At 35.2% G+C, this 279259-nt stretch overlaps 38 protein-coding genes, 1 long non-coding RNA gene and 1 pseudogene across 67 annotated transcripts; 21 read left to right on the forward strand and 19 right to left on the reverse strand.

Moving 5' to 3' along the window:
* The first annotated feature begins 1321 nt into the window (after positions 1 to 1321).
* LOC117934178 (GDSL esterase/lipase At4g10955-like) lies at positions 1322 to 3026 on the forward strand. The gene is made up of 2 exons (XM_034855810.1): positions 1322 to 1393; positions 1790 to 3026. Exons 1-2 carry the CDS (start codon positions 1332 to 1334, stop codon positions 2775 to 2777), a joined length of 1050 nt encoding a protein of 349 aa, XP_034711701.1. The 5' UTR covers positions 1322 to 1331; the 3' UTR covers positions 2778 to 3026.
* A 5662-nt stretch (positions 3027 to 8688) lies between these two features.
* On the reverse strand, positions 8689 to 12367 carry LOC117933995. Its single transcript, XR_004654401.1, has 4 exons — positions 12175 to 12367; positions 11167 to 11325; positions 9220 to 9294; positions 8689 to 9184 (listed from the first exon to the last, which is right to left on the reverse strand). It is a non-coding gene; the product is annotated as an uncharacterized LOC117933995 (long non-coding RNA).
* A 1006-nt stretch (positions 12368 to 13373) lies between these two features.
* Positions 13374 to 15833, reverse strand: LOC117934053 (GDSL esterase/lipase At4g10955-like). The gene is made up of 3 exons (XM_034855646.1): positions 15806 to 15833; positions 14957 to 15058; positions 13374 to 14564 (listed from the first exon to the last, which is right to left on the reverse strand). Exons 2-3 carry the CDS (start codon positions 15016 to 15018, stop codon positions 13733 to 13735), a joined length of 894 nt encoding a protein of 297 aa, XP_034711537.1. The 5' UTR covers positions 15019 to 15058; positions 15806 to 15833; the 3' UTR covers positions 13374 to 13732.
* Positions 15834 to 19786: 3953 nt separating this feature from the next.
* Positions 19787 to 20896, forward strand: LOC117933435 (GDSL esterase/lipase At4g10955-like). Its single transcript, XM_034854789.1, has 2 exons — positions 19787 to 19821; positions 19918 to 20896. Exons 1-2 carry the CDS (start codon positions 19787 to 19789, stop codon positions 20894 to 20896), a joined length of 1014 nt encoding a protein of 337 aa, XP_034710680.1.
* Positions 20897 to 34510: 13614 nt separating this feature from the next.
* On the reverse strand, positions 34511 to 64182 carry LOC117932880 (golgin candidate 5). 7 transcript variants are annotated; one of them, XR_004654254.1, is made up of 22 exons: positions 64091 to 64182; positions 62536 to 62690; positions 59255 to 59460; positions 55629 to 56611; positions 52569 to 52640; positions 51849 to 51923; positions 49426 to 49540; positions 46059 to 46120; positions 45904 to 45951; positions 42340 to 42624; positions 42181 to 42240; positions 41970 to 42053; positions 41766 to 41831; positions 41573 to 41671; positions 41271 to 41489; positions 40414 to 40528; positions 40092 to 40312; positions 39828 to 39887; positions 39635 to 39748; positions 35498 to 35572; positions 35321 to 35407; positions 34511 to 34784 (listed from the first exon to the last, which is right to left on the reverse strand). XR_004654254.1 is itself a non-coding variant. In XM_034854185.1 (22 exons), exons 4-22 carry the CDS (start codon positions 59400 to 59402, stop codon positions 35372 to 35374), a joined length of 2937 nt encoding a protein of 978 aa, XP_034710076.1. In that variant the 5' UTR covers positions 59403 to 59460; positions 59604 to 59637; positions 62536 to 62690; positions 64091 to 64182; the 3' UTR covers positions 34892 to 35371. The 7 variants fall into 7 exon arrangements, 6 of the variants coding, with proteins under 6 accessions (XP_034710076.1, XP_034710077.1, XP_034710074.1 ...); XM_034854185.1 differs by lacking the exon at positions 34511 to 34784 and adding an exon at positions 59604 to 59637 and having other exon boundaries at positions 34892 to 35407; XM_034854186.1 differs by lacking the exon at positions 34511 to 34784 and adding an exon at positions 59547 to 59637 and having other exon boundaries at positions 34892 to 35407.
* An 897-nt stretch (positions 64183 to 65079) lies between these two features.
* LOC117932882 (L10-interacting MYB domain-containing protein-like) lies at positions 65080 to 71171 on the reverse strand. 3 transcript variants are annotated; one of them, XM_034854189.1, is made up of 3 exons: positions 71037 to 71171; positions 65851 to 66198; positions 65080 to 65764 (listed from the first exon to the last, which is right to left on the reverse strand). In XM_034854189.1, exons 2-3 carry the CDS (start codon positions 66193 to 66195, stop codon positions 65216 to 65218), a joined length of 894 nt encoding a protein of 297 aa, XP_034710080.1. In that variant the 5' UTR covers positions 66196 to 66198; positions 71037 to 71171; the 3' UTR covers positions 65080 to 65215. The 3 variants fall into 3 exon arrangements, with proteins under 3 accessions (XP_034710080.1, XP_034710079.1, XP_034710081.1); XM_034854188.1 differs by having other exon boundaries at positions 65851 to 66195; positions 71037 to 71170; XM_034854190.1 differs by lacking the exon at positions 71037 to 71171 and adding an exon at positions 69051 to 69777.
* A 5311-nt stretch (positions 71172 to 76482) lies between these two features.
* LOC117933794 (protein SPIRAL1-like 1) lies at positions 76483 to 80086 on the reverse strand. Of its 4 annotated transcripts, none has more exons than XM_034855333.1 (3): positions 79979 to 80086; positions 78408 to 78700; positions 76483 to 76817 (listed from the first exon to the last, which is right to left on the reverse strand). In XM_034855333.1, the coding sequence occupies exons 2-3, from the start codon at positions 78666 to 78668 to the stop codon at positions 76722 to 76724; spliced, it is 357 nt and encodes a 118-aa protein (XP_034711224.1). In that variant the 5' UTR covers positions 78669 to 78700; positions 79979 to 80086; the 3' UTR covers positions 76483 to 76721. The 4 variants fall into 4 exon arrangements, with proteins under 4 accessions (XP_034711224.1, XP_034711225.1, XP_034711222.1 ...); XM_034855334.1 differs by having other exon boundaries at positions 78408 to 78680; positions 79979 to 80077; XM_034855331.1 differs by having other exon boundaries at positions 78408 to 79305; positions 79979 to 80076.
* A 4068-nt stretch (positions 80087 to 84154) lies between these two features.
* On the reverse strand, positions 84155 to 92409 carry LOC117933951 (zinc finger-containing ubiquitin peptidase 1). 9 transcript variants are annotated; one of them, XR_004654394.1, is made up of 9 exons: positions 92057 to 92409; positions 91685 to 91781; positions 90307 to 91166; positions 90083 to 90194; positions 89042 to 89137; positions 88844 to 88959; positions 87157 to 87410; positions 84841 to 84990; positions 84155 to 84492 (listed from the first exon to the last, which is right to left on the reverse strand). XR_004654394.1 is itself a non-coding variant. In XM_034855539.1 (7 exons), the coding sequence occupies exons 1-6, from the start codon at positions 92113 to 92115 to the stop codon at positions 88876 to 88878; spliced, it is 1308 nt and encodes a 435-aa protein (XP_034711430.1). In that variant the 5' UTR covers positions 92116 to 92409; the 3' UTR covers positions 84155 to 84492; positions 88844 to 88875. The 9 variants fall into 9 exon arrangements, 2 of the variants coding, with proteins under 2 accessions (XP_034711430.1, XP_034711429.1); XR_004654392.1 differs by having other exon boundaries at positions 84841 to 85066; XR_004654391.1 differs by having other exon boundaries at positions 84841 to 85066; positions 85142 to 87410.
* On the forward strand, positions 84186 to 88732 carry LOC117933436 (ABC transporter B family member 14-like). Its single transcript, XM_034854790.1, has 8 exons — positions 84186 to 84218; positions 84339 to 84539; positions 84689 to 84948; positions 85053 to 85366; positions 85618 to 85856; positions 86098 to 86441; positions 86527 to 86954; positions 87096 to 88732. Exons 1-8 carry the CDS (start codon positions 84186 to 84188, stop codon positions 88568 to 88570), a joined length of 3294 nt encoding a protein of 1097 aa, XP_034710681.1. The 3' UTR covers positions 88571 to 88732.
* Positions 92410 to 95242: 2833 nt separating the features above from the next.
* Positions 95243 to 100887, reverse strand: LOC117933807 (autophagy-related protein 13a). Its single transcript, XM_034855351.1, has 4 exons — positions 100656 to 100887; positions 98817 to 100337; positions 98525 to 98706; positions 95243 to 95780 (listed from the first exon to the last, which is right to left on the reverse strand). The coding sequence occupies exons 2-4, from the start codon at positions 100194 to 100196 to the stop codon at positions 95468 to 95470; spliced, it is 1875 nt and encodes a 624-aa protein (XP_034711242.1). The 5' UTR covers positions 100197 to 100337; positions 100656 to 100887; the 3' UTR covers positions 95243 to 95467.
* A 3803-nt stretch (positions 100888 to 104690) lies between these two features.
* Positions 104691 to 105902, forward strand: LOC117933437. The gene has a single exon (XM_034854792.1). It carries the CDS (start codon positions 104691 to 104693, stop codon positions 105900 to 105902), a length of 1212 nt encoding a protein of 403 aa, XP_034710683.1.
* Positions 105903 to 110141: 4239 nt separating this feature from the next.
* LOC117933759 (protein RESPONSE TO LOW SULFUR 3-like) lies at positions 110142 to 110819 on the forward strand. Its single transcript, XM_034855279.1, has one exon. The coding sequence runs from the start codon at positions 110157 to 110159 to the stop codon at positions 110577 to 110579; it is 423 nt and encodes a 140-aa protein (XP_034711170.1). The 5' UTR covers positions 110142 to 110156; the 3' UTR covers positions 110580 to 110819.
* Positions 110820 to 112020: 1201 nt separating this feature from the next.
* LOC117933758 (chloroplastic import inner membrane translocase subunit HP30-2-like) lies at positions 112021 to 122420 on the reverse strand. The gene is made up of 6 exons (XM_034855278.1): positions 122049 to 122420; positions 121473 to 121588; positions 115645 to 115771; positions 112613 to 112761; positions 112449 to 112511; positions 112021 to 112366 (listed from the first exon to the last, which is right to left on the reverse strand). Exons 1-6 carry the CDS (start codon positions 122322 to 122324, stop codon positions 112333 to 112335), a joined length of 765 nt encoding a protein of 254 aa, XP_034711169.1. The 5' UTR covers positions 122325 to 122420; the 3' UTR covers positions 112021 to 112332.
* A 2124-nt stretch (positions 122421 to 124544) lies between these two features.
* LOC117932959 lies at positions 124545 to 125223 on the reverse strand. Its single transcript, XM_034854288.1, has 2 exons — positions 125130 to 125223; positions 124545 to 125024 (listed from the first exon to the last, which is right to left on the reverse strand). The coding sequence occupies exons 1-2, from the start codon at positions 125144 to 125146 to the stop codon at positions 124670 to 124672; spliced, it is 372 nt and encodes a 123-aa protein (XP_034710179.1). The 5' UTR covers positions 125147 to 125223; the 3' UTR covers positions 124545 to 124669.
* Positions 125224 to 127255: 2032 nt separating this feature from the next.
* On the forward strand, positions 127256 to 134273 carry LOC117934083 (DNA-binding protein BIN4). 3 transcript variants are annotated; one of them, XM_034855688.1, is made up of 13 exons: positions 127256 to 127301; positions 127919 to 128073; positions 128861 to 129068; positions 129187 to 129242; positions 130720 to 130993; positions 131148 to 131209; positions 131284 to 131337; positions 132631 to 132748; positions 133089 to 133135; positions 133287 to 133313; positions 133586 to 133661; positions 133777 to 133916; positions 134033 to 134273. In XM_034855688.1, exons 2-13 carry the CDS (start codon positions 128026 to 128028, stop codon positions 134132 to 134134), a joined length of 1212 nt encoding a protein of 403 aa, XP_034711579.1. In that variant the 5' UTR covers positions 127256 to 127301; positions 127919 to 128025; the 3' UTR covers positions 134135 to 134273. The 3 variants fall into 3 exon arrangements, with proteins under 3 accessions (XP_034711579.1, XP_034711580.1, XP_034711581.1); XM_034855689.1 differs by having other exon boundaries at positions 134036 to 134273; XM_034855690.1 differs by having other exon boundaries at positions 128861 to 129056.
* Positions 134274 to 134432: 159 nt separating this feature from the next.
* On the reverse strand, positions 134433 to 136074 carry LOC117934084 (pathogenesis-related thaumatin-like protein 3.5). The gene is made up of 3 exons (XM_034855691.1): positions 135261 to 136074; positions 134905 to 135172; positions 134433 to 134742 (listed from the first exon to the last, which is right to left on the reverse strand). Exons 1-3 carry the CDS (start codon positions 135733 to 135735, stop codon positions 134589 to 134591), a joined length of 897 nt encoding a protein of 298 aa, XP_034711582.1. The 5' UTR covers positions 135736 to 136074; the 3' UTR covers positions 134433 to 134588.
* Positions 136075 to 139460: 3386 nt separating this feature from the next.
* LOC117933685 lies at positions 139461 to 142190 on the reverse strand. 2 transcript variants are annotated; one of them, XR_004654354.1, is made up of 3 exons: positions 142080 to 142190; positions 139965 to 141702; positions 139461 to 139869 (listed from the first exon to the last, which is right to left on the reverse strand). XR_004654354.1 is itself a non-coding variant. In XM_034855170.1 (2 exons), the coding sequence occupies exon 2, from the start codon at positions 141626 to 141628 to the stop codon at positions 141191 to 141193; it is 438 nt and encodes a 145-aa protein (XP_034711061.1). In that variant the 5' UTR covers positions 141629 to 141702; positions 142080 to 142190; the 3' UTR covers positions 139461 to 141190. The 2 variants fall into 2 exon arrangements, 1 of the variants encoding a protein (XP_034711061.1); XM_034855170.1 differs by having other exon boundaries at positions 139461 to 141702.
* Positions 142191 to 143138: 948 nt separating this feature from the next.
* On the forward strand, positions 143139 to 147399 carry LOC117933720 (probable ribonuclease P/MRP protein subunit POP5). Of its 4 annotated transcripts, none has more exons than XM_034855226.1 (5): positions 143139 to 143276; positions 143871 to 144066; positions 144164 to 144301; positions 145012 to 145162; positions 146068 to 147399. In XM_034855226.1, the coding sequence occupies exons 2-4, from the start codon at positions 143889 to 143891 to the stop codon at positions 145158 to 145160; spliced, it is 465 nt and encodes a 154-aa protein (XP_034711117.1). In that variant the 5' UTR covers positions 143139 to 143276; positions 143871 to 143888; the 3' UTR covers positions 145161 to 145162; positions 146068 to 147399. The 4 variants fall into 4 exon arrangements, with proteins under 4 accessions (XP_034711117.1, XP_034711118.1, XP_034711119.1 ...); XM_034855227.1 differs by having other exon boundaries at positions 146078 to 147399; XM_034855228.1 differs by lacking the exon at positions 146068 to 147399 and adding an exon at positions 145331 to 145639.
* On the reverse strand, positions 145825 to 156197 carry LOC117933719 (endonuclease MutS2). Of its 3 annotated transcripts, none has more exons than XM_034855224.1 (21): positions 155905 to 156194; positions 155678 to 155806; positions 154829 to 154996; positions 154653 to 154736; positions 154356 to 154406; positions 153315 to 153371; positions 153165 to 153244; positions 151813 to 151936; positions 151667 to 151726; positions 150590 to 150832; positions 150302 to 150385; positions 150054 to 150201; positions 149665 to 149792; positions 148768 to 148815; positions 148404 to 148534; positions 148153 to 148235; positions 147803 to 147906; positions 147360 to 147430; positions 146941 to 147245; positions 146659 to 146816; positions 145825 to 146238 (listed from the first exon to the last, which is right to left on the reverse strand). In XM_034855224.1, exons 1-20 carry the CDS (start codon positions 156106 to 156108, stop codon positions 146662 to 146664), a joined length of 2457 nt encoding a protein of 818 aa, XP_034711115.1. In that variant the 5' UTR covers positions 156109 to 156194; the 3' UTR covers positions 145825 to 146238; positions 146659 to 146661. The 3 variants fall into 3 exon arrangements, with proteins under 3 accessions (XP_034711115.1, XP_034711114.1, XP_034711113.1); XM_034855223.1 differs by lacking the exon at positions 145825 to 146238 and adding an exon at positions 146414 to 146545; XM_034855222.1 differs by lacking the exon at positions 145825 to 146238 and having other exon boundaries at positions 146414 to 146816; positions 155905 to 156197.
* A 2243-nt stretch (positions 156198 to 158440) lies between these two features.
* On the forward strand, positions 158441 to 160673 carry LOC117932926 (UNC93-like protein 1). The gene is made up of 2 exons (XM_034854247.1): positions 158441 to 159802; positions 160224 to 160673. Exons 1-2 carry the CDS (start codon positions 158649 to 158651, stop codon positions 160486 to 160488), a joined length of 1419 nt encoding a protein of 472 aa, XP_034710138.1. The 5' UTR covers positions 158441 to 158648; the 3' UTR covers positions 160489 to 160673.
* A 1318-nt stretch (positions 160674 to 161991) lies between these two features.
* Positions 161992 to 162844, reverse strand: LOC117934141 (translation initiation factor IF-2-like). Its single transcript, XM_034855780.1, has 2 exons — positions 162636 to 162844; positions 161992 to 162544 (listed from the first exon to the last, which is right to left on the reverse strand). Exons 1-2 carry the CDS (start codon positions 162747 to 162749, stop codon positions 162164 to 162166), a joined length of 495 nt encoding a protein of 164 aa, XP_034711671.1. The 5' UTR covers positions 162750 to 162844; the 3' UTR covers positions 161992 to 162163.
* A 1591-nt stretch (positions 162845 to 164435) lies between these two features.
* LOC117933746 lies at positions 164436 to 165305 on the forward strand. The gene has a single exon (XM_034855264.1). It carries the CDS (start codon positions 164659 to 164661, stop codon positions 165043 to 165045), a length of 387 nt encoding a protein of 128 aa, XP_034711155.1. The 5' UTR covers positions 164436 to 164658; the 3' UTR covers positions 165046 to 165305.
* Positions 165306 to 166446: 1141 nt separating this feature from the next.
* Positions 166447 to 169042, reverse strand: LOC117933745 (L-type lectin-domain containing receptor kinase VIII.2-like). Its single transcript, XM_034855263.1, has one exon. The coding sequence runs from the start codon at positions 168616 to 168618 to the stop codon at positions 166603 to 166605; it is 2016 nt and encodes a 671-aa protein (XP_034711154.1). The 5' UTR covers positions 168619 to 169042; the 3' UTR covers positions 166447 to 166602.
* A 526-nt stretch (positions 169043 to 169568) lies between these two features.
* Positions 169569 to 172389, reverse strand: LOC117932883 (60S ribosomal protein L9). Its single transcript, XM_034854191.1, has 3 exons — positions 171935 to 172389; positions 170004 to 170126; positions 169569 to 169896 (listed from the first exon to the last, which is right to left on the reverse strand). Exons 1-3 carry the CDS (start codon positions 172304 to 172306, stop codon positions 169810 to 169812), a joined length of 582 nt encoding a protein of 193 aa, XP_034710082.1. The 5' UTR covers positions 172307 to 172389; the 3' UTR covers positions 169569 to 169809.
* Positions 172390 to 172816: 427 nt separating this feature from the next.
* On the reverse strand, positions 172817 to 173689 carry LOC117933438 (putative B3 domain-containing protein At3g24850). Its single transcript, XM_034854793.1, has one exon. It carries the CDS (start codon positions 173687 to 173689, stop codon positions 172817 to 172819), a length of 873 nt encoding a protein of 290 aa, XP_034710684.1.
* A 6479-nt stretch (positions 173690 to 180168) lies between these two features.
* On the forward strand, positions 180169 to 183837 carry LOC117933053 (uncharacterized calcium-binding protein At1g02270). The gene is made up of 10 exons (XM_034854412.1): positions 180169 to 180970; positions 181061 to 181165; positions 181269 to 181374; positions 181566 to 181786; positions 181887 to 181963; positions 182063 to 182171; positions 182261 to 182386; positions 182587 to 182697; positions 182810 to 182917; positions 183010 to 183837. Exons 1-10 carry the CDS (start codon positions 180818 to 180820, stop codon positions 183247 to 183249), a joined length of 1356 nt encoding a protein of 451 aa, XP_034710303.1. The 5' UTR covers positions 180169 to 180817; the 3' UTR covers positions 183250 to 183837.
* A 6775-nt stretch (positions 183838 to 190612) lies between these two features.
* LOC117933803 (NAC domain-containing protein 91-like) lies at positions 190613 to 193654 on the forward strand. Its single transcript, XM_034855347.1, has 6 exons — positions 190613 to 190875; positions 190975 to 191252; positions 191702 to 192016; positions 192112 to 192384; positions 192582 to 193016; positions 193103 to 193654. The coding sequence occupies exons 1-6, from the start codon at positions 190710 to 190712 to the stop codon at positions 193397 to 193399; spliced, it is 1764 nt and encodes a 587-aa protein (XP_034711238.1). The 5' UTR covers positions 190613 to 190709; the 3' UTR covers positions 193400 to 193654.
* A 1462-nt stretch (positions 193655 to 195116) lies between these two features.
* LOC117934190 (IAA-amino acid hydrolase ILR1-like 5) lies at positions 195117 to 199008 on the forward strand. The gene is made up of 5 exons (XM_034855830.1): positions 195117 to 195637; positions 195715 to 195840; positions 196718 to 197032; positions 197734 to 197862; positions 198510 to 199008. The coding sequence occupies exons 1-5, from the start codon at positions 195308 to 195310 to the stop codon at positions 198882 to 198884; spliced, it is 1275 nt and encodes a 424-aa protein (XP_034711721.1). The 5' UTR covers positions 195117 to 195307; the 3' UTR covers positions 198885 to 199008.
* Positions 199009 to 202288: 3280 nt separating this feature from the next.
* Positions 202289 to 206453, forward strand: LOC117934189 (IAA-amino acid hydrolase ILR1-like 5). The gene is given in 6 exon segments (XM_034855829.1): positions 202289 to 202529; positions 202531 to 202744; positions 202821 to 202946; positions 203791 to 204105; positions 204338 to 204466; positions 205996 to 206453. Coding segments are annotated over 6 exon segments (1275 nt in total). The 5' UTR covers positions 202289 to 202416; the 3' UTR covers positions 206374 to 206453.
* Positions 206454 to 210739: 4286 nt separating this feature from the next.
* Positions 210740 to 212982, forward strand: LOC117933010 (heavy metal-associated isoprenylated plant protein 9). Its single transcript, XM_034854356.1, has 5 exons — positions 210740 to 211119; positions 211246 to 211433; positions 211549 to 211723; positions 211814 to 211904; positions 212342 to 212982. Exons 1-5 carry the CDS (start codon positions 211102 to 211104, stop codon positions 212803 to 212805), a joined length of 936 nt encoding a protein of 311 aa, XP_034710247.1. The 5' UTR covers positions 210740 to 211101; the 3' UTR covers positions 212806 to 212982.
* Positions 212983 to 215091: 2109 nt separating this feature from the next.
* Positions 215092 to 216438, forward strand: LOC117934061 (protein SODIUM POTASSIUM ROOT DEFECTIVE 2). Its single transcript, XM_034855659.1, has 2 exons — positions 215092 to 215246; positions 215683 to 216438. The coding sequence occupies exons 1-2, from the start codon at positions 215123 to 215125 to the stop codon at positions 215922 to 215924; spliced, it is 366 nt and encodes a 121-aa protein (XP_034711550.1). The 5' UTR covers positions 215092 to 215122; the 3' UTR covers positions 215925 to 216438.
* A 3193-nt stretch (positions 216439 to 219631) lies between these two features.
* LOC117933536 lies at positions 219632 to 225734 on the forward strand. Of its 2 annotated transcripts, none has more exons than XM_034854937.1 (6): positions 219632 to 219696; positions 219932 to 220720; positions 222242 to 223890; positions 224265 to 224453; positions 224547 to 224724; positions 224788 to 225734. In XM_034854937.1, exons 2-6 carry the CDS (start codon positions 219967 to 219969, stop codon positions 225522 to 225524), a joined length of 3507 nt encoding a protein of 1168 aa, XP_034710828.1. In that variant the 5' UTR covers positions 219632 to 219696; positions 219932 to 219966; the 3' UTR covers positions 225525 to 225734. The 2 variants fall into 2 exon arrangements, with proteins under 2 accessions (XP_034710828.1, XP_034710829.1); XM_034854938.1 differs by having other exon boundaries at positions 219637 to 219696; positions 219948 to 220720.
* A 1718-nt stretch (positions 225735 to 227452) lies between these two features.
* LOC117933971 lies at positions 227453 to 228326 on the forward strand (annotated as a pseudogene).
* Positions 228327 to 228902: 576 nt separating this feature from the next.
* Positions 228903 to 230314, forward strand: LOC117933970 (peroxidase 5). Its single transcript, XM_034855557.1, has 4 exons — positions 228903 to 229121; positions 229192 to 229383; positions 229455 to 229620; positions 229716 to 230314. Exons 1-4 carry the CDS (start codon positions 228903 to 228905, stop codon positions 230126 to 230128), a joined length of 990 nt encoding a protein of 329 aa, XP_034711448.1. The 3' UTR covers positions 230129 to 230314.
* Positions 230315 to 231009: 695 nt separating this feature from the next.
* On the reverse strand, positions 231010 to 233138 carry LOC117933972 (nascent polypeptide-associated complex subunit alpha-like protein 2). The gene is made up of 4 exons (XM_034855558.1): positions 232990 to 233138; positions 232816 to 232912; positions 231685 to 231803; positions 231010 to 231605 (listed from the first exon to the last, which is right to left on the reverse strand). Exons 1-4 carry the CDS (start codon positions 233053 to 233055, stop codon positions 231255 to 231257), a joined length of 633 nt encoding a protein of 210 aa, XP_034711449.1. The 5' UTR covers positions 233056 to 233138; the 3' UTR covers positions 231010 to 231254.
* Positions 233139 to 234014: 876 nt separating this feature from the next.
* On the reverse strand, positions 234015 to 235019 carry LOC117932906. The gene is made up of 3 exons (XM_034854222.1): positions 234773 to 235019; positions 234594 to 234680; positions 234015 to 234270 (listed from the first exon to the last, which is right to left on the reverse strand). The coding sequence occupies exons 1-3, from the start codon at positions 234923 to 234925 to the stop codon at positions 234139 to 234141; spliced, it is 372 nt and encodes a 123-aa protein (XP_034710113.1). The 5' UTR covers positions 234926 to 235019; the 3' UTR covers positions 234015 to 234138.
* A 5310-nt stretch (positions 235020 to 240329) lies between these two features.
* LOC117934093 (caffeic acid 3-O-methyltransferase) lies at positions 240330 to 242976 on the forward strand. Its single transcript, XM_034855707.1, has 4 exons — positions 240330 to 240835; positions 241613 to 241923; positions 242140 to 242204; positions 242544 to 242976. The coding sequence occupies exons 1-4, from the start codon at positions 240420 to 240422 to the stop codon at positions 242844 to 242846; spliced, it is 1095 nt and encodes a 364-aa protein (XP_034711598.1). The 5' UTR covers positions 240330 to 240419; the 3' UTR covers positions 242847 to 242976.
* A 6776-nt stretch (positions 242977 to 249752) lies between these two features.
* On the forward strand, positions 249753 to 252638 carry LOC117934121 (caffeic acid 3-O-methyltransferase-like). Its single transcript, XM_034855740.1, has 4 exons — positions 249753 to 250286; positions 251237 to 251547; positions 251764 to 251828; positions 252168 to 252638. Exons 1-4 carry the CDS (start codon positions 249808 to 249810, stop codon positions 252468 to 252470), a joined length of 1158 nt encoding a protein of 385 aa, XP_034711631.1. The 5' UTR covers positions 249753 to 249807; the 3' UTR covers positions 252471 to 252638.
* Positions 252639 to 257681: 5043 nt separating this feature from the next.
* LOC117932890 (protein DOWNY MILDEW RESISTANCE 6) lies at positions 257682 to 261387 on the reverse strand. The gene is made up of 4 exons (XM_034854199.1): positions 261130 to 261387; positions 260800 to 261047; positions 258252 to 258576; positions 257682 to 258079 (listed from the first exon to the last, which is right to left on the reverse strand). The coding sequence occupies exons 1-4, from the start codon at positions 261328 to 261330 to the stop codon at positions 257837 to 257839; spliced, it is 1017 nt and encodes a 338-aa protein (XP_034710090.1). The 5' UTR covers positions 261331 to 261387; the 3' UTR covers positions 257682 to 257836.
* A 13619-nt stretch (positions 261388 to 275006) lies between these two features.
* Positions 275007 to 277626, forward strand: LOC117934265 (protein TRANSPARENT TESTA GLABRA 1). The gene is made up of 2 exons (XM_034855936.1): positions 275007 to 276086; positions 277264 to 277626. The coding sequence occupies exon 1, from the start codon at positions 275076 to 275078 to the stop codon at positions 276084 to 276086; it is 1011 nt and encodes a 336-aa protein (XP_034711827.1). The 5' UTR covers positions 275007 to 275075; the 3' UTR covers positions 277264 to 277626.
* The last annotated feature ends 1633 nt before the right edge of the window (positions 277627 to 279259 follow it).

Here is a 279259-nt window from a genome sequence, read left to right on the forward strand (position 1 = left end):
GTAATATAAAAATAGATAAACATAATTGTCATAAAATAACATATATTAAGTATAACCATAAAATACATAAAAATTATTTTCTTATAATTTTTATCAAATAATTAAAATCAATATAAATATAAAAGGAAATACACTATTGGCTAGTGTTGACTGCCTATGTGAACCAAAATTAGTAATTTAAAAAAATAAATAAATAAATAAGTGGTACAGAATGAGACGTGTACGAGAAATTCTCCTATACTAATAAAAATAAATTTAAATAATAAAGGATTAAAAGGATTGGCCCTTGACCCATCCCGAACCCACCACCTGTTATCATTCCTAACTGAGAAATGTGGAACAAAGATGAATGAGATAAGATTTGAATCGAAGTGGGGTGTATGTGCAGAGATTTTTTTGAAATATAAACACATAAAGAGAGTTTTCTGAAACATAAACACATGGAGAGGGGGGCAATTAAAGATGCCACTGAGCATGACTTACTACCATTGAGTTTGTAAAAAGGGGGTTTGCCAGAAGTTATGTATGAATAGAGAATTTGGGGACCATACCATAAACTTACTACCATTGAAAGGTAAACGTGTGGACCGTGGACCTTGATGCCATCCACACTACCATTGAAAGCTATACGTGTGGACCTTGATGCCATCCACTTTATCATTTTGTATCTTAAATTTTTTTACTATATGTTTTATACATAGTCTTAATAAAAATATCAGTATAATACTGAATTGGTAATGCTTTAACTTGATAAAAATTCAAAAGAGAAAATAAGACTCCTTTTGATAAATGTTTCTAAAAATCATTTTTGATAATAGAATTTAAAAAGATTTCTTTAATATTTTGTAGAATAAAAATCTATTTAGAAACCTAAAATGTATTTAATATGTTTTTAATATTTTAAAACATATTTTAAAATAATTTTTATATATAATGCTTTATTTTTTAATCATTCTATATATTTGTATAATTATTTTTTAAAACAATCTTAAAAAAATGAATGAAAACAACTAAAAGTATTATCGACACTCTATTTTCTATTTTTAAGAATATAAATTAGAAAACAACTTTTTGACTGTCAAATGTATATATACACACACACAAAGTTTATAACTTTATAAACACCAATAAAGATAATAAATAATTATAAAATAAATAAATAAAAAGACAACTTCATACAATTTAATATAAGTGTATCTGTTGATTAACCTCCACTCCTTTCATCTTGGTATTTTTCTGGATATTTTTTTTTCTCCTATGTGCCCTGCAGAATATATATATTTCCTTTCAAGAACAGAAGGAAGAAGGGCAGTAGAGGTACACAATCACTAATGGCTCCTGAATTGGAAGATTTCGACCTCACAGGACTGAAACAGCTCGCTGTTGTTGACTGGTACAACCATTTTCCTACATACAATACTCAGTACACATGATGCATTAAGTTTTACCATTTTTCAATATATACATTAGAGAATAAGCAATGGGATCGATCCATGAGACCCTTACCCAAACGCTTAAAGAAAATTGGATAACTGAATCTGTGAGGCTCAGGGTTTGTGCTTGATTACACATAGAAACCAATCTAAAGTAAAGTAATATTACCGGTTTTTAAATGTGAACTAACACTCCTATTAAGAAAATGGTGAATTCTGCCCCGGCATGCATCTTGAAGGTGTATTAGGTTGCCTGAGGATCAGCATTGACAAGATTTTCTAGATAAATTAACTGCTGTGTATTTATCAAAGGGGTAGATTAGATATGAGGATTCGTTTTCTATTTCTCATTGCAGGAGAAATAATCATCACTGCCGGGCAGTTGCTGCCAGCCTGGTTCAGGGAGCATACATTTCAGAACGTAATCGCCAGAAATCCCAAGATCCCCAAGTTCAGCGTCCCCGTTGGTGGTCCTCCTTTCATTTTGAGGTAAAACGTGTGCTCATAGATGATAAAGATTCATCCATCTACGGTGTCGTTTATGAATTCAAGCACACAAACCCCAACAATTTGCCAGAATGCGCCCCAAAGTGTGTGATTGCCTTTCGTGGAACAATCCTCAAATCTAGCTCCGCAAAACAGGATATGAAGTTGAATATCAAGCTCTTGACTGCTGAACTTCGCAAGGACAACTCTCGCTTTAAACCCGCGCTGGACGCTGTCAAAGAAGTTGTTAAAGAAGCTGAGCCTGCAAATATTTGGTTAGCAGGACATTCCCTGGGGTCGGCCATTGCAATGCTGGTTGGAAAATCCATGGCCCAGGAGGAGGGTAAGTATCTCAAAACTTTCCTTTTCAATCCGCCTTTCTTGAGGTCTTCCCTCTCAAAGAATATCAACAGTCCACGTTTGGAGAATGTAATCTGCTCAACAAAGAATGTTATCAAAGCTGGGATCTCTTTTGTTGGGGGTGATCATTTTTGGGAGAAACGACATCACCAATTTAATAAATTGTCTCCTTGGATCCCCAACCTGTTTGTGAACCAAGACGATCCTATTTGCTCAGGGTATATAGACCATTTTAGAAATAGGAAGATCGAAGATGAGATACGTTCAATAAAGAGTGCAATAAAAGCTGCATTTGTGAAGGATCCACAACTACCCATATATCTACTTCCTAAGGCATATCTAACTATTAGCAAGAACTCATCCTCACCCAATATTTGTAAAATTCGTGAAGCTCATGGACTACAACAATGGTGGTACCAAATGTCTATAGGGCCAGGCTTTGCAGATTCATCAACAAAGGTATTGATAGATGATGCCATCCCCGTGGGTGAACCCTAAGCACACTCCAAGTATTGATGGATTAATCGGGTACTTCAACGATATAATCCATAAAGTAACAGATGCCAAGTGAAAGGGTGCAACCTTTTACCTAGTCTATTCAAGCTGTTGAAATCTTTGATTTTATTGTCTCATGCAAAAATTTAGTTCTGCTCATGGTATGTGAACTAATAATTAGTGCAATTTCAAACTTTTACTTTCTTGCAATTGTGTTACCCTTGGGTTTAGGCATATATACATGTTGGAAAATGTTTGAAGTTCCTAATTGGTATATGTTTATGTATATTTTTTTGTTCCTAATTAGTATATGTTTATATATGTTTGCAAAGAATAATATTGTAGAGATATTTTTTATATTAATATGTCATTGTCGTATTAGATTTCTTTATAGAATCAAAAAATTTATCAAAAGTATCACTATAAATATTTTAGGTCGTGAGGGGAAAAAGTCATGAGATGGAAATAGGTTTATGAAGATTATACATAGTAAATAGAGATGTAAAGAAGAATGAGTGACACCCTGTGAAATGAGGAGACACGTAGTTCATTATGTAGATACAAGAAGTGAAACATGGGATGTTTTGGGGTTTAATAGTTATATCCAGTTTATGTCCTCTGTAATATTCTCTATAATACAATGGAATAATCTCTCTAATTCATGGATGTAGACATATATAGCTAGTCAAACCATGCACATTAAAATCTCATGTATATTTGTGTATGAATTGTTTATCTTAGTTAGTCAAACCATGCATGTTAAAATCTCACATATATTTGTGCATGAATTGTTTGTCTTTGTATTCTTCCATTAACATATTTGCATTAAAGCTTTGATTATATTGTCATAACAAAGCGATATTAGAGCTTATTTCTTAGACCTAGAATAACAACAAAGTTTAAGGTTGAGAAATTTAATGGAAAACAATTTCAATTTATGTCACATTAAGATACATGCCTTGTTAGTTCAATAAGGATTATTCAAAGTGCTAAAAGGTAGAGAGGTTTTATCAACGATAACGTCTGATGAAGAGAATAATGAACTTATGGAGAAAATGCACAATGCTATTCTATTATGCTTGGGTAATGAGGCAATTGGAAAGTTACAATTGAAGTTAGAAAGTCTATACATGACTAAGTCTCTTATAATTCACTTCTATTTGAAGAAGTTGTTGTTCACTCCCCAAATGAAAGAAGGTGCATCCATCAAAGACCACATTTATGAATTTTAATTATAGATTTGAGGAATACTGATGTTAGAATTGATGATGAAAAAACTAAGTCATAATTTTAAAGTGTTCCCTACCAAATTCTTATGAGCACTTTGTGGATATCATGATGTATGGTAAAAATTCTCTCTCTACATAAAGGATGTTAGGGCCACCCAAAACTTAGAGAAGTTAAAAAAATGGTCTTTGAGAGTGGAGAAAAAAGCTTATGTAAAGGTTTAGTGGCTAAAGAGAGAATATGGAAGAAAAATAATGGCAAAAAAGTTTGATCTTGATCTAAGTCAAAGTTCAAGATAAATAACAAGTGTTCAATAACAATAAGAAAGAGCACTATGTGAGAAATTGTTCGGAACATAAAAGAAAATGAAGAGAGAAAGCTTGTAATTTTGGTTATGCAATAATTGTAGAAGAAAAAGTGATGAGTGGATCCCCAACTCAAGGTGTTATTATCATATGCCTCCCAATAAGGATTAGTTTGGTGCCTACAAACTTACAAATGGTGAAAAGATTCTTATGGGAAACAATGTAGCTTATTAGGCTATCAGGACAAACATAATTCAAATTAAGATGCATGGTGGCATTGTAAGGACATTAATTTATGTAAGGCATGTTTCAGAGTTCTATAAAAAATTTATTTCTCTATGAATGCTTGACTCTAATTGATACACAAATAAATCCAGAAGTAGAGTTATTAGAATCTCAAAGGGTGCTCTTAATGTGATAAAATGACAAAAAAAAATTAATGATCTTTATACATTGTAGGATAGCACGGTTACAAGTACAGTTGCCATTTTAACCTCTAAATTAATTTCAAAGACTACTAGATTATGGATATGCCACTTGGGCATATGAAAGATAGGGGTTGGCAACTTTGAGCAAACGAGGTTTGCTTAATGAATAGAAAATGGGACAACTAGATTTTTGTGAGCATTATGTGTTTGGGAAACAATGAATTTAGGTTATATGCCCTAGTATTAGGGATGCTAATATCGTATCAACCTAACGGTTATGCCCCATGTAATGATTTGATCTAACAAAATGGCTATGCCTTGGTATGAGGATCTAAGCATAACAAAATGATTATGCCCTAATGTGCTCTAATAACTCCCAATGAATTGTTGTGCTCCATTTGGACAAAATTTATATTTTATAAACTCAAACCAATCTCAGTAACATCAACATGGGGGCTATGAATATGATGCCATTGCTTCACAATGATCTTAAGACTTAGGATGAAATGTTAACTAAGGATAAGAAGAAAAGAAAATAATAGAAACTAGGCTTAAAACCCCAATAAGCAACCTCATGCCTCTTACATATACATAACATGTGAAAGATAAGCAAACTCTAAGGTCATAGAATACACAAACACTCCCCGATACACTTCATGATATACTTTTCTTTTTTTCTTTGTTTTTTCTTTTTCTTTTTCTTTGTTTTTTCTTTTTCTTTTTGTTTTCTTTCTTCTTCTTCTTTTTTTTTCTTTCTTCTTTTTTCTTTTGTATCACATCACTAAATTAAGAAAATAAAGCACAAAAACTTAAAATAGAATGGTACTACTAGTATGACAAAATAGGTGAAGCATATCGATCTAAAATAAAAGTGTCTCACCCAACCATGATAAGGAAATACTAAAATATGAACAAACCATGGAGTCCACAACCAAGGAGGTCTCACCTATATATGAGTACACATAAAAAAAACCCCTCAATCCCTAAGGTACAAAAATAAGTGAATTAAGGTGATGAAAAATAGATTGTGTGAAAAGGCTTAATTGGCTAGCAAGGGGCAACTCAAAATATGGGGTGTACCATGAGGAGAGAGCATGAAATGATGGTCACCCCATCTTTTGACCACAACCTTAAACATTGTACTCTTAAGTTAATCAACATTGGTTAGTTCTAACAATCGTTTTCCATCTAAGTCCATTAATCATATTGTCCTTCGTCAAGCCATGCATCTTAAATCATTATCACATAAGGTTGCCCTATATACTCTGTATGCAACTAAAGAGCTTATACTAAACTACATTCAACTAAAGTCAAGCCATCTCCTTCTTAACATATAGGCTCCATTTTAGGTTCATTCTCCTCGATTGCTGCTTAAACAGCTTGCCATTAGGTAAAAGAGGATAGGAGGTGTTGTGTAATTCTTGGGTGGATAAGCTAAAGTGCTATGCAAAGATATCCACAACCTTCAACAATCCACTCATTGTGTAGTGTATTTAAATTCTTGTCTCTAAGCATAGAGGGGCCCTAAAAAAGAGTGCTAGCATTCCGGATAAAAGTTTGAGTTCTCATGGGAGTGACCATCATGTGAAGGCACTGATTATTGCATCAATATAAATCTAACATTTTGCTCTATATTTTACTAGAATACTTTACATACTCTCCTTACAAGGCTTTTTTGCACAAATAATATAGTTTTTTAAAATATTTAAAAAATTGTTCTGTCAAAAATAATTCTAAAACTATTGTGTAAAACACAACTAATTAAATTAAGCAAAATATTCAAAAGGTGGTTGAATTAGGTTTTTAAAACTTTTTCAAAAAGCATACTTAAGTAAATCAATGAAGTACAATGAATATAAAGAAATATAAATAAAGATAGAGAGATGCAAACTCAATTTTTATAGTGGTTCGACAATTCCTACCTATGTCCACTCTCCTCAAACTCCTTCCGAGTAAAGGTTCCACTAGATCAAGGCTTCAAAACCAAGCTTCAAACTCTTACACTAAATCTACCTACTTTAATGGGCACATAAAAATTTCTTCAAGTTCAAAACCAACTTAAAGCTTCTAAACACTTGAACTTCCTCTAATAAATAGATGTTTAATCTCACTCAACCTAGCACAATTAATGCTTGAATACAAGAGGAGTTAGGTTGAATACAAAAGGTACACTAGAGGAGATTTGTAAGTAAGTAATCAATACACAAAGATTTGAGAGCTTTGAAAAAGAGAAAATGGTAGATAAGGAATTCAATGCAAATGTTTTCTTATCAATAAATGCATGAAAGTTCCTTATTTATAGGTTTCTAACCTCGAATACCCAAAAAAACAAAAACTAGCCTTGACTGACCACATCAAGCTCCAATTTCACTTGTTCATTAGTTGTTAGGTAATAAATCTTTTTCTTTCCAAAGGCTTTCTAACACTTAGATATTGTCTTTAGGAAACTATGTAGCTCAATTATAAAGGGTTTTGTCTAAGGTTTTTTAATTTTAACTTAGTTTCAAGAGAGATAAGAATATTTAGGCTCAACTTTATGAAAACTAAGTATAGAGAAATGCATAAAAATAAAATAAATAAAAAAACATGTTTAGAACCTAGGTACACCCAAGATATTCATTTTACAAAGGTTATCCTAGTCTTGAAGGATCTTCATGCATCCAAAGCTTCACATTTCTTGAATTTCCTTGAGCAAGCATGTCCTTTTTTTATTTTTAAGTTATATACTAGCTTGATTTAAAATGATTAGTGCACTTAACTATGTTTTGTTCTCATCAAAACTAAATTAGGAAAACTCTTCGGCTAACATACCATACTTTTGGATTTCATGTGTAACTCATCTTTTGAAAATACAAGCTTATTGTAAAAGGTGAATTCATCTTTTCAAAAGACAAATTCAATATAAAAAGTGAATGCATCTTCTAAAAACATGAGTTCAATATGAATATAAAACAATCGATCAAAAAATCCCATTGAGTACAATTATCTAAAGATTTTAGGAGGTCAAAATGTGTCCCTACAAAGTAAAGACATCACAAGGATGGCATCTTGATTCGGTTGAACATATGATTGTGTTTATGTACAATATCACTTACATGTGATTTCAATTGTGTATAGCATTACTTGATACCAATACGAGTATCTTTGTTTATTTCCGTTTGTGTATTATTCCTTAAGGTTATTTTTGGTTCTTGAAAAATACTAAGAAGAGAAAATAAAGAGGAAAAGTGGAAGGAAAGGAAATAATAAATAATAAAAATAAATAAATAAAATAAGGTTCTTAGAGAAAAAATTGAAAATTAAAACAAATATGAAATACGATATTCAACATCAATACTTCATAATTATCATTACAATAATATTTCTAAATTTATTTCTTTACTTTAATTTACAATTGAAATTACTCTTTTTTTTTAAATCAAGTGAAGCACATATTTACTCTAATGCACTCATATTTACAAAACAAAATTAAAATGCAAATAAAGTTTTCATACCATTCATCCTCAAACAACTTATCTTTAACATAATTCTTCATTTTAAATAAAACCCACAACGGTGGGTCTGGAAATGCTTCATTTTAAATCCATTGGTTTCAATACACGAAAATTTGTATTGTATGATTTCCTAAAAATCTGCACATTTCAAAATCAAAACTAAAACACTCTTGGTGGCACCCAATCTTGTCCTGTGGCGTGTGACTTTATGTTTTCTCATAGAAACGGTCTTATCATTGCATAAAAATGGTCATCTGGTAGCTCAAAGAGGTGCCAATGTTATCAGACTTGAATATCCCCATCCAAGCATATCATCTCGCTATACACCACAAACTGATTCATAAAAAATTGCATATGAATCTACCAATTATACAAGAGACGGTAGCAAAATCATAAAAATAGTGACAAAAAGTGACGATAAAACTGTCGTGATACGGAGCTTGGAACATAAGTTATTGTGTGTAATAATAATTTTTGGATTGCATGTATATGATCCTAGAAAACCAAAAGGTTTTGATGTTCTCAAATATTGGGTTTCTAGAGAAAGGATCATAGACTGAAAGTCTAGATCAAATGTCAGCATGGAAAGAAAGTCACATACCATGCAGTCATAACTCGTCCTGAATGAGATCTTCTTGTTTAATTATTAAACCAATGGGAAAACTCAGTCTTTCAAGCTTAAGAATGCCAAAACCTTCAAGAGATTCATGCTATACAATATTATAGTACAACATAAAGTTTGACAAATGTGTTTCTGATAAGGCCGCTGCCGATCTCTTTGAAGAGACAAAAACGCGATCTCTGAATGATGTATATGGTAGAAAACACTCTTGAGATAGCAATTTACAGCATATACTAGAAAACTATACCATCAAAATATCATGACTTGCTGGAATAGGCCAGAGTGAGGAGTAGACTTATCAGATGGTGCCTGTTGGTGAACTTGCTTTCTGAATCTTTTACACAACATTGACTGAGCAGAGTATAAGACCTGATTCACAAGCACGTTTATCTGCTCTCTATACATTTCTTTAAAGTCCACAATATCAGCACGGAGTTCTTCCAGCTGCACAAATATAACCACTTTCAAATGTCGAGGCTTGATAGAAAAGAAAAAACACCATTTTGATTCCATTGTTCACAAAGAAGCTAGAAGGAATTAAAAATTTTTCTTTTTCTCTTTCTGCTCCACTTAAGTTGTGAGCATGTGATTACTTGATTACCAAGCATCCTGTTCCATAAAACATACTTCGTCCCATTTCCTCTGTATAAAGTTCTACTTTAAGCCATCAACAGATAAAACAAAGGAAAGAAATGAGAACTTAGGAATCTCATTACTGGATGGGGTTGGATTGGCTGTTGTAAGATTCAGAAAGGTCTCTTTTATTTTACCACAATTTATTGGCAATTAGACAAAGCACAAGTTTTGAACTCGCTCCACCTTAACCATCCAACTCTCTTTCAGTAATGAATATCCTCATCAATTTAACCCTCATTTGTTGTACTCTTTCTCTCTCTCCTTGGCGGACTCCATGCCCTATAAAACATCTAAATTATATATACATACAATAAATAATAAGCATAAATGAAATTATAACTTTCACAAAATTAATTTAGGTTATTAAGCTTGCTTACATGAATCCCCTTAGCCTCTTTACATGCATGGATTGTGTTTCTTTTAATTCATTATAAGAAAAAAAAAATTATATTAATTATGAAGTGTTTTCGAAATAAAATATAACATATTATTCTAATGTAGATAAAAAGCTCTCCATTGTCATTCCTATGTTGCACCTTTAGAGCATTACTTAAAAAAAGACCTCATAAAGAATTCGTCAAAGTAAAACTAGACATACAAAATATTTCATTAAGGAGACCAATGAGTTGAAGCTAAATAAATAAATTCGTACTCCATCAACAAAAGACTTGAACTACAATTTCAACTAACATATTATACTTTCCCTAAAATAAGGAAAAAAATGTACTTAAATTTTTTTTTAAAAGTTTGATTTTTTATTCAACTACATATTGTATTTTTAGTATAAATTAACAGTTAAATTAAATCTTTAATAAGCTCATAGACTCTAAGTGAATAAATATGCATTAAACGCTTATTAAAGTGTATATATGAGTTAGGGTTGCTCCGTATGGACATTTAATGGTGAACTCTTAAAGCATTCTTGAATACAAGAATAAGTCCTATAATGCACAATAAAAAAATAAAAAAAATACCAAGGTCCAAACACGATGAAAACCATCATGTTATCACTATGTCATAATCAAAATTTTTGTTGTAACCCCCAAATTAAGAAATAGAGAGAAACGTCAATTTGTTAAAGTTAATGGAAATTTAATTTGAATTCTTCGTTAATAAAAATTAAAAAAAAATATTCACGAGTAATATATTTCCAAATATGATATAACATCGAAAATTAAAAGTGACAAATCATAATACCTCAAAACAATAAGAGGATAAATGAAACATGACATAAACATTAACTAACCCAAAGTAAATATTCAACAAGATGAAAATTTACTTGAGCAAAATTATCAAGGACAAAGAAGGGGAAGGTAGTTGGGTTGAGAATGGTGACCCTTTAATATACTATGAAAGCAACAATGAATCAACTTCTTCACAAGCATGATGATGTTCAAAAAAAAGCATCTCAAGTTTTGAATTTAAAATTTGAAAGAAAAGCAATTAGCTATGAACATTAAGTTGGGTTTAATTGTAGTTAATATTATAACTATGAAATTATTATAACTAAGGCAATAGAACTTACTTTTTATTTGGAGTTAGATTTTTCCAACCTTAATCTTTGGAATGAGAAAAAAATGGTGTTAGAAATTAGAGGAGTTGAAACAAGTATTTATCATTTAGAAAGCAAGCCATATAGTTTAAAAAATAATAGTAAATAGAAAGAGATTAAGTCCTTACATTTTGAGTTTGTTGGTAGGAATAATTGTTCTCATACACAGCCATGACACATGCTTCTGCAACCTATCATTCTCCTCTACTTATAGCTCATTCATGGTTGTTAGATTCTTATTCACAACTTGGAGGCATGATGTCTCATTTCTCTGTTTTTCCCTGCATCTATAGAAATAAAGAAACAAAATCAGCCCAATTAGAAACTGTTATAAGAGAATTAGCAAAACCATAATATTCTTTTTGTTGAACAAGAAGATAGAAAGGAAAAGAATTGAGATTCTGATCAATGTTAGCTTTGCATTATCTAGTACTTGGAAAATAAAAACCATCCATTAACAAATCCTGTTATGACTATTAATGGATGACTTGAGAAATTTAAAAGATTCAAAAATAAATTTCTTTCCTTTCCCTCAATTTTCTTGGTAGAGGGTAAAAGACACTCAAATTTCTATACAACTTTCTGAGAACATTTCACAGATGGAAAATTAAATAAAATTTTGAATCTCAAATTTATCAGTTATTTAAGAAAGCCTACACTCGATCGAGCTTTACAGAACCATATATTATATATATTATTTTCATTCTTCATTTCCAAAGACTAGAGTAAAACTTAATTTTTCCTTCTCTTTTTTTCTTCTAAATTTTCCTAGATACCAAATGATAAAAGACACCCAAAAATTCAAATTCAAAGATATATCTTCATCACAAAGATCAAACTAAAATAAATGCAATAAACTGATATTCAATAAAAGCATAAACCCACATCAAATCACAAGAAAAAACTTGATTTCATAAACATTCAGACTAAATTCCATCAATAGCATTCACCCAAACCTAAAAACAACAAATCAACAAAATAACACTCATCCAAACCCAAATTCAATGAATGAAAGAAAGATGTGAAAGAGGTTGGAAAACCATAATCAAAGGTGTTGGTGAAGTAATGATAATCAAACAACAGAGAAAACAACATTACACATAAAAGAAAGAAAACAAAGGAAGAAAAGGACGAACCTTGCAGCCCAAAGATTAGAACCTGAAAAAGTCGAGGAAGCTTCGACAGCAAATCTCTTGGCAAAACCAAGAACTCCCCACCTTCAATCTTCTCAAACCCTCACAACTCCAAAAACCCTAACATACATAACTTCAAAAACTTGATCTCGCAGAACTCCAAAAACTCTTACTAAAAGAATAATGCAATGTAACCAATAGAAATGATTCCAAAACTTTTGACAAAAGATACATAAATAAATTAAAGATTCAGAGGATAAAACCATAATGACGGCTATTGTTGGCATCAGTGAACTCTCCATTTGGGTTCCTGGTAGTGGTATTAGCTTATGGAGGGCCAATGATGGAAACTGAGGAAGGTAATGGCCGATGATGGAGTTTGAGATGGTTATTTGTTGGATTCGTCCCGTTTAATTTTTGGTGTGTGGGATTCACGAAAACAAGGGTTTCAGAGTTTTTCGAGGATGATGTCTAAAGGTGATGCTAGTGTGTTACTGCACTTTCTCAGTGAAAAATCGATTGTAGCTTGCCAATGAAGTCATCAAACAACTTACCAGTGGAAGTTTCTATGTGGGTATCAAGTTGAGGGTGGAGTTTGTGGCTATTGGTTATTTTATTTAATGGGTGAAAAAGGGATTAAATATATAATGAAAAGAAGATGACGCTTCCTATAAGCGCCCAGGATGACCAAACATGCCATAATGATGCTTCAAAATGCACCATTATTTAGAAACGCCATCATCTCTCTCCATAAAACGCCAAGAATATGCCTCCTGCCCCAAGCGCGAACATTAACTAGTTATATTGATAAACAATGATACTTTTTAAAAGCGACATGAAATCAAGCTGTCATTAATTTGATTTTTTGTACTAGTGTATGAACCTCGTCATTCTATCAAATGTCTCTCATTCTTCTTCACATATTTATCTATCATGTATAATCTTCACAAACCCATTTCCTTCCTATGTCTTTTCCCCCTCATGACCTAGAATATGTATAGAGATACTCGTAATAAATATTTTGATTTTGTAAGGAGATGTAATATTTCAATGACATATCAATATGGAAAATATTATCTACAATATTATTCTTTATAAAAATATATAAGCACACACTAGTTAGGAATTTAAGACAGTTTTGTAAGAAGGTATATGCCTAAATCCAATGTAACATAATGGCAAGAAACATAGAAAGTTTGAAATTGCACTAATTATTATTTCACATACCATGAGCAGAACTAAATTGCAGGAGACATTAAAATTTAAGATTACAACTTGAATAGTCTCGGCAAAAGGTTTCACCCTTTCACTTGGTATCTATTCTTTATTTATTATATCGGTTCAAGCACCCGATTATTCCATCAATACTCATTGAGTGTGCTCATGGTCCACCCATGAGGACAGGATCACTTATTGATTTCTTTCTTAATAAATCTGCAAAGGCTGGCCCTAGAGACATGTGATACCACCATTGTCTTAGTCCATGAGCCTCCAAAATACTGCATGAGGATGAGCTCTCGCTAATGGTTAGATATGCTTTAGGAAGTAGCTGTGTGGATAGTTATGGATTCATCCCAACTGCAGCTTTTAATACACCCAATGTTGGCTGCAGTACAGCAACCCTCCCTATCATCCTAGCTCCAAACTGCTTCTCCACATTGTTCCTATTTCTAAAATGCCCTATATACTCTGAGCAAATAGGATCGTGTCGGTTCACAAACAGGTTGGGGATCCAAGAAGACAATGCATTAAATTGGTCATATTGTCCCTGCCTCACATGACCACCTCCAACAAATAAGGTCCCAAAATTACACAAAGTCTCTGTCAAGCGCATTGCATCCTGCAAATATTGATTGCCGATAATCTTCAAGAGGACATTCCCCAAGAGAGGTGGATTGAAAAGGAAAGCTTCCATACATTTACCCTCCTGGGCCATGGATTTTCCAACCATCATCGCAATGGATGACCCGAGGGAATGCCCTGCTAACCAAATATTTGCAGACCCGGCTTCTTGAACAACTTGTTGGACAGCTTCCAGTGCGGGTTTAAAGCGGTGTCTGTCCATGTGAAGTACATCAGTCAAGACCTTGATATTCAACTTGAGATCGCGTTTTGCGGTGCTCAGTTTGAGGATTGTGCCACGAAAGGCGATAACATACTTTGGGGCACATTTTGGCAAATGGTTAAGGTGTGTGTGCTTGATTTCGTAAACGGCACCGTAGATGGATGAATCTTTATCATCTACGAGCGCACGTTTTAACTGAAAATGAAAGAAGTTCCACCAACGGGAAGACTGAACTTGGGGATCTCGGGATTCCTGGCGATCATATTCTAAATTGTATGCTCCCTCAACCAGGCTCGCAACAACTGCCCGACGGTGATGATTATTTGTCCTGCAATATTGAGGAATAGTAAATGAATCCTCATAATAAATCTACCCTTTCACAAATACAGCAATTAACTTATCTAGAAAATCTTGTCAATGTTGATCCTCAGGCAATCTACAACACCTTCAAGATGCATGCTGAGGCAGAATTCACCATTTTCTTATAGGAGTTTTAGGTCACATTTAAAAACTAGTAATATTACCATACTTTAGATTGGTCTCTGTGTGTAACCAAGGACAAAGACCGAGCCTCGCCGATTCAGTCATCCAATTTTCTTTAAGCGTTTAGGTAAAGGGTCTCATGGTTCGATCCCATTGCTTATTCTTATGTATATATTGAAAAATGGAAAAACTTATGTATTATGTGAAATGAGTATGCATGTAGGAAAATGGTTGTACCAGTCAACTTCAGTGAGCTGTTTGGGTCCTGTGAGGTCGAAATTTCCCCTTTCAATAGCCATTTGTCTGTGTGTGCTTCCCTTTCAAGTTTCGAGATATATACTGCTGGGCACATAGGAGGGGAAAAAATCCAGAAAATGAGTGGCATACCAAGATGAAATCATAGAGAAAAAAATCCCGAAAATGAAGGTTAATCATCAGAAACAAACTTAAAGGCACGATGGAATCTCCATGGGAATAACATCAAAACTTTTGAATCAACACTTAGGTGGTGTTTGTTTTTTTGGCTTTTTGCTGAAAGCAATTTAATTTTAAAATTTAGGTGGTTTGTTTTTAAACTTTTTCATGACTTATTATAAACTTTTTACTAAATAGAAAAAGCCAAAATATGTAGCTTTTTCTAAATAGAAAAAATAACATATTGATTTTTTTTACTTTTTAATACTTAATAGAAATAAAATACTACAAAAACAAACAACCTAATTTTTAACACTATTAAGTATTAAGCTTCTATTTAGAATTAAGTAAAAAAACAAACACCAACTAAGTCATTCTTGGGAACCCACGTCAATATTGGAAATCCAAAAATTATCTTTCTATGTATCATAACATTAGCAATGAATCTTTATACACATACACATCAATATATAGCATCAAAATATTAGCAAAAAGTTCATATTTAGACGTTCTCACTCACAAAAATCTGCAAACATCACAACATCATAATGATAACAGTTCATAGTATACACCAACTGTATCAAAATGTTGGCGAAAATCCATACTTAAAGTAGCACCCAGAAGCTTCTGCAAATATCATAATAAGAAAAAAGAAGAGGATCAAAACCTTACTCGTACCAAATAGTTTGAATCCAAAGGAAGCCTTGCAAGGCCTTCGAATGAGGGGAGTTATTTATAAGCATGCAATGCAATGCATGCAAGTTGCTTACAAGATTTAAAAGCCACGAGGGGAATCTACCTAAAGCTGGTCAGTTGGATGGAAATAACGGTGAGAGACCAACTGATATGGGAGAGCCATTGAAATGGTGTCCTTTTAATTCTCTCTGTCATGTGGAATAAAGCCGGCAAGACTAGCTTTAGAAAACGATAACATGTCCATGGAAGAAAATAATGGTCCAAAAATGCTGAAAATGACCTCTAGTTAATGAGACAAGGTCGAGTCAACAATTTAGGAAGATGGCAAGGAATCCAATATTAAGCTTGCTCTACTTTTTAAAATCTCTCCACTTATAACACACCCAAATGCAAATTGGCTTCCTTTTTTTCTTTTTACTAGAATGAATTCTTAAAACAAATCCATGAGTGTTTCTCCTTGTAAGAAGAAGAAAACCTCTTAAAAGTAATTAAAGAAACACCATGACATGATTGATCAATGTAAAAGATACTTTAAAATGCATGTTTATCTTTATAATCTACAGAATATCAGAAAGCATTCCCTATCATTCAACTCAATTTGATGATACCCTCTCAAATTCACTTTACATTTATCATTGATCGTAACAGTATACAAATATCATAAATTTTTTATAAGAAAAAGGAGGAAACATGACACATGAATGCTTTAAAAAGAGAAGTATTCCAAAAATGACGCTCAAAATTAATTCTCTAAAAATACTCTTATGCCCCAGAAGGGTTATGAAAAGTATAGTAAAAGGAAAAGTGAAAGGGAAGAATGTTAAGGAGGAAAAAAATGTATAAATTACATTTTTAAATAATTTTGGTAATATTTTATTTTGCTTAATATTTTTATGATAAATTAAATAGAGAATTTGGGTTCTTTTGGATATGTTTGGTTCTCGAAAAATTTGACAATGGTAGAATGCACAAATATATATGAACAAGATGAGAATGGTGTGAATAAAAAATGACCAGACATCCTTTATACTTGTCTAGATTAAATCTTACAAGCTTTGTATGTATTAACAACGAGTTATTGGATGAAATTAAGATCATCTAGACCTCCTATTTATATGCAAAGTGCTTCATCATTTATCATTAATTGATCTTCATCTAATATTTCTGGTTTCCCAAAATCTAGATGGAGACCTTAAATAAATCCTAGCATCTGTGGACTAGGTTTCTTTTTGGATCCATATACCAAGTATTACTTGTTGTCTATATATTCTATTCGACTTTTTTAAGCGTGTAGATTATTCAGCCAAGGGAACAACGTGCAATCTAGATTCAACCAAGGGAAAAACGTGCTAAGGCCCACTTATTAATAAGTCTATAGGCAGTTAAGCCAATGTTGAATGGGTTAACCGCATGAGAAGATTTGGAGGTGAACTATTCCAATTTAAAATAATTTTTGGTTTCATATATATTTTGAGCAAAAATTTTCAACTGCTCGATCTTTTTGCAATAAAGTAAGCAATTGTCTACAAATATTTAAATAGAGGGACTAGTTCATCAATGAAATATTTGGTTAAAAAAAAAATGTTCTTTGTTTCATTAAAATGTCGTTTCCCCTCAGTGCCAAATCATTAATTTTCCTCCCTTTTTTTTTTCCTAACTCCCTCTCTAAGTCTACGCTCTCTCAAGGGATAAAAATCAGCCTTTTGAATGTCACAAATTTTTTATAAGAAAAAGGAGGAAACATGACACATGAATGCCTTTGAAAGAGAAATTTTTCAAAAATGATACTTGAAATTAATTCTCTGAAAATGCTCTTAGGCCTGAAGGATAATGAAAAGTAGAAGGAAAAGTGAAAGAGAAGAATGGTGAGGAAAAAAAATGTATTAATTTGGATTTTTAAATAATTTTGATAATATTCTATTTTTCTTCATATTATTATGATAAACCAAATGGGGAATTGGGTTCTTGAAGGCATGTTTGGTTCTTGAAAAATTTTGCACACCATTGACAATGGTAGAACGCAAAAGGTATATGAACAAAATGAGGATGGTGTCGATAAAAAATGACTAGATGTCCTTTATACTTGTCTAGATTAAACCTCCCAAACTTTATATGTTTTAACGAGTTGTTGGATGAAATTAAGGTCAGCTAGAACTCCTAGTTATATGGAAAGTGCCTCAGCCTAATATTTCTGGTTTCCCAAAATCTAGACAAAGACCTTAAATAAATTTTCGCTTCGTGTGGACTAGGTTTCTTTATGTACCAAGTCTTACCATATTCTATTTGACTTTTGAGCGTGTAGACTATTCAGCCAAGGGAACAACGTGCAATCTAGCTATCATTCACCCAAAGGAAATACGTGCTAGGACCCACTTATTAATAAGTCTATAGCAGCCATTCTAGAATGGCTTACTTGTTCCCTCAACCCCATGAGAGGATTCGGATGTTTGAACTAATCGAAATTTAAAATTATTTTTGGTTTCATATATATTTTGAGTAAAAATTTCCAAGAGCTCTTTTAGCATTGATTTTTAAACAATTTTCAAATACTTAAATTGAGGGACTAGTTCATCAATGAGCTTTTTTGCAGTTGCTTTTTTTTTTTTTTTTTTTTATGATTTTTGCAATTTCATTTAAACTCTTATTTTACTTTACTTTTGGGCATGCAGATTGGGTTTGCTCTTGGAAAATTATATAATTTAGAAATCATTCAGCCTAGGGAACAACATGCAAGACTAATATTTATATTGCATTAATTTCTAAGAAATTTTCTCCAAGCATTTAGATAAAGATTTATGGGGTAGGAGCTTTGACAAATTAACATTGTTGTTGTAGTTGTTGTTCTTCTTCTACTTTTGTACTTTTCTCATTGTCTCATTGACTCACGTAAACAAGCTTGACCGGATACTTCCATTTAACTCTTCCATAATCAAGAGGATGCCTTCCTTTTCCACAGATTATCATAAATAACTCCTCTTGTTCAAAGGCTTTGAAAGCCTTCCTTTGGATTCAAAGTATTTGGTAATGTTTTGATCCTCTTCTTTTTTTAGATATTATAATATTTGCAGAAGTTTGTGGGTGCTCCTTCAGGCATGGATTTTCGCCAACATTTATATACAGTTGGTGCTCCTTAAAGATTCTTGTGCTAATGAACTTTTTATGTTATGATATTCACTGATTTTAGTGGGTGAGCCTTGAATAAACTTTTTTCCAACATTCTGATGCTGTATATTGGCCTCTTTATGTGTTTAAAGTGAACTGATATTATTATGATGTTATGATGTTTGCAGATTTTTGTGGGTGAACGTCTAGATATGAGTTTTCTCCAAATCAAGGTATTTCATTAATGTTGATTCCCAAGAATGATAAAAGTGTTGATTCAAAATTCTGATTTCTTTTCTTTTCCTACATTCTTAGCCACCAAACAGAGGTAGATGAAGTAAATATTTAACTACTTGGAGGAAAATTAAGTCTGAGATCTCACGCTCTTGCTGCAGACAGAAAGCATCAAATTAAGGCTTTGAATGTTCTAGTACAAACAAAGCTTAAGCTTCATGCCTTTAAGTTGGTATCTGATGATTAACCTTTCATTTTCTGGATTTTTTTTTCTCCTATGTGCCATGCAGGATAAATATATTTCCTTTCAAGAACGGAAGGAAGAGGGCAGTATAAGTACACAATCACTAATGTCTGCTCAAAGGGAAGATTTTGAACGCACGGGACCGAAACAGCTCGCTGACTGGTACAACCATTTTCCTACATGCAATATTTCAATATATACATTACAGAATAAGCAATGGGATCAATCGATGAGACGTTTACCTAAAAGTTTAAAGAAAATTGGATAACTGAATCTGTGAGGCTTAGGATTTGTGCTTGATTAATTACATATAGAAATCAATCTAAGTGAAGTAATATTACGAGTTTTCAAATGTGAACTAAAACTCCTATTAGAAAATGGAGAATTCTGCCCGAGCATGCATCTTGAAGGTGTCTTAGCATTCACAAGATTTTCTAGATAAATTAACTGCTGTATTTATCAAAGGGTAGATTAGATATGAGGATTCATTTATCATTTCTCATTGCAGGACAAATGATCATCACCTCCGGGCAGTTGCTGCGAGCCTGGTTCAGGGAGCATACAATTTAGAATTTGATCGCCAGGATTCCCAAGATCCCCAAGATCCCCAAGGCCGTTGGTGGCACTTCTTTCATTTTGAGTTAAAAGATAAGCTCATAGATGATAAAGATTCATCCATCTACGGTGTCGTGTATGAAATCAAGTGCACATACACTAACCATTTGCCAAAATCTGCCCCAAAGTTTGTTATTGCCTTTCGTGGCACAATCCTCAGCACCAAGAGCCGGGACATGAAGTTGAATATGAAGGTCTTCGCTGGTAAACTTCACAAGGACAAGCCCCGCTTTAAACACGCGCTGGAAGCTGTCAAAGCAGTTGTTCGAGAAGCCTGGCCTGCAAATATTTGGTTAGTAGGGCATTCCCTGGGGGCAGCCATTGCGATGCTGGTTGGAAAATCCATGGCCCAGGAGGGTAAGAATCTCACAACTTTCCTTTTCAATCCACCTTTCTTGAGGTATTCCCTCTCAAAGAATATCAAAAATCCAACTTTAAAGGATGGAATCCTCTCGACAAAGAATGTTATCAAAGCTGGGATCTCTTTTGTTGGGGGTGATCATCTGTGGCAGGAACTATATGACCAATTTAATGCATTGTCTTATTGGATCCCCAACCTGTTTGTGAACCAAGACGATCCTCTTTGCTCAGGGTATATAGACCATTTTAGAAATAGGAAGATCGAAGATGAGATACGTTCAATAAGGAGTGCAATAAAAGCTGCATTTGTGAAGGATCCACAACTACCCATATATCTACTTCCTAAGGCATATCTAACTATTAGCAAGATCTCATCCCCACCCAATATTTGTAAAATTCGTGAAGCTCATGGAATAAAACAATGGTGGTACCAAATGTCTATAGGGCCAGGCTTTGCAAATTCATCAACAAAGGTATTGATAGATGATGCCATCCCCGTGGGTGAACCCTGAGCACACTCCAAGTATTGATGGATTAATCGGGTACTTTAACCATATAATCCATAAAGTAACAGATGCCAAGTGAAAGGGTGCAACCTTTTACCTAGTCTATTCAAGCTGTTGAAGTCTTTGATTTTATTGTCTCATGCATAAATTTAGTTCTGTTCATGGTATGTGAACTAATAATTAGTGCAATTTCAAACTTTTACTTTTCTTGCAATTGTGTTACCCTTGGGTTTAGGCATATATACATGTTGGAAAATGTTTGAAGTTCCTAATTGGTATATGTTTATGTATATTTTTTTGTTCCTAATTAGTATATGTTTATATATGTTTGCAAAGAATAATATTGTAGAGATATTTTTTATATTAATATGTCATTGTCATATTAGATTTCTTTATAAAATCAAAAAAATTATCAAAAGTATCACAATAAATATTTTAGGTCGTGAGGGGAAAAAGTCATGAGATGGAAATAGGTTTATGAAGATTATACATAGTGAATAGAGATGTAAAGAAGAATGAGTGACACCCTATGAAATGAGGATACATATAGTTCACTATGTAGATACAAGAAGTGAAACATGGGATGTTTTGGGGTTTAATAGTTAATCCAGTTTATGTCCTCTGTAATATTCTTTATAATACAATGGAATAATCTCTTTAATTCATGGATGTAGACATAGCTAGTCAAACCATGCACATTAAAATCTCATGTATATTTGTGTATAAATTGTTTATCTTGGTTAGTCAAGCCATGCATGTTAAAATCTCACATATATTTGTGTATGAATTGTTTGTCTTTGTATTCTTCCATTAACATATTTGCATTAAAGCTTCGATTATATTGTCATAACAAAGTGATATTAGAGCTTATTTCTTAGACCTAGACTAACAACAAAGTTTAAGGTTGAGAAATTTAATGGAAAAAACAATTTCAATTTATGTCACATTAAGATACATGCCTTGTTAGTTCAATAAGGATTATTCAAAGGGCTAAAAGGTAGAGAGGTTTTATCAACAATAACGCCGGATGAAGAGAATAATGAACTTATGGAGAAAATGCACAATTCTATTCTATTATGCTTGGGTAATGAGGTACTTGGAAAGTTACAATTGAAGTTAGAAAGTCTATACATGACTAAGTCTCTTATAATTCACTTCTTTTTGAAGAAGTTGTTGTTCACTCCCCAAATGAAAGAAGGTACATCCGTCAAAGACCACATTTATGAATTTTAATTATAGATTTGAGGAATACTGATGTTAGAATTGATGATGAAAAAACTAAGTCATAATTTTAAAGTGTTCCCTACCAAATTCTTATGAGCACTTTGTGGATATCATGATGTATGGTAAAAATTCTCTCTCTACATAAAGGATGCTAGGGCCGCTCGGAACTTAGAGAAGTTAAAAAAAATGACCTTTGAGAGTGGAGAAAAAAGCTTATGTAAAGGTTTAGTGGCTAAAGAGAGAATATGGAAGAAAAATAATGGCAAAAAAGTATGATCTTGATCTAAATCAAAGTTCAAGATAAATAACAAGTGTTCAATAACAATAAGAAAGAGCACTATGTGAGAAATTGTTCGAAACATAAAAGAAAATGCAGAGAGAAAGCTTGTAATTTTGGTTATGCAATAATTGTAGAAGAAAATTTGAATATTGCATATGTCATTTCAGTTATGGTTAGTAACTCAAGTGATGAGCGGATCCCTAACTCAAGGTGTTATTATCATATGCCTCCCAATAAGGATTAGTTTGGTGCCTACAAACTTACAAATGGTGAAAATATTATTATGGGAAACAATGTAGCTTATTAGGCTGTCATGACAAACATAATTCAAATTAAGATGCATGGTGGTATTGTAAGGACATTAATTTATGTAAGGCATGTTTCAGAGTTTAATAAAAAAATTATTTCTCTAGGAATGCTTGACTCTAATTGATACACAAATAAATCCAGAAGTAGAGTTATTAGAATCTCAAAGGGTGCTCTTAATGTGATAAAATGACAAAAAAATTAATGATCTTTATACATTGTAGGATAGCACGGTTACAAGTACAGTTGCCATTTTAACCTCTAAATTAATTTCAAAGACTACTAGATTATGGATATGCCACTTGGGCATACGAAAGATAGGGGTTGGCAACTTTGAGCAAACGAGGTTTGCTTAATGAATAGAAAATGGGACAACTAGATTTTGTGAGCATTATGTGTTTGGGAAACAAAGAATTTAGGTTATATGCCCTAGTATTAGGGATGTTAATATCATATCAACCTAACGGTTATGCCCCATGTAATGATTTGATCTAACAAAATGGCTATGCCTTGGTATGAGGATCTAAGCATAACAAAATGATTATGCCCTAATGTGCTCTAATAACTCCCAATGAATTGTTGTGCTCCATTTGGACAAAATTTATATTTTATAAACTCAAACCAATCTCAGTAACATCAACATGGGGGCTATGAAGCATGATGTATGATGCCATTGCTTCACAATGATCTTAAGACTTAGGATGAAATGTTAACTAAGGATAAGAGGAAAATAAAATAATAGAAACTAGGCTTAAACCCCCAATAAGCAACCTCATGCCTCTTACGTATACATAACGTGTAAAAGATAAGCAAACTCTAAGGTCATAGAATACATAAACACTCCCAATGCACTTCATGATATACTTTTCTTTTTTTATTTGTTTTTTCTTTTTCTTTTTCTTTTCTTTCTTTTTTTTTTTTTTTTCCTTTCTTCTTTTTTCTTTTGTATCACATCACTAAATTAAGAAAATAAAGCACAAAAACTTAAAATAGAATGGTACTACTAGTATGACAAAATAGGTGAAGCATATCGATCCAAAATAAAAGTGTCTCACCCAACCATGATAAGGAAATACTAAAATATGAACAAACCATGGAGTCCACAACCAAAGAGGTCTCACCTATATATGAGTACACATAAAAAAGCCCCTCAATCCCCAAGGTATAAAAATAAGTGAATTAAGGTGATGAAAAATAGATTGTGTGAAAAGGCTTAATTGGCTAGCAAGGGGCAACTCAAAATATGGGGTGTACCATGAAGAGAGTGCATGAAATGATGGTCACCCCATCTTTTGACCACAACCTTAAACATAGTACTCTTAAGTTAATCAACATTGGTTAGTTCTAACAATCGTTTTCCATCTAAGTCCATTAATCATATTGTTCTTCATCAAGCCATGCATCTTCATTATCACATAAGGTTACCCTAAATATGCTGTTTGCAACTAAAGAGCTTATACTAAACTACATTCAACTAAAGTCAAGCCATCTCCTTCTTTAACATATAGGCTCCATTTTAGGTTCATTCTCCTCAATTGTTGCTTAAACAGCTTGCCATTGGGTAAAAGAGGATAGGAGGTGTTGTGTAATTCTTGGGTGGATAAGCTAAAGTGCTATGCAAAGATATCCACAACCTTCAACAATCCACTCATTGAGTAGTGTATTTAAATTCTTGTCTCTAAGCATAGAGGGACCCTAAAAAAGAGTGCTAGCATTCCGGATAAAAGTTTGAGTTCTCATGGGGGTGATTCTCATGTGAAGACACTAATTATTGCATCAATATAAATCTAACATTTTGCTCTATATTTTACTAAAATACTTTACATACTCTCCTTATAAGGCTTTTTGCACAAATAATATAGTTTTTTAAAATATTTAAAAATTTGTTCTGTCAAAAATAATTCTAAAACTATTGTGTAAAACACAACTAATTAAATTAAGCAAAATATTCAAAATGTGGTTGAATTAGGTTTTTTAAACTTTTTCAAAAAGCATACTTAAGTAAATCAATGAAGTACAATGAATATAAAGAAATATAAATAAAGATAGAGAGATACAAACTCGATTTTTATAATGGTTCGACAATTCCTACCTATGTCCACTCTCCTCAAACTCCTTCCGAGTAAAGGTTCCACTAGATCAAGGCTTCAAAACCAAGCTTCAAACTCTTACACTAAATTTACCTACTCTAATGGGCACATAAAAATTTCTTCAAGTTCAAAACCAACTTAAAGCTTCTAAACACTTGAACTTTCTCTAATAAATAGATGTTTAATCTCACTCAACCTAGCACAATTAATGCTTGAATACAAGAGGAGTTAGGTTGAATACAAAAAGGTACACTAGAGGAGATTTGCAAGTAAGTAATCAATACACAAAGATTTGAGAGCTTTGAAAAAGAGAAAATGGTAGATAAGGAATTCAATGCAAATGTTTTCTTATCAACAAATGCATAAAAGTTCCTTATTTATAGGTTTCTAACCTCGGATGCCCAAAAAAACAAAAACTAGCCTTGACTGACCACGTCAAGCTCCAATTCCACTTGTTCATTAGTTGTTAGGTAATAAATACACAATAGGTGACCATTTGTCATTTTTAAAGTTCGACTGAACCTTGACCGGGAAAGTGGTAGCCTAGATCTGGAATGCAAGCTCTATAGAAGAGACAAAAATTCTTATACCTTGGGCCGAACCTCAACTAGGAAAGGGTGACCCATTCCTAAATGATCAAGCCGGTTTAGGTCTTCCCTTGACCGGTTGGAACTTTTAGGCTCAAAATCAATCTTATTCTTTCCAAAGGCTTTCTAACACTTAAATATTGTCTTTAGGAAACTATGTAGCTCAATTATAAAGGGTTTTGTCTAAGGTTTTTTAATTTTAACTTAGTTTCAAGAGAGATAAGAATATTTAGGATCAACTTTATGAAAACTAAGTATAGAGAAATGCATAAAAAAATAAAAAAATAAAAATAAAAAACATGTTTAGAGCCTAGGTGCACCCAAGATATTTGTTTTACAAAGGTTATCCTAGTCTTGAAGGATCGTCACGCATCCAAAGCTTCACTTTTCTTGAATTTCCTTGAGCAAGCATGTCTTTTTTTTTATTTTTAAGTTATATACCTGAAACTTAGCTTGATTTAAAATGATTAGTGCACTTAACTATGTTTTGTTCTCATCAAAACTAAATTAGGAAAACTCTCGGGCTAACATACCATACTTTTGGATTTCATGTATAACTCATCTTTTGAAAATACAAGTTTATTGTAAAAGGTGAATTCATCTTTTCAAAAGACAAATTCAATATAAAAAGTGAATGGAAGTTACCTTGTTTGATTCATATAATCCTAAGCAACGGAATTGAAAATGGAGGAGAGGGAGAGAGAGAGAGAAAAAAAAAATGCTAGTGTGAGGGAGACCGAGAGCGATAAAGGAGAGCGAGGGCTTCTGTGCCTGAGGGAAAACGATGGAGGAGAGCGAGGGCTTCTGAGCCTGAGGGAAAACGATGGAGGAGAGCGAGGGCTTCTGCACCTGAGGGAAAGCGATGGAGGAGAGATATGGCTTCTGCGCCTAAGTGTAAGCGATGGAGAATAGCGAGGGTTTTTGCGCCTAAGTGAGGGTGTAGAGGGAGTTGTCATCTCGAGGCCTCGGAATAGCTCAAGGAATGGTAGATTTAGTGTGGAGTCGAAAACCTTTAAGATTGAGGTAGAAAAAAAGAAGGGCAAAATGCAAGCTACGATCGTGGAGAGGAAAAGAGGGATCTCGTCGTGGATAAGAATGGGACCAGTGAGTCTAGGGTTCTTTCTCGAAGGTCTGGTTCATTGCAGTAAGGATACGAGTATTGGAAAGTGGGGAAAAAAGTGGAAGGAAAATGGGAAGGCCTATTCAATGTTGCGCGATGAAAACAAAGGTGGGTGCTTCATCCAATTAAGAGTTGTGGACCTGGAGAATAAAAATTTCAACATTTTTATCCCTAAAGGAAGAGGAGCAGTGAGGGGCTGGACTTCAATGGTGGAGACGCTACGGCGTCTGGGTTTTGATAATGAAATGAAGGAAGGCTCGAAGGACGAAGCGATGTTGCTGAAGCCTATTATGACGAAAACCTTTGTGGAAGTGATTAAATAGTCGATGAGCAAAGAAAGAGCAATGATCAAGGTGGAGGTTAGAGAGAAGGAGCTAAGCCGAAACTTGAATAAATTGGTTCACTGTTTGGTTGGGTCCTAGAACCCTAATTCAGGGATGGGAGATGACCTGAAGAGTTGGGGGACCCCCTTGGCAAAATCTTGGGGATTGAAGGGCAACTTAGGACTTGCAAAACTGGAGAGGGGTAAGATTCTGCTAGAATTTGAACTATTGGCAGAAGCTGAGAAAGCCCTAAGCCTCAGAAACATTTCGGTGGGGGGATCCTTCTTCGCCTGGAAAAATGGAGTCCCGAGACGGAGTGCCTGTCGGAAAGGGAAAAAATGCGTGAGGCATGGGTGCGAATCATGGGCCTACCCATCTCATTATGGGATCAGGTGATCGCTCATATTTTTGTCGTTTATTGGATCAAAACAAAATTTATAACCTAATTCACTATTCTATAGCAATTTGTACCCGATCAAAAAGTGGTTTTAGTACAAACTGCTGTAGTATAGTGGTTTTTAGGTATCGTCCACAATGATGGATTATTCTTGGTAATTAAGGCTTGAATGAGATGATAAGAAATGATTGTGATCGAGTGAAATTGACTTGAAATTGCATAATAAAATTCCAAAATAATAATGTATTAAAATTGAGAGAAAAATGAAGTGTAAAAGAGAAGAAAATTAATAAGATGTGAGATTCTCGGAGTTAGGATGGTGAATAGGTGTTGAGATCTAATTTTCATCAAGTTAGATTGAAAACCTAAATTTTCATCTAAACCGATTTTTGATTTAGCTTTAGGTCTAGATCTAATTTCTCTTCAAATTAGGTAATCTAATCCAAGAGATCAATTCGAATCATATATTCGATTCATCTTAAATTATCTTCCGATGATTCACACAATGCAACTATTCAATCTCATCAAATCTAGCATTAAGAATTTGATGAATCTACCTAGCTTGCATTGTAGTAATCATCCAAAACAATTTGAAGAGAAAAATCCCCAAATTTTAATTAATTAATCAATTGGATCAAATTACCTTTATAATTCAAGCTCAATTCTCTAATTCACCATAGATCTTGCCTCTAGATCTTCCCTCTTCCGAGAAAAACGAGATTTAACCACTCATGCTTGGAGATTTGATCTCACAAGACATGTTTGGCTACCGAGAAAATAAGAGAAAATGAAGGAAAGTAGAGAATTATATAGAGAGAAGAAATCTAAAAAGGTCTACAATTAGGAAATGTATCAAAAGTCTTTAAATGAGTCAATCATGTTTCTATTTATAGGCCAAGGTCAAGTGGACACTTGGCATCATCTAAGAGGTCTTTCGAAGGCTTCTTCATCAAGGAATCTGGAGAAAATGCATTTTCGCACGAGCCCCTAGCAATTTCGCATGATGGTGCGAAGTGGAGAGTCCATTAGCTGCATTTTCATTTTACTGGAGCGTTTCGCATGACTGTGCGAAAATTTCGCATGGTCATGCGAAATCACTTTTCACATTTCCCTTATGTGCTGCAGCCAAGCCTATTCTGTTTCATTTCGCATGACTATGTGAAAATTTCGCATGGTCATGCGAAATTGAAAAACATGTTTTTTCGACTCCTCCTTGCAATTTCTTCCATTTCTTCATTTTTAATCCATCTCCACCACCTTCAATTAAGCTCCAAATCCCAATCCAAACCAATTGCATTGCTTCTTTCATTATGCATTTGGATCATCATCAACTTTATTTGTTTTCTTCAATTTGATTCATCTCCTTTGTCACCAATTTATCAAAATCATACCTTGAAATGACTCCAAAACTTCATAAAACTTGTTAGTAACTCTTGCAAGGGCAAAAACATGTTAATTAAGTGTTTTAGGCATAATTACTACTCAAAAGATGTGAAACTCATGAGAATTATTATCTAAAATATGCTCTTTTTGAGTAGAAATCATCAGGCCATTCTGAGAAGGATATGGGAGAAGTGTGGGGGGTTCCTTGCAGTCGACTCCCAAACAGAAAAGCTAGAGGAGTTGTAGTGGACGCAGATTCTAGTGAAGATGAATGGAGAAGAGCTTTTCAACGTGGTGGAAATTTGGATTGAAGATTTCTGCTACGCGATAACCCTATGGTGGGAGGTTAGGCCAGTCTTGAAAGCGGGGCCGATAGAAAAGAGAGGGTTGAAGACTGTAACAACAGGCGAGGTTGGGGGTGAGTCTTATGCACGTGCGAGTAAGCGTGTGATGGAGGAGGGTAGTGTCACTAGGCTCGAGGCCCTACCGTCGTCTGCCGATGGGACGCGGAGGCAGACATGTGGGTCGGGGCAACCTATGGAGCTTTGCTTGGGTGGACCGCTTGTGATGGGCCTCGCCCAATCCCCTTGGAGCTCTGATTTGGCCCCTAGGCCTTCTAGGCCTATCCCAGCTGGTCTTGAGGCTGGGCCGTCTTGCTCTAGGTCGTCTGGGCCATTTCTTACTAAGCCGTCCTTTTCTAGGCCGTCGCCTAGGAAGGATTCGGGGTAGGCCAAGGCCAATGAGCCCTTAGTGGTGATTGAACTGGAACGCCAAGGCCCGTTTTTGCCTTGTGCAAAGGGTTTAGCCCCTTCTAGTGAGGTCCGCCCCCTGGTATTGACTGGCCCATGTCTTCTGGAGGGTCCAGACTCTGGCATCTCCTTTTTCTGGATGAATGACGACTTGAGAAAGCAAGTGGAGGAGGAACCACGATCTGAGGAGAATTCGAAGACTAACGGCGCCTTATTGGAGGAAGCTCTGAGGTATGGGACCGCCTCTAACCCTTTTAGATTGTTGGTTCTTGTTCCCTCTTCTTCTCCCTCTTCTATTTCTGGTTGGACTCCTTTAAGGGAGTATTACGACTTTTCTAGGGCTGGTTGGAAGATAGCCCAGAGGGAAACTCAGTGTTGCATTGTCAATGGCCCAGGGTCTATAAAGCAGAGGACTGTTACTAGTTGGGAGCTGATGGAGGTTAATAATGGCAGCAATGGAGAATATGGAGATGAGCTATGTTTGGTTCGTACAGTGCCACATGAAGCTAGAGGATGGGAGGAAGTCAATTGGGAAGATAGTGAACTAGCTAGATTCAGCAAGTTCCTGGGGTTTTCGACAAAAGGCTTGGATAAGGACATTTTGGATTTCTTGGTCAAGATCAGAAAAATGATGGAAAGAGTCCATAGTAAAGTTCTTCTGGACAAATCGAAATTTGAAAGGGAATTGAAAAGACTAGAATGCTCCATTAATTACGAGGAGAGAAAGAAGCAGAAGAGTGGTACGTAAGAAAGAGGGGGCCAGATTTTGGAAGTATAATGAAGTTAAGATTGCTAAGCTGGAACATGCGAGGAGCTAATGATAGCTCCAAAAGAAAGGTGATTAAGGCCATGATTAGGAATCAAATGGTAGACTTGTTTTATCTCCAGGAGACAAAAATTCAAACAATGTCTAAGGGTGTGGTGAGGAGTCTGGGCTCTGGGAGGTTCCTGGACTAGGGTGCCATGGATGCTCATGGTTCTGCGGGTGGAATTTTGATATGTTGGGACAAAAGGACCCTCGAGGTGCTTGAGATGGAGGTAGGACACTTCTCTATTTCCTGTAGGCTCAGGAATGTGGAAAATGGGTTCGTCTGGATATTCATAGGAGTTTATGAGTCGTTCTCTAGGAATGATAGGGAGGCTTTTTGGGATGAGCTATGGGCAATTAGAGGCATCTGGAATGACCCTTGGTGTTTAAGGGGCAATTTTAATGTCATCATTTCCCAAAGATAAATGAGTAGTCAGAGAAGGATAAGTGGTGCAATGAGAAGATTTGCCTAAGTTGTTGATGACTTAGAGCTTCTAAATCTTCTGTTGCAAGGTGGTGTGTTTTCTTGGAGTGGGGGTAGGAACAACCAATCTTGGGCTAGACTGGATAGATTCCTTGTGACCCAGAACTGGCTTGATCAATTTTGTGGGGTTGTCCAAAACAGGTTGTCGAGCCCACTTTTGACCACTTTCCCATCTTACTGAAAAATAGTGGATTAAGATGAGGCCCCTCTCCGTTTAGGTTTGAAAACATGTGGCTGAAAGTGGATGAGTTTAAGGACCTTCTTCGGGGATGGTGGCAGGGGTCTGGGGTGAGTGGGAGGGCCAGTTTTAGATTGGCCTCTAAGCTAAAGGTACTGAAACAGAAAATCAAAGACTAAAATAAGGATGTGTTTGGAAGGCTGGAAGTTAACAAAAACTTGGCTCTCCAAGAGGTCAAGTTTTGGGATAGGGTGGAAAGTGAAAGGAGCCTCTCAGTAAGTGAAACGGAGATGAAAAAGAAGCTAAGGAAACTTTCAAAAAGTGAGTTCTGCTGGAAGAAACCCATTGGAGACAAGTGTCGAGGGAGTTGTGGCTGAAGGAAATGGACAAGAATACAGGATTCTTTCACCGGATGACCAATGCCCACCGAATAAACAATTCCTTGGACATAATTAAAATTAACGAGGTGTAGAGGACTGAGGAGCAGGAGGTGAGGGAGGGGATTGTGAACGCTTTTCAGCAACTGCTCTCTGAAGAGCTAGGCTGGAAAGCTGATATTGAGGGGCTGCACCTCCAAAGTCTAAATTCCAATGAAGCTAAAGGCTTGGAGTTGCCATTCACTGAGGAAGAGATCCACTCTACCCTTTTGGAAATGAATGGTGACAAAGCTCCTGGACCGGATGGGTTTAGAGTGGCCTTTTGGCAATTTTGTTGAGACTTTGTGAATGAGGAGATTGTGGATTTGTTTAAGGAGTTTTATGTGCAAAGATCTTTTGGCAAAAGCCTTAACACCAATTTCCTTATCCTAATGCCAAATAAAGAGGAGGCTAAGGACCTTAGGGACTTTCGGCCTGTCAGCCTATTAGGGGGACTGTACAAACTCTTGGCCAAGGTGTTGGCGAATAGGCTGAAGAAGGTCCTAAGAATGGTGGTTTCTGTGGACCAGAATGCCTTTGTGAGGGGCAGATAGATTTTGGATGTCTCGCTTATAGCCAATGAGGTGATCGACTTCTGGCATAAGCGTAAGAAGAAATGGCTGATTTGCAAACTGGACATTGAAAAAGCCTACGATAGCATTAATTGGAATTTTCTCATGAAGGTCTTGCACAAGATGGGTTTTGGGTCTCAGTGGATGGAGTGGATTTGGTGGTGCATTTCAACTACCAAATTTTCTATCCTGGTCAATGGGGTGCCAGCAGGCTTCTTCTCGAGTTCCAAGGGGTTGCGTTAAGGAGATCCTCTATCTCCTTATCTCTTTGTCCTAGGTATGGAAGTGCTAAGTGCACTCATAAGAATGGTTGTTGTTAGGGAGTTCATCTCAATTTGTAGCCTTCGAGGAAGAAGGAGGATGGAGATGGATGTCTCTCATATACTCTTTGTTGATGACACAATCATCTTTTGTGAAGCAAGAAAAGAGTATCTAACTTCTTTAAGCTGGATTTTGGCTTGGTTTGAGGTGGCTTCTAGGCTAAGAATAAACCTAGCTAAAAGCGAATTAATTCATATTGGGAAGGTAGAAGAAATTGAGGAAATGGCAGTGGAGCTTGGGTGCAAAGTGGGGGCTCTTCCTTCAGTTTATTTGGGGCTGCCCCTTGAAGCCCACCACAAGGCCATATCTATGTGGGATGGGGTAGAAGAAAGAATGAGGAGAAGATTAGCCCTTTGGAAAAGACAATACATTTCTAAGGGAGGGAGAATTACCCTCATCAAGAGCACTTTGGCCAGCATTCCTATTTATCAATTGTCCCTTTTTCGAATGCCCAAGATAGTGGCAAGAAGGCTTGAAAAATTACAAAGAGACTTTCTTTGGGAAAGGGGAAGAATGGAAAGGAAAATCCACCTAATCAATTGGGAGGTGGTGTGTACTCAAAAGGAGAAATGAGGTCTAGGTATACGGAAGATTGATTTTCTTAACAAAGCCTTGTTGGGCAAGTGGATATGGAGGTTTGCCTTTGAAAAGGACATTCTTTGGAAGAAAGTGATTGGTGTGAAGTATGGTCAAGAAGGCTTTGGCTGGTGGACTAATGAAGCTCGTGGGGCGTTTGGAGTAGGGGTGTGGAAAGAGATTTTGAAGGAAGCAAATTGATGTTGGGATAACATAATGTTTAAAGTGGGTAAGAGGACTAAGGTAAAATTCTGGATTGATCACTGGTGTGGTAATGAGGCGCTGTCCAAAATTTTTCCTCAGTTATTTGCCTTGGCGGTGCATAGGAATGCAACGGTTAATGAGGTGTGGGACTCTAGCCTCGGTCAAGGGGGCTGGAATCTCATATTTGCTAGAGATTCTAATGATTGGGAGTTGGATTCAATAAGAGCTTTGTTTAATATGCTGAGGGACTTCAAGATCTCCCAAGAAGAGGACTCAATGATATGGAAAGGTGAGGGTCAAGGCACCTTTGGAGTCAGACATGCTTACAATTTGTTGGTTGCTCCTAATACCCTCGCCTTCCCAGTTAGATGCATTTGGGTGGACAAGGTCCCAACTAAAGCTACCTTTTTTGCTTGGGAGGCTATGTGGGGGAAGATCCTCACCTTGGATAGGCTTAAAAAACGAGGGTGGTAGTTTCCTAATTACTGTTTTTGTGTGGTTGTGAAGAAGAAAATGTAAATCACATTCTTTTACACTGTATAGTGGTCAAGGTCCTCTAAGAAATTGTCTTTGCCTTGTTTGGGGTTCATTGGGTGTTCCCAGAGATAGTCAAAGAGGTGTTACTTAGTTGGAGGGGCCCTTTTGTGGGGAGAAAGAGGAAAAAAATCTGGTATTCCATCATGTTGTGTATTTTTTGGACGGTATGGAAGAAAATAAATAAATTAGCCTTTATGGGGAGTTCTTTGGATATACAGAAACTCAAAAATTCTTTTGTTTGTAACTTGTAGAGTTGGGCTAGAGTGTATATAGGAGAGGAGTCATATTCGCTTTTAGTCTTTTTGGAGTGGCTAGCGGCTACTTAAGGGTCAGTGAGGTTGCTTGTTTCTTTTGTTTTTGGGTTTGGCTGCGTTGTATACTCCTTGTATGCTTTGTGGTTTCTTGCCCTTTAATATAATTTGTGCTCACTTATCAAAAAGTGAATGCATCTTTTGAAAACATGAGTTCAATATGAATATAAAACAATCGATCAAAAAATCCCACTAAGTACAATTATCTAAAGATTTTAGGCGGTCAAAGTGTGTCCCTACAAAGTAAAGACATCACAAGGATGGCATCTTGATTCAATTGAACATATGATTGTGTTTATGTACAGTATCATTTACATATGATTTCAATTGTGTATAGCATTACTTGATACCAATACGAGTATCTTTGTTTATTTCCATTTGTGTATTATTCCTTAAGGTTATTTTTGGTTCTTGAAAAATACTAAGAAGAGAAAATAAAAAAGAAAAATGGAAGGAAATGAAATAATAAAGAATCAAAAAAATAAATAAAAAAAGGTTCTTAGAGAAAAAATTGAAAAACGATATTCAACATCAATACTTCATAATTATCATTACAATAATATTTCTAAATTTATTTCTTTACTTTAATTTACAATTGAAATTACTTTTTAAAAAAAAATCAAGTGAAGCACATATTTACTCTGATGCACTCATATTTACTAAACAAAATCAAAATGCAAATAAAGTTTTCATACCATTCATCCTCAAACAACTTATCTTCAACATAATTCTTCATTTTAAATAAAACCCACAACGGTGGGTCTGGAAATGCTTCATTTTAAATCCATTGGTTTCAATACACGAAAATTTGTATTGTATGATTTCCTAAAAATCTGCACATTTCAAAATCAAAACTAAAACACTCTTGGTGGCACCCAATCTTGTCCTGTGGCGTGTGACTTTATGTTTTCTCATAGAAACGGTCTTATCATTGCATAAAAATGGTCATCTGGTAGCTCAAAGAGGTGCCAATGTTATCAGACTTGAATATCCCCATCCAAGCATATCATCTCGCTATACACCACAAACTGATTCATAAAAAATTGCATATGAATCTACCAATTATACAAGAGACGGTAGCAAAATCATAAAAATAGTGACAAAAAGTGACGATAAAACTGTCGTGATACGGAGCTTGGAACATAAGTTATTGTGTGTAATAATAATTTTTGGATTGCATGTATATGATCCTAGAAAACCAAAAGGTTTTGATGTTCTCAAATATTGGGTTTCTAGAGAAAGGATCATAGACTGAAAGTCTAGATCAAATGTCAGCATGGAAAGAAAGTCACATACCATGCAGTCATAACTCGTCCTGAATGAGATCTTCTTGTTTAATTATTAAACCAATGGGAAAACTCGGTCTTTCAAGCTTAAGAATGCCAAAACCTTCAAGAGATTCATGCTATACAATATTATAGTACAACATAAAGTTTGACAAATGTGTTTCTGATAAGGCCGCTGCCGATCTCTTTGAAGAGACAAAAACGCGATCTCTGAATGATGTATATGGTAGAAAACACTCTTGAGATAGCAATTTACAGCATATACTAGAAAACTATACCATCAAAATATCATGACTTGCTGGAATAGGCCAGAGTGAGGAGTAGACTTATCAGATGGTGCCTGTTGATGAACTTGCTTTCTGAATCTGTTACACAACATTGACTGAGATGAATATATGACATAAAAGAACAATATGAATATGAAGGAATAATGGTGCTAGAGCAGAGTATTAGACCTGATTCACAAGCAGGTTTATCTGCTCTCTATACATTTCTTTCAAGTCCACAATATCAGCACGGAGTTCTTCCAGCTGCACAAATATAACCACTTTCAAATGTCGAGGCTTGATAGAAAAGAAAAAACGCCATTTTGATTCCATTGTTCACATAGAAGGTAGAAGGAATTAAAAAATTTTCTTTTTCTCTCTGCTCCACTTAAGTTGTGAGCATGTGATTTCTTGATTACCAAGCATCCTGTTCCATAAAACACACTTCGTCCCATTTCATCTGTATAAAGTTTTACTTTAAGCTCCCATCAACAAATAAAACAAAGGAAAAGAAATGAGAACTTAGGAATCTCATTACGGGATGGGGTTGGATTGGCTGTTGTAAGATTCAGAAAGGTCGCTTTTATTTTACCACAATTTATTGGCAATTAGACAAAGCACAAATTTTGGGAACTCTCTGCACCTTGGCCATCCAACTCTCTTTCAATAATGAATATCCTCATCAATTTAACCCTCATTTGTTGTACTCTCACTCTCTCTCCCTGGCTGACTCCATGCCCTATAAAAATATTCCATCCATATTCCTTTGGCAACCATCCATGAAATTTCCAAATAGAATGAGGCATAATTCACAAGACTGCCCACGTCAAGGTGGCAAACTATGAGTGTGGCTGATAAGGTACAAGCCAAGGGACTGTTGGATTAAAACAGAGACCACCATGTTTCAGAAGCCAAAGCCCATGCTACCTCTCCTTTGCTGACCCTAGCCTAAGCAGTCATTTCCGTGGCAGCTCCCACTCAAGCTTTAGGTAGTCCTTTTCTCTAGCTTTTGACAAGGTTCCTCTCTATACTCCAGGTAGACTTCTCCGTGAGAAGCTCTTTCTGTGAGTCAACTGATTTCAATACCCTATGTTATGAACTTGATCATTATGACAAACCCTTTTAGAACTACAGAAATGCACAAATCAAAGCCCTAGAATTTTTTAGGATCATAGTAACACCAGAAATGAAACAAGTTAATGAAGGATTTCCACATAGTTGTCACATCATAACCAAGTTTCTATGGAACCTGTGTCTTACAAGTGGGTAACCCATGAAGCCCAACTATTTGCTTATAGCATAATTTGGCTACATGTGAGGCATCAGTTGTTTTGCAACGAGGGATAAAATGTGTCATCTTAAAAAACTTATCAACCACAACAAAATTGGAATCATGTCCTAGAGCTGTTTTCAACAATCCAAGGTTAAAATCCACACTAACCGAAGGGTGTGTGGTATAGGCAAAGGTGTGTACAACCCAGTGTTTCTCTTCTTTACCTCAGCCAGCCGACAAGTTCAACATTGCAACACAATTTTAGCAATATCTCTTTCCAAGGAAGACTGATAAAACTCATCCTCCACCAAGTGACCAGCTAGACCTCTGCTATACAACTCCTAAATCAAGAAATCTTGAATAGAAGAACAAGGACTGCATGCTTTGTACCCTCTAAAAAAGTAGTCAACACAGATGATAAAATCAATGTGACCATCTTGAATTTCTTGATAGATGACACCAAAATCAGAATAAGTAAGATTACTCATCCTTCATCTTCTCAAATCTAACCGCATGACCACTCGATCTATAAACAGGCTACTGCTTGACTAACACCTTCAACAACTTTATTCTCAGTTCTTGCATGATGGTGGAGAACAAATGTGTTTTGTTGAAGAAACTACATCCACCTAGCCTGTTTAGGTGCTAACTTTATTTGAAAACTGAGATACCTTAATGGTTGATGGTCAAAGTATAACATAATCTCTTGAGATAATAGATAATACCTCCAATGACCAAGTGCTCACACAACAGTACAGAACTCTTTATCATAAGTGGAATATCTTTGCTTAACTCATTGAGTTTCTCACTAAAGTATGCTACTGGACAACTTTCTTGACTGAAGATACCAGTTATGCCAACACTTGATGCATCGCATGTTGCCTCAAAAACTTTTGAAAAAATCGAATGGCTTAAGACAGGTGATTTAGCTATTTTGCATTTTATCTCCTCAAACCTTACTTTATTCGATGAAACTCCCTTTTTATCATGCTATCAATAATGAAAGTCATTATAATACAAAATTCCTTAATAAATTGCTTATAAATGAGACCATGGAAAAGGTTTTCTTGAAATCCTTGTCTTACAAAAGGGGATTCACAAATACACCCTTCATCTTCTTACCTTCCAAGCAAAACAATTTTTTGATAGCCAAGCAAAAATATTATCTATAATTTTATTTTATTTTTGGGTAGGTGCAAAAATATTATCTATAATTAAACCCATCATTAGTATTATTTGGTTGTATTGTTTAGAAAACCTAACATTAGTATTATCTATAATCAAACCCATAGGAGATATGTCTAGGAAATCAATCCTCTACTTGAAACTACCTTTTCAAATTAATATTTTTATTTCAACATGTTTATTCTATCATTGTATCCCAATATTTGGTTGTACAACAAATCTAGTGCCTAAACCTGCACCCCGTGCCTGTACACGACTCCATGTAACATAGCCCACAAGAATCTAGCACATAAAAATATTACAGAGCTGAAGAGGAAAGACAAGAAAGCAATAAATGGTCTGCTGATTCTAGATTCAACTTTCATATCATGCATCAATTAGGAATCACCAATTCCTAGAGACCAAAAAGGAAATCTAAGATGGGAGAGAAGCTCTACTCATAAACTTTGCCTGGAAGGAACCCTCCACTCTCCCAACCTACAAGATGAAGAAGTGGCTGAATTGTGAAGAAACCACCTTCTATCCACCTTTATATAGGTTATAAAGAGGAGACACCATAAAGATGAGTTCAAGGGAGGTCAACTCCTGAAGTCCCTGATCCCACAAAATCCTGCAGAAGATGTCGATCCAGACCACCCTATTGTCAAATCTAGATAGATAACAAACTTCTTGCATTGGCATCCTTGCTTATACAAATGGAATGGGGCAAGCCACCTGAAGAGGAATGTCCCCACAGTTTCATTTCTACCAAAATTTTATATCCAAACCATTTCCCATCATAATCTTACAGAGATGCCCTTACACAGCCACAACCACAACCACAAGGTCCTGAAACCTTAAAAAGGCCATTCCATTTCTCATCCATGCCGTAATCCTTTAACTTTTTAACTTGGCTGAAATCACCATCCTCCAAGATCTAATTTTTCCCCCAATCTTGACGACCATTCCCTTCTAAGGGTACCAGCCACCATAATCTAATTCTTCCTCCCAATCTTGACATCCATTCCCAATCAAACCCAATAATGCATCCACTAATGTCCACATTATCGCAGCCACCTTTCTCTTATCTCATAAGGTAAACAACAGAACACCACCTAATGTGATTGCACACCTTCACATCTGTATTTGCACAGAACACCTGGGAAACCACTATTTTATTTTTATTTCTTAATTTTTTTATGGGTAAAAAGAAGCAATTTATAAAAGAGAAGCACCAAAAGAAGCGTTCCAAAGTACACAATAAGTATACAAAGAAATGCTTAAAGGCATCACAAAAAACAAAGAGGGACAACAAAAAACAACCCCCCTTAACCCCAACCCAACCAGTCCACAAAGTCCACAATGGAAAGAAGACAAGGAACTATAACACATTTATTAACCATAACAACACAATCTAGAGTCTTATCTTTGTGACATAAATCCATGCTAAAATCAGCTAAAAGAAGCAGGAGTACCAGTTTTAATCTAGGGGAAAACAGTGTTGGCGAATTACTGCCATCGCTGCAATTTAGTTTTTTAGGAGAGAATCAAGAGGATCTTCAAAGATTCATGTGGTAATGACCAAAGCATCATTTTGGACACCCACTTATTAGGAAATGCATTAATATCACATATGTAGGATTAGAAGCATGATACTTTCTGGTAAGAACTAATATAATCCTCCAAAATGAGGACAAATGGATGCTTGACAAGAAACAGGAAGGCTGACCATCTTTCATTCATCTAATATGATGGACATACCTCAATATTATAGCAGAGTAATGTAAGAACTTATATCAGCAAGTGGCCTCATCCAATATAACTAATAACCTTCTTTCTAAAATTTTATTTTCCACTAAAAAGGCAAATCAAAGTGGAAATATATGTACCTCCTCATCACGTTCACCCATTAGCTCTAATGCAGAAGAATGCCTCCGTCTTAGTGCTTCTAGCTCTGCCCGGATGCCAGGCAGAAAGGCAGCTTCTGCCCTCAATTTCTCACACTGTAGCCAATGCAAAGGATTCTCAAGCTAAAATAAGATGAGATGTCATAAATCAATGTGAAAACAGATGAAAATTCACCTGCTCTGTCATTTGAACTAACTCCTCAGCAAGAGAGTCACGGATGGCTTCCATGGATGCCTGAAGTGAACAAGAAAATTATTAGTCAATGAAAGCCACATAAAGGGATGAATGATGAAAATGTGCACAGGACTTGAAGCCCCCATAATGATTGAGGTTATTGAATGCAGCACCACAGAATATGAATTTCTACCATATGCAATGGAACATCATATGGCGCCAACTGCTGGCTAAATAGGAAAGAATTCAGAAAATAACACATACCAAACGAGACATGTATGAGGCAAGTTCACCCTCCTTCTGACGGATGGCAGCTTCAAAAGCACTAGGTGTCATGCTCTTCATATAGTATGGACTCATGGTTGCCTCTCCAAGGTTTCTCCGTTCAGATAAACTGTCAGATGGGTCTAAAGAGGCTTGCAGAAAATAGCTTTCCTCCATGCTGCCTACACTGCTAGCACTTGAAAGTTTGCGAGTCAAGTTTCCTACACAATGTTTATAAAAATTAGAAAAAGAAAAAGAAAAAAGAAACAGGAGTAAAAATACAATATGAACAATAAGAGACATAAGTCTAAGCATCCCTTACCATTTTCAAAACCAGAACTCTGCTTTTTGTTTGGAGTTTGATTGGATACAGCAGAAGACTGAAGACGAGCTGTCCTTTCCAAATCCAAACGTGTATTTTTCTCCCGTTCAAGTTCCTGACAAGAAGAGGAGCTTAATTTAGGAAACTTGAAAGTGGTTCTGGTTATTTATAATAAAAATATAAGAGGCACTCTACTATTTAGACAAAGCTATCTGACAGAAGCATACATAAAATCTATGCACCCATCTAGTCCTAAAACAGTAAGCAGCAGAAAAATTTTACAAAACTTCTTAGATCCACAACTTTTCTCAAGCCACCACACACAAGGAAAAGAAGAAGAAGAAGAAGAAGAAGAAGAGAGGAAGAGGGGGGGATTCGGCAAACTGGAAATGATTTAAGTTTTCATCTTTGCCTCAAAAGAAATAAAAACAAGATTAGAAGTTCTCTTCACACTCAAAATAGAACAGATAGATATATGTGTAAAGGAAAAATTGAAAATAGAAAAAAGGAGAGAAACTTCAAGAGAGAGGAGGAGGTAAAGATTTTCAAAATGAGCAACCAAAGTTTCAATCTGTAAAACACAGGGCTGCTCATTACCTTAGAAAAATATAATAATCTGCACTCTAATCAAACCTCAGAAATCTCAGACACAAGATTTCATTTGTTGAAAGCATAACTACGACTCAATATGCCTACCAAAAAATTACAATAAATATCCAACTCAATATGTACTGCAAAAAGCATGTCGATTTTCAGGGTTTTCTGAACAGGTATTTTACCTGTGCTGGGCAACCATGCAACATAATCAACATTGGTCAATAGACTTATATAAGTTACATGGAAACCACAATCAATACCTGCTGCAAGAGTTCCCTGTGTGCCAGCGCATCTTGTAACTCTTGCTTGTGTTTCTTCCTGAGTTCCCTGATTTCTTCTTCTAGCTGGTTTGCACGGCCTTCATGAGTGTCAGCTTCCTCTTTTGCCGCTAGGTACTCCTGCCTATTTTCAGCTGCTCTCTGTCTCTCCTTTTCTAGAGACCTACTCAGCTGTGTCTGTTCTGCTCTAAGACATGAAATCTGCGCATCTTACTAGTGTGAGTCAATATTCATATAACAAATCCATAACTAGCATCTGTAATCCACAGAGGAATTGGAATCACCTGTGCTTCAAGGACATTTACTCTAGATAAGGTTTGCGACAAGCGTTCATTTACAGATCTCTCTTTTTCCTCAGCAGTTGCAGCTTTAGCCTCCGCCTCCTGTAGTTATAGTAAAAAAAGAATTCAGAATTGTAAAGCATGCTGACAATTTCTAAAATACAAAAATTGTAGGTAGCAAACTATTTAAACAAACCTGTAGTCGAGAGTTCAGAGATCTCTCAACAGCAGCCCAAGCTTCTGCTCTTCTGGCTGTTGTCTCCTGTTACCAGTAGAAGAAAACAGTTGATTGTGAGATCCAAGCATATGTGCATATGTCACAACATATCAACGAGCCAATGAGCAAAGCGTACTCAAAAGTTTCATCAAGTCTTTAAATAAATATGAAACAAAGCTCAACCTGCATAGCTTCAATCTGCCTTAAAAGAGGCCTAGTAGATTCAGGAACTTGAGTGATCAACTCCTCACACCGACGTTCACTAGCCTGAATAGCAACAATAGCCATATTAGAGAATATCTCAAAGATCCATGGAAACGACTGCTAAAACAAAATAAATGAATAAATAAATGAAAAGCTCAGTTGAACCACAATAAGAGGAAGTCTGCTTTACTTGATAACGCTTTTGAAGATCCTCAATGTCTCTGCGGAACCTGTCCTCTCTAAACACAGCCTGCAATATCAAAAAGAAAACAACAAAATAAAATAAATGACAATTAATCAGACAGGTCCACTTCATTAAACCCATGAGCTCAATTCTTAAAACAAAAACCTGCTGCTCTGTTCTACTTAGCGTTTGCCTTAGTTCTTCAAGGGCCTGAACCAGCATGGCTTCACGTTCCTCAGCTTCTCTTAGACGAATTTCTAGTTCAGTTCTGGCTTCACTGTTAGCCCGTGCCTCAGCTAATGCTTCAGCTTCCTTGGCTGCAGTCAAAGCATTAGAATAGTATTCTTTTTGAGCTGCAAGCTCTGCCTGGTGTTTTTCAATTGTTTCTTGCAGCAATTTCTCAGTTGCTGCCTTGTCCCTCTTAATACTCTCCACCTTATTCTCTTCCACCTGGAAGTCATTCAACCAAAACACATACCATTGAAACAAGAAGCTCTCCAGAAAAGATAACAGGGAACAGAAATGTGGATATTTCAAATTAGACAGACACACACATACACACACAGAGCAAGAGAGCAAGCAAGAGAGGGAGAGAGAGAGAGAGAGAGTCGATAACTAGATGATCAAACAGAAGAATACTTAGTAAGCAGGAAACAAATATCATCCCTCAGAAATGTGGATATTTCAAATTAGACAGACAGACACACAGAAAGAGAGAAAGAGAGAGAGTGTCAGAAACTAGACGATCCAACAGAAGAATATTTAGGAAGCAGGAAAAAAAATATCATCCCTCGTATATATTTGAATTGGGATTGAATGTGAGATAGAATAAAGAATGAAATTAAAAACAAAAAAGCAAACAAATAAATTTTGTCAAGGGGGAAACAAGCCAAGCACAACATAACAACCCCACCCCAAACAAAATCCAGTGATAATATGGCTTTACTTCTTTCGCATTTGAGGATGACATTCATAACTTCATACACTCACAACAATATCTCACCACAAAATACTCTGACAAAAAATAATATTGCCTTTTCAGAAGCTGGCAATAATATTCACTAAGCTTCCAGCAACATCTGAAGTAAATCAAACTAAAGCCTATAAAATCCAGACCTATAAAACAGCTGGCCAGCTGGAAACATTTTCATCCGTTTCTTCAGTACACATCAAAATATCTAGTCACAATGTACAGACTGTATATGATAAAAGCCAAGGGTAGAGGATGGCATAAATAAGCGACATTTAGCCACAAAAAAAAAAAAAAAAATATTGCTTGTATGATAAAGACATCTAGGCTTAGAAGGTATTTGTTTTTTTAACTTTTTACTAAAAGTAATTTGCTTTTAAACTTTAGGTAGTTGTTTTTTCACTTTTTCTTAACTTATTTCTTACATTTTTTTTACTAAATAAAAAAAAGTTAAAATATCTGGCTCTTTCGAAATGCTAAAAGTGAACTACCATAACTGCAATGAACCTGTTAATTTTTTTTACTTCGTGATACTTAATAGAAATACAATATTAAAAAAATAAACAACTTAATACTCAACACCATTAAGCATTATTTAGTCTTAAATTCTATTTAGAATTAAATAAAATAAAAAAAATAAGCACCACCTTAGTCCGTAAAATCATTCCAAAAACTCTAACCAAAGACTCCACCCCAAACCCAGGAGATTAAACTCTTACCAAAGACTCCACCCCCAACCCAGGAGATTTCTTGTGAAAGAGGGGCTTTCTATACCCAATACAAATACTGGATAAGTCAGGCAAGTGATCCAGAGAAATGCAGAAAAATCAAGCAATGCTCTAAAAATCTGGAAACCCAACCAAGAGGAACTTTGCTACTCCAAGCATCCTAAACACATTGACCCATTTTCCACAAGTTGGATAGCTTTTCAGAGAATAGATTGATTCTGGATAGTTTACAATGTCTAGAAAATCGATATCTCTGTGATACCTCTGACAAAAAACATCACAGTTCTCATGATTCACAAACCATCTACAGTTATTTGTGAATTATTCAGCATATCTATTTGTTGACCTCAGAAAATGCTTCCCATAAGAAAGAACCAGAACATGCCTCCATGTCTAGGAATAAATCAATAAGGCACCAAATGTTCTTCCTTTGCTCAACAATCTGATAAATTTTATGTCATCTAGCCACTCCAAGACACTAGAAGGTTACTTACAATCATATTCCTCCTCAATCTGTTACCGTCTTTTATTTCTCTCTCAAATGCACAGAATTTCAATGATAGCATAATTAAAATTTTCCTGGTCTCAGTTGAGAAAAAGAAAATCTTAATTATGTCATCTTTCTCTCTCCCTTTTGCTAATACATAGCAGAACAAGAACAAAAAACAGAAATAGGAACAAATGTCATACTAAGGAGTATATCCATTAAAATGATCAAGGGCCTCAAAATCATTCAGGCATAAAAAATGGTATACAAGAAACCATCTCATAAATTGCCAGAAAAAATAGACGCGTCTGGCTAGAAATCTTTACTGAGCAATTGTAACCCTATGTGTGATTCAACTACACATGCCATACATGTGAAAATCATAACCAAGTGTTTTCTTTGACATTGAGTACCCCTTGTATCCAAGATATTCAAGTATTAGGGATATAATCAAAGATTGCAGTGAGAGGATCAAATTCATCAACCCTTGTCCTTGCAGTGGGCAGACTTCAACATGTGTAGGTTAGCCTTTTTGTTGACCTAAGGATGAACAAACCATTCTCTTATGAGTTCTTAGAATGGAAAACTTAGCAATGTGACTTTTACAATTGGAGATATTAGAGGACGGAAACTTCTGTCAGTCCCTCAGATCAGTCAACATGAATGTGAAATTTCTATCTACAAGTGAAGCTATACTGTAGGAGCTCTTCAATTCAATGTTATTATTACTTAGCATTGACAAGTTTTGAGTTAACTAATGTCAGTAGTCTTCTCTATTTTTTTTTTCCTTCCAATTTCACCCCATTCTCATCCTTTTTATATACTTTTAAAAATTACCGGGAGGTCATAGCTAGACTATGTGTTTGCATCCACAAATTTTCAAAAAAATTAAAGAGTAGAAATAGATGGAGTTCTGGAGAATAATGAGACGTGGACTTTCAGGAAGTTTCAGCAAGACATTTGAAGGGGAATGGATTTGTGAGAGAGTTTTAGGTAGTTGTCTTATAGTTAAAACTATGAAAGCTACTTTAAGTATCTTAAACTAATGAAAAAAGTGTGATAGACCCATGAAGGATGGGAAGGAGAGAAAAGTGGGTGTTTGTTTTCTTTTTAGTATAGATGATCTCTCACAAAAATAATAATACTAATAATAAAATAAAATAAAATTTAACACTAACACTTATATGAGAAGAGAGAACAAAGCATATCCCCATAAAATAATTGCAAAGGAAAAAAAAAGGTGATGAACAAGGAATTAAATGACATAAAAGTGAAAGAGCCAACAGTTTTCTCATAAAGGAAGCAACAGAGATAAAATGAAGGCACCTAATTCTCCAAAAATAAATAAAATAGATACTCCCCCACTATTTCTGGCACAAACTGAACACTATCTATAGGGTTTTTTCCACCAAAGAAAGTAAATTAATAAATTACAAAAGCCATGTCATCTAGAATATGCCATGGAAAGAAAACATAAAACGATTTTGTGCATAATAATCAACTAGAACTGAAAAATTTAGAACAATTCCTTGAGCATCAATTACCTGTAGTTTGGTTGTCAATCCTTTCTTCTCTTCTTCAAACTCTCTAATCTAGCTTTCATGAAAAAGAGAAAGCAAAGATTTGTTAAAACTAAATAGGAGTAACAGCAACAGGACTCTCTCAAATGACAAGAAAATAAGCAGACCTAGTTGTATACCTGTGCCCTTAATTTCCTAATCTGAGACTCTTGAGCAGCTTGCTTTTTTGAAAGCTCTTCACCTGAAGCAAGAGGCAAGCATCTTAAAAAATTATCAGCATATAAAAGAAGGGCCTCATTACCCTTTGGTCAATATCAACTCCTACATACATACATACATACATATATATATATTGATTTGAATTCAGGAAGTGATACAATAGATTGGGTAAAAGAAGGCAGCTTTGGCCCTTGGCTCGTAGTCATTTGTTAAGAGATGCCATAGATCTTGTGAAACACATGGTATGAATATTCAAAGAAGCTAAGAAAGAGGAGGATTTCTTAGCTGAAAGGGACACCACCACATTAAAAACACTCAGAAATCATTCTTCTTTCCTTGATAGATACCCTGTAGGTTTGGATATCTTTGTCCCTTTTGGGGGGTTGCCTTCAGGAGGCCTTTTAAGCATATTTTATCTTCTAGCGATTCACCTTCTTCCAACACTATTCCTTGTTCACGTGGTTTCTTATGAAAAACATATATAGAGAGTAAGCATTGATATGTGAACTGGCACAAGAAAAAAGTACAATAATTTCAGAAGTCCAATTTCCATACATAAACAAGTAAAAGATAGCCAAATCATTGAATAACACTAATCTGTCCTCAAGTCAGTTTTTTTAATTCAGAAATCTCCCACTAACCAAGGTTGTATTCTCTGCTTGGTAATACCAAGCAAAAGGGTGTGCAACCAACACACACAGGCAGTATCTGTAGAGCAACTGAAATGATGAAAATGAAAGAAGATAAGAAAGAGATGAGAGGCTCCCTAATCCAAAGCCAAGCCATCCACAAAATCTACCACGGAGAAATTAAAAAACCTCAAGGGAAACCTAGACCATTCCAAAAGGGACTTAAGAAAAAACTCCTCTCTTCTCTAAATGCTCCAAAACAGGAAAATGGGAGTCATCCTTGACACCTTCCTTTGCCACTTTCCTAGGCCATCCCCATGCCCACTCAGAGTTGAACCTTAACAAAATGTGGGACCATACCCACTGCATGCTAAATACAGCAAGCAAGAAATCCCATAGCACCTGAGCCTTATAACAATGAATAAGGATATGGTTTGTTGTCTCCTCCCTGCTTTGCAAAACGTGCACATATTTACCAGGGTTCATTGTCTTCACATGAGCTAATCAATGGCAAGGATCTTCCCCCAAGCAAGGTCCCAAGCAAAAAAAACAAATCCAACAAGGGACACAAGATTCTCATATCTCCTTGGAAAGCAACTGGTGTGTTCTCTCTGTGGAATGGAAGCAAGAATGAGACTTCACTGAGAACCTCCCATCTTTTGCTCCCCTCTATACCTGCCTATCCTTCATATTTCCCTGCAAAGACATTAAATGGATATTTGCCTCAAAAAGCTCCCACTTTCTGTATCTCCCAATCATGCACTGCCCTTTTGAAACAAGGAATCCCATGCTCTTGGTTGCCCCTCCCCCACCTAAACATCTCTTGCTCTTTCACTTCTATTAGAAGCAAAGCGAAAGAGGACAGGAAAGGCCTCTTTAAGGGGATTTCCCAATACAACAATCTAGCCAAAATCTCATCCTACAACCTACCAACAAGGATTGAGGTTCTAGGTTAGAACTCCATTTAATCCCATCTTACAGCTTTCCAAAGCCCTACATAAAGTGTCTCTCTCTCTAGAGCACCATCAGTCATCTATCTCACCATACTTACCCCCAATGCAATACAAAACATATAGTCATGATAAATCCCCTCCTTAACTTGAGGGCCAATCAAGAGAAAGTGGACTCAACCAAAATTGGGTTTGGGTTCATGTCCAAAATCTAGTATTTTAACTATCAAAAAATGATTGTTATAAGTTTCTTTTTTTATAGGCAAAGATCAAATACATTAATGTGTTTAACAAACGGGCACACAAAAGCATACATAGTACATACAAGGCATTAAAAGGCCAACCAAATGAAAGGATACAGAAAAAACAACTCCCTTGTCTTGCTTAGAGCTCAACCAATCATTACATTCCATCATGGACAACAAACAATCTGTTATTATTTGATTGTTTGATTCACTTTTTCAGTATTATCAAAGGCTCTCCCATTTCTCTCCTTCCATATAATCTAAAATAAACACAAAGGAGAAATTCTCCAAGAAGCATACGATTGCACATTCCATATGGTCTAAAAAGGGTACTCTTGATCAACATAAGTTTGCTCCTTTGATTTATATTGAGCTAGTAAGTCTCTTGTGGAATCTTTCCTCAACCAAGTCCCACATTGACAACAAATTACAAGGAGCATACAATTGCAAACCAAATAAGTGAAAGACAGCTTCCCCACTTTACAGATCAACTCACTTTTCTGAAGACTAATTCTAAGACCAGAAATTGTCTCAAAGCATGGAGAATTTACCTCACATTAACAACTGATCACATATCTTGTCAGAAAAAAATATGGGAATTATCAACCGAAAGAAAATGTGACATCTCGATCCTCCTCAACCCCTTCCACCCACGCCAAAGCCTTTTAAAAAACCATCATCTGAAGCCCTATGTAAAAAGTAATTTGGGGCCTTCATCACCAAAACAAAATTTGTCACTAAAATCCTCATTGCTTATCATAAAATTTAAAACTGCAAACCCTAATGACTCTTTCCTTGAAAATTGCCCATGCCAATGCCCAACTTACGTACAAGTCAAAACAAATATATAAATCTCCCTTTCTCCTCCCTCCCTCATCCATACTCCTTTTCCCTCTCTCTCTCTCAACCTCCCTTTTCTTCTCCCTCTCTCACCCCCTTGCCCTCACAATATTTTGACGAGTCCTCAAATATTTGACCTCCCCCATGCCTCACCCTCTTCTTAGTTTCATCTCATTATAGTAACAATGGTTGATCAGATGGGCAACCTGTCCACATGCCAACTGCACCAACACCATACCACCATGCATCTCATCAACCTTGTTGCAATTCCAGTTTACACCGACATCTTTGCTTCATCAAAGGATCTTTTTCATGCTTATTTATTACATTTGCACCTCATATGTAAAGTAACTCTAATAAAAATCGCATCCCCATCAAACGTTGATTATACTTTTTTTCTTTTTCTTTTTCTTCTTTTTTATCAAAAACAAACAATTTATTCATATGAATTTTTAAGCACAAGTAAAGGATGAAAAAACCTTCCAAAATGCGAAGGATGATAAAAAAGAAAGGAGAAACACATTTTATAAAACAAATTAATTAATATGGTATTATCTCATTCAGACAAACAAATGTTATATGCACTATAAAGAAGAAAATACAAAGAAAACAAAAAGGAGACGAAAAGATTGTGGGTTTTTTGGGTCTTTTTTGGCAACTCACCCTCAGCCATAACTTGGTTGATTATTTCATCTTTTTCTTTCAAAAGGGCAGCAGCATCACTTTTTCTGCTATGTTCTCTTCGTAGTGTATCCCTTTCCTTAGTAAGGGCATATACCTGAAACATACAGACCGGATGCATTTATACAAGACCAACAAGAATCCTAACAATTAAGCAAAGATAAATTTTGAGTTTTTTAATTAATATCTTATCAAGGCATATACATGAAACTATGCAACCTAAATTAGACAATACACCCCACATATGAGTAGATTCCTCTCATGTATAGAAATATGCAATATGATTCTTAAAAGGTGCACAATGTGCATACATGTGTGTATGTGTTTATAAACATATCTATATTTACAAGGATTAATTCAATTACAAAAAACAAAAACAAAAACAAAAACAAAAAACATTTATAGACTATACATACTATAATATGAACTTTTGGATGCCTTATGAGAGCCTCACTATTAAAGACTAAGTGATTTTCAGATTTGATGGTTAACATCCACAATGAAATAATATAAGAGAATCACAAGTGACATTTACATACATCAGTGCAAAAGAAGTTAGGTACATGGTTTGAAAAATCAGGAAATTTCGTGGATATTTCGGTGAAATATCATATATTGAAGGTGGCCAAAACAAAATCGGCCACCGATTATTAATCAAGCAAAAAATCGCCCAAAAATCGGGAAAATCAGCAAAATATCGCCAATATTTCAATGATTGGCCGATTTTTCTAGGGAAAATATCGAGCTTGGCAACACGCACGCATGGGGGAGGAAGGCACTCAAAAAATTGACAAAAAATCAGAGCTTTTTTGAAAGAAATCATTGATTTTTTAGTAATTTTAAAAAAAAAAAAAAACCCATTTTTTAAAATATTTATCCGTGTTTTTTTAATTATTTTTTCCAATTTATCTTCTATTTTAAATTTATATCACCCTTTTATTTTATATTATCCTTTTATTTTTAATTATTTTTCATATTTATCTCATTAATCTTATTTTAAAAAATTACTATCACTTTAATTTTTTTTATATTTATCCTTCTAATTTTATTTAATTTTAAATGTTTTTATTTTTAAATATTAAAAATATAATTTTATTCAAAAATTGCTAAATTATAAAAAAATTAATGAATTCTAATATTTTATAAATTAAAATTAATTTGATAAGATAAATTATTAATATAATTTTTAATCATTTTAATTATTGAAATAAATTAATGTTAATAGCAAAAAATTGTCACCACAAATTTGTAATAAAATTTTAGAAATTAAACCTCAAATAAAATATTTTATGTAAATAAATTTAATTTTTTATTTAAAATATAATAAAATATGTTTTAATAAAAGTATCTTTTAATTTTTAAAATAAATGAATATAAATATATTAAAAGAATTTAAGTTAATTTTTTCTTAAAAAATTTGATAAACATTATCTTTCATCATACCTGTAACGACCTGCTCTCAACCGTGTAAATATTGTCCACTTTGGACCCAAAGGAGCCCTCACGGCTTTAAAACGCGTTTATAGGGTTAAGAAGAGTCCATACTTATATAGCGTCAAGAACTTTCCCCTCTATTCGATGTGAGATATCACAAACACCCCCCCCCCCCCCCCCCATGCAGACACAACGTCCTCGTTGTGTCCCATGGGATTACGCGGTCAAACAAACAAACACCCCCTATGAGGCCAAACAAACCTCCACACCGAGGTTAGGAATTGGCGGGATTACGAGGCCAAACAAACAAACACCCCCTACGAGGCCAAACAAACCTCCACACCAAGGTTGGGGATTGGCTTTGATACCATTTGTAATGACCCACTCTCAACCGTGTAGATATTGTCCGCTTTGGACCCAAAAAGGTCCTCACGGCTTTAAAACGCGTCTACAGGGTTAAGAGGAGTTCATACTTATATAGCGTCAAGAACTTTCCACTCTATTCAATGTGGGATGTCACAATACATATATCAATTACACTTACAAAATAACTTTAATATGTGCATTCTTGCTTATTTTATCATTTTTTTGATGTTTTTCTAAACATTTTCATGAATTTTTAATAATTTTCGTCCCACTAATATTTTTATTAAAATATCCACCGATATTTTACTGATATTTTCTATATATCAATAAAATCCAAGTACCAATATATCTGTGTTTACTAATATTTTCATCCATGATTAGGTAATGCACCTTAAGCATGACCAATAATCATTAGTACAACCGTAAATTGATAAATCCAGAATATTAGCTAATTAATACCTAAAACAAACTGAAGCAAAAAGGGCAGAAAAACACCACCAGATATCATATCAATGTTTGAACCCTTGAAAATGGGATCAAAGTTCAACCTCATGGCCAGAGAATCCAATAGAACATGATTAAAAAAAATGCATAAAAAACCATACCTTCCTTTCAAGAGCTGCTACTCTTTGATGGTATTCCTCTCGCAGAGACTCAGTTTCTGCTTCATTGGATTTTCTCTGTTACACAATTCTCAGTAGTTAGAAAACAATCATATCACAGTACTAATGTATGTATTAGTAGTAAAAATGAGAGAGGGGGGCTAAGTGCTCCACATTAGTTAACAAAGCAAAGAAGTTTTTCTGAAGTGAAAGATATAACCAAGCACAGCAAGTTATGATTTCAACAGGTGCAAAGAAGAAGCTTGCCTTTATCGACCAAAGGATGGTTCCTATCAAAGCATCCTTCAATGTGCCCTAAGGGATTTAAGAGGGGAAGAGTGTGTGGGAAAGAAATGCAAGGATAATTTAGGACAAGTGGAAGACTTCAGAGACACTTTGGAATCTAATTTATTTCTATCCCTTTTTTTGGGCCTCTTGTACCACAGCCTTCAAGGTGCTCCTCTCAATATTGTTCAGCTCAATTGGTATGCAATGTGTAGATCAAAAGGGTATGAATAGCAATTAGATCACATCAATCAAGTGGTAGATAAATTTATTAAGTGAAAGATAATAGCCGAAGATATATAGACACCAAAACAATGAAAACGGATAAGAGTCAGTTATTATGAAGATATATATTAGTGCCATTAGCATATCTTACCAAACACAAACACAAACCCCAAAATGTTAAATAAATAAAAACCTTCAAAGCACCATTCTTACCTTCAAATCCTCATTTACAATTTTTAGCTGCTCATTTTCATTCATCAGCTTTGCAATTTCATCAGCTTTTGCCTGGAAAGTATCAAAATGACTGAATTTCAAGATACAAAGAAATCTGATAAACGAAACATGAATGTTGTAAAATAAAACCTCCTTGAAGTTCCCAAAGGAGACACATATATTGAAGGCAATAAGAACCAAAAGATACAAAATAATTGACAAGGTGGGGTAGGTGAGATCTAGAGTCCAAAAAAACATGGGATATCCATATGGAGAGGCTAACGGGTAGTCTATGTCTATGACCATTCCAAAACAGAACAAAAAAGGTTGAGATGGATGAAAGGATGAACCCATTTTCACAGGTTTTCAAGCACCCTTGCCAAATCAACATTCTCCATGGTCATAAGTATGTTTTGCATTAATTATATGCATGCAGAAGAAGAATATCATTTCAGTAGCATAGAACCTCATATTACTGCTATTTTTAACACTGAAAAACGTATTTGAGTAGCGTTATGGGAAAGGTACTCTCAGGATAAAAATACTAAGAGATTTATGAACTTATGTAGGTAATTCTTTTCTTGTACACAAAATGAGGACCTCCTTAGTGGTATGGACAGCTACAAGGTATGTAGGAGGAACTCAATGTGTATCATCTCCTCACTAATGATATTAATCTGTTACAGAAGCAACGAGAAGTACAAAATAGAAAGTTTATCTTCGGTCTAGGTGCAAAGTATATGCTAACAACTATATCCTCTCTGGTGAACAGTTACCTACTCAAGGTAGTGTCTCCTCTCACCTCCAGCATGTTAGTTTGGGTTCTTTTGTGGACCCTCTCCAATGGCAAACCAAGAAGCTGCAACATTTGTTATTTTGACTGGGTATGAGAGAGGTGGATCTACTAGCTCAAGTAAAGGCCAAGATTCAGGGGAAGTATGTGGTACAGGTCAAAGAGAGAGATATTTTGTGTATTATGGCATGACAAATCACATGTCAGCAGAATGTCGGGATAAGTTTGGTAAACCAACTGGGCAAAGTCAGGTGGTGTGTGACAAAGTGGAGAACCCTTTTGAGTCCACAGTTTCCTTCTCTGATAATGTTAATGCTCCTATCATGCTTACACAAAAAGAGTATAATCATCCTCTACAACCAGTGAGTCAGCCATTTGTTTCCACAGAAGCTGCTATTTAGGCTCACTCAGGAACTAGCTCTACTTTATATTCTTCTACCTCCCATTCATCCCCTTGAATTATAGATTCAGGAGCTTCTTCTCACGTGACTTGTAAGTCTTCCATTTTTTCTACCTTTTCTAATTTGTCCACACATTGACCTGCTATCGTTGCTGATGGTTCTAATCTCAAGTATTTGAAAAAGGAACTGTCTATCCTGTTCCTAACTTCTGATTGTCCTCTGAGTTTTCCATTATTGACTTTCCTATGAATCTTTTATTTCTAAGCACATTAATTAACTTTTGTAATTGTTCCATAACACTCTTCCCTTCCCATTGTATATTTCAGGATCTCTCAAAAGAAGATGATTGGGTGAAGGCATGAAGTGAATGGAGTTTATTACCTTATCACAGCAACTCATGCTCTAGTTATTTTTACATGCTTTTGTTTCTTCCAAACAGTAACACTTTCAATTGGTCATCCTTTACTCTAAATTCTTTGGCTTCTAGGACTCCCAATTATATCAAAGTTAAGGTATCAAGCTTGCAAGTTAGGCAAACATCACAAGTCTATTTTTCCTACTAGACTTATGTCAATTGCTTCCTTAGCAATTAGAACCGCAGCCAAAACTTGTCTCCCCCCAACCAAAGCTTTCTAAGAATTAGAAACAATTGACCCCACCGCCTTCTTCCACCTATTTGCCAAAACCATAGCAAATAACTTGTACAATCCACTCACCAAGCTTATAGACCTCAAATCTTTGAATTCCTCCACCCCTCCTTTCTTAGGGATCAACACAAAGAAAGTGGCGTTTAAGCTTCTTTCAAAAAATCTGAACTCATAGAACTCCCTAGAGAAGCTTATCACCTCAAGCTTCACAAACTACCAATAGTGCTAAAAAATACCATGATGAAACCCTCCCACCGTGGTGCTTTATCCCCACTCATTGAATTCAAGCTAATAGAATCTCCTCCTCCAAGAAAGGAACCTCCAAAGCCTTAACATCATCCCTACCCAAACTCTACCACAGCATCCCATTGATACTTGGTCTCCACTCACTTGATCTGGATAAGAGACTACGTTACCATTCACCTGTCCACCATTTACCGTAATCCTGGACAAAAAAGTCCTCCTTCCTTAGGCATTTGCCCTTTCATGATTAGTGTTTTCGTCCCCATCCTCAACCAAATTTCCCAAGATTTCTACCTTCACAATGCCTCTGCCCGATAAGGCCCACTAATCTCCTCCCTAGCCACCCTACTAGCTTCAACCTCTTCCATATTAAGCATGCCTTCCCTTTGTTCGGCATTCCAAAAGCCCACCTTTATCAAAGCTGCCTCCTTTTTAAAAGAGAGATTGTCAAACACCTCATGTTGCCACACCTTCAAATCTGCCTTCAAATCCTTCAACTTGGAGGGCAGAATAAAGCTATAAGACCCACTAAACTGGAGACCACCCACCAACTCCTTAGTAAGTCTTTAAAACCATCCACTTTTAACCACATATTTTTTAACCTCAAAGGAGTTTTGCCCCTTCTTATCCCACCTCCATCAAGAAAAATAGGTGAGTGATACAACACTGGCTTCAGCAAAACGCTTTGCAAAAGACCATTTAAGGTACTTAGCTGGTGCATCGCACCACATAGAGTTATAACTTCATTTTAGCTGCATAATGACATTGTTAATTCAACATCAGAGGCAGTTTCAATCAAGTTCCCAAAAGCCTTAAATGTCAAACTTCTTTGTTTCGTAGCAGTTTCAAGATTAAATTTAATTTGAGGAAGACTAGGATGAAACTCAAAATAGTTAGTTAAACTAGTTTCCTGATATCCAATTTAGGAACCAAGTGACTAGCCTTCCATGAGATAGTTGAAAAAATAATAATGTACCTGAGCTTGTCTTGCAGCCCCCTGGAGTGCAGTTTCCAGCATCTTCATCTCTAACTTCAACTTCTCAACTTCAACAGCAGAATCCACAGAGTCAGACACATTGGTTCCTGAGCCAAATGCTGATTCCTTAACGTCAGTGTTGTAATCATGGGCTTGCGGATCAACTGCTTTAGCAATTACATCATTTTCATGAGAAACCAACTCAGAAACTGTTTCTGAAGCCACATATGAAGGAAGTGTAGTAGGTAAGTGATCCTCAGAGAGTTCACCAGCACTTTCAGTTTCCTTAATAGTAGCAGAATGTGAAGCAGAGAGCTCAGTCCCAATCCCAGCCTGGCTATCAATTGATGCTTCGGTTTGAATGGGTAAAATTTTATCCACAATCTCATTCAGCCCTGTCTTCTGCTCACCTGTGCTCTCATGCAAATCAGCAACCTTATGGGATTCATCTGGTATAATTATGCTACCCTCAACTTGATCAATTTCATCGGCTTGGGAGTTGGCTTCCACAGAGTGTGAACTAGCTTCCTGTTGGATGTGGTTAGAGGAATCCATTGACTCGACACTCTCAACAGTGGATTCAGATGGAGCAGCCAACACCAATTGTGAATCAGACTCATTCTTTCTGGAGTCTGCAATTACAATATCTGTTCCCTCCTCCGAGATGCCTGGATGCACATGATCCTTTTCTATTTGGACTGGTTCTCTTCCTTCTTTGGCAGGTGCAGCTTCTTCAGCAGGAGAATGGGTGGACCCAACAGTCTCCACCTCTTGTTTTTCTCCAGCTGAAGACGGAAGCTGTGAAGATTCAGGTTGTTCTGAAGATTCAGGTTGTTCTGAAGATTCAGGTTGTTCTGAAGATTCAGGTCGTTCTGAAGATTCAGGTTGTTCTGAAGATTCAGGTTGTTCTGAAGATTCAGTAGTACCTTCTGAACCTTTTTGCCCCATAAATGCTATGGCTGAAGGCCATAATCCTGATGATACTGGCATTATAGACAGGAGACCGAAAATCAAGTCAATCCACAACCCTTTTCATATAAGCAATGGGATATCAAGAATACCACAATGAGAGCAAACACTAGCATACGAGTTCCAACTAATAAAGGATAACCAAAGAGAAGAAATGAAGAGGAAAAAATCTAAAACCAATTCCTCACCTTGAGAGAATCTCAAGATGAAAACGAAAAACTTTATAATATTAGTTTGATTGGATAGAATAACATTCCTGATTTCCAAGTCCTATTTTTTTTAATAAATCATTAAATGTCATACATTATTCAAGGAATCTAATAGGAACCTGACTAAATGTCATACACTTTTCAAGGAATCTAATAAACAACTCAGCAGGTATGATAAATACAATGCAGTCTATAATTGGTCTACCCAAAGAGTCCCATTGGATGGTGGCTCCTAATCCTTTTTTGATGTTGGTATAATATAATTTGCATCATGATTTTTATGTTTTTGAAAACATACTAAAAGTAACTAATTGCATATAGCCTAAACCCATGCATTGGGCAAACAGAAACTTTTGTCTCCCCGCCTTTCCTATGAGCAGTGACCACTCGTGACAACAATAAAATGTTAATGAGGACAAGCCAAAGCCTATAGTGAATGGCAAATCAAATTACATAGAGAAAACAATTTCCTTCAGGTAAGCCTGGTTGACTGTTGAGGCTTATGATTGATCTATAATTCCTAGCCCATCGTACTAATTAAGCTCCACCAAACAAATACATGCAACAGAACTAGGAACTTAGAACCAAGACCCAAAATGGAAACAACCTAATTGAACTACAATACATACTAAACATCCATACCTGAAAGTTTTGCAGTTAAATGAACTTTTTTTTTTTTTGATAGATAAAATCAAGATTGAATTGAATTAGAAGACTGGGGCCCCAAAAGGCGTCCCGAAGCATACAAGAAGTATACGGCAAAACGCCTAAAAGTAGAATACACAAAAAGAGAGGTGACAAAAAACACCACCCGCCCTCATCTAGAGCCCAACCAATCAAAAAAAATTGATTAAAGGAAGAAGCCCTATACAAAACTTAGTCCAAGACCAAAAAGTACAAACGAAGGAGTTTTTCAGCCTTTGTACCAACAGCTCCTTGTTATCAAAGGCAAGTCTATTCATTCCCTTCCAAACTGTAAAAAAAATACATAAAGGGGTTGCCTTCCAAGCCTTTTTGCGCTTCTTGCCCACAAAGGAGCTAGGCCAACCAAGAAGAGTCTCTCTAACCAACAAGGATAAGACCCAAGATACTCCAACAAGAGCAAAAAGCAACAGTCACAGCACCCTAGCTTTAATGAAGCGAAGTAGAATATGGTCAATGGTCTCTTCTTCAACATGGCAAAGAAAACATCTGTTTGCTAAATATCATCCCCTCCTAAGGCCTTTCCTCACGCTACTTCCCAAGCGAAAAAATCCGCCTTGGGAGGAGAACACAAACTCCAAAGGATACCCCTTGGAAATGGGACTGCTTCACCTAGCTCCAAAGCATCATAGAGAGACTTAACAGAAAACTTCCTGCTCTTTGACACTATCCAAAGCACCCTATCTTCCAAGTCATGGGACACCCTTTTCTCTTGGATTCCTGAAAGGAAACTCTCCACAATATCCACCTTCCAATCATTAAAAGGTCTAGAGAAACTCAGATTCCAACCATCATCCTCAATTTTGTAGTCCCATACATCCACCACCCACGCCTCTTTTGAAGTCATGAGAGCAAATAAAGAAGGGAAAGAAACACACAAAGTCTCGTCACCACACCACTTATCCTTCCAAAAACTCACCCTTCTACCATTACCCACATCAAAAGCAATCCTATTACTCAAGAGATTCCATTCTTTTCTTATAGCTTTCCAAAGGTCCACCCCATACTCCCCTCTCACTTCACAAGAGCTCCACCCCCTTCTTCTACACCATATTTCTCACTAATAACTTGTTTCCAAAGAGCCCCCCTTTTATCCGCAAAGTGTCAACACCATTTACAAAGAAGAGTCTTATTAAGCTAAGAGAGACATCTAACACCCAAACCACCCTTCCTCTTATCTGAGCAAACAATCTCCCACCATACTAAATGAGGCTTCTACACAAAAGCCCCCTGACCCCAGAGGAAGTCCCTCTAAATCTGCTCTAATCTCAATCTGATTGACCTTAGCATGTTCAACAAAAACATAAAATAAATAGGGGGTCAGTTTTTGGTACGTGAACCAGCCCATGTCATTCTATAGGAAACCTAAGTAATGTGAGCAGTCCAAGCCTTTGCAACCTAAGCAAAGGTATTGAAATTCTTAGACTTCACCTCTTAAATTAAGGATTTTTTTTCTTTTCCTTCTTTGAATAGCAGCACATTTTTAGAGATGCTGCCAAACTCAAGTCACCTGTTGAAAATTTAGCCGATCTTAATTTTAAGTTTTTGAAATAACCATTGACAGCCAAAGTTTTGATACACAAAAAGGATAAAGCTAATACATCAGCTTGCAATTCACTATGGAGAAATGAACAAAAGGGTTCCTTTTCCTTTTAATTTAATAAGCATTCTCAGTATCATAATAAAATTCAAATCAAATGCAAAAGCATGGAGTGAAATCAAACAATACCAATAGTACAAGATTACCTTCTCCACCTGGATCAGACTTTTCTTCAAATCCAAGAGCACTATCAAAATTCTTTTCAATATTCTTCACACTCTCGCTGAGCTTATTCACGGCCCCGGCCAGATCTGGAAAGCCTCCTAAAGAGACCTTCCCGCTAAACCATGCCATTCTCTATCCACAAACCAATACAATTTGATCCAGCACTCAGAACTCCCAGATCAAAAACCTTGAAAGCAAAACAAAATGTGACAATTCAGAATCACATATCATAATAATCCAAATCCAATTCAGAAAACAATCAATGATACAAACCAATATCAAATGCAAGATCAGCAACACAATTATATGAAACTCAAAAACAGATCTTACAAAAAAGACTTGAGGCTAATCCTCCCCTTAGTTGCTGCAAAAGAAGAAGAAAAACACAGAACAGAAAATCTTCAATTTCTCCTCCACATTTGATGATGAACATAAAAAAACACGCATAAAGCGGAAAGTGTAGATTAGGCAAGGCCAAGTGAAGGTTATTATTGGGGAAAAAACTTGCAAATCCTGTTGTCATTTATTTTCCTGCATTTTCTAGGCAACCAAACAGGTAAGAGAAAATTGACATATGAACCTTGGGAGAGGTCCAATTAGGAGAGGCAAATCAAATGCAAGAAAATCATGTGTTTTTCTTTTATTTTTTGGTAAGTTAAAATGTGATTTGTGAAATTGAAGTTTTAGATCAGAAAGAGATCAAATCAGAGCTTCAATTGGAATCCCTAGAGCCCAAAAAAGAAGGAAGATGAGCTCTTATTCTTCAAACCAAGCCCCAAGGCCACATCCAAAGCAGATGAGAGAGAGAGAGACAAGTCTGCTTCTCCACAAAGCTCAAAACCTGTTTGAGTTACAATATCAATAATTGCATTTTGGGAAAAATGGACCCATCTTGTTTCAAAAAGGTCCAGTAATTCAGCCCAACCCACTCCTATAAGAAATCTACACAATTATTAGTCTACATCTATATCTATTTATCCTTTTTCTGCATATTGATTTTGGAAGACACCTTAGTAAATTTTGTTATTCCTTTTTATATATAATAATAATGACAATAAATCTATTGTCTATAAATTTATTATCTCAACCTCAGCCAAAATGACTTCTTTATTGACCTAATCCTTCAAGTCTCAATAAATACCATGAAGATGACATCTTAATATGCATCCATGCATAAAAGCACCTTCCCATGAGTTTTAATAATACCTTCCTATGGGATGAGAAAGGCAATATATATGGTGGTAAACCAGAGAGGTTTGTCAGCATGAAAAAATGTGTTTATATCATTCTAATGAAAGAAGAGCACCAGTTACAATATAAACAAAATGAAGTGTTTGTCTTAGCTAAATTGAGATTAATAAAGATATTAACCCTACATTCAGATAGCACCTTAAAATACAATAGCATCTTCCCCCCCCCTTTTTTTTTTGGATAGGCAAACAAGGATATACATTATAAATTTAGAGAAGAATTCACCTGGAGAGGGTGCAACAAGGCACACACATTGTATACAATTAGCGTCAAAAACAGGCAAGCAAAAAAGAACAAAGTATACAAAAAACAACTTCCCTTTTCTTACTTCAAACTCAACCAACCTACAATTACACTCTAAGCCAATCCAAAACAATGCAATCAAATCTATGCAACTCAATTACAATTAATCTATACCATCTAAATAATTCAAATGTGTTTGTGCACTTTTCTTTCACCTAAAATGCTCCCATCATATCAATTATATTTGTTCAAATTCACATATTAAATCTATATATTAAAACTATCAAATATATTCATTATGTCATTTATTTCTTTATATAAAAACTATAAAGAGTATATATCATATCATATCATATCCTATAACATGACGTACTTTCACCCATATCCTAGATCTTGTAACCATCATAGTAAATTCATTATTCCATTATTAATTTGTTATAATGGTAATATTAGTTTTAATTTTTTATTATTTGACTACAACATTTGCTTCAACCATTCACTTCAAAAATAATAATAACTCATTTGAGAACACACAAAGCCACATCAATTAGCAGACCTAAAAATAGGATATTGCATAACTCAACCTGGAAAAAAAATCAAAATAAATTCATTACTTCATTACATTTACTTAATCATTGATTGAAACGCTCATATTCAATTCATTTTTTAATTATTTCTTCATTATTTACAATTTTCATTACCTTTTATTATTCATTTGTAGTAAAGGTAATATTAAATTTATGTTTTAATTAATCTTTTATTATTTGACAGTAATACTTCTATTGAGCTATTGCCTAGAAAAAAAAAACCAATGACTCACTTGAAAATACACAAAGTCGACATCAATTACAAACCTAAAAAAGGGGTATTGTACAGCCAGACAAAGAAAAAAATTCAAATTACATTTGTTATTTCAGTATCATTATTTATTCATTGACAGTAACATTCATACTGAATTCATTTTTTAACAAGTTCTTTATTATTTACAATTTTCATAACCTCTAGAAAAATCAAGACGAGACAACAAAACTTGCTCTCTTTCTTCTTATGATTATGATACTATCAGGCACAAATGATGAGAAATGGGAAGAAAGGGGCAAAAGGAAGAATATTATTTCTGAAATTGAGAGAATACAATGGCAAAGTACCCTTCTAAATGTACCATTTAGCTTAAATATCAGAAACAGAGTAATTGCTCCATAAATGCATTAATTACTAAAATTACTCCTATAATAAAGGTCAGTCAACCATTGCTAAGCAGTTCTGAATCATCTCTCGTAAATCTTCTTCCTTCATTTTTATAGCTAGGGTATGCTCCCTCCCTCTTAAAAGAACCTTGTTCTCAAAGTGTGAAATGAGGAAAGCGGCTAATGTGCTTTTCTGAACCTTCCCACATGGCATCTTCAAGGAAAGAATTAGACTGATGAACAAGACCTTAGGTTTTGGCATGGTTCCCATGTTTACTGATATGATACATTGATCTAAAATTTCAACTAGTTCAAACAACACAAGGGAGAGTGTTAGAGTGCATGATATATATTATAGGCCCAAATCTAAAAGCTTAAGCTTTTAGAAAAATTGGTTGTTCAACAGCAACTACTTCAGATATTAAAGGGGGATATATCAAATCCAACACAAGACTCGATTCCACCAAATCTAATTCAAGTTTGCAAAATAATAATAAATAAATGGAAATACAATGTTCAAGTGGATATGAATCCATCTAAATCCATCACACATGCAGTATAAGCATTCAATGTTAAATTACCCCAGTTCAGTGCTGTGTATGAATCTGAAACTCCATACGAATCTGAAATTTCAGTTAGCAACCACTTCCAAGATCCATACAGCTACAAGTTTTGGAGTGCACATATAGCAGACTCCAGCGGCAAATCAAAAGCAAGAGTTCCCACAACAGGTACACTGTAAAGTGTCAAAAACAGAGAAAGATAAAAATCTCCTGATATACACACCCACACAAGCCAATATGCAAACAAAACTAGAACTACAACTCACAACAGATCTATTAATCAAGGATTAGAATTATAAAATGGAATATGATCCAAAAATATATAGACACATAACACATGCATACATGAATGCAATCATATACACATTGTGCTAAATCCATGTTCATGTCTATGTCTATTCTGGACCAAAGATACTCTTAGCAGAAAAACTTTAGTCATCTATATAAAATAATAAAATGGTACAGTAATGTTCCAGAAATTTGATACCGCATAACAATTTGATATCCAGAATTTCCAATAATACATATATATCCCAATTTTTCCAATCCATATTTGAATGCAATTCTATCCAACATAATCTCAGCACAACCACCTCATCCAAATCTATAGATAATCATAAAATACTTCAGCAATGAAGGCATATTTAACACACAATTCAAAACATTTCTGGAACAAATCAGAATCAGTTTGCCAAATATTCAAATAAAAACAAATGAGAACACAAACTTGCACCAGAATCAAAATGTGAAGATCACAAAAGAAAAGCATTGAAACAAATTAATTCATAATCTTAAATTTTTTAATCAAAACTCCGAATCAAAAAAAAATTATTTCTTTTAACTTTTAAAATTTTTAGATCCAGAAAATCCAAAGATCTCGTTTCAATTGTTGCTCTACTTGTCTCTTTCCCAGATTCCAAAATCCAGTTCCCAATCTCACCATCATTCATTGGACAATTTTTTGCTTCAAAATCTAGTTCTCACCATCCAATGAAATTCTCTATCTACATATAATATGAAGACCGCAAGATCTCTATCTCATCAACAATCCATACAGATCCAGATATAAATACAGCAAAGTTCACAAAAGAACTCCAAGAAATCAAAATTAAACATTCATCACTAATTAAAAGACAAACAATCATTTCTGAGGGGGGAAAAAAAAAAGAATTCAAAACTTCCAGCAATTGCATTCCCAAGTTATGAAGCACTCAGAATGTAATCCAACCCTCTCTTTCCTCACCAAGAGAATGAAGAAAAATAAAAGAAAACCACATTTCCAATCCTACGTTACCTCCCCAACTTTCTTTGCTGCCAAAAATCCAAAACAGACAAAAACAATAGAAAAAAAATATATCAGATCAATTACGCCAAAGAGTCATACAATTTTTAGGTAAAGTGCCATTTTCTGTATTCTCGAGCCCTGGGTGAAAAATCTACGATTCAAAATTTTCTTTCATTTTCTCAGCATTCAAAAGATTATATCCAACCTAAAGAATTTTCTCGGAATACAAACAATTGTATATATCCTAAATTGGATTGATTGAATTGGGAACAGAGATCGGATCAGTACCTGAACGTAGAGATCGATGAAACGCAGCGTTTGGAGAGGAAATGATTTGTAGGTGGAAGATCGGCATAAGGCGATCTACATCGTGAGTTTGGCATCACCGCATCAGTCAGATGACAATGGGCTGAGTCTGGGCCAGCCCGAGGCCCAATTTCTGAACCATTGGGCTGTAAGTGGGCTAAGGATCAAATCTTGTTACGCGGATAATTTCGTCCGAGTGATCCAAGTTTCACAAATTTGATAAATAATTTAATTTTTTAAAATTAGATAACTTATATTCATTATTATATTAAAATTTTAATTAATTAATTAAATATACCTGAAAAGGATCTAGATTGATATTCTATCAAATTTATACATTTTATTTAAGGATACCTTAATTTCATTCTTTTTATATAGAAATTAATCACGTTTTTTAATGTTGTTTTTTATAAATATCAAAACTTGATAATCCATTTGAAAGGGAATTTGAGCAAAATACATAAATAAATAAAAATAAAAATAACAATTTTTTTTAATAAAAATTATTGTAAGTAATTGAGCATTTTTTTTTCTTTTTGGGTTTGCCCTATTGAATAATTTTGATTTTGATATCTATATATATTTTAATATTTTTAATGAAAAAGTTTTCTTTAGAAATTATTTAAAGAATTCATTTATTAAGAGTGAGTTTAGAAGTGATTTTAAAAAATATTTTTAACATTTCTAACACTTGAATAATAAAAAATTTCAAATGTTAGAAAGATTAAAAACGTTTTTTAAGATCACTAGCAAACGAACTCTTAAGAGTATGTTTGACAGTAATTTTAAAAAACACTTCTAGTCTTTTTAACACTGAAATGATAAAATTTTTCAAGTGTTAAAAAGATTAGAAATGCTTCCTAAAATCACTATCAAACAAGCTCCAAACGTTTCTACAAAAACATTTTTAGTATACCCACTAAATGCATCTCAAACATGTTCCACCAAAATAAAACAAAAATGTCAAAACAAACCAGCACCAAAACAAAGAGACAGCATTAATTGAACTAGTTCCAAAAAGGAAGAACTACCCAGTTTCAAACATGATTACAATTTTCTGTTCTTTTCTTCCCCTTCTTTTTTCCCCCAGTATATATCACTAAAATATCACTCTAAGCTAGCCAACCAAACCAATCTTCTCTCGGCAGACATTGCCATGAACATCTCCCTCCAGTCTACATCCTTAAACATCTTGATTGCCTTTATGTAGGTACTCCCATCCACACCTTCAATTGATTCTAGACACCTCACACAGTTGGTAATGGAGAAGGCATTACATTGTGAGGATTCCTCGAATCTGCTCAGGGTTGGTGTCTTTGCCTTTGAAGCCTCTGCCCACTCCTTCAGAGCTTCACCCATCTCTAATGTCCTGAACTCCCTCTTCCCTTGAATATGGCTTGTTGGTGTAGGAGATCGTTCTCTCCGACGGCGTGAACTTGGTGAGGAATAGTCCTTTTCATCGCTACTGTCACTTGGGAATGCGGACGGAGTAGCGTTGGTTGATGCATCTTCTAGTTCCAATTTTTCTTCATTACCAGAGGGATACTGAGCCAATGGGAACACAACTTTGCATTGTGCTGGATCACCAAATATGATCCCGAGCTCATTAAACATAGGACATCCTTTTTTTCGGAATCTCTTTGCACTTTTGTTCACCTACATTAAGAATTAGACAGCTAGATTATTAGGTATAGGTTTGAAATACACTCATTGAATCCAAAATTTAAAGACCAGGGGTTCACCTTAATGTATGAATCCCATACAGCTTCATTTGCAATGATGGTATTCAGCACAGGATCCCAACTAAATCCAGATTCTCTCAAAAGTCTACTAAAATCATGGTACCGGGTCCTCAGTTGATTAAACTTATTTCTAAATTGAGAGTTGTTGTACCTCTTGTTAGTTTTCTCACGAAATTCTTGCTCTATGCTTTTCCAACCTTTCCTTGAAAATGTTGTAGCGGATCTATTTCCTCTCTGAACCTCTTTAACCATCAACTGAATAAAAATTTTCTCCTCCAAGGCTGTCCAAGTAGCAGGATCAGGCTCAAATTCAACATTATCTCCTCCACTCCGTTTGAAGGCCATCTACTTGAATACACATATTCACATGTGAGCAATATAACTACAGAAGAAAGTTACCAACCCACAAAGAAAAAAAAAGGAGAGGAAAAAGAAATCCTATCACTTTAGTAATGACACACAATAACTCAACTTTATCAAGACCATTCATGACTGAGTTCTAAAAATGCTACATTTACTCTTCGAAAAATGACAAAGAAGGCAAAATGTTATTGGGTGTGAAATTCATAGCCATATTCATATCTTATCAGTTTTCAAGTAATTACAAAATTATAACAAAGTCAACATTAGTGTTCAAGGATTCAAAATATATGATCAACACACTAATCTCTGGCATGCATGACCAGTATGAAACTGGGACCAGTACTCTACAATTGACAAAAAAATTGAATGACCCAGTATGGCCAGCCAACTTCACCTGGTTTTGACAAGCCACGGACTGAAGAAGAAAAAGAACAAGAAAGTAAGAAAAAATGGTTTGAATTATATGCATAAAGCACTCTGGATGCAGAAAAGGCATTTGTAGAAAGTTATTTTTGTTTCTTTTATATTGAAAGTTAAAGAATAACTGGAGAAGGATTAGCTATGGTAAGGAGGGGTGGCAACAATATATAAAGATGGGCAGACAAGAAGATCAATGAAAACCCTTGCTCTGCAGAGGTAAGGCATTTTTCCTTAATTTTCTTTTTGCTATTATCTTCAAGGGTTTCAAAATAATCTTTTCCCAAAGCAAAAGAAAATGCATTAAATGGTTTCGAAAGATTTTCCTTTTGAACAGTGAATTTGTTTCTCCCCCAAACACAGCATTATGAAGAATCCTAGTAGAGGTTACATCAGTACAGGTGAGGATCTCAAACTTTAATGTAAACACATTACACTACAAGTTTCACCTTTATGTATGAATCATATCCCACAGAGAATCACCAAACTTTTGCCTCTTGCTTCAGGAATTGGACTCAGATTTAATTTTCTTGTTTCACTGTTCTAATTGGTCTATACTGATAAATGATTTTAAATCCTTTTAGGCCCTTATTTCAACATCAATAATTCTTCAAAATCTTATAAAAAATAAATAAATAATTTTCCAATTGGCATGGACGAGTCCTATGCTTCCCTCCACTATAACTATCCAAGTGTGTGCAATAGCAATACAAGTCCCACTTAAAATGTGTTAGTGACTGACAAGTAATTTATGCGTGTGTGAGTATGTATACATACATACATACATATATACATATATATATATATGTGTGTGTGTGTGTGTGTGTAACCATCAAAACATGCACTAAGGTGGCATTTGTTTTTTTGGCTTAACTCTAAATAGAACTTATATTTAACTTAATACTAAATAATGCTTAATATTATTAAGTATTAAGTTGTTGTTTTTTTAATATTTTATTTCTATTAAGCATTAAATTGTTTGTTTTTTTATATACTAAATATCAATATCTTAATATTTTAATGTATTAAAAAAATAAAATTTAGCATATTTTTAAAAAATTCAAAATAATAAAATTGTTATAATAAATAATTTAACATTATCATCCTTATAAAAAATAATTAATATATTTATTTTTTATATAATTAAAATAAAAGATTTAATCTTAATAATCTGAAAAATAATAACTTGATAAAACCTAAATCAAATTATTTTTAAATGTCTTTTTATATTAAGCATTATTCTAGTAATTTCACTCCCACTTTCCTCCTCTTTATCTTCCTTCTGGCCTTCCGTCGAAGAGCAGATTAGGGTTTCGATTAGTCGTAATCCACCATTTCGAAATTAGGGTTTTGTTTTCTCTCTTCTCCGTGAGGTTGGGGTCTAGGATTTCTTTGTCGTCAATGGCGGGGGTGGAGGAGGCATTTGGGGTTTGCATCAACGACGAGCTCCGGGCGGTTATGGCGAAACTGCAGAGCGACAAGGACAAGGAGGTCGTCGGGTTGGTTTGCAAGAGATGGCTACATTTGTAGAGCACCAAGCGGAAGAAGTTGTGCGTCAGGGCAGGGCCTCTCATGCTTCGCAAGATGGCTGCGAGGTTCTCGCAATTGGTTGAGTTGGACCTGTCGCAGTCTGTTTCCCGATCCTTTTACCCCGACGTCACGGACTCCGATCTCAAGGTTATTGCAGATGGGTTCGTTTGTTTGTGCGTGCTTGGCTTTCAACATTGTAGAGGATAGGCTAGGGTTTGTCGGGCGTCGGGTTGATTTGGGGGGGTTTAATGCTTTTTCTATTTAGTCAAAAATTTTAAAATTTCAATAATAAGTCATCAAAAACTAGAAAAACAAACAACCTAAATTCTGAAAGCAAATTGCTTGCAGCAAAAAGCCAATTATACAAACGCCACCTAAATCTTACTTGTTATTGATTTCTAGTTTCCTAGATGCCTATATATCATCCTCGGTGATCAATAAAATTCATCTGCAATTTTTACTATAGTATCCTAGATAACTTTGTTAAGTTTCAACCATTCAAGATAATTAAAGTGTTGTTTCTAATTATGTATTTTTTTCACATATTTTAATGGCCAAGATTCTTGGGTCCAGGAATATTTAACTACTAAGCATTGAGCCCCATTTGTTGCCCAAAATAAAGATGGCTACATCTCAAAAGAATGCTACCAGCTTCACATAATGAGGTTGATCTATTAATCAGTATTCAGTTATGCAACTCATAAAGCAACAAAAAAGAAGAAGACAATCTCAATCTGTATTGTTGAAGGGGGAATGGGTCAGATAATCTACCTGTTTTCAAAAAATAAAATAAAATAAAATACAACACATCTTATAATGAAAAGGTGTACAAGAATTGTTTAGCAAATTCTAGAATATAATTGATACTGAGGCCAGTAATCGAAACTCACAGGAAGTTGACTGTGGTCTTGAGCAGATGGTTTGATGCATTATAAGAATCTTTATAATTTGTATTACTATATCCAATTTTCATTGCCGGTGAACCCATCAGAAACCTCAAGTTTCAACCAAAATTCAGTCATCTGAAGGAGACATTAGCCTTGGGACAAGAGATGACAAGAAAACCATGTGAAACAGCTATACTTAAAACATGTGATGTAAAGAATTAAGAGTATCGTCTAACTCCCAAATGTAACAGTGGCATGCTCATTTGACCTTTACTTCCTATATGTTGTTATATACAGCTAGAAACCTGTTTTGAAAGTTTGTGTTCATTTATTAACTTTTTGTTATTTAAAGCATTATCTAGTAAACAAGGACTATCCTAAGACCACTTAGTCCAGCAATGCAATGAGGAGCTATTGAACCTAAGTATGGGCTACTTCATGATTATGTCGAACATATTTCAAATGAAAATAAACTTCCTACATTGAAGGTTGGGCCATTTCTTCACTATGTGAGATGGAAAGTTAGTAAATCCCTTTGAGAGGATTACATAATTTTAGGTAGGAATTTGACAAGAGAGTCGAATTTTGAGGGCTTCTACAAGTGACAAGGGGTCAGGCTGGAAACATGGATGCCCTAGGTTCAATTCCAACAAGGGGAAAAATGCTACCTATCAAAATAGAGGAAAGCAAAAGAAAAAAGAAAAAGAGTAAGACAAGACTTAGAATAAATATTAATGCTATGATTGGTTTTAGGAAAGTACTAAGGGAAGAAAAAAAATGGTAAGGAAAATGGCCTTCTTATGTTTGGTTTTACTTTGGAAAAAAAAAAAAAAAAAATATATATATATATATATATATACACTTAAAATTAGTTGGAAACTTATGTATTTTCAAATTATTTAATTTTTATATAGAAGAGTTAAATGTCTGTTTGGATATGCTTCCTATTTTCTATTTTTAAAATTAGAAAACAGTAGTAACTTTAAATAAGATACAAGAACTCTTAGAAACTTACATCGAAAGACTAACAATTTTAAAAACTATACAGAAAAATTAAGATATCAAAAACTTTTTTCTACCTTAAATTTTAAAATTTTCTAAAAATGATTTTTAAAGACATCAATTAAATATATATTTTTTGTATAAGATGTTCTACTTTTATATATAGGTTTCTAATTTTCAAAATAAAAACAAAAAGCATATCCAAACATACACTAAATAAGTGAAATGAATTTAAACTAGTATATAAAATAATTTATTCACTTTAAATCTATTTTTTCTATTTTTCTTCATTTTTTTTTCCTTATGCTTTTCCTCTCTATTTCCTTTCTCTCACATTTTCCATCAAATGTTTCCGAAACAAAACATAGCCTAAGTGAAAAGGAAATCATCGACTTTACGCCCAAGGCAAACACATTGCAAATGAACTCTATAGGGAATATACTCCAAAACACAATGTCTAGACAACTGGCCCTGATTCTAGATTGTTAACAATGTCAACTCAAAATCTAGTTCCTCTCCATAACTCCATAAAGAAAACTACCCACCTAATGTTTTGGAATCAATTCTGATACAATGCAGCCAATTAATGAACACCAAAAGAAAACAGGTCAAAAATTGGGTTTAATTAAAACAACCTCAATTTGAAAAATCCACAACTCAAAAATTACGACTTCTTAACTTAAATTCTATCCAAACACTTACATTGATGAGTTCAAATAATAGAAGCGCTCGCAACAAACCGCTCTATGCAGAGATATGCACAAAACAAATTTTCAAACAAAACAAATGCAATTTCAGAGACAACAGCATTTTAAATCAAAACCCATGTCTGAAACAGATGGTGGAAACAATACAACTAAGTTAAGATGAAGACAACACATTCAAGATTAGGGTTCTTGCAGCAATCAAATTGTAGCAAAGATATAGAGAAATTGAAAACAAAAATTCGAATTCAGAGTTAGGGGTTTTAGAGATAGAGAGAAAAACCTGGTTAATGAATGGAGAGGAAACCCTAGAGGATCATTTGACGAGGTATTCCGTAGAGGGGAGAAACGATCGCCGGAAGGAGGGGTTCGGAGTGTTTCTGTTTTTGCTTTTTCTCCCTTTTTTTGCTTCCGAAAGCGACTTTTTTGTTTTTTCTGTTTTCTGAGAGTAGTGTAAACCGACGTCGTTTTGAGTTTTAGAAATAGCACGGAGGCTGCAGCCATGCTAAACGACACCGTTGGAAATTCAATTCTTCCATTTCAACTCACCACGTTCGTCGTCGCTGAAACGACGTCGTTCTTCTCATCATTTCGTGTTGTGCAACAATCCCGCTAAATCATTCGAAATATTTTGGAGGCTTCTACTTTAAAAACCTAGAAATGATAAACGTCTTCGGATAATTTATTTTCTTTTATTTTGAAAAAAAAAATTATAAAATTAATTTTAAAATATGATTAACTCATTATTAATAGAAGGTTAATAGTAAAATCAAAAGTGAGTTACAAAAATGATAAATTATCATAACTTGAAAAGGGAATAGAGCAAATTGAGAAGAAATCGATACAAAATAAGCGACAGTGATCCTAAAGTGGAGTTAAAGTACCATGGATAATCACGGATGCAACCCTTAAAGATTTCTTCAAAAACTTTTAAAGGGTAAAAAAAACCAAACTGACTGGAGTGTAATATTATTGTTGTGCACAATTGAACCATTAGATCATTTTCTATAGAGGCCTAAGGTAGAACATTATCGATTGATTAAATCTAACCAATGGAAAGTCTCAATAGATTTATGCCTATCAACCATTATATTAACACTTCCATACTCATTGTGACATGATATTCGAAAATGATTAGTCCATTGATTGTAATATGCCATTGCTATCTTAATTTGATCAAAAGGAGTTCAATGCACACTAAACCCATTCTGCATCAATGAGCCTTTAGTTACATCAATAAAATAGGATCTTAAACCTATCATAAGAGGTAGGAGGATCAACCCATCGTCAATGTGCACCAAGTTTGTATAAGATCCGCCTAAACCTAAACCTAAATCTTAACTAAATGAGGTGTCTTCAAGTGGGTATGGAAACAAAGTGAGAATGGAAATGGAGAAAAACAATGGAGGAATTAACGTCACATCAAAAGAGGTGCATACCAAGATCAACCCTATGAATGATTAGATTTCTACAACATCATCACTACAAGGAGGTAAGGTTGATACTACAAGTGAAAAAGGTATAATCATAACCACCTTGCAATCAAATTGATGCAACCTTATTAAAAAATCAAGAGGACAAGAGCCTTATAAATGTTTGGAAAGAGTCTTTAAAAGTAAGACACGTGGTAACAAAGTTATACTTGAGTTTTGATTATTCTATCCATTACTTGCATTAATATTTACTTGAGAATTCAATTTGCATCACTTGTATTATATATGACTTCAATGCACTAGAAATTACACGAAAAATCCAAGTCATGAGTTTTTTGCAAGTTGATAACTTGTTCACCTATAGTAAATCATGATATTCAGTATTGAATAATCATAATTCATTAAGCTACTATACTACATGGGCTCTCAATCTTAAGATAATATTGACTTAGTATTAAAGTCTTCAATGGGTGAGACCTTAAGGTAGTCATATATTCCCTATAGATTAGGTCATTATTAATTAAGATATATGATAACAAGTATTTTCAAGATAGGCACCACAGTATCCCTTAGGTTTGAGACAATGTGTCATAAAGGATGATCTTAAAGATATATGATTATGAAATTTATGATCATTATAATTCTTTAAGTGGAGTTTAACATGTGCTTTTAAAGAGTTATAATATATCAATTGATCACATAATAGGAGGATCTAAGACTAAGGATGATAGTGGTAAGCTCGAGAGGTTTATAGTGTTCACATTGTTAAATTACGGACACCAATTCATAGGGAGTTTGCATGCAATCGTTAGTAAGTCATAGATTTGAGTATTCTATCACGATTTAATATCATAGGACATTAGAGTGCAATTGACTCTCCTTAATAGGATTTTAAGTCAACTTGAAAATTGGATTTTGAGAGAGGCTTTGTTTTTTTGTGTCCTAATGGTTCTAGTTTGAACTCATATTCATAAGTGGCACATCACTTAAAGGGATATTTGAGTTTTTTTATTTATATGTGTGTATGAGGTCATATTGGTAAATACATAAAGTTGCACAAGAGCTTGTGAAATGGGTTATTTAATTAATTAGAGTTTAATAGAGTTAATTAAATTAAGATCTGAATAGGTTGGATAAAGTGATTCAAGCTCAAAATGAGCTAAGGTAAACTTATATAAACCTTTTTTAGGCCTTCAAGATATCTTGACTATTCTATCATCAAGAGAGAAACCTTAGCTCCCACTCATTTAAAAGGATTCCACCATCCTTAAGTGCCTAAATCAAGAAAAAAGAGTCATTGGACCAAGGATCTTTTGGTTTTCAAGATTCGCATCACATTTGACAAATTTTTGAATTAAAATGGTTTTTTTTTTTTTTTGGAAAACTTGTTTTAAAACCATTTTTTTTTTTAAAAGAATAAATGTGAGGTATTTTAAGAAACAATTAAAAATATGAAGACTACTTTTGAAACTTCTGCATCATATGTAAATACATAGTACTTTTCACAGTGAATTAATTAAGAAAAAAGTTTTGAATATTTGAGTTTTTAAATAGAATTTTATTATTAAAAACAATCGAGAATTTTCTTTTGTGAGTTATTTGTAAAATTTGTTTTCAAAAACATTCTCAAACAAACCTTTAGTATACTACTTAGTAGTTTGTTTGCATCCATCACAAATAAGAATCTATGATGTGGGTGTCTACTAAGTGAGTAGATATCTATGCCAAGCATGACTTCAAACTTAAGCATTGAGATATATTAATGAAACACGTGCATTTAATGATTCAAGACACAAAAAAGGCAAACTCATTCATCTGAGAGTAAATGGCTAAACCCTCGAACTTATCTCATATGAAAGAGTTTTCAATCAATAGACCCTCTTTTTTTTTTGGGAATTGATTATTCATATTGTAAAACTAAGATGACTCGATTTCTAAAATCAATTGATAACAATTTATAGGAAGTCATCAAAACCGGATTACATATTCCAACTAAAATTGAAAATGAAGTGACCATTTCAAAACCTAGTAAAAAAATGGGATAAGCTTGACAAAAGAAAAACTCGATTGAATGACAGTCATGTACCATTTACATTGTACAATAGATGTAAATAAATATAATCATATTTAACAATGTGAATCCGTTAAGGATATTTAGAGGCTTTTAAAAATTACTAATGGAAGTACCAATCAAGTTAAAGAGTTTACAATTAATATTCTTTTACATAGTTATGAACCCTTTTAATACAAAAGATAATAAAACAATTGTTGAGATGTTTATTAGATTTACAGACATTATAAACTACCTTTAATCATTAGGGAAAATCTATACTGAACCTTAAAAGATAATGAAGATCTTAAGGTCTTCTTCTTAAGTAATGAAAAGCAAAAGTGACAATAATTCAAGACGCTAAAAATCCCACTGAACTCTTAGTTGAAGAGTTGATTGGCCCATTGATGACACATGAAATTACCACACAAAGTCATCAAAAAGTCGATGACTAAAGGAAGAGGAGTATTGTCTTGAAGTCTAAACCCATGAAAATGAAGATGATAAGCAAAACGAAGAAGATGAAGATCTTGCACTCAGAAAAAAAAGTTTAAGAAGATTATAAAGTGTTAAGAAGAATAAGGGAAATGTCACAAGAAAGAATCTTTTACCAATTGTGAAATAGAAAAATGACCCAAATGGCTATAAATGTAGAAAGTGACATAGTATGGAAATTTAATTGAAAATTAAAAATTTTAAAAATTAGTTATAAAGTTTTTGATATTATGTTATATAATAAAAAACAATTTTTAAAAAGAAATCATTTCAAATGTACTTCTAAAACTATGAGAAGTTCGACATATTTTTAAAAATTTTAAAAATCACTTGAAATGATTCTTGAAATATCACTTGAAATGACTCTTCGACAATCCCTTGATAACTCTTCGAAGATCCTTGATAGATGATTTTTCCAAAAATAATTGTTTTGTTATGTAATGCATTATCAAAAATACAATTAAAATATGTTTTATTAAAAAAATTATATCCAAACAAATCTCTTGAAAAACATTTCCAATGGAAATGTTACCAACAAAAAAGTACTATAACTAAACACGATTTAACTTAAATCATTCTCAAATGGGCTCTTAATGATTTTTGAAACAATCACCTATAATTATAATGTTTTCAGAACTGGACCGATCATTTAACCAGAAAAGTTATCGGTTCACAGTTCACTGGTCAAACTAGCGATCAAACCGATGACATCATAAATATATAATTTAAAAATTATTAAAATTTAAAATAATTATAAAAATAAAAATAAAAATGTATATATTATTTAAACATTAAAAGTTTATTTGAAAATCAAAAAATTAGTTTCAAATTTAAATTTTAAATAAAAAAACTTATTTTAAAATAAAAAATTTATTTAAAATGGTAATGTTTTTAACTTTTCATTAATTTAAATTAAAATCATAAGTTTTAAACACCATGAAATAAAATAATAATAAATATAAGAGAAAATCAATAATAGTGAGATGAGGTAAAAAATAATTAAAAAAAAATCTAGAAGAAGAGAGGAGAGGGACGAGCAAAAAAGGAAACAACTTTTCCAACGTGGGGTGGGTTTCTACAGGCAAAAACTTTTCCAACGTGGAGTGGGTTTCTACGGGCAAAAAGAGGAAGCTTTTGACAGGTCGACGGTCAGACCATCCAGTCCGATCCAGTTTTTAAAACCATGCCTATAAAATGATTATGTAAGAATAACCTTAATAATTCTCTAGATTTTTAAAAGTGATTTAAACCATCCGATCCGATCCGGTTTTTAAAACCATGCCTATAAAATGATTATGTAAGAATAACCTTAATAATTCTCTAGATTTTTAAAAGCGATTTTTTAAATTTTATCAAAGGCCTAATTTCTATAAAGTAACGCTTCTAATAATTAAGAAGTGCTTCCACTCCTCTCAAAATCTTGGCCAAACATGAACAAATTCTTCAATCATCATATAAGCTTCTATCGTATTATATGAAATGAAATCTGTCTGCACCTGTCTTGAATGGGAGTTTTAACTTCAACCCTTTCACAAACTACCTGCACAAGCCATTCCGTTCTACCTATTAGCTAAATTAATCCCATGACGCTACTCACCAGCCTCTCAAATCCCGGTCTTCGTACACTCGAGTTCTAAGCTACCCCAAAAACCACTCCCAGCTAGTAACCTTAACACTGAGGAAAGTACTGACGGTATTGAACAAAAAAAATCTCCCAAACAAGCAAAAACCAATTAATCAAAAGACACAAGTTCGAAAAAGAACCACACATCCAAGAATATGACAGTTCATTGTTGTCACTGATCTTGAAACAACAGCTTCTTACAGATCAATCATCAAACAATCTCAGTTGAACAATTCCAGCAAGAGCCACCCCACCTATATACGTAATATTACATGATCAAGCACAATTACATTGTCTATCGAAGATCCAAACAGGTTCCAGAGAAATTGATAGCAGTATTTCAATTACAAACATATAAAACAGAGCTCAATTACCACTACCACCACCACCACCACCACCAAAGAGGTAACCCAAAGATGATCCACCACCTGGAGCAGCATGGACCTTAGTTGAGGGACGATCCTGCAAACCAGGAAGGAAGTTTTACCTTTCATAATGGGACATACGTGACTGAATGAGTGATAATCAAACAAATTTAAGCATTGAAATGATAAGCAATTGAAAATAACTAAACTTTCAGGGCATGTCTGTTGTGCACATCTCCAAGGAAAATCTTAGCGGCCTATTTCAATTGTAATAATTTTTTAGGATTGAAAACTTCGATATAATTTTGAATTTTTTTTTTTTTTTTTTTTTTTGAGAGGCAAACTTAAATGTAATCTTGAACAAACAATTCTCTTCCAACCACCAGAATGCCTTCATTCTAGCACAAAATGAAGATGATAACCGCTTTCTTACAGAATTGCCTAGAAATAAATTGCTTGACATTTATTTTAGAGACATTATCTATGACTAGTCAAAAAAGAAAAAAAATGATACTCACCAGGGTAGCCCTGTTAATCAGGGCGAATACTGGAAAGTGTGGTTCCAATAAGTGACATATGGTCCTAGGTTCGAATCTTGCCATTGAATTTACCCGGTGTTGGTTATTGCGGGGCGGTCAACACCCCGAGGTTTGAGTCCCCCATGGAGAGTCCTAAGGGCCCGGCCATGAAAGGTTCCTCGGTTATCAAAAAAAAAAAAAAAAACGATATCTACAAGTAGGACAATCTTCCCCATCAATTTTTGCAGGTAATTTCTCATTCATAAACCAAGCAACGTCAGCAACTAGTTATTTCATATTCATGGGTGTGCAACTTATAGCATCTCCATCTCTAAATGAATCATGGTTGCCATATGGAACAGAAAATAAATTCAAACTATCATATATTTAGATGCCTGGAATAGCTTGCATTCAATATCCAATAAATCCGAAGTAATCATTTATCTTATTTTAAATCTTTAATGAACACTAGATACAATGCATAGGGTCCTTGCAGCAAAAAAATCAAAGACTAAAACATCAAACACCAGTGGGAGGCAATTACACACAGCACTTGAATCACCAACTGGGACTTAAAGTGATTTTGTTCACCAAAAGCTTCAAGATAATATACAAAACAAAGGCCTACATTTTGATAAGCAGTCGATATCAAAACAAAAAGAAACGAGAAGGAAAGACAAAATCTCAAGGCTTCTTAATAACAAAGATCACTCCTTGCTTAACATATCCAAAATATCATAAATTAAACAAGATCACTTCCCAAATGATGCCACATGCCTGATGGACCTCCAGCCAAAAGGTTTATGTTCATTCTCCAAGAAGAAATTAGCCTCATAGAAATCAATTGAAGCTTGTTAATAGAAAACTAAGGGTAAAATATAAACCATAGTTTTTTTAATCTAGAAATTCTGATCCCCTAACCAAGGGGCACAAGTTAGTATGACCTAATTCTTTTAACACTAACTGATTTCCATAGTAATCTATCCTTCAGCCCCAATTCTCAGATGGCAGCTTTCCTTATTTGCCTAAACTATGATGCTGCCTCCAAAATATTGTGAGAATGACATGGATCAAAGCAAATGGCATAAAATGGAGACGCTGTGTAGGCAACCCAACGCTATGAAACTTGCACTTCGGAAATACCAAAGCTATCATGATCAAAATCATACCGTGATGAAGTTTCCACAGTTCTGACCATCTGCTCGGTAGTAGTTATTTGCCAGATTACCATGGATACCTGCCGGAATCTGTTTGGTAACATCTACTGGTTGAGCAGGAGTGGTAGGCTTGGGGGATGGTCCATTATTTACAGCAGGAGCTTCACTTGGAGGCACTGGGGCATTGTTTGAGGCTGGTTTTGGTGCCTCTCCACTCCCAAACAGGTAACCCAAGGAACTTTGTCCTCCACCACTGCTAACTCCACGACCCATTCTCTACAACTCCTTAGATACAAATCCAAACTCTGACCATTCCAGGCAGATGATAGAAAGCAAACAGCAGGAATGTAATAAATCAAGAACAAGAAAGAACAGAAAATGTTAGAAGCTATAATGTTGAAGGATTCTAACTGTGGGGAGTTGGCACATCAAGCCTCAGTTTGGACAACAGGAAAACACATTTAAAGAATTCCACAGTAATTGCCATAGGGCTAGAAAAAACTTATAATAAGAGAACAAATTGAAATCAGAACAAAAGATAAATGGATGTAAAACTTGTTACCACAGCAATCATATAGTGACAGGATGTCAGGAACTGTAGAATTAAACAATATTTAAAAATCAAATTGTTTACAAAACATTAGCAAAAATTTTCATTCAAACTAAACTATAGCAGCAGAGAGAGACTTTTTTTACTGTGCATAAAAAACTGATCTGTTCCTATCACCCTCACAATGCTCAGAGATCATGCATGTCTTAAACTAAATATCAACATAACACCCAATAGGCTTATGGAAACAGAAATTAAAAATATTTTGATATTTTTCCTATTAAAAGAAGGCTGAACTGTTGGTTTCCCAAATTTTTTCTTCACGTCTGAGTGTAACCCTTTGGCCTTAAGAAGCTTCACCTATAAAACCCAGATAAAGATCATAAAAGAACATTAAAAAAAATCACAATCACAATAAAGATGAAGAGCCACCACATTTCAGTTGAAATATCACACACTGCAACAACATATCTATCAGGTCAGCATCTAATAAACACATTAAAACAAGCCTTCTTGTGTCACATAGCTAATAACTTCACCCAAATAGAGAAACGATTTTGTCATGCACTAACAAAAAAATTCATTATGGATTCGTTTCCATTCTGAATTATGTTTTCTATGAGCTCAGTCACTCAATTTCCCTCCCAAGAAAAAATAATAATAATGACAAAAATAATAAAAATCCAAAATGGCGAAATCAAACAAGAGAATAGTCAAATCATATAGAATTACTGTAGAAGACAACAAGAGATCTAAAAACAAACACGAATCATGCGCCATTCATTCCTCATTACACCATTTTCCTTAACAAACAAGACGATCGCCCAAAAAAAAAAAAAGAACAAGAAATGGAGCTCCAGATCCAGTGAAAATACGTTGAGAAAACATCAAATCAGAAACAGTAGAGAAGGTTAAAGATCGAATTGGACAGCATATCTGGATGAAAGGTGCGGCGTCGTAATGCGAGTGTATGAGCTTTCTCAAATGTAGAAGAACACGAGACGGATAGAGATCTAGGGTTAGGGCTTGATACCTTTCGCTTTGGAGCCGATAGAGAGGGGAGATCTGAGATTCCTGGACAAGAACCAGGAGCGTAGAAGCTAAGAAGGAACTGGAAGTCTGGAACCTTGTGAGAGAGACAATGGATTTTGATAAGGAAATTGACTATTTCCACGCCTATTTTTGCTTCTTGAGCTCCGATTCGCCATAGTCAAATTCAATTTTTATGAAATTAATTAAAATTTTTAAGAAAATTTAAAATTATCTTCACCTTTTGTTTTTTTTTAATTATGAAATTTATATTTTTAATTATAAAATTTGATATAAAAACTAAATACTTATTTGAATATTTTCTGTTTTTAAAAATAAAAATAAGTTAATTACCTTAAAAAAATCATTTTTAAAAATGATTTAAAATTTTTAAATATAAAAAAAAAAATACTCTTTCATATTGTAGAATTTTGAATAGAAATGAAGTGGAAGGAGCAAAATGGAAGTGGAAGTAACATGTTACCGTACAAAGCGGGGCCCGCCCTCGCAAATATGAAATAACAGTGAATCCACTCTTGCCTTCCAAGGCTCGAGAAATCATTTTGTCTGATGGGGAGTTTTTATTTTTTTATTTTTAAAAATATATTTGAAGAAATTTTTAATTAAATTAATTTTATTTTAAGAATTCATGCTTTAAAAATAAATGTTGAAATTTATATTACTTTTTAAAAATAAATTTAAAGTGTTTTTAAAATATTTTTTTTACCTAAACAACCTTTAAAAAATAAAATAATTTTTTATTTTAAAATATTTTCAGTTATTTTATAAAAAATGAATTAAAAAGTTAAAAACGTAGTGTTTATTTTTTTTACTTTTTACTTAAAATAATTTGTTTTCAGAATTTAGGTTATTTGTTTTTTTACTTTTTCATAACTTATTATAAACTTTTTACTAAATAGAAAAAGCCAAAATATGTAGTTTTTTCTAAATAGAAAAAATAACATATTGGTTTTTTTTACTTTTTAATACTTAATAGAAATAAAATACTAAAAAAACAAACAATTTAATATTTAATACTATTAAGCATTAAGGTTTTATTTATAATTAAGTAAAAAAACAAACACCATTAGTCCATATTTGAATTCTTAAAGAGAATTTTAGAATTTTAAATTAAAGTATTTCAAGTATTTTGATAAATAATTATAAACATGATTAGGTTATGTTTGATTCTGAAAAATACTAAGGAAAATGATTTTTTTCATGTTTAGTTGTCATACGAAAAATATAAAAGAAAATAAAATATAATTAAAATTAATTAAAAACTTATGTATTTTTAAATTATCTAATTTTTATATTGATGAGTTAAAATAAATAAAATAAGTTTAGAAGTAACAAAAAAAATAATTTATCCACTTTTAATCTATTTTTTATTTTCTTTCACTTTTTCTTTCCTTCTACTTTTTCTTTATAATTTTTTTCCTTTGCATTTTCTCTCAAATTTTATGGGAACTAAACATAGCAAAAGTATTTTTAATTTTCATTATACACTACATATTATGATTAGGGAAAGAACAAATAATAAAATAAAATAAAAAGTTATAGTTTATTTGACCATGTGATTTAAAAACTGTTATTAAGAATTTCTAATACTATTTACATGTTTTCTGATAGCAATTTTAAAAATAAAGTGAAATATAGAACAATTTTTAAAAAATAAATAAAAATTATGTTCATCGGTTTTTTAAAGCCACGTGGTTTTTCCTTGTTTTTTTATTTTTTTTAGTTTTCGATAAACAAGAGGTTTAAAACCACGTCGTTCTCGTATGAGGAGGCCAAAAAAGGGTAATTAGTAATTGCCGACCCATCAATATTTTTCTAATTATTATTAATCAATAATGCTTAGTTGGCTAATTTAAAGTTGCGTTTGTGTAGCGTATGCTTAGCTGGATGAATATTACATGGTTACAACAATATTCTTGAATCAATTAGCGAAATACCTAGGATCCATCCCCTTCAATTTTTGGTTTTTTTTTTTTTTTGTTTGTCCTAAAAGAAATTTTCTTTTGTCATGATTAGCTGTAAGCAGATTAGTTTGTGTATAGTTTTCTTGGATTTTATGGATTAGAACATTCTAAAAATAATACATAAAATGACTTATTAACTTTTTTTTTTTTATAACCGTGGATGTCTGGGTCAGCTTATGCGTACCTCGACTAATCCTACGAGGCCCTGAAATTAACGACCGGATAAACTTCCAATGACCTGACTCGAACTGGTGATAAAATGACTTATTAACTTTAAATTTGATGTTTATTTTCGTACCCTTTCGAGAAAATTGTAAAGAAAATAAAAACCGAAGGAAAATAAAAAATAAATTTAAAATTAATAAATTATTTTATATGCTGACATAGCCTAAAAATGAAATTGATTAAAGAAAAAATAAATTATACATCCAAGTATGTTTCATTGTGCATTGTCTTTTAGGTATAGCAGCAGGCTATCACAAACAGGGAGAAGCAACCAACAGGTTCCTTATCATGCATATTCTCCACTGCCCAGGCATATTCCTTTGCGCACATTGGTTTAATAAAATTATATAAGAAGGCCATGGATCCACCACTGAAGCAGCACTGACACACTCTCTGCTTGCAGCAATGGACGTGAAGAAGAAGAAGAAGACTGAGGGAGATGGTGATACAGCAATGGGGGAGGAGGCTCTGCCATTTCATAAGCTTTTGAGCTATGCAGATGGTTTGGATTGGGTTCTCATGGCACTGGGCACCTTGGGCTCCATTGTCCATGGCCTGGCCCAACCAGTAGGGTACTTGCTGCTTGGCAAAGCCCTCGACGCATATGGGACCAACATCAAGGATCCCGAAGCCATGGTTGATGCCCTCTACAAGGTACAGATTCATATATACATATATAGAAGTCTCATGTCAATTCCAGTTTCTAAACCAAATTGCAGATACTAGATGAGCTTGTTCTTGTTCTTGTTCTTGTTTGTGTAGGTTGTTCCTTATGTGTGGTATATGGCTGCCGCCATGTTTCCTGCCGGAATACTAGGTAGCAAGCTTTCCTATATGCATCCTTCAGCCACCTAGTTAGCAAATTGTTTTTGGAAACTGTTTTCTATTCTCTATGATAGAAAACAATTGTTTATGAGATATGAAAACAAGTTATTTTTTAGAACATGTTTTAGATTATTTCAAATGTTTTTTGTAAGGTGTTTTAAGCAACAACTGAAAATATAGATAAACAATTTTGTATCATATATAAATACATAGTATCTTTATGGAGATAAACTGAGAAAACCGTTTTTCATATTTAAGTTCCCAAATAAAAATTGTGAACTGTTTTTAAGAATTATTTTCAAAAACTACTTTTGATAATAGTTTGGACACTTTTGTATTATACATATATACCGAGTATTTTCATGGAGTATAAATTCATAAAATTGTTTTCCATGTTTAAATTTCCAAACAAAAATTGAGAATTGTTCTCAAAAGCTATTTTTGAAAACATTTCCAAACACACCTAAGGACCTATTTGGGAACTGTTTCTTAGAATCATTTTCTATTATATGTAACAAAAAACATAAAAAAACACGTTTGAAAACCAACAATTATTATTTGTTTTCTGTTCTTAAGATCAGAATATAAGGTATGTTCAGAGAACATTTTTTAGTTGTTTTTTTTTTCACTTGTTTTCTACAACAATTTTAAAAATAAAACACCAAATATAAATATTATTTTTAAAAATATTAAAAACATGTTAACATTTTAAGTTTTCAAACAGACTTTTGTTCTACAAAATTTAAAGAACAATTTTTAAAAATTGTCCTCAAAAACAGTTTTTCAGAATTGTTTTCGAAAACAATTACCAAACAGGCCCTAGTGTTTTCAACCATTTTATTTTAGAGTGTTACGAGTAACAATTGAAATTATGGAGAATATTTTGAAAACTTTTGTATTGTACATAAATTCATATTGCCTTTATGGAGAATGAATCAAGAAAATTGTTTTTCATATTTAGGTTCTCAAACAGATAACTGTTTTTAAAAACGTTCCCAAACAAGACCTAACGTTTAATGTTTGGAATTTTCAGAGGTTGGGTGTTGGATGCATGCAAGTGAAAGACAGGTCTCACGTCTACGACTAGCATTCCTGAGGGCAGCCCTTAACCAGGAGATTGGAGCTTTTGACACTGATCTAACAAGTGGAAAAATCATCAGTGGAATAAGCAGCCACATGAGTATCATACAAGATGCTATAGGGGAGAAGGTATGTTGCCTCAACTCAACTCAATCTTATGCTGCTACCATGCAAAGTACACAAGCAAGCTTTCAAATAAAAATCACAGCCAAAAGGTTTGAGAAAACTAACAAGCTTTTTCGCTGACAGTTGGGCCATTTTCTATCAAATATCGCAACGTGCTTCTCTGGAATATTGATCGCTGCCATTTGCTGTTGGGAAGTTTCACTGCTCACCTTGTTGGTTGTTCCTTTGGTTCTTGTGACTGGAGCCACTTATAGCAAGAAGATGAATGCCATTTCAGCTGCAAAAATGCATTTCCTGTCAGAAGCCACATCCATGATAGAACAGGTAACAAGTTGGAAATTCTACTTAATTTCATATCACCCATTAGTTATTGTTAGTTTAGTGGTAATTAACAAAACCTGAAAAGAAACAAGCGAAAAAAGAACACAGAAGTAAATATATCTACTATAATAACCTTTTCTGATGTACTACAGACACTATCTCAAATCAAAACAGTATTTGCATTCGTGGGAGAGAGTACTGCTGCCAAGTCTTTCTCAGAGTGCATGGACAAACAGTTCAGGATAAGCAAGAGAGAAGCATTAATAAAGGGAGTTGGGACAGGTTTGTTTCAAACTGTAACCACCTGTTGCTGGGCTCTGATCATTTGGGTTGGAGCCATTGTTGTCACAGCCAAGAGATCAAGTGGAGGAGACATCATAGCGGCAGTGATGAGCATTCTCTTTGGAGCTATGTAAGAAAGAAGCAGTCTCAACAACTCAATCCTGGTCTTGAGCTGAAAACATGTATTCCTTCAGATATTAATTTGAGCCCTGTTTGTTCTTTTTCTGATTGCAGATCACTCACTTATGCTGCACCAGACATTCAAATCTTTAATAGTGCAAAGGCTGCAGGAAATGAGGTTTTTCAGGTGATCAAAAGAAAACCTGCCATAAGCTATGATTCCGAAGGGAAAACACTCGAGAAGATCAATGGCAATATTGACATGCAGGATGTATACTTCACCTACCCATCCCGGAAAGAGAGATTAATCCTCGACGGATTTTCACTTTCCATCCCAGCAGGAAAGGTGGTGGCTTTAGTGGGTAGTAGTGGGTGTGGGAAGAGCACTGTCATCTCCCTAGTTGCGAGATTCTATGATCCATCACAAGGTTTGCAGCTCGGTCCCAGACCTCTAAGGTTCCAAGTCTTTTTGTTGAAAGTTTCTATACAATTAATGCAAACTAATTGATCATTGCATTTACATACTTTCACATGCTTGTCATACAAGTACCAATATTACATATGCATGAATGTCATATATGATTGTGGATATGAAAACAAGCATGCAAGAGTAAAGGACCAGAATGCAGCACAAACATGTGAATGTATAAGATCTGAATTCGCCTGAAGCCTAATGAAGTGAGCATCCCTCCAGGTGAGATTCTCATTGACAACTACAACATTAAGGATCTAGACTTGAAGTTCCTCCGAAAGAACACAGGAGCAGTATTTCAAGAGCCATCGCTCTTTTCTGGCACCATCAAGGATAACATTAAAGTAGGAAGCATGGAAGCAGATGATCAAGAAGTCCAGAATGTAGCATTGATGGCAAATGCACACTCTTTCATAACCCAACTCCCAGATCAGTACTCAACAGAGGTCAGCTAACTATACCCAACAACCTCCAAACCCACATAGAAAAACACATGCACGCATACAATGACAGAGACTACTAGTTTTACTTGCAGACTATAAAGAAAAAACCCAACTTCTAATCCTTCATACACTCATCTATGATAGTAATGTGTAGAATGGTTTGATATATCAATCTTTGTAATGTTTCTTTTCGATAAACATATTCTCATTGTGGCTAACTCGTTGTGGCTAAAATGGGCTTCAGGTAGGAGAAAGAGGAGTGCAATTATCAGGTGGACAAAAACAGAGAATAGCAATAGCAAGAGCCATTATAAAGAATCCTCCAATTCTTTTACTTGATGAGGCCACAAGTGCACTTGATTCAGAGTCAGAGAAGCTGGTTCAAGATGCCATTGAGAAAGCTATGCAGGGGAGAACAGTCATCTTGATTGCACACAGGATGTCAACTGTGATTAATGCAGATATGATTGCAGTCATAGAGAATGGCCAAGTTAAAGAGACGGGAACACACAGCGACTTGCTAGATACCAGCAATTTCTATAATAATTTATTTAACATGCAGAACCTCTGTCCAGACCAAGGCTCAAGGTTGGTGCACAGCCTCCCTTCTTCGCACAATCATGGTAAACAGAAAAGGACATTAATTAACTAAGTTAAATTGAATGAATGACAGAGTTACAGATCTTACTGAAGAAAATGCAAGTACAGACCAAGAGATTTCATTTCAAGACCTGGACCAATCTGAGGAACCCAACAAACATCCTAGAGATGCTTTGAAGGAAGAGGAACAGAGGGTTAGAGGGAAAAGAGTTCAGTTTTTCAGAATCTGGTTTGGCTTGAAGAAAAGTGAGCTTATAAAGACTGCTATTGGCTCATTTGCAGCAGCTGTTTCTGGCATCTCAAAGCCCTTTTTTGGATACTTCATCATAACAATAGGAGTAGCCTATTACAAGGAAGACGCAAAGCAACGAGTTGGATTGTATTCAATCGCCTTCTCTCTAATAGGGCTGCTTTCATTATTCACTCACACCTTGCAGCATTACTTCTTTGGAGTAATTGGAGAGAAGGCCATGACTAACCTCAGACAAGCCCTGTATTCAGGTATTTGCTACTCTAATCATGAATTCACATCATTTACTTCATCAACTTTAGGAGGTTATTGGTTTAGTGAATGTTTGAGTTTCCATCAGAAATTCAGAACTATAAAAGCATAAACCGACACCTTTTCTTAAATTCTTTCAGGCATACTAAACAATGAATTAGCGTGGTTCGAGAAACCTGAGAATAATGTTGGCTCACTTACCTCACGGATCATCAATGATACCTCAACGGTCAAAACCATAATCTCGGATCGTATGTCTGTTATCGTCCAATGTATCTCCTCCATACTGATTGCAACAATAGTAACCATGAAACTTAACTGGCGAATGGGTCTGGTAGCTTGGGCTGTGATGCCTTGCCACTTCATTGGTGGCCTGATTCAAGCCAAGTTTGCCAAAGGATTTTCAAGTGGCTCTGCTACTGCACATTGTGAACTTGTTGCCCTTGCTTCTGAATCTGCAACCAACATGAAAACAATTGCCTCATTTTGTCATGAAGATTTCATACTTGACAAAGCCAAAATTGCTTTGGAACCTCCAATGAGAAAGAGCAGGAGAGCAAGCATCAAGTATGGGATCATTCAAGGCTTCTCACTTTGCTTGTGGAACATTGCACATGCTGTTGCTTTGTGGTATACAGCAGTTTTGGTGGAAAGAGATCAAGCTACTTTTGAGAATGGTATAAGATCGTACCAGATTTTCTCCCTCACTGTGCCTTCAATCACAGAACTGTGGACACTGATCCCCACAGTCATCTCCGCCATCAGTATTCTAACTCCTACATTCAAAACCCTTGACCGGAAAACTGAAATTGAACCGGATACACCAGAGAATTCACATGCTGAGAAGATCAAAGGGCGAATCGAATTTCAAAATGTTAGTTTTAATTACCCACTAAGACCAGAAGTGACTGTTCTCAACAACTTCTGCTTACAAATTGAAGCTGGATCAAAAGTGGCTCTTGTGGGGCCAAGTGGAGCCGGAAAATCCTCAGTTTTGGCCCTTATACTGAGATTCTATGATCCTAGGGCAGGAAGGATACTGATTGACAGAAAGGATATAAGAAATTACAATCTAAGAAGATTGAGGTCACGGATAGGATTGGTACAGCAAGAGCCTCTGCTTTTCAGCTCCTCAATCAGAGATAACATCTGCTATGGGAATGATGGAGCTTCTGAAACTGAAATTATAGAGGTATCAAGGGGAGCACGGATACATGAGTTCATAAGTAATTTGCCTCATGGATATGATACAGTTGTGGGGCAGAAGGGCTGCCAACTTTCTGGAGGACAAAAGCAGAGAATAGCCATTGCTAGAACTCTACTAAAGAGGCCAGCAATTTTACTCCTGGATGAAGCAACAAGTGCCCTTGATACTCAGTCTGAAAGAGCTGTAGTGAGTGCTCTGGAATCAACAAAACTGAACAACAATGGTGACTTATCCAGAACCACACAGATCACTGTTGCACATAGGCTTTCCACGGTGATCAACTCAGATACCATAATAGTTATGGACAAAGGTGAGATTGTGGAGATGGGTCCTCACTCAACCCTGATAGCAGTATCTGATGGGCTTTACTCCAAATTGGTCCAGCTCCAGAGTTTGGGAGAGAATTAAGATAAGAATGTGTGTGCAGTCTATATATCCACAAACTATATATGTCTATACACACTTCTGTCACATGAGTTGGCACCAAAAGTTCTATCTGTGCAAAGGGCACTTACCAAGAAAGCTACAGTACTATCTTTTTTTAGTTGTTTAAGTGATAGTACCATAATATTGCCTAACTGAAAATTAAAATGAACAAGATTTTTTTATGGTATGATGAGAGCATATCATAGATTTAGAGTTATGTCATTCCAAGATACATAAAGCACGATACATATATACCTAAGACAATCACAGTAGTTCAAGATATTCATCTAGAATTCAAGAAAAATGCTGTCCAAGGTCTTGAGCTGCTCCAACTCCTCAGCATGGGCAATGCCAGGATCAATATGACATAACTGAAACAGAAAAATAATGTCAAATCTACTAAATATGAAATACTAAGGCTTAACCAAAAAGTTCACAAAAATGCAGTATAACCTGGTATTGCAGCTTTTTCAGTGTGTGAACCCCTCTTTTAATAAACTTCTGCCATCCAACATTTTCTTTAAGTGATCTTTCCAGAGCTGCTGTTTTCTATTAAGTATAAAGCAGAAGAATTTTTAGAAATGCGACATTATTGATATGCAGTACATGTTCAAGATTTTTGAGATAAGTATTTAAAGACACTAAATAAATAAATAGCTTCCCACAAATGGTATTGAACTCTTGGAATAAGTCCAAACAACAATTTTTTTTTCCTGAAGTTATAGAAATCCACAACTAATGTGCATCTAAACCATTTCGAGCAAACCTATTTCTGCCATATTATACAAGTTTCCAGTACTACAATATGCAACAATCATTAGTTTTCGTCAGCTACACCAATTTATCAGGTGACCCACCCTGCACAGCCCCTACTGGGACAAGGATGGTCTGGCATTGGGTTCAAGATATAGAGTTTTCACCTACTACCCATCATCATGCAATTCTACTCATATATATGTGTGAGTATTATTTTCTTATTTATGACCAGAAAAAACCATTTCGTTGAAATGAACTAGTTAGAAAAAGAAAGATGAGAAATCCCTCCATGAAATATTTGGCTCCAAGCTTTGCTAAAAGGTGCATTGAATCCAAGGAAAGGAACAACCCAACTCTGAAGCGATATAAAAATTTTGGTAAGCCACCCATCAAGCTTCCACAGGCCACTTTCTTTCTTTGTTGCCCATGATATGACTGACAAAAGTTCAACCTCCCTCTGTTGAGTTACTAATTTAATAGGGTTATGCTTCTTCTCTAGAGAACAATAAACAGAGAAATGCACAGACAGTCTCAAAGCTAGGATGAGTTTCACTTGTATTCCTATTAGTAACTAAAGTTCAATAATCAAATATAAAATACAGAGTCCTAAAAGAGGTTATGATTGCACCACATTTTTTGTTAGGTGCTTCTTAATATACACTTGTCTTTTTCCTATAAAAACAAAAATGCAGATTGCTAAAATGGGTTGTGAAAGGAAATGCATATACAGATACTTACATGAGTAGGGTCCAAAATTAATAGGTTGTATTGATTCATCCCATTGAGCTGATGTTTGACTTGAATTCCAACAATGGTTCTCGAATGGCCATCATGCTGAAAGTACAAGGGCCTGCTTATTGGATCTCCCAACAAAGCACAACACAATTTAGAAACATATTTAAAATTCTGTAAAAAAAAAGAAAAAAGAAAAAAAAAAGCTACTATTCCAGATAGTCACGTACGCTTTGTCAGTGACAATAACATCATTGCTGCCTGATTTGGTGAACTTATTGTCAGAGAAATAATTCCATACCCAATCAACAAGAACTTGACGACCTTTATCATTCCTTGTGAAACATTTATCAGACTCTGTACTGTCTGCCAAGTTACACGAATCATGCCTGCTGGAACCTGGTTGGGAAATATCTTGATCCCTTGGTTCCCTTCGAAGTAGAAATTTGTCAATTGGTCCACAAACTTCATCTGCTTTCCTCTTGCCCTGACTATTTTTTTGAGGATATGGTGATTTAATTTCCTTAGGACCAAAATCCACTATCCTTGCCCGCAGCCCAAAAGAACGAAATAGTGCAGCACATTCAGTGGTTCCAATCCAATTTGTTGTGCCATATATTTTGTGATTGAAATGCTGCGAGCCAACTGTATCGAAATCTCTTTCCCAAGCAATCTCAAGCCATCTTTGGAGTGATGGTATATCAGGAATGAATCCTGAACCACCAAACAAAACTTGCCTTGCTTCTTGTCTTTGCATAACCAAGTGAGAGCTGAGCATTTGGATATTACGCCAACCACAACCCCACCCAACATCCTCTGATTCAATGCTTTGAAAATGAATAACAGAGCCAGACAATATACAGGTTGAGTTTCCTAGTTCTGATTCCAAGCAGTTTCTCAACAAGGCCATCAAACCATCTTCAACTCTGTAGAAGGTGCTCCTAATTTGTAAACGAGCTAAGTGAGAAACCTTTTCATCAATGGACATTTTTCCACTGCAATTACTACTCTCATCAGACCTTGAGCTGCTTCTTTCATAAGTTTTTCCAGAGCTTGTTTCAAATAACATGCCATGCTCCACTGGATTATTCTGCACATGTGACATTTAAAAACTATAGTTAGTGGATGAAGCAGAAGATTTCGTAGAAAAAAACGAAAGCAAATCAGTGTAGAGATGAAAGAAGCAAGAATATGATATTTGCCTGACATGCAATTCCATTTGATAAGACATGGAAACTAAAAAAAATGCTCCAAGTTTCACATATGACCATTTTGGGAATTCACCAATTTCTCATTACTCAAGAATTTGCTCAGTTCCCATTAGGGATGGGATTGTGTCTAAGCTTTGATTGCATTTTTTCGAAGCTGGAGTAATTGGGGTTTCATGATGAGCCAGAATTAGCATCACAGAATCGCAATTTCGGGTACCCCAAGGATAAAAAGGATAGGAGTTTTTGCCCCTTCAAAGTGGGCATGCCATGAAGTTTCAAGAGGCTCAAAGTATTCATGCCACATCAATGAACAATTATTATTCAGGCTTTTTTATTTTCATTTTCTACTGGGTTTATCATGTTTTCTCAGATAGGATGTATGTGAATGTGAGAATACCAGGGTTTTGGGTGGGCTAGTTGGGGCAATAGCAATTTCCCGGGCTAACTCCATGTCCCTTCTGAGTTCCTCCTCCTCCAAGTGATCATTCGCATGCCTGCATCCACAACTCTCATTCCCAGTAATCAACCTTCGATGGCAGAAAAAGGGGCATCATAAAATAGACACAGACCTCCGTTTGATTTCTGAGGGAAAAAAATAAAAATTAAAGCAGGAAACTGAAAGAAAGCAAAATTCCGAGTCTTATGATCAGAATTACGTTGGGTTTCTTGAAAAATAGACAGGCCCATAGGGTAAAAGCGAATAGGGATTTCATATTTGCCAAATTTTCGCAGCAAACAAACAGGGGTGTGAGAAAAAAAATTAGAATACCTCTGAAGTTGAGAGGCGGGGAACGTGAGACGACAGAAGGGGCAAGGCGATGAACGCATACTATATATGCCTATGAATCTATTGCTGTATGTATGTCTACTTCAAATGCCTCCTGGCGCGATGCGGAGGGAGATTTGCTCACTAAGATTCGTTCTTCTTCGACTAGCCCTCTAAGATTTGTCCTTCTCCAGCTCGCTCACTAAGATTTGTTCTTCTCCCTGACAATATTTTTTCTGGATAACCGATTAAAAGGGATGAAATGACAGAGGGGGCAAGGCGATGAATGCATATCATATGCCTAATGAATCTATTGTTGTATATATGTCTACAGTCTACTTCAAATACCAATTGGCGCGATGCGAAGGGAGACTTGCTCCCTAAGATTTGCTCTTCGCCGACTTGTTCACTAAAAGACTTTTTTCTCCTAAATATTTTTTGGCTTATCCGATTAAAATGACTATTGAAACCAATTTTGAAAATCTAAGAGCATGGTTGCTGTTTTTGAAAACTATTCTGAAAAATAGTTTTTAAGAACAATTTTTTATGTTTAAAAAAAAAAAAAATTGTATTTGAAAACTAAATTCTGAAAAACAGTTTTTGTTCTAAAAACAAAAATATGTTTGGTTGAGTTTATAAAAAAGTTTTTTAAAATAAGTAAAATAAAAAATATATTTGAAATTTTTTTTAATTAATAAAATGTTTTCTTCCATTAACTTGATATTATAAATATTTAAATAATTTTTATATGCACAATTCATTTAAATTAAAAAAATTATTTCATTTTGAAATTTTTACACAAAATATAATTTTTTTAAACAAAATATTACTTTGTCATTATATGTAAGCATATTAATTTCAATAATTTGAGAAAGAATAAATTATTTATGGGTGGGGGTGTGGTGGTTGGGTGGAGCTTACTTTTATAGAAACACAAAAAACAGTTAAGAAAACATAAAAAGAAGGAAAAGAAAACACGAAAAAATAATCTATTATTTAAATAGTAAAAAAACAATGAAAATATCTTTTTTATTATTCTAAAAAAATGGTTTTTGAAAACACAAAAAACAAAAACATACTCCCTTTTCCGAACAAGTTTATTATGTTTTTTATTTTCAATAATAGAAAATAATTATTGAGAATAAAAACCAAACAGATCCTAACTTTCCAATTATTTTTTTATCAAATAAAAATATCTTTATTATTTTCTTATAAAAATAACATTTTTCTTAAAACTTATAAATAAAAACTTGAAATAATCAAGCGCATTTATTTCAAATATGGATTACTCTTTAAGATTTCATATAGATTTCATATTTTGTCGGGATGACAAATTAAAGGAGTTGAAATTCCCTTAAAATGACAAATTTGACCTCCTTAATAGCCTCAAAAATGACTTCTCTCGTACAAAAATACCCCTTTCAACTTATTTTCCCCACCATTTCTAACCTCCCTTTGCTTTTCTTGTTCTTTCTTCGTCTTTCTCTTTCCTTCTTCCTTTTCTAGTTTCCTCCTCTTCATCATATTTTACACAAATTCTCTTCAAATTTCCTTAGCTTAAAATATCAAGGCTATGTTTTGTTTCTGGAAGGTAGTAAAGAAATAAAAAAATATTAAAAAAATAATTTTTTATATTTAATTTTATTATAAAAAATATAAAAAAAATCAAATATAATTAATTTAAACTAAAAATGGTGTTCTGTTTTTCCTGTCCACGAACTATTAGGCTATGTTTGGTTCCTAGAAAGTACAAAGAAAAGAAAAAAAATGATAAGGAAAATGATTTTCTCATGTTTGATTGTCCTATGAAAAATATTCAAGAAAATCAAATATAATTAAAACTAATTAAAAACTTATGTATTTTTAAATTATTTAATCTTTATATTAATGAGTTAAAATAAATAAAATGAGTTAGAAGTAACAAAAAAAAATAATTTATCAATTTTTAATTTATTTTTTTATTTTCCTTCACTTTTTCTTTCCTTTTACTTTTTCTTTATATTTTTTTTCCCTCGCATTTTCTCTCAAATTTTCCGGACCAAACATAGCCTTAAGCTTCAGGCCAAGACTGAGTAAGCAACACTAGGAGCTTTCTCGCTGCTGGCGGAGACGATGCTGTCGCTGCTGAAGCCGTTGGCCCGTTACCCACAAAACATTTCAAAATAGGATCATTATCAAAGCCAAAAAATACAAAAAAAAATTGAAAATGCGGAGATAGAGTTAAAGATAGAGACCTGAATCGGGCTTGGTAGCGGGTTCAGGGGTGGAGGAGGGATCGTAAGGGGAGTGGAGGTGGGCGGTTTTGGATTGGGAGCAATCCATCAACAGCAGTGCTCCACATGGACAAGGGCAAGGACCAGACTAGAGCGGCATTGAAGGAAAGAAGCAGCGAAATGGGGAGACGTTTCGAGTGTTTGGGGCGAGACATCGAGCGAGTGGTTGCAGCAGAGAAAGAAGAATGATTGGAAAAAAAGAAAGTGAAAAGGGAACAGACGACGAGAGATGGAGAAAGAAAATTTATCCCTTTCGTACTGCCGTGCTTGGTTCCCGAGAAGACTGTTTTTCATATTAAAATTTTTAAACATAATTTTGTTTTATAAAACGAGTGAAAACGATTTTTCGATCATTGTTATCAAAAACCATTTTTTACATTAAATTTCTCATACAAAAGTTTGTCCTCAAAAACAAGTATGCATTATTTTCAAAAATTATTTTTAGAGATTGTTTTTTGAAAATGTTCCCAATCACATGGATTAGGTTATGTTGAAAAATGTTTTCAAAAACAAATATAAAAAACAAGTTTTAATAGCATTATTTACAGTGCATTGTGAAATAAAAGTTTATTTAAAAACTAGAAATGTTATTAACCAATTTTTTAAAAATAGTTTTTAAAAAACAAATAAAAATAACTAAAAAATACTATCTCAAATTATTTTCGGTTTTTTTGGCTATCAAATATATTTTTCTGTTTTTTATTTTTGAAAAACAGAAAAGAAAATTGGTTTTGAAAACAATTAAGAGTCAGAGCCTTAGGGTTAGGGTCAGGTGGATCTCTGGCATTCCAGTTTTTGGGACTGATCAGCAGCAATCCCATCTAGTCTCCTTTAGGAGCTCCTAACAAATATATTCCCTAAAAACTAAAAAGCAGCTGCCTTCCCTGAAAGAAGACCACCAAGCAACCCAAGGACATAAAGCAAACTGGGTTCAATTTTAGTACACCAATGATTTCAACAGTATCCTCAAAAAAATTTAGCTTCTTAGCAACAAATAAACTGTCATCAGAATCAGGCAATTGATTTGAGGATGGTAACCAATTTTCAGTTATCATATGTACAGAATTTGTTAGTTTTCAGTTTCAGGAAAGTATGTATAAGAACCAGTATGTGGTACTGCTTTCCTTGAGGAGCAGGAGGCTTAAGTTTCTTCTCTAGTAACAACATGTGCTCCACTCTTAGAGAGCAGCAAGTCTTTCATTTCTTTGTAACTCCTGAGCTCTTCCAGTGCATCAGCTGTCTTTCGAGCCATAAAAAATTCAGATGCTGCACCCGCTTCTCCCTCGGGTTCAGTCTTCAAAGAGTGGGATGAGCAACAACTTGGATCTTGGCGCAGAGGAGGCGCCCTCCTTAGCATGTTAACAAGAACACCAACAGCAGCATCTGGTGATTTTCCAGTCATTGGAAATGCCAGTGAAGGAAACTCTGAGGCTCTTTTCCCATCAAGGTTCCGACTGTAAATCCAAAAAAAATGGAAAAGAGTTTTGTCTGAGTGAAAAAAAACGTAAAAATTGCAAAAATGTAAAATATAGCTTGTAATATGTTTCTACATAGATGATGCTGGAAGGAATCAGTAGCCCACAGAAATTATCTTAAGGAAAAAGAATAGAATGATTATCGAACAAGCACAAGCACATGTCTACTATTAGCTTAAATTAGTGGAAGTAATTGGAGAGAGAAAGTCCAAATTTCAAACCAATCCAATCTAACTATTAAAAGAAAATGATCTCTCTGGTTTCCCCATTCTTGTCTTGTGTTGGTGTTGGGGGTTGGGGTGGGGGGTCAGGAGAGAGGGAGAGAGAGAGAGAGAACTTGGAAACATCTATAGAGTGTGGGCTCCTAGCTTTTGGCCCCAAAATTTTCTTTTTTCACAGTTTGGAATTTCTTGGGCTCTTCCCTGCACAAGCAAGGATTTGATGCTTAGATGACACAGTGGTTTAGTGCACAAGAGTTGCAAGGAAGCTTAGAGATTTGCTCTCCTTTGTTGGACAATCTGGAAAAGAAAGAAATAGAATAATTTTCAAGGGGATAGAACAACCATAATTAGCAGTGAAAAGTTTCTTCTTAAAACGTCATTTCCATGAGCAAGCAGCTCAGGGAAAGCTAATGTAAATTCCTTTTTAGATTTTGTACATAGCTTGGCAGCAGTTTAGTTTGGCCTATTTTCTTTGGTGGTGGCTTGTATACTTCCTGTGAACTGGGTTACACCCCCATTTGTAATGAAATTTTACATGTATACACATCATTCAGATGCAACACACCCTAACAACCAATAAAAGCAATGATGAGGCACCAAACATAATATAATTTGAGGTTATGTATTTGTTTCATCTTTCAAACAGAGAATTATAGCAGTGTCCATTGCTATTCCCTTACCATTCTCCAGTCATTACCAGCATTTGACAGGTGAACCAAGAATTCACATCCAATGTGTCAGGATTTTGGGACCATGGATCTGACCATTCGAGCAATGAACCAAGAGATCATTTTTCCAAAACTCCCTCTCCATAAAATTTTCCATGGACATGAGGAAGATTGGATAATCACCAGCTAAAGGGTTATTTTGTGATTTTGAGGCTCCAAGTGTCCACTAAACAGATTCAAAATGGACCTACCCCCAAAAGATAGAGATTATATATGTAGTAAAATTGATTGGAACATCATGGATTTGAACAACTGGTGGAGGCCCTAATGAAGTGGCGGCAGTTTTGGATGTGTACTGCACCTCGAGACCTTGAAGATATTCTCTTTTATCAAACATTTGGGCCTGGCTATGGGAATGGGGAGTGTCTCCTTGCTTTAGTTTCTTCAAGCTTGTTTTAGTGTTGTTATTGATGGTTTCTTTTTAAGATGGGTGTCATCACCAAAAATTGGAATCAATTTGGATAATAACATGGGAATGGCAATAACAGAAAAGCCTGATACTAAATCTAAAGCCTAGTTAATTATTTTTAAGTTGGGAACAAAAATCAAAAGAAAAAGATACATGAAAATGAATAAACAAAGGAAAATCCTCTAAAGAAAGGGAAAGAAAAAAACAGGAGGGGAAAGATCGAGAGAACACACACACAAACACAAATCACTGGAAGGATTCAGAGATACAATCCACCGAGAAGATAGCAATGTGGCACATTCCTCCACCTTCATCTTTAATCAACTTAAGGTTGAGGCAGTTAGCTCCAAAAGACATAATTTTCTACCTGTTACCTACATTAGGTAATTTTTAGTTCTTGGGAAAGGTCTCTCAAAGGTGTTGGGAATTTACTGATAAAAGCGACAATTTTTGGGGGTTTTAAATTCATTTTAATAATTGCTATTAGTGTAATGTCAGATGGATGATAGAGTATTAGGCATTTTATTAGGTAAAAGAGTTCTCTCGTACTATAAACGGATTTTTAAAGACTGAAAACAGCTTTTTCAATAAAGTATAGAATGAAAATTGATATGGTTTGGATGGTTATCAAAAAAAAATGATATGGTTTGGATGTGTTTCATTTCACTCTTTTAGTTGTTTCTTCTACCTTCTAGACAAGAAAATTGCAGAGTTCAAGAGCTACATGAACAATCCCCATTCCCACACCCTCAGGTAAGCTGTGAGACTATTGACAGTAGGTTTCCATGAATTTTATTTTCCTTCTTTTTTTTTTTCATTTTCTTTTTCTCTACTTCTGTCATTTATTTTCAGTGCTTCAAGAATAAATGCAAATCTCATAAGGATTTTCCCCCTTATTCCAAAGAACCTCAAGTATAGTTACACCAAAGGCATAAAGTGAACCATTAAACATGCTCAAGAGGCAGCAATGCAGCTATAACTGTAGCCATTCAAACCGGATCCTCAACTCAGACAAACAAACAAATACCACCAAATATAATGAGAGGAATGCCCAAATTGCAGATTCTTTTCTAGAGCAAGTTTTTCACATCATGTAACACATGCAGTATCAAAGCAATTCTCACTTGAAGCAGTTGGAGAAGCCATAAACCTACGACCAACATTTTGAGATCAATGCATTTGGACATTTGTGGTTTAGTTATAATGATCATCAGGGATGTGCCTTTACTTGGATAAATAAGGTTATTCAATCACACCGAAATTTATTGACAGAAGGCATGGAGACAATTCATCAGACTTATTAAACTTATGATGCCAAAAAAATGCCTACCTTGGTATAGTAAGAGAAGTGGTAAAGAAAGGTACCTGGCATGGGAATCTGTTGTATCAACATCATCCACATCAAAAGGACCAGTGAAGTCACAATCATCCAAGTCATCCTGGAAAGATAATCTGCTAGAGCATCTTGAAAAGCCAATACGTGGTGAGCCACTGGAAGATAGCAACCCCGAGAACCGCCCTGAATCATCTTTGCTATCTTTCAATACCTACAAAGCATATAAGAGAGGGCTTCAAAAACCAGCATAAGAGTTGTGGTGTAAACAATAAGAGCAAGAGTTCAAGACCAAAAAGTAGCTGCATCAGAAAACATGACTACCTTCTGACCAGAATAATTATTTGTTGTCCCAGAGTAATCTCCTATCCTTAAACCTTCTGTTTTTCTAAATGACCTATTTCCCGATGGAGACTCCTGTGATGAAGGATCATGCCTTGTGCTCCTGGGAGACAGAGGTGGAAGAGAATGTCTACTAGGATCAGATGAATTTGGCGAAAGGTACCTAGAGCCTCTGCCCACCAATGGAAGTGGGATAGTTACAGGAGCAGTTTCTGAAGAGAAACGAGAATACATAGGGTTACTACTGGAAAAGTATGTTGGGGGAGATGGGGACTGTGATGGCGAAAATGGAGGTGAAAGTTGATACTCATCAAAACTGGTAGCCTTCTGATGGGTTGGGGGTCTATAGTTTTGGACCCCATGACCATATATATCAAGAGGTTGAGTCGGAAGATCATATGGCATATAAGGCATGCGAAATGCCGGTGGAGACCCACTGAGAGGTTGATTTGGTGTAAAAGGAGCTCCTCTGTGGCCACCACTCGTCCAGCTGTGTGGGCGTTGAAATGGTGCAGAAGACGGAGATCGTACTCCTCGTCCTCGCAATGGAAAGGAAGTAGCACGAATACCCTTCTCTGACGAGGGGAAAGCCTTCAGAGGATCAGCAGCAGGGCTACCAACATAATCTGTAATAATCGTTGGCGGAAACGCTGTCAAGGGCTCAAGGTTGAAATCAGAAAGTGTTTGATGATATGTCACAGATATACAGAGGCGACCAGAAAGGGCCTCTACAGGCAAAAAACTATAATGCTTCATCACTTCCTCCTCTGCCCTTGAGAACGGCTCAGTAAACGATGAAACCTTGTAAATTATATCGAAATCGTAACTTTGAGTCAATGAACTTAGCTGCCGAAAAACCCGATAGCCAGGAAGAAGCCTCATTGTTGAATAAAGTGACCGCAAAAGTATGATCAACTTCTTGTAAATTTTCTTGTAGGTGGCTGAACTTTCACCAGTAGGAGTAGCCATCAACCGTGGAGACTCGTACTGAACAACCCACCTCTCTATTACAGTCTCAACCGATGTCCCTACTGCTGCAGTACTATATACATTGTCCATAGACGATGAAGAATTTGACCCTTCCCGAACAAGTATTATATCAATTATCATAGGATCCATCAAGTTCCTATGCCAGAAATGCAAATTATCCAAAGCAGCAGGGCGGTCTCCTAGTTGTAAACTGAACCATTTGTCACTCTTCCTAACCCGAGAAATCCCCGAAACATTACCACTCCGATCACGGGCCGGCCGAAGAGAAGGGATCCTAGAGTCTAGTACAATGTGCAAGCTCTTCAAAAGAAATTGCGAAACTATTTGTTCCAACCGCCCCAACTCGGGCTGAGGATGGCTCTGCAGATCCATGCCCCTCCACACAAACCTCTACATAAATTTCCAATCCAACTCAAAACCCCCGTCCATGGCAGACCATTGACTATCAATTATGTTATTATATTGCATAATTTTCAGTTCTGAAGTCTCAGAGCTAGTCGAGGGTTTCCAAAGCTGCAAAAAATAAAAATAAAAAAATAAAATAAAAAATCAAACAGATAAAACAGATGATCTTCTAAACAGAATCGCTCTGATCCACGGCCGACCAACACAGAACAACAGAAAAGCAACGAATTCAGAAACCGCCCCTAATGGCCGGAAAAATCAGAGAAATACTCCAAAATTATTCCCAAAAAACAAATTAATTTGGCGGAAACCCGCGTGGGATCCTGGAAAATCGTAAACCAACCGACAGATCGAGAGATAAAATTCAAGATGACGACAAAGGGAGATGAAATAATTCCTAAAATATCAAAAAAAAAAAAAACTCACCGTGGAGACGATGGATATGGGGTTGCACATGGGAGAATTGGAGCTAGAAAACAGGGAAGATTGCGTAGAGTAGAAAGCAAAAGATAAAATTTCGGAGCTCTCTCTGAATATTAATTAAAGAACAGAGCATGGACTAGAAGAACCAGAATTGGTTGAGGAGTTGAGGAAGAAGAAGATAACAGATGGGGTTTCTGCAGATTACAAAATACGTTTGTCCACGCTCCCATTAAAGCGCTCCTTTATCATCCTGCAATATAATATTGAAATCTTTAATATTTATTATAAATATTTAATAATAATAATAAAAATAAATAAATAACGTGTATTGATTGATAGCTGATTAGTTGATTCGAACTGATCCTGTTCGTGTATGGTGGGTTGGTGGGAAGTTCGATTTTGAAAGGTTAGAAATTCAAATTTCTATTGTAAATAATAATAATAATAATAATAATAATAAATCTGGATTGAAAAATCAGTTAAAAGGTTGGATTTTATTATTTTATTTGGGATATATTATCATTTTTTTCACTTATTAATACGAGCAAAATCGAAAAACCTACAAACCAATCTAAACCAAACAATAATAATAAAAATATTGATTTAGTTTGAGAATTTTGAAAACGAATCTTATTTTGGTTTTTGATTTTTTTATTTCATATATCACACCAATATTTTAAAATTTATATATAATTGTTTGATATTTCATTTTTTTTATTATAGTTAAATTAATTCTAAATATATTCAATATACTTTTAATATCAAATCCAAATCAATAGATTTTAGGTTTAAAACAAAAACAAATCTACAACCCCATGGAAAACTAGAAAATGTTATTAAGTTGGGTGAAAACAAATTTAAGAAAATCAAACCAAATCAATCTTAAAATATTTAATTTGATTTATTTTTTACTCAAAAATTAACCGAAACAAACTTTATTTATACCCTTACTATATCGGATAATGCTCATACTATCATTATTTTTAATTTATTAAATTAATATTTAAACCATATGAATCATTAATTTGATATTAAATATAATATATTATGCTAAAATCAAATCATATTATTTATTTTCAGAGTTATATTTGTTATCACATTCTTTTATAATTAATATTACAAATTTTATTATAAATATATTATTTTACTGAAAAAAATTAATTTAGTATAAAAATTATTGTGTATTTCTGAAATTTTCATTAAAATTTTATATCAAATTTAATATTGATAATTTCTTAAAATCTCATCTTCGCAAATTTCAATTTCATCATTAGATCCACATCGTGATGGATAATATCATAATATGGGCTTGTAGTGATGGCGGGTGGAAAGGTGGATTAGATCATAATTGGGCCTAGACCACTCCCAAGAAAGGACCCTCCTATCTGGGCCTTGCAATCGCCCAGCCCACAACGATGTAAATGGATTTCCCGTAAAGGCCCAATTGACCATCCCAGATTTGAAATAAAGAAAAAGATTTATAGTTTGTTTGGTAACTGTTTTCGAAAACAGTTATAAAAAACAGTTTTTAAAAATAGTTTTTTTTATGGTTTGTATAATAAAAGTCTATCTAAAAACCTAAATTTTTTAAATACATTTTAAAAATATATATATATTTTTATGTTTAGTATTTTATTTTTAATCATTTATAACCCTTAAAAAAATTTAAAAGATATTATCTGATAACACCATATTTTTCACTTTTAAGAATAGAAAATAGTTTTTGATTATCAATATATATTTTTTTTTGGTTATGGAGAATAGAATTATGTTATCGAAAACTATTATGTAAAATAAAAAAAAGAGGGAAATGAGATTTTGAGGTGTAAAGCGAGGATTGGATGGGAAAAAAAATGGTGATATCAAATCATCAATCATCCATTTTTTGTCCCTTTCAAATTATGCCACGTAAGCAATGGTAAAATTAATAAATTTATGAATAATTAAATAATAGAACCACTAAGGCATCAAAGGTCGGAGTCATACGGTAATATGGAATGATGCAATGTAAAAGCCCTACCCAATTGATCCCATTCAAAGCTCCTACAATGATTAACTAGCGTCACCATCAAAAGGAATATTCCGTAGAATATTCATGGCAAAGGTGGTAGGTACGATTATCAATTATGTTAGTTGATTAATACTCCCTCCATACAATCGATTGTTTCTTCCAATTTTATTATTACTTTTTAATATAATTCTCCAAATATGAAATGATTCTTCTAATAAGCATATTATAATGATACAAATTAAAATTATTTTTACCATGAGCACTTCTAAATGAGTTTGACCAGCACTAGTTGATATTTTGATATAAATAATTAAAAAATATATATTTGTTGATATTATTTTTTATATTATGATGAAATAAAAGAATCTCGTACCAAATGGTGGTCAGGAAATTAATTTAAATCATTTTTTTTTTAATATTTTCAAAAAATAAATTTAAAAACTTTACTTGAAATTTAAGAAAATATTTGAAAACTCTATAACCTTTTTTAGTAAATGTTTTTTAAAATAGTTTTGAAAAATAGTTTTTAAACCCTATTTGGAACTTAAAATATTTTTAACTTGCTTTTAATATAATTTTTAAGTATATTTTGAAAATAATTTTTATATATAGTATTTTATTTTTAATCATAGTGTATGTTTATATAATTATTTTCTAAAATAAATTTCTAAAAAAAAAGTAAATATAATTAAAAATAACTAAAAAAATGTTTTTTGAAAACATTTTACTTTCTAATTGTTAAAAAACGTTACCAAACAGATAATATAATTCTAACCTTGCCTTTTTCCTTTTTCTTCTTTCCCTTTTTTTTATCCTTTTTTGAATTGGAAAATTTTCAGATGCACATTGTAGGGTAAAGCGATTGTGAGTGGAGAAATCGAGGAGAACCACACCCTTCATCCTTTTAGGTTGTAGAATGGTCCAGACCCTTCTGGGTTGAGTTTGGTTGTGGCCCCACTGGACCACTTCCCAATGCATGGTCCCCATCCCACCCAATGTATGCCAATCATTTTGCCTCCTCTCCCTCTTCTTTTATTATATTGGATTAGTGAGTTTACAACCAAAGTAGTATTTCTTTGGAAAAAAAACCCCAAACTAATCCAGTTTTCAAACTATTTGCCAAAATACTCTTTTGAATCCACATCAGTAATCCACGTCAACAAGCCATCTTCGTCAAACTTGTTTTTTTACTTTGGAGACCCAATTTTTTCCCGAAATCAACAATCCAGAAAGTATTCTCTTCTCTGCGGCTCCACCATCTACGGCTCCATTTTCTCTCCTCACCGGCTGCGGCTCCCACCAGTGGCTCCCACCAGCAGCTAGGTAAATTTTTTTCGGGTTCATGAGTTTTTTCCCACTCATTTTCCTTAGCTTTCTCACCAACCAAACAGAGGAAAACAAGTTATTTTGAAAATTTTAAAAATCTCAAGTTGTTTTCAATTTCATAGCTATCCAAAAAACTTGAAAAACCCTTTCCTCCACCTTGTATTCCTCTTATCCTAGAACCCGAAAAACCCTAACCTTTGTTTATTTGATATTTGATTATTGTTAATAACATACCCTATTATTGTTATTTGTTATTTCATTACAAATTGATGTTATTAGTAATGTTTTATATTGTGTAATTTTGTGGTTAAAAATGAAATTGATTTGATTTTTTTGGCTTCTTCTATAGGTAAACCATGTCTAATTTATCGGTGGCAATAGTTTGTTTTTGTAATGGGAAAATGGTGAGAACACAGACCGATGTTGATTATGTTGGGGATAGAGTTGTGGTTGAACCTATTGATGTGCCTTTTGGGACAACATATGAACAACTGTTGGAAATGATATATTCGGTCACTGACATCAATAAAGAACATTTTCGATTAATACTTAGTTGTAAGTATCCTATGAAAAAAGGGAATAAATTCCAACCTTGCCCAGTAAAGAATGATAGTGATGTAGCTCGAATGTTAGAAATGCATAACAGATTTGGGATGGATGAAGTTGAGTTATTTGTTGAACAAGTACCTATTGACTTACAAATGAATTCACCAATTGGTAATTGCATGCCTTTGTTACTTGGTGAAAATGATGGTACTAGTAATGTTCAAAATCCATTTACTTTTGAGCATAGATCAGAAGATGATGAGGAAGACGAAGAAGGAAGACAATGTGATGATGACAGTGTAGGAGCCGAGGATGTTCATAATGATGATAATCAAGATAGGGAAGGTAGCTCGCCTTTTTTAGCTGTTCGTGAGGCAATTGAAAGAAAACAAATGAGATATGTGGCTATGGATGGGGAAGGATGTAACTTGTCAAACAATCCAGATACAAAGGATTTAGATGACCCAATTGAATTATCTCCAATGCAATATCATTTGGCACCATCACCACAGTTTGAAAATGTTGAAAACATTGGTCATGTTGTGTTAAGTGAATGGACCCCATGGGGAAACACTCTTATGGGACATCCAACTGGAGAGTTCATAGTTGGACAAATATTTAATTCCAAAGGAGATTTGCAACATGCTGTAAAGATGTACTCTATTAATTCGCACCAAGAGTATATCGTTTTGTCATCCACAAAGAAATTGTTGGTCCTAAGATGCAAGAAAGTTGAACAGTCTCAATGTCCTTGGAGACTACGTGCTACAGTTGTTAAAGGGACATCTTTATTTGAGATCAAAAAATATAGTGGCCCACACACATGTGTCAATCCTTGCATGAACCAAGATCATCATCAGTTAGACTCAAACCTGATAGCCGCCCATATAGAGGGAATGATTAAGACACAATTCACACTTTCAGTGGCTACCATTCAAGCAAGTGTTGTAGAAAGATTCGGGTACCATATCTCATACACTAAGGCTTTGAAAGGCAAGCGTAAAGCATTAACTAATTTGTTTGGTGATTTCTATAAATCATATGCTAAACTGCCACATTTTTTTGGTGCCTTAGAGCAAGCCAATCCAGGATGTGTTGTAATTTCTAAAACATTCCCAGGAAATATGCGAAATGAAGAGGTATTTCAGCGAGTCTTTTGGGCATTTCATCCTTCCATAGAGGGCTTCAAGCATTGTCGTCCTGTGTTAACTATTGATGGTACACACTTGTATGGGAAGTATAAGGGCACTGTAATGATTGCCATGGGCTGTGATGGAAATAATCAATTGTTTCCTCTTGCTTTTGCATTAACTGATGGTGAAAATGTTGATAGTTGGGGATGGTTTTTGGCATGTATTAGAAATTGAGTAACTGAAAGGAGGGGTCTTTGTGTTATCTCTGATCGTCATCCGGGCATTATGGCTGCGTTTGCTGATGTTTATCTTGGTTGGTTTGAGCCAAATGCATATCATCGAATTTGTATGCACCATCTTGCTAGCAACTTTATGACTCACTTTAAGGACAAATGCTTGAAACAACTTTTATGCAGAGCCGCCTTAGAAACTAAGGTAGAAAAATTCAACATGCATATGGAGACAATTGGGAGAATCAATCAAGACGCACTCAGCTGGTTGGAGGCTATTCCCTTTGAGAAATGGGCACTATCACATGATGGAGGTCAACGATATGGCATAATGACTACAAACATGTCAGAAGTGTTCAATAGTGTGCTTAAAGGGGCACGAAGTTTCCCTATCACCGCATTTGTTCAATTGACATTCTATCGAGTTAATAGTTACTTTGCTGTAAGAAGAGAACATGGTGCTAGTCGACTTGCTTCAGGTGAACAATACACTCCTTATATTGATGCTAAGATTAATGCAAATGTTGTTAAGGCAGGTTCTCATGAGGTTGTTTTGTATGATCACTTCCAAGGACTGTTTAATGTGAAGGTCAGTAGGGGTAGTAAAAAGACATCATCTGGTGGAAGAACACATTATGTTAACCTACGTGAGCATGGATGCACATGTGGCAAAACACTCATATATGGATTCCCATGTAGTCATATTCTAGCGGCATGTCATTTTCATTCAATTGATTTTAGATCATTTGTTCAACATTATTACACTATACAATCGTACTTTAGCACTTCGGCACCACTGTTTAACCCCATACACAATGAGTACGAGTGGCCACCATATGTTGGTCCAGTTATTGTGCCTGCAGATTCAATGAAATGTGTGTTAGGTGGACGACCTAAATCTACTCGTTTGCACAATGAAATGGATATTAGAGAAGGTAAAACCTCAGTTACATGTGGTTTGTGCAAACAAAGTGGTCACAATCGTCGTTCTTGTCCAAATAAGAACATGGGTGCTGGGCCTTCATGATGGGTGCTAGGCTTTGGATGTTGATATTATGTTATTTGTATTTTGGACAATACTTATGTTATAAGAGAGACTTTGCTGTTAATTTCAAAATTGTAATATGAATATTTTGATGAATCAGGTTGTTTGTACGGGTACCTAGAGGACATTGAGCTCCACGTATACATCGAGTTCTACCTCCATCAGTTATAGATGACATGTAGATGACGTGTCACAGTTTATAGAGATGGAGACTTTTCAGATAGCACAGATGGATACAACAAATATGGTCATCTACCGTAGATGTTCACAACGAAAGAGAAAAATTCCATCATGTGGGACACATTGAGATCTTTTTTTCATGTTTGTAGAACTATTATACTTTGTGATTCGTTCCCAATTGGTGTCTCAGCTGATTCATGTTCTCTCAATGGTCCTTGACTGTGGTGCCATTTGATACGTGTCCAGCTGGTGTCCCTTGATTGTGGTCCTCAGAAGGGAGTAATCAACAAAATTTATAACCTATTACACTATGTACTAGGATAGCCTTAGCTAGTGTCAACCCCTTAGCCACTTGATTCAGACCCGGAGAAATAGGCCTCATGGGTAGGCCTTGCACCTATGAGAGCCTAGGCGGAAAACAAGGAAAGCCTGGAGGTTTGGTGGTTCAAACCCCAGGAGCTAAGTGTGGGGATCGCGAACAAGTCAAGCGTGCACTCCGGATAGGCGTTACCGAAGGATCCGGACATGTCTATCCGGAGAAGTTTGAACGTCGGCCGGACAGGCGCCGGATGTGAGATATCCGGAGAGGTGGAATGTCGGCCGGACAGAATGGCGACTGTGAGACATCCGGATAAAGTGGAACCCTGGCCGGACAGAATTCCGGATATGAGATATCCGGGTGGAATGAGGGATTCCCGTCTGGGTGGAATGAGGGATTCCCGATTCCCGTCCGGGTGGAATGAGGGATTTCCGTCCGGGAAGAATGAACGATGTTATGTTAGGTTATTTAAAGTGTTAATTCAAATTAGTGATGTTATGTTATTCACATGTTTCCTTGATAATTTAAACAAATAAAACTCAAATGCATCCTAAAGTCTAAATGAAAGAAATTCTAACTAAATAAATTATTACAACCATTACCTATTTTTCTTTCATATAATTAAAAAATTATACATTTTAACCAAGACATAAGTTCAAATCATACTTAATAATAAATAACCTAAAATCATAATCATTAGCATTAATTTTCATATGAAAATATAAAATTTTAAAATAATATAAACAATTTCTTTAGTTATTTTAAAATTTAAAAATAATATGAATAAATGATTTTCTTTAGTTCATATGTGAAAATATTTGTAAAACAAATAAATATTTTATTTACCATAAATATATAAATTTTTATGGGAATGCATGTAGACCAAATTATTTTCTCAAATTTTCAAGGTAAATATGAAAATATATATATATATATATATATATATATATATATATATATATATATATATATATATATATATATATATATATTAAAATAGTCGTAACAAAAAAATTTGTGAAAAGCAAAGTTCTAAAATCCCATACTTTTTTACACATGAGTTCCCCTTAAAAATATTTGTGAAAATTACAACATAATTGTAATTTTGATAAAAAATATTTTAAAAATAATATTAAAATTACAATACCATTAAAATTGATGTGGATTGAAAATAATTGTAAAACCACAGTTACTAACTGTGGTTTTATGGCCGTTTCGATAAAAAAAATATTTTTAAAATAATATTAAAATTATAATACCATTAAAACAGGTGTGGATTAAAAATAATTGTAAAACCACAGTTACTAACTGTGGTTTTAAGGGAAATTGTAAAACCACAGTTTGTAACTGTGGTTTTAATGATACTTCTTTTAAAACCATAGTTATAGTAACCATGGTTTTATGAGTATTTTGATAAAAAAAAATATTTTAAAAATAATATTAAAATTACAACACCATTAAAATAGGTGCGGATTGAAAATAATTGTAAAACCATAGTTACTAACTGTGGTTTTATGATTATTTTGATAAAAAATATTTTAAAAATAATATTAAAATTACAACACCATTAGTAAAACCACAGTTAGTAACTGTGGTTTTATGGTTGTTTTGATAAAAAAAAATATTTTAAAAATAATATTAAAATTATAACACCATTAAAATAGAGACGAATTAAAAATAATTGTAAAACCACAGTTACTAATTGTGGTTTTAAGGGAAATTGTAAAACCACAATTTGTAACTGTGGTTTTAAGGATACTTCTTTTAAAACCACAGTTAGTAACTGTGGTTCTAAGAGAAATTGTAAAACCACAGTTTGTAACTGTGGTTTTAAGGAAATTTCTGTAAGTTTTAAAACCACAGTCACCAACGGTGATTTTTTACACTTAAAATCCATGTAGATGCTTACGTGGATAAAGAAGACTACTTTGAAAAATATTTTGAAATGGATACTATTCTTATCATTTTTTTTTACAAATAAATTATTTTGGTCTTAAACTCTGGATTAGTTCTCACGGTTGATTAAAAAAATCATTTTTGGGGATCATCCCTACCACTCTTTTCACATTTTATAATTTAGTCAATCTTTTGAGCCATATAAGGTTATACCAAGAGAAATTTGTATCCTTGAGTGCTTCCTAGTGTTAGAACAAAGATAATTTAAACCCGATATATTTTTCACGATCCATCAACATGAATTATATTTCAAAGGGTAAATCTTCCAATAACCCTAAAAGAACTCGAATTGGTGACCATTGGAAAGCAAGCTCAGGGCCGTATCAACCGAGCTACCCCTTAGGATTAATATGAATTGTCATTCTTATAACAAGTGATGTAATTATTAAATCCCGCTTTGATTTTTCGGACTCTTGCCTTTTTTTTTCAACATTTTACATAGAAAATATTACCAATATTATAGAAAAATGTAATTACAAAGATATGAAAATAACGATTTAACCCCTGAAATCATGTGATCAAAGACTTGAAGAACATGACTCAAACTTTCATACAATAAAAAATTGACAGAAGAAAACAAGAGAACGTGGGGTTGAATTGGAAAGAGTCGCACTCTAGAAACAATAGGCGGTGTCGAGTGGGGCCAACGGCCGTTAGCGTCACGACGACTTAGCATTAGAAGCCAGGGGTCGGCCAGTAATATACGATAAGCAAATACGTAAGCGACTTTCGGAGGAGCAGATACATTGAACCTGGACATGACATTTATGGCCTATAAAGAGGCCCCCTTCAATGCCATTAAGGGGCAGAGAACACACGCTAACTACAACATGGCTCCCAGCATCGCAGTGCCAGTAGCTCAACCACGGCGGCCAGCCAAGGCGGCGAACCAGGAACAGGAGGAGGAGAAGGTGTTGAGGAGGAGAAACGAAGAGCTGGAGGAGGAATTGAAGAAGAGCCAGGACAGGGAGGAGAGGATGAGGAGGGAGCTGGAGAGAGCACGGGAGCGGCTGAGAGTGGCGGAGGAGGCGGAGGAGAGGCTGTGCTCGCAGCTCGGGGAACTGGAGGCGGAGGCCGTGGATCAAGCGCGTCAGTACAATAACCGGATAGTGTCTTTGATGAATCAGCTCTCTCAGGCTCACAGGCTTATCCAGCCTGGCCCTACTCCCGTTCCCACTTAGGTTTTTGCCTTTGAAGCTCGATCCTAAATCTGTACTATATCTCAAGGTTGGGGATTGAGGCGTGTTTGGTTCCTTTATTTTTCAATACTTTCTTTTCTTTGTAATTAAGTTATGGTTTTCTAACCAGAATGTTGATTTAAACCCTTTTCTGGGCATATGTCTGATACAATTTCTTCTAGTGAAAGATTGTAATTTTGTGGGTCTGAATTTTGAAATACATTTCATGATAATTTAATTTTCTTTCTCCTCAAATTTTTTTCCCTACAATCAAACAAAAATGAAATTTATAATTTATTTATTATTTCCTTTTTTTTTTTTCTGGACTTTTGATTTGCACAGGCAGCTCCAACAAAAATTTTCAAACCAAAGTCGAATATATAGATTACAAGGTACCGTGACTTTTACCCAACACAGAAAGCCGCAAAGTCAAGAACCTTGAAAGCTTCATTGAATCCCCATGCCACAAGCAACCCCTCAAATGTTACGTACAAGGGCAACCCCTTAACTAGCACCGAATCGTTATGGAATGAAAATCAGGGCCAATCATAACACGCCACGTATATAATCTTATTTCCATATAGCCAACTAAGTACAATTTGTACCACAAGCAACCCTCTAAATATTTTAGGCTTTGGGCCCCACTTGTATCCAATCGATGCGTGATGAAAATCAAGATCATAGGACTAATCATAACATACCACGTATGTAATTTAATCTTGCTTCTTTATGTCCAACTTCGTGCTATTGTTTTGTACTACAAGCAACCCTTTAAAGATTTTGAGCCCCAAAATCAGGACCATGAGACCAATCATAACATACCCCACGTGTGATCTAATCTTATTTCTTCATACCCAACTTCCTACCATTGTTTTGTACTTGATTTCATCATCTTATACATTTGTGTATGATTTAGTATATTTGCCACATCATCAAACGACCTAAATTTCATCTTATACTTTCAACCACCAAGATTGCAAGTTTGACATATGCAAAATCTACACCCAAGAATTTTTCAAAGCTAGTCTAGTCTATGTTTAATCAAGCATTTTCCCTTCAACTTTTGTCACCTTAAATCTCAATTCAAAAGTTTGGGTTTGCTCCCCATTGATCACCGGTTCGAGTACTCTCAAGGCTACTAGAGGTTTACCCGGTTGTTAACTTCAGGGCCCCGTGGGATTAGTCGAGGTGCGCATAAGCTGGCCCGGACATCCACGGTTATAAAAAAAAAAAAAAATCCCAATTCAAAAGTATTGGGTATTTTAAGTTTCATACAAGTGGCAATCTCATTTTGTTTGCCCAACTGCTTTGATTCATATGATCGTCAGAGTATCTTATGATGTACACAGGCTGTTCATATGGAAAGAAAAAAGTGAGGGTATATGCTCAGACTCCATATTTTCAGGGAAGGTTTGCATCAGCCCAATCACTATTTCTCCAACCAAGAGATTAACCCATGCTGAGTTGGTTTTAGGGATAAAAAACAGAGCAGTACTACCACATTCAAAGCCCAGATTCCTGGTAAAGTTTGATCCATTTATGGTGCCATGAGAATTGAAGCTACTAAGAAGCAGATTTAAAGAGCCATATAGCAAGTGAGACTAAGCAGTTCTCAAGCACGTCCTTCAAATGACAACTAAATTATGAGGACAATTCAAACAAAAATGATAGTTTATCTCTATTATACCATTCCCCCATTCGTCAAAAGCGAGTCTGTTCTTTGGCAACTCAACCAGTTCGACTCCTCTACATCCAGCTACAGCCGCCTTGCATTTTTCAGCTCTGGGTCCCTGAAGACGGGGATTCAATCAAAAGTGAGATATGATGACAAATCTAGAGACAAGAATTCAGTACATGGAGCGTCAGTCAGACCTCTGGATGTGATCAAGAATGAGGAGCCTTGGTCCAGGAGGAATTCTCGCATCTTTAAGAGCGCTGTGATGATCATGGGAAATGAAAAGCCATCATGGTATCAGCATGTGTAAGAAAAAAAGGGAGAACATACACAAAGTGAATGGGGAAGTCCAATTACTTGCCTATCAGTGAGCAATGGCAAAGTGCTGTCTGTTAACAAGCCTCTCTTGAAATTCTTTTCATAATTCTGGAGACCCAGGCTTGTTAACATGGATCTTGTTCTTGAATAGAACAAGTCTTCAGCTGGTGGTTGAGAGAACTTTTGTCCTATCTGCAAAACCACATGAAAAGCACTCAAGCAGGTATTATTATATGGTGCCAACAGGATAGTGTCACAGATTTTTTGAAGAAATTCATATGGATTAGCAAATAAATTGTGCATAAAACATATCGACTACAATAAAATAAAATCTTTTACACCCGTAAACTGCTTTGAAAAGGGTATTCACTGAGGCTAATAGTTCCTCAGTATAGAAAATGAATACAGCTGAACAGGGGTGGAGCCAGGCTACGCTTGTGGGGCAAATGCCCCCCCTCGAATTTTTTTTTTTTTAAAAAATACTGCTAAGTAATGGGTTTTGATCCAGACCCAAGATTATGTAAAGTAAACATGATTAACTAGGCTATAAGAGCATTTTGGTCTCATTTTGCCCCCCCCAAACTAAAGTTCATATGTGTCCCCCTCAACTCTTTCACTAGGTCCGCCACTGCAGCAGAATGCAAGGCATGTTTGCAGCTAGCACCAATCATGTGCAGAAGCAATGAGACTAAACCAATCAATTGAATATTTGATTAATACATAATCGATCAAACACTACTTGAAAACGGCTAAGTGATATAGGTCTTGCAGAAGTATCTATCTAAATAGGAGACTACATTTTTAACCTCCATGATGAAGTAATTTGTGGTGGCTTCCCTGGACTGCAAATAAGGGTGAGCAATTATTATCCCATTTCTTCCTTTTTTTTACATAACAGTATGATCCCAAGGCTATGTTTGGTTAAACATAAGATATGATAAGAAAGGAGATAACATATTTTATCCCACATTTGATTGGTGATAGTATAGGATAAGTTATTTCATCATTTATCTTATCTTATGTTTAGCCAAACATGGGATAGGAAAGTGGTGGGATATATTATCCACCCTCTTTTTTATATCCCTTCTACCTAGCATATGTAAATCCTAAGCTAAGATGTAGGATATACATATCTATATTATTTTTCATATATTGAATAACATAATATAAATTTTTTTTTAATAGAGTTTAAATATTTTAATCATGAATATTGTTAAACTTACAAGAAATTTTATTTTTTTAAATAGAAAATATTAGAATGTAATATAATTTTTATTTTAAACATTGAAAAATAATATGTGTATATATATATATATATATATATATATATATATATATATATATTTTGTTTTACATTTCTTTAGTTGGAGACGAAGAGGTCTATAAAAGATGGTCCCTTGACCTTAGTTGATTTTGTTGGGTGGGTGGCTTCCCGTTAAGGGTGTGGGTAGGGTGGCTCTTCGTTCCTTGGCAGGCTGCTAGGGAGCGTGGGGCGTTTTTCTTTCTTTTTCTATTCTCCTTCTTGTACTTTTAGCCACTGCTTCGGTGGTTTTTAATACAATCTCTTTATTTATCAATATATATATTGTTTTAGAAACTAAATATAAACATAATATAACATATCCCATTGGATATGCTACCTTAGGATATCATGTCTTTCAATAGGATTAATATCCAAAGAAATTAAATCCCATTGGAAATCATATCCTAAGATATGCATTTTTTATCCAATAAGATATAATATCTTAGGATATACATATCATATCGTACCATATCCTATCCTATCCCACCAACCAAATATAGCCTAAATAAATGAAGAAAAGGCATTATAACAACTACTGCCAACAAATATAAGAAAGAACAATTGCTTAGGCTGAAACTAATGGCATGCCGCGACAGTAGCCACTTGGGCACCTCCTTTTCTTTGAAAACTGCAATTTTCATTTCCCTTCTTGGAGTTTATAAGCATACCATTGATGGAAGGCAGGTGAAGGCTAACAGGCTACATGCAAATGCCTTTCAGAGGCAAGCTAAGGACGATAGACCCTTGCTTGGAAACTTAAGCCAGATTAAAAATGTGTTTTTTTTTTTTGGATTTTTTGGATAGCCAAACAATCCATGCTAAACGATATGGATCATCTTAATACAACAATCACAATAAAACAGTTCCTCAAAGTTAGGTGGTGTTGGTTTTTGTCTTAAATCTAGATAAGTCTTAATTTAATTTAAGTCTAAATATACTTAATAGTGTTAAGTATTAAGTTGTTTATCTCTTTTTATTTTTCTCTACTTTAGTCCTAGAGCAAGTTGCTTTTAAGACTTGAGTCATTCTTTAAATTTTTTGTTTTTTAACTTATCACTTTTTCCAAGACATCCTAATGGAAAAAGTGTTAAATCTTAAAGCAACTTGCTTTAAGACCCAAGTTAAAAAAAACAAACCCTTACACTTAGTCTTATCTGACCCTCCCACTATTCTTTACAAAGAGAAATAGGTATTCACCCCACAATTAAAAGATAAGTCAAGTTTTTTATTTTTATTTTATAAATAGGGCAACAGAAAAACTTAACAAAAAGAGTTGTAAACCAAGTACATGGGAAGAATACAAGGTGAACTAAGGTGAAGACAAAAAGAGGAAACCCAAAATAAACATACCAATAGAAACAGAGAAACCTTCTTACCTATCATTACCAACAGTGCAACATTCATATTGAAATGACAGCATCACTAACATCAAGTTATATAAGATCAATAAGGACATGGGTTAGATTTCCTAAGAGCTTGATCTACCACTGCTTGAATTTCTGTTTATATGATTATGGAATTGAAAATGAACACATATAGCAGCCCTCATGGGCAGCTCAACTAGCAAGCACTCCTACTCAAGAATAGGAGATCCCAAAGTCCCGAGCTTACTCAATACACAATTCTTGGAGGAGGGATCGTATATCCATAGTTTTCCCCATCCTAGGAAGCAGCACTACTAGATTCCATATTGTAAAAAAATAAAATAAAATAACCATATCTAGCACTTTAATTACTCTAGAAATGATGGATTCCTTTGTCTAATTGCTCACCTGAAATATTCCACCTTGTATAAGTGCAAAAAAGAGCCCAGATGTAATTACATTGGCTGCCTGATTCGGGCCACCCATGCCACTCACCAATGAAAACATGGCGCCAGACCCAAAAGCTGCCACCATGCTGCAATAATATTTAATAATTTTTAACAAGCATACAAACATAAGAATAAAAGCAAATGAGGAAATGATTCAACAAGTACTAAAGAGGAATCGATTCCATATTACACTTGAAATGGTAAGGGGATCAGCTTCATGCCCTCCATGCATGGATAGTGAAATAATCCTCAATGCAATATAACCTTTTAAATCTATTGATTCATTTTTGGTGGCTTGTGCCTAACAGGAAGGTCAATGTTAACGCTTTCCTTTAGCGTAGGAGGCCTTTAAAAGCCTTAAATCTTGAGCATTTTGTTTTGTGCCTTGGCAATGGTGAGAAAATAGGCTTAGGCAATGGTAAGACAATAGATCACTTTTTCCTTCAACGCTAAGCACAAGGAAGCATTGGTATTGATGAAAACTGAAAAACTAATACAGCTGCCATCCAAGTAGACTAGAACCAAGTTACTCCAACCACCATTGGAGCCAAGATTTCTTGAAGGGGAAATTTGGGGAAAAGCCCTGTGCATAAACAGAAACCAGAAAATTCTGGATAATTACTTAGGTGGTGTTTGTTTTTTTACTTAATTCTAAATAGAACCTTAATACTTAATAGTGTTAAATATTAGGTTGTTTGTTTTTTTAGTATTTTATTTTTATTAAGTAGTAAAAAATAAAAAATAAAAACCAATATGTTATTTTTTCTATTTAGAAAAAACTACATATTTTGGCTTTTTCTATTTAGTAAAAAGTTTATAATAAGTCATGAAAAAGTAGAAAAACAAACAACCTAAATTCTAAAACTAAATTGCTTTCAGCAAAAAGCCAAAAAAACAAACACCACCTTAGTATATTTCTTGACAAAAAAGTTCTTACAATGAGTAGGTTCTTCCACTTTTATAATACTAGTTCCACGATATAATTAATAGCCTTTATATATTCATTTAGTATAGTTCTAATAAAACGAGACCGATCTTATGGCTTCTAATTTAATAACAAATTTTTTCCATGCAAACCTTTCATTGTTCAAACTTGCAATCAGTTCTCTATTAATAACTGCATTGGGAATATTTTTTTTGATAAGTAAGAGAATGTATTAAAATTTCAAAAAAAAAATAAAAAAATACAGGAGTACACTAGAAGAATACAATGAGTGAAAGAAGTAAAACAAAAAGGAGGGAACACAAAAAACAACACCCTCCCTCAAGCAGAACCCAACTAATCTATACAATCAATTAATGACAAAAAGCTCCCATTAATGTACACCCGAACCCACAAAGCAAAGTTGTTAAGGAATGAACTTTTAAGCCTTTGATCTAACGTCTCCTCGTCTTCGAACACTGTTAGATTTCTTTCTTTCCATATAGTCCAGAATATGCATAAAAGGGCCGCTCTCAAAGCCTTCCTACACTTTCTTCCCACAAAAGGACCTTGCCACCCTAGTAGGGTGTCCCTAATTAAGGCAGAAATAACCCAATGGATGTCAAATAAAGAAAACACCAACAGCAATAAGATCCTTGCCTTAGCTCAATGGAGAAGAATGTGGTCAATAGATTGCACCTCCTCTTTACAAAGAGCACACCTGTTGACTAACGACCAACCCCTTCTTTGGAGTTGGTCTAAAGTCAACACCTTTCCCCACCAAGCTTACCAAGCAAAAAAAAACTCACTTTAGAAAGAACTCATGAGTTCCAAATAACCCCTAAAGGAAAAGAGATAACAAAATATGGTTCCAATAAGGAGTAAGGGGTTCTTACAAAAAATCTTCCTTTACTATTGCCCCTCCAAACAATTCTATCCTCCTGCTCCCTAATCACCAACTAACCTTTGGAGTTGAAGTAGTAACCTCTCCACATAATTCAACTCCTAGACATTTAGATTTCTAGCAAAATGGAAGTTCTAAACCCCTACCCCCTCTATTTGCTCCCATAAATATGCCACCCATGCCTCTTTTGCCTTGAATAAGGCAAATAAAAGAAGGAACAACTGTTTTAACGGCTCCTCGCTACACCACATGTCTTTCCAAAACTTCACTCTCTTCCCATCCCCAACAACAAAAGCGACTCTTAAGTAGAAGAAATCTCACTCCTTGCTTATAGTTTCCCACAATCCAACCCCATAAGGTTCTCTCACCTTATAAGATTGCCACCCCCCTTCTTTCTCCTCATACTTCCCCTTGATGACCTTCTTCCAAAGAGTTTCCTTTTCACTTGGGTAATGCCAACATCATTTGCAAAAGAAAGCCTTATTCAGCAAAGAGAGAGAACGATTAAACCACCATTTTCCTTTGCCTTACAAATAGACGACCACTTCACTAAGTGAGGTTTGTTTGCTAAGGCTCCTCCTCCCTCAAGAAAGTCCCTTTGAATTTTCTCTAATCTCAAACTCATTGCACTTAGGATGGTGAATAAAGATATGAAGTAAATTGGTAAGCTAGAAAGGGTACTATAGATTAGCGTAATTCGACCTCCTTTAGAGATGTACCATCTCTTCCACAAAGAGAGTCTTTTGTGGAACTGCTCTTCATCTTTGTCCCAAATTGCTTTTGACTTATACGAGGCCTCCAATGGAAGGCCTAAGTAAGATGACAATAGTTCCCCTACCTACAATTGATCTTTCATGCCAACAAGTCCACATTATCCACCGGACCAACCGAAATCATCTCTCTCCTTTCCAAACTTATCTTTACCCCTAAAATAACTTCAAACCACATGAGGAGCCAATGAAGGTTAGTGACGTGATCTACAGACACCTCGCAAAATGCAATAGTGTCATCAACAAAGAGCAAACGAGAAATTTCCTCCCCCTCACCTGCTCTTTCCCCCACCTTAACACCTGACAAGAAACCTCCCCTCTTGTGCTCTCACCAACAAACATTAAGAGCCTCCATTGCAATCACAAATAAGTAGGGAGAAAGGGGGTCCCCTTGCCTCAACCCCCTCGAGCTTTTGAAAAAAATCTGTGGGAGTACCATTAACCAAAACAAATAAACTTGTCGTAGAAATATACCACTTAATCCACCCTAGCCATTTTTGCCCAAGTCCCATTTTTCCCATAACCGCTAACAAGAAATCCCAATTAGGGATATATTTTTCAAACTTGCAACTTTAATTGGGTACCTCCTAGAGAGATGGATGATATGATGGTGATTGCTTCTCATGGGTTTGGAGGCAACCTTAGGAGTAGGGTACCCAAGCACAAGACCAAGGTCACATTGTTTTAGGTGATATGGTTGGAGAAGAGTGCTAAATTGTAATGAGTAGGCCTATATTACTACTTAGTGGGCTACCTGAAGCTTAACTTTGATAGTAGTTCTCTAGGGAAACCCACACAATTAGGCATCTAAGATAATAAGAGAGAAGTGTTTTTGGCATGCTTGTAGGATAGGATTTGGCAATTATAGGCCTAGGTGCTAACCTCGTTGGAAGGCTTGACCCAAACAAGTTCTGATAACTAAGCAAAAAATATATCAACCCTCCTATCAAAAAGGTGCACCAACGTACACAAGTCATATACAAGGGCACCAAAAGGCAAAAGCAAAAATAAAGAAAAAGCAGTAAACCCCTCCTTTACTAAGAACCAGACCAATTGTCTATCATAGATATTGTTGCATCATTTAAACCCAATCTGCCTTACACCAAAAAGGAGTACTTTAGTGCTTCATTCATTATGTTCCACATCTTCAAAAGACCTGTTAGATCTTTCCTTCTAAATAGTCCAAAATACACAAAAGGGGACAACCTTCCATGCTTTCTTTTTGTCCTTCCCAAGAAAGGGTCTATGCTAACTTAAGAGGGTTCATTTAACTTAAGATGACATCATCCATCCTGACGCAAACAATGAGAAAACTAACAACACAAAATTCCTATCTTAGTACAATGATGCATGAACGAATATCTTCAAGGCTTTGAAGAGGCAATAATTTTCTAATCTCTAAGAGCCAGAAAATTCGATGCCTTTAAATAGAGTTGACAAAAAACTTGAATAGAAGCATCGAGCTCAACTCTTTCTCAAAAATTTTTTTGATAGGTTTCCACACTGATTAAATATAACTTGTAGGGCAGCTCGACTCTTTCTCAAATGAACCACAAGGGATCAAACTTATCCTAGAAAAAAAATAAAAAAACAAATAAATAAATAAAAATAATAATAAGCCTTCTATCTCTTTTCTTTTGGGTGGCACATACAATAACTGAGAAGGCATCAACTAAAAACCAACAAAATTCTTCATCAAAATTGTCAAGGGTGGGAAGACAAGCATAAAATATAAGTATGCAAGATAGGTACAACCAATCCTAGCCATTTTGGAAGTACAAGCATTTGAGTGGGTAAAGCCAATGGACAATGTTTAGTGGCAATTATGCTTTAGATTTCTAGATTTCAACAATATAGCTAAAAATAAATTATCAAGAAGAAAGAGAAGGTAAAAATATAAGGAAAGATTACATCTAGGCAAGAAAACAATGTTGTTGATTACGAAATTAAATACTGGGGGAAACCAGATTATTCATAATAAGGACATGAGGGCTTTTTAATTTAAAAAATAAAATAAAATCAGAAACAAACATTTCATTGCAATGAAACTAGCTAGTGTGCTAAATAGATGAAAAATACTTCCCCCAATCCGCTACATAGAATCCAACCAAAAGAACGAAAACCTATGATACTCTAGCAAGCAAACCTAACTACAACTAAAGGAAGCTACAAAATCAATCCAAAAATTAAGTGGAAACTACTTAGGGAGGCATAAAATCCCCTGCAAAAGAAATCAAATATTTGGCTTTCTATGCTGCTAATAGATCCTATAAGATCAGCTAAACGAGGAAATCTACTTTGAAGCAATACAAAAAATCTGAAGAAGCCACCGACCAAACTTCCACTAACCTCTTTCTTTCTTAGTTGTCCAAGGAGATAGAACAACAAAATTCTCCCTCTACTAGAAGATAGCTTTGGTCAACTTTAGACCTTCCAATAAGGCTAAAATCTTAGCCTTAATAGCTAGACCCTCTGGCATATTTAGAGAATGCTTTCATCAATGTGCCAGAATGATCTATGAGCACTCCTAATACCTAGTTGTCATGGGTTCAAAATTAGTTTGACAGAACCCATTGGAGGTAGAGCCCATATAGGGAGTTCCTCAGCCTACCTACAATAGCTTATGCTTAGAGGGAAGAGGAAAAATAAAACAAGTCCTACACTGATTCCAAAGTCCATTCATCATAAAAGATCCCTGAATTCCTCTTCACTAAATAGTCCAAATCAATGTGAGACAATTAATACACCACAGGGTCTTACAGAAAGAGAGCCCCCAAAAAGAAATGATCAACATTTCCACCACACTCCTAAGTGGAACTTAGTCAATCCAGGCAAGTTTGGACAACCTAAGCCATAGAGTCAATGCTACTAGGCACAAAACCAAAAAAAAAAAGGATCCACTGAGCTTCCCTTCTTTACGCATGACACGCACCATTCTAGGATATTCTGTACTTCAATCCATTAAAATATTTCATTTCTCATCCAAAAATTCAAATTTGTCGAAAAAAATGTTATAATGCAAATATGCAATGCTATCAACCTAACAATTTTTTTTTTTTTTTTTTTAAAGCAAAATTGACAGAAATCCCTCATCAAAATGAATTCAGATCATAATAACCATGTCTCAAAAACCAGTACTCGAATTTAACTGCAACAATAAATAGCAAATCATAGGACCAGAGAAATTTTACCTGGACTGAACATCCTCCTTCCCTCTTATTCTCTTCATCACACATGATATGCCAGCATTAACCCCTGTCATAACAGCAAAATTGCGAGCTTGTACCAATGGACCCCCCGCAAGAGCCTGCAGGCAAAGGAAGCCATTGTCGCGTATGAATGAATACTCCATCCGTTGGAAATTCCACTGCTCTGATTGATTTTCTTTATTCTAGAATGCTAACTAAATTTTTGAACAACTTCGTGTCATATGATTCCAGATAACCCAGAAACCTATGAACCCAATTGTGCTTCACCATGAAGATTTACAGTTGGTCACACGCCTAACAGAGAATCAATAGACAGAAACCCTCTATTTGGTTGCCAAGAAAAACGATGAAAAAGAGAAATAGCAGGGCTTCATTTATCCCTTCTCTTTTCATTTAGTTTCCCAGCAACCAAAAGGAGCAGAAGGACATAAAAATCGAAAACCCCCTTTGTCCGGAAACAAAACCTAATCGACGAGCCAGAAAAAGGGTTCCCCAACAACGAGTAAAAAAAATAAATTAATGGGAATTCCATTGAAAGAAATGAAACGCCAAAAAAACCTGGGCTTGCTTGAAAGAAGCCATGGCTTGGGGACTAAGATTAGCTTGAGGAGGAGTGGGAATGGCAGAAGTAGCGTCGTTGGTAAGAGTGCCCATGAAAGCACCAATGGCCGCACCCTGAGCGGCGCTGGTGGCGGTGACGACGGCGGCTTCAACAGGCAAGGACTGCTTAGCTAACCACGCCCTGAACCCATTCTCCAAATCCTTGAACCGCGCCTGTAGCTGGGCAATTGGGTTCTGAGCAGCCACCATTACTCCTTGTTTCCCCTCGTCCATTTCCTCTCTTCTCAGCCCTCCCTCCTTGCCTGCTGGATGGATAATAGTTTTTCTTCTTTTTCTCACCCTTAAACCCTAATATGCTCAATTTCTATTCATGAAATAGTCCAAACCTCTATCCATGAAATTCACCCCCTAATTCACACAGAAAAAGGACAAACCCACATGGCGGAAAATATTAAGAAAAGGAAAATACCTTTTTTTAAAAAAAAAAAAAATACCATATTTGATTTATTATAAAAAAAAATGAAAATAAATAAATAAATATAATTATAAATAATTAGAAATTTATTTTAAAAAGAAAATTAAATTAAATTAATTTGAAGAAACATATAAAATATTTTTATTAAATTTAAATTTATTTTTTTATTTTCTTCTTATTTTTCCCTTCTCTTTTCTTTTAAAATTTTCAATAACAATGAATAAATTTGAATTCTTAAAAATTAAAAACATGTCCAACATGGTGATTAGTTTTTTAAGAATTTTTCTTAAATTTGAATTTTTTAAGAATTTAAAAAAATTGCTTTTATCTTTATTAATTTTTTTAATTATAATAATTTTTTTTATAATAGTATATATTTCTTTTGATATCCAATTCCACCTTGGTTTTTTTAAATAGTTAGGTCCTTTTGTAACTGTTTTTTAGAATAATTTTTTTTTATTTTTTATTTTAAATAATAAATAAAACAAATTTGATAACAATTTTTTTAAACTTGTTTTCTAATAATTGTTTTAAGAAATAATTATATAAATAAATATAGAATATATTTAAAAATATTAAAAACAAGTTAAAATCATTTTAATTTTTAAATAAATTTTTAAAAATTATTCTCAAAAACTATTTTTAAAAATGATTATAACACAAACCTTAAATTTTCCATTTTATTTAACAATTACATAAACGAGATAATAAATAAGTATTGGAAATTGATAAAGCTTGACTTTAGTCGGCAATTCATTAAACCAATCAAAACTGCTTTCCTTCTTTTATTCAAGATATAATAGGGTTTGAGATTGTTTTTGGGTTTAAAAATGTTATTTTGTTCCATTAAGAAAAAGTTGAATTTTAACCTCTTCTATTCAATGAAAAATAGTTAAAAATAAATAAATAAATAAATAATAATAATAAATCAAATAAAAAGTAAAAAAAAAAAAAAAAAACAGTTTATTTATCATATACTGTCTCTCCTATGATACGTCATTCACCCATGACACCTATGATACATCATTCAAATCTTTCTTAGTTGGTTTGTAGACTTCCCACCTTGAATTGAAAAGAACAAAAATATCCTATGAGATACCCCTTAGTCATGACTTAATATATATATATCCAATGAGAACATTGTTAGAGGAGAGAAAATGTTAGATAGTCCAATTCGTCACGACAAACACAAGAAAGTGTGGTAACGTGTTTGAATTCTTGATAAATCAAATTTACCCGACACCTGTTATAGTCTCAAGAAAGGGTTTTATTATTAAAAAAAATTAACTATTTTGACTTTTTCTATAAAACAAACAATATTTACTTAGATGATTATTATGGTTTAATTTGATTTTTTTTGGTCATATGACATCTCTAACATCTGTACATGGAATGCACGTAACCCACAAAATTAAACATGCCCAATTTTTTTGTAGTCGATGTTGTGGCACTCAGAAGTGGGGTCATCATTGTAGAAGAGAATGACATCGTTGGGTCGCAACCCATTCGGACAGGCATCCATCTGATGCCGAGGACCAATGCCTCCAACACATTGTCTTCTCCGTCATCCATCTCCACCCTCTGCCCATGCAAGAACCAACCAGTGAGCCGTCTGCGCAACTAGGCCTTGAATGAAAATTCTCTTATGGAAATAGCCCTGCAAGCCACTTCCACAGAGCCCATCATCACCTTCTCCAATAACACCCATATTTCTCCCGCAGAAACACGAAGCATTGAAGGCAAGGTACCCGACACTCTCTTGCCATCAATACAACCTCACCCTCACCCACGGCTCCCCATCTCCCACCACCCACCACCCACCCTTCCCCATGACATTTACGCATCAATCCAAAAACCCCTGTGAACCCCTGCAGCAGCAGGACTCATTTTTGACGCCACCAACCAGTCAAAACCTCCAACAGCCCAAATGAATGGTCTACTTGTGTATGGAGATATAAAATTGGAGAAAATATTTTCAACTACTTATCACTTTCCACAACTAAGAAACAATATTGCTTTTTATTTGATGGAATAGAATGACATGAATGAAAAGTTCAAGTTCAAGTTCAAGAGAGATACAACTTGGCAAGCCCTAATACCAAAAGCCAATGAAGAAACCTGCATTCTGACTGCACCTCTCTCCTCAGCACCCAGTTCTTTCATAGTCAATGACGTAGTACCTAGAATTGGGGCCATCTTCGTAGAAAAGAATCACATCGTCGCATTTCAATCCATGTGCCTTCACAAATTGGTCCAGGTTCAATGAAAACCATTGTGGTGTAGCCTCCAGCTCCCAGAACTCTCCCTTACTGTCCACAAATGGTACCATCATCCTGCCATGTTTTCCTTCATGTTTCTTCGGTAAAAAAACAAGTGAAGGAACCCTGAGCTTTCCGGTGAGGAGATCGCCAAAGGTTAGCCTCTTACTGAAGATGAGGGTAGGAGTCCGGTCTTTGCTACTGCTTCTGCTTCTCCTCATTGGTAACCACAGACATAGACTGCATATATGTATGAATGATTCTTAATTTTGACCATTTATTGGCAACCATGTCCATCAAGGAAAATCTTAAGCCTCGTTTCTTGTAAGATACCAAACTAATTACCTGGATCCGCCCCCCATTTTCTCCACCTTTTTTGCCTTCGAGCTGTCTTCATCCACTGCTCTCGCAGATGTGAATCAACAATAAACTTTAGGATTGCATCAAAGTATTCAGCTTCATGAAATGAGATTCTATATATAAAGATCAGATGATGAGAGAAAAAAAAAAGGAAGGAAAGAGTCAACCAGAATGGAAGGTTTTCTCTACAGTTTTCTCAGTCTACATTATTCCTACTACTTTCCAAGTTTCTTGGGTTTCTTGGCGAAACTTTTTTTTTCCTCCATGTTTTCTTGACTTTCTAAGATTCTGGTCTCTCATGCATGATTCTTGGCAACCATGCAGAGGATAAAAGAGAGAGAAATATCAAACGAAATCTTGAACAAGAAAAACCCTAAATTTGGAGTCCATGCAGAGACAACAAAGTCACGTACCTTGATCTCTTTTTTCCATTGAAGGCTTCAAGTCACTTGCTGGTAGATTAAACCTCACATTTTTCTTCATTTTTTTACCTAATACCAAAGTTAGGGTTTTCTTGATTTGAGGGAGAGAAATAGCAACTTTGAAGTATACATGCATGGATGATGAATTTGCTTTCTTATCTCAAATGAAATCTTGAAAAAGAAAAATCCTAAACTTAGGGCCATGTTTGGTTCCCAAGAAAATACCAAAGAAAATCAAAGAACCGAACATAGCCTTAGAGTTATTGTAAATACCAAAGTTACCTTCATTTCCTTTTCCTTTTCCCATTGAAGGCTTGGAGGTTTCTTGACTAGCAACTGATCCACTGGCAGATCCATCCAACTTCAGCTTTCTCTCCATTTCTTCCTCTAGTCCAAAATCTGGCCTTTTCTCAGACATTTTTCTTGATTCGAAGGAGACAAGTATCCACTTTGAAGTATGTATATGTATGAAATGAATAATGTTCAATTAGTCATGGATATTTATATTGCTATGGAGGCAGGTATTAGTTAAATTAGTTTCAAAATCAGTTATATCTCACTTCCACGCTGGCAAGGAGAGTCACTTTTGCTATGCCACGTCATTGCTTCTTTGTATAATTAATATTTTTATTTATTAATCCATTGAAATTGCTTAATCATTTATATATACATATAAAAAAAATTACAAATCCCGTAGATTCAAATTAGTACTTTATTTGATTTCAAAGATGATTTATAATATAAGTATATTAAGGGGTATGGTATGTTGATATAAAATTATAGGTTTTATAAAAAAAAGTTTCAAAAATTTTTCTAATTATGTTTTATTGTAATATATTATCATATAAATAATGATACAAATATATAGAGCCCCAAGTATAAGGAATTTAATATATATATATATATATATATATATATATATATATATATATATATATATATATATATAAAGAGTAAAATCATTTAAAAATAAAAAACAATAGAAAAAAACAAGATTGATCGACGTTTTTGAATACCATACTAAAAAGTGTCTTTTCGACATGATATCGAAAAATGCCTTTCTAACCCCACTTACAATTTTAGGATATGGTCAAGAAGTATAATCATTCAATAAAAAACCAATAATCTTGATTTCAACATTTTGAATATTTAATTAGCTTAGATATACCACACGATACAAAAGAATAAAATAAATAATAATAATAATAAATCTATTTGCCATGCTATCCAAAGAATGTCTTTTCAATATGGTACCAAAAAAGACATTTTTGTCGCATGCAAATTTTTACATACCGATTTGACATGCTACAAAATGTGTTTTTTGATAAGATATCGAAAAAGTATATTTTTGACATGGTATATTTTTATGATAGTAGTCTAACCCCACATACTATCTTGAAGCATAACGAGGAATATGATTTAATGATATCTTATATCAATGAGATGCATAAGTTCTTTGATGGAACTTAATTAGATATACGGGTTTTAAAACCGCGAGGGTTTGGAGGTCCAATACCAACAATATATACAAGAAGAAGTGATTTGTTAGTTTTTAAGTAGTATAGGGTAGAGGGGCGGCCCATAGAGATAAATATTTGTCAGCATTCCTCTATCGTGGGCTATAGAGCCCATTATTCTGAAGTCTAGGCCCATGTCCAGGGACAGCCCAATCAAAAGAGTGGAAGGAGCCTGCAGTCTCCCTGCGCCAGTACGCTGGAGTCTCCTCTCTCCTCAGGTGAGTGACCAATCTATCAGATTTCTAATGGAGTTTTTGCTGGCCACTGGGGGTTTTCCGTTTGTTTACCTAGAAAGTGCATGGAAGGAAGAATGTTATTTTCGCTGCTTTTCATTTAGAATCTCAGTTTCATGTTTTGTATTGTTTTTGTTGCTGTTAGGCCTTCACCGTTTCTATTGTGACTGTAAAATTGCCAATGCTCAGGAATAGGGTTTCCCTTACGAATTTCTATGTAGGGATGGTGATTTCCCCCATTGGAGGACATCCTTCACATCAAAATTTTATGATATGAGATTCTGGTACAAGCTTTTTGCTCAAGCAGAGAATTCTGCTTGATTTCGAGGAGTGATGAAAGCCTATCTAATGATGCGGAATTCTTGTTCCAAAGCTCAGGGAATGGTCCACAGGTTGGGTGCAGGCCTCCCCTGCACCATAACCCTACCACCTGATGAAGCCTGGATTGCAGGCCTCTAGTACTACTACCTCAAATTTAGAATTTTCTATCTAGGGTTTGCTTAGGGGGGTCTGCTCCTCCAACTTGTGCTGTGTTAGTTCTTAATAAAGATTCTGTGTCCTGTATCTTTTGACCTTTTCTGGATTTTCGGATTATTTGTTAGATAGCAGTCATCACTGGATCAGCAGGACCTTGTCCTGATCAGAGACTGGTTTTTTGGGGAAACCATATTGATCGGTGGATGCGGTATTGTTTGCCATAAAGGTCAAGATGGGCAGCTCCAGGGAGGAATCTCCTGATTGGCTGCATTGCTTCCAGGTATTACCATAATCAAAATAGTCTTTAACTAAGTAGTCTGCTGCAGGATTTGGCTGTAGGAGTTTAAAGATAATGGTTGTGTTCATCTTTTGTTCTGATTTCAGTTCTATTGCAATTTAACTCTTGGGATTTCAAGCTTTTGAATTTTAGGAGTTTTGCACCACTTGGGGTCTCTAATGACTGCTGGGCATTTTAAGAGACCGGCATGGGGTAACTCAAGTATATAAGCTGGATCTTGAGGTGTCATCCATGAGTATCTAAACTCTAGTTGATGTAGGAGAACCCTCAAATTAGTTAGCTGATTACAACCAAACAACGGTTTTTCGATTTTCAGCTTCTTAGGTTTTATGGAGAAGAGGGTGGGGTTAGGTCTTATGAATGATTTAAGATTCAGTTTGACAATGACTCAACGCCTCTTATCAGTTGCAATCAAACGGAAAATGGTTTTGGATCTGTCATGAAAAGAGAATTTGGGGGGTTTTATTGTTAGGTACTATAGGTTTTAATAGTAACGTTCTTAGAGTTTACCAGCCTTTAGCTTGTTGTCACACCATAATTTACCCCAAAAATTATTGTTAAACTATTTCATGTATTAGAAATAGTTTGTCATCATGGAGAGTTGTAAGGGCTTGGCCATGGAAGGTTCCTTGGTTATCAAGAAAAAAAAATAGAAATAATTATGTATTTGCCTTTTGTTTTTAGGGATTTTACTTGCTTTGTTGGCTCTATAGTAGTTTACTATCATTTTGTCTGGACGCTAGTTGAGAGAGTTTAATTTGTTGAACAGGCACCAACTCGTTCAGCTTTGACATTATCTTCGGATTCTGACTCTCCTCCTGAAGATAGCCCTTTAAGGGAGGATAAAGATGCAGATTCTCCATTCAATGAAACTTCAAAAGCAAAGTCTCCAAGAAAAAGGCTGAAAGCAGAAGATCCCAAATCCACAAAAAAGCAGAAAGTAAACAATCACAAGAAAAAAGAAGGTATAACTGGCGGTCAGTACAGAAATTTTATGTTTTTTTTTACAGCATTCAGTTGAAAGACATTGATTCAGGTAATGTCATACTACTCCTAATTAGGTTGCACTCTAAATGTTCCTTGAAAGTGATGCAGGGAATGAAGGTCGCAAGAAGGCTTCAGTGGAAAAACCATCTGATGGGGAGCCTAATGTAAGAAGCTTCACACCAAGATTGCTTATCTAATGTTTCATTAAGTCATCTCCTCCTCAATATTGCCTTTGGTTCCCTCCGATATATCAACCTCAGGATTCTTTTCAATCTTAAATTTGTGATGTAGCTATTAACTATTCTCTCTTTGATCTGCAAGTCTTCCTAAGTAATCCTAAATATGAGAGGTCTTTTCAAAGGACATAACCAAGATTCTTTTCTTTTCCCTTTTTTGCTTTTATGAAATAATAAAAGAACAAAGAAGCCTTGAACCAAGTATTCATATTCATGAGAAAACACTTAACAGCCATGTTTGGGAAAATAAGATCCAATTTGTTTATTATTTCTAAACAAACAAAAAGAAAAATAACAATCAGACACCCATGCCTATTGGTATCTATTTGGTAGGAAAACAACAATTATGCTATCTGATCAGTAGGCATCTATTTTAATCAATCATACCCAAGGTTTGATTTATTTATTTATTTATTTTTATTATCTTTGGGAGCTATGAAATGGTTAGGTTGAAATGCATCTCTTTGTGGCATATCTTGATGCATTAATTTATATCTGTTTTCCTTTATTTAGGGATTAATAGCCATTCTTAGGATGACAATAGCTTCTGGAATCACTTCTTTTAAATGAAGCAGACTAAACAATAATTTAATTATCCAACAGCATTATATGAAGTCCAACAATTGTGAGTAGCTAACTTTAGATATCTTTTTTTCTTCCATTTTTTTTTTTTTTTTTGGAAAAGAAATTTGTTTTTCTTAGTTATGGAATGTTTTTTGATTTTATAAAATACTCTTGCATGGGAAGAAAGATTCCACTTCAATTTGCTAAAGTATGGCTAGAGAGGGAAATGTCATAAAGCAGTGAGGTGGGCTTTAGATATTTACTGAGGTAGGCTCATCTTAATTTTCTGATGAAAGCAGGCAGTTGTTTGCAAACGTTACACCCAAGGAGATTTCTAAAATCAACTACTTGTACTGCCAAAATGTCCATGGACCAGGATCCAGTGGCGTGCTCTGTCACTCCTGAATAACATCCTAAACTAAAATCACTTGATCAGGCCATTTGATATAATTAATGTTACCCTTGACTATCCAATTGTATCTTTTTCTTTTTTTTTGTTCTGGCATTTTAAGCTAATAGCACAGTTGTGTTATTATCCAAATTGATACTTTTTTTTTTCCTGGGAAGCATAGTGAGTGGCATCAAATTGTAGTATTTGAACTCCTTGATGTGCACCTCTCCTTTGTTTTACTACACTCAGGCAATACCATTACAATCATTCTGGTTGGCCTTCTAGTTTACTATAAGTAATCACTGGAATTAAACGATCCTAGTATCTGTTTGTATCAAATATTGTATCTATTGTTCTGTTAAAGGGCTTTAAAATGCTTTGAAGCAACTAGTTAGTTTGCTATCACCTTTCTATAGATTTCTAATTTCAAGAATTTCCTTTGTTGAACAGGCACCAAATCATTCAGTCTGGATGTTATCATCAGATTCTGAGTCTTGTCCAGATAATAGCTCCATGAGGGAAGATTATATCCATCATGAAGAGTCATCTGTGCATAAAACAACTCAATTTCCGGACAAAGAAAAGGATGCAGTTCTTAGTGAGAATGGTCAAGAGTCCTTGTTGAATGAGGCTTCAAAAGAAAAATCTCCAAAAAAACGGGTGAAAGTAGAAGATCACATATCCAGCAAAAAGAAGAAAGCAAACAGTGACATGAAAGGGAAAGGTATGATCAATCTCAAGTTCCTAAAATGGCATGGAGCTGAAGTAAAACTATTCAGTGAAACAAGCTTGACTCTTTTCTTTTTCTCTATGTGATTTTTACTTTTTATTTTTTATTTTTGAAATTGTATTCCCTGTGGATATATCAATGAATATAGGGCATGATGATGGCACAGAACTTTTGGAGGAAGAAGCTTCAGATAAGCATACTGAACCTCAAGTAAGAAGCTTCAATATGTTGGAAGATTCTTCATCTAGTCTTTGGTTCACTGATTCACCCTGTGAAATTTGTAGGTCTCCTCCTCAGGACTGCCTCTGGTGCTCTCTGAGAAAGTCCATCGATCAAAGGTAGGCAAATATTTTGTTTTGGTCATTGTATACCGATTTCTTTGTACTACCTTCTCTTATGAATTTGGTTAAAGATTCTGAGTTGTGGTTTCAGAATGGCTAACAAGCTCTTTCCAAATCATCAGGGAACTACATGTTTTGCCCCGTGTAAATGATTATAGTCAATATTGCATTTCTTAAAATGAATTCTGAAAAATATGGATTTGCTTAGGATGAATACTGAAAATAATGCATTTAGGCCATGTCATTGCCTTGTTATTTTCTTGCTTACTGCTTGTTTGAAACCTATGTAAATACATCAAATGCTGTTAACCTGCATTTGTGGCAAGTTCATGACTGTTTAATATGATTACATCTCCATTTTTTTATGCCAAAATTTTCTTTGGTGTATCAATCAAGTGATCAGTGTGTTCTGCATCAAAGAAAGGAGTGTTGCTGCTGCCATTTCACCAAAAAAAGCTGGCTATGCTCCTTTGGTTCCTGATGTCATGGACTTTGGTTGGCCATGGGGTGAACTCATAACTTGATCTTCCAAGGGACTTGGTTTATCGCCAAATAATGCAAGACTGAAGATGGCTTGACTTCTGATACGGATTGAGATCCCCTCTATGGTGATCTCCCTTCCGTGTAAAAGCTCAAGTGTCTTTGTGTTACACTATCCCCATACAATATGCTATAATGGCTATGAGAATGTTCGTCAACTGAAAGCATACCATCTCTGAAATATTCAACCTTCCTTTTATCAATTGTGCGTTAAAGTTCTTAGACCTTCTGGGGCTGGACGTGTATTTTAAAATGATTAGAGTCTTGTGCATCTAGTTGGAGAAAGCATTTATATTTGCAAGTCTAAAATGCTGTAGCTTTGTGAGTCTAAAATGCTGTCACTTGTACTTAATTTTGTCACTATCCGTCCCTTCTATGGCTGGGTGAAGCGAGTTTGAATTAATGGTGTTTGGAGATTGATACATGGTTCTAATAATTCCATCAGTTTTAAATGTGTTGTAAAAGGGCTTTCGTTTTTCCATTGAGAAGGCTGCTTCCCTGGAAATTAGGTAGCTGATCCATGTCTCATTTAGTCTTATATGCTGTATGCTAAGCTTGTGGAGTTGAACCCTCAACACTTCCTATTGAGGAAACTTGATCCAGCTTCCACCTCAGTGCAACTTCTGTCCTACCTCCTCCCATTCCCTATATGCATTGCTACTGTTCCTTTCATCCAATACATTTATGCTACTGTATAAATAAAGTCCATTTTGGAAAGCTGTTGGTAAGAGTTTTTTTGTATCTTTGCAGGCCCTTGTTGAGTGTGAAGGTGAATCTATAGATTTGAGCGGGGATATGGGTGCTGTTGGGCGAATAATAATCTTGGATACCCCATCCAGAAATCATGAAATGTTCTTAGATTTGAAAGGTAATGTAGTGTGTTTTATGATGCTCATGGTTCTTTTGTTACTGATGATTGGTCTATTTCAGTGTTCTGTTTGGATCTGTAATTTAATCTCTCTTTATATCTAATAGAACTATGAAATAGCTCAGCCTGTCCTTGGTAGTAAATATTGTCACACTGGGTTTCATATGGAAACCAAGAGCTAGTGGGGAACTAGTTGTGCCTTCAAATTTAGAAGTTACTCAAGATTTGCTTAATCTGCCTTTTTATTGGTTTGCCTCATCAACATAGCTGCTTCTTTTGCAGATTTCTATACACAAGTAGCCTTCATCTAATTCCTTTCAAATTTTGGTTAACTTCACAGGAACCATCTATAAAACAACAATAGTTCCTTCCAGGACATTCTGCATTGTAAGTCTATTTTTTAATCTTGACATTTTCACATTCCTAGCCTCAGATTATGCTATTAGCACAAATATGTAGCACGAAACCCTCATCTAATTTTGTAGTCGATTAAAAGCAATTTGGTTGCTACCATTTAACTCAGAATCTTCTTATTCAGGTCAGCTTTGGGCAGTCAGAAGCAAAGGTTTGTCCACCAATTTGTTCTTTTATCTTTTAGAGTTCTCACCTTTAATATTTTAAAGAAATAAGGTAAATTTTTTTGATGGGGGGTTCCTCATTTTATCCTAAGATTTTTGTCCTCACAATTTAATGATTTTTTGTCATGTTTAAAACAGTCTCCCCTATGTAGTTTCAGCTTGGAATTACTGGGAAAATGTGCACTTAATGTCTTCTGAGAAAAAGGCATGGATAGTTTTATTTTGTTTATTGACATGGAAATCTAAATTTCTGTGTCAGGTGGAGGCTGTTATGAATGACTTTATTCAGCTGAAACCACAATCTAATGTTTACGAGGCTGAAACAATGGTTGAAGGTTAGCATTACTCTTTTTTGAGTATTCAGTTAGAGTGATTGTTGGATTATTTCATATTTGTACTTTGCAGAAATGCATTTACACTCCTTTCCATGTGATCGTTTCATGTATGCAGGAATACTAGAAGGATTTTCCTTTGATTCAGATGATGAGGCTGACAAGATGCCTAAAGCCAGTACTCGTCAAACTGATCAAAATGAGGGTGATGAAGAGCAAACCAATGGAAAAACGAAAGGGAAAGCTGAGAAAGCATCTGTATGCTCCAGAAACTCCTTCAGTAATTCAATGTTTTACTTCTATGAAATGATATAACTCTGCCTTTATGTAATATATTTACATATGTGGTTGATGGTGCTTTTTTTCACTGGAATCAGGGGGTGGTACGAAAAAAGGGTAAAACTGCAGGAGCGAAGCCACCAAAGAAAGTAAGAAAGAAAGCTCAAGTTCAAAAGAGAACCAAGACCAAGAAATGAAAAGGTTTTTCGTGTACACTTTATTCTTTTATGATACATACTATGAATCATCAAGTAATCAATCCCTAGTGACTTGCTTCCAATTTTCATAGTCAATAAGAAAACAACAGAAATCAGAATTGTGATTTATTTTTCTCTAGTCTTTATTTCTTCTATTTGGGACCAGTAGTCCATGAAGGTAGATTGTGTAATGGACATGACCTGTTGAATGCAGTTTGTCATTCTGATTTGTTTGCCAAAATTCCATAGGCCAAACTCCCAAACTTTTCATAGCATTCATCTATGGATCATGAACCAATTCAAAGGGATTTCTCAACTTGCGAATAACTCTTCGTCTTGCATTCCTTCCTTCTAGATACAATCTATTTCTTTCCAAGCATGGTACAAAAGAGGTTCTATTTTACAGCATAAAGAATCAGTTCATGGAAGCAAGCCACAAAGCCATCAGGGGTGCTTATAATAGTAAATGGAGGAGGAGGAGGAGGAGGAGAAGGATTGACAATGAAAAGGGTAGGATGATGTTTGAAGAGGAAACTATCCCTGCGATCTCTCCATTGTTCCGCCCTTGAAATAATGGACCTGGAAGTGGATCACTCGACCTCTTCATCCTGCATTACAGACAACATTCTCAAAAGAAAGACGAGATAGGAAACTGACTGACACATGGCAGAAGCACCTCTTTCTGCAGGGTTTTGCAAGCCTTCCATCCACTCCAGAAGAGAAAAAGGAGAAGAAGCTGAAAACATTAGGATGGGAGAAAGCTGTGTTACCCATTGGCATTGGGACAAAAGATGATGGCATACTCATAAGCCTTGCATGTAAAAGTGCTTGTGCCATCATCAAAAGCATAGCTGTAAGCCCTGGGGCAAGCTCTCTTGAAGATGCTGGAATAGAAGGATGGGCGGCATGTCGATGGATTTGCAAACTCCCCACTGCAGCAGTACTGGTCCAGCCCAAATGCGTCACAAGCACTCCTGCATGCAACCACCCCCCCTTCCTCTCCAGTATTCCCCACCACCTGAAGCTCTTTTGGACAACCTGTTTCGTTTCATTTTCAGAAATTTATAAGGATTGTGTTATTCTAGTGCTCAGGTTCCATTCAAACATGAGTAAAGTAAGATTGTACCTATGTTGATGTCTGAAGCACAGCCTGTAGCATTGCAGCCACCATAAACTCCTCTTGGTACAGCAATCAGTGGGAGATTGTATCCATCCACAAAGCTAACATCATAGAAATCTTTATCAGTACCTGCTCCTAGGGTTATCTCAAAGAGTGATGTGGGTGGAGCAGCCCCAATCCCATCACACTCCAGCCTCCCACCACAGTCCCCAGTCTGGCAAGTGCCTGCTCCCGACTCATCGAATGTGCAACCTGTCCTCGCCCAGATTCGACCAGACCATCCTGCAGATGTTGGAATTCTGATACTCTGGCCGGACTCCAATTGCAATCCAGTGGTAGGAAGCTGCGGCGTACCTGAACCCGCCAGTGTGCCGGGCCAGATGGTATGAGGGCAGTTGTTTGTTATAGTAAATGTGCAAGATGATGGGGAGGATAAGACAGAAATGGCAATGAGAAACAAAGTGAAGCTCCAGGATAGCATTGTACAAGAGTGATAGCCGGTAGGGTTTCCGAGTTTCTGATAGGGGTTCAGTTGTTGCGGAGAGTGGTGGATATTGCTACACACTTCAGATGGTTAGAACCCAAGCTGTTGGGGAGGGGATGCAGGACTAAAAGCCTAGGTTGCCTTGCTGAATCTTTCAGCCGCAAGGTGACTCTTCCGGGTTTAGTATTTCTTTCAATCTTGGATGGCCCCATTGAGAAGCAATGCCTTCCTTATCAACTGCATAGGACATTTTCTTGATGACACAAATGGATTTCAGCAGGCCCCACTCAATCAGAATAGATCACATTCTCTGAAGCAAAAGATGGCAGCTGAAATATAAAAGACCCAGGATAGATTTCAGTAACCACATCAAACAAAGAATCTAGATCCAATGAGGAAAAAACACACATACTCCAGTAACTCCACCCAGGTTGGTATTTTATCAATACCCAAAAGGAGAATTCCCTTTCAAGAATGGAGAACAAGGTGAATCCCCAGCAATCCCAAGAGTGGAGAAAAGTATCAATGTATGTTCTAAGAGTAGACTTTGGAGGGTATAGATGCATTTTGCTAGTGGTGGCTGTCACAGTTCTCTTGGGGATAAGCTTGAGGAGAGGGCTATGTATGTGGCCTAGTCTCTCTCTTAGAACATCATTCACCATTCAAGAGATTGCAATTTAGAATGGATTTACAAATCCAGGGACTTTGGACCTCTCTCTCATACCCAATAGGCTTGGCTTCTCACAGCCTCAATCAAACCCACTCATCAATCTCCAACCTCTTTCATCTAGTTGAAAACATTCCAAATAAGAAAAAAGAACAAAAATCTCCCTATAAAATTCAAGGAAAGTTGAAATAAAGTGACAATTCTCAGGAATAACTAACCATCAATCAATCAAATCAACTTCAAGGAATACCCTCATAATCATATTCTCAAACAGAAAAGGGGAAACAAATAATTTAAAAACCAAAAGCAATCCTCCAGATAACCATGAATACAAAATTCTTATTAAATAAACTTTTACCCATCCTACGAAAAGATACTTGTACAATGTGCATTATAAATTACAATACAGGCCAAGAATATAAATAAATAAATAAATAACAAAGTAGCACCATTGTTATTTTACTAGCCTCATTTCAGCTGGGAAGCATTGCTTCAAGTTCTAAGGCACATAAAATTCATGGGGGAGTTAAGGGTGTGATCTCGCATTTTCACATCCGTTCTCATTCGATGGCGAGACTCATTTTTTTGTTTGTGAAAAACTATTTTTTTCTTCTTAAGTAATGGAGTCATCACTTACTTTTGTTTTATTTTTTAAAAGAAAAAACAAAATAAGAAAGAAAAACCCTAAGATTATGTTTGGTTCCTGAAAAATACTAAGAAAAGAAAAAAAATGCAAAGAAAAATGATTTTTTCATGTTTGGTTATCTTATGAAAAATATCAAAGAAAATCAAATATAATTAAAACTAATTAAAATTTTATGTATTTTTAAATTATTTAATCTTTATATTGATGAGTTAAAATAAATAAAATGAATTTGAAGTAATAAAAAAAATAATTTATCAACTTTTAATCTATTTTTTTTATTTTCTTTCTACTTTTTCTTTGTATTTTTTTTCCCTTGCATTTTCCTTCAAATTTTTCTAGGAACCAAACATAGCATAAATGTGACTTTTGAAAGAAAAGATAGGTCTATGAAAACCAATTTGGATCGAGGGTCAAGTTACTTATTGAGAAGGTACACTGAAAAATCATAACATCTCTCTAAACACTAAAAGCTAAGTTTCTACTAAGTTAAGATAATTGTGAGGACTAACTAATTAATTCATGGATATAATGAACTAAATAGACACATCAACACAATTCATTAATTTAATAAAGAAAGGTGTGGCGCTTCCAGAAAATACAAAAATTAAATAACAAGCAATAACATCATATTACGTTCTAAGCAGTCACATATTCCATAACAAGTCGAATTTAATATCATACAATCTTAACACAACAAGCAAACACTAATAGACAATGTTCAATTACAAGCTTTAATTTAAATAAATGGTGAAGAAAAGGTTTGTATACCTGGTTTAGGATCTTAAAGCGCTTTCATAGAAATGAGATTAATTCAAAAATAATAGTAATGAATTCAAAAAGGAATCAGAAACTAAACTTATATATAATTAATGTCAAATTTATTCACAAGTGGGTTTCTTTATATAAAAAAATCTGCAAATGGTCCAAACAGGGGATTCTACAAAAGAAATTTAAAACAAATATCTAGAAGTTAAGTTTCATCATGAAAATTTTTAGAGAATATCTTCTATGTATAATCATCATCCAGGTGATCAAATTAATTAACTAGCTTTCATTTAGTACTAGATTTCATAACGATGTAGAATCTTGTTCCACTTACAAGTAGAGTCCTGTTATGATTACAAGTAGAGTTCCATTGGAATTGTGTTAGTGACCGATAAAAAAAGGTCACCTTTCACTCTCTTTATACTACAGTTTTTCAGAGAGTCTTTCATATATTTATCTAGAGGAATATTTCAAAACACGAGTTGTACACGTCCCACTTACAGAGTACACCTAATGTGAGATTCTTTGACTGTTGAATCCTGGAAATAGACCACTAATACCATAATGCATCGAGTTCGTCTTCGAGGATGGTTGATCTATTTCAAGGATAATACTTATCATGCCTCAATTGATAAGTTAGTCTTCTTATTCATTTTGTTCTTTTTTTTTTTTTTTTTTTTTTTTAATGTATTTTGGGCTAGTCCTTTGACTCATACCCTTAAACCAACATGGGATAGCTGACATGGGTTAATGAAGTATGTCTTAGGCAGCCAAAAAGTTAATTACAAAATGAGAGATCAGACTGTTAATGTGGGCTTAGTTGATATGGTTTTGGGCAGCCGAAAAGTGGGTTGAAGCAAAGAAGAATGGACGGCTTGATGGGGGTTAATTCGACATGCCATGGGCAGCTAGAAAAATGGGTATGGTTATAACAGGAAGGAGGGTTGATGACATGTGTGTTGAGGTGTCTTGGGCAGCTAAAGCCGAGCTGCAACAGAGGAGAATGGACGGCTGGTGCAAGGTGTATTTGGCATGGCTAGTTGTAGGGGTTAAGGTGTGCTTTTAGGCAGCCAGATGAATGGGTTACGACATGGGGTGGACAGATTGATGGGTGAAGGAGTTGGATTTTGAGCAACCCATAACCGAGCTGTAGCAAAGAGAATGGACGGCTAGTGCAGGCTACAAAAGGCTAGGGTCAACTAGGTGAATGGGTTGTAAGAGCTGGTATCACAAAGGAATGGTGCATGAGATGGGTCTTGGCCCTTGGGTTGATGGCCCATGAGAACATTTGATGAACGGCTGCCATAGTTAAAAATGATGAGTGGGATGTTTGATATATTGAAGGTTAAATAGATATTTTAAAAAAGGAATATGAAATAAGAGATATGAAAGTATGTATAATATATTTGCTATTAAGTATAAGAATAAAATGTTTTAAATCACTAACTCAATAAACACAATGAATTTTTTCTTGTTATATTTATTATTATTTGTTTCTTGCTTTTAAAGAAACAACTTATTTTACTTTGTATTTAAACAGAGGATTGGATATTTTTGTTTCAGTTCATGATTAATATAAATTCGATCGATCAAAAAAAAAAAAACCTTTACAAATTCAAAGGTTTATGTGATCACATCAAAACCTTATGTAATCCTCCACGTCAAAATTCCATAATTTATCCACCCAAAAGCTCCCAATAAAGTCAATGAATTACAATGATTTACTTGAATAGTAACCTATACGTGTCACGGGAAAAATGAGGAGTCTACAAGGGGGGTTGCAGAATTTTTTAATAAACTGCCCATTCGCCCACAGATCACATCATCAGCCAGCTGAAACTCACAAAGACTTCAAGGCCACCTTCGTAAGGGATTATGCTGGTCTTGCTAGCATCCAAAATATTTACTGGCAAGCCGTACCAAGGAAGGTAGATTTAGAGGAGAAATTGCCATCGCATCTAATTTTATCCACCCTACCAGAGGCGGCAAGGAACTGCCAGAAGAAGTTGAAGACAGGTCCTTGGACTGAGGGCTATACAAGCAATCAAAGAATCTGATAAAGCCATTTCAAATTCTACCATTAGAGCCACTGCCATAGAAACAAGATATAGACTGAGGACGATTTGAAGTAAATGAATCAATCCTCACTTTCTACATGATTGAACGGGTCAGCAACATCAAGAAGGGCTGGCAAACCACGGACTAGGTACTCGTAATGCTTCTATCAGCAAACACAACTTGAGCTGCACCAGGCCAGATACATCAAGTCCATGGGCAGGATGCAGGTGGATCCCGTTCATCAGCATTGTTCACAGTACTCTGCTTTCTTTTGCACCAGCCACAGGAAGAATTAATGTCCTGCATATAAGAAGGATAATAACACATATGAGAACCCCCACAAATTCCATTTCAACAAATTTCTAAAACAAAACAATTAATTCATTTCTAGCAATAAGAAATTTTCAACTCTCCTGAATAGCACAAGCTTCAATCCCTGCAAAATTAACATTAATTTCAGGACCCCATGAATCAAAACAGAGGAAAAGCATAAAAGATAATCTAGTTCACAATTATAATATAGGAAATACTGGATCATCCCCATCAACCTGCAATAGAAAGAGGAAAGAAACAGAAGCAAGTTTCTACCAGATTTACAATCCAAAATGCCCTTCGTTTGAACTGGCAAAAACCTGTGCTGCATAAGCTCAACAATATATCTAAAGAACCATGATCTATTATCAGGTTATAGAAACCTTTCTGTAATTATGGAAACAAAGGGAACTACGCATTCATAAGAAAAAGGATTGTTAATAGTCAAGTTAAGAACATGTTAACCCAATCAAATCCAGTATATATTGAAACAAACCGACTAAGCACAAAACACCAAAACATACAAGCTCACACAAAAAATGAGATGATGAGGAAGACAAGATATTAAAAGCAGGAAAAATAAGAACATTTCACTGAATTATCAAATCAAGATCATAATTCAAGCCTTGCAGTTTTGCAAAAGACCTGAAAGCACCACGGAGTTTGTTATAGTTCATACTTAGAGAAGTAGGGTTAGAAAGGAACTGGATGTCATTCAAGTTTCAGTAGCAACCCCTTATACAAAGAGTAATGCCTGTTCAAATCTCCAACTAATAGTCAATCTACTGGAAGTACTAAAACTTATTAAACAAGATTAGAAATATAAGTCGTTCCTACAGACGGGTTGGACGCATCAGGTCCACCATTAAAGTACCCACATCAAGTTCCGGACATCCACCTTTGGTCCATTAAAAAAAAAGGAGAAAATTTTTTAATAAGGATGAAAAAAGAAGGAAAAAGGAAAAAAAAGAAAAAAGATAGTTTTTTTTTTTCCAGTTATTTATCTAGCTCATATCCATGCCATCTCCAATTTGACTGCAGATTGGACCAACAGCACGGAAGGATCTCTCAAAAGGAGAAGGATGAAATTGGGCATCCCGTCTGCGCTTAAAAGCACAGCTGTCATTGGGGGAATTCTCTGCATCGAGCTTCCTCCGAACACCTCTCACCGCCTGTTCCTCTGCCGGCGTAAAGGGAAAAACTTGGCCGCTCACTCTGCAAAGTGAGCTATGGTTATCATACAGAATTCTCTGGTTACAGTTTTTGTCACAGATGTGTGTGATTCCTGTAAGTTTGCAGCGATACATGTTCCCGCAAACATGTTCATTGTCACATTTCCAGTCGCATTTGTGACCCGGGATTGGCCCATCTCGGCCCAGAATACTTGACAGAAAAATAACATTTGTAGGCCCTGCTACCATACATTTTCCATATACCTCCATTGCTTGCTCCTCCGATCCTGCAGCTTCTGAACCCTTTTGAGGCTTCCCCTCTCCGACGCCTTCCACCAAAGGCTCTGCACAGCCCAACACAATACAGAAAATGGTCAAATTCCTGCTTCTGGCTCCGGAGAGAGTGTCGTATCCTGCAATTTTCCTCTAAGCTCCAACAAATTTCTACACTTGCTTACATCTAAACAATGATCAGAAAGTAACCCTAGTTTTTTGAGATCTACAACCGAAACCATCAAATTCAAACAATACACAGCAAAACTGTGGCTTTCTCAATATTTTAGCACAAACAGAGCCATCCCAGGCCATAAACAGAAACTAAGAAGAGATATCACCGAGCAGATCTGAGCTAGAAGACATAAGCAAAAAAACCCTAAAAGCACAAAAAGCACCCGAAAAGAAGAAGAAGAAGAAGAAAAAGAAGGTGGAACCAGAGACTTACCCGTAAGACTTGGGAGACGAGAGAGAAACTTCAGAGAACACCCCAGCTAGGTCTCGGGAGGAAGAAAAAATTGGAAACCTGCGTCAAAATTGGAAAGCGAAAATGAGGAAAGAGGAGGAGAGAGTGGGGAATTTATAGAGATAGGGTTGGGGAAAAAAGGAAAAGTAGATGAAATGCAAATGCAAATGCAAATGAAATGCGCGTGAAATGAGCGAAGGAGTGAGGACCGGGAGTATCACGCGTCGGCGTTGAATATTTCATGCAGTTCACCCAATAAATGCTTTACACGTGGCTAGTGAGAACGGGGGGTCTTCCTACCGTTGCTTAATCCTATTTTAATGCCAAAAAAAATCCCCATTCCCACACCAAGTCAACACTTTTACCCTAACGTTAAACAACATTAGGGTTAGTCCCCATTCCGTTACTGTTGAAAAAGTGGCACCAATCGTATCAGGCCACATTTATAATTTAAGTTATATTAATTTTTTATAATTTCATTCTATTTATTTACATTTTTTATTTTGTAAAATAAAAATTTATTTAAAAATCTAAAATATTTTAAAAATAATTTTTATATTTAATATTTTATTTTTAATTATTCTAATATAATTATTTTTTTAAATATATATTATAATTATATTATTCTAATAATATATATTAAGCTTATTTCATCCTATTTTACTTATATTATATTCGGTTTCTAATAAATAAGGAAAAAAAATATTAAAGAATTTTTATCATATATTTAATATTTATAAAAAAATAAATGAAAAAAGTTAAAAAAAACTGTAAAATTAATTTATTAATTTTATATATATTTATGATTTTTAACTAATTAACATTCTTTTGGCACACTTTTTGCATGACATTAATAAAAAAATATTTAGAAAATAAATTATTTTTAGAAAATAGTTAAAAATATCTATCTAATTTTTTTAAATAAAATAAAATAAAATAAATTTATAGGATGCTCATGGATAAAATTTAAAATAAAAAATAACTCTTCTTCTAATTATTATTATTATTATTATTATTATTATTGTTGTTATGATTATGTTCTTCCCTTCACTCCACTCCAGCAGCAACAGAGAAAATCCCACGTCTCTCCCCTGCTTCAAAATATCCTAACTAATCATGGTTGATTCTTCGCTCTTTTGGGTGTGCTAGGCCCACTTTTAGATTATTTCGGAATTGGAGGTTGGTTCAATTTCTTGTCTTTTATTTGTTTGTCATCTGGGTCTTTAATAATTGTTAATTTTGTTTGGTCTTTGGGTGCCGAAACTATTGTTGTTAGATCTCCTCCTTTCATCCAAACAGATCAGTTTCGGGTCTGTGGTTTCCAATTTCGAAACCCTAATCCCGAATCCTAGTTCAAGTGCCCATATGCAAATTTTAGGGTTTTATTTGCTGAAGTGTTTCAAATTTTTTTCCGTTTTTATTTTTATTTTATTTTCTTGGGTAGAATTAGTTATTATTCCACGAGAAAAACCCTAAAAATATATTTCTGAGAATTACTTCTCTCAGCCCTTCTTCTTCAATTAGGAAGAAATCTATGTGTGTGCTCTCTCTTCAACTGTTCTAGGGTATTAGGGTTTTTCTATTATTGGCCCTTTTCTTGAAGTTGCATTATCAAGCACTTATTTGTTCATACTATGATAAAGATGGATTTGTATGTAGAAGAAGAAATTGGGTTTAGAATTCTAAATAAGTTGTTTTGTATGTTTTCTTTTCTGTGAGATATATCCTTTTTGCAAGGTTAAATAGCTTAATATAATAAATTGGCTGTTGTAGAGAGGGTGAACAAGTACAATGGTGGGGTTTAAGAATAGGTATATGATAATGGAGGTTTTCTTGGACCCGAACCGAGATCTTGCGGTTGATGATCCCATTATTATTACACAGTTTAATGTGTCAAAAGCAATCAAAGACAGCATTCTTGTAAACTTTGGGGAGTGTGGTCTGGCTTCATCTTTTGGGTCATTCCAAGGTAAATATAACATGTTACTTGGCTATGTTATTTGATTTTCCTGTGTGGTTATAGCTATTTCTCTTCGTTCAATTCAAACGTGCGGTTTTTTGTGTAGTCAAGTATGTGAATCCCATTACAAAGCTGTGTATCATCAGAGCATCAAGGGAGGAGTATCAAAAAGTTTGGTCTGCCATTACTATGGTTAAGAGTATCGGACATTGCCCAGTGCTGTTCAATTTGTTGGACCTAAGTGGTGAGTTTAACACTTGCAATTGTAGCATACCGAATTTTAAAGATGAAATTGGCTGCTCGTTAAATTTCTCCATGTATGCATTCACAATGTAGTATAGTTATATAATCCAAAACCCTTGTTGCCATGATCCTTCAAACATCATCAAGTGTCGAACATTTCTCTGCCTCGTTAAATTATTCATGTACACTTTCACTAAAAGGGAAAAAGAAAAAGCAATAGAGTTATTTAGTCCTAAACTCATGGAGATTATCTAAGCAAAGCATTTTGCTCTGAGTGTCTTACTTTTCATTTAACATTGTGGGATGCCTGCATACTGGATTAAGATCGTTTTTGATCATGCAAATACGTTCTTGAATGTTGTACTTCAATTCCTATTGGATCCGTTTTTGGCTCTCCCTTGGCTTCAATAAATAATTTTCTTAATGCTATGCTTGATAGTTTTCAAAAAACTTTGATTTCTCTCTTATTGGAGCATGAGAAAATTGAGACAGTTGAAAAATGAATGAATAAAATCTAACATCCTCTGAAACAAAGTCGGTGTTTTCCTTTTTCTTGTTTTCTAGAAAATAGATTGGGTGCTCTAACTTTTTTGTGCCTGTTCTAAATTACTTGAGTAACCCTGAACGTCTCTGTTGATATCACATAGAGGTTTATTTCATGAAACAACATTAGTGTTTTCATTTTTCTGATTCTATCCTCAATTGTATTAGGAAGTATCAGAGCATGTAGAAAAGCTGCCTTGAAATGTGACAAAGCAAAGTTTGAGCAGTACAAGCTTGTGGTTGGAGATCGCCTCACAGACGACATCAATAACCAAATGCAGAACTGTCTTGAAAGGATCAAAATCTTGGAGCACTGAAGGTACTGCTTCTTTGTTATTATTATTATTATTATTATGTGCGTGTTTCTTATCCTATACCTTCTAAACTCAATTTAGTTGATGCACCTTTGATTGCATATTTTTCTTTTTGTTTCAATTATTGGTGATTGCTTGTTTGGTTCTAGAAATGCTGTCGTTGTTCGGCTCAGGCCGATGGAGGGGAGTATGAGAAATGGACTCTTTTGTCTTTCTGGGACGAGGATGTGAACCAAGGAAAATCAGAAACTGTTTTTTTAGGCCTGCAAGCCATATTCATCATTCAGTTGAAGCAGGTGGTGAGCTTAACCCATACAAAGAGAGATTTTTGAGGGGTTCAAACAGACCTTCTGAGTCATGCCCTAAGGAATTTTTTTGTTTTTTTTTTCCCCTGCTGGGAATTGATTCAAATGCATTGTTACCTTCTACAATCTGACAGTGGGTATTGATCAAGTTTTACTTATGCTGATATTTTGGTGCTAGTAATTTTTGGGGCCATTGTTTTAGAGAACATTTTTTGAGAAAACAATTTTTTAGTATAGTTTTAAAACAAATTTGAATGAGAAAATATTTTCCAAGAAAAAAGTTTTAAAATAGGAGTCACAATTTTTATTAAAAGAATTCAATAATTTCATTGATGGTTTTTACCAAGAGGCCATTGAAGATATTAATAATAAATTTAATAATTTCATTGAAAAATTTTAGGGATTTCTTTCCCATAATAACTAAAAGATAAAAGCAAATTACAATGATAGAATGGGATTGAAAGTATGAAATTTTCTGCTTAAGAATTCTCATTGGTTACATAGATTTTACTGGAGGTTGCTTTAGAGGCAACCTCCTAGGAGATTATATTCATTGTGGTCATTTATTTCAAAACCATCCTAGTGAGTTGTTTCCTAATTTTCAGTATCCTGCAGCCTCCCTTGGATCTTTCGGTTCAAGACCTGGCCCATAGTCTTCATAGAAGCTGCATAAAAGAGGATTGACTCTGATAGGTAGTATCATGACTGTCAATGATGGGAGGATATTGTCCACTTTGGGCGCCGGTCTTCGGAATTCAGCTGGCTTTTTGCAGGGTCTGTGGATGGAAGAGAAAGAGGAGGAAGATGATCAACAGGATCAGGAACTGGGGCACTGATAGATAGACCCATCATTATTCATTACTGCTAACTGGTTCTATATATGTTTTTGCTTCTACATGGTACATACCATAATTTAACAGAGCAGATAGCAGTGGGAGAGAGGAGAGGCAATTCAGATTCAACCCCAAGTTGGATTGCATATACTTGATCATGAGATGTATAATTGTATTCACACAGGATGACTCAATTGGCATAGGACAAAGCAGTCCACTGTTCTGTTTTCTTACCCTAGCCCTGCCACGTCTAAATAACAAAAAAACTTGAATCTTATTGACTCGTTAGAGCAAGGTCTAGACCAAGATAAGCTCCCAACGTTCCAGAAGGGTGCTACCATGAAGATATGCAAGAATTCTTACCTGTCAGGTTTCGACATCAGTCAATTTTAATTTCAACTTCATGTTACCAGCCTGTACGACGAGGTGCCCTTTAGATGACTCCACTTCTAAAACTGTTGCATTTTTTCCTAGGGAAGAAACATGCACCATATCGCCAACTTTGGGAACTCTTTTCTTCTCTGCAATGCAAATAGAAGGAAAATCTACCTTGATGAGAACTTAAACAATCTTTTTGACTGGTATTTTCAACCACGAGCAAGATGGATAATGTCACAAGATCCATCAGATGTTTACGAGTAATACCTGATGATGATTGCTGGGCAACTTTAGCGGGGTGTTTACTCTCACTTGTAGTAGGACGTTCATTGGTATCTGCTGCAGTATGTTGGTTGCTAGTTGCTGATGCATGTTGGCTTTTATCTGCAGCAGTAGGCTGGTAAGGTCGGGTTGCAGATGAACGAAACTGTCGGACCTTCTTGTGAAGGAGAGACCGTGCCACTGCTGCAGCCTCAGATACTTCCCGCATCTTTCTATATCTTTGATCGGTGCCATGTTCTATTAGCTTTCTTTTAGTCACCAATAGATTTTCATAAAGATCTCTTGAGAGCCTGCAATCGCAACCAAGAACAAGCAACTTTCAAATTAGGAGATTGTGCCTTTTGTACGACTTTGTACCACTATACGCATACCAAAAGTTACTCATGTTGTTTGAAAATTCTTACATCAGATGATATCGTGCATCATTAACACGCTCTTGAAATTCTTGCTTGAACCTTTCCATATCAATTATGACCTGCACAAAACAGAATCATGTCACTCGTTAACACTACAGAAACCATTTGAAAGTTGCTCATTGTATATTTTCTATGATCTCAACCCCGTGTAAACCAAAATCATGATAATCAATATGTTAGTAAGATGAGATATACTTTAAAAATCATAAGTGGAATGGCATATGGGCTTTTTCAAAGCTTCAAAGCAAGTTATAGGCAAGCTTTGATGCAAATACATCCCAAATCCTTTAGGGAACCTTCCTTTTCATGCTGATAAATCCGAAAAGAAAAAAAAAGGGCATGCTTGATATCTCCATGAAGAGCTAAAATGCAATAGATCACTGCTTAGGGCCTGACAAATAGACAAACTTTGGTAAGCCATTGCTTGTTACCTCATTAATCTCGGCGCTAGCTGCTCCATAATGTTCGCGAGCTTTATCTAGAACTTTCTTGGGTACTCCTAACCTTTCAGCAATATTGATTGCATTTGAACGTCCTACAGTAAAAATCTTCCACTCCTTTATATGAAGAAATGTCATAGCAATACAACACATCAAGAAAACACAAAATAGCCATCAGTTTGTCAGAGAAAAGATTTTCAGGAAAGCAGAGGAGAGCATTCTGCTTTAAGTTAGGCCTACATATGTAATCGATGGCAAAATAGTAAAGCGTATATTGATGAACATCAAGCAAGAACCCAGTATTGCAAACAAATGTAAATCATGCATCCAAGAGAGTAAACCTGGAATGCCCCAGAGGATCTTATAAGTTGGTTTTAAGTTCACTTCATCAAACTCCATACATGCATTTTCGAAGGCGTCATTACTGTCAACAAATGTTTTCACAAACATGAAGTCAAGATTAAAATTCAATTCATATGAGCATGGAACCGGTTATGTTTTAAATATATTTTTTCATACTAGAAATAATAAGTGACTAGAATTTGACAATGTGACTACAACCATCCCATCTTTTAATTTAAATATCAAGTACCTGTATTTGAGGGTTTTGAGTTCACTGTGATGTGTGGTAGCTATTGTCAACAAGGCACCAGTTTCAGCAAAAGACTCCAGCAATGACATCCCTAGAGCTGCTCCTTCTAGAGGATTTGTGCCTGCACCAACCTAACAAATACATAAAAAGGGATAATATCCATCAATTATTGCTCCAAATGAATATTATCATTGTCCTGTTCAATTTTCATTTTTTTTTCCTATTTTTTTTCCCTTTTTCTAGGCAGAAATTAGTTGACAATTAGGGCTTTGTTGCTTCATGTCCACTAAGCCATAACATGTTTATGGTAACAAAATGTTAGATATGATAAAGGGATCACTAAAAAAAAAAAAAAGGAACGTACTTCGTCTAGTAGCACCAATGACTGATTTGTTGACTGCGCTTTAATGTCCTGCAGATGTAAATAACAAACAGTATGACAAAAGAAAATGTGCATAGAAGCAGGATACATTTTTTCCCCCCAAGAAAAGTGAAAAATCTTGTAAACAATCAATAATTCATTCAATTGATATGTTTCCTCTCTGACATCTCCATTCTGCCAAGAACCAACATATCTGTAAGGGACACTGACTTTCAATAAAATTTTGAATAGGACTTCCTCCCATTCCACAAGTGTATCAATTACACACCACTGGCTGCCAAATCTGAAGTAAAATTTATAGACCTCTCTACCCAGATGGATCTTATATCTAGTAGTAACACACACTGAAATGGGATAAAATACAATAATGTTTGTGTTTTGGATAAAGGATTTGGAACAGCTTGAGGAATATGAAATCAACAAACTAGAAACCTATTGAATTGAAATTTCCTCGGTCTGCATCAGTAGAAGACAGATGGAGGCATATATGGTGATGGTGGTTGTGATTTTAGTGACAGTGCTAGTGTGGCAGCAGTGCTTCTTTCTTTCTTTTTCTTTGTTTCTAATAGGGAACAAGGAAAACCATATGAATTAAAAAATTAGATACAGGGAAGAGCGAGCTATCCTTTAAACCAAACACAAGATGGAGGCTTAGAAATTGGCATCAGGTAGTCTGATTTGGCCACTGAATTCCTTGACTCAAATCCTGAGGATTGTTCAAATTCATTCCCACATTTAAGATTTTAAATCTAAACAAAAGGAAGGGATTTTGGGAGCTCCAAATCCCTTCAGGCACTTCAAATCCCTCCAATACAAATACACCCAAAAACATTTGCATCTCTTTCAACAATATTACAAATAGTATTCTATCCAACTTACACTAATTTGTTTCAAATGGCCAGAGAAGGTAGACAAAGATTGGGATAGTGACTGCTCATCACCGATATCAGCAAAAACATAATCAAACCAAGGGATTCGTACAGGTTCAGATGCTAAAACATGAAGGCCTGCAATAGTGGAGAAATTATTCAAGGGGTATGCAACAGAACAAAGAAATTTATTAAGAAGATTGTAAAATAAAAAAATAAAAAATAGATATCTTTATGAATTAGTTAGATGAATAATCAGCCTCTCCTCGCTATAAAACTGAAAAAGATACCATCACAACTATTAAGCAAGAAGCAAAAATTACAAGAAACTAGAAATTTCAGTATAGTGGTTATGCCAGCATTTAAAATTATGTAGGAGTGAAAAATGTTGATGTCAACCTGATCTTGCCATCATGGCAGCTAATCCAACTGTCTTTAAGCAAATGGTTTTGCCCCCTGTATTTGGACCAGTTATAACCAACACTCTGGTTCTTTGAGCAATAAAAAAATCAACAGGGACTGGAGGAGATTGCTCTAATCTAGTTACCTGACATCAGAAGGGAACTTACTTTAGATGAAACATTATTAAGATCATAAACTGCACAATCATAAATGATCACTGATCTATGGTCAATATTGAACAATACCTGCATTTCCAAAGATGAAAGATTTATATCTGTTTCTTCTTTAACATTAAATTTCTCCCCTTGCAGCTTTTTCCTCCTTTGTTCCTGAAACCAGAAAACTTAGTACTAGATTTTATCCAAGGAAATGATGAGTACTGGCATTCACGTAATACCAACCCTTCTGTATAAGCAGCAGATGCCCACAGCCAAAGTGGGGAAACTTGTAGGTTTCCATGTGAAGTAATACATTCTAATTGATGATTAAGAAGATACATAAAACAAAAAGACCAAAGTCCACACATAACTTACAGAAAGAGCAAGGCTAACATCCTTCCTGGCCTTCTGAAGATTTTCTCGATGCTGTTGAACTAATAAAGGATGATAAGCTTTTGGCAGATGCAAAGTCCATTCCCTCTTAATCGGATAAGATGCTTCTGAAGTTCCATGCCCTGATAAGTGGGCTCCTGTGGAAGATCCATTCTTGTTTTCTGCTAAAAATAAATCAGGACAAGTGCCTCCAAATGAAAGGCCATAGGTAGCTCGAGCATTGATCTACATGTTAAGAACCCAAAACCAAATACTGTGAAATCACCAATTGGAACAATTGAATAAGAAAAAATTTGCAAATAAAAGAAACTAAGGACCAATATTCACTAGCGTCGTCAAACTTCACATAAAAGCATTTCCTTTTATTTAGATATTTAATTTTTAACTTGAGCTTGCTTGTGATGCTGAAGATTATAGAGCAATTTCAATGCTCTAGTCTGATGGTAAGGACATGGTAAAAGTCAGCTAACCCTTTTTCACATTAACCATCAGAGGGTTTTAAACGAAGTTTTCACTTTATATATTCTGATTGATGTGGCTTCCAAAAGGCTTTCAGTTTCAGGGTTCAAATAAACCAAATAATAGATTCACAACAACTTGGGGGATCTGATAAAATCAAAATTTTGGATTGTGAATTTTGGTCTTGAAAATACAGAGAAAAAAAATTGAAGTACCAAAAAAAAGAAAAAAAAAAGATAAAACCTAGAAAAGGATGAAAATGGTAATGGTCATCATCATTATCCACAATGCCAAATTAATTCAGTTGAAATTGGCCCAAACCATATAATTTCATGAAGGCAATAATGAACAAGATGGTTTAGTAGGAAATGTGTCTCTTTCCATCATTTTCCAACTCAGAAGATGACACTAACTATAATCCACCAACAATGATGTAAACGCGTTTCACTTCATATCCAAAACAGCACTAAACAGGAGTAATGTAGCTAAAGTCAAATAGTTTGGAAGGTTATATTGTTACCTGAACTGTACTGTTCACCTATCATGAAAACATTTCATAAAAAGAAAGTTTGAGTGGTAAGCTTAGTGGTAGATACCTACCACATCCAGTTGAATGACACTGTCCAATAACTTTTCAATGTCTTCAAGATCCATTTGCATCTGGGCCGAAAAAAAAGTTCAAAACATGAGCATGGAAACAATTACACAAATAATGAAAAGAATGCCCTGGAAAAAGCTATTAAAACCTTCTCTGTTAACTTTAAAAGTACGTCGGCCTCAGCCTTTGCCGCAAGTGCCCTTGCCTTTTGCAACTCATCATTTAATGGAATAGCAGAGAGTGGCTCTATAATGCTTCCCACACCTGAACCACTACAACAATATATCACCGGTCAGAAATTGAATATTTAAGAGTTGGTTCCATTTAGTGAAGATGTCTTGGTACAAAAAAAAAAAATAATGAACATTTGGGGTGTATTTTAGTGTTGTATGATGTAGCTCATCCAGTTATCTATGCAGGCAATCAAAGGATTGCATGATTTGGATGTGATTTGTGGCTTGGGAAGATTATGATCATAAATTATGTCTCGCTTGATGATAAAACTCCTAGTTCTGGGCTTTGTGTTCGTACATTAGTAGTTTGCTTTTGCAGTCAATGATCTTTTTGGCCTTTATTAGTTGTGTTCAATAGGAGTAAGAAAGTGACTCCCATTGTTTTAGTTTTTCATTGGATGAGAGGATGTTATGGTATGCCTTTAAATTGTGCCAGAAGTAGATTTTTTTTGTGTTTACTTGCATTACTAGTGGGACTACTTTTAGAAGTTCTTTTCCTCTGTGATCTGTTGACCAAAAACCAGCCAAGGGTAGTGCTAGTCAACATAAAGCTTTTAGCTCTTTGACATTGAATGGGTTAGTAGTGGATGTGATCAGGATGAGCCCTTTGAGTTCATTCATACAAGGAATGAAGTAGAACAAAAAAACCCTCCTCCATTAGGATAATTTCGCAGTTTTGCTTTCAGTTGCTTGGAGTCAAAGTTAGTAATAGTTGGTTGATTTGAGTCTTATTAGAATTAAAAAGTATTTTTTAATATAAAAAGTTTCTATACTTTAAACTTCATATTTTCTAAAAGTTTCTATTTTCCAAAAATTTTTATTTTATTTTTCTTTAAGGTTATGTTTGGTTCCTGGAAAATTAAAGCGAAAAGGCAAGGGAAAAGAAAATAGGGAAAAGAAAAAGTGAAGGAAAATTTAAAATAAATTTAAAATTAATAAATTATTTTTATATACTTTTTCAAACTCATTTCACTTATTTTCTTCCATTAATAAAGATTAAATAATTTAAAATTGAAAAAATTATTTTCTATTTGTAGACATCATGGAAACCAGCTACATCCTTCAAAGCTATTCTCAAAAATCCTTTTGAGATAATATGCTACCTTAATGCTTTGGTGAATAATAACTAATGATACTGATTACTGTGAAGTTTGACTAACTAAATAGATATTGATCTTGAAACAAAAAAGAACAGAGAAATACAATCACACATACTGGTTGGCATTTTGGAGCAATCAATAGGAAGTTATGCAAACATGTAACGCACCTGGACAACAATAAACCCTTCAAATTTGTAAGATTGGCCCCTGATTTTATGCACCATCTTCCATCAACATTACTCACTTCCTGAGCCAATGATGGAACAATAGTTAAGAAAAGAAAATGCAAAACAAATCGGTGATCAAGCACATCTTACCAGAGAGGATGTTTCATTCGCACTGTCCCTAACTAAGCTGTCCATCAACTGATATAACTGAAAGAAAAGATGATAAACACTCTTAGGAATTAAGTTCTAGATAAGAATGTAAAGCAATGAGGGCATCAAACAGTGGTAAAGCCATGCAATATGAGTAACCACAACTACCAACTTAAAAACCCATTAACAAGGAATAAAAGCTCTGGCAACTGATTGAACAATGAATCGCAAGTTATCCGAGTGAGATGTAATTTATGGGAAGATATGAGAATCCAAAGATGAGTTGTAATTCTTTATTAAAATTTATTCTCTATGTAATATGGAACCTGGGAAGCATGTTGAAGTGATTAGCTTAGCAATAAAGAAAGCAAGAGAGATATTATATCAAACTTTCTATTGAGGATGAAATTTAAATTTCTTCCAATAATACCTAGAGCTCCAAAGATTTTAAACAATATAATTGGTTGAAATCACAAAAGAAACATGAAAAAAGAGAGCAAATGAATGGAAACTTGTAGTCCAAATAGCAACACACGTGGGAGTCACGGTGCTATATGAGATTCTATAATGGTTCAAAGTACTTGAAGCACATTTTGGAATTAATCTTACACCTACATGTTGAGGCATCACCATATAGTGGATGCAATCAATTCAAAAATGTGCATATACGCGTTTGAGGGTGTGTGAAATATATAAAGGCAAAGTTCAAGCTACAAGTTCCAACCACAGTTATACAAACATAATCGAGAATTCCTGAAATTTTCAAAATGTAAAGTTCTGAGGCAACTGAAATATAGATTGAATCAGAGTTCCTTCTACTGTAACTGAAGAGGACTCTATTTTGTTTAGAGATTGTAAATGATGTGTGGTTGCATGGTCTCAATACCCATTACATATCTTGTATTAATAACCACTAACAAAGAAATTGGCATCTGAAACTTGAAGTTATTCATAAAGACATGGGTAATTCTCCTACCAATGTATCAAGGGAGATCATTTTTTTTTTCAGAAAAAAAGAGAGAGAGAGAGAGAATAATTTACCTTTCTCTCAAGTGTCCGCACTTGATCACGTGATTGCTTCAGTGCAGAGCTCTATAACAGGGTATAAAACTTTAGGTGAGATCAAGACCAGGGAAAGGGAAAATAATCATATATGAAAATGAAGTGAATTTGTTTGCATACAATTAAAAAATGAAAGAATAGAAATTGGATGCAAGCCTAACAAACCTACACAAAATGTAGTCCTGAAGATAAAAAAATTCTAAGCATGTTGTAAAAACCAGATTATTCAAAAGAAAAGTTATCAATATTTGTAGTGCCTGAGTAACGAAAACATACCGCAGAGTCTTTAACAGAGCCATCTTCATCTACTACTTGCTGTATCAATTTAACCAATGATCTATTTATAACCAACCCCATTATCTGCAAGTAAAATTACAAAAGAGAAAGGTCACCAAAGGATTACAAACACACAGGAATAAGTGGTGCATGGAAGAAATGGGCATGCTCTATACCACTTCTGAAATAGGCATGAAACGTTTGTACCAATCTGCATCTTCCTTGATGGCAGCTTTGAGATTAAGCTGCAAAGTTTCTGCAAGCTGTAGCAGAGCCACAACAGCCATGGCTTCATTTCCATCCACTGGTAACATCCTACGAGCATGCTGGATAGCAGATTTAACCTTCAAGAACACAAAACAGATGGTTAGCTTGCCTATGAGGTATACAAGGTTTTTCACCCTTTTCTCTATAGGTTAAGTGCCCGTTTGGGAGTAAAATCGCTTTTGAATATCTGTAGAATAGCTGGACGTGATTCCAATATAATCACTTGCTAGGTGATTCTTTCAAAAATCACTTTTTTTGTAATATAAGACATTGCCAAAAACACTATCAAAACACTTTTTCTAGTTTATATCCAAGCACTCAGTGTTAGCGACTCTCTTTAAAAGTGTTTCTAATGGAAGCACCATAGACAAAAATGCTTTAACTATAAAAGCTTCCAAACAGACTCTAAGACAAGCAAAGGATCAAAATATCAAAAGAGGCAAACCTTAGAAAAGTACAATGAGAGATATCAAGAATTCCCATTTATAAATGTAAAGAATACTAGTCATATCTAAGAAGAAAAAAAGCTCACTCAAATCTATGCCTCAAATTAAGGCATTTAAAATTTGAAAGGACCCAAATGACTTGGGGCTCGAAATGCCCATTTTTTCTGTTCACATCCTTATACACTAAATTTTCCCAATGAAAATTATGGGCAAGCCGTGTAAATTCTTTGGAAATCAAATCAAGAAATAACATAAGCTGGTCTGAGGATTATGCCAATAACCACAAATGAAATAGAGTATTAGGAAACTAACCAGAACAGCATCAATGGTGCTGAAGTCCATGGTGCAACCACCATGCTTATGGATTTCCAGAGCAGCATTGGTTTCATCCAAAAGTCTCAAACTCTCTTGGTAGGTCTGGTCCAGGGACCAGAGCTGGGCCTGTGGCAGACCCACAACAAGCAAAACAACAAAAAATGAAAACACACAACAAATTACGGCAGAGATAGAGAGAAATTAAAAGGGCAAAAAGAAGAGACCCAGGTGGATTCACGGCCCAAGGAAGTCGAAGCGAAGGAAGAAACGGAGTGGCAGAGTTTGTCCCACTCCAAAACCCTGAGAGTTTGATGGTGAACTGAAGGTTTCTGAGACTGTTTCAGGATGCCTCCATTCTTGAATCGTTCTGGGGTTGAAGCTACTGAGACGATCATGAAAATAGATTTTCCACACCAACATGAATTCATCCTTCCTCTCGCGGATTTGCAGTAGATTTTTCCTCACCCTCTCTGCATTCCTCCACCCATGGCTGCCAGCGTTAGCCTTCTGCTTTCATCTTCAAGATGAGTCCACCAAAACGCACCGTATTGAGTTTCGGTTGAGCCCATGCAGCCATGGCCCATTTGGGTGGGCTGACCAATTCAGCCCAACAAAAAGTATGGGCCCAATTGGCAACGGTAGGGCTGCAAGCCCATGTCTAACGGGATTGAAGATGCGAGCAACCCGTTGAAACCAAATTCGTATATTTTTTATGATAAATTTGAATCTAACATTTATATACAAATTATATAATTAAATAATGCATAATTTCCTACTATATGTTTGATTTATTATTTTTTTTTTGTTTCATATTTTGTCTAATAAAATCATATAAAAAAAATTATTCTTTTTAAGTTATGATTGTTACTTCGACGGGTTAATCGGGTTGATGATTATTCTGAATCTAACCTAAATTAAAAAATAATTAACCTGAACTCAATTTAACTTGAATTTTTACTCGAGGTACTTAACCCAAACTCAATCCAATCTTATTTTTCTAAACTTGAGTTGAGTTCAACCTGTTCAAGTTAGACACTGGTTGATCGAGTTAAACTTGAGTTGATACATAATTCAAAATTAATCTATAATAGTTTTAAAAAAACTTTTTTAATATATTTGTATGAAAATTAAAATAACAAATAAGACAAAATTTCAATATAACAACAAAAAATAACTATAAATTTGTATATTTTCTAAAACACTGAAAAATATATGATATAATATAATTTGATATTTTTCTTAGAAAAAATTATAAATATTATATGTAAAAAATTAATTTGAGCTTAGGTTAGACTTCAAGTTATTTGAACCTTATCCCAAGTCTAATTGAAATTAAGTTTGAGTTAAAAAAATTTAACCCAAATTCAACGTAAATATTGAAAATGATTACTTAAACAATTAGATTCGGGTTGGAAGGGGCCAATTCCCTTTGCTCCAACCCTACTTTTAACATTCTTTCTTTGCTTCTTGAAACTAAATATATCGACACATGGGCCTTGGAAGAAGAAGAGTTTTAAGAGAAAGGCCAAAGTGATTAATTTATTGGATGGGAAGGAAGAGAGGCTAGATAATCATGGAAAGTTGTCGAGAACCATATTTTCTAGATAAAGGGGTTGTTTGGATGGAGCAATGAATGATGAAGTCACTTACTAATTTTTAATTTGATTCTTCTTGAGTTAAAAAAGATTCTTCAAGGTTGACCCAATTTTTGGGAATCTGGGTTGTTGGCAACTATACATGCGAAAATCAATGTGTATGAGAAGGAAACAACTTTCATTCCACAACCAACATTGACTTCTCCAAAACAAAGTTGGTTATTTCATATACTTACTAGTCCAAGGATAAGAGTTTGTCTTTGATCAATGCCTTGCCTTTCTCCTTCCTCTTGTATTTCTCTAATCTCTTGTTTCCACCTCCTTGTCACAACCAACCTCGCACTTGCATAGGTTGTCTTCTTGGGTTCTTGGAGCTCCCGCCTGCAGTTGACATGTGTGGGACAATGCCTAAATTTTAATTAGCTGAAATCATCATAGCTACAATAGTACCTTAAAATAATGCCGGCTACCCGTGAAAGAGGGAGAGAGAGGTGCTTGTCGCCGGCCGGCAAGTTCTCAGACTAGTACTGCCAAAAAGCAAAAGACAGAATATCAAATTCTAGGTTTGATTCCAATACCCAACAAACCAATAACCAATAGCCACTTAAAGAAAACTATACCCTGTATTTTTGTTTCGTTAGTCACAATCTATTGCTTTCCATGGAAGACTTTTTCTGGCCGCATGCCATTCTAGACGACAGTTGGAAAATACATAGCGACCCATATCATACTGGCCCCTCATCCATTGTTTCCATGCTTGGATAAACTACTTAAATTCCAATTTTCATGATCTCAATTATTCCGAATCAAATATTTGAATTATTTTAGTTTATGGTAAGATTTAGGCAATCAAAGTACAAAGAAATGGAATCGAAAATAAAAAAGTGTTTTCTAAAATTGTTTTTAAAAAACAGTTTTTTATAAAATTTGATTTATTGGAATTGAAGTGTGGAAAGGGAATCTCCAAGTGCAGCCGAGAAAAAATGACAATGTATCGTACGATAAGGGATCCCAGAGTCAATGATCTGATCTTTTGGGAAGAAGGAAAGATTGAAAATTGGGGTGAGAAGCAATAATGGAAACAAAAAAACAAAGAAAACAAAAAAAAGGTCAAAGAAAAACCAAAAAAACAAAGTAGGAGTTTTGTTTTCAGAATTTAATTTTTGTTTCTTTAAATAAAAATCATGAATATTAAGGTAAGAAAATCATATGGGGAATTGGTGAATATAGAAATCGAAGAATTCGAGGATTGGGACTTATAAGAAGAGTGAGGGACAAACCATGGTCACCAAGACCGAGGGTGATTCCAATCCCATTCCTGGATCTCTTCTCTGGGTTTGAATCTGATTCTGATCTAGTGGGGAAGAAGAGAAATGGGGTTTGGGGAAGATGAAGAATCAGTGGTGGGGTTGCCCAACAAATCCATATTCAGATACAATTCCCCACTGGTTCAGGTCTGTTTGATTGGCTTGGTATGCTTCTGCTGTCCAGGCATGTTCAACGCCCTCTCTGGGATGGGGGGAGGTGGGCAGGTGGACGCCACCGCCGCCAATAACGCCAACACCGCCCTCTACACCACCTTCGCCATCTTCGGCGTCTTGGGTGGTGGCATCTACAACATCCTCGGCCCCCGCTTCACCCTCTTCGCCGGTTGCTCAACCTACATCCTCTACGCCGGTTCTTTCCTTTACTACAACCACTACCAGCACCAGGCCTTCGCCATTGTCGCCGGCGCCATCCTCGGAATCGGAGCAGGACTGCTCTGGGCGGGGCAGGGAGCTATCATGACGTCGTACCCCCCGCCGGGGAGGAAGGGTTCATACATATCGCTGTTCTGGAGCATCTTCAATATGGGAGGCGTCGTCGGCGGGCTCATCCCCTTCATTCTGAACTACAACCGGAGCGAGGCTGCGTCCGTGAACGACGGTACTTACATTGGGTTCATGTGCTTCATGTTTGCCGGCACCGTCCTCACGCTGGCGATCCTGCACCCGAGCCGCGTGGTTCGGGACGACGGCAGCCACTGTACCAACATCAAGTACTCCGATGTGTCGACGGAGGCCGTCGAGATTCTGAAGCTGTTCCGGAATTGGAAGATGCTGCTGATGGTCCCGGCGGCATGGGCCAGCAACTTCTTCTACACCTACCAGTTCAATCATGTGAACGCTTTTCTCTTCAATCTGAGGACCAGAGGCTTCAACAATGTGTTCTACTGGGGAGCCCAGATGGTGGGCTCTGTGGGGATTGGGTATATCCTGGATTTCAGTTTCCAGAGCAGGAAGAAGAGGGGTTTTGTGGGGATTGGGGTTGTTGGTCTGCTTGCAACTGCAATTTGGGCTGGTGGCCTTGCCAACCATCTCCACTATGACCGGACTCTGACCCACAAACTGGACTTCAAGGACTCTGGGTCTGAATATGCAGGTCCATTTGTGTTGTATTTTAGCTATGGATTGCTGGATGCCATGTTCCAGAGCTTGGTTTACTGGGTGATTGGAGCCCTGGCTGACGATTCAGAGACCCTTAGCAGGTATGGTTTACTGTTTTTGTCATATACCACATAGGATAGTGGAAAGACAGTAGACGCAAATATTGTATCAGAGATACTCGGATCTCAGTGTGCCGAGGTTGTCTCTATTTAGCCCCGCAATCCCTTGCGTTGTTGTCTATCGATTTGGCCTTCCAGTCCTGTAGGACATAACAAGGATGTTGTGTCGACATGAGCATTGGGGGTGATGTCCTCATAAGCATGGGGTGGTTGTGATATCCTAGATGAATCGGGGAAAAAGTTCGTATCACCATATATTTATGGGTTTATATTATTATTATAGACTCGTTTTAAAGTTGTGAGGGAGCAGCCAGATCGGGTCATTACAGTTTTTCAAGGATTTCATGTTACTGTGCTCTGTTCTTGGTGTGTGGTACTGATACTTACTGTGTCTTTATTGCAGATACACTGGGTTCTACAAAGGGGTTCAGAGTGCAGGGGGAGCAGTTGCTTGGCAAATTGATGCACATAATGTCAAAAGGCTGTCCCAGCTGATTGTGAATTGGGTGCTCACCTCAGTAAGTTACCCATTGTTGGCAATTCTTGTCATGTTGGCTGTAAAGGATGAAAAGAAAGTTGAAACCAAGGAGGATGATGATGCGTTCGCATCTGCAAAAGCTTCCACTGCAGAAGAAATAACTGGGGGGGAACTCAGCAAGCCAGCCTAAACCATCTTTTGGGATCATTGCACTGCCTTTTCTCCCTCTTTCGTTGGTGTTCTTTGTTTTACTCGGTGGCATATAATCTTTGGATGTTAAGAGTTTTTAATTTCAGTGTAAATGATACTTCTACGAAAAGGTGTCATGAATTTGATCAAATGTTATAAAGTTTTATGTTCTGTGTAGGATCTTCTTATCTTGGTTTCCTGACACCTCCTACCCATTTGCCTAATTATGTTTTTGCCATGTCTATTACCTGTGATGCCAATTCAGCATAATCCAACTAAAAATTGCAAATTAGACTTATTAAACTGATTCCATACCTGCCGACAACGAATTTATGCAAGGGTTTTTAACACGATGGTGGGATTCTTCTCTTTATTGTCCCATCTGACTAGTTCAATAAGAACAGCCCTGGTTGTAGAATTGAATTGTAAGAGATCTTCATCCTCTACCCATGACAGAAGGCATTGCTTGCCTTTGAAGCTCATTTCCAACATTCTTGAATCCATTGCCTGGAAAGTCGGGGACATTCTTTTAGACCTTGATTATAAGATTTACAGGCATGTACATACAGCCAAGGGCACTGCAAAGTTTTAAGAGCCACCTAGGAAGGACACCGATTAGCAGGGTCTATCCATTATCATTCTTCCTAATCATATTAAGTAAAGCTGGATCAACTCTACCTGTCAGCATTCCAAAAGGAGATGATTAAACCTCTTTGGTTGGCTACTTTTAGCTTATTATTTTGGTAATAGCACAGGAGTGGAGTTCCACCTGTACTGCCATATTGTAATGCCTCTTGTTTTTAGCTCAGGACTCGGTTCCATTATGTTCATCCGAGAAGGGTGCCTTTACCACTGCAATTGAGATGGAAACAGTATGCCTCTACTCCCCAGCTAACTTGCAAGTTTCCCCTGTTTTGGGTCTCAGTTTAGGTGATTGGGGAAGATGAGCTTTTCATGTTTCCTTCAAATCCTCTGTTTCTGCTTGTCCAAGGCCACACATTATGTTCTCTCTTGGGTCTTGCACGTCTAGCTTCACCTTGAATGTTATCATACGGTTGACAAATAATGACCCAACTATGATTTGAATGACCCAACTATGAGGAATGATAGTTAACAACAGCCATTCCCAATGCTTCCATGATTCATTTCAATCTAAGTAGATGCAGAAAATGGTTTTGTTGCATACTAATCCTCTATATGTATTGTGAGAAAGGCTTGTAGATTGTAGACAAACTCTAATATTTTACAAATTTGAGCAACTATTTCTTTGGCATTATCCTTTTTAACTTCCTGTATATTGATTCTAACTTCTGAAATACTATGTCCAGGAGGCCCCTTGGTATCAACTTAATTGAATTGGTCCTCCTACAATGTCATCATGGAAGGCCCTGAACCCTACTTTGCAGCTGATCCATCAGCCTCTGGTTTGAGAACTGCTTAAAAACATCATCCTGAGCTTTTGAACTAATGGTATAAAAGTGGCTACAAATTTGATTCAGGTCAATTTCAGGTTGTATGAATAAGATTGATTGCTCAACTGATGCAGGTTTTGTAATATGATGATCAGTTTCAATGGTACAAAGGCATAAAATAATCAATCCTCAAGATCACAAGCCAACTCTTTTCCTCATTTTTGTTTTTCTTTTCAGATACAACAAGATCAACTCAAACTGTCTTCACATGGTGGCAATGGGTGCATTATTTTTATCTTCTGAGCTTGGAGGACGAGCAACATCTACTTGCTTTATTTCACCACCCTTTGTTTTTCCTACTGGCTCTTCTTCAACCTTCTGCTCCTTCTTTACAGCCTCTGTCGCGACTTCACCAGCCCCAGCCTCAGCTTTGGCATTCTCCTCTTTGTGCTCTGGTTCAGCAGTTTCAACCTTCTTCTCTTCCACTGGCTTGTCGACAGTGGCATCATCCACCAGTTCGGAAACAAGCACTTCTGCCTCCACAGCCTTTGTTTCAATGGTGGGTGCCTCCTGGTTTGGTTTTGGCTCTGAAAGATCCACCAAAGGCTCTTCCTCCCGAATCTCACCTCCATTGTTCTTCTCCTCCTGCAATATCATATCAAGTCAAACATCAGACAGTAAGCTGAAATCCCCTGGAACCTAAGAAATGCGTGGTGAAAAATAGAGAAATATGTACTTGTACAACATGGGTTGGCTCGCCATTAGCCTTGTCAGGGCTGCTTGGGGCCTCGCTTGGGAGAGACTGGGGAGGGGCGTCCATGTCCTTGGGTTTGCTCGCACAGCCTCCCATGATGAAGAAGTGGTTTGGGCGAAGGGGGCGAGTCTTGGGGTCTCTGCAGAACTGGATGGCAAGAGTAGCTTTGAGGCTGGAGTGTGGGGAAGGGAAGAGGGGGATGGAGGATGATATAGAGATGTTGGGGTGCCTAGGATGAAGGAGAAACACAGGTTTTTTAGGCTGCCAGATGAGTCATGGGCACAAATAGCCTTCTCCCACCGCCTTTCATGGTGATATTGGTATAACCGTTATGACAGTTATAGCCCGTCTTTGCTGAATTTTTTATAAGATTAGAAACGTTTTCTACTATTTCAAAACATCTCTTTAGGAAATTAGATGCTTGGGAAGGAGAAACCTTTTTTTTTTTTTGTTAATTTATATGGAAACATTGAGAAACTTTTCTTGTCTAAAACGTGTTTTTTAAAAAAAAAAAAAAAAAAGTTGAATAAAAACTTGTAATATTTATCAACGAAACATTTGGGTGATTCTCCTAAAAATGTTTTTAAAAAAGGAATACTATTAAACGCACTTTTAAAAATCTACTAATGATTTTACGAGAATTAAAAGTGTTTTTTAATGCATAGAAAAAGGTTTATCATAGAAAGGTAAAAATGAGTTAAAAGTAGTTATAAAATATGAATCTTTTAAAAATAATTCAAAATTCATACACTTATAATTTTAAAGTAGTACCTATATTGTTAAGAAGTAGTACCTGGTTGTAGGTGGTACTTTTGATTATAAAGTGTACGAAGTATTAATTATTTTTAAATAACAGTTTGAAATTTGTATTTTATAAATTTAAGTTCTATTTGATGGTTTTTTTTTCATATGAGTATGTACTAAAAATAAAAAAAATATTTCATTTTTTATTTTATTATGAAGTCATTAAATTAAAAGAAAAATAAAATGCAATGTATTAATATTTCTAATTTTGTTACTCAATATAATTACAACACGTTAAATGTTCGAGAAGATATATTTAAAAGCGAAATGAGGGAACTATTTATTTGTTAACTCATATAAAAAGGTAAAATATTTGACTTTTTCTATTTGGATAAAATAACACATCAAAATGGACTAAAATAATTAAAGTGAAGTTGTTATCGAATGAATTTAATTTAGTTATATTAATTGATATTAATATGCTACTTTTAACTAAACATAAAAAGTCAAATATTTTAATTTTTTTATTCAACAAAAAACAAACCCACCATGGAAATCTTATTCTTCCGACATTAACTCCATTTCAATAATTATATATTTTGCTATTCTATTGTCTTAAAATTATTCATTTTCCACATATTATTTTTATATTTATAATCTTATAAATTTCTACAAGTATTTTAGAGTTTTCAAAATGCCTATTTGATTGATTTGCATATATTAACACCATCTCAAACATTATTGAGTGAACTTGTTTTATAGAAATTATGACTCGGTTTGGTAGTGTGATTTTAAAATAGTTTTTTATTTTTAAAAATAAAAAAATATTTTTAAAAATTTCTAATATTATTTAATTATTATTGGAAATAATTTTTTAAAATAAATTAAAATAAAGAATGACTTTTAGAAAATAAGAAAAAATTAGTTTTAAAAATAAAAAGAAAACATAAAAATAATTTTTAAAAACAAATATAAAAAACAGTAGTCTAGAAGGCTCCGCGTCCGACGATGAAGTCAAGAATGATTGGCAATATTCTTGGTTTCGCCGCATGGTAACGTTTTCTATATTTTGTAAACGAAGGGGGGAAAAGGTGAGATTGGACGGCTGGGATTAACTCACACAAGATCAACGGCATCTGTACATATAATAGAACTACCAGAAGCTTCCAGGAATTTCTTTGTATTTTCTGCGTTGGAAGAGGTGAAACCAAAGGGAAAAGGCGGTCTCTCAGAACCATCAAACACCATCATCATCACCACGATGATGATGGAATTCAACAGATCTAGATTATTGTCATCGTTCGTCGTCATTCTTATCGTGTTCGCCATCTGCTTTCCTCCGACCGTCACATCGTCCGTCATCCGACTGCCCAGCGACGCCGTTAACGGCGAATCTGATGGAGGTCTCTGCGGTGGATCGGAGGTCGCGGCATCATGCCCTGTGAAATGCTTTAGGCCGGATCCGGTGTGCGGCGTCGACGGGGTCACCTACTGGTGCGGCTGCACCGAAGCCCGCTGCGCTGGCACGGCCGTCGCGCATTTTGGGATTTGTGAGGTTGGTAATGGCAGCGCCGGCCAGGCTCTTCTATTGGTTCATATTGTCTGGCTTATGGTGCTCGGATTCTCCGTCTTGTTCGGCCTGTTCTAGGGTTTCTTCTCCGTGTTCCTCGGCTTTGTTCATTCTTGTGTGGATGTAAGAGATCAATTTACGGTTTTTTTTTTTTGTTTTGTTTTTAATTTCTTTGTATTCATTCATTATGATTGATTGTATGTACACGATTATTCTTTTGTTGAAACTTGAAACCCTTGAAATTATAATCTTTTGTTGTACATGTCCAATATTCCACAATATTTTCTCGAGATTCATTATTATGAACAGAATGTCGTAGATTTAGCTTTTGTGATTCCCACTTTCAAGCAAATATAGGTTTCCATATATTAGTCTTTGGCAATGAGAAATTAATGAATGAATACTCGTCCTAAACGTACTATTTTCCTAATTCGATTCACTTTGAATGCTTATAGCCTATAGGTTGTGAAAGCTTTCAATTCCCTATACACCAGCCCTATTCATTTGCCTAATTGTTTGCAATTGCGGTTTCTAATTTTCTGTAGATTGATTGAATGATTCACTACTGCATTTTAGGCCCTTCATCCATGGACCATGCTACTTTATGCAAATTCAAATCTTCATTTGATGTTTATTTGCCGTGGTCTGTGCTTCTATGTCCCCAATTCTCCAACCAATAAGACAGTGCCTTCCATATGTTTTTCTTTTCTGGTTTTAGTCTCTTGTGCTGATTAAGTTCAACGAGTTTCAGATCATTTTTGTGAAGAATCTTGCCTCCTTTATTTTTAAGGTGTTGTCCTGACGAAGCTTTAGTTTTCAGGTAACTTGGTCCAATTTTGGATGTTAGTTCGCTTAGGATATGCCATATCCAATGGATTGCTTGAGGAGTAAGCCATCCTCTTGGTGGGGGAGCAATCTAAGGGAAAAGGAAAGATATAGGAATGGGCTTTCTAGTTGGAAATACAATATTTTGAGAAAACCTAAGAATGCCTGATTGATTAACCTTTTTATGTCTGATTAAGTTTTTCTGCCTTTGATTTTACCCAGCTTTGGTTCTTTCCTTGGTGAAATATATAGTGTGATTAGTTTTCATGGCTGAGTTAGCCATCCTCTTGGTGGGGAGCAATCTAAATGATAAAGGAAAGAAACAGGAATCGGCTTTCTAGTTGGAAATTCGATATTTTGAGTTTTCAGATTGGGATGAAAAAATAGAATTGTTGGAGGAGGAATCTGCTTTTGATCATTGATGACTTGGGCATTAGGAAAAGTGGTAAGCATTGCATTCGGGGTTACCTTACTTTAATTAGGATGTAGCACTGTGCCTAACCCTAACTCCTTCGCATCTTCAAAGGGTTTGTGTGCTTGTGGTAAGCATTGCATTCGGGGTTACCTTACTTTAATTAGGATGATAGAACTGTGCCTAACCCTAACTCCTTCGCATCTTCAAAGGGTTTGTGTGCTTGTTGGTTTAGAGCAGACTAGATGTAAACTCAAATCTCAATTGACCAAAAAAGACTTATAAATCTTACATGCAGAGAATGGGTTTGCAAGAGGCCACCATTACAAGAGATCATTAGGCCCCTGATTGCAGTGCAAATTACAACATTAATCTCCCTTGAAACATAAAATGGGACTTCACTTGAAAAGAGAGCAGGGATTTCCACTGCACAGACCAGTGGTGCTGCTGTAGGGGAACAAGGAGATGGGTCGACAAGGCGGCAACTGAGGTACTGGTCTATCCATGGCCAAAAATCCCACCACTTCCTCCATAGAAGGTCGTCCCTTGGTCTCATTTAATGTACAGAGCAACCCAATCTCCAATACTAGAATGGCTTGTTCCAAGTTGATCACTGAGCCCATCCTCCTATCCACCACCCTCACCCTCTCATCCTTTTCATGCATTCTCCACGCAAAATCTAACAAATCCTTCTGCTCATCACCTGCCTCTGGCTCCATTCTCCTCCTCCCAGCAACCACTTCCAATGCAAAGACCCCGAAATCAAACACATCAGCTTTCTGGCTCACTGCTGCTTCAAATCTCTTGGAGTCTGATGCAGAGAGTACCAATCCAAAATCACCTAGCATGGCTCGAAAACTAATGTCAAGGAATACGCTGCTTGTCTTCATGTTCTTGTGAGCTAGTTGTTTAGAGTGGATGAAACTTAGCCCGTCTGCAACATCTTTTACCACCTTGAATCGCCTGGTCCAAGGAAGAACACCAGCTCCGAATAGCCACTTGTCAAGGCTTCCATTGGGAAGATAGTCATACACAACCATAGTTTCTCTGTTATCTTTACACCATCCTCTGATTGGGACCAAGTTTGGGTGACGAACCCGGCTCACAGCTCCAATTTCCTTCATGATTCTCCGTCTATCCAATCCCTGTGAGCTCAAAAACTGAGCTGAGAATCGCTTCACAGCCACGTGGGAACCATTCAGAAGCGTTCCTTTATAGAAAGTGCCTCTCGAGTCACTACCCAGCTCTTGCGAGTCACTAAAACACCGAGTCGCTGAGGAAATCTCAGAAATGGTGAAGCGGCGAGGCTTGTTAGGTGGCTGTGGTCGCTGCTTTTTCTCAGAGAGCAATACCGCGGATGGTTCTTTGTGTCTGCGTTTACCGTTGTAGTAGAGATTGAGCAGAACAGCTAGACCCAGAACAACCACAGCTAGGAAGATCAGGAAACTACTTGGAGCCTTTGTCTTAGAGCTATTGGTACTCTGACCACCGTTAACGATGACCTTACTCTCACACGTTTCAGTTGAAGGGACTAGAAGAGAAGCTTGACTGGTTGATGTGAAATTCCAGGAGAGTATGTTGTGAATTTGGGTGTGGTTACCCGTAGAAGCAGAGAACCCCACAAACATATACTCTTTCAGATAAGGTGAGATATCCAGGGGCCCTGAGAAGATGGGTTGTGATGGATAACCACTGTTGTCTGATCCTAGCCGGAGGTCCATCCATCTATGGAGGCCATCGTAGCTAATCCAAGCCCGGTGCATTGAACTGTCTTTGAGAGAGACAATTCTGGTTGTGGTGGAAACAATGGTACCCAGATTAATGCCCACATGGTTGTCGTTGGGGTCTCCAAACTCTGGATTCTTGTGTGTATCAAACTCGATCGCAACAGATTTGTAGTCATCGTCACAGGCATCGTTGAGCATGGCCAGCCACGGGCCCGGTCTTCCCACAGTGAACTCATCCGGGACAATGATGAAGGCAAAGCCACTGCTACCCAGACCACTACTAGAATTTGATGTCCCTTTACCATAACTGTTGTTGAACTGGAAAGAAAAGGTGGTCTGGAATGAAGCTGGGGTTTGGGTGGGAGGATCAAAGAGGCGGATGGGAGCGGAGTAGATGGCTCGCCCTGCTTGGTGTCTAAGATCAACAGCTTGCGAAGCATCTGGGATTTGGAGTGAGGCCTTATCATCAGAGAACTTCGCACTGCCTAGAAGCTTGACATCCTGGTACACACTGGGATTGCTTGAACTGAAATCTGGAAAAGAGAGATGCTTAGACACGTTAACAAGAGGTCCGGAATTGAGCCTCTTGTCATTATGGGAGCTCACCAGAACCGGGTATTCCAATAAGCATAGGAGACAGGATGAACAGAGCATCATCAGCCATAGGAGGCAGTTGCAAGAACCCATTACAGTTACAGGATGATAGAAGAAGAGCAGAGGAAGAGCTGATTGTCCAAATGTCTGCTAATCTAATTGGGGGGTGGCCAGTGGTGTTAGGGAGCTTCTAAAGCAAGGCGTGGCAAAATGCAAACCACTACTTCTGAGTTTGTCCCCGTTCAACTAACAAACAAAATACCACTTGCTTAAGATAAACACACCGACGGTACCTGACCTGGGACTGAAGGAGTGCATCATCAAGAACATGTCCTCTCCCCCTTTACGCTCGTTGCCTTGGTCATCTGGTATTTTTCTTCACACGGATTATCATCTCTCTCTTCTTTATTGATGGTGAACCGAAACCGAAAGGGACTTGATTTGAGTCTTCTTGTCATGATTTTGCCTTGCATTATTGCAGCATGTTGAGGAAGGACAAAAATAATGGAGGCCTGATTATGAAAGGTTACTTTAGTGCATCTGACCACATGGGCTTCCAAAATAATGCTTAATTTAGTGCATCTCCAACCAACACATGGATAATTGTTTTAAATATAAATATAAAATTATGTTGTTTTATTTAAAATATTTAATTTAATTTTTTTAAAAAGTAAATGGTTTTTACTAAAATTTATATATATAATTAGTTGTTTGATTTGAAGTATTAAACATTCTTTTTAAAAATAAATTTATTATATTATTTTCATTTTATATTTATTAAAAATATGTAAACTATTAATAAACTTATATGATTATTTAAAAAAATAATATATGAAATAAATAATTGGTATTTTTAATTTGATATAAAAATATTTTTGTTTAATTTATTAAAACAATTGGCATTATATTTAATATAAATTATAATTAGTTAAATTAAATATAATAAATTCTATTTATTTAAACAAATCGTATTTGCAAAAAATCAAATAATATAAATTATTATATTAATTAATTATTTTTTATATACTCTAAAAAACAACAGATTGGAACCTTTTTGCAGCCAAATGGCGCTATCGGCACTATCAAATTGGTCACGGGGATTTCAGTACAGTCAATCATTTGAAGAACAACATCAATGACACAAAATTGTAAAACCCAGTTTCAGACAAGTTTATAAAAAAGAAAAAATCAACCATGAGGATAAATAGAAAAGAACTACCAAGTTCCCATCATGAAAGAAAATAATCCCAAAACCTAAGAATCATGGTGCAAATACTTGAGACATCACTCCTCCTCAGCCATTGTTCCCTTCTCGCTGACGTAGATACCATCAAGGAATTTCCGGATGTCTTTTTTCTTAACATGGCATTTCTGTCCCAACAAATATGTACAAGGGAGTATCAGCAGAGGCATGGAATGCAAAGCAGGCGTTTCACTATATACATAGACAGGGAGTGTGAGAGAGATGAGAGAGGTACCTGGTTAATGAGGGCAGCTGATCGGGACACTAGTTCAATATCATTTCCATCCAATACCAGTTCATCTTTTACCTTCTCAGACCGAACAACAGAAACCCCGTCCAGCATATCCACTTTTCTGACCTGAACCAACCCACAAAGCGCATAATATGTTAAAAGCCTGGTATTCAAGCTCAGATGGAAGCTTGAGCCAAGAATGTGACAATCACATTCAACACCAGTCATTCTCCCATGTTGATGAACAATTCAATTAGAAATCATGACAAGAAAAAGGATGAATCATGTCAGTAATATCTTCATGTTTTATTTTATTTTTCCAACAATGTTTGAATCTTCATGTTTCTTATCCATTAACTAATGTATGCACATGTTTGACCATTGCTATACATGCCAGTATGACTCAACTGAGTTGTATCCACCCCGGCCAAAACCTGTTACAATGCCTATATGTGAGTTTGACTCGGAGATGGTCTGGTGGTCCCGGGAAAAAGTTGAAGATGACTCAAACTCAAGGGAGGAAAATGCTATATCTCTCATAGTCTGTTGTCATTTTTATAACTAATTAAATTTAACATGAAATTATTTAAAAAAAAGAATTTTTAATATTAAAACTGATCAAATATACTTTTATGATTATTTAAATAATATTAAACTTAAAATTTTATTTTACTACTTTCTTTAGTATATTTAATTGTAAATATTTTGCTTATCATTCAATACTGAGACCGATGTGCCTTTGGACCTCCTGAATCAATGATCGATACCGTGACTTTGAGCCATGACATGATACCAACATTTGACCAAATTTGTTAAAAATTACAACTGATTCAATATCAATAAATGAACTTGCTCAACATATACAGATCTCAATTTCCAGAAGCATGGACATTGGCCTGAAAGCGAAAGGAAGGTTATTGACAGGCATATGACTAGAGACTTGCCTAACAGCATTGTGAACTCTAGCCTGCACCCATCTCTCTTTCTTTTTCCATTTGGATGCACAAGAAACCCTATATTTTCTTAGACTTTGATCAAAATGATTTGTGTTATTTTTTGGTCAATCACTAAATTATGCAAGATGGATTATGGATTGATTAATAAAAACATTCTTGGGTTAATATGGGTTTGATTGGTTACTGAATAATCAATCCTAGCCAGCTTACTGTTCGCACATTCGAACTTATGAAAACCACTACATCATCTTTTGAATCCTACACTCAAACACCAACATGGATCAAACCCAGATCTAAAAGACCAACAGGGAAGTACAGCTCCACCTGAAATAGAGAATGGGAATGGAAAATCAATCCCATTCTCATTCAATATTGTGTTTGGATTGTTTTTTAGAATGGGAATAGTGGAAATTAAATCCCACTCTTAGGATTATGATTCCTCCCTTCTACATGGTATTATGATTGACCTGCCTCCCCATCTTATTTCCATTCTTACTCCCACATACCAAACGCACCCTAATGCCACTGCCAGGGATTCAAATGTCTAATGATATTACAGCTAGTTCATTCCCAACGTAGAAGTTCAAGTAGGTACAAAATTTTGGGAAAAGAAAAATTGAATTAGGCCTCTGTTTGAATCACCTATAAGTACAACTACATTGTGATTTGAGTTCATCTCATTGTTGCAGAACAATTAGACCAGAAAATTGAACAAATCTGAGCTATAATGGATAACTACAAGAATAGAATTAGTGGATCATAGTCATTCTACAGACTTCAAGTTCACATGCTCCCATAATTGTCCTCATTTGAAGAATTGTTGCTTGTGCATTTGGGGTATTCATATTTAGTTGCAAAGTATTAGAAATAAGGCTTCAAATACCAATGGAAGACCCTAGAATTAGAGAAAAAAACCATTGCAGTTGATAGATTTGGTAGGATCAGGGAAAAGAGTGAGGGCAGGGAAAGGGGAGGTACCTTCTTCTCACCGAGAAAGTTACGGATCTCGATGCTCTTGTTGGAGTTGGTGATGGAGGCGTTGATGGGGAAATGAGCGTAGACAAAACGCATCTTGTAGCGATACCCCTTGGTAACGCCGGTGATTAGGTTCTCGACGTGGCTGAGGGCGGTACGGATGGCGGCGGTGGTCTTGCGAGAGCCGAACCAGGCGTCGATCTTGAGCTTGCGATTGCCGGACTCGTCCTTGATGAGCTGGAAATCAAGGTTCAGATGCTTGAAGTTGCGGCTGAGCTTGCCTCTTGGGCCCTCCACCTCAATGATCTTCGCCTTCACTTTGATCTTCACACCTTCAGGTATGTCCATCGTCTCAGACGACAATATGGTCTTCATCTTTCTCCACTCTCTGCAACCACACCGCACAACAATGGCGGCCCAGGCGAGGAGATTGAGCGGAGAAGAGACGAAGCTAAACCCTCCTTTTCTCTTTTATTTTCAATTTCCCAAACCCTAACCCACTCCCTCGGAAAGAGGACGATACCAATTGGGCCTCGCTGAACAGGCCCAATCCAATGTATGGCCTGTTTAGACGATCCAAGATTAAGGGCTGGACCTAGGTTGGGTTGGGACGGGTTTGCAGAGAACCCCAAAATCAAGCCCAATCCATGCATTTAATTGATAAACCAACATGAAAAACATGCATAACAAACTCATAGTCTTAAAGGTAATTGCATGAATAATAAAAAATCCCCTAATACTCGTATCAAAAACTCTAAAAAAAAAAAATTAAATAAAAAATAAATAAAAAAAAAAAAGAAAAAAAAGAAAAAGAAAAAGAAAAACAGGTCTTCAATGTCTTCAATGTTGCCCATCTTCAGCTTCTCCATGGCTGCTGTTGTGTTTTCATGGGTTAACCCTAACAAGAGCAAACCACAATTCGGACCCAACCCGAAAGGACCATACTTGAATTCGAGTTCTTCTCCCAAGTGAATTGTTATTTACTATCAACTTCCATTCCCTCGTAAACACGTAGAGATGACAACTTTCCTTCATCTTCCATTTCTTGAAGGTTACTGTAGTTTCTTCCAGAGATGGTTGTATTAGCTTTACTTGCATTCCTTCCACCACCCTCATCTTTTCCTCTTCACTCAAGAACTCCCTTCGGATTTGGTTCAAGGGCATGGATAATCTGTTTTCACCTTCGTTTATATCAGTCTTAAATAACTGCTTCTCTAGAACCAGAATCGGACGGGTTCCATTCATCTCTCTTATGCGAACTTTGAAATCTTCCGGAAGCTCTGGAGGAGGTTCTTCACCTTCATCCATCTCCACCCTCGGAAGATCAAGGCCAACTCCAATATTCTGCTCCATCCTGAGATTCCACTGATTTTCCAAGTCATCGTGTAAATGTTCTATAATACCATTCACAAAAATTTTCATCGGTCTCCAAGGATCTTCTTCTTCCTCTATGCTTGGTTTCTCAGGTTCCTCTTCCACAGGCCTCTCGTCTTCCTTGTATGTCTCAGATACTTGGTCTTCTTCATCTTCAATGTAAGTTTTCATCTGTCTCCAAGGCTCTTCTTCTTCCTCTATGCTCATTTTCTCAGGTACTCGGTCTTCTCCATTCCTTTCTTCAATCACCAACGTTCCGTTCCTTGATCTTTTCCTCTTTCTGGGTTCTTCTTCCAGAAAAGGCCTCTTGAGAGTTTTCTCTCTCATTGAGCGCTTTCTCTTGCATTTAAAGCACTCCATGCGCTCTGGATGCTCCCCCTCCATATCTTCACAAGAGCAGAGAACCAAACAAATTATTTTTGTGAAGCTTTTTCTCCCCTTTCACTTAGACTTCTGTATTTAACCTAAGCAATTAGAAACCTTTCTCGACAGAAATTAGAAACCTTTCCCAACACAAATTAGAAATTAGAAACCTTCCCTTCTACTAGTTGTCCTAGATATCAAAATCTTACGTGGAAGTGTTTTAAGGAGCTGCATTCGAGTTAAATTAAACTTTCAAAAATATTTAAATTATTTTTAATTACTTTTTAAAATATAACTAAAGAAGAATCATCACTTGAGACGGGATAGATATAAGAAATTCTCTTATCCTATTTTTTGAGATGGTCCTAAACCCTCGCATTATCATCTTTAAATAGGTTTATGCATGAATTTATTATTATTTTTAATTAATAAATAGGGGTTTAATTTAGAGTTGAAAAAATCCTCCATAGAAGTGCTTTAAGGAAGTACATTCGAGTTAAACTAAACTACTAAACTATAATAATAATAATAATAATAATAATAATAATAAACTAACTTACTAAAAATAGGACTGATCAAATTTTTATTGGAAAAACCCAAAAGAAGAAAGCCTAAAAACAACATGGATCCATTTCTTGTTTGTGAATATATAGATGTAGTCATTGTTTTTCTTCCTTTTGTTGATGATTTTATGAGTGTGTTAGTGTTTTTTCTTTTTCTTTTTTCCTTTTTCTTTTTATGTTTGATTTCTCAATGGAATTTACAATTTAGGTGGATTTAACTTCATTTAACAAAGGTTAAATTATTGTGATTACGAAGAGTTAAGAATTTAATATTTATAAGTTGAATTAACAAAAATAATAAATGGTAATATTGATATATTTTTCATCTTTAAATGATAAATTGAATATAAGTAATTTATTTAATAATATAAAAGTTTAAAAAGGTAAAATTTAATTGAGGGGAATTATAAGCTCAAATACGTGGATTTTAGGGATATGAAAATATGAAATAAATTATTTAGGGATATTAATGGACTTCAACATTTTTATTCCTTTTCGACTTCAACATTTTTATTCCTTTTCTCAAACTAGTTAAAAATATTAAAAAATAACTTTTTGCAGTTGAAAAACGGTGTCTGTCGTAGACTTGTATTATACTCCAAAAAATTAAGATTGTAACATAAATTATTGGGTTTAGTCGCGTTATCAAAGGGTGAGATACCAAAAAAGAATCACTTGATACAAAAGGTATTTTTTCAATATTTATAGAAAATACACCACTAATCAAATAGTATCTGGTATGTAATTTTTTGTCTCATTATCTATATTTTGGTTTTATTTGTTTATACCATTACACTTGAATCCATTTATTTGTACCATTATTTAACGAATTAGATCTCATCATGCACATTTTGACGGTTTAAATGAACTACCGATGTTCAGGTGAAGGTCTGTCAAAGTTGGCCAATATCATTGGAACCGTTTGGTGATCAAGAAAACGATAGAAAAAAAATCACAGAAAGAGGAAGGTTGAAGATTCCGAACCCAATAACCCATTAGGGTGATCTTCTTTATTCCATTTTTATTAAGAGGAAAAAGGCAACAGAAATATAAAAGAGCAAGAACAACTTAAAAACACGGAAATAGACATCCTCCTAATATATATATTTATTTTTAATTTGAGACAAAATTTGATTAAATTTACTCATTTAGGTTAATAAACATGCACTTAGGGTGATTGGGTTGAACACATTAAATGACTTAAACCAATGATAAAATCAAGTTGAATTTCAGTTTTCTTATTAGTTTTCACTTTCCATACTTATCAAACATCTTATTTTATTCCAGTTGGACTCCTTTGAAAAGGAGACAAGAAGAAATATATATTTTGTTTTTACTTTATCATTAATTTAAAAACTTTAAAAATCGATATTTTAATTAGAGAAACTTGAAATGACTTTTAAATAAGGAAAACAAGATATAAGAGATTTCAACACCTTTTGAGTTGATCCACTCGAGAAGTACTAGAGAGTATGTGTGGACATGGACGATATAAGACTTATGGGAAGAAACATTAAAACTATGTACAATTATTTCATATTTAGTGGGTTTTTATTGTAGTTGAAAGATCCATAGTTTTTGCATCTATAAGTCTAATATAAATTCTTATAAGACTAAGGTAGTGTTTGTTTTTTGGCTGATATTTGGCTTTTTCTATTCAGCAAAAAAACAAACACCACCTATGTCGATAGAATTCAATTCACATAATCTAAAAATGATAATTAATTTAATTTAATCAATCTAAGATAGATTTAAAAGTTATTAATTTAAGATATTTTATTTAAGCTTAAAAATTATGAGCACGACTTTCTCATCCCTCCTTTTAAGTAATTCAATGAATCAAGAACATAGACTTGCAAATAAAGGAACCACTTTGATTATATTATGTTTCACAAATGAAGGTTCCTTTCTAATATCATATCCAAAAGGTAACTTTTTTTTTTAAGCTAAAAACAAGCAAAATAAAAGTATGTTTGGCCTTATGATTTAAAAATAGTTTTCTATTTTTTAAAAATAGAAAACTATTTTTAAAAATTCCTAATTGGTTGTTGTTCTCTAGAAATATTTTTAAAAAACAAAGTGAAATATAGAATAATTTTTAGAGAATAAGCCTGCATTGTTTTTCTCAATTTTTAAAAACAAAGGAAAAACATTGACCCATTTTGCCATATTTTTTAAAGCTTATTTTTAGAGACCGTTTCTTATTCTTTAATTTAAAAACTATTTTTCAAAACAAGTTTAAGAAAACAGGCTAGATGGGTCCTAAATAACTAGTTAATTTTATTCACCTTACCCAAGGTTTAAACTTAATATATCTTACTATTATTAATTTTATATTTCATCAAATACCTCTAATTTGTATTTTAGTTATTTATTTTTTCACTTATCTCCCATGTCTCCTAACTTGGAATATTTACCCAAAAATAAATAAAATAATTTGATTAAAATCCCATGAAATCTGAAGAAATTGGATGGAAAAAAAAAAAAAAAGGAAGACAAAAGAAAAATGAAATAGATATTGTTCAATGCAGAATACATACAAGAAACACAAGATGCACACACAAATATCAACTGATTTTTCCAACTTGGCCAAGAATTTATGAAGAAGAACATAAACTAAGAAAAGCATCTTGAATGAACTGATGAACCTGAGATGAGTTGAGAGCAATGTAGCAATACACCAACTCCTCCATTTCATTCCAGTCATGAACACCCACCTCCCTAATCATCTCCATTATTGATTCTCTCATATCTGAGAATGGATCCATGGAGTATTTCACTGCACACACACTGTCGGCAAAACCCCCACACACATCACCAGGCAAACTAGCTGAAAAGCTTATTCTGCTGCTCCAGTGCTTGTGCTCATTCCTCTTGATCTTCTGCATCTTCTTCATCAAGTCTCCCCTCACTTCTCCAGCTTCCTCTGCAACATCCATGGCTTCAAGGGGTGGGGTGTTGGGTGTTTTTAAATAAGAGGGTATGGCAATTAATTGGGTGAGGGTTGGACAAGAGGGCTGGGCATGTCTTGTGGGTCAGTGTGTGGGGCACAGGTGAAAAGATGGAAGTGAAAGTGAGATATCATATCCCACATCGGTGGGTTAGAGGAAACACCATATATGTAAGGTTACTTGATTAAAAGGATTAAACAAATGCAATGGGCTATATTTCTTAAAATTTTTTTTAATAAAAAACAAAAATGCTAAAATGAGGTTATATGTATAGTTTTCAATAAATGTAAATTATTTTTTCAAATACGGGAATTAAATAGAAAAAAAAAGGTTGGGTCGACAGCTACTCCTACTCTTATTATATATTAAAGAAAACTTGTGTGGGGGGTTTTTTGGCCCTATCAACCTAGCTTGAGATGGAGAATAAGATAAGGATAAAGAATAAATTTACAAATAAAAAACGGGGATGAAAAGTCTTTCTCGACTTTGTCTTGGTTGCATCATTGAATAAAATAGAACGGATCATTACAAATTATATCAAAGATAGTAGATTTATCCTTGATGTGAAATATAATGAGTTTAATGTTATAAAATGTCGACATTGGACCTGAAGTGCATGGTTGCGTGAAGGAAAGGATGATAGGGGAGACAAGAAACCATTAAAAATCAACCACTCACTGCATGCATGGAGCCAAGGCTACTTGTTCTTCTTGTGATGTTGGCGTGCCAAAGGAAAATCCATGTGAGGGGTAGTTAAAACTCATTTAAAGCTGCATGTGGCCACTTGCTCAGTGTTCAAGCTTTACATGAAGGAGCTCTATCCAGAGTCTTAAAAGCATTCCACCAAGTAAAATTCAGCTTCAACTTTTAAGACCATCCAACCAAATAGCTCTATCATTATTCTACGAAACTTGCACTCTATGGTATAAGAAGCTGTAAGATATCATTTTCAATGAGGTATGATATTTTTAAATATAATATCCAAAAGACATGACATCCGAATGTATCATATCTAATAACATATATTATATGATGTTATATTTTTATTTAGTTCACAAAATGAATAAAAATATAATATATTTTTTATTTTTTGATATTTGTTGAAAATAAAAATTATATTACATTTTAATATTTGTTAAAAAAATGAATTTTTTCTCAATTTTTTGAATTTTTTCAATAATTTAAAAATTGGTAAATATTTATTTATTAATAATATTTATGATTAAAACATTTAAAGTTCATAAAAAAAAATCATAATATATATATATTAGTTTTATTTTTTAAATAAAAATTTGATTTTCTAATAAGAATTTTTTATTTTGCAAAATAAATAATAATAAAAATTTAAAAAAAATAATAAAAAATAAATTTATGATTCATAAGATATGTATATCCTATAAATCATAAGTTTATTAATATATTCTTCATTCAATGGAAAATGCATATTTTGGAATACCATTTTTAATGTTATTGGATGTGTTACGATATGTAAGGGGATATATTCTGTTATGTTTATATTTAGTTTGTAAAATGAAGAAAAAATATGTTTGATATTTATTTAAAAAAAAATTATATTATATTTTAATATTTATTATTAAAAAATACGAAATTTCTTGTATGTGGTTTGGTTTTCTAGAACAAATTTAGAAAAGGTGGTAAAGATGCCCTTAGACTTGGAAGTCAAAACCATGGCAGCCCCTCGTTCCAAGGCTGCCATAATAAGCCCATAATTAATTGAAGAAGGATTGGATTTCAGTTTCACCAACCAATATACGACCTCTGAATCAACAAGAGAGACCATGTCATTGTAGTCAAATTATTTGGCATACCAATATAGAAATCTCTTCATTTTGGGCTTTTTTTTTTTTTTTTTTAAGGAAATAATTAAATAATTAATAGAAATTTCGACGTGTCTTCAACAACCACACAAGGATGGTAGGTCGTTGATTCATTTTCTATCTTCTTTGGTCTCTTATTAAGAGACGACCCACCTATTCAAATTCCCATTATTTAACTCTTTTGGCTCTCACCCACCGTTATACTTATTTTATAAGCTTCTAAGTAGCTTCAACCCGAGCCAATCTAAAAATGGTTTCAATTATAATAACTTTAATCTAGAGTCTGTTTAATAGTAATTTTAAAAAATATTTTTAATATTTAAAAATTTGTATATTTCAAATATTAAAAATGTTAGAAAAATTTCTTAGAATGGTTATCAAACGCCTTTAAAAATATTTTTTAGTGATTTTTGATAGAATCATATCGTAATTAATTTTTTAACATTCACTTAAGTTGATTGTCCAAACTTTAAAAGTTCATCAAATACTTAGGATTTGTTCGGTAATATTTCTTAAAAAAACTGCTTTTTGAAAACTATTCCTAAAAAACGAGTTTTGATTCTTTTCAAGAATTAAATTTTACATGAAAACTCTAACATAAAAAAGCAATTTTCATGAACTTGTTCTCCTTGAAAATACTATATATTTATATATAATGTAAAAATTTTCAAAGTATTTTCCATATTTTTAATTATTACATATTAAGAGCTCGTGAGTGATTTTACAAAACATTTTAATGATAAATTTTTTTAATTATTATAAATATTAAAAGTGTTTCCTATAATTACTACTAAAACGAGTTCTAAATAACTAAAAACATCAAATAAAAAATTAATTAACAAAATCAATTTTTAAAACAAATTCTTAAGAAAAATGTTTCTTATTGAAAATTTGTCAAATATATTTTCAAAATTACAAAACTGTTTTTAATAACGGTTTTCAAACAAGATTTTAATTGGAACCATTTTTAAGCTTTTTAATTTTCCTATTTATTGTCAAACACACTGTTATTGATAATTTAGTGATATTTTCTTGAAATTGAAGTTGCAGTTCTACGTCCAAAATCATTTTTGCAAAAAATGTGGAGGCGTAAATCGAAGCCGAAAGCAAAGTGGCACACCCACAAAACCCACATGAAAAATCCCAAAAATCTCACTCTCATACCCTAGATTTCAGATGGATTTGGTCCCAGGGCTGATAATCCCTTTTACAATGACCCATTTTCGGCTGAATTCAATGGTTCATACTCCCAAAAGCATATTCATCCCAAGCCGATTTGTAAGGCTCCCATTGATGATGATGCTGATTCTCCCCACTTGTCTGTGACTTTCGGTAGAAAAGATCAAGGAAAAGGTCCCATCACAGATTCACCACATCTAGAGACACATTCCCTACAAAGCCATTGGCAGCCACCCTCACTTTCTGCTGCTGTTTATAATTAGAAAATATTCCAAAAACCAAAACCCACATAACGAAAGCAGGACCGTCCCTTTGTGGGGAAGAGAGGTGGAAAATGGAAGCGAATCATCCGCTAAATACTAATATGATAAACGAGATGAGAGGAGAGATAAACAAAAAAAGGGTAGCTTTCTGGTAAGCCTGGTGGGTCAAGTGGTGGTATCCCTTTACCGGTATTTCGGTTTATTACCCTGTATTTTCCATTTCCCCAAAGTCTCCTTCCAATTTCAGACAACCCCATATCCATATCGTCATCGTCTTCATCCTTTTCCTTGTTTGGTTGATAATTTGTGACAGTATATATACATTCCATTAGGGTTTTTGGCTTCTGGGTTTGCAATGGCGAGAGAGAAGAGAATGAAGAAAGGAAGGGTATCAAGGATTGGGAACTATGCCATAGCCTCCTCCTTAAGGGATCACCACCACCACCCTTGTATTTCCTGCACAACCTTCAACATCCTTGCTCCTATATACAAGCGTCTCAACCATGAGGTGCTTGTTGCAATTCCCCATTCAGCATTATCTCTGAATCAATTCATTTCTTTCCCAAATTAATGTAATTTATTTCATCATTGTTCATAGGATACCAACTGCAGGGAAAGCGATTGCAGAACATATTGGCTCAGCAGGAACCGGGCAATATTGGATTGGTTGATAGATGAAAGATCTTCCATTATTTGTCTCCAGGTTGGCATTGCTTTCACCCCTTTAAGCCAATCAATCCAGATTGTCCATTATGTTGCGTTTGTGTTGAATTTCTCTTCTATGTTTGGCATGCTTTTTGGCATAGGAATTCTGGGTTGGGAATGAAGAGCTTGTAAATTTGTATGAGAAGAGACTAGGCGATGCCGGCTATATCAATTTCAAACTTGCCCGGACGAACAACAGAGGAGATGGTAAGCTTTTCCATTTCCTCTATTGATTTCAATTCCAATGCTTTCTCCCCTCCCCACCTTTAGGTTCATATTTTCCTTGTGGGTGTACTGAACTATGGAAGAATTATACATTGTAGTAGACCTTGATTGCAATAGTGGTTGGGGTTGGTGTGTTCTCTCCTGATGTGAGATCCTTCTTTTGGGGATTACAGGGTTGCTGACTTCTGTTCATAAGGACTATTTTAGAGTTCTGAACCATAGGGCGTTGCTCTTCAACGACTTTGGGGATCGCGTTGCTCAGCTGCTACATGTTGAATTAGTTGCCCCTTTTCCACATTGCAGAAGTAGCAACACCCACCAAGAAATTCTGATAGTGAACACCCACTTGCTCTTTCCTCATGATTCTACTTTGTGTATAATTCGGTTGCAACAGGTGATTCAATTTTCCATTCAGTTCATGTTATCATATCTGCTCTTGCTTGATGCCTTCTTGCATTAGCTCATGGTTGTAAATTCTTGCGTTTTTGTAACAGGTTTACAAAATTCTGCAATATGTGGAGTCCTATCAGAAGGAAAACAAGCTTAATCCCATGCCCATCATACTCTGCGGGTAAATTTATGGTTACCTTCCAGTTCTATAGATTTCTTGCTGCTTTTGGACTGTGATCAATTGGTTTCAACTCTCATGTTTTCCACCATATTTTTGCAGTGACTGGAATGGCAGCAAGAGTGGGCATGTTTACAAGTTCCTTAGATCCCAAGGCTTTGTGTCATCATATGATACTGCCCATCAATACACTGATGCAGATGAACATAAGGTCAATACCATTGAATTCACAGTAACATTCTCAATCTCTTGTGCTGATGCTTATGTTTGATTCTAATGTTTCATATGTTCTCCACTCAGTGGGTTAGCCACCGCAATCATCGAGGAAACATCTGTGGTGTAGATTTTATATGGCTTCTTAATCCAAATAGATACAGAAAACTACTGAAGACAAGTTGGAGTGAGGCAGTATTTGGCATGTTCAAGGTGTGTAATTCCTTTTTTTCCACCCTTCATCCTTTTCTAGTTACAGGACAGGGGCTAATTCTTTGAGAATTGATCTCATGGTTATAATCCTTGATGACCAACAGTCATTATGAATTTAGAATAATTCAATAATTGGCTTCTAGATATGAAAGGCTATATGGAGACTCATATCTCTAACAGTGGAACTTTTTATTTTTCAGTATCTTCTACGAAGAGCTTCGCTGACAGAAGATGATGCTTTTGCCTTTTTGAAGGCTGATAATCATGGTGATTGCATTACCTATTCAGACTTCTGTGAAGCACTTCGACAGGTACTGGTATATTCATCAATTTAAGCCTTTCATTCTTTTTTTGGTGAGGGATTTAAGACATTTGTTCCAGGGAGAAAGTAGGCTGGCCTAATAATATTCTGTCAATCTGCAGCTTAATTTAACAGGCCATTGCCATGGACTGAGCGATGAAGAGATAAATGACCTCTGGGTCCAAGCAGACATAGATGGGAATGGTGTTCTTGATTATAAGGAATTTCAGGTAACTTATATCCAGCAAGAGTCTGTCTTTCCATGGTTTTCCAGCGGTATTTCATGTTATGGTGGTTACATTGTGAGATAATGGCATTGCAGAAGCGAATTTGGAATCCAACATGGTCACAGCAAAGAGATGAAAATATCAACGAGGCCTGGGATGAAGTTATGAAGGGTCCCAAGGAGCAAGCCATTGGTTTTAGTGTGAAGAATGCAGTTCTCTTCCCCTCTGAAGTGGAGAAAGGAATGTGGCCTGAGAACTATTCTCTTTCTGATCATGCTCGACTCACTGTGGTATTCTCACCAGTAAGGATGCCCTGTGCTCAGATTACATTCTGACCAACCCCAGGTGGATACAGCTTTGGTGTAAAATTTGTATAGCAAGAACAGTGAATACAGGAACCCTCTACAGAAACCATCTGCCAATGGATGATCAAAAGCAATAATGGTCAAGATTCTCATTGAGCCATGAGAAATGCCTCTTGCTTCCTCCCTTGCTGGGCTTGGGAATGTAGATTCTCTTACACTCAAGGAGGAAAAGAGGGGGGAAAGTTCTAAATCCATTCCTTATCACACAGCTCTGTTGGCAGCCAACTCTGACATCACCCGATTTTGTTTTAGTCTTTTGGTGTATTTAACAGGCAAAAAGGAGAAGAAAGAGAGACTGCAAATCTGTGTAGTTTTGGGAAATATGCAGCCCCATACACTCACATTGTTTTGTAGCACAGAGAGAGTCCAGTTTGTCTTAGGAATTTTGTCATTTTGAGTATACCATACAAGCATCTTGTAATAGATCCCAGCTCAGTCTCTTCCTATCAGATATACCAGATAGAACATTACCCGACAGAAATTGTACAGAATACAGATTTGCACATAGCTTGAATGCCCAAAAGATCTTAATTTTTAATCTGAAAGAAGCTTTTTCCATAATGTCCTTTTCCAAGATGTTGTCATACTGACCACCCTTTACTTTCTTGAATTCCAAAACAAAGTATTATCTTCCTATTACTTTTAAAACCACATAAAGAAGCCATGGCAGTGCTAAAGGAACAGAGCAAAGTGTGAGGAAGGCATGGACTTTTGCAGCATGTTCATGGGGTGATCAAGATGCTAGCCCTCCGCCTGTGGGGCCATAACCACCCTTTCCTTCAAAGAATCTACGGGTCAATCTTTGTTTGAGTGATAATAGCCACTTGCCTGAGCTGCCCACCGTCCAAGCCTGCATCTAGGCCTGTAGAGCCACACAAGAGGAATCATCATGAGTTCACTAACTGCAGTCCCCAATTGCAAGAATGGAAGTGAAGCCCAACCAAACTCCCCTAATTCCTCTTACACATTCCATCCAACTCTGTATACAACACTCATACAAGCATGCTTCCTGACCAAAGGAGTGGTTCTAAAGTAATTAGACTTAGCTCAAAATTTAGAAATATGTATCCCATGTGTGATGGGTCTTCTAAGAGTTTTGAGTTAAATTGACCCCTTTGGGCAACACAAGATGGTCCTTCTATTTTGAAACTTACGGTTAAAATAGATTTTTTTGGCAGACACAAGACATTTTCTTTAAGTTTGTGTTGAAATTAGTTTTTTGTGTTACATAGAAGTAATGATGAAAATATCGGTAATTATGGATATGTCGATATATCTCCGAATATTTTGAAAAAAAAAAAATTTCATAAATTTAAAATTAATCAAAATTCATGAAAATGTAAGAAAAACCTCATAGAAATGTAATTATAAGTATAATATACATTTTAAAGTTATTTTGTTGAAGAATTTGATATATGCGTGATATAATTTATCATATTTAATAATAATATCGTATACATCAATAAAAAATATGAATTTTATAAATGTGCATTTATTATTAAATTACATAAAATATTATTTCATAATGATATTATGATTTTCAACTATAATATATCCAATTTTAAAATATATTTAATATCAAAATTATGATCTATTTAATTCAATTATATTAAATAATATAAAATAAATGATGATATATTTATAGTTGTGATATTTAATAATAATGTTTATAACTTGAAAACATATTTTATGCATATTCATCTAATTTGGATGTATTTAATGACATAAAAAAATAATGATAATTTGTATAAGTTTTTTTTTTATTTTAAAATTTTGATAATTTTATTCAAAAGTTAATATTTATTTTATATGTAATTATTATATAAAAGTCACAATAACCCAAATTAATTTATTTGTATTAAATTTATTCTGATTAATTTATCATATATATAAGTAGGGCACTCATAGGCGTGCAAGCATGAGCGGGATTTGGGCCTTGGTGGGTGGGCTGATGCAAGTTGGGCTTGAACGAAAGAGTTTTGGGGGAAAAAAAACAAAAGAGGGTGACATGGCTATGACATTTCCTATGCATTTATTGTGTCGGAGTTTACCGATATGTCGATATATCTCAACATTTTCATCATTGCATAAAAGTCATATAATTATTTTTCTACTTTTTTTTAACCATGCATATGGTAGAAAATTGAAACTCACCCCAACCCCTCTCTAGACTTAGACCTAGTTTTAGTAGATCCTATTAATTCCTTTAACTGTTCCACCACTACATTAGGAGTCCATGTTAGGTGGATATGAAGTTGAATTATAGGTCAAAAGTATCATGCGAACATGATAAAAGATATTTTTTCGATAAGTATTGAAAAGACATCATCGATCCACTAATATTATGTGTTCAATTGTGATCCATTGATTTTATTTTCGATTATCATTTGTTTGTATAACATGAGTCTCATCTTTTCGTACCTTAATATTATTTATTTATATCTTAGTCCTATTGCTTGTAACATCGTTCAACGACCCAAATTTCTAGATTAAGAATATCATATTTACCTATTCGTTACCTTAGCTTTTTCTTATGCTAAAACCCTAGTTCCAAGGTGTGAATTGAGGGGAAAGAAGACCTTTGAACATGAATTTTCAAAAGCTAAGACTCCATTGGATTCATAATTTGAAAATGACAAAAGAGATATGATGGTGGGCGGTTAATGAGATGGGCCATTTTAGATATGGAGTATGGGTGGGGACTCTTGTGGGTGTCCTCCCATATGAGCATTGCAACTTTGAGCATTTTCTATTGGATGTTTAGTGGGTTAGTCAAAGTACTTTTCCCATACCCATATGGAAAATGCCAATACCTATTTTTTCAAAGATATTTAGAAGGAAAATAGGATATGAAATTTGTCTGGAATTGGGATTTTGTACCATAAGAATCCCACAAAGCTTGTGTCCTCTTCTATTTCATCCATTTCCAAGCTGTGTTTTCTTGATTTCTTAACCACTTTCACTAAGTTTCCTCCTTTCCTGTCTAGCCCTAAACATAATTTCACTTGGATTTTTCAGTTTGGACATGAGACCAAATGACACCCCAATCCCAATTTTTCCCTCTTGAAGGTGCCACCTGCATAAAAACCATGATGAGACACAATATTTGCTTAGTAAGGACAAGATAATCTCAAAATTGAAATAATAATTTTGATTTTTGATCATGTTGATGTAGAAATATAAACATTCTCCTTACCGTTAATCCATGTTAGAAACATCATAGAACATGATCTTATTTGAATAAAATATAATCTTTGATTCGTTAAAATTTAGTTTAAAATTTTTATTCGTCGAAGTATTTCATCTAACTCCATTTTTTAATCTATCAAAGAATACTACATCATTTGTGGTTAGATATTTTAATCGGTGTTGAAAGTTAATATTTATTTTTTTATATCAAAAAAAGTTCAAAATTTATTTTTCTTAAATATTATCGAGTTCTCAAGGTGATTATGATTGAAAGGGTATGATAAAGTATAAAATTACATTTGATAGTGATTTTGAAAAGCGTTTTTAGTTTATCTAACACTTTAATAATACATATTTGTAAGTATTAAAAAAATTTAAAAACACTTTTTAAAATTACTTTCAAATAAACTCTAAGTCATTAAATAATAATATAATTATATAAGATAAAATTGATTCTATTTTTCATACAAATACCAATGATGTTGGTGGGACCCTTTTGGATTTCCCATTGGCTTCTTCTTTTCTTTGTCCTATTCTTCTTTCATCATATGCAAAGTATCTAAACTTCTCAATCTTCCTCAGAATCTTTCTCCTTTCCATCTCCATTCTTCTCCAAAACCCACCTCTTGTGGTGTGGGAAGGTTCCCATCCTTGTAGCCATAGGGGGGCCCTTTACCGATTGCCTCCTTTTTTTTCCACATTCTCCTTTCTCATGTTCACACTATACCCCTAAGCACACAATGGGCCTTCAATTTACAAGTTCAAAGGGTTTAGAGCATATTTGATTTTCCAAACCATTTTTAAAAATAATTTTTCAAAGTAGCTTTTAATTATTTAACGCTTTCTAAAAAAAAAAAACTTGAAAGTACCCTTAATTTATTCTTACAAATATATATTTAAAATTATCAAACAAGTTTTTAAGTTAAAAACCCTTAATCACATTTGTGTACAATATTAAGAGGGTTAGAAACTTTTTTAAAGAAAATTTAAGGTATTGATTTAGTATCGATAAAAAGATTTAATCATGATTTTTAAAAACAGTCAAACTTAAAATTTTATTAAAATAAAGAAATGACATTAAGAATGCATGAAAGCTAGAATGAACAATGCTTAGATTTAATGTAGAATAAAGAAGCGATGAGTGCGTGAATGCCAAAATGAACAATGCTTAGATCCAGAATGAACAATGCTTAGATTTAATATAAATTATAAAAGAGTGATAATTAGAGGCGGCTTTTATAAAGCTCTTAAAAAAGATGATAAAGTTTTTGCTTTACCAACATTATCTCTTTCTAACCCTTCAAGTAAAATATGACAAAAGATAAAGATCCATTCTTATGGTTTAAAAGGTGGGTCATGATGGATAATAAAAATAATAATTATTATTAATAAGAATTAATTAGAGGTTTTTATTGGACTCATGGAAAAGACGATGAAGTTAGTTTTACCAATAATTTGATTTGATGTGTTATCTCTTTCCAATCCTTAAACTAAAATACGACAAAAGAATTAATTCTTTTGGTTTAAAGAGGTGGGTGACGATGGATAATAAATATTATTATTATTATTATTATAATTTTGCTATTTAATGCATGTCTCTTTTCAACCTTTTGAGGAAACTAAGGCAAAAAAAAAAAAAAAAGGGTTTTGGTAGTTTTTTTTATTAAATATTACCCGATTCTTATGAATTCATAAATTTAGCGATTAAGAAATTTTTAATTAATTTTTAATTTTATATATTTTTTTTATAATTCATTCTAAAGTAAAAAAGTGCAATAATTATACTTGATAGGATACCAAATCCTAAATTCCTCATCTAGAAAGACACCCACTAAATTTGTGGCTGATATTTTATGTAGGAAGCTTTCAAAAGAAGCCATGTGAGAGGGAGTTAGGATTATTTTAGGACTTCCACCAATTAAATACTTTTCTTTTCTCTTTCCTTTTTATTTATTTTGTGACATAATTCCAGGAATCAAACTTCCCTTTTTCTTTCTGTTCCCTGGGATCCTTTTCCCTTTAAGTCCCCAATTTTCTCCAACACCCTTCCTCCTCTTGTGGTTGTAGGAAAGGATTCCCAGCCCATAGCCTCTACCGACCGACTCCTTTTTTCCAGACCTTTTTCCTTCTTCGCTTTCATACTAGTCAGCACACTGGTGAGTAGTAACTCATCCACGATATTACCACACCTTGGGTGTTAAATTTACAAATACAAAATTATTTTTCGGTTATATTTGTTTTTCGGAAAGTACTAATAAAAGAAAAAAAATTAATAAGAAAAGAAAATTATTACTATGGACTCAAAGGGTTTTCGGGTCAAATAGATAAAATATCTCTTACTTAACCAGATATTATTTGTTTTGAACCTAAAGAAGTCCTCACGGTTTTAAAACTGATTATATGGTTAAGAGGATCGCATATATATATATATATATAATCTGCTATCAAATATCACATATGTAGAAATAATTCATTGATTTTTTCACTTTTTTTTTCATTCGATTTTTCTTTTTCTTTTATTTTTTCCCATAACCATAGGAATAAAATTATGTCTAAAAACTCAAAATCTTTTCTATTATGTTTGATTTTTGAAAAATTCGAGGGAAAATACAATAAAAAGAAAATGGAGATGAAAAAAAAAATTTTAAATAAATAAATTATTTTTTATATGTTATTTTAAATTTATTTAACTTATTTTAACCCTTCGGTATAAAAAAAATGCATGAATTTTTAGAACTTTTAATTATATTTAATTTTCTTTTGAGATAAATCAAATATAAAAGACATCTAAAAACATTCTAAATTTGTTTTAAAAAGCAACCTATTTTTAGAATAAAATGTTGGTTAAAAACAAACTATAAAAGCACTTTGATAATGTTTTTAGTAATGTTTCATATGGGAAATTATTTTAAGTTCTTTGAAAGTTACTTTGGGAGGTATGATCAAGGAATCTTGGAATCTTTTGTAGGGTTCATGGAAAAGATTATCAAATTGGTTTTACCAACAAGTGGATGCCTCTTCACTTGTCAATTCTTTAAGAGGGATATGCTCCAAAAAGAACCCAAAAATAAAATATTACTTTTAATTTTTTTAATTTTTTATTACTATTATAATTCTTATTCTTATTATTAATATTAGTTTTACTTTTGAATTGTTTAATCATTTGAGGTATGGGGAAAGAAAAAGAAAAGTAACTTCCTAATAAAAGCACTTTTGGACTTTAGCTTATAATGTAATTTGATGCATCATGCTTAAAAATTTACTAAAAAGTTGTTCGAAGGCAAAGGGTAACGCAATTTATGAAAGGATGTGACAAATAAACTAAATAATTATTTTTCTCTAAATTTTATATTAAAATAAATTTATATCTTATTAAAATTTCTCTTATTTTTCCTAATATTTTAATTATTTTTTAATTTTTAAATTCAAGACCAGTTTGGATTAATTTCTAAAAAGCAGAAAAATTTTGTTTATCGTAAAAATTCTATTTTGATTGATACAAAAACTTTTGTAACTCGAAACCTAATATTTTATTTATATTGATTTTCTTAGATATTTGATTTATTTAGAAATATATTTATTTATATTATGAAAAAATAAGAAAAAAAATTTATGGAAATAGATTTATATTAATTAAATTTGGTAAAGGTATTATTATTATTATTTTTATTTTTAATAAAAATATTTTTGAAATATAATTTCCAAATATAAAATTATTCTACAACAATATTAAGTCCAATGCTATGTGTTGTGTTAAAAGGTGACAAGTTAATACATTGGGAGGTAAAACGCGTAGCTTGGTCCCCAAGCAGGCCAGAAATGGGCCGGGCCGTTAAAGTGAAATCAGTCGCTATCCAGGGGCCTAAGTTGGCCCGCACCGTAACTGCCATTGAGTCATTGACTAGAAACCAGCTTCCCTGCTGCTTCCTCTCGGCTCTTGAAGTGGAAAGTGACGTTCGCCATCTTTGTGTAGCCACGTCATTGGGTCCTTCTCACAACCCTTTTTACATTCCTAGTACGCTTTTACTACCGAATTTTCCACGTAGGTCCTCCATTTTTTCTAATATTACATTCGCGCCCCTGCAATCCACGCGGTATATACCTACTATATATATCTGAATACTTTCTCGGAACGTGGCTGATCCATATAGTCATTCTCTCTCTCTCTCTCTCATTTTCGATCAATGCTTCCTCTCTGAAACCCCTTTCCCAAAATTTTCTTCTCTTTCTGGGTTTTAGGGATGGCTGTTCTGTCTTTCAATTCTCTGCCTCTGGGGTTCAGGTTTCGACCCACTGACGAGGAGCTGATTACGCATTACTTGCGCTTGAAGATCAGTGGGAATGATGAGGAAGTCAGAGTCATTCGGGAGATCGATGTATGCAAATGGGAGCCCTGGGATTTGCCTGGTATGTGTTTGATTTTTGGTTTTATGGTGTTGGCTAATTGGGTTTTGGGTTTTTTGGTGGGTTTTTGAGTTGGGTGTTTCATGTTTGTGGGTTTTGCAGATTTGTCGGAGATCAGGACGAACGATATGGAGTGGTTCTTCTTCTGTCCCCGGGATCGGAAGTATCCGAATGGGCACAGATTGAACAGAGCGACGGCAGCTGGGTATTGGAAAGCCACCGGAAGGGATCGGCAAATCAAGTCAAAGACGCGCTTGGTGGGGATGAAGAAAACTCTGGTTTTCCATACTGGGCGAGCTCCTCATGGGAAGAGGACCGTTTGGGTAATGCACGAGTACCGTGCCACTGCTAAAGAGCTCGATGGTACCCACCCCGGCCAGGTACATCTCCTCTCCCCTTTTTGTTGATTCCTTTGTTAAATTTTCATTTCCAGCTATCTTGATCATGAATGCTTTTGTTTTACTTTTGTGTTGATGTTTCTCCGGAAATCAATTTGAATGCTTTTCCCAATTTTGATTGTTTACTACAAATTGTACTGATCAATCATCATAGGAGTCAATTTCTCCTGAAATATCTTGGATTGTGAAAGGGGTATCTGAAACAATCGGATGTTTTTGAAGCTGAAATTTTCTGTGTTTATCATGATCTTGCGTGGTGAATATTTTGAAAGTTGAAACTCTAATTGTGAGGAACATTGCATAGTTGTTTTTGCCTGTAAATTGTTGGTTTCCGAATTTCCTCTGTTGTATAATGTTTTTGTGTAGAATTTTAGTGACAATACCGTGATGCCTGATCCGAATTCATTTGTTCAATTGTTCACATTCTGCAGGCAGCATTTGTCCTCTGTCGCTTATTTAAGAAGCAAGATGAGAAAGCTGAAGGGTTGAACCCTGATGAAATTGAACCCACTGTTCCATCCCCTACCCCAGCTAATTCTCCCGAGGAAACAGAGTTTGAGGTTGCATTACCTCAAGTAGCTCCAGTGGAAAAGCAAGAAGAAGAGCAACCTGGTTTTGCTGAAGGCTGTCCAGGTGAAAATCCTGATGAAATGACCGCTGAGAGTTCCGTTCCTGTTGGTTTCTGCAGCAATCCCCTTAATGCCTATGATGAAGAAGACCCATTGGCAAAACTAACAGCTGCTGAGGTGAGAAGGGGAAATGACTTCAGCTTAAATATTTAAGATTTTTAGTCGGGAATGAATGAAATACCAAGCTTGTTTATTCTTTGCTTCTACTTCAGGTGGATCAATCTCTGCAAGAGGACTTTGGCTTTTATCAGGATCAAATGCTAGAGCAATTAGATTGCCAGCTTTTCTCCCCGGTGCATTCGCAGTGGCATATGGGGTTAGAATCTTATGTGAGCTACCCTGGCACTGGCAACTTCAGCAATGGGCACAACGGGGAAAATGAGTATGGCACAAATGAACAGGATCCTGATGTTACTGAATTTTTGGAGTCAGTCCTCAAGGAAAATGGATCATGCAGTGAGTCAGATACAGTGAGTCAAACACAGGTAAACGAATTTTCCCGAGATCCTTATTGTTCATGAATGGTATTGTAAGTTCCACTTCCAAACTTTGAGTTGTGTCAATGTGGATCTTGAATGCCATAAAGGCATTATTCCTCAATGGTTATTTGCCTTTGTTCGTCCTTCCAGATAAATTATTTGTTTTACAAGTTCTTTTTTTAAGTTTTTTCTTCTATCTTCAGCTTGATCTGGAGTTTGATGCTTCTGCGGTCATTGTTGATAACATTAAAACAGAGGCACTACAAGAGATGGAAACAAATATCAGTGCTTTCAAGACTACCACTGGCAACAGTGCTGTCGAGTACAGTAGCAATATGGGTTTCTCATGTAATAACTTCGGTGATGATGCTTTCTCTGTTGGTTCTACTGTCAACCAGTTAGATAATTTGTTCAATAGATTTGAAGAATCAAGCAGTTACACAAATGCAGTTGGCAGTAGTGATATTACTGGACCTGTAATCAAGATAAGGACACGGCAACCACAAATTCAATCAGATGCCAACAACTGTGGGCCACAAGGAACGGCACAGAGAAGAATTCGTCTGCAGACAAAACTGGAAGTTGTTGGACATGCTTGCAGCATGTCAAGAGATTTGAACTGCAAGGAAGAAGCTGAGGTGAGAAGTTTACCAAGGGAACCTAATTATGAGAATTCTAATGATAAATTTTTGGGTTCTGAGGCCTATCCAATTGTCATGTGCAGGTGGGACAAGCTTCACAAAGCGATACTAGTGGTACCACTGATGAGAACCAGAAAATTGAAGTCAAGAAAGTTGATCAAGAACTGAAAATGAGCATGAGCCTGCTGAGGTTCAGGTCAAAATACAATGTTCTGATGGGCAGTGACAAAAAGGTTCCATCTGTGTTCTCAAAGGTTCGGGTTCCTCCTGCATGTCACCTAATTGCCTCGTCTGTTTCTTTGCTTAGGGTAGTTGGGCTTGTAGGCTTGTTTGTAATTTTTATCGGCACCTGGATATGCCGTGAATATTCAGTAGCGTAGGGGGCACTTTTTCTGTATGTAACTCTGCCCCTGTTTAATCTTTTGTAACTAATTATGATACTAGGGCGGGATAGATCTGTTAGGTTTATAGTTTTGTGACATGTATGTTAGTATTTATGTTGACTTGATAGTGGGATGTTACTTGAGTTGAGACTTTGATGTACAGAAACTTCAACCTTGAGAGGTTTTATTGTATCTTCTTTTGTGATGGAAGCTTAGATGCATATAACTAAAATAGAGCATATTGTTGTTGTTTCTGTTTTGGCTTTAGGTCAGTGTGGTTCTTGATGTTGCTGGGTTCTAGTTTAGGGCATCTATTCTGAGTTTGTTGAAATGGCCTACATGTGTCATGCTGTTGACTTCTTAACCCAGCATCTACTCTTTCTCTCTCGCTCTCTCTCTCGCTCTCTCTCTCTCTCTCTCTCTGTGGAAGTCCAGTCACCAGTCCAGAACTCTTTCTCTTTTACTTTCTTATTTTTGGAATATTTGATCTCTCTCTCTCTCTCTCTTTGTGGAAGTCCAGTCACCAGTCCAGAACTCTTTCTCTTTTACTTTCTTATTTTTGGAATATTTGATCTCTCTCTCTCTCTCTCTCTCTCTCTCTCCCTCTCTCTCTCTCTCTCTCTCTCTCTCTCTCTCTCTCTCTCTCTCTCTCTCTCTCTCTCTCTCTCTCTCTCTCTCTCTAAGTCCAGTCACCAGTCCAGAACTCTTTCTCCTTTACCTTTTTTTTTTTTTTTGGAATATTTGACCTCTCTCAGCTAATTTGCTAATGATTATTCCATTTCCACATGCAATTTTATAAATATTCCATATATTTAAGCAGCCAATTTACCTACACTTTTTATGACTATTCCATTTTTGTTTATGCATTTTCTAGAGCTATAAAGCTATTTTTGGAAATAATATAATTGATTACTATTGAAGGCATCTTAAATTTTTATAAATCATCCCATTTTGCATGCTTTTATTTCTATAAATCACCCCTGTGTCTACTATTTTGCATTAAAAACCAAACAGAGAACAACAAACTTCCAAGGTAATATCCATTTTTAACATTTATAAAATCATCCCTATTTTCTTTTATAAATAAAGAGATTGTATTAAAAAACCATCAAATGACTTAAATTACAAGACAGAAAAACACCCCTCACAAGGCCTGAGGAGCAGCCCTACCCACACCCTTAACGGATTGCCACCCAACCAACAAAATCAACTAAGATCGAGGGATCATATTTTATAGACAACTTTGTCTTGGATCAAAGAAAATAAACAAAAGAAGACTTAAGCCTTTGAGTTGAAAGCTCAAAATCATCCCTATTTTACAAGCTTCATTGTTGAACAGTTATGTTAAAATTCCAGGTCAATGTACTGGTCCATCAATTCAGTAATTTATATTAGATATACAATTTTTCTGAATTTCACCATTATCATCAGGCTTCCAACTGTCCAATTTAAAGATGTACATATGTTATTCTTAAATTGGGCGAGATCATAAAAAGAACAGTGAATAAAATAAAAGAAAATTTTTAAGAATGGAAAATTCCAAGGATGAACAAATATGGGTGCATTCAACAATAGAAAAATGTGATGAACCCATTACATATTAATACTTAATAGGGTATAGAATGGATCCATTTATCTTTGTTTCCATTAACAAAATTATTCCATTGTAGTCAACAAAATAGAATAAGAGTTCGTTTGACAATTATCGTAGATAGATTAGTCCTGGTTGGCTCACACACTCCAGAAAAGGTTGTCAAACAGTCTCCTCCCTTCTCCCTTCTCCCTTGACGCTTTTATTGGCACTTTTTCTGTACATAAAATCAATCAACTCAATCGCCGGTCCACTCTTCTTTGTTTTGATTCTGGTTTATAGTTGTTGCCCTAAGGAGGTTAAAAGAAAAGAAGATGGGTTGTGATTCGATTACCCATGTTGTGCTGCTTTTGCTTCTGTTGGGGCCATGCCTCTGCTCAAGGGAGGAAAGCTCTGCAACCCAAATTTTGAGCTCAGCCAAGAAAGACAGAGAATGGTTGGTCTCAGTAAGGAGGAAAATCCTTGAAAACCCGGAGCTCAGATTCGAAGAATACAACACCAGTGCTCTTATTCGTGGGGAACTCGACAAACTGGGCATCTCCTACACTCACCCACTTGCCAAGACTGGCATTGTGGCAGAAATCGGCACTGGTTCTGGCCCAGTTGTGGCTCTTCGAGCAGACATGGATGCTCTCCCTCTGCAGGCACCTACAACAGTTTTGAGTTAGATTGAGAATTTGGTTGGATGGGTTTTGTTTTGATTTGCTTTTATGGTTTGTAGGAGCTTGTTGAGTGGGAGCATAAGAGCAAGATTGATGGGAAAATGCATGGGTGCGGACACGATGCCCACACCACTATGCTGCTGGGGGCTGCCAAGTTGCTTAGTCAACGGAAGCATAAACTTAAGGTCTGTTCTGTAGAATAGTTGAATTTTTTTTAGATGATTGTATTAGAAATTGGTAGTGAATGCCTTGATGTTCATGTGTGAATTGAAGGTTGTGAAATTATCTTTTGGGTTTTGCTTGATGTTTAATTCTGGGAAAAATTTCTATTATTTGATTGTATGTTTGTGTGTATAGCTTCTGTGAACACAACAAAAAATGGCTATTGATTCTGTGTTAATCACAAAATGGTTCTTGTATTATATTTTGGTAGAGAAAAATGCTTTTCTTCAGTTCAAATTTCAGTGGAACCACATAGTCCATCCCTCTTTCTGGATTATAACAAAGAGAGGAAAATGGCTAATATTGCCCCTGAACTTTTGTTCTTAGTGCCATGTATCAATTAAGTGTTGGAAACTGCAGTTGCATCGCCTTACTCATAACATAAATGGAAAATAGTATCGACTCTTTATGCCGGAAATTGTCATTAGCCCTCTTTCATGTTTCTTAGTCTTATCTTGTTCTCTCAGCTTGAAACCCCTAATCTCATTTAATGGCAGCACGTTTACAATATGAGGAAATCCCTCTCTCTCTCTCTCTCTCTCTCTCTCCCTCCCTCCCTCCCTCCCTCTCCCTCTCCCTCTCCCTCTCCTTCACTTACCTACTAGTAAGTTCAATGGCAATGCATTGCAAAATTAAACTCTCTTGGGTGCTGAGCAAGTGTTACTATAGGACCTATAGGTTCATTGGAGCCTTGTTTGGTTGAGTAACTCATCTCTTTCTCTCTGGCTAAATTCTTTGATTTATATGTCCATGTAGAATTTTTATTTTAAGGTACTTATCTAAATTAATCTGTTATACCACAGATGGAATTTCGTAACTTCCCTTTATTTGGTATTGAAGGGAACTGTGAGACTTCTTTTCCAGCCAGCTGAGGAGGGAGGATTGGGCGCTCGTGAAATGATCAAGGTGGGTGCTCTTGGTGATGCTGAAGTGATATTTGGAATGCATATTGATCATGAAACACCCACAGGCAGTATAGCGTCTCGTTCAGGACCTCTCCTAGCTGCAGTGTGCTCCTTTGAAGCAAGAATAGAAGGGAAAGGTGGGGATGCTGCAGAACCCCACACTAATGCAGATCCAATACTTGCAGCATCATTTTCAATTTTGGCATTGCAACAGCTCATCTCAAGAGAATTAGATCCCCTGGACAGCCAAGTATGTTCCTATTTTATCTGTCTGTTTAGTACCTATAAGTCTGTAACCATGGCTGGAGACCTTTGAGAGAGCCTTGAGACAAACTCCTTTTATGACCTTAGTTTAACCTTCCAACTATTTGATTTTATATGTTTCTTTTATAGATCATTTTCTTCCTAAAGCACAGGTTCAAAACCCAGAACCTTGGAGATAAGACTACATTGGGTAAGGGGGTTTAGTTATTGGCCAAAAGGCATGAAAAATTTTACGACTCAGTAATATCTAAAAGAATCCTTCATGATTATTGAAGATGCAAAGTTTCTATTTTTCTACTGGTAACAGGAAATTTGCCTTGGGTTACAAGGGGCCCAACTTGCCCTTTTTATGGTTTCTTTCTACGCGTTGCTTGGCATGGTGGCACTAGTTTTTTGCAGGCTTTTTATCTGTTCCAAATTTGCAGCTTTTAGCTTTTTGTCAGATGTGTTTTATTTCTTTATGGCCAAGTTGCCAATCGGGTGAATTTAATGGTCTTCCTAGGAAGAGGGTTACTCCTGAATGCCGAAGGTGTGGGCTGTCCAATTTCTCCCACCTCCAATTATTATTTGCCCATTTCTATACCCTTTTAGCTGTTTGGATATACAAAAATGGATCTATAGAAAATTTGAACATGTAGACTATTGTCTAATGTGTCTTAATGCTAATGCTTAGTTTTTCTATGGAAGGTGCTGTCTGTTACTTCTGTGAAAGGAGGGACAACACTGAATCTAACTCCATCACATGTTGTGCTTCGAGGAAGCTTAAGGAGTCTTACCACTGAAGGTTTGAAACAACTCCGGAAGAGAGTGAAAGAGGTATGCACCAATTCTGAACTGTCACTTTTGCCTTTCCCTTCTCCTCAAAATATTAGAGGTAAAGAATGACCCTTCATATCCACAGTCCAAGCAATTATTGATTTAATACACTTTGCTTTGGCTTGTCTGTTGAATAGACACTCCCTTGAGTAACTCCTTTTCGTTTATCGGTTTTCTGGTGGTGATTTGGTTACTCAAACTTATGCCAGCTTCCCTCCTGAGACCCTGAAAATCAGCTGAAAATAAACCATAAATTTACAACTCAATTTTGCATTTTTTTTCATTTTTTATTTTCTTCGGTGTACCCTAAACCTTAAACCCAAAACCCTACCGGCATTGCTATATTTTGTGTGATGAAGCCATAGAGTTGTAGAATCAAGCAATGAGGCATAGTATCATGTAGGCATCATCCCTTCCAGTTCCCATAGTTCTTTTTCCTAGTTTTTCAAGTCGTATACTTAGCTGTTGGTATATTGTTGCCTTCGCTTTTGAGTTGCCCAGGGATTAATTTTCACCATTATATTCTACTATTCTCCTTATATTGGATGGATTTCCATTCATTGAAGAAATTACCTGGTAGTTTCTCTCAAGAGAACAAACAATTTAGATGAGTAAAGCTGCTAGTTCACATATGGAGCTTGTTGCAGGTTATTGAAGGGCAGGCAGCTGTACACCGATGTAATGCATATTTTGACAGAACAGAAGATTACCTTCTTCCTGCAGTTGTGAATGACGAGGTCATGCATCAGCATGTGCTGAGGGTTGGGAAACTCGTGCTTGGTCCTGAGAATATCCTCATAGCTAACAAGGTGATGGCAAGTGAGGACTTTGCCTTCTATCAAGAGGTGATTCCTGGAGTCATGTTTAGCATTGGAATTAGAAATGAGCTGGTGGGTTCTGTTCACTCCCCCCACTCCCCTCACTTCTTTCTTGACGAGGATGTCCTTCCAATTGGGGCAGCACTTCACACTGCTCTTGCTGAGATATATCTGGATGAGCACCAAAATCCTACTCTACCTTAATATTTTCAGAGGAGACTGAAGAAACCCTGGTGTATCTCCTATTTTGAACCTTTTGTATATGCTATAAACAATGAATGTATCTACGAACTAACCCAATTACATCCTTTGCAGTACTTATTTATCACTTACGTGTTCTCAGTTGTGCTTGATTAGATGGGGGAGGGATGAGGAGAGGCTCTACCCTTTTCAAGGTTCAAAATATGTGGCTGAAGGAGATCGGCTTCGAAAATTTGCTTAAAGGGTGGTGGACGGGTATAATTTCAGAGGCTCTTATGGCTTCATCCTAGTTATGAAGGTGAAAGTGTTGAAATCAGATTTGAAAATTTTGAACAAAGAGGTGTTCGATAATGCTTCGGTTAGGAAGGAGTTGGCCTTCAAAGACGAGGGTTTTTGGGACGCCGAGGGAGGACGTCCTTTCTCATAGGGGGATAAGGGAAGAGTATCATGAGTGGGCTCTTTTTGCAAGAGCTTTGTGGAAACAAAAATCTAAGGAGATTTGGCACAACAAAGGTGATAGGAACATTAAGTTCTTTAATAAAATGGCTAATTCTCATAGGAGTAATTTTATGACTAGGATTAAAATGAATGAGAATTGACTATTTGAGGAGGACGAAATAAAGGAAGGGGTGGCCAGGCTATCTCTAAGAAGGGGAGTTGTGTTTTGTATCCCTCTTTTTGGATGTGCATTTTCACTCCTATTGAATACTTTTTGTCTACTTTGATGTGTTGCTTTTAATGCTTATTTCTAAAATTTCATTACCTATTAAAAAAAGGTGGATGATTGGTTTAAGATATTCAAGTTAGACACATATACATAAATAAGGAAGTTCGAACAAAATTTTTGACTAGACTAATTTGGTGTTTGGTAAACAAACTTAGAGTGCATTTGGTAGTGATTCTGATAAGTGTTTCTAATTATTTTTTTATGCTTGAAAGATAAAAATTTTTAAATGTTAAAAAAAAAAAAAACTAAAAATACTTTCTAAAATCACTATCAAACGCACTCTTAATAATTAAAGTGATATAATAACTTAATTAGAGTCATTAAGTATGTTTGGTAAAATAATTTAATGGTATGACTTAAAGTCAAAAATAATTTTAAGTAATAAATAAAAATAATTAACTTTATTCTTAAATTTATATATTCATTTTACTTTTTGTTTTTTATCTCTACTTACCATAATTATCTCGATGATATTTTTTACTATTCTATGACTTCCACTGTTATTTGACTTTTTTTTTGCTGTAGTGATAATTTATGAGGATGAATATGTCAATTTGATGATTTAAAATAAGTTTTAAGTTAATTTTATCAAATATATTTAATGCTTAAAGTAATAGTTAAATAATAAGTTTTAAGTTAACAACTTAAATATAATTTAATTTAAAATCAGCTTAAGCCATCAAGTGATAAATCTTAAGTTTTATCAAATACCCAATAGATAGAAAAGAGATGTATGATATATTAAATAAAAGTTTGATTTAGTAGAGAAATTAAGTTAGATACCCTCTAACATTAATCAAGATGTACATATTTTATCCCTAAATTGAATAAGTTCATAAAAAGAGGATAGAATAAATAAAATATTTTTTTTTTTACAAATAGAACCTTTCAATAATGAACAGATATGGTTCTCTTAAATAGTGGAAAATGCATTGGACCCATTGTGCATTAATACTTGTTAGGTATAGAATACATCCATTTATCTTTATTTCCATGAGCCAAGTATTCCATTATTACCGCTAAGGTAGTATAAACATTAACATTAGCCCTCCCTATAGGCGGAACAACTCAACAAGTTCCCATTGAAGTAGGATACATGCATCAATTTGCTCGAAATCATAATAATTTATTATTATTCAATCATCGAACTAATCAATTCAATATAATAAACTAAAACTCTAATTTTCTGTTGAGTGATAGATCAAGTAAGTCTTGAATGAGTTCCTCGTATCACATTTTATTATATGATATTTCAGAATAAATCATCAATATTTCAGTATAGGTCCAGGATAATCCTTTATTTCATAGTCTGAACTTAAGATCATTAAATATAATTCAATTAAAATATTTATGAAAGTATGGTTTTCTCTATTCATTCACAATTTTATTCTAATCAACCAATTTTATTATGGGGCTTCTTGGTTCTTATGGAGTTAATTTAGTGAAATTTCGTCCAATAAAATAGAAAAATTATAAATCTCCAAGATAATAGATAATGTTGATGCCTCTTGATCAATTGAGAGCGATGCTTCTCCCTTCTTTCCTGCAAAAGATGTATGGACAGGTTATCCGGACACACCATTCGAAGCTCAAGTCAGATGATGAAAGTTAACTTGAGAGGTTGCCCCCTTTTAAGAGCTAAAAAGGAGTCTTTGTTACGTGTATGCGCGCACGTACCTTGATTTTGAGATGAGGGAGGGTTTTTATAGTGTCTAAAATGCTGTCACATCTGTGCTGAGATGGTTTCTTAACTTTCATAGTCATGATGACAACACAGTCGGTGATAGAGCAATCATCATCCTTTAGACGGCTGATAGGGATTGCTAGTGGAGGTGACCTGATGGTTCGCTTGTCACTTCAGTTTGTAGGCGGTATGGTGCAGCGTGTAGCAGGCTGCCTGCGGAGACAGGGTGATGTCCCATCGAGCGTGCTCCTAGCTTAGGGAGAATGATTACTCGTGGGAGTTGGTCAGGAAACCTATTCGAAGTGCATTGCATAGTTTTTAGAGGAATATCGTGTAACTGGCTACTGGTACTTCCAATCCGGATTGGATATTCGGATCTGGTTATATTCGTCCGAATAGAGGTATAAGGATGCCAAGGTGGCCTGCCACGTGGTCACACGGGGAAATCCCCTACAGATATGAATACCGCAAATAGAGCTATTGTGACACCCATTAAATGAGTAGTTTTGGTTTGATGGATTTATGTGAATTAGCAGTTTTTGATCCCTCCTCCGATATAATCCAATAAAAAGAGAATAACAATAGCGTAGTTATTTTCAATGCAGCAAAATTGCGGAGTCTCTATTTTTCTTTATTTTCTTGGGTTTGCATTCATATCGTGTAGTATTGAATGATCCAATGGATGATTTCTATTGGACAATGTCTACATCATTGGTTGCTGGTTGGACCCGTTGACAATGTCTACATCATTGGTTGCTGGTTGGACCCGTTGGATGCACCTTAGATTCCCCCTTCCCCCCCCCCCCCCCCCCCCCCCCCTTTTTTTTTTTCATTTATAAAGCACCTCCTGTCTTTTTCTCAGACCAAGTCTGTTGATCAATCCTGATTTTTCATCAATATATATATATATCCAAAAATAAAAATGATATATTGATCATGGTTGACGCACATACTAAAAAAGGTCAAACAGACTCAATTTCATGCTTTCCATCGTGGATGCTTTGGTTGGCTCTGTTTTCTCTACATAAAAGCAATCAATTCAATCACTGATCCACTCTTCTTTGTTTTCATTCTGATTTCATAGTTGTTGCCATAAGGAGATTAAAGAAAAAGAAAAAAAAAAGATGGGTTGTGATTCGATTGCCCATGTTCTGCTTCTTTTGCTTCTGTTGGAGGCATGCCTCTGCTTGAAGGAGGAGAGCTCTACAACCCAAATTTTGAGCTCAGCCAAGAAAGACAGAGTGGTTAGTCTCAATAAGGAGGAAAATCCATGAAAACCCAAAGCTCAAATTCGAAGAATACAATACCAGTGCTCTTATTCGTGGAGAACTCGACAAACTGGGCATCTCCTGCACGCACCCACTTGCCAAGACTGGCATTGTAGCAGAAATTGGCACTGGGTCTGGCCCAGTTGTGGCTCTTCGAGCTGACATGGATGCTCTCCTTCTGCAGGTACCCACATCAGTTTTGAGTTAGATTGAGAATTTGGTTGGATGGTTTTGTTTTGATTTGCTTTTATGGTTTTTAGGAGCTTGTTGAGTGGGAGCATGAGAGCAAGATTGATGGGAAAATGCATGGGTGCGGACACGATGCCCACACCACTATGCTGCTCGGTGCTGCCAAGTTGCTTAATCAAAGGAAGCATAAACTTAAGGTTGGAGTCTGTAGAATACTTGAAATTTTTTTTTCTCAGATGATTGTTTTTGAACTTGGAAGTGAATGCCTTGATGTTCATGTGTGAATTGAAGGTTGTGAAACCATCTATTGGGCTTTAGCTTAGTGTTTATTTGATTGAATGTTTGTGTGTATAGCCAGCCTCTGAGAACACAACAAAAAATGGCTATTGATTCTATTTTCATCATAAAATGATTCTTCTGTTGTGTTTTGGTAGAGAAGTTATTTCATTGATTCTTTGAGTCTGATGGAATGAAGGAAGCTAAATAGATATTAAAAATGCTTTACTTCAGTGGAACCATATAGTCCATGCCTCTTTCTGGATTAGAACAAAGAGAGGAAAATGGCTCCTCTTGCCCCTGAACTTTTGTTCTTGGTGCCATATATCAATTAAGAGGTGGAAGTAGCAGTTGCATTGCCTTACTCATAGCACAAAATGGATAGTATCTTTGCAGGAAATTGTCATTAGCCCTCTTTCTTTGTTTCTTGGTCTTATTTTGTTCTCTCAGCTTGAAACCCCTATTCTTATGTAATGACAGCATATTCACGGTATGAGAGAATCTCTTCTCTCTCCCTCTCCTTCATTTACCTACTAGTAAGTTCAATGGCAATGCATCAGAAAATTAAACTCTCCTGGGTGCTAAGTGTTACTACAGAAGCTATAGGTTCATTCAAGTTTTGATTGGTTGAGTAATTCACTCTTTCTCTCTAGCTAACTACTTTGATTTATATGCCCATGCAGAATTTTTTTTAAGGTACTTATCTAAATTAATCTGGTATACCACAGATGGAATTTCGTAACTTCCCCTTATTTTGTATTGAAGGGAACTGTGAGACTTCTTTTCCAGCCAGCTGAGGAGGGAGGTTTGGGTGGTCTTGAAATGATCAAGGAAGGTGCTCTTGGTGATGCTGAAGCTATATCTGGAATGCATGTTTCTCATGAAAAACCCACAGGCAGGATCGCGTCTCGTTCAGGGCCTCTCCTGGCTGCAGTGTGCACCTTTGAAGCAAGAATAGAAGGGAAAGGTGGGGATGCTGCAGAACCCCACACTAATGTGGATCCAATACTTGCAGCATCATTATCAATTTTAGCATTGCAACAGCTCATCTCAAGGGAATTAGATCCCCTGGACAGCCAAGTATGTTCCTATTTTATCTGTCTTTTTGGTACCTATAAACATGGCTGGAGACATTTGCTTGAACCCTTTGAAGGAGCCTTAAGGCAAATTTTATTCAAGTCTGAGTGATTTCTAAAACAATCCTTCATGATTATTACTTGCTCATTTGAAAAAATGAGGTCTATGGGAAATGTGAACATGTAGAATATTTTCTGATGTGTCTTAATGCTAATGCTTAGTTTTTCTATGGAAGGTACTGTCTGTTACTTCTGTCAAAGGAGGGACAACACTGAATCTAACTCCATCATATGTTGTGCCTGGAGGAAGCTTAAGGAGTCATACCACGGAAGGCTTGAAACAACTCCAGAAGAGAGTGAAAGAGGTATGCACCAATTCTGAACTTTGTCACTATTGCCTTTCATTTCTCCTCAAAATATTAGAGGTAAAGACTGGTCCTTCATGTCCACAGTCCAAACAATGGTTTGATTGATTTAACGCACCTTCCTTTGGCTTGTCTGTTGAATAGACACTCCCTTGAGTAACTCCTTTTAGTTTATCGGTTTTCTGGTGGTGATTTTGTTTCTCAAACTTACGCCAGTTTCCCTTGTGAACCCCTGAAAATCAGCTGAAAATAAATCATAAATTTACAACTCAATTTTGTATCTTTTTTTTTTCATTTTTTACTTGCCCTCAGTATATCCTAAACCCGAAACCCTAAACCCTATTGGCATGGCTATATTTTGTGTGATGAAGCCATAGAGTTGTAGAAGTAAGCAATGAGGCAAAGCATCCTTCCAGTTCCTGTAGTGCCAGCGAAAGCTTTGATGCCAACAATGTTAGTTCAAGAACACAAAGATAAAACAATCACACATACGGTACACGAGGTTTTAACGTGGTTCGGCCAACCATGCCTACGTCCACGGATGAGAGATAATGATTCCACTATACAATAGAGAATATTACAGAGAACAGAACCAGATACAACTATTGGGTTCCCGAAACATCCCATGTTTCCCCACTCCTTGTATCCATACCTTACTATGAGCCATCTCGCTCCACCGGGTATCTCCCGTTCTTCCTCACATCTCTATCCACCTTGTATAGTCTCTACAGGCCCATCTCCATCTCATAACTTTTTCTCCTCATGACCTAGAATATTTATAGAGATATTTCCAACAACCTTCCTTATTCTATAAGGAAGTCTAATATTACAATAATATATCAACCTAGAAATATTCTATATAATATTCTACGGTACACGAGGTTTTAACGTGGTTCGGCCAACCATGCCTACGTCTACGGATGAGAGATAATGATTCCACTATACAATAGAGAATATTACAGAGGACAGAACCAGATACAACTATTGGGTTCCCGAAACATCCCATGTTTCCCCACTCCTTGTATCCATACCTTACTATGAGCCATCTCGCTCCACCGAGTACCTCCCGTTCTTCCTCACATCTCTATCCACCTTGTATAGTCTCTACAGGCCCATCTCCATCTCATAACTTTTTCTCCTCATGACCTAGAATATTAATAGAGATATTTCCAACAACCTTCCTTATTCTATAAGGAAGTCTAATATTACAATAATATATCAACCTAGAAATATTCTATATAATATTCTTTACAAAAAGGAATCTATACTAATTAAGAATTTGGGACACTTCCTAACAGTTCCCACAATTCTTTGCCTTAGTTTTTCAAGCTGCATACTTAGCTGTTGGTAAATTGTTGCATTTAGAGACTGTTTTTGAGTTTCCCAGGGATTAATCTTTGCCATTATATTCTACTTTTCTCATATTGGATGGATTTCTATTCATTGAAGAAATCAACTAGTAGTTTCTCTCAAAAGAACAAACAATTTAGATGAGTAAGCTGCTAGTTCACATATGAAGCTTGCTGCAGGTTATTGAAGGGCAGGCAGCTGTACACCGATGTAATGCGTATTTTTACAGAACAGAAGAAGATTACCTTCTTCCAGCGGTTGTTAACGACGAGGTCATGCATCAGCATGTGCTGAGGGTTGGGAAACTCCTGCTTGGTCCTGAGAATACCCAGGTAGCTAACAAGGTGATGGCAAGTGAGGACTTTGCCTTCTACCAAGAAGTGATCCCTGGAGTCATGTTTGGCATTGGAGTTAGAAATGAGCAAGTGGGTTCTGTTCATCCCCTCCACTCCTCTCACTTCTTTCTTGATGAGGCTGTCCTTCCAATTGGGGCAGCACTTCACACTGCTATAGATGAGATGTATCTGGATGAGCACCAAAATCCCATTCTATCTTAATATTTTCAGAGGAAACTGGAGAACCCCTGGTTTTGTATATGCAGTAAGTATATGAATGTGTCTAAGAAAATATTGATTTAGATATTTTTTCCTTTTTCATTTAATTGATGTGTGTGCAATGTGGAGGGATCAGAAGAGGCTCTACCCCTTTCAAGTTCGAAAATATGTGGTTGAAGGAGGCAGACTTCAAAGACTTGCTTAAAGGGTGGTGGATGGGGTATGATTTTAGAGGCTCTTATGCCTTCATCCTGCTGTGAAGGTGAAAATGTTGAAACCAGATTTTGAAAATTGGAACAAAGAGGTGTTGGATAATGCTTCAATTAGGAAGGAATTAGCCTTTAATGAAGAGGGTTTTGGGGACTCCAAGGAGAGGGAGGATGCCCTTTTCTTATAAGGGGATTAAAGCAAGTAGGATAGCAAGGGAGGAGTATCATAGGTGGGCTAAAGAAGCCTCATGGCTCATGGAGGTAGAAATCTAAGGAGGGTAATAGAAATAAAAAGTTTTTTCATAAAAAGGCTAATCCTTAATGAAATGATTTTATGACTAGGATTAAAATTAATGAGATTGACTATTTGAGGGGACGAGATAAAGGAAAGGGTGATTATGCCATCTAAGAAAGCAGAGTTGTCTTTTGCATTCCCTCTTTTTAGATGTGTTTTCACACCCACTCGGTGTTTCCTATGTACTTTGGTACGGTGTTTTTTTCTGCTTGCTTATAAAATTTCATTATTTACCGATGAAAAGAAAGGTGTTTGATTGGTTTATGATCTCAAAGTTAGAGACGTATAAAAATCAGGAAGTTAGAAAAGAAATTCGGAAAAGACTGACTCAAGACGATGGATGGGATAAGATGTGTGACACATTAGACAAAAGCCTGATTTAGTTGAGAAATTATGTAAGCTAGCCCTCTAGCATAAATCAAGAGGGGACCCAATTTTCTCTCCTTAGCTTCTCCTCCTTGAGAAATTTAAAACCCTATCCTATCCTTGCTTTCGGTTGCTCCACAGCTAGATGGACCCATATTCTTCAAGACAGGTTCACCACATCAATGCAATAACCAAAACTGAAGTGGGTGTGTCATTGTTTAGTCAGCAGGCTTTAAATCTAGGGTCAGGAGGCAAAGCAGAACCGCCCTTGAGCTGCAATTGGACTCCCAACTCTGGATGGGTACCTAGGGTCAGGACATTTGGAAGCCTCTGTACATATTTTGACAGAAAAAGAAAAAAGGTCTAGCTACAGTATCAAATTGTACTTTTTCGGTAGGATATCGAAATACGCGTTTTTTAGTAGGTATCAAAAAGATATCATCAATCAGATAGTGCTATATATACATAAGTCTCATTGTTTGTATTATGATCTTAATTTGTTTGTACTCTTATTCTCTTGTCTTATTTATTTGTATCTTCATTCAATAACCTACATTTCACCATACACATTTAATGGTCCGGATTTGGAGTTTGATAGGTATCACTGTGATACCTTGGTATTTTCCTAAAAAAGAAAAAAAAAAAGACAGATAGACTGCTACAACAAGGTGTGGACATGGCCACAACCCAAGGACAAGAGAAGACCCACCCCCCATGAGTCCTACGTGTATACACTGCATCCAAGCATCCATAGAATGATGGCTCCCTTTTCCTCTGGCCCCAGCCTTACCTTGTCTCTATATGTATTTTCAAGTAAAAGATTTCATTATAGATCATGAGGGACTCCCATTCTGCTACTACACTACACAAGGCATGTCCTCTCTGTCTTTCTCTCATTGATCATTACAACTAGATTCCATTTCATGTGGCACACCATTCTTGTCTTTCAAAGCTTAAACCTTCCTCTGAACTTGGCCTAAATTCATTCTCTAGTCTTCCGGTAACTGCCCCCCCTCACCCGATGAATCAAAAACTCATGATTGAGGGAAGTGTGCCCCTTTATGAAGATTGATCACTACCTAATGCATTACAAACCAGAAAGATTAGGAATACAACATTCAAATACTTTTTTCCAGGCCAGGAAGATGTGTAAAAATATCCATGCAATGTATGTGAATGAACTGAGAAAGCAACCATGCTTGATGCATGTACAAGAGATCCCCATTTCATGATGTTTCTTGTCCCCCATACAATCCTCTATGTGTTTCTTTCCTCAATGATTCTGTTTTTTCTTTTTTTATTTCTCCTTCAAGGACGGGCTTTGTGCCTTTCCATGATTTTGGAACCGGAAAATATTTAGCAAATCCACTTTGATGCTGCTTCCATGTTCCTATAGTTTTAAATACTCAATAATTCCTAATAGGACAGACCAAAGAAGCATAATTCATTAGGTACTAACAGTGCCTGCAATACTTATTTGCCCAATAATTTTGCCTTTCGCTACAAGTACCCGAATAAGAAGATTTTCAACATGCAAATAGAGAATTTAAATGGTCTCTGAAAGCATAAAGAGCATGGCTAAAAAGTTTCCCTGCTTAAAGAAATACCGAAAGAGCACAACAGAGAATCAAGACACATGACTCATGCAATGTAATTGCAGGGCCTCATCATTGTAATGCTCACTCCTTTCTTCTCTCAACTTTCGGTTTCAACACGTATATGGGAATTTCATAGCTCTTTTCCTTCCCCCTCCACCTCTGTTGTCAAGAATTAGAGACATCAGTCTGTTCTGTTCTACCTAAAATGATCTGATCACTTAATGTTCAATGGAACTGTTCCAAACAAGCTCCTCCTGTGAACTTTTATAGACCAGATAGAGTCAGATCCTTGCCTTTACGCCTAGATTTTTATGCACTTTTTGATTGTAAGAAGAGAAAGGGATTGAATCTCATGGGGGCTTCATTTTTCTTTGAATTGGATACGTTAGGCAAAACCCTTAAAGTAATCTCTCAAGCCAGTGACTGCAAGCCATGTACCTGAATGATAGCCACTTCTATTGGTGGGAATTAGCAGTTGTTCAATCATTAGTTCTAAAAAATTAAGTGTTTTTAGTGATTGGAGATTAACTAAAAGAGTAATGGGTGGTTGAGTATGATTTCTTTTTCCTAATAACTAGACTGAGCAGATGCATCAAGATGCAGCTAACCTCACATCCAATATAGCTCTATGACCCCACTAATCCCTCATCAGTATAATCTTTATTATACAAAAAGGGAGAAGGTTATATTACATGGGGTCAACCAAATTTGAAATTTGCTTTGGGGTTTAACTTCTTTTTGGCTGGACGCTGTGAGAGAGGTTGGTCGGTGATTTCTTAGTGGTTGAGATCTTGGACCAATCTTTTCATGGTTGGTGCTTGTTACTGTCCCATGCTGAGTCATTTCCACGTTTGACACCTAAATTGAGTTGGGTTTCTTCTTCTCTTGGTGTAAGTTTCTCTATCAAACTTTGGAGACAAAAGCCAGAAACCAAAAGGGTGGGGATGAGTTTTCAGATTTTCCTTTGAAGGGCAGTTTTGGTTTCGATTTGATTGAGGGGGAGGAGAAATGTAGCTTGTCAATCTAAATGGTTAAGTAGAGGGTAGGTTGCAGTTTGGTATATGGTAGTGAGAGTTCATATTTAGGGAAACAATATCCCACCCATCTGATGTTGAAGAACAACTAATCACTTGATGAGAAAGAGAGGCCTAACAGAAAAACTTTCCAATTATCGAAAAGAGCAGCAAGGGAAAGCAATTGAAAAAGGGAAAAAAAAGGGTTAAGCTTTGTGATCTAAATGGTAATGCAGCAACCCATGTGATCCCTACTTTCTACTATGCAGATCTTTACACGCAAAACCCTAACCCCTTTAGCATCCCCAAGTTTCATTCACCCCAGCTACTAAGTTACTAAAATACCTTCTTTTCCAACTAAATTGTATAGAAAGGATGTAGCACTAGGCTATTAGTACTAGACATGATAAGGCTACTTTTGGCAATATATTTATAAAAAGAGTTACCCGCCTCCAGCCTAATAAACTCTCACGACTTTAAAACATATTTACATAGTAAAAAGAACTCTACTAAATACAATTACAACCAATGCAAACACAACATCCTTGTTCTATCCCACATGATTACATGACCACTCAGATAGACAAACATTTCTTATGAGATCAAGCAGAAAAAGTGTCACATCGGAGTTTGGGATTGGTTCTGGTATCATTTTATAATGACCCATTTCCTCTAATATGGATGTCGGTCATTAGATTTAATCAGAAAAATTGACCTACTTGGTTTTGGTCATTGAAGATGTGTGGTGTCTCCCACACCAAATCCATTCTAAGTTTACGGACAAACTTGGCTTCTAGATTGCCTAGATACCTCGTCACACATGTCTGCCACTTGACCACATTCTCATGGAACCTTATAAACAAAAATGTAAAATCTACCAGTTGGTGGGTGATGGGAGTGCTTTCCTTCTTAATTATATGTATCATTCTCTCTTGCTTGGCTTCATCAGCCCTCCTCTCTTCTCTCTATAAATCTGCCGACCCTGCCCAGTTGTTATTCCCCCCCTTTCTCTTCTTCTCAGCCTTGGAGATTGAAAACAACTCCAAAAGAAATAGTTAAGTAATAGGTACCCAGAACAGTTAGTGGTGTTGCATGTGCTCTGGAATCAGTGTGGTTGCTTTATATGATAAAAACTGCACAACCCACCACCCATTACAATCCGACTTCTACGTATAAAAGCTGCCTCCTCTCTTTTCTCAGGCCTCTCCCTCATTTTTCACTGAATCCTTCTCAGTTTGAGAGAATAATCAATGGGTGAAGAAGCTAAGGTGAAATGGGGCTTTAGGATTATTTTTCTGTTTCTTGAGTACTTCATTCTTTTCAGTGGATCTTATTTTTTTATGTATGATTCAGTCCTGCATTGATTTCTTTTATTGATAATGTTATCTGGGCAGGAACAAGCTCCAGCTGAAGTTAAACCAGAGGCAGAGGAGAAGAAGGAGGAAAAAGCAGAGGAGAAGAAAGAAGAAAAACCAGAGGAGCAGAAGGAGGAACCTAAGCCACCATTACCATTTGTCTTGTTTGTAGATTTGCATTGTGTGGGATGTGCCAAGAAGATAGAGAGGTCCCTCATGAAAATAAGAGCTCTCTCTCTCTCTCTCTCTCTTTTTCTTCCTGTCCACGTGAATATAGCTCACTCACAGCTCTCTCACAGCTCTCTCATTACCTGATTCTTTGTCATTGTTGTCATCATTTACAGGAGTCAAGGAGGTTATGATTGATATGGCTCAAAACCAGGTGACTATAAAGGGAATAGTTGAACCACAAGCTGTGTGCAATAGGATAATGAAGAAAACCAAGAGAAGAGCTAAAGTCTTATCCCCTCTGCCTGAAGCTGAGGGAGAGCCCATGCCAGAAGTTGTTAGTTCACAGGTTTCATGCAGCAACTACTTTGAAAAATAAAATAAAATAAAATAAAATAAATTCTCCTGCTGATTTGATGGCATTTTCCATTTTCTCCAGGTTAGTGGATTAACAACTGTGGAACTCAATGTGAACATGCACTGTGAGGCCTGTGCTGCCCAACTCAAGAGAAAGATTCTCAAAATGAGAGGTAGGTACTACCTTATATCGGTTACAAATCGCTGTATGCACCGATCAAAAAGGTGTATAAGCAGAAATATTCCATTAGAAAGGATTATTAATTCTAATAGATTCAGGATAGGTTCGGTTATTCCATACTTTTTTGGCTTTTCTATCAGAGTCCCTAGATGACTCTACACGTGTCGTGCCACTGGGATTGTGACTGGCCAACTTCATGGAACAATAATGAAAGGTGGCAATGGAGATTAATAAACTTAATTGGCCAAAGGGTGTTTCCTAATATATGATTAGTGTGTCCTGATTTTCTGAGAAAGGAGAAAGAAAGTAGGCCAGAAGGGAATTTCTTGAAGTTCTAAGAAACTGAGCTGGGATGTAACTGTACCATCCTATTGCTGATTGTATGATGATTCAGTGCTTGATATATGATGTTTGTGGAAATCAATATAGGAGTACAGACTGCGGAGACGGAGCTGAGTACCAGTAAAGTCACAGTTACTGGCACCATGGATGCAGACAGGCTTGTTGATTATGTATACAGACGCACCAAAAAGCAAGCACGTATTGTTCCACAGCCTGAACCCGAGAAGCAGGAGGAAAACAAAGAGGGTGAGAAGCCAGCTGAAGAAGCAAAGCCTGAAGAAAAGAAAGAGGAAAATGCAGAGAAAGCAGAGGAGGGCAAACCACCAGAAGAAGCAAAGAAAGGTGAGGAAGGCAATGGTGGTGAAAATAATGAGAGCAAAGAAGAGAAGGGTGGTGAAAACAAGGAAGAGGGTAAAGTTGGAGAGATCCCCATGGATGATGAAACAATGAAGAGGATGATGTACTACTATCAACCGCTCTATGTCATTGAGCGAATGCCACCTCCCCAACTCTTCAGTGATGAGAACCCCAATGCCTGTTGCATCTCATAATCAAAATTTTCTTAGTAAATTAAGCTATTATCCTACGATGTAATTTCAATACACTGCCTGGGGATGAGAACTTAGGACTTTGGTGGAGAGTGTCAATGAATGGTATCAGATCCATTTATCATTCTGTATCTTATGTATTATATACTAAATAATCTATACATGATCCATTTATCATGCTGTCCTTTTGGTATAATTCTTTAACAAATATGATGATAAACTCCAAAGAAGAATGTAACACAATGGACACTGAAAGTGGTGTATCAGGTGCCTGCTACATCGCAAAAGTCACAGAGGCATTTGTCATCTTTAATTAATCAAAAGATGGATGATACTTTTCCCATCGACGAACAGATTTCCTCAAAAAAATAAAAGCTCGTGTGGAGCAATAAAGAAAGCTTTAACCCTCTAACACATACCCCAAGAGGCCAAGATAAACTAACAAAACCATGTATGTCATCTAGCACCTTATGTAAGTTGCTGAATTCTTAAAAACTACCATGATCTGCAGGTTCCAGTTTTGTGGATGTCACGTTACAATTGGAAGGATGGGATAATAGAGATGCATAGAGATTCCCTGAGAAATCAGAGACGTGGGATTCACATGGTGAAGCCCCCATGGAGGGACCAGAAGGCAAGGAAGAGCACTATGGGACCCTTTATCAAATGCTGCGTGGCAATGGCGGTGGTGAGGCCATCAAACACCTGTCTATTTGTCTCTTTTATCTGCCATACGCCTAACCGACATACCACGTAATAAAGTTCTTTTAAGGGTTGCATTCTTGAAAAATGATGAAAATAAAACAAATTTGACAATCCCATCTAAAGATAACAACATTATCACACAACTATTCAACAAATTTTCTTCCTTGCCCATTTTTATCACCACCATGTCTGAATTTCTTGGCCCAAAACACTACAACTTAGATGTGAGAAGGAACCCTCTGCAGTCAATTTTATGCCATGTCCCTATTGAAAGGGATGGCCCAAGGGCTGTCCTTTCAGAGGAGCACCACCCCATATTAAATGGCAAATTTCCCACCACGATTAAACAGGGAAAGTAAAGGTTAGTGACCAAAAAAGCAAGAAGGGTCCTGTTTTAGCTGGGAGAAAACCACAACTTTCCTACCCTACCCTGTTTGAGATTAGGTATTAGCCATCTGTGGGGCAAAATAGATAGGAGTGGGCCACTTTGGGAAACCATGGAGGCTCTACCATTGGGTCAAATAAAGTTTTATCTGTATGTGCCTGTGAAGCATGTACCTCCATGACCCGTAAATATGGGTTGTGTCTCAGTACTCATACATATGTGCTATCTCCTTTTTATCCTTTATCCTTCCTTTTCCCCCCTTTTAATCAGATTCTGAATAACAACAAAGTATTGGTTTTGAAACCACATCAATGTGGACTATGATATCAGCATGAATGTGCAATGCATCTTATCCATATTTGGGTGTTGAAGGTGTGAGTTACTTTCAACTTTGGATGTATTCACAAGTATATATGCTTATCATTTAATTACCTTTTTCTAAAGGTGGGAAGCATAGGCTATCTTGTCATCTACGATGAAAAAAGATCGATATTTATGTGATTTTCCTATGGCACACAACTCTACTAAACAAAGATTTATACTGAGATGATGAAGTGTGATGTGTTGGGGAGGATCCAAATCCATTTTTGGTGGTTTCTTAACAGAACTCTATAATTCAAAGATGGCACTTTGGTTTTGTTGCGAAGGAAAGAACTGGAGCATGTGCATGGTGGTGTCACCCATGAGTGCACAAATGATGATGCTAGTCATGGTTATATGGATCTTGGTTTCACAAGTTTCACAAGTTCCAATCTTAGAAGAGGCAACTTCTTCAGTAAGGAAAACAGACCACATGGGAGCCAAACTTCAAGATATCCAATTCCCATGAAAAGGTACAAAGCCCTTTTCTTAGGCAACAAAGTTGCTGACACATCTTTAACTTTGTCCAAGTCACAACCCATTCCCCCTTCAAACAACAATCACCTAATCAAAGAATCTTTTGAATACAAACCTCATAATCTATCTAACTTAATTAAGCCGCCGTGCATGAACAGGAAGGCGCATGAAAAACAACATCATCAATCAAGAAACATAAACAAAGTAAAGAAAGGAAAAAGAGACTACAGCCTACTCTCTTTTGTTTCCAGAGAACACAAGAAGGAACTAGCCCCCCATCAGTGCTCTTATATATAATATAGACAACCATCATCCCCAACTACTAGTTCATGAGTATAATAACAATAATAATTGCTCAAGACCAGAACAAGATCGATAATCTGTAAGGTTCCAATGGCGAACCTGCAAATTGTTCCAGCTTCCAACAACGTGGAAGCACAGTACGTGGAGATGATGGTGCCTCTGTACTCACATGGATGTGAGAAGAAAGTAAAGAAGACATTAGCCGGAATTAAAGGTAAATCCAAAAATATGCATGCCAATATAGCTCTCTTTACTCTCAGAGCATTTTTCATGTGATTTGTTGGTTGGTTGGTCTGTGCTTAATTGTCCTGGGCTTGAGCACTGACTTCTGTTAAAGTTTGTAATTTGGCCAAGCCCAAAGCCATACCAGACAAATAAAGTGAAAACACATGCCTACAATTATTCATGGGCCAGAGAGAAGCCATCCTAATCTTTACTATCTATGGTAAACATATTTTTAGGATATGCATCACTCTGACCCATTGAGTGGGGAAACTTCAAGAATCAAGCTTCCACCTAATGGAGGGGTCTCAACCATGGCCAGCAGCCCATTCAAGAGAGAAGGGCAGCCAAGCAAACCAAAGCCAGGCCAATTGATGTGTCCTAGCCCTTGAAATATATGGTTTTCATTTTATTTTGATGACGTGCAGGGATATACTCAGTGAATGTGGATTATAATCAACAGAAGGTGACAGTGTGGGGAATATGCAACAAATATGATGTGCTAACGACTATGAGGACCAAGAGGAAAGAAGCCCGGTTCTGGAATGATGAAGACAACGCGGAGATGGAAGAACCCGTGAAAGATCCCAAGCCTATGACTTTAACTAGAGTTCGCTCTCTTAGCTGGAAAGCATGGAGGATGGTCTTCAAGAGATCATATTCCTTTTAAAGAAAAATTGGAAGTGGATAAATAAGAATAAAACACAACTTCCTCATTTCTGAGAACTTTGATTTGATGTAAATTGGCCAACATACATTTCCCACATGATCAGTTGGTGGACCACTGTTTCTTCAAGCATTCCGGCTTCCTAAATGTATATCTTTTTGACAAATTCGGTTGCTTCTCCTTCCTTCTTTCGCCTTGTTTGGTAAGTTTTGTGAAAAGTCCTTGCTCTTTCAATTATATCTAACAGGTCAGCAAGTGTGTGCGCCAATAGTCCCTTCCTGTTCAAGGGCTCCACAACGCGTTAGAAGAATGATTTCTACCCTGATGCATCAAAATCTCATCACAAACTCGCAAGTTCATATCATTTGCTGAGAGAAAATTTGTAGATGGTGATTTCTAAAAGGTGAAACGGCATGTAGTTACCCCACCAAGGAAAAGAGTCATGTGTTGTGTTCACAATGTTTGAGATATGAAACATATAATGACCCCTGAAACAGAAAATTTCATTCGGATCCTACATGAAAGCAATATTGCAAATGACATAAAGACAACAACACACACCCTGGCATTAATTGAGGTCTCCATTTTTTCACAGGAAGGGAGAGAAAATAAACAAGAAAACTTGTGGTCCTCATGGGGAGAGCCTCATTGGTTTCAATCAAACTATCCGAATAAGATATTTATGTTTTATTCAGGAGAGTTACATTCAACAACATCATGAGTCAAAATGTTGAGTGGGGTTGGTGGAGATAGGGCTCTTAATTAGCTAGGAAATCAACAGGTTCTTTTACCCTATATAGGAATTCACACGACAGTTAACATGCACATGGCCATAATTTTACTTTAAGCAACTGCAGCTCACCTTGCGTTTTCTGATGTCCCAAGGAGTTGTAGGGCCAGACCGGTGCCAACACTGAAATTCAAACTTGGAAACCACTGCATCTCCACCCTTGATTCTTCAACTCAGTTCACTCTACCCCACACATCATCAGCCTAAAAGGAAAGATGTGATTTGAGTATATATCTCATTTGAGTCTCATGTGAAAGTAAAACATTACCATGATTACAATTGATGAATGAGTTGACAAAACTCAGACTACAACTAATCTCATTATGATATTAATATATGAAATCATAATTGAGATCTCTGTGTGGTAGATTGGGAAGTACCACAAATTAAAGTAGGTCAATCCCATTAGCTTATAAGTTTGGCTTCATTACACCTCCTCCTTCAATCTCAATATAACCACCACACCGGAGGCTTAGAAGGAAAAATCATTACTTGGCCTCTCAACCTTGAAGGGCTCCCTTTGAAATAGCCATTGAGCAAAAGCTTTCAGAGAGGAAGAGAAGATGATAATGGTGTCTGTGATTACAGAGCTGCTAGAGGAATACACAGTGGTGCTGGCAAGGATGACAGAGCAGCTGTTCCTCCCAAGGCATAATATGGGTGCCCTCAATATCAGGAATCTCCGTCTCTCCAGTCCCTCTTCCCTTCAAGACAACTCTTCCTTCCTTCTCTACTTCTAGAGTTTTTCAGCTCTGTGTTTTTGAATTGTTCATGGTCTTTTTCTCTCTTTCTCTTTATTCTATTTTTTCATTGTTTGGGTTGGGATTTGGATTTTTTATGCTTTTTGTTTTTCTATTTATGCAGTGCAGAGTGTGTAGATGAGATATCTCCTTTGTTTCTCTTACCAAATATGTAAAATTCATCACAGCTTTTTGGTGAGATTCAAATACCATCTCATGAAATAATATTGAAATTCTTACACCCATTTGTTGAAATGAGCTTTGAAAATGGTTGGATTTCTTTTGTGGGGTCTCCCCCTTCATTGGAATGAGGAAGACCAAGATCATAATTTGGTTTTCTATGCACTAAATGCAGAACCCACCATGCAGAAGAGATTAGTTGTGATATAAGATGAAGAAAAAGGATTCTCTCTTCACCAAAATTTCTCAACCTAATCAAAAGAGCTGAATTCAGGGTACATTTGAACGGGCAGATGACTTGGGAGGCTGGGTTGCTGGGACTTCTTGAATCCCATCATTGTTTATTCCCTATGAGCAACAAGACAAAGTACCTAGTGCCAATTCTCCATAATTGTGATTGCAAGTTCTGTTTGTTTGTGTGGAAAATAAAAGAAAGTGGCGAAAATAGAAGGAAATTCACTTCACCAAATGCTCACCCACATGACTAAGGCTTAAGGTCGATAAATTATGGATGCAGTAACTAGTACTGCTTCTTATCCCCATCCGCTCCAGAAGAGTTTGGGCTGATAATAGTGATGGGGTGAAGCTGATCAGTCAGCCACTAGCTGTTGGTATAAGAAATGGCCATGTTCAAGTCCCAAATGGGCTCTGCATTTTGCTTGGCCCATGACCATCTTCACTGTGGGAGTATGCCAAACTCTTCATATAGATTTATCCAATTTCTTTTAAGGGTATGTTTGCTCAAAGAAAATCAGAGAAAAAACATATATATAAAAAAGAAATATATATATATATATATATATATATAATAGAATTTTTTTTCTCACATAGTCATGTTTGATTATGAAAATTTTAGAAAATAAAAAATAAGGGTTTGTTTGATAATTATTTTCGAAATTAAAAACAGATTGATTTTAAAAACTGTTGTATGATATTTGTAGAAAATGTTTTTTAGAAATTAAAAATATTTTTAACCTATTTTTAATATTTTTAAATATGTTTTAAAAATAATTTTTATATGTAGTGTTTATTTTTAATAATTCTACTAATTATTTCTTAAAACAGTTATAATAAAACAAGTGAAAACAATAAAAAATAATTAAAAAATATTTTTTGAAAACACCTTATTTTTCATTTTTAAGAACAGAAAATATAAAACAATTTTTTTTAAAGTATATTTTCTGTTTTTTTTCCAGAAAATAAAAAAATATTTTAAAAAACCGTTCCAAAACATAACCTAAGTGCACGTTTGATTACAATTTTTTTTTTGGTTTTAAAATAAAAAATAATAATAGTAATTTTTATAGAGGATAAAGTAATTTTTAAAGACTTATGTTGAAAAAATAAAATATTAACCACTTTAAATGTTAAATTTTTGTATAAAATATTATATTTTTATATAGAAGTTTTTAATTTTAAAAATGAAATATAACAAATATATATTGGCGATTAGTTTGTCGTATCAAAACTTTTAAATGTTTATCTTTAAAAGATAAAGGTTCTAAAACTATTTTAAAAAAATTGAAACATAAAAAAATTACTGACTCAAATTTTAAAATTTTTGAAATTAATTTGTAAATATATTACATAAATTTATATTTTTATATTTAATTTTAAAAACAAAAAAAAATAAAAAAATACATTTGAATAAACACCCTAACATTTTTTTTTTTTTTACCACACCCATAAGAATAGACAAAATTTATGGTCAAAATTACTCCAAAATTTCAAAGCCCTTTTTTCTGTAATTAAAAAAAAATTTATAAATTCCAACAAAGTCATAGTTTGAATTTGTGTAAACCCTAAATTGAAATTATTTACCTTAATTATAAAGATAATATTTTTTTAAAAAAATGGGTAAGAATCAAAGGTTAATATCCCTGATGACCATGTAAAACCCATGGGAAAGTACAAAAAAGCAGTAGATGGAAGAGGAATTTACCCCAGGATACAGGGGTATATAGGTAAATCAACACAAAAATGAAGCCAAAAGCTAGAAAGCGAGAGAGAAGGGGAGAGAGAACGCAGCTCCGTCTCTCGTTGGGTCTCTGCCGTTGCTCTACTGGTATTAGCTTTCGTTTTCTCATCAATTTTCCCATTAAATTTTAGCTTATCTCATGCTTAATCCTCTGATTAATTCCATTTACTATTGTTTTATCGCGATTATACTGGGTTTTTGTTTGTCTTTATGCTGTTTGATTACTGTTCTTCTTGATCGTTTTTTGCTATTTTCATTTTGAGCTATGATAATCAATTCGATGGCCTTCCTTTTGATGTAAATTTTTGTGGGTTTTGATCAGTTGACTCGATTATCAGGTAGAAAAAAAGGGGGGAAATGATGGGTTTTGGGTCTTTTGGTAATGGAGGATCTTCTTCATCATCTTCCAATTTGTCGGCTTTAGCCCCGCCTTTTACGGTTGATCGACCAGTTTCCAAACCCCTTTCAAACCCACTTGTGAATTTCACGGAATCAACTTATGCTGCTCCCTTCAATTCATCTCTGCACAATTGGGTTCATCCTCAGTCTCCCGTCTCCAGACCTGATTACTTTTCCAATCCCAATTCAGCGGTTGATTCGGTCCAGGCCACTGGTGTACCGCCTTCTAATGCTTATAGATACACCGTCTCTCAGCCTGTCAATTCCCCGGTTGTCCATTTGCCTCCTTTGAGCCATATTGTGTCTGGGATAGCCCATTTGCCTCCTTTGAGCCCTATTGTGTCTGCTGGAACTGATGTGTTCTCGTTCGGTCAATGCTCAGACCGCATGAAGACTAGTCTTGTTGAAGCCAAACCGTATTATCCCCCATACGTCGCTCCTGCAATTGAGGACAATAGTCCCTTGGTGGTCCTTAATGAACCTAATTATGATTTGTTATCTACTTCCCATGCTGCTCACTTGAATGGATCGTCCTCCCTAGATGATTACACTCAAAGTATGTCTGGTTTGGAGTACCCCTCTCGGTGGTGTGGCTTTTGGAATGGATTGGCAGATATTGAGCAGGGTAAAAAAGTGGAACTTGATGAGAGCCTTTGCTCAAAGGAGTCAAATTTTGTGGGTTCATCCATTTACAGGAGTTATATCAATCAAGGTAAATCCTCATCTTTGTAGGATATATAGACCCTAGATCATTTCCATAAATTCCACATTTTTTCATTTCTGTTATGGTTGGTCAGTTTTCTATTATTCTATTCTGATCTCTCTTTCTCTATCTTTTTTGCTTTAACTGAGACTCTTCATTATCTTTTTCTGCTGCAGCCTGCATTTCTAGTTTCATTTCTCTAGTCACTTGCTAGCACATTGTCCTTTTTTTTAAATTCATAATTTTGATAAGCTTCCATTGTGAATTTGTGATTACTTTTTCTTTTCTAATGATAACTATTTGTTTATGTATTTGGGGTTATTAATCAGTTATATTCTTCTTTCCATAACTTAAAATACCACAAGCATGAGTTTAAAATGCCCCAGTAGTTTCCACGAACCAGAATGCTCACTCATCTTCAAATATTTAAGTTTATTTTGAAAATGCTGGGGACCTTGCTTGGTTTTGGTCTTGTGGTTCTAAATATTGAAAGAGATGGAACATGCTGCCAAGGAAATAATTTGTTCTTCAATTTTCATGTTTTTAATTTGCACATCAGCATTGTTTTGGTCTAGTTCAATTTTTCTTGTTCTGTTTAGGCCACAGATATTACAATGATAATGGGAAGGACAAAATGACATGGGGGTTGTGAAAAAAGTCATGATAGCCGGTTATTTAATTGAAATTATGGTAATGTGCATAAAGGCTTTGCATGGATAATGGGTATCCAGAAGAGAATGGGATTGGGTGGTGAGAAACAATAAAATGATATTTAATGGAGTATGAGCTTAGTTAGGTTGGAATTGCCAAAATAGGATTTGTGCAGCCTGGCAAAATAATTGGGATTACCCTTTTGTTATCTTAATATTCTGTCTTTGTAAATACTGTTGTTATTTGTATTTACTAATATTTAGTTTGTGTTACAGTATCATCCAAAAGAAGAAATAAAAACAATTGACAGTTTGCAACTAAGTGGGAAAATGTAGTGGAAGCGTGTCACAAATTTGAAATCATGGCTACATTGGAAAAGCAGATGATGACTGCCTATTGAGGAACTGTGAAGGAAAAAAATAATCTTGGTTGTTCTTTTGGGATTTTTTTTAACACTTTTTTTTTTTTTTTTAGTCGTGATTTTTCTAGGTCTATTAAGATAGAATGACAAGCAATATATTTTATGCCTAACACAGATGAGACGTGCCATCTTTAAATATCTTTGTCTAATCTAAGCTTAGCAACTTCATTTCCCAGGTGAGGTTAGTTGCTTGAGTTGTTGTTTGCTATTCTGAATATTTATGGCAATATACTGTCTAAAGCACTGGCCAACTTGTTCTTCCCTCACTGTGTGAAACCCTATATTTATCTGTGTGTAGCCTCTATTTCTGGAAGAATATTTGGTTTCTTAATTGTGAAAGGGAAAGTGATGTGATACAAATAGTATTGTGTATAGAGTTACCCTGATCTAAACCTTGTCTAAAGCAGCTCTTGACAGTTATTGTTTTGAGATTTTTCACTTTGTAACTTTATTTGTAGGAGATCCTACTGCTGAGGGTGTGAGCAATGGTGAAGAAGGTTCTGTACTTTCAGATAGAAAATATGTTGATATTCTGGGAAGGGACAATTGTGTTGGATCTCTCAGCCCAGATCATTTCAATAATAAGTCCTTCTATGAACCAAAAGCAAATCCCATGGTTGTTTCTCTTGACTTTCCAAGAACATCGTTCCTGGGATCTACTTCAGTACTTCCTGAAACTCCTCATCCTCGGGCCCCATCTCTGGAACCAGCAACAAATTCTTGGAATTATCGGAAGCCACAAAGTGCTTTATATGAAAAATGCTTCAGAAAAATTGATTCTTGTGTAGATGATCCAGTATCAAAGGTAAAATCTTCCCCTGCAATTGTAATTAGGCCACCAGTCAATAGCCCCAGTTCTTTGGGAGTAAATTCATTTTCATCGAGGAACATGATTTGTACTGATAACAGTGAGAATGTTTCTGGTCATCATCTCTCTAACACGGAGGAACCTCACATCCCTGTGATTTCTGAAGGCAGAGAACTTTATTCAGATACAAGCCAACTCAATGGTCACTGGCAAAGAAATGATCACCTCTCTGTGGAATCATCCTCTACTAAAAGGCATGAGCTCTTAAACAACGAGATGGGTGTGAAGGAGACAGATAATTTGTTGAGAGCAAGATCTGAGCTTCAAATTCCTCATTTGAATGTGGAAGATGGCTTCAGTTTTTCACCCAATAGTATTGAAGCTGTCAATTCAATAGACAATACTTCTGAGACTTTTGATCATTATAATCCCGCTGTGGATTCACCCTGCTGGAAAGGATCGATAACTTCCCATTTTTCTCCATTTGAAGTTTCTGAAGCGCTGAGTCCCCATAATCTTATGGAGCAGTTCGAAGCATTAGATGGTTTCAACCTTCAAGGGCATCATATTTTCCCCCTCAATAGTGATGATGCTGTAAATGTCTCCTCTCTGAAGCCAAATGAAAACACTGAGTACCATAAAAATGTGTGTGGAGAAAATGGTTTATTACCTTCTCGGAAAAGGCCATCTGTTGTTAATCACCCATCAAGAGAACAGAGATCACTTGATGCCTTTAAAACAGGACCTTATTGTCAGAAACTGAGCAGTGGTGATGGGAATCAGTCTTCTAATGACATCATTCAACCAAAAAGAGATCATTCACTGCTTAACAGTTCAAAAAGTGATAACCTTGAACTTTCTCATACCATGCGACAAAGTTTTGAGGAAGTGAAGTTTACATCTGAAAGAAAGCTTTCATCAGGGGTTGGTGTTGAAGTCACCGGGAATAATATCAATGATGTTTCTGGAGATGGGTCATCTCATGAGACATATCATCTAACAGAAAATATCTCTTGTTCACCTTTGTCTGGAGATGATGCTTCTACCAAGCTTACTAAACAACATGCATCAGAATCAACCCCAAAAATTGATGTTCACATGCTTATCAACACAGTGCAGGACCTATCAGTCTTGCTTTTATCACATTGTTCTGACAATGCATTCTCATTGAATGAACAAGACCATGAGACCCTTAAGCGCGTGATTGACAATTTTGATGCATGTTTGACAAAGAAAGGTCAAAAAATTGCTGAGCAAGGCAGTTCTCATTTTCTTGGAGAGTTACCTGACCTTAACAAGGTACATTGTTTCTATAATCTTATGAAATTTCCTATGGCACTATTAATGGACTGGAATGGGGAAGTGTGTGATTTTCTTGAAAATCATTCAATACGATTATGGTAACAAGAATTTCGTCATTCAATTATGCTGTCCCCTTTACTATACCATGTCATTCATAATGTGTTCTATGCTGTAAGAAATCAACCATTTTATGACTTGTATACGTATGGATGGCTATTCTGTCATATGCTACAAGAAGCTGACCAATTTATTGAACTTCTACATGTATGGATAAGCTATTGGCTATTAATTGATCAGGTTGAGAATCTTTCAATGTTTAAATTCTTACTCAAAAATAGATTTTCTTCTTAAGCTGATGAACATCTTTACAGAGTGCCAGTGCTAGTTGGCCCTTGGGGAAAAAGATGGCAGATGCAAATGTTGAGGATCAGTTTCACTGTCAGAGTGACCACAAGGGTAAAAGGCATTGCTCTGTATCTGGTAACAAAGATGAGAAACTTTCAGATTTTGTTTCATTAGTCAATGATGAAGACACAGTAAATGATGATAGCACAATCCAGGTATGGTTCCATTTATTGCTCAAGGAAACAACAATTATTTCTTTCCATGAAAAAGGGAAAGATGGTTCTATTATCATGTAATGTGATCTGCAGGCTATAAGAAAGATTCTTGATAAGAATTTTCATGATGAGGAAGAAACAGACCCTCAAGCTCTCTTGTATAGGAATCTATGGCTTGAGGCTGAAGCTGCATTATGTTCTATTAGTTACAGAGCTCGCTTTGACCGCATGAAGATTGAAATGGAGAAATTCAAGTTGCACAAAACAGAAGGTTAGAATCTTTAGTTTAAAGTTTTCGTCTGTGACCTTTGTTTAACCTGATTTTCTTCTTCAGATTTGTTGAAAAACACTAGAGATGTAGAGAAGCAGTCAAGCTCCAAGGTTTCTTCTGATCTAAGTATGGTTGACAAATTTGAGCGTGAGGCTCAAGAGAACCCTGTGCCAGATATCACCATCGAGGATTCCCCTAATGTTACCACAATGAGCCACGCAGCTGATGTTGTTGACAGATTTCATATCCTGAAACGTCGGTATGAGAACTCAGACTCCTTGAATAGTAAAGATGTGGGGAAACAATCAAGCTGCAAAGTTTCTCATGATATGAATTCTGATGATAACTTGGCACATGCGGCTAAGGATGACCATTCCCCTAATATAAGCACAAGCACCCACTCGGATGATGTTATGGCCAGATTTCGTATCCTAAAATGTCGTGCTGACAAATCCAACCCCATGAATGCTGAAAGACAACAGCCACCTGAAGAAGTGGATCTAGAATTTGCAGGTAAGGGAAGCCATTGGATGTTTATTAAAGACAGAGTGGAGGATGTCACTTTGGGACCTGACTTGCAGGTTCACATTGCCAACCATACTAAAGATAGATTTGACTCATATTTAGATGATTTCGACTGTGAAATTGTGAAGGAGTTCCATGAACATGTCATGGATGATCCAGTGATCCAACTGCCAAGGTCCAACAGGCTTCAGAATCAGCTTCCTGCAGGGTTTAGTGAAGGCTCTTCTGCAGATTGGGAACATGTGCTGAAGGAGGAGCTTCCCGGAGGGAACTGATGAACCTCACTTTGGTACCTGAAGGTTCCTCAGATAAGAAATTTTCCTTTTTGCTACCATTCCTCCTTCCCCAAAGACACTTATATGTATATATGTTATGACCGGCACATTGTGGTTGATAACTCTATTAAGAGTCTGGCTTTTGCCAAACTTGTAAAATGCTTTTTAACTTAAAAACTTTCAAAACTTATGGTTTACTTTGCTTGTCAATGCTTTAATGAGTATTTATCTGCCCTTTTTCTGTTATAGCCATCGCTCTTACTATCAGGTAGGTTGCATGCTTTTAATGCAAAGGCTCTGTGTTGGCCATGTTTCTAAGAATCTATGTAGCGCAGAGAACTGGAATGTAGTCTTTGATAGGGAAGTGTAATGGCTTCTGAATCTTTTCAGAGTCTCTGCTCTTGGAACCAGAAATTTCTGAAAGGTTATATATAAAAAGAGATGCCTGGTCATTGGTTCCTCCAAATTCAATCCAACCTTAACAGATTTAGGGATTCTTTGGTTGGTTAGATGGGCCAACACCAAAATCAATTGATTATTTAGCTCCAGTTGTGGAAAAGGATCATATAAAGAAAGATTAACATGGGTCAGGTTTGACAAAGGAGGAATAGTGGCTATTTTTTCAAGGCCCCAGCCCTAGATTTGCTATCAGAATCCAGATTTTTTGCAGTTTATATGGAGTCAGTCAAGAGGAAATTAAAAAATAAAAAATAAAAATCCCGTTTGATTTGCTATGATTTGAATTTTGAAGTATTAGGTTGTAGGGAAGTTTCCATGTGCAGTCTCAAGAATTTACTGATACACTCAGAACTACTTTCACTAAGTTGTCTCACCAAAGGTTACCTATCACCATTACTCACCACCATGCTTCCAAAGTCTAATAAAACATGCCCAAGAAATCAAGAAAAAAATGCTGATCTCTTGGATTGGAGTCATCTCCATGATTAGTAGGGTTGTCTGGAATTATAACTTATAGAAGAGGGTATGTTTGGCTCTTAATGTAGTTGAAAAAGGATCATTCCTTGGTCGATTAGGTTCCATTAGAATGCGATTTTTAGACATTATCAGTCAGTCTTGCATACTTAGGTGTTCTGTGAAAGGTTTGAGCTGGTGTCTTACAATCATGTATACAGGGACGCTGAGGACTGCAAATGGTAGGGCTAGCTTGCCCTGCTACTGATAAATATACAAGCTAATATGAGACCGTACTTTCTTTCACTCTCCGATCATTCTCCTATATTATACCATATATCTGGTGTCTCCTCTGTTATCTTTAACCACTTGCATCCTTCAGTTTCAGAGTAATGTCAAACCTCCATCCCAAGTGGGGGAGATGGGTAAACTCTCAAATCTGTCATTTTCTCCTATTTTTTGTAGTAGTGTCGTAGGCGGCTGAATTCTTTATCTATAAATTGCTACAAGCTGCTCAGACCTGACTACTCAAGATGGAGATGGTGCTACCTCTAGTTTTGGTATTAGTATTTTCCCTGACCTCCCAGATTGAAGCTGAGCTTCAAGTGGGATTCTACAGAGACAAATGCAGAGCTGCTGAATCAATTGTGAAGGACGAAGTTGAAAAGGCCTTCGACAGAGACAGGGGAATTGCTCCTGGTCTGTTGAGACTGCATTTTCATGATTGCTTTGTTAGGGTAAACACATGCATCATCCCCATCACCAGCTTCTCCTTTCCCCCTACTTCATCTATCATCAGGTTAAAAAAAATGCAGAACATAACATTGATTTCTCCGTGGGACCAAAGTGATCGACAGTGCCAAGGCTAGACTAGAAGCTGAATGTAAAGGAGTAGTCTCTTGTGTAGATATTCTTGCATTTGCAGCAAGAGATGCTGTAGAAATAGTAAGGAAACTGAATTTTTTAAGTCGGTTTTTTGAAACTATGACCTTCACTTAGTGGGGTTCGAGCATGAGCTCATGCCTAACTTGTTTCTAAAAGCCAAAAGAAATACAGAATCCAATTATTCTATTCATTCATTCAGAGAGAGCAATGCTTATTATTCAGCCCCAGATGACCAGAAGCAGAGAAACTTCTCCTGAACTAATCTTGATCTCAGTATTTGTTTTGGCTATGCAGTGCAACGGCTTTGGGTGGTCAGTTCCAGCAGGGAGGCGAGATGGAAGGGTGTCACTTGCTTCTGAGACTCTAGACATACCTGCTCCATTTCTTAACCTTGATCAACTCACCCAGTCCTTTGCTAAGAAGGGACTAACACAGGAAGAGATGGTCACGCTCTCCGGTAATTTGTAGGGACTAACACAGTACCATTCCATTCTATTATTAGTCGCTAATGTTAGCTATACAACACCTGCAGGCGCTCACACAATTGGCCATGCTCATTGCACCTCATTCAGCAACAGACTATGACTTCGATGCATCGTCGAAGCAAGACCCGAGTTTAAACCCCCTATATGCTGAGGACTTGAAGAGACAATGCCCAAGAGGTCCACAGGGAACTGTTGATCCTAACCTCGTCGTGGACATGAACTTCAGCCCAGCTGTGATGGACTCGAGCTATTACACAGATGTTCTTCGTCACCGTGGCCTGTTCACATCTGATCAGGCACTCACAACCAGCCAGGCTACTGCCAGGCAAGTGACCACATATGCAGTAAATGGGTTGCTTTGGGAGTCGGAGTTTGCTAAAGCAATGGTGAAGATGAGTCAAATTGAAGTACTAACGGGAACTGATGGAGAGATTCGAACCAACTGTAGGGTGATCAATAACTCTAACTAGGGTTTACTTCATGGAACCTGACAATAAAAAACCTGCAGTTTGAGGTGTAATAGTCTATTGCAAAACTACCTAGGATTCACCCACCAAATTAAAGGACTGAATGCATAAGATGATCAAAGAACGAAGTCTCAAACAATAAATTTAGCTTGCAGCAAGTTATTAGAGTTCATTCTACTCATGCAAAAGATTACACAAGACAGAATGCAGATACAAGATGCAGACAAACACATGATAGACAATGTCATGTATCAATATCATTGTTATCAGCTTTCTGTCTAGCCTTTTTTTGGGTATCCATATCTATCCACGCACCAACTTTGGCTTTTGTTGCATCCAAGTCAACTGAGATCAATTTGGTGTCCCCGTGAACCCAGGGAAAGGGATTTTTGTATAATATATGTCCCACTGCATCAAACCACTCCACTAGTATTTTTCTTCTTCTTTGTGCGAATACTAATAATCTTCCACCGAATACGAAACAATGACATTCCAACCTTGTGCCTCTTCGGATGGCACTGAATAAAAATAATACTCAAATAGGGAACCAATCATATCCATTTAAGATGGTTCTGACTTCTACTATAAATACCCATAACAATGTTATAGCCTATAAGCAGAAAGAAGTAATGAGTTCGAAAAGGGTTACTTGGTTGTCTTTAACTTGGGTTCTGGTTTTCTTATGTCTAAGTGTTGAGTTAGAAGCTCAGCTTCAAGTGGGGTTCTATAGAACCTCATGTGGCTTGGCTGAATTCATAGTGAAAGATGAGGTTGGGAAAGGGTTCATGCGGGACAGTGGGGTGGCTCCTGGCCTGGTCAGAATGCACTTTCATGATTGTTTTGTTAGGGTAAGATATTTATTAATGGCTATCATCTTTGAGTTCTACAGCATATTAAGTTGAATTGTTGTATTTCTAGGGTTGCGATGGGTCAGTGCTCATCGATTCGACTCCCTCAAACACAGCAGAAAAGGATTCTCCTGCTAACAACCCTAGTCTTAGAGGGTTTGAAGTCATTGATAGAGCAAAGGCTAGACTCGAAGCTATGTGCAAGGGAGTGGTTTCATGTGCTGATATAGTTGCCTTTGCAGCAAGGGATAGCGTGGAGATAGTAAGTAGACTATTTTTTTGTTTGATAAAGTTGCCTAGATTATGAGGAAACAACCTTAATTTTCCATGCAGACCGGAGGGCTTGGCTATGATGTCCCTGCAGGAAGAAGAGATGGCAGAATTTCACTAGCTTCAGAGGCATCGACAAACTTACCACCCCCGACCTTTACTGTCGACCAACTCACTCAGTTCTTTTCAAACAAAGGATTGACACAGGATGAAATGGTGACTCTCAGTGGTAACTTCTTCCAACCATCGCACAAAATCAGACTCAACCCATTAACTAAGATATGGAATCAACTCCTCGATATTATAAGATGCGTGTATGTGCAGGAGCACACACAATTGGCCGTTCGCATTGCAGTTCCTTCAGCAACAGGTTGTACAATTTCAATGGAACATCGGGCCAGGACCCTACTCTAGATCCCCAGTATGCAGCCAGTTTGAAGACACAGTGCCCACAAGGTAGCACAAATACTAACTTGGTGGTTCCAATGAACCCCTCGAGCCCAAGCATCACAGACGTAGGCTACTATGTTGATATTCTAAGAAACAGAGGTTTGTTTACATCAGATCAGACTCTCCTAACAGACACGACAACAGCAACCCAAGTAAGACAAAATGCAGGGAACCCGTTTCTCTGGAAGAACAAATTTGCTTCTGCAATGGTGAAGATGGGCCAACTTGGTGTCTTAATCGGTGAAGCAGGAGAGATTCGAGCCAATTGCAGGGTTATCAACAGCTAAAGAGAGTAGAGGATTGAAGTATCTACAAGCTGGATGCTTCATCCTATCAACTTCCAGTCATTTGGTTTTGAATCTTGTGTTTGTAATGTGTGCAACTATGAAATAAGCAATGGCATGTCGGTGAGTAGGATAATAATTGGTTGAAAATGAAATAATAGATAATCCAAAATGAACATTTCAGCCTAATCAACTACAAGAAGGAAATTACCACACCCTAACTGGACCCCATTCTTAGCCCACACTCGACAATGGAAAGTAGAATGCTTTCACCTATCAATGCCAACAAAGTCAAATGGCAACACGAATGCAATTTATCTGGGTTTCAAAAGTCAGAAAGCACGATAACTAATTAAAAAGACAGACCTGATAAGGAATAAACAATAAGAGATGTCATTGACACACCAGCATCTATTCATCTATTCCATGATTTAAGCCAAGCCATTTGGCCTCAAGCAAGAAAGAGACCCCAGATAGACAGCACATCATCCTTTATGGAACATGCCGACATTGTTGCTGGACTATACACGCTTAGTGGGCACTGATGCAAGTTAACTTTAACCATCTAACTCCTAGAAGGTACAGTTGCCTTGGTACAAGCCAGTTAACTTGAAGCAAAGGCAGGCAAAATCCCATAACCATCTAACTTCAATCCAAATTGCCTAGCTCATGTTGATACGCTTGATTTGTCACATGAGTATATTTATTGCATGATGACAACACAAGTCCATTAACTCAAGCATTTAATAATCCTCAATCATGCTATTCCAATTAGTTCTTGGTTTGTAATAAACAATCCTTCAGTGGAGGCAATAAGTAATTGGTAATAAAGAAAGAAATATGGTCAAGGTTTCAGGGATGGGCATTGGTTCCCTTGACCAGGGTAAAGAAAAAAAAAAAGGAATGAATAATGGAAAGAGCAATAAGCGTGTGAAAAGAAATATAACAGAGAAGGGGGCATATTGCAGACCCTCATTGTTATGCAAATTGTCTAAGTTCAACCAAAAGAAAAAGGAAAGTCTAGCCACCTAATAGATAGGAGCCAATTTAACTACGATAAACAAAATAGTGGTATCAATACCAAAAACTCATCCTCAGAAAAGACTGAGAAGTGAACTATTAAGGCTACCTAGGTGGTGAGCTCCATGATAGCACTGACAATGTCCCCATTGTGAGTCTTAAGAGCCTTAACAGCCTTGCTCCTTGACACCCCAGCTTGAGTCATCACCAAATCAATGTCTCGAGGCTCCACCCCAGTCTCATCAATCACTTCCTCTTCCTCATCTGCTTGTGTTCCAGCAGCTGCAGCAGAAATGTCTGATTTTGCCATCACCGACCCCATATCTGGCATCCTGAACTGTTGTGCAGCCTGTGTCTGCAGCTGAGAGCTCAAATCCTCTATCTTCGCCTCCCCAAATATGACATAGGTCTCCGAATTTGGGCTCTTGAAGACATCAGGCTTTGAGATGAAAAATAATATCTGCCAAGCCCAGGAAAGACTGGTAAAGAATATTCATGATACAAGTGAATACAAGAACAGAAATCAGACAAAGTTTTACATTTTTTGTTCTCTTAATGGTGACCCTTCCAACACCAGTAACGGGTTTCATTCCGAGCTTCAACATTGCCTTGCGGCTCTTCTTCTCACTTCTGCTCTGCTTTGAGCCCTCATTTGCACCTGCACCTCATTTCCCAACTGAGATAAATTCAAGGACAATCTTCATTGTAATTGAACATTAAAAAGAGTAAGTAAACAAGAATTACATGATTGGATACAGAATCTGTATTTGAAAAAATGGAAACAGCCAAACAAACCACACTAGATTCAAAATAACAGTGAGTGAAAACAAACCTCAGAAAAACCAAAAACTGCCAGCAAAAACAGTGAGACGGAAATTAAAACATTGCACATGCACAACCCATGGGGTAGACAAGTATGCTTCAGTGTACAACTGTAGATGTAAACTGAAAAAGAAATTTTCCTAACAAGGGGAGAAACTCTTTTAGAGACAATTCACAGATTATTGCACATTCTATCAAAACCAAAAAAAGAAGCCTAACTTTCAGACACCTGGATTTTTTCTCTTGGACTTTGAAAATCAATTTACTTAGTCGTAACGTCATCCAGAACACTACCAGTCAAACATTACTCCTATGCAGAAACCCATGGAACGAAAATTGCAATTTTTGATATCCTTGCCATGCAGAGTATCATAACATTATCACAAGCCAAGGGTCATCCCATGTTTCAAAAACAAAAGCAATGGGGGCAACACCCATGTTTCAATTAATTTACAAATGAACTAACCCAGGCAACAACTAAGAGATAACCATAAATTTTTCACATACATCCCATTAGAATTATGGACCCAGCACCTTAAATCCTATAGAAAACACAGCAGAGCCACTCCATTTCCATGTTACATCATCACCCATTTATAAAATTTTGTATCATAACTAGATGAGATAATAACACAAACACCTGGAGGGAATGGCAGCACAGAACTCGGAATTGGCTAAAACCCCACAGATCCATTTCGCGTTACACCCAATAAATCAATAAATGCAATAAACCCAAATTCATAAACAACTAGTACTGCCCAAAAACAAGCCATGATGAATCGATGAAGCACACGATGGTTATGGTATGAAACCCTAAACCCAAAACAAGAAACTTATAGAGCAACAACCTTGGGCCCCATCTTCCTTCTCGTCGTCCTCGTCGTCCTCGTCATCATCGTCGTCCTCCTCCTCGTCCTTGACGTCTTCAACCACGGGCTCCTCTTCCTGTGAATAAATAAGAAACTAACCAAAAACCCAAAAAAAGAAAAAAAGGGCTAGTGTCAATAAAGACGATGACATACGAGAAGCTTCTTCTTCTGGAGATCCTCTTCGAGAGAGGCAACTAGCTCAGCCTCGGCTTCTGGCATCTGGGTATGGTTTGGGCTCGAGGGTGAGGAAATGGAGTGCTCTGTTGTGTGGCTTATTGCTGCGGATAAGTTTTGGGTTTGCCCATAAGGGCCTTTATATATCTGGCTCCTCTGTTTGGTTGCTATGAACTTGAAGGAAAAAATTTGAGAAAATTAAATCACCTCATGGACTGTAAGTTGTAACTTGCAGCAGCCCACAAGAGTTTATTTTATTCATTCATTTGTACATCTATTTATTTTTAATTTTTTTCATCAATTTATAAATTTATAAAGAAAATTTTAAAAATAAATTATTTTTGTATATTTATCAAGGATGAAAATATTGGTAATTACGGATATATCAGTATTTACATTTTATGAATATATCGCATATATATCGATAAATATTTTGACACAAAAAATATCGATGACCAAAAATTCATTAAAACTTATGAAAATATAAGAAAAAACTCTTAAAATATTGATATTTTCTTTCTTGGTACTACTTTAAATTCTTTTATTTTACTTTAATTTTTATATATATAAAAACTAAGTAATATCACAATTTTAATTAATTTTAAATATTTTCTTTTTACCATTTTTCATAATACAATTAAAAATGATTTTCAAATTAAGTAATTTCAAAATATGAATTTTTAACTAATTTTAATTTTTTTTTCATGATAATTAAACATAAGAAAAAATTTAACCCTTATAAAAATATGTTTATTTTCAGAAGAATAAACCGACAGCTACAACGACTAAAATTCCCTACTTATTAAAATATTGATGACGTAATGCAATGATACAATGGACGTATCAAATTCGATCTTATGTATCTTGGAAATTAAATTGACTGCTAGTAGCCCTGATTAAGTCATGTTTGGATCAGGGGAAAATAAATCAGAGAAAAGAACTCCATGAAATGGGTTCTTCTCAAGCAAAAACCATCCCACCATACAAAAAACATCAACTTCAAATACTGAAGTAGCATAGCTAAAGAAGAAGTCATTGACTTTGATGATTGTGGTCTGATTTTTGGCCACCTTTTACAAATGTCAATTGGCCCACAAAGGAAAAAAGACAAGATGAGTAGTGGGTGTTTTAGATTTCAATCATCCTACATTTCCTCTGCAACTTCCAGTGGGCATCTTGCTCTGTGGCATGGCAGTGCCCAGGTTGAGGTGCAGTCCAGTACTTGCAAGGGGCAGCTGAATCGCAGACGTAGCAGTAACACTGCATCCAAACAATGAACCCATTATAAATCAGTTCCAAAAATTATTCTGAAAAACTATTTTTTTCAAAACTATTTTTGAAAACAGATTACCAAACATGTTCATAAACTCGGAGAACTGTTTGAAATGATTTTAGAGATATTATTAGAATCTATTTGATAGTGATTTGGAACACTTCAAATCTTTCTGACACTAAAAATTTTTATAAAACAAAATTGCTTTAAAAAAATATTATAAGAATTTTCAAATATTAACCCATCTCAATATCACTTCCACAAATCAACCAAAAATAACACATTTCACTATAGGTTTGAACGTCATTACCAGTTGACAGTATCTCTCATGGGGGGTTTCTTCAAAGGGAAACTTCACACACAGATGCCTTGCATGGGGGTAGTCTCTACAAGCCACCTACACACATGATCAAATTCTCACTTTTTTTCCCCTAATAATGGCAAACCCGTCTGCAGAAATGTTAATGGGGTTGTGGGATTGAGTTGTACCTGGCCTTTTTGGGAGATGACATGAAGATCTGCATCATCAGAATCAGCATGTTCTTCAGTGATGGAGAGACTAGAGAGATGAATATTGGAGTCAAAAGGGTCAAAATCCAAGATGAAGCAATCTTGGGTTTCTTCTAATTTTTTCATGTCCATGTCCCTTAGGCGTATAATGGGCTCTTCCTCACAGGATGTTGAGTAGATTTGAATCACTTTTCTTTCTTCTTCACCTTCTTTTGTTGATGGTGATTCCAATTTCTCCATCATTTCATTCCCTTCTTCCCCCATTTTCCAACCCCAATACACAGGGAAATGAAAGGGTGCCGTTTAAGCTACTTACACTGGGAAATAGCTTTTCAGGAATTATTTGGCTTTGCCTCCTCAACAAAATTATTATTAGAACTCATTTTTATTAATTTTTAAAATTTAAAAAGAAGCCAATCAAATTGCATTATAAAAGATTACAATGAAGTATAAGAAGAATTTTTGTGATCAAAATTCCGCCAATGGTTTTATCATGATGTTTGATATTAAGTATAACATGTTAATTCAAGTCCAACCTAATTCGAAAAAAATATAAAACTTAAATAGATTGAAGTTGGGTTGGTCGTGAGTTAAAAGTTTTGGACTTAACACAGAATCGAGCAACCTATCCAAGTTATAGTTTAATGGTAATGATGTCTTGAAGGTAACACTAGAACTTGAATGGGTATGAATCCATCGAAAAAAATACATGTCTTTGACTAATTAAAGTTAGGTTAGACATGAGTTAAATATTTATAAATTTAATATAAAACCTTATCAATCTACCTAAATTGGTTGTAGTCTTAATATAGTGAATTCCCACTTTAAGGGTTTGTCAATGGTCCATTTCTTTTTAGTTATTAGTACAAGTCCAATTGAGGGATCAAAAACTATGATTACTTGAGGGAAATGACTACATCCAATCTATTGAAATCACAATTAATTGGCAACACCATAATTGGGGAGTGTTTGCTTATTCATGGGGCAACCAAGCCAACCCACATCCTCCAATCTCCATTTGCTTTGCCCAAAACTTGATGATATCACCACAACCACCATCATATTTGAACCATGTGATTTGGCTAATAATGTCAGGACTTGAACCCAAAGTGAAAGGTAGCAAACACTAATCCATGTGCACATGAAGTGAGTGCCCAATATTTTTGTGTGTTGGTTCCTCTTCCATATCATGCTTCACTCCCAAGTTTTATACATTCCATTGGTATTTGTAATAAAAATTATTATTATTTTATTAAAATTTTTTAATATTTTCTTAGAACCAAATATACCCGAACTTTCCTCGTGCAATAATTGGGCATAGGGGTTGCCAAATGGTAAAAACTTCAAAAGCTAAATTTGAAAAATGTCTACAAATGCACCATAGACTTTACTCGATCATTTGTGTGTAACACCACTTTCTCTTAAGTAAATACAATAATATAGACCACCCATTTAGTTTTGGAGAAACACCCACTATGATATTTGCCTGACTGAAAAAAATTAAGTTCAACAAAGCACACAAAGATTAGGTTTGCCTGCCCTTGACCCCATCAATAGACTAAGAACCAAATATATGAACTAGTAATAGTAACAAATTTATGGCCCTTTGAAAATAGGGGATGGTTGGTGGAAAAGTTGGAGGGTGATTTGTCTGATTCAAGAGCTTCTAGAGCAAGAGTGGGGTTGAAGTCAGTGGAGTGGCTGTGCAGTCACCAATGGCTGCAACATCTTTTTCAGGAGTTGGTAAGATGTTGTCCCCAACTCCATTTCAGCGATGACTCACACTCATCATGCCTGTCCTTTCCCATGGGTCTTTTTGCAAAGAGTACAACAATTTTTTTTTTTAATTAAAATGATAATAAATTTTAATTTGAAAAAAAAAATGGGGATAGGTAAGAGGGATTATTAGTATGCAACTTAGTGGGTCATTTTCTTTTATTTATTTTTAGAATAATATTTTTTTGGAAATCAAATATGGCCATGGCTATAAGCTTGTTGACTTGCTCATGAGCTCACCCCAAACTGGTTTCTAACTAATAACATGACTTTGTAACAATGATAAGTTAATAGTGGGTTTAGATTTTTTATTTTTTTAAATAAAAAACTTAAGTCAAGTTTGGGGTGGGTTTAGGTATATTACTCTGTTTTATCTTGTCCCATACCGATTACATATAAAATTAAATAAAAAATATTAATTTAATTATTATTTTCAATTTCCCTCTTTTTAACATATATATAAAATAAAAAATGCATATTTTCTTAAAAAAAATAAATTATAAATAATCATAATATTTATTTATTTATAAATTTTATTTATTTTAGTGTAATTAAAAAAATTTTAAAATAACAAAAAAAATATATTAAACAAGTTAGGTTGGGAAGGGTATAAAAACTTCTCATACCACATGTCTTGCCATTTTTTGAATTTATTTTTGTTTCATTTTAAAGAATGAAAATATGTTTAAATCATCAAAACAAAATCTTAATAAGAGTTGACTCATTTCAAAATGTGTATATTATAATAGGTGGAGTGTCAAACAAAATTAGGATTTATTTGATAATGCTTATGAAAACAATTTTTTTAAAAATATATAGTTTTCAAGAAAAAGTTTTTTTTTTAAATATTTTTAATTATTTTAATATACAAGATTTTGTTTAAAAACCCAAATATAAAAAATAATTTTTTGTATGCTTATATACGATGTAAATATGTTAAAAATATTCTCAATATTTTTAATTGTTTCTTATAATAATCTAGAAAATATATTTTAAAACATCTTGAATTTATTTTATAAAACAATTGTTTTTTAAAAAAAGTTGTCAACATTTTTTTTAAATTAGAAAAAAAAAATTGATTTTAAAAACAATTTTCAAATAGATCCTTTGATTCTTCATTAATACGACAGAAGTAGATTGGAAAGGTTCAATAAAAAAATGTTGAAATCATCAACATCAACATACCCTTTTGTCAAAGTGAGATGATTGATGTTCAATTTAACAAGTGTTTTCTTTCATCTAAACACCAAAAGCTACACGAATCTTCATATTTTTTCTTTTTAAGATTTAAATGAAAACATCAATAAAAATAGTGACCCACATGGAAAAAATGCTTGATCTACAATAATTAATTCAGAACCAAGATTTCAATTCATCTCAACAAATGGTTGGAGAAATGATCAAACTCATTAAAGTTCTAAGGCCTTTTATTAGAAAAGAGGTTTAAAAGGGCTCCTAAGAAGTTCATTTTGGCACCCATCATATTCAAGTGGGGAGGCATAATTGTTTTTATTTTTTGAAGCAACCCCATGTCAAGAAACCTTGAAATCAGACCCAAAACCCTAAAGAAAGGGTCCACTAATCAAATTGATCTTGACCCCTAACCTAAAAAATGTACATTTTATGTAAATAACATTGGAGATTTACTAGATTCTCAATTAGTTAAAGGTGGGTAGAAATACTCTAAGGTCAATTTATTAGGTTAATGATAAAATCAAAGGGAGAAGGAGGAATGGGATGACCTTAAAATCATGAGTTTGAATGCTTCGTATTTGAGTGGGTGGAAGTTTTTCGTAAGAGTTTTTTCAAACATGTAATTCCTTTCATACTTTAAAAATTCCTTGGCCATTGCTCAATGCCATGGAGGTCCTAGTTTATGTAGTTGCAATAATTGAAGTTGGAGTAAGGTTCTATTTGTTTTTTTGACTTAAATTTTAAATAGAATTTAAAATTAGATAGTGTTTAATAATATTAAATATTAAATTATTTTTTAAAATATTTTATTTTTTATTAAATATTAAGAAGTAAAAAAAAATCAATAACTTACTTTCAATATTTAGAAAAAACAAAAAAATTTGACTTTTTCCATTTAGTTAAAAAATCTAAAAAATAACTAATAAGTTAAAAAAAAAAAACACTTTAAAATCTAAAAAAAATTGCTTTTAAAAAAAAGTTTGAAAAACAAATAACACATAACAATGTTTTTAGAAGCAAGTCTCAATTATTTTTTAATGGATTTTTATTTAAGAATTTAAATATAAAAAATAATTTTTCCACGTTCATTCTTTATTAAGGTATCATTATTTTATGTACAATTTATAAGTTTTTAAAGAATCATAATATATTTTAAAATGATATGCAAAAAGCATTTGAAAGCATATCAAATTGGTTCTTAAAAATAATATATTGTTTAAAAATAATTCTTCAACAAAAATTGTTTTCTTAAGTGATATTTTATGACACTTTTGTTGATAGTTGTTTTATTAAAAGCACTTTTAATTTTATAAAGAAATATTCATAGATTTTCCTTTTTTTTCTAATTAAAATACAATTAATGAATAAACCACTAAAAATTGGATAGATAAATGATTACTTGGTAATTATTACCATAGAAATAGTCAAGGTTGTTGTGCATGCACATGGAGGAAAATTGAGAGAGAAAATTGCCTGATTTTCTACATATTTTTTTTATGTCTTTATTAAGGAAAAGCATAGAGTTTTCATGTGGACTATTTTTTTATGCATGGAAAATTCACTTTATTTACATAGTCAAAGTTTATGTTTGGCTTGTGGAAAATACTAAGAAAAAAATATTAAAAAAATGATTTTTATTTTTTATTTTTTTATATTTGATTTCATGATGAGAAATGTCTAATAAAATAAAATATAATTATAATTAGTTACAAATTTATATATTTTAAAATTATTTAATTTTTATATAATAAAATAAAATAAATGAAATAAGTTTGAAGAAATATATAAATATTTTTTATTTTTTTCATTTTTTTATATTTTCTTTTCCTTCAAATTTTTGGAAACTAAACATAACTAAAAGAAAATAAAAACAAACTCTTCTTGCTTTCAAGCTAAAAGACATAAAATACTAGATGTATATTAGTTATAGTTTGGGAGTGAATCTAAAAGGATATGAAAATTGTTTTTTAGCCAAGCAATAAATTACTTTAATTAATATTATTGAAAATACTATAAAAATAAATTTTCTTTTAATTATTTCTTAAATATTTTATCCATTTAAAAAAATGCAAAAACGTAATAACTGATTATGAGTTTAAACTTAACATCAAAATCATGATTTAGAAGCAATAATTTGTCTTGTTTTTATTTTTGTTTATAATCTATGTAGAAAATTATTATGTTAAAATGGATTAGAATTATGAAAATGTTTCAAAACAAAAATGAATTTGAGGTTTCAAAATGGTTGTTAAAATAAGTTTGATAATTAGAAAATTGAAAAGATACTATATTTTCACGTAATATCTTTTATTTATTTTTATTTGTTTTTTTATCTATTATTTTAAAAAATAATTATATAAATATGAAAAGTAATTAGATAAAAAGGATAAAAATTGTTTTTGAAAACATGTTCAAAAATTTAGAAAATAGATTAGAGGCATTTCGCATTCTTAGTGGGGTACAATGAAAGAGAGAGTTGGTGAGGAAAGGACAGTGGAGCAAAGAAAGAGAAAAAGGGGGAAAAAACAGAGGTTGGTGAGCACTTCTCCGTTATATATATAACGGCCACCCAAAGCAGCTCATGCCCACACCCCCCATCTTCTTCTTCTTCTTGTGATTCTGGTTCTTGGGTTTTTCTTTCTTGTTGAAATTGAATATGGGTTCGACCAGTATGACCCCAACAACTATCCTAGAGTCAGATGAGGAGGCATCTCTGTTTTCCATGCAGCTCGTCAGTGCCTCAGTTCTTCCCATGGTCCTCAAATCAGCTTTGGAGCTCGACCTTCTTGAGATAATCGCCAAGGCTGGCCCTGGGGCGTTTGTCTCCACTTCTGAGATTGCTGCTCAGCTCCCCACCCACAACCCAGAAGCCCCTGTCATGCTGGACCGTATCCTCCGCCTTCTTGCCACCTATGCTGTGGTCAAGTGCTCTCTTCGCAACCTCCCTGATGGAGGGGTTGAGAGGCTCTATGGGCTCGCCCCTGTCTGCAAGTACTTGACTAGGAACGAAGATGGGGTGTCTGTAGCCCCTCTTCTCCTCATGAATCAGGACAAGGTCCTCATGGAGAGCTGGTATCAATCCATTTTTTCCTCATCTTTCTCCTTCTCTAGATCCCCATTTTCTCTCCTCATTTTCTTATCCTAAAAGGAAATATTTTAAAGATTAATTGATTCAAAGGAAGGAAATGATACCAAAATTTGTAAATCTAACACATCAAGATTTTGTGAAATTTTTTTTAGTTTTATTCCTTTCTTTTATGAAGCATTGAATAGTGAAGCAATGGTTTGTGGTTTCGTGTGGAGAAGAAATTGAAAGAGATTTTCAAAGCAAAAAGTATAATAAATTTGTTGTGATGTGTTCTTAAATAATTCCAACAGACGTGCACCACAAATTCCTTGAAGCTTGAGAATTGACACCCACTACACCCACCAAGAACCCACTCTTGTTGGTTTTCACATTTTCTGTTCTCTTGTTTTGGTGTTGGATGTGGATGTGGACCTGTACATCTCTCTAACCCATTGTTTTTTAATTTTATTCTTCACCCATCAGTTGGTAGATCATGTGCTTGTGAACTAACCAAACCCAGTTCCATATTTTTCTTCATTTTATTCTTCTTTTTTCACATGATTTGACCAAGAGAATGGAGTTGAACCCCATTATGTGTGGGTCCACTGTAGAATGAGTAAACATAGATTGGAATAGTTGTTCATACCAATCATTGAAGCCTAGTTTTCTTTTGTTAGCTTTGGTTCTTGATTGGATTCAACAACTTGTAGAGGAAAAATTAGGTCTTGTAGGTTCTGTGGTAGGTGAAGATTGATTGGTATTCTTCTTTGTGCTAATTGTAGGTACTATTTGAAAGACGCAGTTCTTGATGGTGGAATCCCCTTCAACAAAGCCTATGGAATGACTGCCTTTGAGTATCATGGCACAGATCCTAGATTCAACAAGGTGTTCAACAATGGAATGTCTGGTCATTCCACCATTACCATGAAGAAAATTCTTGAAGCCTACAAGGGTTTTGAGGGCCTCACCTCAATTGTTGATGTTGGTGGTGGGACCGGAGCCACCCTTAACATGATCATATCCAAATACCCCACTATTAAGGGCATTAACTTTGACCTGCCTCATGTCATTGATGATGCCCCATCTTATCCTGGTACATTTCCACATCATTCTACAATTAATTCATCTGCATACCATCCTTCAAAGATAGTCATGGAGCTATCATTCTGATTGGCCAAAAGAGGGTTGAGTTTTAGTGGCAGAGTTGAAACCCCACTAACCATTTCCAATGATCTGCTGAGCTAGTGGATCTTATCCCTATGATCATCTTGTTCCTCTTATCAGTTTCTGTGGTTGAATTTGGCTGCAGGTGTGGAGAATGTTGGGGGAGATATGTTTGTGAGTGTCCCAAAGGGAGATGCCATCTTCATGAAGGTGAATTTGTGTTCTTTATATATCCTTTACTCTGTTACCTTCCGTATAGTCAAATTGGCATACTAGCATCTCAGTGGGAGCCAGTTATGAGAAAAGGGATGATGATCAACTTGTGGGTGTGCTTCCAAAGAGATTGAAGACATAGCTTTTTGAGATTGAATATGGTCCATATGAAATCACTACTAAATGATAATTAGCCTCTAAGATCATATTGATTCTACCTTCGATTATGCTAATGACCCGTCAAAATGAACATAAGATGAGGTCATACGAGATAGCAAGATGTGGTATATCTTGTACCTTCAATTATGCTAATGGATGTAAATTGTCTTCCTGCAGTGGATATGCCATGATTGGAGTGATGCTCATTGCTTGAAGTTCTTGAAGAACTGCTATCAGGCACTTCCAGACAATGGGAAGGTAATTGTTGCTGAATGCATCCTTCCTGTGGCCCCAGACACCAGCCTAGCCACCAAGGGTGTCGTCCATATTGACGTTATCATGTTGGCTCATAACCCTGGTGGAAAAGAGAGGACCGAGAAAGAATTCGAAGCCTTGGCCAAGGGAGCTGGATTCCAAGGCTTCAAGGTAGTGTGTTGTGCCTTCAACACTTGGATCATGGAATTTTGTAAAACTGCTTGAGTCTCTAGCTTGGTATCCATTGCAAGTTGTCTGCGAGTTTCCTGATTCTATATTGTCTCTTCTTTCACAAGTGGCTTTATACTGTGTATGAAGTTGTTATACAATGGAATAAGAAGCTAATTTTGTCAAATGAGATTAATATATAAAATAATGAAATTAAAATATAAAATAATAAAATTAAACTCGAGTATAAAGTAAATGAGAATTAATCTCTTTCGTATTTATTAACATAAAAAAAATAAAAAAATAAAAAAATAAAAAAATTTTGGTTTTTTTGTCTTATTCAAATATCCTATTGACCCAACGACTCTTTTTGGGGCTTCTAGTGGAGTCTACTTGGCCCATAAAAATTGTACACGTCACCTATTAATCATATACACATCATTCAATTTGCTTATGTCATTGCAGATTCTAAATCCATTGTCAATTAAAAACACTATAAAATTGGTGATATCAACCCCACACCGTTTAATGTCGTCATCACCGTCCAAAAGTAAGACTTTTGGAGCTATTAGCAGCTCAAAAGCATAAAAAATTGGTCAACATATTTAATAAGGTAGTTCATCACTTGCGTTATCAAAGATATACCTAAATTTCATTACTATTTTCATTTGTAATTCAGTCGTTGTGGCCTTTTTTTCTATATATTTTCTATCAACAACCAAATATATTCATATATTTTAAGAATTTAAAATTTGATTTTAATATAATACCTAATTAATAGCATAATATTTTTTGAATAACTATTACACGAGACTTTCAAGCCAATTATACTTTTTCAGTAACATATTGAAAAGACATCATTTGCATACTAGGTTTTGACTACAGATCCATATATCTATATCTCGTGATACTTAAAAGTGTTTTTAATAAAAATATTTTTTATTAAAAGTATTTTTAGGAGAATCATCTATAAGTATTTCTCTAAAAAATGTTATAAGTGATTTTTCATAATTTTAAAATATTTCCTAAATTTTATCAAATTCTTCATTTATTATTTTAAAAACACTTTTTAAAATAATAACGTTTCTTAGGATCACTGTCAGACAGACTCTTAATTTTATTTATTTGTATATCATATAATAATATAGGTTTTATCATATAGATTTAACAACTCAAATATGCAATTCAATAGATATAATTTCAGTATTTTTCATTTTCTATTATATAAATATGAAAGGACAATCAGACAACAAAAATAGAATAAAAATGGTAATGGCATTTTTCTTATTTTGATGTGTTTGGTTTCAATATTCTAGATATCGATAAAATCCAAATATAGGAGCATAATAAAAATATGTATCACGTGGGTAACTTTAAGAGATTCTCTATATCAAATTCATTAAGTTAAGAATTAAGGTGTTACCTTTTGATAAACTACATGGCCCATGAGATTTTGACCCCAAAATTTGCAATATCACTAAGGTAACAATAAAAGATAAAATGGAATCTATTTCCCCACATTATTCGTTTAATGTACTTAATTATCTATCATATAAAATTTTATTTCTTTTCATTGTCTATGATTTGATATCAAGTATTTATATCATATCATATAACGTAAATTTTTTCTTATATTTATGATTTAATATTTTGCTTAGATATAATTAACTATAGTTCATTACTATAAATATAAGAAAATAAAATAACATGGTCGAGTTTCGTTCATTGTACTTGATATATTATGAAATTTATAATATCATAATTTATCATTTCATGTGATCATCAAAACCATCAGTATAGAATATGTGCATTATAGTAAATAAAATTCTTGATAGTACATACAAAACAAGAAGACGATAAAAATCTTTTGTTTGTTTCATATTTAATTTACAACATTTATGACTTGGAAGGGTTTTTTAAACATTAAAATTAAGATTTTATACAAGTTTCCACGTTTGTTTGTATGATTTTTTTTTTACACTAATTACTTTTGTTTTTGTTCTTAAAAACAAGAAGAGTTCGAGATTTGTATATACAAAACAAGAAAATAATGATTTTTATATTCCACTTACAAGACTCATTCATAGTTGCAGAGGTCACATGAATAATTGTTGATGATATCACAAGGGACAAGTGGGGTATGTCCTTGTGGCTGTTTATGTCAATATCCTCTGCATGTTGACTTCTCCAATTGATGATTGAAAGATCACATGCCTAGTTGCAGGAGTGGAAACCTTCAGCATGGTGGCTGCCTCATTCTATGACCTTTCAAAGATTACTCCCATTAAAACCTAACATCAAAATGATTGAAATTGGCTTATTAAAAAACAGTGATCATTGGTCATGTATGTAACCAACCCTCTTGCATGAGTTTTGGGCTCAATTCCCATGTTTTTCTCAACGTGTAGTGGGGGAAAACATACTCCATCATGACATTCACATTGCAAGAGATCATCACTTACCCAAGTTTTCTGATTAATTAGTGATAGCCGTTTTGTTGGATGCAATCTTTTAAGAATTACATCGATGGTGATTAAATTGAAAAAGTTATTGATTCACGGTTAACTGCTTAAACCAGTGGTTAGAGCAGTTGAACTGGTGATGTCATAAATAATAATTTATATATTATATAAAATTTTAGATAATTATAAGAAATTAAAATTATATATAATTAAAAATTTTGATAATATTTTATTTTTATATTTAACATATCAAATTAAATGAAGAGAAATATAAATATATTAATATTTTAAATTTTATTAAATAGAACATTTATAATATTTAAATATAAAGATATATTTAAAATGAAAAAAATATATAATATTTAATTTTATTTGCATGTCTTTTGTATTTTGTTATTTTGAAATTATTATATTAATTACTTTATATTATTTTTATAATTACATTATATAATTGTTATAAAAATAAATGTTAAAGTATTTTTTACTTTTATACAATAAAAATTTGAAAAAAAACAATAATTTTTTTTTTATATATTTTTATTTACAAATATAATATAATGAAGAAACTTCATAGCTTAATGGTTAAGTTTTAATTTTTACACATGAAGGTCTCAGCTCAAGCTCTCTAGTTTGCAAAATTTTTTTCTTTCTCACAAACTAATCCCACATTGAAAATGGATTATAAAAAAAAGAAAGAAAGAATTGTGGGGTATAAAAGACATGCAATAACCATTAATTTGTAAGACTAAAAGCTTATTGAGCTTGATGACAAATGAGTTGGATATGCTCCTCATGGAGTGATCTAGCTTCCTTAGAAAACGTTGTCGTTTTGGTGTAAAATGCATCAAAATATTTTCTTGGCTTTAAAAAAAAAAAGGCTTAAAAAAAAGGTTTTTTTGGCTTTAAAAAAAAAAAGGTTGAACCATCTAGTTTGAAGGGAATTGACCGGTTTATTTGGTTTGTCAGTTTGACCGTTAGTTCAACTGGTCTGATTTCGGTTCAACCCTTGACTGACTTAATTAGTTGAATCGAAACAAAATCGTGATTGGTTGGCGGTCAGATTGATCAAACCGGTCAGTCTTATTCAATTTTTAAAACCATGGTTGGATGAACATTTCTGATAACTTCATCTCAAGTCTTTCTTCTGATAATTAATCCTTGTCAATATGAATTGAAACTCATCCAAAAGTTATAAATGGAGATTTGGAATGGTTTGCCACAATTCTTCCCTGTCGCCATCGTTTTTGGACACATTCCATGAGCAAACCATGTCCACAACTTGTCTTTTCATTTTCCTTCATCATGATGATCACATATATAAAATTAGTCTCGTCACATGAAAAAGCATTACCCCTTTGATGTCATTTTTAGAGCATGTTTGACCATATTTTTAATCAAAATATTTTTTGAAAGTGTTTTTAAGAGAATCACCTATCAATAGTTTCTTCAAAAGACTATAAATGATTTTCTAACACTATAAATGATTTTTCACATTTTTATGAGTATTTCTAAATTTTTTTGAAATATCTATTTTTTTTTTCAAAAACACCTTTTACACTAAAAATATTTCCTAAAATCATTGTCAAATAGTCTCTTACTATAAAAAAAATCTTCTGAATCAAAATTAGTATAAAATTAACATATTGGAACTAACTACAATTACTTTTGATTAGAAATATTTGATTATCTCACGAGTATATATACTAGCTACCTTAATAATTTTCAATAATTTTGGTAGGTCCTACTATATATGTATACTTTTGCTTTCAAGATTTTTCTAGTACAAGCTTTCTAAGTAGAACCATTCCATTATAGGGTGATCATTTTGTCTTTAAAAGGATATAAAACTAAGAAAATTGTGACGAGAGACTTTAACAATAAACAAGAATGTTTGATTGTATGGAAGTTTCGACCACTATTTAGCTCAACATAATAGATGATGATCTTCTAGATGTGAAAATATTCATTCTCCTTTATTTCAGTTATCCAAAAAACCTCATTTTTATCATTTTGTTTTAAGGTATGTTTGATTCTTGGAGTATTGTAAGATAAAAAAAAAAAGTGAAAAGAATAAAAAAATTTAAAGGTCATAAATTATTCTTATATATTATTTCAAATTCATTTCACTTATCTTAATTTTTTCATAAAAATTAAATAATTTAAAAATATATAAATTTTTAATCAAATTTAAATATATTTAATTTTTATTCTATATTTTTTTATATTACAACCAAACACAAGAAAATTGTTCTTCTTAATAATTTGTTTATTTTTCTCATACTATCCCGAACACAAGTAAGTCTATCTAAAAGAGTGATTATGACTTGATTACATGTGTGACGAAAATACAATACTATTTCGTGTTAGAGCTACAACTTGATTATATGAGGGTCAAATTTTAAATATTTATTTTTTATTTTTATGAATATTTAAGTTTATTAAAAATTACTTTTAGGTAATTTAAAAATATATATAAATTACCTTAAATGCAATTTGTCTTCACAAATAATGAAGTTCAATGCACATCGAAAAAAGGTGAATCTTTTGCTTCCATGATATATATAACTGAAAAATTAGTTCACGTGTCAAATATATATATATAAAGTCATCATCCATTATCAACCACACAAATGCCACCGACCGCCCACCCTTGTTGACGCCTCCCTATAGCACGCCGTGGACAGCATGACAAGATTTCTAACAGACCACCCACCCTTGTTGACGCCTCTCTATAGCATGTCGTGGACACCATAACAAGGTTTCTACCGACGGCATATCATTCCGCATCGTCATCTCCACATTCCCAAGGCAAGCTTTATATATATACATAACAAAAAAAAAAAAAAAAAAACACTTATAGGTTGAGGTGAAGACTTCTCACGAAAATTCGAGCCAAGAGATCAAAGAATTTTTTAAAAGAATTAAAATTGGCTCTCAAATTGATTGAAAAATACTCAAAAAATCAAGTCAAGTTACTCAATTATTGTTCCTTCCGTGTGTGTGTCTATATATATATATATGATTGAATGTGTAAAACAAGAAATGAAAATGAAAAGGAGTTTGAAAAAAAGTAGGAATGAAATAATTTTTTGAAAAAATTGAAAATTTTCTATTAAAGTATTTCTTTGAAATAAAAATAAAAATTACTCGGGACTCAAGGTGAACATATGACAATACATGTACATGATGTGTCTTATAAGAGGTATTTGTAGACATAAAAAATTTTAGTGGATTAAATTACTACTAATTTTATCTTCAAAATGAATAAATAATAATAATAATAATAATAATAATAATAATAATAATAATAGATATATCTAATCTCCAACTATAAAAATGATAATAATAATAATAAGAAAATTATTATTATTTTATTGCCAAAAGAATTACTACATGTAATATTTGAGTCGTTCTTCAAGTTGTGGTCAAAGTTAAAGAATCGGAGGGAGGAAAATATTCTTTTATAAAAAATATTATATTTGAGATTGTATTCATAATATTTTCAATTTTAATAAATTTTTTATTTATATTATTTTTCTATTTATTTTGCAAATTTCATAGGACTTTTATGAAATTTGTGTGTACAGTTACTTCAAAGTCATTTAATTTATTTTAACTCTTTAATAAAAATTAAATAATTTAAAAATATATAAATTTTTAATCAATTTTAAATATATTTGCTTTTCTTTAATATTTTTCGTATCACCGACAGAAAAAAGTAGTTCTCCTTAATAATTTTTTTATTTGTCTCATACTCTCCCAAACCAGACAGAGGGTTAATGACCTCTACCAAGATGAGATAATGCAAATATGAATATGTGGCTAAAAGAGGAGCTATGGAGTCAACCCAAGATGCTCCACATGCCTTTCATTTATGTATTAGTACAAGTGATTATATTCATCTTCCAAGAAGCTACTAAGCCTATGTAGGAGAGTGGTTATGATTTGATTACATGTGCATCGAAAATATGATACAGTTTCGTGTTAGGGTTACGACTTAATTACATGAGGATTAAATTTTAAATATTAATTTTTTTTATAGATATTTAAGTTAATTAAAAATTCTATCTCAAATATTAAGATAATTTTTTTATAAAAATAATAAATTACCTGAAATAAAATTTGTCTTTCGTGACGATGAAGGTCAACACTTATTCGAAAAAGGTGAATCTTTTTCTTCTTGAAAGGAAAAAAAAAAAAAAGTTAGCAAAAAAAAGGATTTGAGTAAAGAGAACACTAGTCAAAAAATATATATATATAAAACGCCATAATGGATAATCCAAAGCAGCTATCAAGCCCAGCCAAAGCAGGCTTTCCCACTGAAAGAAGGCAAAACGCATATGCGCCTGAAAAAGTGTGTTAACGCGTCAAAGGTCGTAATGGATCATCCAAATCAGCTATCAAGCCCAGCCAAAGCAGGCTACCCCACTGAAAGAAGACAACGCATTCAATGAATTAATGAAAAATTATGTGAGCCCTCCATTATAAAGCCAATGCAACTCACTGCCAAAGGCACTCTTCATTCCATTGAACAGAGCTTGACTCTTCTATTCAACATGGAGTCCACCCTTGCATTCAACAGCGGTTCGAACAGTATGAACCAAAGTTTTTCTTCTTCTGCCGAGTTCAATTCCCCCGTCCCAGAAACTATCCCAAAGTCAGAGGAAGATACGTTTGTGTTTGCCACTCTTCTCACCAGTGCCTCAGCTCTCCCCATGGCCCTCAAATCAGCTTTGGAGCTCGACCTTCTTGAGATAATCGCCAAGGCTGGCCCTGGGGCGTTTGTCTCCACTTCTGAGATTGCTGCTCAGATCACCAAACGCAACCCAAAAGCCCCTGTCATGCTGGACCGTATCCTCCGCCTTCTTGCCACCTATGATGTGGTCAAGTGCTCTCTCCGCGACAGCCCTGATGGAGGGGTTGAGAGGCTCTATGGGCTCGGCCCTGTCTGCAAGTACTTGACTAGGAACGAAGATGGGGTGTCTGTAGCCCCTCTTCTCCTCATGAATCAGGACAAGGTCCCCATGGAGAGCTGGTATCAGTCCATCTTTTCGTCATCGTTCTCTTTCTCTAGCTCCCCATTTTCTCTCCTCCATATTTTCTTATTCTAAAAGGAAACATTTCAAGGATTAAACCAAAATTCGGAAATCCAACACATCTTTTATTTTTATTTTTTGACATAAATACCTTTCTAACATTATTTACATTCAAGTTGCTTTAAAAAGAAAAGCTTATTTTTTAAAAAAATAAAAAATAAAATTGAAGGTATTTTTGTGTTGGGTATTTTTTAGATTGAAAAAATGTGAAAAATTAGATTTATAAATTAGGGATTAGTTCATCATTTTAATCAAATAACCCATATTTTTACCTAATGATCTAATCTAGCAATTTAATCTTAGAAGATTTTGTAACAAATTTTTTTTTTTATTCCTTTCTTTTATGAAGCATTGAATAGTGAGGCAATGGTTTGAGGTTTCGTGTGGAGAAGAAATTGAAAGAGATTTTCAAAGCAAAAGGTAAAATAAATTTGTTGTGATGTGTTTTGAAATGATTCCAAAAAGATGGGCACCCACTACACCCACCAAGAACCCACTCTAGTATGTTTTTACATTTTCTTCTCTTGTTTTGGATGTGGATGTGGGCATCTCTCTAACCCTCTGTTTTGTTGATTTTATTCTTCACTAGATCATGTGCTTGTGAATTAACCAAACTCAGTTCCATATTTTTCTTCATTTTGTTCTTCTTTGTTCACATGATTTGACCAATAGAATGGAGTTGGACCCCATCATGTTTGGGTCCACCGTAGAATAAGAAAACAGAGATTGGGACAGTTCTTCATACCAATCATGAAGCCTACTTTACTTTTGTTAGCTTTTGAAGCTTTGGTTCTTGATTGGATTCAACAACTTGTAGAGGAAAAATTAGGTCTTGTAGGTTCTGTGGTAGGCGAAGATTGATTGGTATTCTTCTTTGTGCTAATTGTAGGTACCATTTGAAAGATGCAGTTCTTGATGGTAGAATCCCCTTCAACAAAGCCTATGGATTGACTGCCTTTGAGTATCATGGCACAGATCCTAGATTCAACAAGGTATTCAACAATGGAGTGTCTGGTCATCCCACCATTACCATGAAGAAAATTCTTGAAGCCTACAAGGGTTTTGAGGGCCTCACCTCAATTGTTGATGTTGGTGGTGGGACTGGAGCCACCCTTAACATGATCATATCCAAATACCCCACTATTAAGGGCATTAACTTTGACTTGCCTCATGTTATTGATGATGCCCCATCTTATCCTGGTACATTTCCACATCATTCTACAATTAATTCATCTGCATACCATCCTTCAAAGATAGTCATGGAGCTATCATTCTGATTGGCCAAAAGAGGGTTGAGTTTTAGTGGCAGAGTTGAAACCCCACTAACCATTTCCAATGATTTGCTGAGCTATTGGATCTTATCCCTATGATGATCTTGTTCCTCCTATCAGTTTCTGTGGTTGAATCTGGCTGCAGGTGTGGAGCATGTTGGGGGAGACATGTTTGTGAGTGTCCCAAAGGGAGATGCCATCTTCATGAAGGTGAATTTGTGTTCTTTAGATAGCCTTTACTCTGTTACCTTCCATATAGCCAAATTGGCATACTAGCATCTCAGTGGGAGCCAGTTATAAGAAAAGGGATGATGATCAACTCGTGGGTGTGCTTCCAAAGAGATTGAAGACAAAGCTTTTTGAGATTGAATGTGGTCCATATGAAATTACTACTAAATGATAATTAGCCTCTAAGATCATACTGATTCTACCTTCAATTATGCTAATGACCCGTCAAACTGAACATAAGATGAAGTCACATGAGATAGCAAGATGTGGTATATTTTGTACCTTCAATTATGCTAATGGATGTAAATTGTCTTCCTGCAGTGGATGTGCTATGAGTGGGATGATGCTCATTGCTTGAAGTTCTTAGAGAATTGTTATCAGGCACTTCCAGACAATGGAAAGGTAATTGTTGCTGAGTGCATCCTTCCTGTGGTCCCAGACACCAGCCTAGCCACCAAGACTGCCGTCCATATTGACGTTATTATGTTGGCTTATAACACTGGTGGAAAAGCGAGGACCGAGAAAGAGTTCGAAGCCTTGGCCAAGGGAGCTGGATTCCAAGGCTTCAAGGTAGTGTGTTGTGCCTTCAACAGTTGGATCATGGAATTTTGTAAAAGTGCTTGAGCCTCTAGCTTGGTATCCATTGCAAGTAGTTTGTGAGTATCCTGATTCTATGCCGTGTCTTCTTTCATAAGTGGCTTCATACTGTGTATGAAGTTGTTATACAATGAAATCAGAAGCTATTTTTGTCATTTCTTATATCAAATAAGATTCTTCATGTTGATTAGTCAATCTATAATGATCTCTTCAAACCTTCAAAAGTGAAAGCGATCTTACCCTCTTTGTTCCAAAACATGGTATCAAAGCTAGAGGCCCTTAATGGGCTAATACAATTATGGGTTGTGCACATCTATTTGTTTGTCCATCTTTGGGCCTCATGGGCCCCCCAGGTTTTAAAATGAATCTAGCATCTTTTTCTATGTGTTCGTTCATTTTTGGGCCTAATAAGCCCTCAAGGTTTTAAAACGAGTTCATCTTTGGTAGTCGATGAAGGCTATCACTATGCCATTTGATAATTTTCAAGTTTTTTTGTCTTTGCATCTAAGTCACTATAATTTTGTCAAGAATTGTCTTGTTAATGGAGTGGGTAGAAAGAGATAAGGCTCCTTCCATAGCGGTGGCAATGACATGGCTATCATTAATCATTTTGTTTTTAATTTTAACCTTTACCACCACCTTGACAACCCCCCATTAGGTACAAGTTCTTAATCAATGGTTGCAAATTTATTATTAATTTACCTACCTATTTGTCTTTCCACATGGGATCCACTTGGGTGTGTGGGGTCGACCGTATTGACTTATCTATTAATTTATTTGTGATCACAATTTTTATGGTTTGCACAACGTTTTAAAAATTGGACCAGATCGACCGGTCCGACCGATCACCAGTTCGGTTCGATTCACCTCTTTGAACCGGCCAACATTTGAACCATCATCAAACCATCAAAACCGGTGGATAGACCGATCCGACCAGTTTTTAATGAATTGAACGGTTCAAATGAACTTTTTCCTTTTTGTTTATTAGCTTCCAAAACGATGCCTTCCCTTTATTCTTCCTTATTCCAAAATGTTCTCCTCCCACCCACGGTCAGTTAGGTTACAAAAAAAATTTTCAAACCTTGTCATTTTCTTCCCAATCACAATAACATATCATAACATTTTCAAAATAAAAAATAAAAATCAGGTATTCCCCTTTCAAAAGCAAACATTTAGGATTTTGAAATTGGAACTTTTAACTCAGAAAATCAAAGAAAATGAATAAGAAAAAACTCAACCCATGATCTGTTCGGAAATAAGAGGAGAAACCACCGAATGATGAGGGCATAATTTAGGATTTACTTACCTGATTTTCCTGAAAATCGAGTATTACCGAATGGAGAAGCTTTGTTGTTGGCGATGCTGACTTGTCAAGTGGACTAAATCTTACAACAGTGACGTCGGCAAGGCAACCCCCTCATAGTCAGATTGCTCCCCCTCCAGTGTTGGGTCTTGCATAGTTGCAAATTTGCAATTGCATGTGGTGTCGGTGGGTCTTCACAACAGCGAGGGTAGGAGACAACAACAAAGGTGGGAGATTGGGAGTAGTAAAAAATGCTTTTTATATGTATGAGATATGATTTAATGGTAAAAATTAAAAACATTACACTTTTAAATTATTTTTTGATTTTAAAATAAGTTTTTTTATTTAAATTTTAATTTTTAAATTAAAATTATGATTTTAATTTAAATTTCTAATTTGAAACTAATTTTATGATTTTCAAATAAAATTTTAATTTTTAAATAATATATAAATTATTATTTTAATTTTTATAATTATTTTAAATTTTAATAATTTATAAATTATATATTATGACGTCATCGATTCGACTACCGATTTGACCAGTGAACCGTGAACCGATAACTTTTCCAGTTCAATGACCGGTCCGATTATGAAAACATTGGATTTTCATGCCTACTTGTTAATTTCTCCACGTGCAACTCCCATGTGAGTATGAGGCGGATTGTGTTTTTGGTTCTCTTGTCTCACATGTTAATAGTTTTGTTTTTAGTCTTCACCTTTACCATCACCACCACTAGGTTCAAGAACTTGATTTGCCTATTTGATTGTCTCTCCACATGCATTTATTTATTTGTTTATTTATTCATAATCACAAATATTGATTTATTTGTTTATATGTCTTGTCATTCCATATTCTGCATGTGTCAGTTTGGGGTTGACCATATCTCATTGTTTAGTTTCTTTGTTTATTAATAATGTTTTCACACCTGGATCAGTCATTGAAGCAGAAAAGTTATTGGTTCACGGTTCACTAGTTGGACCAACGGTCAAACCGTGGTCGAATCGATGATGTCATAAATATATAATTTATAAATTATTAAAATTTAAAATAATTATAAAAATAAAAATAATAATTTATATATTATTTAAAAATTAAAATTTTATTTAAAAATCATTAAATTAGTCTCGTAATAGTCATGATTCTTCTTTAATCATGAAAGAAAAACTCACATGCCTATTTAAAAAGAAAAAAAAAAAGGCAAAAACATGGAATGTGAGTTTTTAATTTTTTTAATTATTTATCTGTTAAAAAAAATATTTAGAAATTCTTAAATTTATTCTAATAAACTATAATTTTATTTTTATTTAATTTTAAATAAATGCTCATTATTAGTCCTTCATATTTTATTTAAACTATTAGTAGGATAAAAGAGGAAATGACAAACCCTCTGAAAATGACAAGAGTTCCCAACAAGGGCTTCTCAATTCTCAATCTCACTCTCACTCTCCACTACTCTCTCGTCTTCTTCTTCCTCCCCATTTCTTCTTCCTTCTTCTTCTATGGCTTCTCATTTCTCTCCCAAACCCAATTCTCTCTCAGTGCCACCACACTCCTATTATCTTCTCTTTCGGCAATTCCAACTCTAACACTGACAGACTCGTCGCTAGGCTCGGCTTCCAAGTCAACTTCCCCAATGGTTGTACCTTCTTCCACAAATCAAATGGTCGTCTCTCCAACGGACTCCTCATCATTGATCTTCTCTCACCTGACTTTCTTTTTCCAATGCGGGAGGGTTTGTAGGGGGGTGGGGGTTCTGTCGGCGGGAGACGGCAACGGGGGGGGGGGGGGGGGGGGGGTTCCAATGGGGTTGGGGGTGGGGGGTCCCGTTGGCGGGGGATGACGACAGTGGAAAAAAAAAATTGAATTAGACAGTTTCCCCGAACTGTCTAGTTTATTCGGTTCACCTGTCGGACCACCAATTTAACCAACCTAATTCTGGTCTGAACACTTTTTAGCCTAAATGATTGGACTAGACCGAAACCATGACCGGCCGACAATCAGACCAGCCAGTCCAATCTGATTTTTAAAACCATGTTTATTATTGAGGCAAGAAAATCGAGGTTTTTATGTAGCTTTTTTTGCATAGCTTAAGAGTTCATGTGAAAAGTAAATTGGAAAAGCTTTTTCAAAGTAAAAACATTTTACTCTTGTTGAACAAACCAAGTGGGAGATGACTAAGTAAAAAAAATAAAAAGAAAATTTTATTATCGAGCAAAATTGCACCTTGGCTTCTTCTAGAAAATAGACAAAAACAACCTTAAGTTAAACCTCTAATTCTGTCTTAAGTTTAACCCCCAACCAACTATATTCTTATTAAAGAGCATGATATACATTGTAAATTCAAATACTACAAGTTAAAAAACTTTTAGGAAAATTGATAGTTCAACATGGTATTAGAGCTTTGTTTGACAGAAGGTCATGCGTTCTTTCATTTGCATATTTGTTTACTAATTTGCAGTTGTTTATCTGTGAGATTGTATCTTTTTACATTAAACAGTATAATATATATTTGAAAAATTAGTAGTTTAACAATCTCGTCTTCTAATAACCTTTCTAGCTTCACACTTACCAACAAATAAAAATTCACTCTAAATTCGTAATTTTCAAAGTTGTTAAGCTTGCACATAAATTTTCAAGTTTTTGGTTCTCTTGTCCAAGTCATTATCCTATAAATAGAGAGCGGGTAGAAGGAGATACAACTTCTCCCGAGAAGAGGCATTGACACTTATCGTCCATACCAACCACCTCTATTAGGAAAAAAGATTTTTCATTAACTATCACAAATTTGTCATATCTATTCATTTGTAATAATAAATTTGTAAACTATTTCTCTCTTCAGGTACGAGCATGAGCACAAATGCATACCATTTAGTTTAAGCTTTTAGGAAAGTCTACTTATCTTATCATAAGTTTAAACTATTAAGAAAATCGACAAATATGTAGCATTTAGGCTAAAAAGATATTAATTTAAGCTTTTAGGAAACCTTACTTATTTGTCTCTCCAATGAAGCTTATGCTTTTAAGAGAGCTGACAAAACATGTCTTGAAAAGATGTTTGGATCATATGATATGAATGGTTTGCCCACTACTTCATATACATGAAGCTTTTAAGAAAGTTGTTTGCTTAAGAGACTAATCACATAGGGAACATTGGAATAGAGAATAAGAATAAAAAATCAATTCTATTCTTATTCATTAACATGTTTGGATTGTTTGTTAGAATGATAATAATAATAAAAAAATCATTATTATGAAAATTAAATCTCTCTCTTACTAGGATTTTAATTCATCTCTTTTACATGGTACTATGATTTCCCTCCATTCTCTTCCTATTTTTATTCCTATTCTCACATATCAAATCCACGACATATTAACTTCATCATTAGATAATGAAATCAATGAGCGGATTCTCATTCCTTTCATTAAGCTTAAAGAATTAAAACATAAAGTGGAATCGAGATAAAACTAAGAAACTCATTCTTAATGATTTCCTTGGGTGAAGTTACGGAATGTCATTCCATTTCCTCAAAATAGGGTGTGAGGTCTATATATGTTTATTATATATTTAAATGTATTAAAATAAATAATTATAATTAAATATAAATATAAATATTTTAATATTCAAATATTTAAAGACATCAAGTCATTTCATATATTTAAATATTTTTAAAGTCATTAAAATCATAGAAATGAGTTATCAAAAAAATAGTTTTACTAATATAACATTACAATAAGTCATTGATAAAAAACAATAAAAAATGTTTTTTTTTTTTACCTTTAGAAAACAGTTCAAAATCAATCATTTTCATTTTCATTTCATTTTCTCATAATCACGTAAAACACTTTAATTGAATTCTCGATTTGGATTTCATTTCATTCTGGTTCTACTTCCTCTCGTTTTTGTTCTCTTCGCACATGATTCACTAAACACATATTAAGGAAAGAAATTAGAGACTACTTTATTGAAAAACATGTAGAACTTGCGAGAAAGACTTGACTAACAAAATACGACAATAATCAAGGAAAGTTCAACTTCATATTATTACACATCTTACTGAAATGTCATTGAAAACTAGACAGGAAAGGCTTCTAGTTCTTGAATAGTTCCAAGCAATGTTCTTGATCCAAGTCCCTGCCCCAGAACTTCTTGTAATACTCAGCATATGTGAAATTCTTGTAAATGGGTGCAGATCCATCTTCTGTGAGAGGCTTTGCAGGGCCAATTACTGCATCATTGCATGGGCAGAGGAAAGAAGCCACTGATAGCCTTTCACTCTCTGCATTCACAACGGCCCTATGCCATACACTTTTGTATTTCCCATTACTCACAGCCTATAATCATACTAACTTGTCAGCAACCCTTTATTAGCACATGCCCATTACCATCATTAAAACAAATTTTTAAATTTTAAAAAGGCAAATATTAAAACCCGAAAGTACTTCTAAATATTAGGAAATGCTTTTAATTATTTTAAAATTATTATCAAATAGACTCTTATTGTACCTGTAATTGATCGCCTATATTGACCACAAAAGCACCGGGATGTGGCTTGATAGCGAGCCAAGTACCATCCTTGAGAACTTGAAGACCTGCCACTCGTAGGTCTTGAAGAAGAATGGTAAGGGCGTTGGGGTCTGTGTGTCCTGGCAATCCATAAGTGAGCTCGGGTTGTGGACATGGCGGATAATAGTTTACAGCCATGTGTTGCCCTTGTTCACCAAAAACATTCTTTATATGATCCTTTTCCAAGCCTAAACTCTCTGATATCATTTCTTGTAGTCTAAACCCAAGTTCTCTTACCTCTTTACAATAACTACTCACAATTTCCCTAAGAATACAACAAAATTTTGAATTAGGATTTGTTCGAGAATTTTTTCTTGACTTTAGTTAGAAGTCAAAGTCAAAATCATAATTCTAATTAGAGAATTAGAAAATTTTAAGATATCATATCAATACTTATTAAAGATGTAATTTAAATCATTCAAAATATACAGTAAAACCTAAATCAAACAAAGAAATGAAATCAAATATAAGTAAACAAGATTAACATATAAAATAATAAAATTAAATTCAAGTGTAAAGTAAATGAGATTTGAAGCATGTATTAAACTCTTTTTTACTAAAACTTTATTCCTTAACAAAAAATAAAAAATAAAAAAATTGGCTTTTTTGGCTTATTCATATATCCTATTGACCCAACCACTCTTTTTGGGGCTTCTAGTGGAGTCTACCTGGGCCCATAAAAAATTCTACACGTCACCTATTAATCATGTACACATAATTGAATTTGCTTACGTCGACGCGGATTCTAAATCAATCCATTGTCAATTAGAAAACACTATGAAATTGGTATCGTCAAAAAACTGACAAATCTATGTGCCCACACCATTTGATGTCGTCATCACCGTCCAAAAGTAAGACTTTTGGAGCCATTAGCAGCTCAAAAGCGTCAAAAATTGCTCAACATATTTAATAAGGTAGTTTATCACTTACGTTATCATAGATAAACCTAAATCTCATTACCATTTTTTTTCGTAGTAATTCAGTTGTTGTGTGTGTGTGTGTTTTTTTCTATATTTTCTGTCAACAACCGACTTTATTCACATCCTTTAAGGATTTAAATTTTGATTTTACTATATTACCTAATTAATAACATAATATTTTTTAAACAATTGGACTTTCAATACAGTAACGTATTAAAAAGACATCATTTGTATATCAGGTTTTTACTATATATCCATATGTTTATATCCTTGATACTTAAAAGTGTTTTTAAAGGAAGTATTTTCTTTAAAAGTATTTTTAGAAGAATCGTTTATTAAGTGTTTTTCTAAGAAATATTACAAGTGATTTTAGTATTTTTAAAAGTATTTTATAAGTTTTGTCAAATACTTTATTTATTTTTTCAAAACCACATTTTAAGTTAAAAACGTTTTTTAAAACCACCGTCAAACAAACTCTTGATCTCATTTATCACACAAATTTAATGAGTCAAATATGCAATTCAATAGATATAATTTTTTTATCTTATATTTTTAATTATATAAATAAAAATGAAAATGGTGATAGTATTTTTCTTATTTTGATGTGACAAAAAGTTTGGTGCCCATATTCTAGATGTCGATAAAATCCAAATATTGAAATATTATAAAAATGTGTAGCACATGATTAACTTTAAGAGATTCTCTAAATCAAATTCATTGAATTAAGAATTAAGGTGCTACCTTTTGAATAACTACATGCCCAATGAGATTTCGGCCCCAAAATTTGCAATATCACTAAAGTTAGCTAAAAGACAAAAGGAATCTATTTCACCACTTTATAGATTCATTCAATGTACTTGCTCATTTATCATATAGAATTTAATTTCTTTCTATTGTGCATGATTTGACATCAAGTATTACGAATTTAAGAAAATAAAATAACATGATTGAGTTTCATTCATAATACTTGATATATTATGAGATTTATGATATTATAATTCATTATTTCACGTGATCATCAGAATCATCGTATGGTGTAGTACATGAATATCAAGTGTAGTACATGAATATTATAATAAATAAAATTTTTGGTAGTACATACAAAACAAGAAGACGATAAAATCTTTTGTTTCTTTCGTAATCAATTTACAACATCTATGACCTAGAAGAGTTTTTTAAACGTTAAAATTAAGGTTTTATGCTAGTTTCAACGTTTGTTTGTATGATTTTTGACTTTAGTTACTTTTGTTTCTGTTTTTCTATTGTTGAAAACAAGAAGAGGTCGTGATTAAAGTCTTAGTTTGTATATACAAAATAAGAAAATAATGATTTTTATATTGGACTTACAACACCTATGATAGAGAAATTTTTTTTAAACATATTTTAATGTGATTTAATAATAATTACTTCTATTTCTACTTCTACCATTGAAAGTAGGATGAGGTCGAATTAGGCAGAAAGTTGAAAGTTGCTAGAACAGGTTCGAGAATAAGAAATCAAAAAAATTATACAAAATACAAATTCATACAAAAAGAGAGACGACTTAGGAGAAGAAATCAAAGACTTACTTGAAGGAAGGAGGATTGGAAGGCCACTCAGGCGTGTACTGATCCAGAGGATAACAATGGAGTCTGAGATAATCTCTCCAGTTATGGACCTTCTCCTTATTCACATTAAAGCTGGTTGACAACCTCATTGTCTTGGTGGGATCATCGGAATACAGCTTCATCTTCTCCTCCACCGGCAGTCTGTAGAACTCATCGGCCACCTCCAACATTTTCTCCATCATTTCTGCAGCTACCCCATGATTGATCACCTGGCACAAAAAATTAAATCAGTTCATCCATGGAGTCAATCTCAAACTACTAACATATATATATATGGTTTTGTTTGGAGACCTGGAAAAAGCCATAGAGCCTGCAAGCATCGGCGATGTGTTGGATGAGTTGGGCCCTATTTACGTCGTTGCCGAGGTCGATTATGGGGACATGTTTACACTCACTCACTTGGGAGAGTCTCGGCCTCTCCGGCTCTGGCCTGATGTAACTTTGTGGCAAGGTCAAGTACCGGATTCCGGTGGACAGCACCTTTGATTCCATGGACTTATATATGTAGCAACCTAAGGAAAATTGGATAACCACTCTCCTGAGCAGCTTCCTGGAAGATGAGTCTGGTCACTTGCACTAAAATATACATATATACGTGAATGAAGGGAATGTGAGGACAAGTTGGGTTGACTCGATATCTCAAGTCTTTTGGCCACATATTCATCTTACCTTTATCTCGTAGAGATCATTAATCTTATGTTTCATTCGATGAAGAATGAGAGAGAGAAAACAATAATTATCAAGGAGAATGACTTCTCCTAGTTGGTTGTAATATGAAAAATATCGTAAAAATTCAAATATATTTAAAATTAATTAAAATTTTATATATTTTAAAATTATTTAATTTTTATGAAAGAGTTAAAGATAAATAAAATGAATTTGAAGTAACATATAAAAATAATTTATGAAATTTACATCATTTTTTATTTTTTTCACTTTTTTTTCTTTCAATACTCGGGGAACCAAATATAGCTTAAAAAAATTAAAAATGATTTTTTTTTTAATAGTTGAAGCAAAGGGGAAAAGGCATTTTCAAATTTAGAAGATTGTCATCTATCATATTTAGCTAAATAATGATCGAAACTTCCATATAATCAAACATCTTTGTTTATTATAAAAGTCTCCCATCACAATTTTCTTTGTTTTATATCCACAGAAATGATCACACTGTAATGAAACGGTTTTACTTAGAAAACTTGTAGTAAAAATCTTGAAAGCGAAAGTATATATATATAGTAAGACCTACCAAAATTATTGAAAATTATGAAGCTAGCTAGTATGTATACTAATGAGATAATCATATATTCCTAATCAAAAGTAATTGTAGGTAGTTACAACTTGTTAATTTTATACTAATTTCAATTTAGAAGAAATTTTATATTAAGAGTTTGTTCGTAATCTTTTGAAAAAAATACTTGATAGGTGATTTTCTTATTTTACAAATTATTTTCACTAAAAACGTGGCCAAGTATGCTTTAAGAATGGCTTCAATGGGGTCGTGTTTTTACATGTGCCGAGGCTAAGTTATACATGTGATCATCATGATGAAGGAAAATGAAATTAAAGACAATTTGCGGACATGGTTTGCTCATAGAATGTGTCCAAAGGCGGCGGCTGCAGGGAAGAATAGTGGCAAAACGTACCAGATCTCCATGGATAACTTTTGGATGAGTTTCAAGTCATATTGGCAAGGATTAATTTATCAGAAGAAAGACTTGAGATGAAGTTATTACAAAGGTTTATCCGACAAAAGGGACATCACTAATTAATAAGAAAACTTTGGTAAGTGATGATCTCCTGCAATGTCAGTGTCATGATGTAGTACGTTATCCCCCCAACCCTCACTACACGTCTCGAGAAAAAAATCCCACATCGGAATTGAGCCCAAAACACACGCCAGAGGGTTGGTTAAATACATGATCGATGATCACTGTTTGCAATAAGCCAATTGCAATCATTTTGATGTTTTAATGAGAGTAATCTTTGAAAAGTCATAGAAAGAGGCACCCACCATGCTGAAGGTTTCCACTCCTGCAACTAGGCCTGTGATATCTCGACCTCTTGTAGTGATGCTCATCATCAATAGGAGAATAGCCAGAGACTATTGACATGAACAGCCAGGACATACCCTACTTGTCCTTGTGATATCATCAACAATTATTCATGTGACGTCTGCAACTACGGATGACAATGAGACAGATTTTTTCGAGTACCCATCCCTCCTCACCTCTAAGAAGATGAGTTTAGAATTATAATAAATAGGGACAGATTTGAGATTTTTTAAAATCCAAAACAAGTTCAGGTAATACTGATAACTCTCGGATGAAGAATTAGAACGGAAAGATCTATTAGAAAATGAAGTATTGGTTCTAAGCCTATACTTAAACTTATTAGGTCTGCTTCGGGTTTGAACTCATCTCGTTCAACCGCATTAGCTGCTAAAGAATGGATGATAAGAAGGTAGTCAGAACAGCTTCCATAATGTCCGAGGAGGTTGAATCAATAATAACAGAGTAGGCTATGATCGTATCCTCTGCACATTAATCCAGGCCAAGCGTGAAGCAACTGCTTTGAGAGAAGGGTATTCCTTATCCTACACTAGCTCGTGCTGTTGCCATCCCCATCTGCAACTACACAACTGTCATTTATTTTCCCTTCTGGCAATACCAATTAAGCTCCAACCACGCGGACTTTCTAGTCAAGATGCCTTTCTAATTGTGGATGGATATATCTAATTTAATTTTTACGGTCCTGGGTCTCGACCATTCCATAACATCCGTGACAATAGGTGAGTGGGTGGTTCTGGGTGGTTCCCATCAGACCCAGTACATTGGATTTATGAGATCATTTCCCATGTGCGCAGTTAATGTTATGCACTGGGTCCTCTAGATGCTTTTTTTCCTTAATTTCCACATATATGCCATAAAAGGGTTCAGCTCTTGTCGAGTGGTGGACACTTGCCAGCTGCATGTGAAGCCAATATAGAAATGGATGAAAATTCTCCATGGAAGCATGTGACACGTGGTGAGACACATGATCCCTTTAATTTCTCTCTCCCGCAATCCCCGGCTGATAATCGCTCGTAATCTTATAAATATTATCTTATCTAAAAGGAGTTCATACATATATAATATTATAAACTTTTTTTTCTACTCAATTTGAGATATCATAATAACCACTTAAATGGTTCAAAGTAGATAATTTCTACATAATTGAAAATGAGTTATTATAAATGATATCAGATCCTTGATTTTAATATGAGAGTTCGTTTAACTCTACAAAGATATTTGTTTATTTGGTTTCATAATATTTGTTATACTTACATAAAGACGATATCCTATAATAGATGTGAAAAAAAGTTTATGATATCATAAATATTGGCTACTTTTATAATCATATAAATATATTTTAAAGTTGTCGGGATTTAAAGGACTCAGAACAGCTAATATTTATATTATTGAGAACGGGTGGTTGCAATTCTAATCCAAATTGCAAGTTGAGAAGTATTAATTACAATCCTAACCCTAATTGCAAGTTGTGAAGTAGTAGCTAGATATGAGGAGTTGAATCCTTGTAGATGCTGACCAGGCAAGATAGTTAAAGCGATGACTGTTCTAATGTAAAATATAAAGAAAGTCGTTGTCCACCCAGTAGTTCTTTCTTATCTACACACTACTATGAAAGAGTATGAGCTCATCTTTTCCTTATCCACACCCATAGCAAGGCCGTGGATGTCAATTAAGTTCAAGTTTATCAACTCAGAGGATGGGTGATGGAGGACTTAACCAAAAATTATGAACCCATTCAAATAATTCTCAGGTCAAGACATTTTGGCGTACATATACATAGAGAATTGCCAGACTGTGAAGCATGTGATGCCAGGGATGACGGCAAGGGTGTCCTTGTGAACCTACGTCACGCTATGACAGCAGTTGTAGAAAAAATCGCCCACTTCTGGACATGTCTCAAGGTGTCCACATGTTGGAGTTAAATTGGATTATTCTCGCCATTATCATATGGTTACTTAAAAAGGGCGTTTGACAATATTTTTAGATAGTATAAAGAATGTTTTAAAAAAAATTAAGGTGTTTGATAAAATTTATAAAATATTTTTTAAAATTTTAAATTATTTATAATATTTTCTTAAAAAACATTTGATAAATGATTATTTAGAAAACAATTATAAAAGAAACAATTTTACTAAAAATATTACAAAACATATTCTTATTAGAAAATGAGTTAAAAACAAGGACACACAAAACCTCTGAGATTGATCGAGTCATTTCTACTGATTATTGATGATAATATGATTTTTTCTACAACCACTTGTCTTAGCCTTGTTTTTTTTAGCACTCTATCCTTATACCTTGGATTATATGCGTCCCTTTTTTTCCTGGTTAGCTTTCAAACTCATCTACATGTATTTGTCGGGTTGTTTGCATATTAAATTGGGAATCAATTTGATTTGGACTTAAACATGATTGACGTCTATTTGTCTGGTATTCCATGTCGGTTAGGGAAAAAGTTTCTACCACTATATATGTAGTGGGCTCCTTTACAACTCATTCCCTTTTGTAACAACCTTAAAATGTGTTTACTCATATAAGAGGAAAAATATCTACTAATTAAAAGGAGATGATTGTGCATATAGTATTATAAACTTCTTCTCCTAACTACATAATCACCCCTCATGTTAGATTAGTTTTGATAACATTTGTAATAATCCACTTCCTCTTATATAGATATCATTTAATCGATCATCTAAAGACTATAATTAATCCTTTTACATGGAATATAAACAAACCTAAAGATATTACATGAAGCTTCATAATTTATTCTCCTACATATATCACTAAAGCTCTCCACATTTATACTAATGTAATTCTTTTGAGTTAAAAAAACAATATTTCAAACTTTCGATTGAAAAGCTATACAAACTATTGTGCTAGCAAAAACTTCAATGCAAATATATTAATATAAAAATATAAAAATCAAACAGTCTATATACCAAAGTACATAACGTTTTAAAGTAGTTCAATCAATCATGCTTATATCCATGAAAGAAAATTTTAGCATACCATAGGATAAAAAAATAGCTATAGATATTAGATATCAAAACATTCCATGTTCTCCCTTATTGTATATTCACACCTTGAAAAATAAACTTTTTTTTGTTTCCATAGAGTATCTTTCATTTTTTTTTTCTCATATCTCTATCTATCACATATAATTTTTATAAGTCTATCTTTATCTTATAATTTTTTATTTTTATGACTTATAATATCTGTGAAGATATTCTAAGTAGTTATTATTATTATTATTATCTTTCATATAAACACAAAATTATATCTCAACTAGTAATTCGAGATACTTTCTACCACAAACTTAAACAAACTCCTTTTAACTTGTTGAAGACATTAACAGAAAATTAAACTTGGCCAACCCCACAATAGACCTATCAACAGAAGGAAGTCATTTTCTCTTTCTTAATTTCTTAGCCTCTTTCTAAACCTACCCTACATTGTTGTTCCGATATCTCATTCCTAACAAAGACTTGAAAATAGAGAAACATCCACACAATAGATACATAACTAAAATTGCATCATTTTTCCATGGCTAGCTATTGAGCTCATATACCTACATTCGTTGGCTTGTCTTGTCTCTATATTGAGCAATTGGGAATTGATTTGATTTGAACTCAAATGTGATTGATGTCTACCTATTTGGTATCCCTTGTGGAGAAAGAAGTTTTTTCCACTATATAGTTAGTGGGTTCCTTTAGGGTCCATTACTTTTTGTAGAGACCCTAAAATGTGTCTACTTAATTAAGATGACATATGTATGTATGTGTGTATATATATACAAAACTGATTTTGATAACATTTTTCATAGCCTGCTTTCTCTTATATAGAAATTATTCAACTAGCCATTTGGTTTCTACAATTAATTTTTTTATGTGGAATATAAAGGAATTAGAAGATACTTACATAAAGTTTCACACTTGATTTTCCTACATATATAGTTAAATGTCACGGACTTAGTCTTTTCCTAAGCTCGTGTGACACTTAGATAAGTCAAGACCCTTGAGCTTGCTAAGTCAACCTTACTCTCGATGCTTAACTTGTTAGACTAATATGCTCACGACTTGGAAGCTTTAGAAGGCGTAGTAGGCAACTCTTAAAGAATGGAAACTTTTATTGCTCAAAGAAAGCTTTACAAGTGCTTTGGGAACTCACTTGCTTGGTGCCTTGGCCAAATGAGGCATTCACCTATTTATAGACACCAATAGAACTCTCTGGAACCTTGGAGGGTTCCTTACAAATCAAGAAGATTCTAGAATACCCTACACAATTCTATGTACAAGCCTATGTACAGGAATATACAAGATATCTCTAGAATTCTCTAGAAAGTCTTGGACTCTTCTCATGCTTTCCACCATATTGTAGAGATGTGTGGACTTCTCTAGGTATCTTTAGAATCTTCCACACTTTTCCCACTAATGACTAAGTGTAAGAGTCTCCAGAAGCTTCATGGGCTCTATATAAACCTATGAGGAGGCTCATTTGAAGCATCCCATGACATTCTCCCCCACCTAAGCCGCATACGTCCTCATTGCGTCTTCCGCCCGAAACCGCTCAATCTGCTCTTGGAACTGCCATAGTGCATCTACTGGCTCCCAACTAGCCTCGCTTTCTAGCATTCCTTTTTATTTCACTAAGTACTCCATAGCAAGAGACACGCATCGTCTCCTGATGACTCAGTTTGCAATAATGTGTTTTACCACCTTGTCATAGGAGGTCACAACCGATGTAGGTGCCCTCTTAGAAAACCCTCGGCTTGGATCATCCTTGTCTTCATGATATGGTTTCAAGTAACTTACATGAAAGACAAGATAAATCTTCAACCTTGGTGGTAACTCAACTTTATAGGACACTGTCGACCTTCCCAAGTATGAAGAAGAGTCCTTCATACCTCCTCACAAGGCCCTTATGCATCGATCTTAATGACTTGAATTGTTGAGGAAGGAGCTTGACAAGTACCATGTCTCCAACCTTATACTATGTGTGACATTGCTTTTTATCAGCCCATTTTTTCATTTTCCTAGCGACCTTATACAAGTATGAGCGTGCTATGTCAGTTTGCTCGTACCACCCCTTCGCGAACTTGAAAGCCATTGGACTTCTCCCCGTATAGCCTATTGTTAATGTGTGAGGAGTTAATGGTTGTTGCCCTATAGCTAGCTCGAACATGCTCTTGTTGGTTGCCTTACTCATTTGCAAGTTGTATGAGAACTAAGTTATATCTAGCAACTTAGCCCAATCCTTTTGGTTGACACTCATGAAGTGCCTCAAGTATAGCTCTAGTAAGACGATCATCCTCTCAGTCTGCCTATTTGTCTGCGGGTGAAAGTTTGTGGAGAAGTGAAGCTCTGAACCCATAAACTTGAAGAGTTTCATCCAAAACTTCCTAGTGAAATGCAGATCGTGATCACTGATAATGTACTTAGGCAACCCCCAATACTTGACTACGTGCTTTAAGAATAGCCTTGTCGTCTCTTCCACAGTGTAGTTAGTCGAGGTTGCTATGAAGGTCACATACTTAGAGAACCTACTCACTACTACCATGATAGAGTCATTGTCCTCTGACTTGGGTAGCTCGATGATGAAGTCCATGGTGACGTTGTCTCATGGGCACTCTGCTATTGGAAGTGGTTCCAACAGGCCTCTAGGCTATCGTTGTTCCATCTTGTCTTGTTGGCACACAAGACAAGTCCTCACATAGGCCTCAACTTCATCCCGTATTTAAGGCCAATGGTAAGTTGACTCAAGTAGTGCCCTTGTGCATCGTTGCCCAAGGTGCCCAATCTACTTGGTGTCATGGCATTCCTTAATTAGATTCCACCTTATGTTCCCTCACTTAGGCAAATAGAGTTGTCTCCCTTTAGTGTAGAGTAGGTCGTCCACCACCTAATACCGCTTAGTTTTCCCTTCATGAGCCAGGACAATGAGACTCTTAGCCATTGGATCATGTTGTTGCATCTTCCTTAGAAGATCCATTATGTCTCTTTGGGGTTGACTTGTCATGGATGCTAGTTCTACCTTACAGCTTAGGGCGTCGGCCACATGATTAGCACTTCTTAGCTTATACTATAGCGTATAGTTGAACTCAACTAGGAAGTCTTGCCACCTAGTTTGCTTAAGACTTAACTTTTTCTGTGTTTAGAAGTAGCTAATGGCAACATTGTCGGTTTTCACTATGAAGTGAAACCCTAGAAGATAGTGGCTCAAAATGCGCAAACAATGGATGATGGTGGTCATCTCATTTTCTTGCATTGTCTAGCGTCTCTCTATGTCATTTAGCTTGTGGCTCTCGAAGGCAATTAGATGTCTTTCTTGCATAAGGACTCCCCCAATAGTGAAGTTTGAGGCATTCGTGTGTACCTCAAAAACCTTGGTGTGGTTGGGTAGTGCCAACACCAACTTCTCAGTCACAACTTTCTTTAGATGTTCAAAGGTTTGTTGGCACCTTTCATCCCATTCTTATGCCTTGTTCTTATTAAAAAGATTAATGAGTGGAGCTGCCCTTGCCAAATAGCCCTTGATGAATCGCTGATAGTAATTAACTAAACCAAAGAAAGATCTTAGTTGAGGTACCTTGGTTGGTGGATCCCATTCTTGGATGGCTTTCACATTGCTATTATCCATCATCAGTTTGCCATTTTTGATGCGATGCCCTAGGAAGCTTACTTCTTCCTTAGCAAATGAGCATTTTTCCTTCTTTACATATAGCTCGTTCTACCTTAGGATCTTGAAGACCTTCCTTAAATGTTCTATGTACTTCTTCAAAGTGTTACTGTAAATGATTATGTCATCCAAGTACACTACCACAAACTTGTCTAAATATGGGTGGAAGATCTTATTCATGAGTGTGCAGAACGTCGTTGGGGCATTGGTAAGGTTGAAGTGCATCAATAAGAACTCGTATGAGTCATACCTGATCACACATGTAGTTTCAGCTTGTCTTCCTTCGCAATCCTTACTTGGTAGTAGCCCAACCTTAAGTATTGCTTTGTGAAGTGTCTTACCCTACCAAGTTGATCGAACAAGTCGATGATGAGCGAAATAGGGTACTTGTTCTTTACCGTCACTTTGTTGAGTGCTCGGTAGTCGATGCACATCCGTAAGGACCCATCATGTTTCTTTTGAAACAAGACCGGCGTGCCATAAGGAGCTTTGGATGGTTGGATGAGCCCTGCGTCCAACAACTCCTTAAGTTGTCTTCTTAGCTCCTCCAACTCAGATGACGCTATTTTGTATGGCCCCATAGCAAGGGGCTTAGCTCCCAACTCCAACACGATCTTGTGATCCTCCTCTCTTCTAGGAGGGAGTCTTTTGGGCAATTCGGGTAGAATCATGTCCTTGACCTCATCAAGGACTTTCTCGATTTCCTTAGGCATGGGTCCTCCTAACCCATCATCCCTTTCTTCCTTAAGGGTGGCAAGGTAGGTCACCTATTTTCTCTTTAACCCTTTCTTTACTTGTATAGCCGATAACAGAGGGGTTTTGGGCAAACCTTCGATGACCGTAAGGATCATGTATGGTTTCTCCTCCTCTAAGATAACCATTGAGCATAGTAAGGGTAGTGGCACGACCTTGACCTTCTGTAGGAAGTCCATCCCAAGTACCATCTTGAAGTCGTCCATGGGTGCCACTGTGAAGTTGATTCTTCCTTCCCAAGAGCCAATGTGCATAGCTACCCTACGAGCTACTCCGTGTGATGGCTTGGCAGCTAAATTAACTGCCTTGAGCCAACCTCATTCCTTGGATGCTTGGAGCTCTAGCCTCTTTGCCTCATCCTCTGAGACAAAGTTATGAGTGATACCAGTGTCCACCAAGACCTTGGTGGCTTTCCCATTTACAGGGCCCTCTACATACATTAGCCCTTTTCTTTGAGGCATCTTAGGCACCAGTTTGGCCTTGAGAGCGTTTAGGAGTTGTAATGATCCCACATGAGCATTGCCCTTCCTTCTCATTTTCCTCGATCATTACATTTAGGACTTTCCTCTTGAGGTAGTCTCGCGCCTAGTGTGACCCATCGCATAGAAAACAATTGGTCTTGGGTGTGAACTCCTTTCGTTTGTTTTTACCCTTACCATCCTTGCCACTAGAGGTCTTACTTGATCTTTTATTAGGGGTGTACCCCCTTAATCCATCGTATTTCCTACCTTTGGCATGATTATCCTTGGATTGTGGCTTGGGCTTGGAGGATTCTCCCTTTTTATATTCCACCAAGGACTCTACTATTACCATGGTCATGGCTAGGTCTTGGACACCACGTCTCCTCAACTCTTGTTTGGTCCAGCTTTGCAAGTTGTCCATAAAGTTGAATAGTAGCTCATCCTTGGACATGTTAGATATCTTAAGCATAAGCATAAAGAACTCTTTGACATACTCATGGATCAAGCCCGTGTGCTTAAGATGCTTCATATTCTTCCTTGCTAGGTAAACAACATCCTCAGAGTAGAATTTCTTTTTGATTTCTTGCTTAAAAACATCCCATGTGTTTATGGTGCACATTTTTTTTTAATTTATTTTATATATCGGTAAACCTCCGACACCACCATAGAGTAACATTATAAGTGAGGTAGAGGGTCGTAGTGCGTACCTTAGTGGCTTCATCCGTTAGTGCGATAACCTTAAAGTAGCGCTCCATGTGCCACAAGAAGTTATCCAACTCCTTGGCATCTCTCTTGCCACTAAACATGTGTGGCTTGGGCACCTCCACCCTTGGTGCCCCTTGAATGGCCATGAATCACGCTGATATAATAGTCTTGTTCATGGCCAGCTCTTATCGAATCTCCTAGTCTCGAGTCTCCATGCGAGCAGCCAAGGCCTCCATCCTTGACTCCATACTAGCGAACATGCTCATGACCTTGTCTTAGAAGGACATGAACTCCTCATGTGACACCGGTTGAACTTGTAAGCCTAGAACCACATCACAAAGGTCTTAGATCTACTCCCTTAGATCCTTTAATCCCTTTTCCATGCCTTGCTTGATCAAGTCCACCACTTCCCGAGTGTTTGCCATGGCTAGCTCTAACTTGGCTAGTCCTGCCTCCATGTTGGCAATGACATCACAAGATCTATTTTTCTTGTCTCTGCCCTATGCAGTAGGCTTGGTCTCCCTTCCACGGGTTTGCTCGCTAGTCTTTTTTATATTGGAACCCGACATGCTTCCTTTACTATGCCCACTTCATAGCCGCGCTTTGATACCAATTATCATAGACTTAGTCTTTTTCTAAGTTCGTGCGACACTTAGACAAGTCAAGACCCTCGAGCTTGCTAAGTCAGCCTTACTCCCGATGCTTAGTTTGCTAGGATAAGATGCTCACGACTTGGAAGCTTTAGAAGACGTAGTAGACAACTCTTAAATAATGGAAGTTTTTATTGCTCAAAGGAAGCTTTACAAGTGTTTTAGGAACTCACTTGCTTGGTGTCTTGGCCAAATGAGGTTCTCACCTATTTATAGGCACCAATGGAACTCTTTGGAACCTTGGAGGGTTCCTTACAAATCAATAAGATTTTAGAATACCTTACACAATTCTATGTACAAACCTATGTACAAGAATATACAAGAGATCTTTAGAATTTTCTAGAAAGCCTTGGACTCCTCTCATGCCTTCCACCATAGTGTAGAGATGTGTGGACTTTTCTAGGTATCTCTAGAATCTTCCATACTCTTCCCATTAATGGCTAAGTGTATGAGTCTCCAAAAACTTCCTAGGCTCTATATAAACCTATGGAGAGGCTCATTTGAAGCATATTGTGACATAAAACTCTTAATCTTTACATTGTAATTCTTTTTATTTTTATAGTTGAACCTTTCAAAATGGCTAAAAGAACAATCTAACTTTCAATTAAAAAAACTATACAAATTGTAGTGCTAACGAAAGGTACAATGCAAATATGCTAATGCTAGAACACAAAGATCAAACAATATCTATATATAAAGGTACACAATGTTTCAATAAACCATACCTATATTCATGGATGAAAAAAAAAACTTCAGTATATGTAAAAAAATTTATAGAAAAAAATACATATACAACTATTAGATACCAAAATACCCCAAATTCCCACCTCTTTTATATCTATGTCTTGAACAACAAACTCTCTTTCTTCACTGAATATGTCCAACTCTTCTTCACATCTCTATCTACTACATATAATTTTCATAAGTCTATTCATATTTTATAATTTTTTTCCTTTCATGACTTATTATATCTATAAAGATATTCTTAATAGTTTTCTTTACCATATATAAAAAAATTTAATAAAAAAATAAAAAAATCATATCTCAATTAGGAATTTGAGACGTTTTCCACCACAAACTTAAACAATCTGCCACCCCCCCCCCCCCCAACTAGACTCGGTCAATAGAAGGGGTCTCTTTCTTAATTTCCTAACCTCTTTGTAAACCCATTGTACATTATTCTTCTGATATCTCATTCCTAACAGAGACTTGAAAATAGAGATACCGTAACTCAAATTGCGTTATTTTGATTGTCAAGAGGAAGCAATGGAAAACTCAAATTTGTAGGAACACTCTTTAGTCTGGGACGATAATGGGCCAAAGTTTTTTACGAACCCACTTTGCCTCGTCCCTAATCAAATAGGTTTGAGGTTAAAATAAACAAGTTAAAAGTGGGTTTGAATATATATATATATATATATATATATATATATATATATATATATATATATATATATATATATATTAAACGTAGGATAGGTTTGGGGCGGGAACTAGTATGACCCCCACCTATCCTCTCTCAATTATATATATATATAATTAATTTTAAAAAATAATTTAATTTAATTTTTAAAATTTTTTCATTTTTAACATATATAAAATAATAATAAAATAACTAATTCAATTAAATACATTACAAAATTATAATATTTTATTTATTTATAAAATACATTTATTGTAAATGTAATTAACATTTTTAGAAATTAATTTTAAAAATAAGTTAAAAATTAAAAAAAATATTATTGAGGCAGGACAAAGTTCGACCCATACTCAACCCTTCCCGTTGCCATACCAGAGTCTCATAGTTATTATAGAATATGGTAGATGGTGGCTGGGCCTTCACCACCTTTGGTCATGCTTTAATATTAATTCTGATCTGCAAGCTTGTAATCTGAGTCTTTGAATAATTGAAGAACCCACAGAATAGTCATGGAAGCTGCTAAAGTCTTTGGTTTGAAATTTCTCTCACCTGCTACCTCAGAATATAGGGTACAACTCAAAGCCGCGTGAATCAAATTTCTAGTGAATTCAGTCAATGTCAAAGCCACGAGGATGAGACCAAAATCATCCTAGACAAAGGAATCAAAAGTTTAAATTTCTAGTGAACTTGACCAACTCTTTGTAATGCAAATTTTCAAGGGGATGAAGTATTTTTCTTTTGTGAAAGAAGCTTAATTTTATAGTCTAACGTTTCCAACCATGTGTCATACTTTCTAACAATTTTTGAGTCACGCCAATTGTCTCGGCAATGGGTGGTGATTAGAATTTGACTTCTACTAGGGGATAATTGGATATATGCTAAATTTGTTGTAAGATCGGGGGTATGATAAGCTTTTACAAGCTTATGAAATGTAACATATTGTCGTAAGATTGGGGGTATGATAATGATCTTTTATAATAATATAACACAAAAATGTAATTAATTTAGAGGTTTGTTATCGAGGTGTAAAGGATAAATATTTGATATGGAGAGTTTTGGTGTAAAATTTTTTGTATTAGTTTTAAAGATATTCATCAAATTCATAATCAAATGAAGATTAATAAAAATCTTATGAAAAATATCAACGTATTATCATATTAGAGATTAGGCAATCTGCTAACTTGAGTCATATAATTATTGGATATTGATGGTACGAGGATCTATGTACAACATTGAACAATAAGAAAATCATATTAGAAATAAAGAAAAAGCTTGGGAAAAAAATGAAATCTTTGTATGTTTTCGATGAGAGAACCAAACGGAGAAATGTAAAAGAAGAAACGGAGAAATGAACACAACAAGCACCGTTGACGGACGATGAAGAAACGGAGGAAAGAAAGCGAAGGTTGTTTTGTTTGACCCACCAACCAGTTTTAGTTGTACTGAGAGGATCCCAACTTTCATCAAAACCCTAATTTCTCACCCGCCAAACACCACCAGGAAAATGGAGAGATCAAGCCAAGAATCCCACCTGAGATCTGAAAACTGCGTCACATACGAGTCCCCGTACCCACTTTACTCCATGGCAATCTCTTCTTCAACCCAGCACCACCACCCCCGCATCGCCATTGGCAGCTTCATCGAAGAACTCAGCAACAGGGTCGACATCGTCTCCTTCGACGAAGACGCCCTAGCAATCAGGACCCACCCCGGCCTCTCCTTCGACCACCCTTACCCACCCACCAAGCTCATGTTCCACCCCAACTCCCGCACATCCCCGGATCACCTCGCCTCCTCCGGCGAATACCTCCGTCTCTGGGAAGTTCGCGACAATTCGATTCAACCCCTCTCGGTTCTCAACAACAGCAAAACCAGCGAGTTCTGCGCCCCATTAACATCCTTCGATTGGAACGAGGTCGAGCCTCGGAGAATTGGGACATCCAGCATCGACACCACTTGTACCATCTGGGACGTGGAGAGGGGTGTTGTTGAAACCCAGCTGATTGCCCACGATAAGGAGGTGTACGACATTGCTTGGGGTGAAGCAGGGGTTTTCGCCTCGGTTTCCGCTGATGGGTCAGTGAGAATTTTCGATTTGAGGGATAAGGAGCATTCTACAATCATATACGAGAGCCCCCAGCCTGATACTCCATTGCTTAGATTGGCCTGGAACAAGCAGGATGTGAGGTACATGGCTACCATTCTGATGGATAGTAATAAGATCGTCATATTGGATATAAGGTCGCCAACAATGCCGGTTGCGGAGTTGGAGAGGCATCGGGCTAGTGTCAATGCCATTTCTTGGGCTCCCCAGAGTTCCCGTCATATTTGTTCAGGAGGGGATGATTCACAGGCACTCATTTGGGAGTTGCCCACGCTTGCTGGACCCAATGGAATCGATCCAATGTCGGTATACTTGGCTTCGTCTGAAATTAACCAGCTGCAGTGGTCTGCAGCTCAGCCAGAGTGGATTGCCATTGCCTTCTCCAACAAACTGCAGCTTCTTAAAGTTTAGGTGTGAGATCATTTCTCTTGTCATCTATAATTCAAACTTAGATGTGTTGTTAGTTCGATTACGCTTCTTCTTCAGACAACATGAGATTGCTGTAGAAAAAAATGAGAACTATTGCTAAGTTATTAGAGCTAGTTTTGTAGCCTTAGATACTCAACTTTATTACTCAACTATTCAGAATGTTTGAGTTGCTTGCTTTGATGTTGGAATTATTTTTTTTATTGTTTGTTCATTTTGTGATCCTGTGACTTCATTTGAATCTTGAAAGTACTGTGGAAATGGGAAAAAGAAGTAAGAAGGAATTTCAAATTCTTTTATTTGTTTTGTCAGGAAAAACGTCGAAGAACATGAAACATAATGGAAGTTATTTAAATGCATTCGTTCAAGTTCTTTGTGCTCTATGTAAAATGGGAATAAATTTGGTATTAGGATCAGAGGAAAACACAAGGATGGATTTGGCCTGTTCTTATTAATCAGTTGGCTCTTCTGAAATCTCTTCAATGAAAAAACCGACTTATTGCAGACCTAAGTTTCCTCTGGCATTGGGTTTTGGGGTGCAACACAATTCAAATTGGTGTCATATCAGAACCATACTGACCAAGGTTGGTTGTCGAACAAGAAACCAGACTGAATAGAGGAAGGAATTAAACCAGACTAACACATAAGACAACAGCTTGGTTTGGTTTGCGCCTCAAGTTCGGAGCTACTTTCCTTCTTTGCTTTTAAAACTGACCATTTGCTTCCCAAACTTCCATATATACCCTAGAAGCCATCAGATGCTCATCAAATTTACCATAATATGGTTTTCTGTAAGATAGATAGAAAGACAAGGTAACTTACTGATTTCCTTAGAAGCCAGAAATAGCCAGAAATTGTCTTAAAACCTTGATGTTGAGTGGGTAAGCAACCTGAGGAGATTAACCAATGTAGGCAGGGTAGAAGAAATTAGAGGGGATTAAAATCAAGGTAAAAAACAGGGGCTTTTAAGGTTTTATAATTTGATTGATAGCCTCATCAAATTTAGCTATAGATTTGGTTTTATAATTTCATTCGAATTTTTCCATAGTTATTGACGTGTCATTATGCATCAAATATTGTAGTTTAACTGATGGATTGATTTTACTATTTATCCAATTTTCCTCTTTGGGATATGCTTCATGTTTTCCTTTTTTTTTTGCAGTCTGTTGTGATGGTGGCATTTTGAGGGAGATGGTCTCAGCTTCATGTTTTCTTGGTCAAGAACAAGGGCTAGCATGGCGGGAATTGCTCTCCAGATGCTTTGGTTCTTGATTCGGATGTTGTACTTCTGTAAGCATTTAGCTTCTCAAGGCCAGGCATAGTTTGTTGTATTATTACGGATTTGCAGCCTTGTAGTTGTATATTTTAAACTTCAAGAAGATAATTATTGCCGAGTGTGAACTACTCCTTTAGATCATGACACAGCTTAGTGTAGCTACTTCCCCCCTCCCCTTTAAATCTGATTGATCTGTTCCTCTTGACCTCTCCATTTGTCTCAATGGAAAATGAAATCATTTTTTTTTTATAGCCAACTATAGCTTGTATTCAGAAGCACCAAAAAGAGGGGACACACCCTATATACATAGGTAGGATACAAAAAACATTGCAATACAAGCACCAAACATTTACAAGGTTAGCCTGCAAAAACGAGTCAAGCTATCCACAATGAAGAGCATCATAGGACTCCAAAATAGAGGGGTTTTCCATTACAATGAAGCATGAGACCACTCTAATAGTCATTTAATGAAAATTTTTAATCAGAGAGCTCTTCTTCATCGAAAACCCTTTTCTTATGCTCCTTTCAAATACACTGAAGTAAGCAAATCTGACCATGCACCAAACAAAAAAGAGGGAGGCTATTATGAATAGCTCAAGGAATGCATCTTTTTTAACTTAAATGAATCTTGGAACCAATGTGTCCGTGTTGTGGGATGAGACTGCATTTAGATTGCAACATTGATCAGTCAGATGAGTCCAGCCCAATATCTAATAGGCTTGATAAATTTTAAGAAAAATACTCTGCCCAAGGAAAACCCTAAGGTTATGTTTGGTTCCCGGAAAATACTAAGGAAAGAAAAAAAATGCAAAAAAAAATGATTTTTTTATATTTGGTTGTCCTATGAAAAATATCAAATAAAATCAAATATGATTAAAACTAATTAAAAACTTATGTATTTTTAAATTATTTAATCTTTATATTGATGAGTTAAAATAAATAAAATGGGTTTGAAGTAACAAAAAAAATAATTTATCAACTTTTAATCTATTTTTTTATTTTCCTTTGTATTTTCTTTCCCTCTACTTTTCCTTTGTATTTTCTTTCCCTTGCATTTTCCTTCAAATTTTATGGGAACCAAACATAGCCTAACGATTAAATCAATGAAGTCCTAAGTTCAATCAAAATAGAGCATGAACTTCATACCTGACTAAATATCATGGATTTTTTATAAAAGTATGGTAATTTTAAAAAATAATTCTTAAAATTAACGTAGTAAATCTATGGTAGTTTTTGCCAGATAAGAGGGAAGGATATTTGCTTTTTTTATGAAGTTGGAAATCGTCTCTTGAAAAGATGATTTCAAAAAAAAAAAAAAAAAATAGCAATTGGAAATTGTCTCTTGAAGAGACGATTTCCCAAAAATAAAAAATAAAAAAATACCATAATAGGAAATCGTAAAATATTTTTAAAAAAATATTTGATTTCAAACTTCTCTATATATAATTTTTTTTTTAAATAGTTTTTTCAAAAGACGATTTCTACTTAATTTTTTTTTTTTGGGAAATCATCTCTTGATTTATTTTATTTTTTTTAAGAGACGATTCTCACTTTGTATTTTTTATTTTTTTGGAAATCGTCTCTTCAAGAGATAATTTCTAATTTTTTTGGAAATCGTTTTTTCAACCAATGATTAGTTAATTTTATATATATATATATATATATATATATATATATATATATATATATATATTTTGTAAAAATAGTCTTTTTAAGAGACGATTTCCAACTTCATAAAGAAAATAAACATCCTTCCTTCTTACCTGATAAAAACTATCATAGATTTGGAATTATTTTTTCATTATGATAATTTAAGAATTATTTTTTAAAATTAGCGTACTCTTATAAAAAATCCTAAATATCATAAAACTTTAAGGACAAA

The sequence above is a fragment of the Vitis riparia genome, chromosome 16, assembly GCF_004353265.1.
Source record: "Vitis riparia cultivar Riparia Gloire de Montpellier isolate 1030 chromosome 16, EGFV_Vit.rip_1.0, whole genome shotgun sequence".
NCBI classification, from domain to species: Eukaryota; Viridiplantae; Streptophyta; class Magnoliopsida; order Vitales; family Vitaceae; genus Vitis; species Vitis riparia.

Excerpts from the sequence above, each read along its gene's own strand:
- LOC117932906 (XM_034854222.1), bottom strand. The coding sequence starts at position 234,925 with ATGGACATGAAAAAATTAGAAGAAACCCAAGATTGCTTCATCTTGGAT. Across the intron at positions 234,681-234,772 it reads TCATCTCCCAAAAAGGCCAG|GTGGCTTGTAGAGACTACCC; the intron begins GTACAACTCAAT and ends TCATGTGTGTAG. Across the intron at positions 234,271-234,593 it reads ATGAGAGATACTGTCAACTG|TGTTACTGCTACGTCTGCGA; the intron begins GTAATGACGTTC and ends GTTTGGATGCAG.
- LOC117933745 (XM_034855263.1), bottom strand. The coding sequence starts at position 168,618 with ATGGGTTCTTGCAACTGCCTCCTATGGCTGATGATGCTCTGTTCATCC.
- LOC117933803 (XM_034855347.1), top strand. The coding sequence starts at position 190,710 with ATGGCTGTTCTGTCTTTCAATTCTCTGCCTCTGGGGTTCAGGTTTCGA. Across the intron at positions 191,253-191,701 it reads ATGGTACCCACCCCGGCCAG|GCAGCATTTGTCCTCTGTCG; the intron begins GTACATCTCCTC and ends CACATTCTGCAG. Across the intron at positions 193,017-193,102 it reads ACTGCAAGGAAGAAGCTGAG|GTGGGACAAGCTTCACAAAG; the intron begins GTGAGAAGTTTA and ends TGTCATGTGCAG.
- LOC117933759 (XM_034855279.1), top strand. The coding sequence starts at position 110,157 with ATGACATTTATGGCCTATAAAGAGGCCCCCTTCAATGCCATTAAGGGG.
- LOC117934093 (XM_034855707.1), top strand. The coding sequence starts at position 240,420 with ATGGGTTCGACCAGTATGACCCCAACAACTATCCTAGAGTCAGATGAG. Across the intron at positions 240,836-241,612 it reads AAGGTCCTCATGGAGAGCTG|GTACTATTTGAAAGACGCAG; the intron begins GTATCAATCCAT and ends TGCTAATTGTAG. Across the intron at positions 242,205-242,543 it reads GAGATGCCATCTTCATGAAG|TGGATATGCCATGATTGGAG; the intron begins GTGAATTTGTGT and ends GTCTTCCTGCAG.
- LOC117933436 (XM_034854790.1), top strand. The coding sequence starts at position 84,186 with ATGAGTATCATACAAGATGCTATAGGGGAGAAG. Across the intron at positions 84,949-85,052 it reads AGCATTCTCTTTGGAGCTAT|ATCACTCACTTATGCTGCAC; the intron begins GTAAGAAAGAAG and ends TTCTGATTGCAG. Across the intron at positions 85,857-86,097 it reads CAGATCAGTACTCAACAGAG|GTAGGAGAAAGAGGAGTGCA; the intron begins GTCAGCTAACTA and ends AATGGGCTTCAG.
- LOC117933435 (XM_034854789.1), top strand. The coding sequence starts at position 19,787 with ATGGAGAATTCTGCCCGAGCATGCATCTTGAAGGT. Across the intron at positions 19,822-19,917 it reads CGAGCATGCATCTTGAAGGT|GACAAATGATCATCACCTCC; the intron begins GTCTTAGCATTC and ends TTCTCATTGCAG.
- LOC117934178 (XM_034855810.1), top strand. The coding sequence starts at position 1,332 with ATGGCTCCTGAATTGGAAGATTTCGACCTCACAGGACTGAAACAGCTC. Across the intron at positions 1,394-1,789 it reads CAGCTCGCTGTTGTTGACTG|GAGAAATAATCATCACTGCC; the intron begins GTACAACCATTT and ends TTCTCATTGCAG.
- LOC117932890 (XM_034854199.1), bottom strand. The coding sequence starts at position 261,330 with ATGGAATCAAAGGTGCTGTCCACCGGAATCCGGTACTTGACCTTGCCA. Across the intron at positions 261,048-261,129 it reads GGCTCTATGGCTTTTTCCAG|GTGATCAATCATGGGGTAGC; the intron begins GTCTCCAAACAA and ends TTTTTGTGCCAG. Across the intron at positions 258,080-258,251 it reads ATATAGGCGATCAATTACAG|GCTGTGAGTAATGGGAAATA; the intron begins GTACAATAAGAG and ends GTATGATTATAG.
- LOC117933438 (XM_034854793.1), bottom strand. The coding sequence starts at position 173,689 with ATGGAGGGGGAGCATCCAGAGCGCATGGAGTGCTTTAAATGCAAGAGA.
- LOC117933970 (XM_034855557.1), top strand. The coding sequence starts at position 228,903 with ATGAGTTCGAAAAGGGTTACTTGGTTGTCTTTAACTTGGGTTCTGGTT. Across the intron at positions 229,122-229,191 it reads TTCATGATTGTTTTGTTAGG|GGTTGCGATGGGTCAGTGCT; the intron begins GTAAGATATTTA and ends TTGTATTTCTAG. Across the intron at positions 229,384-229,454 it reads CAAGGGATAGCGTGGAGATA|ACCGGAGGGCTTGGCTATGA; the intron begins GTAAGTAGACTA and ends TTTTCCATGCAG.
- LOC117934083 (XM_034855688.1), top strand. The coding sequence starts at position 128,026 with ATGGGCAGCTCCAGGGAGGAATCTCCTGATTGGCTGCATTGCTTCCAG. Across the intron at positions 129,069-129,186 it reads AAAAGAAGGTATAACTGGCG|GGAATGAAGGTCGCAAGAAG; the intron begins GTCAGTACAGAA and ends AAAGTGATGCAG. Across the intron at positions 133,314-133,585 it reads TTGGGCAGTCAGAAGCAAAG|GTGGAGGCTGTTATGAATGA; the intron begins GTTTGTCCACCA and ends TTTCTGTGTCAG.
- LOC117933758 (XM_034855278.1), bottom strand. The coding sequence starts at position 122,324 with ATGGACGAGGGGAAACAAGGAGTAATGGTGGCTGCTCAGAACCCAATT. Across the intron at positions 121,589-122,048 it reads CTTCTTTCAAGCAAGCCCAG|GCTCTTGCGGGGGGTCCATT; the intron begins GTTTTTTTGGCG and ends CTTTGCCTGCAG. Across the intron at positions 112,512-112,612 it reads TTGCCATTGCTCACTGATAG|CGCTCTTAAAGATGCGAGAA; the intron begins GCAAGTAATTGG and ends TGATCATCACAG.
- LOC117934190 (XM_034855830.1), top strand. The coding sequence starts at position 195,308 with ATGGGTTGTGATTCGATTACCCATGTTGTGCTGCTTTTGCTTCTGTTG. Across the intron at positions 195,638-195,714 it reads TGGATGCTCTCCCTCTGCAG|GAGCTTGTTGAGTGGGAGCA; the intron begins GCACCTACAACA and ends TATGGTTTGTAG. Across the intron at positions 195,841-196,717 it reads AACGGAAGCATAAACTTAAG|GGAACTGTGAGACTTCTTTT; the intron begins GTCTGTTCTGTA and ends TTGGTATTGAAG.
- LOC117932883 (XM_034854191.1), bottom strand. The coding sequence starts at position 172,306 with ATGAAGACCATATTGTCGTCTGAGACGATGGACATACCTGAAGGTGTG. Across the intron at positions 170,127-171,934 it reads ACTTTCTCGGTGAGAAGAAG|GTCAGAAAAGTGGATATGCT; the intron begins GTACCTCCCCTT and ends GGGTTGGTTCAG. Across the intron at positions 169,897-170,003 it reads CAGCTGCCCTCATTAACCAG|AAATGCCATGTTAAGAAAAA; the intron begins GTACCTCTCTCA and ends TTGTTGGGACAG.
- LOC117933536 (XM_034854937.1), top strand. The coding sequence starts at position 219,967 with ATGATGGGTTTTGGGTCTTTTGGTAATGGAGGATCTTCTTCATCATCT. Across the intron at positions 220,721-222,241 it reads CAGGAGTTATATCAATCAAG|GAGATCCTACTGCTGAGGGT; the intron begins GTAAATCCTCAT and ends CTTTATTTGTAG. Across the intron at positions 224,454-224,546 it reads ATGATGATAGCACAATCCAG|GCTATAAGAAAGATTCTTGA; the intron begins GTATGGTTCCAT and ends TGTGATCTGCAG.
- LOC117932882 (XM_034854189.1), bottom strand. The coding sequence starts at position 66,195 with ATGGCCTTCAAACGGAGTGGAGGAGATAATGTTGAATTTGAGCCTGAT. Across the intron at positions 65,765-65,850 it reads TATGGGATTCATACATTAAG|GTGAACAAAAGTGCAAAGAG; the intron begins GTGAACCCCTGG and ends TTCTTAATGTAG.
- LOC117933437 (XM_034854792.1), top strand. The coding sequence starts at position 104,691 with ATGAATTCACCAATTGGTAATTGCATGCCTTTGTTACTTGGTGAAAAT.
- LOC117932880 (XM_034854182.1), bottom strand. The coding sequence starts at position 59,402 with ATGGCATGGTTTAGCGGGAAGGTCTCTTTAGGAGGCTTTCCAGATCTG. Across the intron at positions 42,054-42,180 it reads ATCTTCAAAAGCGTTATCAA|GCTAGTGAACGTCGGTGTGA; the intron begins GTAAAGCAGACT and ends GTTGCTATTCAG. Across the intron at positions 40,529-41,270 it reads ACAGGGAACTCTTGCAGCAG|GAACTTGAACGGGAGAAAAA; the intron begins GTATTGATTGTG and ends TCTTCTTGTCAG.
- LOC117934053 (XM_034855646.1), bottom strand. The coding sequence starts at position 15,018 with ATGGCTATTGAAAGGGGAAATTTCGACCTCACAGGACCCAAACAGCTC. Across the intron at positions 14,565-14,956 it reads CAGCTCACTGAAGTTGACTG|GACAAATAATCATCACCGTC; the intron begins GTACAACCATTT and ends TCAATATTGCAG.
- LOC117932926 (XM_034854247.1), top strand. The coding sequence starts at position 158,649 with ATGGGGTTTGGGGAAGATGAAGAATCAGTGGTGGGGTTGCCCAACAAA. Across the intron at positions 159,803-160,223 it reads GATTCAGAGACCCTTAGCAG|ATACACTGGGTTCTACAAAG; the intron begins GTATGGTTTACT and ends TCTTTATTGCAG.
- LOC117934084 (XM_034855691.1), bottom strand. The coding sequence starts at position 135,735 with ATGCTATCCTGGAGCTTCACTTTGTTTCTCATTGCCATTTCTGTCTTA. Across the intron at positions 135,173-135,260 it reads TGCTTCAGACATCAACATAG|GTTGTCCAAAAGAGCTTCAG; the intron begins GTACAATCTTAC and ends GAAACGAAACAG. Across the intron at positions 134,743-134,904 it reads TTTTGTCCCAATGCCAATGG|GATGAAGAGGTCGAGTGATC; the intron begins GTAACACAGCTT and ends TCTGTAATGCAG.
- LOC117933746 (XM_034855264.1), top strand. The coding sequence starts at position 164,659 with ATGATGATGGAATTCAACAGATCTAGATTATTGTCATCGTTCGTCGTC.
- LOC117933053 (XM_034854412.1), top strand. The coding sequence starts at position 180,818 with ATGGCGAGAGAGAAGAGAATGAAGAAAGGAAGGGTATCAAGGATTGGG. Across the intron at positions 181,964-182,062 it reads ATGCCCATCATACTCTGCGG|TGACTGGAATGGCAGCAAGA; the intron begins GTAAATTTATGG and ends ATATTTTTGCAG. Across the intron at positions 182,698-182,809 it reads TCTGTGAAGCACTTCGACAG|CTTAATTTAACAGGCCATTG; the intron begins GTACTGGTATAT and ends GTCAATCTGCAG.
- LOC117934121 (XM_034855740.1), top strand. The coding sequence starts at position 249,808 with ATGGAGTCCACCCTTGCATTCAACAGCGGTTCGAACAGTATGAACCAA. Across the intron at positions 251,548-251,763 it reads TGATGCCCCATCTTATCCTG|GTGTGGAGCATGTTGGGGGA; the intron begins GTACATTTCCAC and ends ATCTGGCTGCAG. Across the intron at positions 251,829-252,167 it reads GAGATGCCATCTTCATGAAG|TGGATGTGCTATGAGTGGGA; the intron begins GTGAATTTGTGT and ends GTCTTCCTGCAG.
- LOC117933951 (XM_034855539.1), bottom strand. The coding sequence starts at position 92,115 with ATGCGTTCATCGCCTTGCCCCTTCTGTCGTCTCACGTTCCCCGCCTCT. Across the intron at positions 91,782-92,056 it reads CCCGCCTCTCAACTTCAGAG|GCATGCGAATGATCACTTGG; the intron begins GTATTCTAATTT and ends TTGTGGATGCAG. Across the intron at positions 90,195-90,306 it reads GTTATTGTCACTGACAAAGC|GCCCTTGTACTTTCAGCATG; the intron begins GTACGTGACTAT and ends TCCAATAAGCAG.
- LOC117933720 (XM_034855226.1), top strand. The coding sequence starts at position 143,889 with ATGGTGGGGTTTAAGAATAGGTATATGATAATGGAGGTTTTCTTGGAC. Across the intron at positions 144,067-144,163 it reads ATCTTTTGGGTCATTCCAAG|TCAAGTATGTGAATCCCATT; the intron begins GTAAATATAACA and ends TTTTTTGTGTAG. Across the intron at positions 144,302-145,011 it reads CAATTTGTTGGACCTAAGTG|GAAGTATCAGAGCATGTAGA; the intron begins GTGAGTTTAACA and ends CAATTGTATTAG.
- LOC117933972 (XM_034855558.1), bottom strand. The coding sequence starts at position 233,055 with ATGCCAGAAGCCGAGGCTGAGCTAGTTGCCTCTCTCGAAGAGGATCTC. Across the intron at positions 232,913-232,989 it reads TCCAGAAGAAGAAGCTTCTC|GAAGAGGAGCCCGTGGTTGA; the intron begins GTATGTCATCGT and ends ATTTATTCACAG. Across the intron at positions 231,606-231,684 it reads CCATTAAGAGAACAAAAAAT|ATATTATTTTTCATCTCAAA; the intron begins GTAAAACTTTGT and ends TGGGCTTGGCAG.
- LOC117934141 (XM_034855780.1), bottom strand. The coding sequence starts at position 162,749 with ATGGGAGGCTGTGCGAGCAAACCCAAGGACATGGACGCCCCTCCCCAG. Across the intron at positions 162,545-162,635 it reads AGCCAACCCATGTTGTACAA|GAGGAGAAGAACAATGGAGG; the intron begins GTACATATTTCT and ends ATGATATTGCAG.
- LOC117933010 (XM_034854356.1), top strand. Across the intron at positions 211,434-211,548 it reads AGGTCCCTCATGAAAATAAG|AGGAGTCAAGGAGGTTATGA; the intron begins AGCTCTCTCTCT and ends GTCATCATTTAC. Across the intron at positions 211,724-211,813 it reads CAGAAGTTGTTAGTTCACAG|GTTAGTGGATTAACAACTGT; the intron begins GTTTCATGCAGC and ends CATTTTCTCCAG.
- LOC117933807 (XM_034855351.1), bottom strand. The coding sequence starts at position 100,196 with ATGGATCTGCAGAGCCATCCTCAGCCCGAGTTGGGGCGGTTGGAACAA. Across the intron at positions 98,707-98,816 it reads ATAATTATTCTGGTCAGAAG|GTATTGAAAGATAGCAAAGA; the intron begins GTAGTCATGTTT and ends TATGCTTTGTAG. Across the intron at positions 95,781-98,524 it reads ACAACAGATTCCCATGCCAG|TCGGAACCTTGATGGGAAAA; the intron begins GTACCTTTCTTT and ends TTGGATTTACAG.
- LOC117933719 (XM_034855224.1), bottom strand. The coding sequence starts at position 156,108 with ATGAATTCATGTTGGTGTGGAAAATCTATTTTCATGATCGTCTCAGTA. Across the intron at positions 154,737-154,828 it reads TCATGCCTATTTCAGAAGTG|ATAATGGGGTTGGTTATAAA; the intron begins GTATAGAGCATG and ends TTTTACTTGCAG. Across the intron at positions 150,386-150,589 it reads ATGTTAGCCTTGCTCTTTCT|GAACAAAGGAGGAAAAAGCT; the intron begins GTAAGTTATGTG and ends TTCTGGTTTCAG.
- LOC117934265 (XM_034855936.1), top strand. The coding sequence starts at position 275,076 with ATGGAGAGATCAAGCCAAGAATCCCACCTGAGATCTGAAAACTGCGTC.
- LOC117933685 (XM_034855170.1), bottom strand. The coding sequence starts at position 141,628 with ATGGAGGTATATGGAAAATGTATGGTAGCAGGGCCTACAAATGTTATT.
- LOC117933794 (XM_034855333.1), bottom strand. The coding sequence starts at position 78,668 with ATGGGTCGTGGAGTTAGCAGTGGTGGAGGACAAAGTTCCTTGGGTTAC. Across the intron at positions 76,818-78,407 it reads ACTGTGGAAACTTCATCACG|GATCGTCCCTCAACTAAGGT; the intron begins GTATGATTTTGA and ends CCTGGTTTGCAG.
- LOC117934061 (XM_034855659.1), top strand. The coding sequence starts at position 215,123 with ATGGCGAACCTGCAAATTGTTCCAGCTTCCAACAACGTGGAAGCACAG. Across the intron at positions 215,247-215,682 it reads GACATTAGCCGGAATTAAAG|GGATATACTCAGTGAATGTG; the intron begins GTAAATCCAAAA and ends GATGACGTGCAG.